The 219,142-nt window shown below is 49.3% G+C and overlaps 5 protein-coding genes and 1 long non-coding RNA gene across 20 annotated transcripts; 2 read left to right on the top strand and 4 right to left on the bottom strand.

Moving 5' to 3' along the window:
• Nucleotides 1-4,086: 4,086 nt before the first annotated feature.
• On the bottom strand, nucleotides 4,087-23,158 carry Endov (endonuclease V). 8 transcript variants are annotated; one of them, XR_013042003.1, is made up of 10 exons: nucleotides 23,026-23,158; nucleotides 22,545-22,716; nucleotides 15,567-15,701; nucleotides 15,359-15,398; nucleotides 14,641-14,753; nucleotides 12,672-12,740; nucleotides 12,260-12,388; nucleotides 9,311-9,384; nucleotides 7,068-7,341; nucleotides 4,087-4,933 (listed from the first exon to the last, which is right to left on the bottom strand). XR_013042003.1 is itself a non-coding variant. In XM_006987713.4 (9 exons), exons 1-9 carry the CDS (start codon nucleotides 23,079-23,081, stop codon nucleotides 7,149-7,151), a joined length of 981 nt encoding a protein of 326 aa, XP_006987775.2. In that variant the 5' UTR covers nucleotides 23,082-23,158; the 3' UTR covers nucleotides 4,087-7,148. The 8 variants fall into 8 exon arrangements, 7 of the variants coding, with proteins under 7 accessions (XP_006987775.2, XP_015861739.1, XP_015861743.1 ...); XM_006987713.4 differs by having other exon boundaries at nucleotides 4,087-7,341; XM_016006253.2 differs by lacking the exon at nucleotides 23,026-23,158 and adding an exon at nucleotides 19,014-19,098 and having other exon boundaries at nucleotides 4,087-7,341; nucleotides 22,545-22,682.
• A 7-nt stretch (nucleotides 23,159-23,165) lies between these two features.
• On the top strand, nucleotides 23,166-43,162 carry LOC121831565 (uncharacterized). The gene is made up of 4 exons (XR_006075110.2): nucleotides 23,166-23,385; nucleotides 26,521-26,617; nucleotides 41,019-41,137; nucleotides 42,805-43,162. It is a non-coding gene; the product is annotated as an uncharacterized LOC121831565 (long non-coding RNA).
• On the bottom strand, nucleotides 28,258-141,151 carry LOC121831601 (E3 ubiquitin-protein ligase RNF213-like). Of its 7 annotated transcripts, none has more exons than XM_076543882.1 (69): nucleotides 141,029-141,151; nucleotides 137,636-137,748; nucleotides 122,922-123,076; nucleotides 117,477-117,596; nucleotides 113,727-114,263; nucleotides 113,474-113,575; nucleotides 112,756-112,922; nucleotides 112,140-112,295; nucleotides 111,138-111,349; nucleotides 109,022-109,305; nucleotides 108,372-108,631; nucleotides 107,182-107,379; nucleotides 104,805-105,027; nucleotides 103,853-103,908; nucleotides 102,536-102,689; nucleotides 100,005-100,169; nucleotides 97,413-97,502; nucleotides 96,470-96,592; nucleotides 94,539-94,719; nucleotides 92,571-92,744; nucleotides 92,066-92,215; nucleotides 89,803-90,386; nucleotides 88,663-88,828; nucleotides 87,202-87,419; nucleotides 85,749-85,889; nucleotides 85,473-85,640; nucleotides 83,508-84,663; nucleotides 82,726-82,919; nucleotides 82,385-82,540; nucleotides 76,692-80,297; nucleotides 74,352-74,488; nucleotides 73,899-73,994; nucleotides 72,208-72,326; nucleotides 70,482-70,601; nucleotides 69,963-70,081; nucleotides 69,451-69,592; nucleotides 69,103-69,241; nucleotides 65,778-65,969; nucleotides 64,121-64,266; nucleotides 63,738-63,892; nucleotides 61,774-61,986; nucleotides 61,334-61,515; nucleotides 60,700-60,820; nucleotides 55,462-55,562; nucleotides 55,172-55,354; nucleotides 53,916-54,085; nucleotides 53,724-53,823; nucleotides 52,430-52,541; nucleotides 51,143-51,356; nucleotides 50,778-50,968; nucleotides 49,762-49,884; nucleotides 49,017-49,127; nucleotides 47,803-48,045; nucleotides 46,837-46,918; nucleotides 46,092-46,126; nucleotides 44,782-44,876; nucleotides 42,860-43,019; nucleotides 41,917-42,097; nucleotides 40,201-40,292; nucleotides 39,448-39,699; nucleotides 36,691-36,823; nucleotides 36,364-36,447; nucleotides 35,437-35,617; nucleotides 35,038-35,239; nucleotides 33,887-33,964; nucleotides 33,006-33,200; nucleotides 32,325-32,414; nucleotides 32,056-32,234; nucleotides 28,258-29,963 (listed from the first exon to the last, which is right to left on the bottom strand). In XM_076543882.1, the coding sequence occupies exons 2-69, from the start codon at nucleotides 137,730-137,732 to the stop codon at nucleotides 29,810-29,812; spliced, it is 15,615 nt and encodes a 5,204-aa protein (XP_076399997.1). In that variant the 5' UTR covers nucleotides 137,733-137,748; nucleotides 141,029-141,151; the 3' UTR covers nucleotides 28,258-29,809. The 7 variants fall into 7 exon arrangements, with proteins under 7 accessions (XP_076399997.1, XP_076399999.1, XP_076400001.1 ...); XM_076543884.1 differs by having other exon boundaries at nucleotides 69,963-70,078; XM_076543886.1 differs by having other exon boundaries at nucleotides 141,008-141,132.
• Nucleotides 141,152-155,055: 13,904 nt separating this feature from the next.
• Nucleotides 155,056-183,700, bottom strand: Slc26a11 (solute carrier family 26 member 11). Its single transcript, XM_006990290.4, is given in 18 exon segments — nucleotides 155,056-155,764; nucleotides 155,767-155,820; nucleotides 156,023-156,095; nucleotides 157,056-157,189; nucleotides 157,603-157,702; nucleotides 158,541-158,668; nucleotides 160,052-160,192; nucleotides 160,389-160,444; nucleotides 161,821-161,881; nucleotides 169,949-169,999; nucleotides 172,269-172,341; nucleotides 172,697-172,872; nucleotides 174,455-174,597; nucleotides 175,541-175,620; nucleotides 177,708-177,793; nucleotides 179,357-179,549; nucleotides 180,568-180,798; nucleotides 182,013-183,700. Coding segments are annotated over 18 exon segments (2,199 nt in total). The 5' UTR covers nucleotides 182,379-183,700; the 3' UTR covers nucleotides 155,056-155,711.
• A 6,116-nt stretch (nucleotides 183,701-189,816) lies between these two features.
• Nucleotides 189,817-191,305, top strand: LOC102913749 (N-sulfoglucosamine sulfohydrolase). The gene is made up of 2 exons (XM_076543881.1): nucleotides 189,817-190,002; nucleotides 190,267-191,305. The coding sequence occupies exon 2, from the start codon at nucleotides 190,431-190,433 to the stop codon at nucleotides 190,824-190,826; it is 396 nt and encodes a 131-aa protein (XP_076399996.1). The 5' UTR covers nucleotides 189,817-190,002; nucleotides 190,267-190,430; the 3' UTR covers nucleotides 190,827-191,305.
• Nucleotides 191,306-191,976: 671 nt separating this feature from the next.
• On the bottom strand, nucleotides 191,977-215,436 carry LOC121831600 (caspase recruitment domain-containing protein 14-like). 2 transcript variants are annotated; one of them, XM_076543879.1, is made up of 5 exons: nucleotides 213,894-215,436; nucleotides 195,812-195,985; nucleotides 194,033-194,154; nucleotides 193,399-193,514; nucleotides 191,977-192,817 (listed from the first exon to the last, which is right to left on the bottom strand). In XM_076543879.1, exons 2-5 carry the CDS (start codon nucleotides 195,972-195,974, stop codon nucleotides 192,610-192,612), a joined length of 609 nt encoding a protein of 202 aa, XP_076399994.1. In that variant the 5' UTR covers nucleotides 195,975-195,985; nucleotides 213,894-215,436; the 3' UTR covers nucleotides 191,977-192,609. The 2 variants fall into 2 exon arrangements, with proteins under 2 accessions (XP_076399994.1, XP_076399995.1); XM_076543880.1 differs by lacking the exons at nucleotides 194,033-194,154; nucleotides 195,812-195,985.
• Nucleotides 215,437-219,142: the final 3,706 nt, after the last annotated feature.

The following is a 219,142-nucleotide window of genomic DNA, read 5'->3' as shown; positions in this document are numbered from 1 at the left end:
CCCTGCCGAGAGGCCATCGTGGGCACTGGTTCTGAGGTGGAAAGGTAGGTCTTGTGCAGCACTGAAATATGAACTTTGGTGGGGTGGAGGATTGTATGGGGTACAGACCTGTACCCCAGGGTCAAGATGAGAAGTCCCCAGGCATAAGAAGAGGGTACCCCTGGTGACAGGTGGTGCATCATTGTAAGGCCACAGAGGTGGGCCCTGGGAGGAGGAACAGCTATCACTCATCTCTTTCAGCGAACAAATTACCTTGGATCAAAGATTTACTATGTCATGTGGTTTCTAAGGGAAAGGAGACTGAAGCCAGATGGGCTAGGGGCTCTCTCAGGGTCTCATGAGGTTACAATGACAGCCAGGGGTGCTGTCATCCAGTCTTGAAGGGTGGAGGAGACATTTCTAAGATGGTGTCCTCAGAGCAGCTTGTGCAGGAGGGAAGAAGGAGGGAAGGAAGGAGGGAGAGCACGCACCAGCCACCCACGTTCTACAACCTCAAGTTGGGAATGGTCCCTGCTTGCTCTTGTCATCGTTCATGAGTCACACAATGATCTCAGTGCCAGGCAACTACCTAAACCTAGGTGGGTGGGCCACTAGGTTGTCCTGGAGAATGGCCACCAAAGGCGCCAAGAAGTCAGGCTCACTCATGGCCTTCTGTTGCTAATGCTCCTGAAGGAGATGCACAGTTTGGTTCCGTTGCAAGGTTAGGGAAGAAATGGTAATGGCTGCAGAGAAACTAAACCAGCTTCTCCCTTAAACGAGGCAACTTTTTTTTTTTTTTTTTTTTGGTCTTTTTCAAGACAGGGTTCTCTGTGTGGCTTTGGTGCTGTCCTGGATCTCGCTCTGTAGACCAGGCTGGCCTCAAACTCAGAGATCTGCTTGGCTCTGCCTCCTGAGTGCTGGGATTAAAGGCGTGTGCCACCGCCGCCGCCGCCGCCGCCGCCGCCGCCACCGCCACCACCACCACCACCACCACCACCACCACCGCCCGGCTATGAAGCAACTATTAAGCCTAGGAAAAAACAAGAGGTTGTACAAGTAAAACAAATGTAATTATGATACACTACTCATCGGAGAGTCCTGTTTGCAAGGACACAGTCTTACAGTGGATTCTGAATTTATTGCCATGAGATGTATGGGATGCACATGCGTGCATGTGTGCATGCACATTCATGGGCACATGAGCAATGGCTAACATAAGAGAACAGACACCAACTGCAGCAGCAAGAAGTCAGTGGGCAGTTTCTAAATCTGGAGGACAAAGGAACACTGTTGGCACTGTCTTCAGAGGTGAATACCCAGGGTAAGAAACCCGGAGTGCTTGCTGCAGAGGTCAGTTCCCAGCACTCGTGTCTGGCTCGTAACTGGCTCACTCGTTGCTCACAACAGTCTACTTCTGATGGGACGTCCTCCTCTAGCTCCTGAAGTACTATACTGACATGCACATACCCACACACACACACACATAATTAAAAACCACTTTTTAAAGATTGAAGTAAGTAATCGAAGAATATGCTAAAATAGCAGTTTGCCTCTGAGAGGGACCCAGGCTAGGAGGTGCCAGCTTTTCATGGCAATCCTTACAGAACTGACTGCCCAACAATGCAGGCCTACGGCTTTGAAAACACCATGAATAAAATTTAAACAAGTAAGAACAAAGCCCAAAGCTGGGGATGTAGTTCAGTTGGTAGTGTTTGTCTAGCATGCAGAGCCTCGGTTTAATCCCAGCACCAGTGTGGTGGCACAGACCTGTAACCCCACTGCTAGGGGCAAGGTTAGGAAGAGCAGAGGCTCCAGGTCATCCCATCTGTGCTGTGATGAGACCTTGTTCAAAAGCAAACCAAACCCCAAGCCTAGACTCTATTCACAGCTCTTCACCAGGACCTGTTCCAGGCCCCTCTGCCTGGAGTCTGGACCCCTGCACTTCACCTTCCCATTTCCCAGGAGCCCTGGGACCCGGCACAGCGGGGCCTGCTCTGTGTGGGGAATGGGGAAGAGAGATCTACTCCATCACCTGTGACACCCACCTGACAACTCCTTGGGCCATTTATCCACATGTCAGTGGTGCCTCTCTCCTGCGCCTCTGCTTTTAATTAATAATTAGGTAAGACTCCTTGCTGGACCTGGTCAGCATGGTGCAGCAGGGTTGCTGGGCTGGGCTGCTGTTGGGGTGGGTGGGCCAGGTAGGCGACCCTTTGCTCCTCACCTCCGATACCAGACCTTCAGCTGACTGGTAGGTGAGGGGTGTGTTCAGCTTGGCACTGTCTCTGGAGGGGAAGGTGGTCCAGGCTGACATCCTGCTGACTCGGAGACACCAAACCCACCACCTCACTATTAAAGAAGGAGGGGCTGAGAGGCAGTGACTTGACCAGACACACTCAGCGTGCAAGAACAGAGACCTTGGACTGGAGCCCTGTACAGATGTACTCACAAAGTTACAGCCCCAGACAAAGCCCGTCCAGGCCTCTCCGGAGGAGGCGGTAGGACAATACTCCTGGGGGCGTGTAGCAGCCACTGGGGTCTAAGGAGCAGGTGAGCTCCCAACAGCCAGGAGACAGCAGGTGGCTCTAGTGAGGTGCTCAGGAGGGTCAAGATCCCCAGCCTGACCTGCCTGGTTCTCTCTCCCCAGGGTTGACACATGAGCAGGAAATGAGGATGGTTAGGGTCTTGGGTGACCCAGAGGCCAGGCTAGGTCACCTCCTCCTGGAAGCCTCTTCTCCCAGTGGCTGGACAGGAGAGGGGATGCTGGTAAGGGGCCCAGAAGCTGCAGATGAATATGGAAATCTATTTGGATCTGACTTGAATTATTAAGAGGTTCAAGAATATTCTTAGCTCTAGAGAGCTGTGGTCTGCTGAGATGGACATCACCGCGGCCCTATTTTTAAGGTTCTGTGGGAAGGAGCTGAGACGCCACTGCACTTAGGCCCCCTGCCCTCAAGCACCGGTGTCTGGCCACCCCAGGCCAGGCTGCCCACATTCTGTGCTCCATCTACTCTGCTCCTCCACTTTGCACCCCGGCCCTTGCACCCTACTCCCCAGTCCCCTCTAGTAGTTCAGCCTGGCAAACTCTGGCTGGAGTGGGGGTTGGGGGTTAGGGTCCCACACATCACCACTGATGTGGCAGGGCATCATGGCACTGGCCCATGTCCCAAGCATGCAGTGGCCCTGCACTACCCCCAAGCCTGGCTGCTACCCTGTGCACTAAACTCTAGCATCTTCGAGGCACAGACCCACACCAAACCTCAAGCCTGTCTCGGGCTCTGAGAACTGCATGCTGTCCTGAGCCCACACTTCTCCTTCCCAAGGCCATGGTCGAGCTAGACCCATTGCTAGCAGCATCTGGAGGGGCCATGGCTAGTAGTCTGGGGACAGGCGGGGAAAGTGCAGAGGTGGTGGCAGCCTCTCCTCAATTCTGGGACTCGTGGGTCCTCAGCATGCTCCCACTGCTGCCAGTCCAGGAGGTCATTCCAGGAGGTCACCAAAGAAACCAGTCCAGGCTGACCATGGCTGGCCAAGGTAACAGACGGGTTGCCAAAGGCAGGACTCTTTTTTTTTTTTTTTTTTTTGGTTTTTCGAGACAGGGTTTCTCTGTGTAGCTTTGCGCCTTTCCTGGAGCTCACTTGGTAGCCCAGGCTGGCCTCGAACTCACAGAGATCCACCTGGCTCTGCCTCCCGAGTGCTGGGATTAAAGGCGTGCGCCACCACCGCCCGGCGGCAGGACTCTTTTTTGTTTTCGAGACAGGGTTTCTCTGTGTAGTTTTGGTGCCTGTCCTGGGTCTCGCTCTGTAGACCAGGCTGGCCTCGAACTCACAGAGATTCACCTGGCTCTGCCTCCCGAGTGCTGGGATTAAAGGCGTGCACCACCACTGCCCAGCTGGCAGGACTCTTAAGTGAGGCTATTTCTAGTGATCTCAGGGTACAAAAAGAAAATAGCAATGAATTAGATTCCAGACAAACTCCTTGAGACACATGCTCCCATCACTAAAATCCAGAACTTGAAACTCAACTACAAATAGCCCAGTTACACTTACTTACACACACACACACACACACACACACACACACACCCCAATACAGGCAAGAGACAAATGATGTAAATAGACATTTATCCTGAACTACAGAAGTGGCCAGAAAGTGGAGAAAAGGTGCTAAAGTCATTCATCACTAAGAGAAGGCAAGTAAGCTCCCATCAGGTCCCTTCCAGTTCACTGGGTGGCCAGACTCTGAAGACACACAGGAACAAGGCTGAAAGTGGAGCTATGTCCTTGGGGTGGTGACGGCTGTAGAAGGGGACTGCTCCTGTAGGAGACGGCTTGGGGGTGGGTTCGTAGAAGTTAAGCATAGGGAGGGTCACCAGAGGACCCGCACTGCCCCTCCTCGGCATGTGCCCACAAGGACTGAGCAGTTCCCAGGGAGCCCAGCACACAGGACTCCTAGACAGGCACAGGCAGCCACCTGGGGGCTGGTGACTGGACAAGCCGAATGGACAACTGCATGCACAGGGTAGTGTTCAGTCACCAACAGGACTGCAGTGATGACACACGGCACCCCACAAAGGAGCCTGGACACAGGCACCCCCCGCCCCCCAAAGTGGGATGGCTGGGCTGACGGGTTCTTGTGGGGAACTGGAGGCTAACAGCATAAGGCTCCCATCTGAACGGTGAGAAGGCTTTGAGGCATACAAGGTCCTGGCTGTACAAGATGATGAATCTTCCTTTTGTCTGTGACAAAGCCTTGGCCTGTGCTGTCAGGCTGGTGAGCCGCTGGTCTCAAGCTTCCCAGTAGCTGGGCCCACACATACCACTGTGCAAAACTGGACTGCGAATATCCCAAAAGGCTGATGAGCTGTACTTTAACGACTGAGAGGGTTTTCTCTCAGAAAAAATCACATCCAAGCTGTCTACAAGCCCGCCTTCAGGCTCTGGCCTGCACCTTCCTGTGTGGGAAACGGGTGGACTCCTTGCAGCTTCTGGCTGCACTGGCATCCTGGCGAGCCACCTCCCTGGGGACACAGCCACCTCGACCATGACTTGCTGAGAAGAGGGTCTGAGTGTTGGAAGGTAGCAAGCTGAGTGGTGTCAGTGTGACGGGTATGACCTGTGTGTGTCCTGGGGAAGGTCTCGTGTTGGAGTGGAACAGGTGAAACAGAGAGGTGGCCAGGCTGGGTCCCCAGCCACTCTGGTGGCTCACAGGAGCGGGCGGAACTGCCCGTTAAGTGAGGTGGGATGGGGGACTCTGTAAGCTGTTTTTCCCTCATCTGTAAGGCTGGCCTTAACGACTGATGGTCTTGGCCTCTGGAGCCCATTTCTCTAAACTAACAGCTTTTCCTCACTCAAGGATGCTGTGTGCCGGGGCCGTGTGAAGACAACCCCCCCCCACCCCACCCCCCGCCGCCCCCGCGGCACCTTCCAGCAGCATGGGTGGCTGGACAGGCCTTGTTCCCCACTTGAACATCTGAGCTCTGCATGAGGATTCTGGTCATTGCAGTTCAGCCTCAAGCTTTTGCTTCCAATCCCCCCAATCCCCCCACAACTGTCTTGACAGGGCTCGAGGAGGGAGAATCTGGAAGAAGTTAGGAAGACAGATGGTGGGGGCAGCTGCAGGCTCTCCAGCTCTTGGCTTCCACAGGAGTGTCAGGGAATGTGTGTGTGTGCATGTGTGTGCGCACGTGCGTATGTGTAGAATGTCGGTGAGTGATAGGGGCTGTACCTCTGGGGACCTGATAGTCTGCGGCACTCTGTTAAACCCAGGGTACTAGCCCGGGACTCTGACTCAGCAAGTAGGTGGAGTGAGGCCAAAGCTGGGGTGGGGGATTCCTGGTCAAGCATACACTTCCCTTCCCACACACCCCCATGGGAGGTGAGGGATGTGGGCACCACAGGGATTCCCTTCCCGTTCTGACCCCATGGGTGTCCCTGGGGCTCTTACATCGGGTGTGTGGTGGGGAGGTTGCCTCCCTCTGCCTCATACCTCATTTCCTGGGAACTTACTGGGTGACAGGACCACATGTACATTTGTCCTAATGTCCCAAACTGAAATCCCAGGGAGTGGGGACCCGCTGCCAGTTCCGTCAGAGACTGCAGCAGCAGACCCACCCCCAGGGGTCTTGACAGTCACTACAGACTGGCTTAGGAGGGAGACTCGGCAGCCCAGCTGGATCTAAATGGGACTGGATATCATCACAGGAGAGCCGTCCCTGGTGTCCCTCCCTCATCACTAACCCTCGGTCCGTCCTGATCCCCCCACGGGTGTCCACAGGATTTGGCAGCTAGCTTCACCCACCACCTGTTGCCTCTCCTCCAGGGAGTGTGGGGATTAGGGTACAGGCAGGGGACATGTTACAGGTAGGTCACCTCTGTGTCCCACCTCAGCTGCCACTCTGATGAATCTAGAGGATGTGTGTATGTATGGGAGGACAGGGTGCTGGAGCCATGCTGCTGGTGGCCACCTCTGTGGCTGCCTCAGCAACCACTTTAAGCCACCCAGAGAAGCCACTGGCCTAGAGCAGACCTGCTCTCTTGGTGGGATGGAATTTTGACGCTCCCTCTGGTGAGAAGGCGGCAGGAAGAGAAGTGAGGAGCCCAGCCTGGGCCTTTCTCACCATGGGCCTCAACCGGTTCCCATCTGGCACCCTCTGTGGAGCTGACTCCCCACCGCCCACTCTGGAGCCTGCTCCAGGCGGAGGCTTTCCCACTGCAGGTCCCTCAAGCGCAGCAGTAGGTAGGCTTAAGGACAGGCACCTTGGGGACCGCAGCCTGGCAGCCTGTGGCCAGGATGGTGATGGAACAGTGACCCCTGAGGATAGAGGGGCAAAGCCAGAAGCAGATCTGTGTTCCAAGGGGGAAGGGCCGAGCTGCAGGTGCTGGCGCAGGCTGCCAACCTCAGGGCCTCTGGGCGCCTGCAGCTCTTGTGTGCTGGGTGCTTGTGTGTGTTTCCTGGTCTTATGGCTACCCAGCCTCCTCAATCGCTGGGGCATGGTGACGACACTGAGCAGCCAGCGACTGAGGAGGCTGGGTAGCCATTAGCGCTGGGGTTTTGGTCACCGTTGCCTCTGGGGCCTGGCGCTCTACCTGTGGCTGTGGGTGAGGTTCCCATAGTTCCTAGAGATCATCTTCTCAGGGTGGTGACTGTACCCAGGTTGGAGGAGGAGGTTAGAGGTCTGAGTCTTCATGATGCTCAGTTCTCTCCAACTGTTGGTCCTTCTGCTGCTCCTGGAAGCCTGGCTGGGGGTCTTTCAGGTCTGTGCTGGAGTCTCTGCCATAGTCCTCGGGGGGCCTGCCTTGATCTGCAGGTGCTCCTGGGCCATCTTTGGGGCATACTTTTGGCCTCTGCTCCTTCTGGCTCCTGGTAATGACACCCAGAAAGAGGTAACTTAGAAATCCAGGTCTGTCAGAAGTCCCCTTGCTCCCCAGGGGTCTCTGGAAGGCCTGCTGAAGGGTCCAGTCTAGAGGGATAGGCAGACATTCGTCAACTGAACAGGTCCACTCTGCCCTCAGGCTGACCAAGCACAACTTCGAAGCTGGGGGTAGGGTCCAGCTGCCCATCCCTCAGTTCTCAAATAGCTTAATGGGCTCAGGAACAGCCACCAGCTGCCGGGGGTGAGCACCCGAGACAGGACGGTTGTCGTCACCTGCGTAGTGAGGAGCACTAGGGGCAGGGACCAAAATTGAAGCTGTCAGGTGCACTACGTTCTATTGCTGATGTCCTGTGCCTCAGTTTCCCCACCCATGAAATGGGATCACAGTACCTGTTTCTTGACAAGGCTTCTCTGAGGCCTGTTCTAGTAACACCAGTTTGTGTAAAGATTCATGACAGCCCTGTGTCCCCAGAGGAGACTGCCAGCTAACAACAGTCTCACTGTACCTCAAAGCTCGAAGGACAAGAACTCCTGTGATGAGACAGCCATGTGAGGGGAGGTGGTAAAGAACTGCTGTGGGATGTTCCGTATGTCCTGTGGGAGCCCGTTCTTGGGTTCCTCGTGGCTTTACCCAGCAGGTCCGCATAGAGGATGATTAGGACCACGGGCCTGAGTGCAGGTGTCTGAGATGGTCTGCACTTGGCTGTGCTGGGGGATGGGCTGTATGGCAAATGTGTTGCTCTGATTGGTCAATAAATAAAACCTGATTGGCCATGGCGAGGCAGGAAGTATAGGCGGGACTAACAGAGAGGAGAAATAAAAGAACAGGAAGGCAGAAGGAGTCACTGCCTGGAGCCGCCGCCAGGACAAGGAAGATGTAAAGTACCGGTAAGCCACGAGCCACGTGGCAAGGTATAGATTTATAGAAATGGATTAATTTAAAACATAAGACCAGTTAGCAAGAAGCCTGCCATGGCCATACAGGTTGTAAACAAAATAAGTCTCTGTGTTTACTTGGTTGGGTCTGAGTGACTGTGGGACTGGCGGGTGAGAGAGATTTGCCCTGACTGTAGGCAAGGCAGGAAAACTCAAGCTACAAAGAACAGAACCATGTCTGACTCTAAAGACCATAAGCTTGGGCTGGAGAGATGGCTCACTGGTTAAGGGCACTGGCTGCTCTTCCAGAGGTCCTGAGTTCAATTCCCAGCAACCACATGGTGGCTCACAGCCATCTGTAATGAGATCTGGCGCCCTCTTCTGGCCTGCAGGCATACATGCAGACAGAATACTGTATACATGATAAATAAATTTAAAAAAAAAAAAGACCATAAGCTTTCTGGGGAGACCTGGCCTGGATCCCTGAATAGATGAAGTGGACCAGAAAAGGCTAAGCAGCTGTCCTGAACAGTTTTACATCAACTTGACACGGACTAGAGTAATCCAAAAGGTGGGAGCCTCAACTGAGAAAACGCTCCCATAAGATCCGGCTGTAGGACATTTTCTTAATTAGTGATTGATGGGGGACAGCCCAGCTCACTTGGGCTGGTGGTACTGGGTTCTGTAGGAAAGCAGGCTGAGCAAGCCATGAGAAGCCAGTAAGCGGCTCCCCATCAGCTGAAGGTTTCTGCCCTGTGAGCGCCTGCCCTCACTTCCTCCAATGATGAACAGTGATATAGAAGTGTGAGCCAAATAAACCCTTTCCTCTCCAAGTTGCTTTTGGCATGGTGTTTCCTCACGGTAATAGAAACCCTAACTAAGACAGGAGGTGGGCCTGGGCCAGCTGAGCCATAGGAGTGGGTTTCTTGAAGGTTCCCACTGGTTTTGAAGTCTATTCTCCTCCAAGGGACCTCTTCCTATGTCCCCTGCCAGGCCCGGTCTCACACTGAGACTAAAACCCTGCATCACGGACAGGCTGGGTTCACACACAGCCATTGAGGACATCCTTCCCACACTCACCTCTCCTGCCTTTGTGCAGGAGACCCAGGGTGTCCTAGAGTCCTTCGGATGTAGTCTCGGGAGCGGATGTCAGCCTGAAAGACACACACAGCTGTGGCCCGGCCCTAGGCATGTGTCCCTGCCCCTAGCCATTGGGAAGCACTTCATGCCCTTCCAGAGACAGCCCACGCATGCCCATCACATCCTTTGGGGACATCAGCCCCACCAGTGTGTAGCTGATAGAAATACATCAGCTCAGTGGCCAGTGAAACCTCTGTCCAGAGCTCCTGATTCTCCATGCTGCTTAGCCCTCTTCTCTGATCACAGCCCAGGTGTCTGTCTTCTCTGTCCCTCTGATGAGTGTCAGCTGTGACACCTGCCTGTGGTGAGATACTGTGCACCCTAATAAACTTGCCTGAGGATCAGAGGACAGAGCCAGCCACTAGATTAGACACAGGTCAGGCAGTGGTGGCACACACCTTCAATCCCAGCACTAGAGATCTCATGCCTTTGCTTGGGAAGCACACACGCCTTTAATCTCAGGAAGTAATGTGGCAGGGCAGAGAAAGGTATACAAGGCATGAGGAAACAGGAACTCATTCTCTTTAGGCTGAGGATTTCATAGAGGTAAGAACTAGTGGCTGGCTGTTCTGCTTCTCTGATCTTTCAGCTTTCACCTTAATATATGGATCTGCATTTTTATTAAAAGACCATCTAAGAATTGAACAACATCTGCCATCTCCAGAAAGTCTGACAAGTTGCCCTAATAAAAAAGGGCTTGTGAGCCACAGGTACGGACATAAGAGTGGGACTCAGACCTGATTATACTTCCCACCACCTGTAAGGGTCTGGCCTCAGGAATCCCCTGGTCCCAGCTCAGATGGGTTTAGCTTAGCTTTGGGACCACATGACCCACAGGCAGCAACAGCTAATCCTGCAGACAAACAACTCTTCCACTAAGGAAAGCAGCTGTGGGCGGTGGGATGTCTTGATGGGCAGAACCTGGACCCAGTACAGCAGAGTCTGGTATGGACCAGAGCAGAGGGAAGGAAGACCCTAGAGACAGGCACTGACCCCTTCTTGGAGAACTTGGGGAGGTGGAAATGCTGGGAAGGTGCTCTGCTGAGAGGCCAGTGGAAAGAAGAGAAGCCAAGAGCTCCAGCCAGTCCTTCTGGACAGGCCAAGTCTTATTCCCTTCCTCCCTGCCAGGCTTGACTTCTAGGGTAGGCAGCCATGTGCTTGCTCTGTGTGTGCCCAGGGCTGGGCAGGCTCTCCTGTGCTAGGCATGCTCTGGCTTCCAGTATTCAGGGTGCTTTGCAGGGACCCCTTACCTGCTAGAACAGAAACCACTGTAAGTCTGGGAAAAATCACGGCCCACAGAGCTGAGGCCTGCATAGCCGGTCTGGGACTGTGGAACATAGGGCTGCATGTCCTAAGGGAGAGTGTCAGTGGCTTCTCTCATTAGACCAACAAGAAGGAAGGGGAAAGGCCGCCTGGGGCTAGGGACATGACTAGGGACAGGTTTGAGAGACCATAGCACCTGTAACCAACACCCTAGATGAGGGAGGGCTCTCCCAGGGGGTGCCAACAGCCCACTTGTTCTTGGAGGCCACCTCTGGGCAGCCTTTCCAGTGGGGCTGAGCACCACAGGAAGCACAGCATGCTGCTGCCATCTGGAGGCCATCCTGTGCATCTGCAGCTCTGCTGCTCCCCTTAGGACAGAGCCAGAGTCGGACTGCAGCCACTCCAATGCATGGCCTCCTTCACACCTCCCAAAGACCTCACAGCCTCCTGAATGTGCAGAGCTGTGGCCTGAAAAACTGTCTCACAGGTGACACAGACAGCAGCCGCTCGAAGTCCCTTGCTGGTAAGGCCTAAAGCCTGAGGCTTCCTGCCTCCCCCACTCTGGCTGAGCTGCTTGAATAGATCAAATTCCTCCCGACCCGGGGCTTTTGTTAGTGCCTTTCCAGAGCCCAGACTGTCCTCCTAACCTCCCCTAAAAAGTGGCTTTTCTAGCCGGGCGGTGGTGGTGCACACCTTTAATCCCAGAACTCAGGAGGCAGAGCCAGGTAGATTTTCCAGGATAGCCAGGGCTACACAGGGATACCCTATCTTGAAAAGCAAACAAGCTGGGCAGTAGTGGCACACACTCGGGAGGCAGAACTCTGTGAGTGCAAGGCCAGCCTGGTCTACAGAGTGAGATCCAGGACAGACTCCAAAACTAGACCGGGAAACCCTGTCTCAAAAAAAAAAAAAACAACAAACCAACAACAACAACAAAACCCAGAAAGAAAGAAAGGGAAGGGAAGGGGAAGAAGGGGAAGGGGAAGAAGGGGAAGAAAGGGAAAGAAAGGGAAAGAAAGGAAAGGAAAGGAAAAGAAAGAAAAAGAAAAGGAAAGAACTTTTGCTGGGACCTCAACCTAGTGGCCACTGCTGGACAGGCACCAGCATGTGACAGGCGACACAGAAAGGTGACCTGTTGGTTGGGATCTCAACTGCATGCTGCTTTCCTACAGGTTCAGATGACTGGCTTGTCAGTGTGCTGAGTCTCTGGGGCCCCGAAGAGCAGCATGGGTGACAGGTACCTGGCAGAGCCACGCCCTGGGGCCATCCTAACTGGCGTCCTTGGCACCAGCACAACCTCCTCCATGTGGCCGTGGAAGGACGCTGTGAGAGCCGCTGGCAGGGCTGCTCCCACTGGTCCTGCCCAGAGTGCTGGTTTGGAAGACAAGGTGCTCTGTCCGCACGGCTGGGGCAGGGGCATGAGGCGTGCGTGGCACGGCAGAAGCAGCACAGTGGTGAGACGTCCCCAGGGAAACGACCTCTGCTCTACACTCTCGCCTTCAGTGCCCAGTGAGCTCCACCAGGCTCTCTAGGGCAGGGCCTGGGGACCTGTCCTCAGATCCCTGCAGACACCCACCCCCAGGTGACTGGGTGGCAGTGTCAATCCCCCATTCCCAGCCCCCATACCTGGCGTATAGGCTCTGGGATCCGGAACCTACAGCAGTGGTGGGTCAGGCGCACAGCGACCTCCAGGCTTACTCTGTGGCCCACAGAGACATAGAGGGGGTTGGTGCTGTGCTCATGGCTCTTCAGGGCCTGTGGGTGAAGGGAGGTCAAGCGTGGCTGAAGTATGTTCCTGTGAAGTGGGACCAGTCTCAGGGCTAAGGCTCTGAGGATGTCCTGGGTGGCAGGAAGAACTTCACAGGGTGCAGGCATCTCCAGGTGCACATGGGAAGTGTGGCCAGAGGAGGACGCGACACAGCATAGGCTGGTTGGTGGCAGGGTATGAAGAGGACAAGTCCATGTGTGCAGGAGCTGTCTTGTGGCATGGTCTAGTGGACCCCGAGTCTGGACAGGGCACAGCCTTTGGGCCACTCACCATTCCCAGGACCGTCCCAGAGTTGCCCATCAGAGGAAACGTGTCTCCCCCAGCCTGAAGGAGCATGATCTGGAAAACGGGAAAAAAAAAAAAAAAAACAACTATAAAAATCTCCTTTTAAAAATGTGTAGAGCAAGCATGTTAGTGCACACCTTTAATCTCAGCACCGGAAAGGCAGAAGGGCAGATCTCTGAGTCTGAGGCCAGACTCAGCTACCTAGTGAGACCTTATCTCAAAAACAAATGAATAGCCAGGTGGTGGTGGCACAAGCTTTTAATCCCAGCACTGGGGGGCCAGGGAGGCAGAGGCAGGCAGATCTCTGTGAGTTCAAGGCCACCCTGGTCCACAAAGCAAGTTTCAGTACAGTCAGGGCCACACAGAGAAACCTTGTCTTGAAAAACCAAAAACAACCAAACAACCAACCAAATACCAAACAAAAGTGCAGGTAGGCTCCAGTATGTCATCCCATCATTCACCTTCTTTGAAAAGGAGTCTCACCAAAGAGCCCCCTTTCTCGGCCTCTCTGGTGCTGGGATAACAAGCAGGGGCCACCAGGCCCAGCACTTTTCACATGGTAATGGGAATCACGCTCAAGGCTTTGTGTTCCTGAGCCAACCCCCAACCCACTGCGCCTTCTGAAATGGCTGAAGGCAAGCATCATTCTTGAAAAGATTATTTTCTAGACTGATGCATATGTGTGTATGTCTGGTGGGGGGTGTGCATGTGAGTACAAGTTCCCATAGAGACCAGAGGCATCAATCAGGCTGCCTGGAGCTGGAGTGACATGCGCTTGTCAGCTAAGCAACACAGGTGCTGGGAACCCAACCTGGGTCCTCTGCAAGAGCAGTACATTTTGTTTTGTTTTTTCGAGACAAGGTTTCTCTGTGCAACAGCTCTGGCTGGCCTTGAACTCACAGAGTTATGCTTCTGCCTCCTGGGTATTGGGATTAAATGCGTGTGTCACCACTGCCCGGCCTGAGCTGTACATATTTTTAACTGTTGAGCCATCTCTCCAGGCCAGCAAACTTCATTTTAGAAATCTAAGCAGTGAGAAGAGGGCCTCCTCCTGTTTAGGAGCAGCAGGGCTCCACCTCAGAGGCGGCACTGAGCATGCTGCCAACTGTGCTGAGGTCATGACACGAGGCTCCATCTACCCTGGTAACTGGGGCTTAGAGAAGGGGTTGTGGTTTGCCAAGGCCCCCACAGGCAGGTGGAGGGCACACAGGTGCCGCTGGGCACAGCAGTGCACGTCCAGGCCAAAGCTACCACCTCCTGGATGCTTCTGTCCAGCTAGGGATCCGGCACAAGTCAACTCACAGCCCTCCTCTTTTGGGTGGGGAAGGGTCAGCAGATCCAGTGATCAGGTTGCCGTGAGTAAGACCTGGCTTCCCCCACTGCACCAGCGCAACAGCGTTGTGAAGTCACTCTCTACACAGGCTCCTGAGAGCTAGGAAAGAGACGGCGGGGTCTCTGCTCTTGGAACCCACCCAGTGGGATAAACGTGGTGTCACATGGCTTCCTCTGGATGAGGAGGGCACATCCATCCACACTGCAGTTCTGGGATGGAAAATGGGCCAGAGTCAGGCACCGCTGTGAGCTGAGACTGCAGGCTAGTGTGAACACCCTGGGAGGGGGAGGAGGAGGGGGCCAGGGGGAGGTGGGGACCGGGAAGCCTGTCCCCATGGACTGGAGAGCATGGCCCAGCATGAGCGCCGCAATGGCAGAGGCAGAGAGGGTTGGCAAACACGGTGGGACGTGCCCGGCCAGCTTCCGAGGGCAGGCGGAGAGCCACTGCTAGATGAACTGCCCAGAGGCACACAGAAGGAAGTGCCCAGGGAAAGTCCGGGATGTAAGGACTGTGCTAGCAGGCCAGGGTAGATCTGAGGCGCCCCCAAGAGGTGGCCAGCCCCATCCCAGGGCTAACAGGTGCACAGGGCTTGAGTCACAGGGAGTCCAAGACCCTCCTCACCTTCTCCTTGTGCAGGGAATTGTTCTCCAGCCCGTCCACCTGCAGGAGCTTCTTAGCTACCCCAACGCAGGGCAGATCTGTAAGGACACCAAGGTGGCAGGCCACCCCAAAGCCTGCAAGGGAGCAAGGGGAGTAAGCTGAGTGGCAGGGATGGGAGAGGGACCCAACCAGAATCTCTTCTTATTCATAGACACAGACTCGAGTGGGAGCGAAGCTGACTGGACTATGAACAAGGCCCTCTGTCCTGAGCTCACGGGTGTTAAGGGTGGGGTGTAGGAAGCTCCCTCCTCCGACCGGATGGGTAGACTGTGGCACCTCCTCAGAACCTTTCACCCTCTTCCATCTGCTGCTGGCCTCAGGCTTCTGCACCCGTCCCCCGTGGTCTGGGCCTTGTCGGGTGGCCTGAACTGCTGCCCGGATTAGCACGTGTCTGTCCTTTGGCTCTGGGCCCATGGTTTCTAGCCAGACCCCTATCATTCCTGCTGGCTAGGAAGGCAATACCCCCCTCATGCCCCACTTGGGAGTGCCATTGTCCCCTTCTTCAGGCCACAGGGACCTGGCAAGGACAGGGACAAAGGCTGACTGGTAGCTCAGGGCCAGTGTAGGGCACTGTGGAAGGCAAGTGGGTGGGCAGGAAGAGGGGAGACAGTAGGGCTCTTCTGGGTGCAAAGCATTTACTCTCCCACAGCACCCGCTCCGACCCTGTTAGGAGGATTACCTCGTTGGTGAAGCACCCCGTTTCCATCCACAAGAAGGACCTACAGAGCCACAGGGGAGTCAGTCAGCTGGGCTGTTCCTGGGACAGCAAGAAGGGGAGATGGTTCCAGATGGCTCTCATTCCCTCCTCCTATGGGTGGCAGTGGCCTGAGGGACCCCTCCACCCAAGCGCAAGCAGGGGAGTTCTCCTGACCTTAGGAGGCACCTACCTGGGGCATGAAGCCTGGCTCCTTCTCCTGAAGCCGCTGTACCAACTCCACCAGGAAGGGTACCTCTCGGAAGGCCAGGAAGCCTGACACGTAGGGGGCCTTCAGGTGAACCATGTGGCTGTCCTCATACACCACCTGATGGCAAGGCCCACAGGCACAGGTTAGACATTGGCTGCAATCACGTTCCACTTCATTCCTCTGCCTCCCACCCATGGCTCTCATGTCAGCCTCGGCCAGGATGAGACCAGCTTTGAAAGACAGGACAAAATGATTTGCCTGCAACTGGGTGGTAGGGAGTCAACTGAAATTTCATTTTACAGGTACTTGTTGGGACCAGGTATGGATGAGGAGCCCCCGAGACCTGGTATATACAGGAATACCCTTAGGGTCTAGTGTGTGTGAGGAACAACATCACCCCTGAATTTCATCTCTTTCAGGAGCTTGGCTGAGGTGATGGCCAGCCTTAGGCCTACCTGTCCTTCATACTCCTGGCTCATTCCTTGTCAGTGTGAGCTGACCACCTGCATGGATGCTGGAGGCTTAGAGTAGAAGCCCCAGGGAGGGTGTGCTGTGAACCCGGGCCATACTGTATGCACCTCAGAAGGGCCATGGGGGAAAGGCCAGGCAGGTAGGACAGGAATGCCTTCAGAGGCAGGTAAGCTGCAAAAACAGAGCCCCAGAGAGTGGGGGAACTCAGGAAGACAAACTCCGAGGCTGAACCTAATATGTCATGGTATGGCACTCAGGACAGTAGGCCTTGTGCATTCTGGGAGGAAGCAGGGGACCAGGTGGCCTTCAAGAGGAACTGGGGACACCCCAGAGAGCTTTGTAAAGGGTAGCTATTCTGGTTATGACCTTGAAGCACCATCCCTAGAGATATAGCAGGTAACTGCTCTACCTGCCTATGACCTTGAAGAGGTGTGGCCTCTAGAACTGAGATGCACATACGTGGTGCTCTCTCTCTCTGCCTTGTGGTTTTGGATGCTGAGACGGACCAGGCGGAAAAACTGTGGACCACAGCTCAGCTTTCCAGGACCATATGTTAAATCTCCTCTGCTGTAGTGAGTCAGGGTTTCTCTGTGTAGTTTTGGTTTCTGTCCTAGATCTTGCTCTGTAGACCAGGCTGGCCTCGAACAGAGATCCGCCTGGCTCTGCCTCCCGAGTGCTGGGATTAAAGGTGTGCATCACCACTGCCTGGCTGTAGTGAGTTTTTAATCCCCTAATAAATTCCTTATTCTTTAAGCAGACTCCACGGATTTCTCGCCATAAGCTACCTCTCTTAGGTCTTCTGTAGCAAAAAGACTAGTTTCCAAACTAAAAGCACCCAATCAGCACCAGAAGGTGGCCAGCTAAAACCCAACTGAGCACTAAGAGGCTAGGGCTCTGCACACAGCACACAGTGGCAAACTGCAGACTCCTCACTGCAGGCTTCACTGAATAGCTGGCTCACTGGCCTGCTCTGCAGACCCACTCCTGCTGTGTCCATGTTCTCCAGAACCCTCCCCTGCCCAGGCCCTTACGAGCTTCCAGATCACAATAGCCATGGACTCCTGAGGCTGGATCTGTACCTAAGTGCACCCTGAAGAACAGGCCACTGGGTGCTGGGGCTTGGATTCCTAATATTTTCACCAATGACTCAGGAAGAAACTTCTCAAGGCTGTCATGACTCCAAGTGGGGTGTTCACTGAGAATCCGACTCGACAGCAACAGATTCTCCACTACAGAAAAGCACATCTGGTCAAAATGCAATGCTGCAGATCCCCAGTCCCGAGTGATAGACACATCTGCAGCACACTCCTGCACCTGAGGCTCTGGGACCACTGTGGAAGAGGGGCTGGGAAGACTGCAGGAGCCAGAGGAACAAGGAGTCTGCTGTGAGACTGTCTCCTAGAAACGCCAAAAGCTGCAGTCATGAATTCTCACCATCATGGCTGCCTAAGTGACCTGACCACGGACAACACCAACAGACACTAACATGGACAGGGGAAAGCTCAGGAGGCCTCAGGCCTACACAAGGAACTACAGGCAGCTGAGGGATGCTGAGAGCAGGAGACAGTCTTCCCCAGGGAAGAGCACACCCATTGGTTAAACAAATGGTCAACCCTGAAATTATATACATACAGGTAACATTATACAGAGAGCAGGTGTATGGGAGAGCCGGGAGGGAGAGAGGGGAAGAGGAAGTTTTGTAATAATATTGTAATATCAAAAACAATTAAGAAAAATGCCAATGGTGACTTAAGCTGCACTTAGATAAATGTGTGTGGACATGAGATTGATCCATGGACCTAACTGCACTGGGGTGAACTATAATTGCTGGACTGTGTTTAGTTCCACGTTCAAGGTGCCAAATGCATCCTGCTGACAGCATCAGTAGGGGCCCCCAGCAAATGGGGCAGCGTGAGTTAGCACGGTTTTCAGAAGAGAGCAAACAGTAGACGGAGCCAGAAGCAGAAGGCGGGGAAGACTCCTTCCTTCTATGCTGGGCTGTATGGATGATGAGTAAATGTCAGAGAAGTCTCTTCTTCCTGTGGAAAAGGACATACTGGCTACTGTTGGCCAGCTATGGGCAGAGCTATCCTATAAGGCTGCCATCTGTCAAGGATGCTGAGGGAGGAATTCCTGTGTAAAGGTAAACCATAAATTCTCCAACCAAGATTTGCTTATGTGAAACCTACTGTGGGAGATGGTTTTCCCTAGAAAATGAGCTGTGGCTCCGGAACTGTGTTTAGCAGCTTTACTATGATACACTTTATATTTTTAAAGTGTGTGAGTTTTTTTTTTTTTTTTGGTGTTTCCACTATCATTATAATCTAATTTTAAATATTTTATAATTTTTATTGTATGAGTGTTTTGTCTGCATGTCTGTAAACATACCATGTGTGGTGCCCATGAAGGCCAGAAGAGGGCCATGGAGTCCCCTAGAACTGGAGTTACAGTTGTGAGATGCCATGTGGGTGCCGAGCACTGAACCCAAGTCCTGTAATAGCAAGTGCTCTTGACTGCTGAGCAATCCCTCTGGGCCCCATAGTCTAATTTTAGAACATTTCCTCCACCCCACAAATTAGCGTGGTCCTAAGTAGCAATTACACCCTATCTAAACCATGCTCAGCTTTAGTGTGATGATCAACTTTGGTTAGATTTAGAATTTCTTAAGAGGGACTAGAGAGATAGCTTAATGGTTAAGAGCACTGGCTGCTCTTCTAAAGGTCCTGGGTTCAATTCTCAGCATCTACATGGAGGCTCACAACCACAACATTCTCTAACTCCAACCCCAGGAAATCAAACACCCTCTTCTGGCTTCTATGTACATCAGGCCTTGCCTGCAGCCTGTGAGACCAGCAGGCCTCCATGGACATCAGGCATGTACACAGTGCACAGACATACCCACAGACAAAATACCCATACACATAAAATAATAATACAAAAATCACGCCAGAGACACACCTCGGGGTATGTCTGTGAGAACATTTTCAGAGAGGTTCAACTCATGAAGAAAGATCCACACCATTCCACGGACTGGAGTCTAGAACTGAATATAGGAGATCAAGCACTAAGCACCAACATTCCATTTTTTTCTTCTTGGTCTACTGTGAACAAGCAGCCTCATGTGCCTGCCACCATGCCTTCCCCGCCACAGTGAACTGAACCCTGGAACCATGAGCAAAATAAATCCTTAAGTGGCTTTTGTCACGTGTAAGTAACTCATATGCCTAGGTAACCACGGATCTCCATCCTTTAGGAGCCTGCCTATGCAATCTACATCACTAAACACACTTCCAGATGAGCCACAGTCAAGCAACTGGGAACCAGTGGGCCACAGTCTTCCAAAGCGCTTTCCTGACTGAAGACTACAAGAAGCAAACGCTAACTGAATGTTGACACAGGCGCTCTGCTCACTGCTAGGGTTACAATGCAACTCTGGCGTACCATGGCCCTCAACGGCCCTCGGGGAGGGGAAAAAGACGGAACCCTGCCTGGTGGGTTCCACGTGGCTGAGACATGTGACAGTATGTACACTAAACAGGGCTGAATGCCACAAGTCAGGGTGTTTAAGTCTGCAGAGGAGGAGTGTTGTAGAATATTAGTTTAAGATGTGTTACAATTGTTTGTGCTGTGGAGCATTTGTTTTAATGTAAAGATGTGTTGCATTATTTATGTTGTTTAATGCTGTGAAGCTGTTACTTTGCCTGCCTAAAACACCTGATGGTCTAATAAAGAGCTGAGTGGTCAAGAGCAAGGCAGGAGAAAGGATAGGGGGGGATGGCAGGCAGAGAGAATAAATAGGAGAAATCTGGGAGGAAAAGAGGGAGAGGAGGCGACACAAGGGGCCAGCCACCCATCTACACAACCAGCAACAGAGTAAGAAAGAAAGATATACCGAAGTGAGAAAAGGAAAAAGCCCAGAGGCAAAAGGCAGATAGGATCATTTTTTTTTTTAATTTATTTATTTAGCCAGGCAGTAGTGGCGCACGCCTTTAATCCCAGCACTCAGGAGGCAGAGCCAGGCGGATCTCTTTGAGTTCGAGGTCAGCCTGGGCTACAGAGCGAGATCCAGGACAGACACCAAAACTACACAGAGAAACCCTGTCTCAAAAAACCAAAAAAGAAAAAAAAATGTATTATGTATAGAGTTCTGCCTGCATGTATGCCTGTAGGCCAAAAGAGGGTACCAGATCTCATTACAGATGGTTGTGAGCAGCCAGTGCCTTTAACTGCTGAGCCATCTCTCCAGCTCTTAGATAGGATAATTTAAAGTTAGGAAAAGCTGGCAAGAAACAAGCCAAGCTAAGGCCAGGCATTTATAATTAATAATAAATCTCCATGTGATTTATTTGGGAGCTGAGTGCTGGGCCACCCAAGAGTCAAGGAGCAAAAACAACCAACTACAGGGAAGAGCTGGAAGATGGCATTCTGTGCCAGCTGCTTCCCACACAACTTTAAGAGTTGGCATTAATACCATCACCTTTCTGTAGCTATGATAAAAAACTCAGCCTGAAGCAACTTGGGGAGAAAAGGGTTTATTTCAACTTACACTTTCAAGTCACAGTCCATCACTGAGGGAAGTCAGAGTGGGAACTCAAGCATGAACTGAAGCAAAATCATGGAGAAATGCTGCTTACTGGCTCATTCAGCTAGCTCTTATACAGTCCAGGTCCACCTGCCTAGGGACAGTGCTGCCCACAGTGGGCTGGACCCTCTCACCTCAATAATCAATCAAGACAATCTCTCATAGACATGGCCACAGGTCAATCTGATCGAAGCAATTCTTCTGTTGAAGCTCTCTCTTTGCAGGTGACACTACATTGTGTCAGGTTGACAATAAAAACTAACCAGGACAATCTTTCTCACTAGTCAGAGAGAAAAAGAGGCCCAAGGGGTAGGGTGGAGAGTGGTAGACCCAGGGTATCCACAGGAGCTACCTGTGCTGGTGTCTCTGCTGTCACCCCTACACTATCTTAGCAACTAACCAGGGACCCACGGGACACGAGCCCCAGTTCTTCCCACCACACACCTAGCTCCAAGCACAGCAGGCGCTCTGCATAGGTGTTGAGCTGGAACTTAAAGGGGCCACCTGAGAAGACACAAAGCTAGAGTCAGGAAGGATCTGCTGCCTTTGGAGGAGTGGTGATGGGAAATGCTGAGTCTGGGGTGCAGCCAAGGCTTCCCAAGACGCTGACTGTAGATGAACCACAGGCTGACTGCTCAACTCATGCACATTATCTATGCAGTGAGGACCTGAGTGTCTTACACATTCCAGGGCAAGTCATGGCTCCTGGCATCAGAATTTACACTCTGGGAGGGAGCCAGGCTAAGCTCATTTCAGTATGACAGAGGAGAGGTTCAGGGTTGCTACGGTCTTTAAATTTTAACCTACGAGGTGACTGGATTAAGTGGGAGCGTTGGGAGGACACAGGGAGAAGGGCCTATCTGAATCCGGAAGTCTTACCAGAACCTCCGTCTTGCTCTACTGCCTGACGTGAACTTCCAGCTCTCACAACTGTGAGGAATCTCGTTTGTGTGCTGCCTAGCCTGATGCATCTTGTCTATCAGAGTGAAAAAGGATGCTGAGAAGCAACTTTGGTCTTGTGGGATGAAGGCTAATAGAGTTCATATTTGCTAGTGGGACTTCGAGGCCCTGTTCCCTGCTTGGTGTGACACTATTGGTTCACCTTAACCCACTGTTCTCAGTCATTCCTGAACACTATTCTTCAGAGCTTCAAATCCCTCCAACAGGGGTCTGATGGCCTTTCTTTGTAGGCACGCCTTCTCTCCTAGAGTGGTGCTCACCTGGCTGGACGCAACTTCCTGAAGAGCCCAGTTTAGACAGTACTTACTCTAGTGAACCTTCTTCATCCTAGGAAGGCTGAGACTTCCTGTTTGGGCAACCTGTGGTATGTGCTGTGGGCCACTGAGGTGAGCAACCCAAGACAACCTGACTTAGAACTGTCTGTTGATCCTTCAATAAACAGTTTTAATTTAGTATTTGTGTAGATATGTGTGGACTTGTGGGAGTTTATATACACCAGATGCATGCTGGTGCCCACAGGGACCAGAAGTCAGTCCAGATCTTCTGGAGCTGGAGTTAAATGCAGTTGGGGACAGCCTCATGTGGGAGCTGGAACTGAACCTGGACCCTCTGCAAGAACAGTATTCCCAACCAACCCTCTGTCCATTGATTCTTCAAAGTTACAGTATTTCCTTAGCCTTTTGCCTTTTAAAAATGCACTCAAATCTATATATTAAATTCTACAAATGAAGTGGAAGTGTATCAATCCCTTAACATGTTAGAGATCCTGGGTCAGCTTTAGCATCAAAAAAAAAAAAAAAAAAATCTAGAAACATAGGGTGCGGTGGTGGAGAAGAGCAGAAAAACTTTACAAAATTGTACCCAGGCTCTGACCCCTGATTGCTAGTCCCCCTGGGTGCCTAGCCTACGAGTGAACAGCATCCGGCTCAGGGTCTCACCCAGGTTACCTTGAGCTCTGGGTAGCTCAGCACTACCAGGGAAGCGCAGGCCCGATCACTATCCCCATTTACGAAGGACACGTCCACGCCCCCGACCCTCTGCAGGCCCGAGAAGGTGGGGTCCCGCTGCCAGGCCTCCGTGTCCCGGTCCACCATGCGCGCCTTCAGCCGGGCTTGTTCCCTAACAGGACACGAACATCAAAACAGGGTTCTCGGGATGGCCGACCGTCGGGGCGCCGTCCCTCCCGTCCAACCCTCTCTCCCTGCTGCCCATCAGGGGAGAATGAGGAAGGAAAGCGCTCGGTGATCGGATGTGTACCGGAAACGAGGGCCGCGCCCACCAGGGCAGGCTGCAACTTCCGGCGGCCCCAGGCCAGGCCTGCGGTGCAGCGCCGGTGTTCCCTTCACAGCTGCCATAGAGGCTGTGAGGTGGGAAGGTCATTGGAGAGGGCCAGCCCCCTTGACTACTGCAGGGCCCCGACCCCATTACCGTTTCCAGAGCAACAGGGTTTCCTCCGACGGCCATTGCGCGGCCTTGTGGGCCATGGTTAGGGCCCGACGCCTCTCGGAACGTCACTTCCGGTGCGCCGCGCTGTTAGCCTTCGTCGCCCGGTTCCTCGCGTCAGCCGTAGTCGGCGCCACCAGGGGCCGCTATCACAGCAGGGCTGGACGTCAGTCCGCTGTAGGGTTGCTGGGTTGCAGCTCGGGTTTGGGCAATGCGAGCTCCGCTCTGAGCTGCAGGCGCCTCCCGCCCTCCCAAGGCAGCCTTGGCCCCGCTCTGAAAAGATTAAGGAGCAGTTGCATTCCTCGCGCACCCTAAGGTCCTGGCGCCGCGGTTCCTCCTCTGCAGGTTCGGTAGCTCTGGGGCCAGGTTCAGGTCTGCGCACCCCCACATTGCGTCTGGACATTGCTTGCGGAGCAGAAAGCCTCTCTCTAAACTTGAGTCTAAAGGAAAAGGGGACACCTTTGCCGCAGTCTTCCTCAGTTGTATCGATTGTGAGAAAACCACAGTCCGAAATAACAAAAGACTAGTGACTGAGGCTCGCGGGCAGTGGTGACACACACTTTTTATATTATTTTATCCTATTCATTCATTCATTTATTTATTTGGTTTTTCGAGACAGGGTTTCTCTGTGTAGCTTTGCGCCTTTCCTGGAACTCACGAAGATCCGCCTGGCTCTGCCTCCCCAGTGCTGGGATTAAAGGCGTGTGCCACCACCGCCCGGCAACACACACTTTTAATGCCAGCGCTAGGAAGGCAGAGGCAGGCAGATCTCTTGAGTTCGAGGCCGGTCTGGTGTAATAGTTCAAAGACCTCCAGGACTACACCAGGAAACTCTATCTTGAAAAAACAAATAAAACACTTGCAGATAAGTGTTACAGCTCAGAGAGGAGTGACTGCCCCTGCGGGGGTGGGGGTGGGTCCCAGTGCAAGTGTTACAGCTCTGCTCGGGCCTCTCCCCTCCCCTCTCCCCTCTGTGTTACAGCTCAGAAGGGAAAGGTATCCTAGCCTTTGAGGAGCCAAGGAACACCACAAAGTCACACCACACAACAAACCTCATACAAGAGATTTGCTGGGAGGGGAAAACCAGGAGGGCAGCTGCCTCTGCTCCACAGGGTTTATATGGGGTTTCTGGGGGTGGAGGTGGGGCTTTCCAGGGTGACCTGATCTTGGGACAAGGTCAGGGATTGGTGGGATTTGGTGGCCCAATTTTGGCCTTTTTGTTTTTCTGTAGGGAGGGGCCTGGCCACTCTCTCTCCTAGAGGAGCTGGGAATGGCTGTCAGTTAGAGAAGTCTGGGGAGCAGAGCCCGGCCTTTGGAGCTCCTCAGGCACCTCCTCTCTAGGGGTCAGGCCAGAATAGTCTAGGGATGGAGCCTGGACTCCAGAGGTCTGCAGAGGCAGGGCTTACAAGGAGTCTCTGAGAGCAGCACAGGAGGCTGTCCTGCAGCCAGAGTTGGCGTAAATATCCAACACAGACCAGGTGGTAGAGTAAAAATATATAAAGGAGATTCAGAAATTACCATCATGAGTGAGGGCAAGCAGGCAAAAAAGCAAAACTTCCTTCCTCCATGTCCTTTTATATAGAATGTCACCAGAAGGTGTGGTCCAGATTTATGGCTGGGTCTCTGGACCTTGGATAATCCAATCAAGGAAATGTAAATGGATGTTCCCTGTTCCGACCACCCAGTCTCAAACACAGAGAAGGCTTTTATGAATTATAAATGCTTGGCAAATAGCTTGGGCTTATTACTAACTAGCTCTTCCATTTTAAGTTAACCCATATTCCTTATGTACAGTCTGCCACATGGCAGTACCTTTATTAGCATGGTGCACACTCATCTCCTGCTCCCTCTATATCTGACTGGTGACTCCTGACTCCACTCTTCCTCTTCCCAGCATTCTTAGTTTGGTTGCCCCACCTATACTTCCTGCCTGGATACTGGTCAATCAGCATTTTATTAAACCAATTCTAGTGATAAATCTTTACAGTGTACAAGAGGATTATTTGATAGCAAGGAAATCCCTCACAGGTGCTTGGGTTTTAGTTGATTCCAGATATAGTCAAGTTGACAACCAAGATTAGCCACCACAGGGAGTCAACCCAAAACAAACCCAAAATTGGCCAATGTCTGACGATTTGGTGAAGAACTGTAGTTTTTATATTCCTAAGTGCACTTGTCTGCCCCTTTAGTTCCCCACTGGATGGGCACTTAAGGAGGTATAATCTTCCTGTGTCTAGTGTAGCCTCTTCCCCCAAATGACCATTTTGTCAGTTCAGGACACAGAGCCTTGTCTAATGTATGTCCTTCCCTCTCTATGACATGAGCTCAGCAGACTAATTTTTTTTAACACTTTATTTTTATTCACATAAGTCTGTGTCATGAGTACAGGTACCTGTGGAGGCCAGAGGAGTTAGATCTGGAGCTGGAGTTAAGGGAGACTGTGAGCCTCCTGGCATGGATGCTAGGAATTGAGTGTGGGTCCTGTGAAACAGCAGTACACATTTTCATCACTGAACCATCTCTCCAGCTCTAGACTACAGTTTTGTTTTTACCTTAAGACAAGTTAAGAGAGCCTAGGCAAGCAGGTGCTGGCTGGAAGGGCTGGGCTTGGAGCCTCTTGCTTCTGTATGCTCTGGTCAACTTGAGCGAAGCTAAGGCACTTCCTTTGGAAGTAGATAGTTCATATGTTTTCTTAGACAAGCATTTCCCCAGTGCTCCTTCCTTCTGCATTGTGGTAAATGCTGGCATTGAGTTGGGAGCCACAAGATGGGAGAGCATGTGCAGTTGTGCTGTGCTGGTGTGGGGGAAAAGCAGTAAATATGGGAAGAGGACTGTGACTGGAGGTGGACGGCCTGTGTGGAGTGATACTTAGACCTGCAGTTGCCCTACTCCTCCCTGCACTGTGGCATTCAGTGGTTCCTGGGGGATGGACTGTCACTTTCTTCAGTGGTCTGGCCGTGTTTCAGTAAATAACCTCCCACCCAGGCTCATGCAAGCAGCTGTAATGAGGCTCAGTGGGCCACATACAAAAGACACCGGGAAGAAGGGGGGACTTGGGAAGACTGGTTTCGGTAGGGAGGAAGGGGATGAGAGAGGGTCGTAGGGGGACGGAATGACTTGAGTTCATCAGACAGGGAAAAGGTCAAAGAGACTGCGAATATGAATGTGGCAGAGGGAACAACAGGTCTAAACGTCCCAAGGCAGGAGTGCAGGGGGGGTTGAAGGCAGCAACTAATGTTGGGGAACACTAGGAGAATTCAGAAGTGTACGCCCAAGTCACAGAGTCTGAAGATACATTTCTCGAGAAAAATATGAAAGACTTCATTAGACCAAACTAGAGTTTGTGGTTTGGGAAAGGCTTCCTGTAACAACCGACAGGACCTTGAAAGGCCGCAGGTTTTCAGCAGGGAGAGAAAGTCCCATTCACTGAGCACCAGGCATGGCGCTGGTATTTATCTACCCTGTGTTATCTTACCACAGATGTGGGAGACATTTTGCAGAAGAGGAGACTGCAGTTAGAAGAGGTCCAGTGGCTGGCCTGTCGTGATCGAGCTGGAGAGTCAGCACCCATACTCAGGTCTGCTGCCAGCCTGGCTTTGTTAGAGTGGTCAGGTAGAGTTTGGTGTTTGGGAGCGCTCGTGCCAGTGGTGATGGGGCAGACTCTGTGGGTCCTGAGGAAGTTATGGCTGAGGTGTTGATTGAAAGGGGCACTGATGGGTATGTCTGTGTGGGAAGGGAAGCACCTCAGAAGAGCTCCCAAGCCAGGGGGCCGGGAAAGGGCTGCCCCTGCCCCTGCCCACTCCTGCCCAGATGAAACACTGGTGTGCTTTACAGGGGGCCGCTAGAGAGGGTGTGCATGGCTGGAGTTGCTGTCGGAAAAGGCGCCTTGCCCGTGCTCCGTTTCTAGTTGTGTGGATCCTGAATGCTTGCGCCCAGGTTTACTTAGCAAGCGAAGGGAGCAGAGAAGTGCAGAATGCAATCCAGATGCTAGTCTCTGCAGGCTTGGTATTGGCACAGGGCCTTGGGGTTTCTCCTTCTGCCCACTGAGCACCTCTCCAGGCTCAGTTAGTTCTGCAGCCCGATGTTTAACACTTTATCCATCTGTTGTGGAGCTCTTTCCTCCTAACTGAAACACTGGTTCCTAAAGGGCAGCGGGAGGCTCAGGAGAAACCCACTGGGCTCTGAAGCCCACACAGTCCCAAGGCTTAGTGGACTTGTCCCGGAGTTACATAAGTAGTGAGCAATGTTGGGGGAGGAGAGACTTGTGGAGGCACCTGTAAATTGGTCAGGGAGCCCCGGGGTGCAGCTTTGATAACTTGTTACCCAAGCAGGGTTGAGCATTTCAGGGACTGCCTGTATCTAAGCTAGCCTTGTTTGGACTCATTTCTGTGGTCTTTTCTCAGTGTATTGTCTGGGGCGAACAGATGTTTGCTTATGGCTCTCCAGGAAGTCATGTAACATACCACTTGGGAGACGTGCCCGCTGATATACTGGTGAACTCTGGGCACCCAGACTGGGTCACTTGGGTGACCTGGCTGAGCCCTCTGAGCCCCTGCTCCCTTCATGGTTCCTGCTTATTAATGGAACGTTGTTAGCTCAAGGGTCTCAAGGCCATTTCATTAACAAATGGCAAATCTTTCAATGGTTTAGCGAAGGCACAGAATGTGAATCACTACTCTCTTTCCTTGCCTTTATTTCCTATTCCTCAGGGGTCGTCCTTACCCAGAGTCCACGTCATTGAAGTCGGATCTCATCCCCATTTGGTGGTAGCTGTTCTCAGTGAGGTTTCTTCTGGCAGAACCAGTAGAGCAGTGCTATCTCTATCATAAACAAGACTCAGGCGGTCCCTTTGCTCTGAGGAAAAAAATATCGCCCCTGTCCTAGAGTCTAGATTTTCTATTCTGAGCCCTACTGGATACTACAGCAGGAGTACTTCCACAGAAACACAAAACCATTTCGAAAAGCCTGGCCAAGGTCTGTGTGTTGTAAATGTAAACTCTGCACTCAGAAGGATTTGAAATATTTAAAAATTCATTATTGTGTGTGTGTGTGTGTGTGTGTGTGTGTGTGTGTGTGTCTGTGTGTGTGTCTGTGTCTGTCAGAGGGCAACTTGGAGGAGCGAGTTTCTTCTTTCTCTGACACAGGTCTCCAGGACTGTCAGGCTTGGCAGCAAGTACCCTTACTCGCTGAGCCACCCCCCTGGCCCAGAAAGGACTCTTAGAAGTAAAGCTCGTTTATTAAAAGGGGTATGACAAAAATAATGCAATCTACTTTTGCCAGTGTTACGGCTGTATATTTTGTACAGACATGATAACACTACATAGACAGTTAAGGCTTTAAAAGTATAGCATACAAAATGAAACACCTTAATTAAAATTCTTCATGACAGAAAAAAAAAATGCCTAGGGCAAAGCCAAAAAAGGCCTTCACAGCAAGAAACAGAGGGCTCAGCTGCCCTCTGATGGCTAGGGCGAGTTAAACCCCAATCTGAGGTATCACAGGAGTTTCGAGGCCAAGTTGGGAAAATCAGTGAGCCTTGAACCCGAAACATCCATTCTGCAGGAGACCTGGGATGCAGACATCTGGGACAGGTGCTCTTCGTGGTTTGGAGTAAGATGATCACTGCCGCTGTGGATACAGTCTGATGTGAGTTACTGCAGGGTCTGGTCCCTGCATCAGGCTCTGAGGAAATGTCGGAACAGAGCATAGTCCATCTCTTGTTGGAGCTGTGACCATAGATGTGCTCCTGGTTACCAGTTTGTATTTCTGCAGCTCAAAGTCCAGTTTACTGTCTCTGTGAAGGAAATGACTTCCAGCTTGTAAACACTGGCTGTTCTTACATCACTGCAAATGGTGGTGAGTGCCAGGAAGAGGATTAGTCCAGAGGGACCAGGGGACCCAGAGTGGATTGTAACACCAAGAGGCAACACCGTCAGCGAGACAGGCAGTGCAGTACCAGGTGGGCTCGTTTCCAGCCTTCTCTCGAACTGCTTGGTACTCAGCCTTGGCTGAGACTCAAGAAAGGGCCAGATCTGTGTACTCAGGGAAGCGAAGACCACCTTGAATGCTCATTGGACAGCTACACAGTCAGTAACTCTCTACAGCATTCCCCAAATACCTTTCTTTTTATTCATTGTTCTATGCTCCCAGTCCAGTGTTCTCACTGAGTATTTGGCTTTCTTCCCTTGTAATTTGGCAGTGACTTATGGTTGGGTTGACATTAGCTCTTGTTCATGTGGCCTTACAGCTTGTACAAACACCTTGGGTTTCCATGGGTGACTGTGGCAATTTTCATACAGCTTGGAAACCAAGAAATATGTGTGCAGTACTCAAAACTTAAGGGACTGGAAGAACGAATGCATGTATTCTTTCTGCACATAGATAGTAGAACAGAAAAAATGCACCACCCCCGTGTTCTCTCTATGCAGTCAAATGGTGGCCATGAAACATAAGGTAAGAGGCTGGCAGCCTTAAGAGGATCAGTGTTGGTCAGGAGCTGACTGTGATTCTCTTTGTTTCTTCTGGAATGTACAAGAGGCAATTGATTACCAATTTTCTATAGCCATGCACGAGGAAGTTTTGGAATAGGTGCATGTTCCAGAAATAGTGTGGCTCTTAAAAAGCCATCAGCTTGTGTGGTGTGTCTAAGCTTTGAATCCAGTGCAGCGTCCACACTTTCCTTCATACAAAGGCCATAGCCTGTGTTGGGATCTGTTAATGGAGGAGGGGAAGACCTTCCTTTCCAGCCATGTTTGAAGACTGAAATGCTCTACCTCGTTTGCCGGTCCTGCTTTCGTGTGGCAGCAGCTTTCCACACTGAGATGCAGCTGGACATGAGGATCTCTTCTGGGAACTGGGATTCCACTTCTGGAAGGACATCGCTCTCTTTAGTCTCCATGTAACTTACTAGAGTGTCCTTGAGGCTGTGAAACCAAGGGACAAGAGAGAGTTCTGTGACATCACAGCCCATCCAGTGGACCAAGATACCAGCCAAGACCAGACATGCTGAGATCTTAGTTAGGCCAAGAGCTAAACTCCTGTACTGGTGTGGAAGCCCAGGGCCGACCCTCCTGTGGAGGGAGCTGGCCTCACAGCAGAGCTAGATGGCTCTTGGCATGGCTAATGTGAATAGTGGGGCCATGTGGAAAAATCAAAGCCTCACCATTATATTTTCTTACTCTTATAGTAAGAGACTGCAAATTCTAGAAAGGAGAACAGGGTTAGTATTTTAAGTCTAGGCCAGTAGAGACTTTTCATCTAAGTTTAGAGAATACAGATGTACATAGGCATACACCATATAATATTCTGGAAGGAAAGAGAAAATATAAAATGATGACTGAGGAAAGCTGGCGTTTGAATGTTTAGAGGAACAGGCAGCATATGCCTATCACCCCAGCTCTTAGAAGGGAGATTGAGTTCTTTGCCTGCTTGGGCTGCAAGACCTTGTCTCAAAAAGCAGAAAGACAGGAGAAAGAGCACAGTTCAGTCCTTGCCTCACACCACACATAACTGGCCAATAAAACAAACATGTGGTGTAGCAGCAGAAAACATGAGGCTGTTTTATATCCTGGGCATGATGAGGCAGACTCTTGCTTGTGTGTTTCCCTATAGATACTTTATAAGAAAAATCGTCAGATTTCACTTGATAAAATTAAAGCTTGAGATCATTTATATAATACTGATAAAAGGTTCATTTCTGTTCTATACAAAGAACTTTTCAAACCATTATGAGATAAACAGCTGCTCTTCCAGAAAGCCCGAGTTTGATTCTCAGCACCCACATGGTGGCTCACACCATCTCTCTAACTCCAGTTCCAGGTGATCAGATTCCTTCTGACCACCCAGGGAATCAGGCATTAAAGTGGTGCACAGGCTTATATGCAGGGAAAACACACAAACACATGTAATAAAAGTTTCAAAAGAGATAAACAGTCCCCAAATTAAGCAAAAACAATAAAGAACATCATTCACGAATGACTGATGAGTGTAAAATGTGCCCAGCCATTAAGTGCCTCCACAGTCGGGATGTGCACATGAAAAGGAGAAGCTGGTGTTGGAGTGTTAGATCGACATACTTGGAAGAGACGGCTAATCGTGTTCTGTAGCCTTTTCACACCGCTGTGGCTTTTAATCAACTTTACAATGAACACTTGTTTGACATAGTAAGTCTACTTGTTATAAGGAGAATGCATGAATTTGTTTGTAGTTTTCATGTAGTCTGCTTCTAACTCCTGAGTACCAGGATTACTGGTGTCTGTTACCATGGCCATCTCTGCAGCACTGAGGAAGGAATCCAGGGCTCTGTGCATGCTAGGCAAACACTCTACCAATGAGCTACATCCCCAGCCTTCCTTCCTGTTTGCCTGCCCTTCCTGTGTGTGGTATGTACATATGTGTACATGTTTGTGCATGTGTATCCAGAGGCCAGAGGACAGCATTGTGTATCTTACTCTATCACTTCCCACTTTCTCTTTGAGACAGGATCTCTTACTGAACATGGAACTTACTTTTTTGCCAGCTAGCCAGCAAGTCCCCAGGATCTGCCTGTCTTCCTCTACCACACCCCTGGTGCTGGGGATATAGGCATATGTCGTCATACCCAGACTTTGACGTGGGTGCCAGGGATCTAAACACAAGTCCCCATGCTTGTACAACCAGCAAACCTGCTGGGCCATTTCCCTAACCTCCTACCATCAAATAGAAAACTCAAGAAATTAAAACCAACGAAGCCTGGAGTGGTGGCACACGCTTTAATCCCAGCACTCAGGAGGCAGAGGAAGATGGATCTTTGAGTTGAGACTCGCCTGGTTTATAGAATTCTAGAGTTCCAGGACAGCCAGAGCTACACAGAGAAATCCTGTCTTGACAAACTGAAAACCAAAACCACAGGAACAAAAATACCAAAGGCATGGACAATGAGCAGAAAAGGGGTCTTGGGTAAGTTAGGACTAGCTTCAAGTCCAGGGGAAGCCACTGGACAGTAGGGCATTCTGCCAGCAGCATACAAGGCCATACCTCCATCTGGGGTTGAAGCTGCTTTCAGCCTGGGGGCCTCTGAGTTTCAGCACAATCATCTCATGGAGCTCCAGGAGGAAGGCGTCCAGGCCTGCCTCATTCAGAAATGTGCGGAGGAGCCTGGCGTGCTGTGGACTGAGGTCCTCTTTGTACTTCACATCAACTTCCCGAAACAGCTCCTGAAGCGAAGGATCAACAAGTGGACATTAAGACCTGGGGGACCTGGGGGCTTCCTGCTCCCTCCACAGTGGAAAGCAAGTGAAACTCACTTTCTTCAGCCGCAGCCGCTGTTCTGACTTATGTGCAGATAGGAACTGCCAGAGGGCAATGACATGTCTGAGCTGACATCTGTCTAAGACCTGAAAGAGACACAGAACCTCAGTGGAAGACACAAGTCCCACATGTGTCACCCATGTGTCACACCATAGGCACACCCTCCACCCCATTTCTGTCTTGAGCACATTCTGTTCCCCTTGTTGTGGGACAGTCTTCTCCACAAGTTCACCTGGCCCATCCTTAACAGTCTCCTCATTCTGCAGCAACAGTCATGACATCACACACTGCAGACCTGCAGTGCTCACAGATGGTGAGCTCAGCCCAGATGGTCAGCATGGACCATGCGTTAGTTACTCTGCTGTCTCAAGTGTGCTGTGTGCATGGTGGACCGATTGTGTGAGGAATGCTCTTGATTTTTCTCTTTTCTGGGGTTCCTACATTGTTCCTACATTGATACATGGTGGAATTAGCTAGGAAGCCATGCCGATTTCCCATGTAATACCTTTCAACAGACACCCCTCCCCGTTCTGAGACATGGTCTTGCTTAGTACCCTACTATGGCTTGGAACGCACTCTGTAGCCCAGGCTTACCTTGAACTTGCAATCTTCCCGCCTCATCCTCCAGAGTACTAGGATGACTGGTATATACCACCAGGCTCAGCACTAGCACTTACCTTTGAAATCAGAGCTGTCTGATCACCCATCTGTAGGACATCTTGAATGTACACATTCAGGTCCATGCCAGGATCCCCGCCAGCTGTGCTCAGGAAACGCAGGGTGACTTCTATCATAGACAGAGCTTCACAGGCATCACTGTAGGACTGTAGCTGTCCACGGATGGCACTGATGGCTGAGTTGGTGAGTGGGTTCTGGGAGCAAAATGCAACGTTAGGGTTATGGTTGGGCTTCTTGTTTCTCATCAGGAGAGAAGAGCTTAGCCTTGTCGTTGCTCAAGCTAGAGCTGGGACAGGCTCTCCAGAAAGCACACGGCCGGCTCTCAGTGCACACTACATGCAGGCAGCCCTCCAGACTCCACAGAAAGAGACAAACTCAGGGAACCTCAAAACAGCCCTATAGCCAGACAGTGCTGGCGCACGCCTTTAGTCCCAGCATTCAGAAAGGAGAGGCAGGTGGATCTTTGTGAGTTCGAGCCCAACCTGGTCTACAGAGCTAGTTCCAACACAGCCAGGACTGCACAAAGAAACCCTGTTTTGAAAAAAAAAAATACCCAATAAAACAAAACAAAAACAACCATAGGAGGAGACATAGCTATTCGGCTCTTTCTCAGACTTGCTAGGAAAGAGCAGGGACACATTGAAGTTCTCTGACTGTTTAGCCTCAGCGTACACAACTGTGATATGTTATTAAGAAACCTGCTCGTCAGTGTGTTTAAACTGAACAAGAAAGTTTGGTGAACTGCTGCCCTGCTTCCCTGTGTAGACAGCCTGGGCTTACAGGAGTCCCGGGTTCTTCAAACACTGAGATGCCAGAGCTCACAGTAGACACAGGATGAGGCTGGAGCTATCTGTAGTGGATAGAGGGCTGTCAAGCGCACCTGTGCCATTTTGTTCTTGATGCTCAAGAAGAGATGCTCGTAGTCCCAGTCATGTCTGTACACCAGGGTGGGTATGCCCTAAATCGAGAAAGAGACGTTCTTAGAGGTGAAATGCACAGTGGGCCCTCAGCTACTCACGGCCTTCCTGGGAAAGGCAGCATTGCTGTGGGATGTCTGCTGAAGACACTGTCTTTGGAAACAGTGACACACAGGTGCCAGCCCTGCTACCGTGGCTCCAAAGACACCGCCTGAGAGAACACTGCACTCCACTGCGTATGCACGGGGTCCCGGGAGGGACAGGTGGAGGGGGACAGCTCATTCTTCAGTAACTGTAGACTGTAGACCTCAGACAACAGGGCTCTCAGAGTGAATCAGAAATAGCTCTAGGCTCCAACAGCCTAACTGGAGGCTATGTGATCAACTTGTGGATGTCTCTGGGAATAAGTAAACCTACATGTAATGTATCTGACTGGACTGGAAGGATCACCAGCTCTCTAGATGAGAGAACAGAGATGTGGCTCTGCCATTGTGTGCCGTGGGTGGCAGGAATCCTATGTGTAAGGGCAGACAAGTGAGTTAAGGTAATGGAAATCTGAGCTGGAGCCAGGCCACAGGGCCTTTGGTGGCAGGGGAAGGGTGGCAGTAGGATGCCATGCAGGACATCCATAACAGAGATGATCCAGAGAGCAGCAGGACAATGGCCAAAGTGACAGGCTATGGCAGTTAGAGGATAAGGACACACAGAAGGTGCACTGGCACCTGGACATAGAATGCTGAGGACCAGGGCAACAATGGCAGAGTGGTAGAAATATATATATATTTATATGTATATATATATATATATATATATATATATATATATATATATGTAGAATATATATTAACTATGGTAGAAAAACTAAATGCTAAGTCCACTGAGACAAGAAGTTGCCTTTGGGAGACTGAGGTGCGAATTGTGGCACAAAGATCTTGAGATCACCACAGCCAGGAGACTGATGGCGCTGTGGCCATGCATGCTCTGGGTGGCAAGGAGATGATCCAGAGGGGATTGTGGGTGGTATAGTGCACACTTGTGTCCCTCAAAACATACAAAGGGTCTCTTATTCCTTACAGACATACCAAGCACATAAGTAGAAGCAGGCTCAGCCTACCTTGAGGGTCAGCCTGGGCTTGCCCTGGAGGAAGCGGCTGCTGATCTGCCGCTGGATCTTCTCTAGGTCAAACTCTTGTGAGGTTTCTCCACCCTGATGCACTTGGTACTGGCAGTTGGAGAGAATCAGTGGCGTCAGGTCCCGTTCCACCTCATAGCTGATGACATGCTGGTCAGTAACCTCAGAGGTGTCTACAGAATAGCTGAGGGACACAGACACACGATTGCTATCGAGAGCAGACCCACGGGGACACGCCCGCTTCAGCTCCGTGGTCTGTTTATCTATGGAGGATTCTGGAGAGAGCGGCTAAGGGAGGTCTACCATGGAAGAGCAGAAGTTGGCAGGGGCTCAGGAGCCTAGGGCTGGACAAGCGCCCCATCAGTTGCCTTGTGCACACACCTGTTGTTTTCCTCAGAGAACTTCTGCACCATGTAGACCATGTGGTTGTGCAGGCTAATTAAGTAGCTGACTAAGGCAGTTGCACAGAGGCCCAGGCCCCGTCGACGTGGAAGGATGACCTCAAATTCAGCATCCAGATCCAACTCGGAGCGGCAGAAGTCTTCTGGTAGCTTGATCTCACCTGGAAATGACAGGGTTATTCCTTAGCGGAGAGGTAAGCTTTGCCCCATGCTGTTCATCAAGGTGAGGGAAAGAGGCACACAGACTTGGTCCCAGCAGCTAACACAGAGCAGGGTGCTCGTTTGAAGGTCTTGCCTCTAACAGACATGCTGACAAGTTTTCAAGAGATGGATTCAAGAAGATGGAAGCTCTAATGCCATCATACTTCTGAGATCCTCTGTGCTGGCTAGTCTTATGCCAACTTGACACAAGCTAGAATTTAGAGTAGGGAGCCTCAATTGAGAAAATGCCTCGCCTCATAAGACCCAGCTGTAGGGCATTTTCTTAATTAGTGATTGATGGAGGAGGGCCCAGCCCATTGTGGGTGGTGCCATCTTTGGGCTGGTGGTCCTGGGTTCTATCATAAGGCAGGCTGAGCAAGCCATGGGGAGCTAGAGAGTAAGCAGCAGCCCTCCAAGGCCTCTGCATCAGCTCCTGCCTCCAGGTTTGTGCCCTGCTTAAGTTCCTGTCCTGACTTCCTTTGGTGATGAACAGTGCTGAGGCAGAAATAAGCCACATAACCCCTTCCTCCCCAACTCGCTTTTGGTCATCCTGTTTCATCACAGCACTAGTCACTCTAGGACAGCCTCCATCTGAAGACACCTAGAGAGCTTGCACGGTGCTGGCTGTGACAGGTGGAGCTGAGTTTCGGAGCAGTGTGTGTGTAGCACATCCTGTTGGGACACTCTGCTGGGGGAGGACACTTACCATTGGTCTCCAGTGACCGCCTCAGCGCGTTCCATGTGGACAGAAAGACGGTGATCCGATCCTGGAACTGCTTTCTCAGCCCCTCTGTTGAGTAAAGCATTTGGTAAGAACCGTGACTACAACACAGCCAACTTCTGACCCACCAGGTACAAGCTCTGGACAGACCCAACTCTGCTTTCCTGCTGCAGCTGAGCTAGCTGGAATTAGTGTCACCTCACCTCATGCCGAAAGCTTAAGGCACATCACACCGGTTACTGAGCCCTCGTCCCTCCCTCTGTTAAACTTAGAGGGCCCTGATTTCCTTCTAGAGCTTGGGCCGAGTCATACCTGATGGGTGACTTCCAATAAAACCTCTGATGGAACTGTACTCCATTTCTGAAACATTCTGGAATCGTTTCACTAGATCTCTTTGCAGGGCCAAGATCTCAGGCAAGAATTTCACCAGCCTTAGTTCTGCTTCCTGCAGAAAGGAAGATGGTTTAGTAGCGATGCCTCTAATTTACCTAAGGAATGCTGTCAGGCATGTACACTTTGTGAGTGCTGGGGGATTGGTGTGCTGATTTCATTTGGTCAGAGTCCCATTTTACATAGTGATGTACCCTAGAATTTAGAAACAGGAAAAGGCTCACCCCATTCTTTCTGTAAGTACCCACAAATGGCTTGCAGTGTTACACAGTTCTACACACAGCCCACCCAGAGCCAAGCCTATGTGCTGAAATCCAATGGGACTGAATCCTGTCTCATCTGGTATGAAAAAAAAAACTCACCCCAAGATGGACCAAATACCTAAATGTAAGACCCAAAACTGCCAGGAGAAAACAGGGGGAACATGCTGAAGTGAAGAGTGGTTTCTGGGCAGGAATCCAAAAGCACTAATTGACAAGTGGGGCTCTGCGGACTGGAAACCTTCTGTTCAGGAAAGGGAGCAGTCAGGGGTGAAGACAGTCTACAGAAGAGAAGTAAAGATTTACCGTTTGCCTTAAAAAGGATCATGTGCAGAGTATGTGAGGAACTCAAAAACAATCCGAACAATCCCATTAACAATGGGCAAATGATCTGAAAAGATACTTCTCAAAAGAAAAGATGGCCAGCAAGTATATGAAGAAACGCCACACATCACTAGTTATCAGAGACCAAGCAGAGCTGCACAGGATCCCATCCCCGGCTTCCCTCATCAGCAGGCGAGTGAAGGAAAGAGCAAGTGGCAGATTCTGGCCAGGATGTGGAGAACGGAGCAACATTGAGGTTGAGTGTGAATTAGAATGGCTATTATGCCCAAGAGTATGGAGGGGCCTCAAAAACTTAAACGTTAATTTCCACAAGCCTAGCCTTCCCTCTGCTTATGTACTCAAAGGAAATGAGATCAACAGACCAAAGACACACATGCACATCCACGTTTTCTGTGACTTTAGTAACAAGAGCTAAGACAGTTTCAGTCTAGATGTCTGTCAGCAGATGAATGGGCAGAGAATGTGTGGCATATATCTCAAAGGCAGACACTCAGACACAGAGCACAAGATGAATAAAATCTTGCTGTCTTCAGAAAAATGGATACAGTTGGTTTAGGTCACTGTACATTTTTTATGTTTGTTTGTTTTTTTTTTTTTTGTGTGTGTGTGTGTGTGTGTTTTGAGACAGGGTTTCTCTGTGTAGCCTTTCCTGGAACTCACTCTGTTTGAGGCAGGCTGGCCTCAAACTCACAGAGATCCACCTGCCTCTGCCTCCTGAGTGCTGGGATTAAAGGTGTGCACCACCACTGCCTGGTTACATTTGTTTTTTTAAGATTTATTTATGTACATGAGTTCTATGCATGCTTCTCTGCATGCCAGAAGAGGGTATCAGATCCCATTATAGATGGTTGTGAGCTACCATGTGATTGCTAGAAATTAAACAGGTCCTCTGGAAGAGCAGCCAGTGCTCTTAACAGCTGAGCCATCTCTCAAGCTGTAAGAGGTCACTTTAGTAAATGCAATAAGTCAGTTTCAGAAAGATAAATACCACACACTCATATGTACAGGCTAAGAGAAGTCGACTTAGAGGTAGGGCAGTAATCACCATTCTACTCCACTGGTCTCCAGCATGATCCATGTGGACAGAGAAAGACAGTGATTTGATGATGTGACCACTTTCTCAGGCCATCTGTTGGGCAGCAGATGGAAGGAAGAGGCAGAAAGGTTGGTAAAGGCAGGTTGGATTCATCAGTGCATTCTCTGTGCATGTGTAGAAATGTTACACAGAAACCCTTAGTGTGTATATTTTTATATTTAATAATTATAATTATTAAAATTATAAAGATAAAGAAATGGTTTCTTGTGCCCATGTGACTGAGTGTGTGAGAAGGTGTAAGCAAAAGGCCAAGCAGTTAGTAGTGGCTATTGTTCTAAAGCCTCAGACCTGAGCTCCTTCAAGCAAAGAAAACTACCCAAGAGAAGTCACAGCATTGACAGGAGGAGGTTACTTTAGTGAACACCAGGAGTTTCTGAATCACTGTGCTAGCCGCAAACACTGGTCCTCAGGGAAATAAAAAAAACCCACTGTGGACGAGAAATCCAGTGGATACAGGAACTGTGTGTGTTTCTGGGTCTTAGACAGGATTGCTGCATCTCATAGCTCTCCAACCTGCTTCCAGCTCACATTCCCAACTTCAGTCTATGCCTAGAAGGTTCAAAGGTTGGGAGGAAGTCTTTATATTTTTTATAATATTTGCAGTCAGCACGCACTGCAGATAGCCTTCCACTCCAAGTCAAGAGGAAGAGACATGGCTCGAGACCTGTACCTTTGTTGTTGTTGCTGAGTGGCCAGGTAGCCTCCTGGCCCTCAAGTTCTCTTCAGATGACCACTGACCAACTCACATGTGTTTTACATGTGACTAAGCTTCAGACTGCCTGAGACTGTAGGCAAGGGCTGAAGACCTCCCTTTCTCCTGAGTCCGCTACCAACTTTCCATTAGAGCCACAGCACTGGCAGCTGCTCAGAGCTCTGGCCTAGGAACCACTGTTCTGAGCAAAGGTTCAGGGCTTCCTGGTTCCTGGGAATCCTCTGCACAGGAAACGCAAGGTCACCCAGGAGTCACATGCACCTTACCTTCTGGAGGAAGTGCCAGAGAACAGGCACGGTTTCTTTGCCATTTTTCTGTTCCACAATATGCTGCAGGTACTCCACTGTGATCTTCTTCCTGCAGCTCCAAATCCTTGAGCAATGAACCACACTTTCTTGGGGCAAGTGAGGCAGGAAGGTTGCTGGGTCCCCATATATGATTTTAGTCACAGGGTTGGAGCTGATGCGCTCATCTTGGCTGATAAGAGCATTTACAGCTGCCAAGGTTTTGTCAAGATGCTGGATGGAGAAAATGATACAGAATTCTCGACTGCAACACTGTTGCGGGCTGGGACACAGATAACTTTACTGTGGCTCCCTCCTTATCTCCCTGTCCCATTGCTGGCTTCTATTACAATCCAACTGTACTTTGTTGCAGGGTTTGCCTCCCTGTATACAGGGGACTAAGAGGTCTGTACCCATTGCTCTTCTTTCATCCCCTTCCTCACTTCACTTGTGGTATGCCTCCTTCCTCTCAGTCATGTTCTTATCTGACAGAAGAGCACTTCATCTCCAGCCGCTGTGCATCCTAGCGTGTCTCTCTACAGGACAGCAGGTCTGCTTCATACCCTCATCTCCTGCCATCCTCAGTGATGATAAACAGGCTATAGGTTGAGGATACTGAAATCTGAGGCTTAGTAGAGGCCCCTGCAGCCCTTCCCCAGGGATGATGGGCAAAGCCTGCTCAGCAGATCTGTGGGGACCCTCCTCCTACTCTAGAGAAGTGACAGTCACACTCACCTCCAATTCAGGTAGAAGAAGAGCTTCAAAATGCTTCTCCCAGTTGTTTCTGCAACCTTTGGTTGACAATTCTGCACTAAAATTTAACTTCCCTACAAATAAAATAAGAATGTGTGGGTTGTCGTAAAACAAAAGCCATAGCAGCCTGCATACAGTAAGCATAAAATATGTGCCAACAGAACGTTCCATGAGGGGGAAGTACTTTCTTAAGTACGCTGAAGATGTTGAGTCCTGATGCAATCATCTGCTGCTGCCACCTTTGACACCTCCCCCTCAGTTCCTCTAAGCCCACTGCTGCCACCACCAGCCACTCCAGCTGCGACCCCAGACCCGCAGCCAGAGCAGGCAGGACGCAGGAGGGTGGGTGGTGTAGATCCCGAGGTAGTGGCAGGCTTCTAGGACTCCCTCACACCAAAACAATAGACTTTCAGGAAAATGAGGTTTTACTAAATAGTAAATACCCTGAAATCTGACTGGGGAGGCAGGCCAAGAGGAGTGAGGTTCCTGTTTGCAGGTGGCACTTTTTGTTGTTATTGCCTTATTTTAAAGTAACAACGGTAGGTCAAGCATGGTGGTGCACACCTTTAATCCCAGCATGCCTGAGGCAGAAGCAGGTGAACTCTCTGAGTTGAGGCCAGCCTGGTCTACAAACTAAGTTCCAGGACAGGCAAGGCTACACAGGGAAACTCTGTCTCAGAAAGACAACAAACAAAACCCCACAGTGGTCTAGAAGGTTGGTTTCATGGGTAAAGGTACTTGCTATGCAAGCCTGACAACCTGAGTTCTATACCAGGACCCACAGAGAACCTGTTATTCAGGTGCTTCAGGAGCTGGACGGAGCTGGTGACAGGAGCATCGCATCCAAGCTCACAGGCCAGCTGGCCTTGACCATGCACAGCAGCAGCCCAAGAGAGACCTCCTCTCAACAAGGTGGAAGGTGAGGGCTAACTCTGAAAGTTGTCTTCTGCCGTACACAGGCGAGGCAAGTGTGCGCCCCCACCCTAATAAAGTAAACAAACAGTGCTCTTCACACTGATGATTTGGGAGGCAGAAGCGGGCGGTCTCTGAGTCTGAGGCCAGCCTGGTCTCCAAGTGAGTTCCAGGACAGCCAGAGCTGTTACACAGGGAAACCTCATCTCGGAAAACAAACAAAAACCCCAAACAAAGTCATTCTCAATGATGCCATCTCCAGTGACACTCATTACCTTTCTCAGTAGATTTAGACGGTTAGGACAGACGCATCAGCCCAGTGAGCAGTGCCTGTTTTTCTTGAGTAAGTAGTGTACATGGAAACAGTCCATTGTCAACTACGGGGCTAGTGCACAGCCATGGGAGTCTCAGTAAAGAGCAGAAGCAAGGATAGTGACTGATTCTTGGGCACATGTCACCTGCTTTGAATGACATGTGTGTTTGCACTTGTGTGTTCCAAGAAGGAAAGGTCAAAGGTCCTTGTTAGATATGTGGGTGGGTGGGGCAACAGAGCAACCTCTTCACCCCAGTAAGAGTTCATGCTTTTTCTCCCATCCCATCTCTGTTTATTTGAAAAAGGATTTTACTGTGAAGCCCATACTGGTCTTGAACTCACAATACCCCTGCCTCAGCTTCCCAAGTACTAGGATTATGGTCACCATGCTTAGCTCAAGTTGAGTTTTCACTCACTGAGGAGCCATGGGAAGTGATCCTCAGCCTAGCTTAGCCCTTGCCCACGTTGCTTACTCTGGCCAAACACAGGATGCTGCTCCTTGAGCAAACTGCACAGGGTGAGGTGTACCACGTGGATGGTCTCGTCTGCACTCCTGCCCAGAATCTTGGTTAGCTGTTCCAGGTTTCTCTGGATGTGCTGCTGCAGGAAGGCTTGTGAGTCCAGAACCTGAGGCTTAATGATCCTGATCAGGGCCTGGGAGCGAGGAAACAAATGTTCAGAACATCTCATGGACAGAGGAAATGTGACCTCGGGAGAGGCCAGGAAGAGAAAGACACCAGCATCAAGTCAGAGGCTGTCTTCTAAGTTGCGTGATGTAACGGCAGAGGTGGAGGAGACAGGTAGAAGCAGGCTGTGGTCTTGTCTGACAGTAGATGACCTAACCTTGAACTTTCTGTCGTCTTGGCCAGTGTTGATATGAAGGAGATACAGCATAGATGACCTTAGCCTCCCCATGCTGCACTCTGAAAGTGGATCTGATCCTTACACTCTGTACAGATGAGATCTAGTCTCATAAACACAGAAAATTAGTTGGTGTCTGTTTTAAAACACTGGGCTAGGTATCATTCAGTGATAGAACTCTGACCTCTGGAGCACTGTGAAAAAATACTAATAAAAATGAAAAATGCTTGCTTGGTGGTGCCGGCCTTTAATCCCAGCACTCGGGAGGCACAGACAGGTGGATCTCTAGTCTGTGGCCAGCCTGGTATACAGAGTGAGTTCTAGGACAACCAGGGCTGCATAGTGAGACTGTTCGGGGAAGGAAAAAAAAAAAAAAAGAAATGGATTTTATATAATCTGAAAAGCACTTCATCCCATTCTGTGTGGTGAAAAAGGTAAGGAGACCTTAGGTTTCTGTCACCTGGCAGATTAGGTACCAACAATGTACTCCTACTCCACAGGCACCGGGGAGCAGGTTGAAGACAAAAGGGCCGTGTAGCAGCTTATGACAAGTACCTGGGGATTCTGAGTGGCCCCCACAAGCATAGCCAAATGAGTGAGCAGCCGAGTAAGAATGAAGACCACTGGGGACAGCCCTCGATCAGCTGCCACAGCTGCACCCCCGGGCTGCGGACCGCCCAGCACATGGCCAGTCTGTGTTCTGTCCTCATTTTCTCTGCAAAGGAAGAAAAGAGACATGGTCAAGACTGAAAGAGGCCACTCTCCCTAGCTGCAGTGGCACATCTCAGAGCCTCAGACTTGGAGATAGGGTTCCATGCTCTGAGCAAACAACAATTAAAAGTCCTTCTAGGCCTGGGATGCCTGCCTATGCACCGATTTCTTTTCAGAACTCCCTTCTGGCTGACCAATTCCCCAAGACTCAGTTTAAGGTGGCTACATAAAATGGCTACTGAAGCTGATTCCTGAGAAGGCATCAGGGCAGAAGCATGCACCCATCTCTGGACAGCTCGAGTTTGGAACAGTTTGTACCCATGTATGTATTTTTCACATTCTTCTCATTTCCCCAGTCATAAATTAGGATCCAAGGTCTGGCAGAACTTTTTGCATCATAGGTAGTAGGTAGGAGATATGGTGTGTACATACAGTTGCAAAGATATTGCATGTCGAGGACATTTTGTTAGGTCTTGGAGAAAAGCGGCTGGAATAGTGTAAGCTTTGACTACACCAGGAGCATCAAAATGTATGGTACTGCAGATAGGCCCCACCAACCAATCACAAGGGAGTGGCCGGCTGCACTGTGTCAGAAACATGGGAGCAGACTATTATTTAGAGTGTGAAGTCTGTTAGGACAGGCCCTCTGTATCTCCAAAGCCAAGCAACTACAAACCAAAACCAGGCCAGCTTTGCTTTCTTTTCTTCCTTCCTTCCTTTCTTCTTTTCTTCTTTTCTTCTTTCCTTCCTTCCTTCCTTCCTTCCTTCCTTCCTTCCTTCCTTCCTTCCTTCCTTCCTTCCTTCCTTTCTTTTTAAAGATTTATTTATATATACAGAAGAGGGTGCCAGATCGCATTGCAGATGGTAGTGAGCCACCATGTGGTTGCTGGGAATTGAACTCAGGACCTCTGGAAGAACAGTCAGTGCTCTTAACCTCTGAGCCATCTCTCCAGACCCAGCTTTGCTTTCTTGTCCCAGTCCCCTACACAATGCAGTAGGACAAGTATTACACAGCACTCACACTGTGACAGGGACTGTGGACAGGCTACATAATTCCAAGCATATGGGGAAAGGTGTGCCATCCTCTTTTATGCCTGTGCCATCTTAGATAAGGAACAACTTTTCTGACGGGTCTTAGAATGCAGTGTGGGTGTCTTCAAACTCACCCCTCACACAGACCAAGGCATGGGGCAGTATCTGACAAGCCTGATTATGTGTCCTTCATTGTCCTCACATCTCAGAAAACAAAAACAAGCCCGGTGTGGTGGCATGCCCCTGTAATCCTAGCACTCGGGGCTGAGTCAGGCCTGGGGCACATAGCAAGTACCAGGACAGCCAAGGGTATAGTATGAAATCCTATGTTAAAAAACCAAACCAAAACAAAACCCCCAAAACTACAGGAGGGTAGAAAGGAGATGAGAGAGAACTACGATAGATTACAAGTCCGGCATCATGTGCTGAAATAGGCAGCTACTATTTCAGTGTATTAGACCTACTGTCCTGAATCAGGACGTATTTATAGGCCCCAGAGAACATGTCTGTATTAGCAAGTATTAATGTGCAGGCCACTCTGTGCTGTAGACCAGTGACAGCACCTTATGGTTTCCTGATGACAGGGACCTTGGCACTGGAGCTGGTGCCAAGCACAACATAGATCCAGATGTATGAGAGTGTCTTTGGCACAAGCTACTGGCAGTTTAGGAAGAAGAATTGGAACAGTGCTGAAGCCCAGGGCCAAGTGCTAGGAGGAACAGAAGCTTATGTACCTGATGAGATGGAAGCCTTGCTGTGGCCTGTGATTGACACCTCCAATCTTAATACGACAGTCCGGACAGATGCTCTCCTCCATTGGCCTGCCGCACTAGAGAGAATACAATGATGTTTTATGTTGTGTAGTGACCCTGACCTGTCATAGGAAGTCACTGGGATTGCTTCTTCTGTGTATATATATTTAGGGGGTGTGGTATGGGGACAGGGTGGAAACTTACTGTAAGTGTGTTAACAGTGGGCAAGTACAGACTTTTATGGAAAGCAGACATAAGTTTGAGTCCCAAATTGACGGACACCTGATAGGAAAACCTGAAGCACATTTTGCTTTCTTATACCCAGCTCTTTATCCCTATCCCGTATTTGTACACTCATCTTAAGGCTTCACTATCTGACACCAAGATACATGGCGTCACTTGCTTCCTGTCTGATATTTTTTATATACAACCATAGATTTATTATTCCTAAGGGCACATTTAAAAAAGTTAGATGGTGCTGGGCAGTGGTGGCACATGCCTTTAATCCCAGCACTCAGGAGGCAAAGGCAAATAAATCTCCGAGTTCAAGGCCAGCCTGGTCTACCAAGTAAGTTCCAGGATAGCCACAGTTAGAGAGAAACCCTGTTTTGAAAAACCAAAAGAAAAAAAGTTAGATAGTGTGCCTCTGTACTGTAACACATGGCCCCCAGCACACCAAAGCAGCTGTAGTCCTTCCGACTGTAGAACTCCATAGTCCAGAGCAGCCTGGGGAAGAACCTCTTTCTACCTCATTTCATGGACAAGGAAGGACGTGAACCTCAGTTTGCCTCAGGATTTTCCCTCCAGTCTCTCAGCAAGCACAGGGCCTGAGGTGGCACCTGGGTGTCCCCGGATGATGATTACATTCATTCTCCTCCATGGGCCTACTCTTGGGTGTCTTTCCCATTCTGTAGTGTCACTGACTCCTGCTGTGTGGTCTGAGGAGGGAGTAACTACCAACCAGCAGCCCTTTGGGGTCCTTGGCCCCGAGGCAACGTCAGGAAACAATCTAGCCTGTCACACTTCGGTAGGTGTTGGTACTAGTACCCTACTGTGTAGAGACCATGCATGATGCTAACTGTCCTGAAAAGGGAGGGGCAGCCCCAGTGGAGAGTGCCCATGGTGCTCCATGGAGAGCCCTGGGATAGCAGCCCTCAGCACAGTTAGCACTTATTTAGAACACCCTGAGTGGTCCTCAGAACAAGCCTGTGTTTCCTTCTCCTTCCCCCTCTTCTCAGCACGGGGGGAACCACACATTTTGAGCTCCCACCCACCCAAACACCAACACTTACCTCTCCTACAGTGCACGGATGGCCATTGGGACAATCTGTTAAAAGAACAGGACACACATTGGCGAGTAAGAGGCCCATACTCTATCCCTTCTGATCCTGACCGAGTATGACTCAGCCTCAGCGCCTCCCTAGAAATTGAAATGTCTGGCATATTGTGAGCTAGTGTTTGATGTATGCCTCCTCTTAAAAATGCACGTGGTTAATGAAAAATGTCTGAACTTAGTTTTAGAAAGCTAAGAGAAATTAGATTACCGATTCACACACAGTTAACTTGGCAGCATGGTGGATAGTACTTTTTTTCCTTTCTTTTCTTTGGATTTATTATTGTTATCTGCCACAACTTTAAAAAGTAATTTAAAAGATTATTTACTCAAAACAACAGCAGAGTTGACACGAAGCCTCGGGCCACATGACTTGCCTTCCATTTCTGTACATCAAAAGCACTGTCTTTGGGTTAAAAAAACTGCTGTATTGTGCCCTGTCTTTGTATGAGTTTCAGTGTGGTTCGAGTCCCCTCTTTTCCCAAATGCAATGTTCTGGAAAGCAGAAGTGCATTGCAAAGGGCTCTTTGCCTGGACTCAGATGTAAGAGGGTTGGGCCCACATGACAAGCAGATCATGGGTCCTGTAAACCACTGTTGTCCTGCAAACCATCAAAGGCAACGGTGGACCCCAAGCACAGCACAAAGCCTGTGCAGTCACAGGGTGATCATTTGTGCTCAGAAGAGTATGATTCCAACACTTACTGTACCAGACAAGACGTTCCACGCCCATCCAACTCCTGGCTTGAACCAGCAGGTCTTCAGGCATTGTTGGAAGATAAGCATCCTGAAAGACCAAAGTGGGACAGGTCATGATATGTGACTGCATGGCCTTACAGCCAGAGGCCAGAGCAAGGAGGGCCTTGACTTCTCAGCCTGAAAACTGTGTGCCAGGGATGCCTATGATGGCTAATCTTGGCTGTCAATCAATCTGATTGGATCTGGAATCAGCTAAGCGATAACCTGCTGGCCATACCTATGAGGGATTTTCACAATCAGGTTATTTTTTTTTTTTTTTTTTTTTTTTTTTTTTTTTTTTTTTTTTTTTTTGTTTTTCGAGACAGGGTTTCTCTGCGTAGCTTTGCGCCTTTCCTGGAGCTCACTTGGTAGCCCAGGCTGGCCTCGAACTCACGGAGATCCGCCTGGCTCTGCCTCCCGAGTGCTGGGATTAAAGGCGTGCGCCACCACCGCCCGGCCACAATCAGGTTATTTGAAGTGGGAAGACCCACCCAAAATGTGAGTCGCACCTCTGCATATAAAGGTGGATCCTAGGGAAAAGCTTTGCTGTTTGCCTCTCACTGTGCTGGCAAGTTCATCTACTGTCTGCGAATTAGTAATGAGTTCATCTGCCTATGGCTCCTGCTGCCATCCGTCACTGACATCGGGTCTCTCCAGGAGTCCTCTAGGTCTTCAGTGTCAGACTGGGACTACAGATTCTCACGGACTGAGCAGCTATGGGGTTCTCAGCCTCTCCTACCCAGAATGCATTGTGTATATCAGCCTAAGCCTGACTAATACAATGCTCAGGAGTGGGGGGAGGCAGACAAGGGCAGGCCAAGTTTTCACCATCAGTGTGGTCACATGGATTAAAATCAAGAAACAAATGGGTTTCATGGTCCCCAAATCCAGAGGTTTGTTCCCCACAGGGACAAAGCCCTAAGGTGATCTTACTGCCATCTTGGCCGGATAGAAGGCCAAGTTCCTCAGGGGCTCCAAGACTTTGTTTTTTCCACACAGGAATATGGTTGCAGCATGGACGGCCATTTCAGTCACTGTTCCTTCCAGGCTGCTGTTAGCAGATCTGGTCCTCAGCAGGGGCAGAGCATCATCCACTAGCGATTTTGCAAAGCGTCCAATGTTAGGAGCAGAAAGGATCTTGCTTTCCTCAATGAATTTGTTCATAGCCTCGCATTGCTGATGAGAAAAAATTTTTAGCATTAACATGTTTCAAAACAACTTGTAGGGTTGGGCACACTGGTACATGCCCGGGCATTTGGGAGATAGAGACAGGTGAATCAGAAGTTCAAGGCTAGCCCAGACTACATGATACCCTGTATCCAAAAGCAGAGAAACACCACACCCCAACCCAAACATTGTACATGAGTGTGGTGATGCACATGTATAATCCCAGGACCTGGAAGGCAGAGGAAGGAGGATCATGAGTTTGAGCCCAGCATGGGCTATACATGTACAGCAATACCTTGTCTCAAAAAACAAAAAGAGAAACACAGATTTGAGATGTTTTGTGATATGCACATACCCAGCATACACAATGCCATCCCAAGCACTGGTGAAAAACAAAAAGCAAAAACAAAAAAAATACAGAACAAAATGTGGGAGTTTACCAGAGTCCAGCTCTGACCTGCTCCCACCTTTCAAATGGTTCTTGAGGGGAGGAGAGAGGAATGAGGAAATATTAGGTAAAAATATAGACCTAGACACACCTTGTGGTCAAACCATCTGATTATGCAGCCTGCTGGGTAAAGCAAGTTGATATTCTCTGACCATGAGTAAGGTCTCGCTAGACAGCCTCTGTGGGCCTCCACAACAAAACACTAATTTCATGGTTTGTGTGTGCTTTAGTAGTCCAGATTTTAATACCAAATATCAGGATAAATGTGGCTGAACAATCAGCAGCTGAAGGGCAATTCCTCAGAGAGGAGACCTCACTTGGAAACAGCCCCACGTTATCGTATAATTTGATCAAATTTTAGTTCTAATTCTACAAGCTTTGGGCTAAAGTGAAAACAGATCTTCATCTAGTAAGGCTGAAAACCTCTATGACACATGAGAATTATGGACATAATTCGTGTTTGTGACTTTAACTCAGAAATCCTTCTAAGAGATGAGACTGGGACAGACGCCTGCGGTGCTGGGCTGCTCACCTCCGGTTTTGGATGGAGGCTGGCATTTCGGGAACAGTACAACGACGCCACCTCTCTGTACAAGGCCAGCAGTAGGCAGGCCGTCTGCTGGGCTTTGGGGCTTCTGCAGGTCTGCAGAGGCAAAGACATCACGTGAGATTCAGAGGTGACATTGCTCTTCTCAGGCCTGAACCACACGTCTGAGGAAAGGGGAGGCGTCTCCTGGCCACAGCTCTGTGGTTCCATGGTTCATGCACATTGCTAGACAGCCAGCATCTGTCTTCTTGGTGACGATTTCCTGCTATCAGAAACACTTCCTGAGCAGAGACAGAATGTCTGTGTCCTCTTCTCAGCACAATGGCAGTGCGAGCAGGGTCTCAAACAGGAAGCCAGAACAGCCTTCAGGTCAGAATTCTAAAAGCCTTGGCATCATTGTCAGAACGGTCAGGAGCATGTGTACAGCATGAACATACAGAGGAGGCTGTGAGGAGTGCCAGCCTTCTTCAGGTCTCAGTGAGCCTGGAGCAGCTCCTCACCAGGGTCCCCGTTACGACAGGCCACAGTAGTGTCCTGTCGTAAGTGTCACGGTACCCATTCCAGCCCTCAGTTCCCCATGTAGGGCAGGAGTATGTATATCTATTTCTAGTACAGTATCACTCTAGGGGGCTACTCAGTTGCACAGTCTCTTGTTTGATGTATGCACGGGAAGATGCAGGCCTCCAGGGAGAGCCTCCTGGTCCCAGAGAAAAGCCCAGATGCATCTTACCATCAGCGCAGTCCCAATGTCCGAGGTCTTGCACTCGAGCATAGCTTTGCCCACCGCATCACGAAGAGCCTTGTATTCATCACCATGTACTAGGTATCGGTCCATGTGGCTTGGGTCGTCCTTCTGCAATCCCAGCAGTGCCGAGGGTTAATCAGAGCGGGATAATAGGAGAGAGACTGCAAAGAACTCTAGACAGACAACGGCAGCAGGCTGTCCTGAGACTTGGACCCGGCTGAGCAGGGAGCACAGATGCCTATCTCTGGGAGACATCTGGGTCTTCTGTGCACTGGAAGCCAGGGGAGGGCTGGTACTGACTTCGTACCTGCTTGCTTTCTCCACTCACAGCACTGTATCGAGCCCAAGTGACAAAACAATTGTCACTTTTAAGCCCCAGTGTTGCCTATTATGATGATTATAATGAAGAAGGAATAATTTTAAAAAGCCAGGACTGTTAGTGCCATTTTACAGTCCCAGGACAGTAAGAACCGATTTCTGAGTGCCAGGAAAAGTGCTAGAGTAAGGCCTTAAAAGTCATCACTCTTATTTTGCCTTCCTCTTTCCACCTGCCAGAAGTGGAAAGGACAGAGTTTTCTATAAGGGTAGAAATAATCTTTACCTTCCCTGTATCCAGCTAAATAAGAAATCAAACCTAAATAAAATGCAAATGAACACACCAGAACATCGTGTGTGTGTGTGTGTGTGTGTGTGTGTGTGTGTGTGTGTGTGTGTGTATGTATGTATGTATGTATGTATGTACGTGCACACATACACACACACACACACACACACACACACACACACACACACACACCCTCACTCTCAACACACTCACCAATATCCCCCTGTGGTGGGGTGTTTTGATTCATGCTGAAGCAGAGGCAAAGGCCCATTTCCCATCTGGATGGGGAGGGCTCGGGAGAGCAGCACACTGAGCTTCAGGACCCAGTCCCGCCAGAGTTGGCTGCAGGCAGGGCTGTCAGAGGCATGCCCTTCTTGGCCAAGACCCTGCTCCTCACCTGCTGTGCAATGACGTCCCTGGGAAACACCCACTGGCATGGATGGCCCTGCCTGGAGAAGCTCTGCACGAATTGCATCCCACGCTGGCTTGCGAGTTTCCTCACCAGGTACACACGGTGCCAATCATTCTTGACGCGGGTGCAGAACTGCTCAACGTGCTTCAGGAAGCACTGCTTCTCTCCGGCCAGTTCTGTGAGATTGGGAAGGAAGCAGGTGAGGGGCAGTGACAGGACTGCCATAGAACACAGTCCCAAGGTGGAAGAACACAGAGGAAAGGGCTGTGGAAGAGGACAGCCATGTCCTAAGAACAGGTTTCCCAGAGTTCAGACTTCTGAATTAGAGGACCTCTGTGGAGGAGACTTGCCTGCTCCTTCCTGAAGCTCAGAGAGGAAGTCAGCAGCCAAGTCAAGGCAGAGGCGGACTCTGGCCACCTCCTGCAGGTACTCCACCGAAGCTGTGCGGGCAGGCTCGTGGCCTCGCCGCCTTCCTGGGGCATATGTCCTAAGGAAATGGCCTTCCTCTCTCAGGCTCTGCTTGTCACTTCTACAGGCAGCACTTGTCTTCTCATGCACCGAATCCTGAGGAATAAAGACACAAAGACCGGCTACATGAGTCTACATCAGCAAGCCCTGTCTTCAAAGGTTGCCACAGCATGCCTGTGTCGTCACGGGAAAGACGGTGCCATGGAGAGCAGCGGTGCACGTTGTTTGGAATCATGACAGCTGGCATTCCTTTCTATGTGAGAGCAAGAAGGAAGAGAACAAGCCAACTTACGAGGGGAAATGTGTAATTTACGAGGATGCACAATGTGTCCATAGTGATGGGCTGAGGACAACCACCGCCAATTCTGTGGTGATGCAATATATGCATCACCGTCTGAGAAATGCAGCACTGGGGAACTCAGCTGCACGAGCATCAGAGTCACTTACAGAATAAAGATGGCATGGACATCCCTGAGTGCTATTACCTCACAGTGGCCCGAGTATGGTGATAGTTTATTTGTGCTGAAATGTGATTTTATTTGTATGTTAATAAATAAAGTTGCCTGGAAATCAGAGGTCAAATAGCCATAAGCAGAGTCAGGCGGTGGTAGCACACGCCCTTAATCTGATCACATTGCAGGCAGAGTCTCTGTGTGGCCAAGACACAGCCAAATGTGGTGACACCGGCCTTTAATCCCAATACCAACCATAGAGACCTGGAGTTCTGTATAGATGGGCAGGGAAGAGGAAGTGTCTGGGCTTAGAGCCAATGAGGAAAGCAATACAAGTGTAGGTTAGGCAGGAAGAGATCTCTCCCTCTCTCTGAGGAAGTGACTGCTGGTGGTAAGCTAAAGCTAGTCATGGCTATTGCTCTGATCTCTTTGGCTATTTCCTCTGTATTTGGCTCTGTGTTTCTTATTTACTAAGATTGTTTAGAATTTCGTCTACACCTGAGGGACAGGAAGGATGGAAACACCTTCAGGCAACTCCTGACTTACAGGAACTGCAGAAGGCAGGCACACAGCTCTGAAACTTTTTCTTTCCACACAGAACAAAGTATCTCTTCATTGTACTGGCTACAATGGCATCCTGCTGGTTTTCAGAAATGTGTTCACAGTGTGAAGCGTGGTTCACAGTTTTCAAAGGAAATACAGGGACAGCCATCATACCTCTAGGCAGTTGATAAAGAGCAGGTATAATTCTGTTTTATCTTCTGTTAGGAATGCTTTGTTCTCTAACTGGGTCAAGTAGTTCTGGATGTAATCCTTTACTTCATGGAAGCTGTGGAAAGAGACACATTGTTCCTGGTTATGTCAGTTTAGGGGAATACCCGCATCTCCCTCCCACTCCACACCCCTCCCACTCCAATCCAAGGCCCTGTATGTGCCAAACAAGCACACTCTACCAAACTGCATCCCTAGCCTCTGATTTGAGTGGGGGTAACACATGATTTTGTGACACTAAGCACTGGTCATTTGGAAAATCTTTTCACTATTGGTATATTTTTATTATAGAATGCACTGGAAAAAAAATACCCCACATAGTCATTAATATCCCCATGGATCTGTAGAAAAAAAAGGCTTACAAAGTGGATCAGCTTGTGGTAGAGGATACATGTTGTCTAAAATTTGAATTCTCACTTAAATATTGAAACTGTATCATTGGCAGCAAACACCATAGTGTTTAACTGTGACAGGATTGCTGTGTTGAAGAAAATGCCCTGAGCCCAATTCTGTGCTCCTGAAGCTGCTCGTCCAGGCACAGAGAGCCTAACCTGAAACAAGTCTAACTCAGGGCAACTCCACGTGACTGTAAGGTGATCACTGCGCTCTGCTGTGCTGCTGGAATCCATGAGCACTTCCGGTCCCCACAGAACAGTGTTAGGTCATACCCTGAAGGGTCATGGTTAGGAAAGCAAATGAGTGAACTTGCATTTTTCAACAATCTGTCTGCTCAGTTGTGAGGGGAACCAGGACTATGACTCCGGAGTGTCTCTAGCACCCCTTAAGGATCCCACTACAGGTACCCAGAAGGCCGAGAGTGCCTTGATAGGATTGTAGAAAATGTTGGAGTTCGGGACTGAATGGACACTTGGAGAGCTGCAGGTCTGCTCAGAGCATCTGCCACACAGGACATCTGACCTGCTGGACAGAGCCCATGTTCAGTAGAATACAGACCTGCAGGACACCAGAGCACAGAGAATGAGGGCACAGCAAGTCACAAGACTGGGTGGCAGGAGCTGGGAGCAGAAGCACACCATGGCTTCTTGCTAAGTATCACTTGCGCTGGGCCATTCTCATGGGCCCGTGGGGGAAATTATACGCGCATACCCTTCAACTGAGCTGGGTTTGCTCACACAGAAGCTGCTTCTCCAGACCACAGATGAGTTCCCATCCACGGTGTAGCCAAGACAGAGCCACAGAGAGGCAAAGGGAAGCAAAGTCCCAGATGAGGGCCACTGACCTGTACTTGAGAAGCAGTTTTAGTACCACAGAGCGGGTGACGGGAGTCTTGTCGACAACATCACCAAATGGAGACAGAGACTTTGTGTGTTCACGGTGCTCTGCGGCCAGAGAGAAAGGGGTGTAGTTCATGTCATGGGACAACGCTGAGCCATAGCCTGGTTTTTACATTTACGAGAAGAAGGCTACTCACTTTGGGAAGCATCTCTCAGCAGTTCCTTTTGTATGAAGAGTAAGGACAACAGGCTGTCAATCACACTCTCCTGAGGAGGGGTGTCATCTTTGAAGCACATGGTGGAAACCAGGTCCACGAAGAAGCTGTTACACATGTGCCGGAACTGGGCATGCTTCTCAATGGCTTTTCTGGTGGGGGTGGGGGAGACTGTGACAAACGGCTTGTAGAGTGTGATCCCAACCCTTCCAGGCAGAGGGACATTTGGATAGTGTTTTGTCTTAATGCTTCTTTGACCTTGAACTCAGGGCAATTCTCTTACATCAGGCTCCTAATTGTTGGGTTTAAAATTAGCCTAGCTTTTTTTTTTTTTAATTGAATCAACAAATGCGATGACTTTACAATGATCAGAACTGGTCTTCAAACTACGAGTGTCAAGACTGCTTCTGGGAACACTATAAACGTTTGGACCATTGAGTGTCCTAGAGCGTGGGGAAGAACAGAGGAGCAGGGTCTGGGCTGCTGAGCTCATAGGGCCAGGGGGCTCTGCTTCTCCATCTCCTGAAGGCTGGGCCAGATCTGCCTTCATCCTCAGACAGAGAATAAAGCTGCACTCACACATCAAGAGGACAGGTGGGGGTGAGGGCAGATGGTGGCACTGGGAAGGGACCTGCCCTGCACCTATGACCGCAGCTAGGGTGTGAGGGGAGTGGCAGGAGGGTCCCTAGAGCTCACTGGCTGGTCAGCCAGGCAAAGAGATGAACTCCAGGGTTAGTGAGGTGCCTGTCCCAAAAGACAAGGTAGAGAGTGATCAAGGAAGAGAATCTGATGTTGATCTCTGGACACATGTACACACAATCATTGACACACCCGGACACCCACCCACATGAACATGAGTTCATACAAAGAGAGCAGCTAGATGATGGGCCAGGGCTATGGGTGAGTGGCAGGGCCATGCCGAGCCTGCATGAGTCCCTGGGTTCCAACCCTCCCCACTAAAGATGCCAAGCTACACTACATGCCAGGTTTTCTCTCTAGGACGTCGTCACTTCCTGGTGTATTTCTCCCACGTTTGCTGTCTCCATGTTTGTGCCTGTCTTATTTGGGGAAGGAATTTGGAGGCACTTGTCCAGGAAGGATTGCTTCTGGGATTGCTTATGAAAGTTCTCTGAAGCCAGCCCTTACACGCAGGGAAAGCTGACCAAAGCTGGTGCCTCCAAAGACCATATTGGAAAAAAGAGAGGAAGGAAGCTTTCTTAAGAGAAAGGGTGTTTTACCCGTGTTCCTGGGAAACAGTTGGTGAGAATTCGTCCGGCAAGTCAGTTAAGCAGTAGGGGCATATCATTTGCCCCGGAGAAAGCCAGGTTTTGATGCAGTGTAGACAGTATACATGATCACAAGGCAGACAGACAGGATCCTGTGCATCTCCCAGACAGATGGGACATGGCTGAATACCAAACCTAGAATCCAAGAAGACAATCAGTTCAAGAGCGGAGAAGCTGGCCCTTCCACCCCATTGCAGGTTCAGGAGTCTGTAACTCTCAGAGTATTATACTACACATCTTACCTGCTGAATGTATTGCTGACTTGGTCCTTGCACTCACAAAGGATGGTCATTACAGCCACAAATGGCCTGTGGGTCTTCAGGTCTGAGTTCTCTTCAAGACACTGAGGGAGAAGGCGGTGGTGAGCAGTGAGGGTGAGCAGTGACTCAACACCATGGTCTCAGTGGCGGACGACATGCAGTACTCACTACAGCACTAGTATCTTTTGGTACTTCGCTTAGGAAGTTTTCCCAATTTTGTGAGCTGCAGAGATGACTAGACAGGTAAGAGCACTGGCTGCTCTTCCAGAGGACTGTGGTTTGAGTCCTAACGACCTGTAATTCCAGTTGCAGGGTATCTGACACTATCTCTGGCCTCCTTGAGTACCAGGCATACATGTACACATACATGTGCACATACATACATGCAGGCAAGACACCCATGTACATAAAATAAAAATTTATTATGGCCAGGCATAGTGGTCCTTGCCTTTAATCCCAGCACTCAGGAAGCAAAAGCAGGCAGATCTTGGTGAGTTCAAGGCCAGCCTGGTCTACATAGTGAGTTCCAGTACAGCCAGAGCTATATATAGTGAGACCTTGTCTCAATAAAATAAAATCCCACATTTAAAATATCCTTTGAAAATCAAAACAAAATTAAAACTTCAATATATTATTTTTCCATCTCTGTGAACTCAGGTTGTCAGGTTAAGTTGAACTTATCCACTGAGTCTTCTCACTGGCCCTAAGTGTCCTCTTTGTGACTGTGCTTTTCATCTATGCATGTCCACATGCACGGAGACTGGAGGACAGACAACCTTAGATGTCATTCCTCGGGTGCCGTCACCCCCCACCACACCCCCACTTTTTGAAGACACAGTGGGCCACTGGTCTCCAGCTTGCCAGCTAGGCTGACCAGGCAGAGAACCTCAGGGGTCCCTCATTCACTTTCTCAATGCTGGAAATACAAGTGCAAGTCATGACACCTCGCTTTTGTGTGTGGATCCTGGGGATTGAACTCTGGTCCCTCTACTGAACCATCTCCCCACCAACCCTGACTGTACTGCTTTTTATAGGACACAATGTTCTCTAGTTAATGGGAGTTACAGGTTCTGGATGCTTGGGGATTTTGTGTCCCCTATTTTGGTTTTTTTAGACAGGGTGTCTTTGTGTAGCCCTGACTGTTCTGGAACTCACTCTGTAGACCAGGCTGGCCTTGAACTCACAGACATCCAACTGCCTCTGCCTCCCAAATGCTGGGATTAAAGGTGTGCGCACCACCACCCGGCTCCCCTATTTCTCTTTAAGGGTCCTACCTCCTACTCACATTATGAGATACTTTGACTTGTAAATAATAATGTAATGACTGGCTGTGTATAGACTTCCAACCTTTAAAAGAAATGTTAGTGTGCTTGAGGGGACGGCAGACATAAACGGAATTTAGAGGCAGGGAAGACTGCAGAGCAGAGAGGTGATGTGCCGCCAGCTCCCAACAGTGGATCAACTGGGAGCTGTCCATCTGTGCTTTCTGAAGCAGTTCAATTGTAAGGGGAAGCCAATCGGGAATGAGTTTCTCCATTTCCAAACTAACCATGGCCAGAGCAAGCATGGATCCTTTGAGCTGCAGAAGTTGGTTGCAGGCCATACAGTGAAGTAGTTGCTTGGTCAAGACTGCCAAATGTTGAGACGGGCACAATTTGGGCAAACTGAAGAGAAACTGAGGCCTAGTGGACACCGCAATGGCGTGGAAAATATGAAGAAAATCCAATGGGAATAAAAACCTTTGCTTTAGAATAATCTATAGAATAAACTATAAACTTCAGGGACAGTACAGCAACTTAAGAGCCAATTTTGATCACCCCCACACCCCTGAGAATCTACTCTCAGGACAAGGGCAAATGCCGTTCAGTGTCTTGTCTGCTCTAATGCTGTGTACCAGGGCATAGCCCTTGAGGGAAGCGTCCCCAGTGGCCCTTTCGATATCTGTGCAGGGCCTCTCACGGGAACGGCTCTGTGAACCTCTTCAGGGAGTGTGCCTGCTGCACGTTCTCTAGTTAATGGGAGTTCCAGGTTCTGGATGCTTGGGGATTTTGAATGTCCTCAACATTGTTGAATATGTCAGCTTCAGTATAATTAAGAAGTGTCTCTAGGATGTTTATTTAGAGCTGAACTTACGATCGGCAGTAAATACAATGAGCCAAGGGCTGTGTTTCTGGAAGTCTGGATTACACATTTTGTAGGTGTTTTCATATTAAATATTCCACTGGACAACATGAGATTAAGGAAGGTAATTTTTCTTCTAAATCATTTTATTAAACACTTTATACCTTTTTAAATGATCACTTAGTTTATCTTTTGTTGGTTGTTGTTTTGTTTTTCAAGGCAGGGTTTCTCTGTGTAGCTTTGGAGCTTGTCAAAGAACTCACTCTGTACACCAAGCTGTCCTTGAAATCACAGAGATCTCCCTGTCTCAGCCTCTTGAGTGCTAGCATTAAAGGCGTGCACCACCACCAATTTTTTAAATTGTATTGTTGATGACATTTAATTTTTGATCCATACTTGAATTCCTAATATTAATTGTAAATAGAAATAATGTGCTTTTATGCCCCACTAAATTTGACTGGTTAATCAACTACCAAGCTGAGAAACATGCAAAAGACCTAGACATCTCTAAGAAGATACACACAATGGCCAGAGTGCACATGAAGTGGTGTTCTGTACTAGTCATTAGGGACACTAATCACACTCAGAGTGACAGTATCTCACAGTACCCCCACATTTCAGATGGCCGTCCTACAAAAGGTGGGAAATAATGAGCACTGGCCAGGCTATGGAGCAACTGGAAGCCCCGATGTTGCTGGTAGAAATGTCAGTGTGGGAAAGGCACAGCAGCTGCTCTAAAAGTGAAAGCAGAAGTAAACAGATGAGTAGCTTGTCCAGAGGAGGAGGAGGCACTCAAGCACTCCCGTGTTAAGTTCCCAGCTGTTTGTAATGACCAAAACGGTAACAACAAACCCAGTGTCCAGGAAGGGTATTCTGACGCACTCTGCAATGTGTGCAAGAAACCAGGCCAAAAGACAAAAACTGCAAGTTCTGCTCCCGAGGCAGCAGTGCTGGTCCAGTTGACAGAGACAGAATGCACAGCTGAGGGATGGGGATGGGGAGTTGTTCAATGGAGACAGTTTCTGTGTAGGAAGATAAGAAAGCTCAGTGGTTAGATGGTGGGGATGGCCGCATCGTAGTGTGGACGTGCTCAGTGTCACTGAGTGTGTGTGGCTTAAATGACATGCTTCATGTAATATGCACTTTAGTACAATTGTAAAATATGGCAGTGGTCTGGTGCTGGGTGTCAAAGGCCATAGGGAAATAACCAAACGTCTGACAGATCTGTAGCAAAGTGTTTAGGAAGACTGTTCTATGAGACACCTTTGAAGGCAGATCATATAAACAAGAGTCTGGCTGTCTGCACCTTTCTTCTTCTCTGTCTATTTGTCTGTCTATCGACCTGTCATCTGTGTAACCATCCTTCCTGTCAGAGATAACTGAAAGAAAATCCAAATATGCGTTGACTATTGTCTGCAGCTTTTAACAGTGCTTTGTTGGGGGAAGCTGAGGGCATTGTGACTGTTGACCCTGGTCAGGGTCAGGACAGTGATGAGAGATGGCTTTGCAGACACAGCTTTCCTTCCAACCTCAGTAGGAGATGATGCCTGAGGCCCTGTGTCTTCCCAAATTCCATCTGACACTTCCAGCTAGGTAATGGGAACCAGCCTCACAGCAAAGTTCAGATAGTCCCATGGACTGTGATACCAGGAACAGCTTCCCAAACTCCCCAGATGAAAGGTATCAGTTAAAGATGACAAAGATGGAAGACAGAAGAAACCTGCACACCTGCCTTCTGGGAGCTGGCTGAGGCTGCTAAGGCCCATTCTGTTACAAAAGTGAGAAGCAGCCAGGCGGTGGTGGCTCACGTTTTTAATCCCAGCACTCGGGAGGCAGAGCCAGGTGGATCTATGTGAGCTTCAAGGCCAGCTTGGTCTACAGAGCGAGATCCAGGACGGGCACCAAAACTATACAGAGAAACTGTGTCTCAAAAAACAAAACAAACAAAAAAACCAAAAGTGAGAAGTGAGCTTCTGCAAGGCTCCAGCACTGTGTCCATCGGCACCTGGCTTCCACGTTGACTTCCCACTGCACCCACCTGCTCTTTAGAGGCTGCATGAAGCCTGGAGCTATGTTTCTCTGATGCCAGTGACCATCCCCAACTGGCTTCCCTCATGTTGAGTTCCCAAGGGATGAGGACGGGGTAAAGGGACGAAGGGCAGAGCTTTGTGCTGTGCTGAGTGTGCTGCTGCTGCTGCTGCTAGCATGTTCAGAGGGTAGCTTTATTTGCAGAAACACTGTCCTGTAATGTCACTCCTTTATCAAAGGTGTTGAGGGGCAGAAGCATGGTGGTTTCCTGTTCCCTTGCCCTACCCCCATGGCTGTTGTCATGACCATGGTGATGGTATCTTCTCCCCCGAAGGATGGGCCATGCAGTCATTTGGGGGTCACTTTAGAGCAGCAATTCTCAATCTTTCTAATGCTGCAACCTTTCAATACAGTCCTTCATATGGTGATGACTCCCAACAGTAAAATTATTTTTGTTGCTACTTCATAACTGTAATTTTGCTACTGTTATGAATCATAATGTAAATATCTGTGTTTTCTGATGGCTATAAAAACCCCTGTGAAATGACTGTTTGACCCCAAAGGGGTCGTGACTCACATGTTGAGAACCATTGCTCTAGAGGCTAAGAATACCAACTTTTTCATCCCTCCTATGGGAATCACATGCTGGTTAATTGAATCACTGTTCCTGCAACCGAATATTCAGTGATACACCCTGACTTGGCAATCTGAGATAGGAAATAATCAAATAGCCACCATTGAGAATGCAGTGGTTGCTGAGCAGTGCTAACACATGCCTTTAATCGCAGCACTTGCAAGGCAGAGGCACGTGGATGTTTGAGTTTGAGGCCAGCCTGGTCTAAAGAGAGAGCTCCAGGACAGCCAGGCTACACAGGGAACCAAACCATGTCTCAAAAAACCAAACAGACAAACAAAAGAACATAGTGATCTGTCATGGCATCACTGTCCTCTGCACTACGTAAACCTGCCAGAGCAATAATGCCCCAACCAGAGGAAGCTGTCAGGGGAGGTTTCAGCTCTCCATACTGCTCAGAGTCGGGCAGACTGTGACTTAAGCCCAGCAGCACTCACCTTGTCTAGTAAGAAGATATACTTGGTTACCAGCTGACTGAGCTCAGGAATCTGGCTTTCAGTCCCCAGGAGGACATGCTCCACAAAGAGTGAGATGGAGAAAATGCGATTCCACAGGGCTCTGTCAAGAGGAATGTTAGCAATGAGCTCTGACGGGAGCCCGAGATCCCAGAGGAGAGAGCAGGAGCTGAGCAGAGGCTAAGAGGTGAGGCAGACATGAGGGCACCTCCCCTGCACAACACTGTTCCAGACAGGCTCCCGACTCTTCCACACGCCAGGCTCACCCCTGTCATGTTCCATGCTTCAACACACAGTGGTCCTGCAAGCTCAACACAGGGACTGTTTCCTGACCCTGACAGCCTGCCCCTTCTCCACTTCCCCTGCCCGTCCCTTCCCTGCTCTCCTTTTTACTCTGCCCACATTGTAACAACATGTCCACTTCCTATGTCTCAGGACTGTTTTCTTCCTGGGTCTAGAATCACCTGAGACAGTCAGCCCTCGGGAGAGGCTCCACTGCTACGCAGCTCAGTGAGGTGAGTGTCTCTCCTGCCCACCCTCCTCATCAGGCTGTAGGATTTGGTTGGTCCCAGGGTGAGCACGGAGTGCACTGCACTGGGGCACTCTTGCTGCTCACCTGACTTCCTGGACGACAGCTCTGGTTTTGTTCCCACAGTCCGGCAAATACTCGCTGGAACAGACAAGTTCCAGTGGTACAGACAGATTCTTCACCATCTGTAACCAGGCCTTGGGGTTCGGCTTCAGAATGTCTCCCTTGAGCACCTCAACACAGGCCAGAGCTGCAAACGCATCTAGTGTCTGGAACAAGGAGAACTGACATGTGACCCAGCAGGGTCCTCTTCTCCACTGCCACCCTTCAATACAGCCCTGCATCGTTATTCCCAGTGAGGTTTGGGGTCCGGGCTTGTAACCTGCTCCTCTGTCACATGGCAGATGTGCCTGCCTGTAAAGCATCTCCTATTTGGGACGTGGCTCCATAAGCCCTCTGCTCACAGGATGGAATCGGAAGCACTCATGGAGGGCAATCCCGGTGGCCTTCCCAGAAGAGACCCCTACCATTTCACAGGCAGGCAAGCTGTGCATCTGTGCTGCCTCCCTGAGGCTCCTCAGAACCTGGGGGTGGATAGTCAAAATTCGGGAGAAGTTCTGCAGCCGGGTCCTGAAGTGCTGATAGGCAAGGTGCACCCAGGGCAAGGAGAGCCCTTCCTCAGGCATTCCTGAAGTCACTCGGAGCTCACTGAGGCAGGACCACAGGGCCATCTGCAGAAACTGGAGACAAAGGAATTTGAGTACACAGTTTTACATGTATTCAAAAGCTATAAAAAAAAAAGTTGAAAAATCAGGCCCAGGATCACCTGGCTGTTTTTTTTTTTTTTTTTTTTTTTTGATTTTCGAGACAGGGTTTCTCTGTGTAGCTTTGCGCCTTTCCTGGAGCTCACTTGGTAGCCCAGGCTGGCCTCGAACTCACAGAGATCCGCCTGGCTCTGCCTCCCGAGTGCTGGGATTAAAGGCGTGCGCCACCACCGCCCGGCCACCTGGCTGTTTTTTGGTGGAGTTTTATGGCCTCACTGGCTTCCTAAACTGGTGTGCAGACTAGTCTTATGTCAACTTGACATAAGCTGGAGTCAATAGAGAGGAGGACACCCCAATTGAGAAAATGAATCCATAATATCAGGCTGTAGGCAAGCCTGTGTAGAGCATTTTCTTTTACTTTTACTTTTCTTTCCCCTTTTAGTTTTTTGAGACAGGGTTTCTCTGTGCAGCTCTGGCTGTCCTGGAACACATTCTATAGACCAATCTGGCCTCGAACTCACTGAGATCTGCCTCTGCCTCCCTGAGTGCTGGAATTAAAGGCATGTGTGCTACCACTGGCCAGCTGGAGGGCATTTTCTTAGTTAATGACTGATGTGGGGAGGGTCCAGCCCATTGTGGGTGGTGCCATCCCTGGGCTGGTGGTCCTGGGTTCCATAAGAAAGCAGGCTGAGCAAGTCATGGGGAGCAAGCCAGTAAGCAGCTCCCCTCCACGTCCTCTGCATCGGCTCCTGCCTCCAGGTTCCTGCCCTGTTTTAGCTCCAGGTCTGACTTCCTTCAATGATGAACATCAATATGGAAGTGTAAGGTAAATAAACCCTTTCCTCCCCATCTTGCTTTTGGGTCATGGCAATAGAAACCCTAGCTAAGGACAACTAGGGTCATTATGTCCCCAAATTTCTTTACTGTTACAATTTAAACACCCCCTCCAACACTAGTCAACTCAGGGGACATTGGGGTTTTTGTTTGTTTGTTTGTTTGTTTAGTTAGTTGGTTTTTTGAGATAGAGTTTCTCTTATGTAGCCCTTGCTTGTCTTGAAACTTGTCCTGTTGACCAGGCTGGCCTCAAACTCACAGAGATCCCTCTGCCTCTGCCTCCTGAGTGCCAACACTACCCTGTCTCCCCTATTTCTCTTTTAGGGTCTTAGACAGTGCAGTGCATCTAGACATCTACATTGTTTCTATCAGCAGGTAGCTTCTTAAGTTTCACAAATCAAACAAGGCTTGATCCTTCAGGGTTCCTAGGAAGTACTGCATTAAGCAACCTTTGACCATATTAGTTATAGTATGTTCCCAAATTGTACTCATGCAGTGAGGCATGAAGGTTTGGGGCAGTGAGATGCATCAATCTTTCCAATGAATTTCATTTATTATTATTATTACTATTATTATTTTTTATTATTGGTCTCATGTAGCCCAGGCTGGTCCTGAACTTGCTATGGCCTTGAACTTCTGTTCCTCCTGCCTCTACCTCCCAAGTATAGTATTATAGAGTCCAGATTATCTGAGATTACAGATGAATGCCACTATGCTGGCAGCTACAGAGAGATCTTAGAACTCTAAATGAGAACAAGGTTTGGTTCTAGAAGGCACATAGTGGAGGCTGAGGGCTTGGCCCTGAGTGTTCCATGTAGCTCTAAGAGTGTTTGAATTTGGCACCACTGTGGCTGAGGTGAGGACGTGCTCTTGTCCGTATTGTTCACACCTACCTTTAACTCCTCCCACGAAGTCACCTTCATGTTCAAAAGCAGGAAGTCCTTCACGTAGCTCTGCAAGAGATCCTCCTGCTGTGCCACAGGGAGCTGAGAGAGAAACCCACCCAAGGGAGTCTTCTGGAAGATTTCCACGAACTTCTTTGATAACCCTACGGAGAAGAAGGCACAGAGTGGCATGAGCAAGATGAAACCCTGAGTCTAGGGAAGAAAGAGGTCACTGTCTCAAAGAAGGAGCTATTAGACCCAGGCTGGAGAAATTTTAAAACAACATACTGGAGGCTACTCCACATCCAGAGTGTTAAAACTAAGCCCTTCAAAACTGTCCTGCCTTGAGCAGGTTAATTCTTCTGCCTTGAGCCTGCACTGGGGGGGCTCACCCTCTGTGTCTGTGATATACTGAGCTTGCACCCAGAGCTCCTCCAGGTAGTCCCTGATCCTCCAGCTGAAAGGGACAGCATTGCATGCATCCTTGAGCAGGTTCATGTGGCTCTGTACCAGGACGGAGGGCATCTCATTTTTGGACCTGCAACAAGGCAAGCGAGAGCAAGGCTCGTGAGATGGCACTGGAGACATGAGGTCATGTGCACAACTAACACCAGCCCTTCAGAGGGGCTATCCCTGGGGAATGGCTCTGAGATGGAGCACGTGCCCACATGGGGGAGGTACCAGCAGCATTTCATACAGCGAGGAAACAAGGAAAGGAAGACATGGTAGGGATGGGAGATGGTTCTGTCAAGCCATGCTGTACAAGCAGGAGGACCCGAGCGTAGATCCCCAGCACCTACTCAAAAAAAAAAAGCAGGTGCAGTTGCATGCACTTGGAATCTGAGTGCTGGGGAGGCAGGGATGAGGACTGATCCCTGGCGTTGGCTGTTCAGCCAATCGAGCCAAATAGTTAGCTTTGGCCTCAGGAAATAAGGTAGCAGGTGGGCTGCCCGCAGTGAAGAGCACAGACTGCATTTCCAGAGGACCTGGGTTCAGTTCCCAGCACCCACACCTGGGATTGTAATCGCCTGCAGCTCTGGCTCCAAGGGTTCTTCTGGTCTCCATGGACAACCATGTAAACAGACACAGACAGACACACACAACTAAAAATAAACCTGTAACAAGAGATCTGCCATGACTGAGGAAGACACCCAGTGCTGACCTCTGACCTCCACATGCATGTACACATATGTTCATACACACACAAAATTCTTAAAAATTCAAAGACTATTGCTGTAGGCCTCATGGGTGGCTGCAGGTGGGTTCCCAGGTCAGGGATTCTGCTGTCCAGGAACTCAAGGAAAAGCGGCAGCAAGAGCCACCACGTAAGGTCCCAAAGTTCTGTGGCAGATCCAGGTCTCTGTGGCCTTCCTGCCCTCCCCTCCGCCACTGCCTCTGCGCCGAGGGGTCTGACCATATGCTCGAAGCCTTCTTGCATGAACATCGGCAGCACACCATACTCTAATACATGCTCCCAATAGCAATTCAGAATCCCATTCCAGGGGCTGGAGAGGTGGTTCAGTGGTTAAGGTGCTTGCTGCTCTTCCAGAGCTGAGTTCTGTTCCTGGTACCCACATTAGGTAGTTCACAACTGCCTATAACTCCAGCTCCAGGGATCTGACATTCTTTTCTGGACTCTTTGGGCACCCACACACATGGCACCTTCATACTTTTCAATATCCCATTCCTTTATGTATTTCTTAGTAGCCTACATCCTGGAACAAGGTTTCCTTGGGTCCAAGCCCCACAAGGTCAGGCCTTCGGGAAGGGACAAGCACGAGGAAGGCTGAGTTCAGGTTCTGCCCCACTCAGCATCTGTGTTGTGCAATAGAACCTGGTGACCTGGACCTCTCACGTGCTCTCAACATTGGCAGATGGAACAGCAGAGTGACCAAGGACCTCTCAGGGCTTCAGTGAGCACTGTCTGCTGCTATGACCCTCCGGGCTGCACTGAGCAGGTTCACAGGGTACAAAAGTAGCTTGGGGACAGAACAAGGTGCTGCTGCTCTGTTATGACCTTCCCTCCATCAAAGCCAGGCTCTCACTCACCTTGTGTTATTCACCACAAGAGGGATGTTCAGGAACTTAATGTCACTGAAAATAAACATCCAAAGAGCTTGGACCCAGGCTGGTGAATCTGGCTGGGCCAGTAGCTCCAGGTTGCCGTCTCTGTCGATGTGAGATATCATGCTCGCCAGGAGGGGGGTGACTGCACCTTGGACCCGCTTCCAAAGGGTATGCCTGCAATAGGGGCAGAGGGAGCCCACTATGGTTAGGGTAATCACAACACACACTACTGCCTCCACATTCTCTTCCCCAGGTTCCCACATGGAAGCCAGAGCAATAGCAGCTTCCCAACATTTCCAAGAATGGGGAAAGCCGGGCAGTGGTGGCGCACGCCTTTATTCCCAGTACTCAGGAGGCAGAGGCAGGCAGATCTCTGTGAGTTCAAGGCCAGCCTGGTCTACAGAGGTAATTCCAGGATAGCTAGGACTGTTTTACAGAGAAATCCTGTCTCGAAAAACAAACAAGCAGAATGAGGAAAGTGGTTAGAGATGGCTCAGTGATTAACAGCATGGCTACTCTTCCAGACGACCCGGGTTCGAGTCTTAGCACTCACAGGGAAGCTCATAACTATCTGTAACCCCCGTTCTGGGTGACCTGACACCCTCTTCTGCCCTCTGGAGGTGGTGCACAGGCACACATGCATGCAAAATACTGATGACATAAAATATGGTTTTTAAATTTAATTTGAAAACAAAAACTGGGAAAGAGAGTGACCAGCAGAGAAGGGCCTTAGAAGGTGAGAGCAGAACTGGGCAGAAGCTGCTTCCACAGCTGCGTCTGAAACACTCATCAGAGAGGCGAGGACACTGACTTGTTTTTAAATGTAGCTATTTCCAAAACCAGTCATCCATTTCTTTTAACAATGAAAACAGCTGGATGGTGGTGGTGCACACCTTTAATCCCAGCACTCGGGAGGCAGAGGAAGGCAGGTCTCTGTCAGTTTGAGGCCAGCCTGGTCTACAGAGCTAGTTCTAGGACAGCCAGGGCTACACAAAGAAACTCTGTCTCAAAAAAAAAAAAAAAAAAAAAAAACCCAAAAACAAAAAAGCCACAAGATACAATGAAAACGATGACCAGATGTGTATTGTGTTCCCCAAAATATTGTGTACCCTAATAAACTTATCTGGGGTCAGAGAACAGAAAAGCCACTAGATACTTAGGATAGGCAGTGGTAGCACAGGCCTTTAATCCTAGCATTCCAGAGGCAGAAATCCATCTGCTCAAGGATACAGCCAAGCATGGTGACTCATGCCCTTAATCCCAGAAAGTGAGCCTTTAATCCCAGGGAGTGGTGGTAGAAAGCAGAAAGGTATATAAGGCGTGAGGACCAGAAACTAGAAGCATTTGGCTAGTTAAGCTTTCAGGCTTCTAACAGCAGTTCAGCTGAGATCCATTTGTATATGAGGACTCAGAGGCTTCCAGTCTGAGGAAACAGGATCAGCTGAGGTAGCTGTGGCTTGTTCTGCATCTCTGACCTTCCAGCATTCACCCCAATAACTGGCTTCAGGTTTGATTTTATTAATAAGAACTTTTAAGATTCCTGCTACAACCAGATTCATTGAGAAAGAAATTTTCCGCAGCTAGGGATAAAACAAAGTACGATTATAAAATAAACAGCAAAGTAAACTTTCTCCAGATCAAGTTAGTCAAGAAAGCATGCTCCCTGAGATTTAGCTCTGCACCTGTGTACTTGAGGTTGCCATGGTCAGTGTCTGAATTAACTACATGACATGCTGCTGACCTGCTCAGGACTGGGATGTGAATCAGTGTTGAGCACCAGCTGACCATGAACCAAGACCTGAGTTCAACCTCCAGCACCATCCCAAGGAGACATTTATAGAGAATAATCAAGTCCATAACTGATGATATATAAGATATATATGAGACTGTAGTGAAATACAAGAATGATGAACTAATGTTGGAGGTTGGTAGCTAGTGTTAGCATCTAAGACGGAGAACTGGGAGAGAAGAGACTGAGAACACTTGCTGAGGACGACAACAGTCGTCTCAGGGCACAGAGACACCCCTCGGCTTAACAAGCACTCCTCACACGGTGACAAGGACAACAGTGTGAGCTGAAGGCTGAGATGGGAGCAGCTGAGACGAAGCAGGGCCCTGAGGCGTGTGGCGGTCAGGCGTTGGAGAAGCTCCCTGCAGACAGACTGCAAGCTCGGGTAAATGAACAGTGCTGGTGAGCTCAGGCCAATCGGCATTTACCACAGACTAGCGGGCTGGGAGGCCTGACAGTCCAGAGGGCTTTATGTACATTAAATGGGGGCACAGTCTGCAGAGATAAGACACAGCCTTAGATCCTCCAAAGGCCCAGGGTGCTACCTCAGTCCAACACAGGCTCTTCCAAGCTCCTCTTAAGTCCAGAGGAAATGGTCGGTTTTGTAGAAAAAGGGGCGCATATAGTAAGGTACTCTCCTGGCTCCTAAGGCTATAGACAGAGTCACCTCAAGCAATGGGTATCATTGTCAGCTCAGGCTCACAGCCTCTGGCAGCATCACTTGCTATGGTTATGACACACTGGCAAACACATTCCCAGGAATAGATGATGGGGGAGGGGAGGGTTCCCTGAATTGATTGTTCATACGTTTTTTTGAGACAGGGTCTCTCTGTATAGCACTAACTGTAATGGAACTCATCTGTAGACCAGGCTGGCCTCAAACTCACATCTGCCTGTGCCTCCCTGAGTGCTGGGATTAAAGGTGTGCAGCGCCACCACTGCCTGGCTCCCTGAATATTTTTATTACAAAAAAGTATAAATAATTGGGATGCAGATGCAAGTGGATCTCTGTGAATTTGAGGCCAGCCTGATCTACAAAGTGATTTCCAGGACAGCCAGGGCTGTTACACAGGGAAACCCTGTCTCAAAGAACCAAAAAAAAAGTATAAATAAAATAAGAAAAGACCAGAACTGTCCCATAGAGCCACCATCCAGGTTCATTTAAGGCCCTGGGAGGGGAAATTACATCTCCAGTTTGCTCAGAGGTGTAGGAAGAAACACCTGGACACTTATCCTCAATGTAAGAGTCACACCACCAGGAGTACTTCACTAAGAGTCACACCTCCAGGAGTACTTCACTAAGAGTCACACCACCAGGAGTACTTCACTAAGAGTCACACTTCCAGGAGTACACCACTAAGAGTCACACCACCAAGAGTACTTCACTAAGATCACACCACCTGGAGTACTTCACTAAGAGTCACACCACCAGGAGTACTTCACTAAGAGTCACACCTCCAAGACAACATCACTGGCATGGTGCAAAGACCTCCATGCTTCTTTTGCCCTTCCTTGTACCTGAAGGTGCCTGCCTCCTGCAGGGCATCCTGATTAGCAGCCTCCCTGGTGACCCATTCCTTTATACTTTGGACCTGGTTCTCTTCTTGCTTCTTTAGAAGAACATGGAGGTGCATCTTCGATTCCCGCAAAAAGGAGGCTGTGAAGACAGTGGGAACGAGTTCGGCCTATTCGTGCACACTAGGTTGTAGGCCCCTCATAGATTCGACCCACCTTGCCCAAGAGAAAAGCTGCCCACCCTTTGGCCAGGAAAGATTACCATGGATCCCAACCATGCCCACTGCTTCTGTCAAGGCCAAGAAGCCTGAAAATCAGGCGGATGACTCAGCACCCGGGTACAGTGCTTACCATTGCCTGTGTTGTCTTCATTTAAGAGGCCAAGGAGAATGGCGACTCTCCTCATGTTTCGTGCACAACTCTCATTCTGGTCTCTGAGCATCCCCACGGCGCTCTGCACACAGCTCCGCAGCAGTCTGGTGGTGTCCAGGACCTGGGAAAGTGAAGAAGAGAACAGGCTTCTGTTGTCCCAATTCCAGTCTGGACAAAGGCTGGGCCAACCATGTGAAATGGTGATTTTGTGTTAGCAATCATGTGGCTCCAATTGCTGGTCATTGGGCAAAAGTTACCACCTCCCAGCCCTGCCCCTCGATGGCCAACATTAACAAGAGAGTCAGGGAGGAAGGAAGGGACAGAACTAACAGCGAAGGGAATGAGTCACTTACACATCCATGGTGGAGGGAGGAGGGGGTGCAGCCTAACCCCAGTCTCCCCTCCCCCAATCATAAACACAGGGTTCTTTTCACTCCCAGGAGAGGGTCAGAGATGCAGCTCCCTTAGCTAATGGGAGAAGCAGGACTCACATCACAGCCTCCTGGGTCAGATGCCTTCTCCATCTCTGGACCTTCCACTTCCATTTTTTCCTCTGCCATTTCCCCTGACTTGCTGGTCTCTGTCTCCATCTCCTCCTCTGGGTCATCTGCTAGGCGAAAGGCAAGGCAGACATGCAGACATGTTAGCATGCGGGGCCTGAATAGGGTGAGTCAGGATCTCTGGGATAGGCTGGGACTTGCCTGGCTCCCTTGTCCTTATCTGTAGTGGTGGCCGAGGAAAGGGAACGTGTGCCTTGTATACCAGCTCCAACTCTTGCTCAGGTGCTCCCTAGCCTGACCTCTAAGGGCTGGCAAAGGAATTAAAGTAGACTGGCATGCTGTGGGCATACTCTGGTGGCCTTGCCCGTGGCTCCACCTGGCTGTGAACTCTGCTGACGGCCAGGGGCTGGCACAGCGGAGGGGCTCTGCATCCAGCACCACAGCACTACCACAGCTGGCACTCCCTCCTGTCTCCCACACCATGACCCCAAATGGCGTCTTGTGACTCACACTCAGGTTTGTCCACTGCCTTGAACAGCTGGCTCATGGTGACATTCTGCAGTTTAGTGACATCTGAGGCCATGATTGTGGATCTGCGGAGGTCATCAATATGTACAGACCGCCACAGCCCTGTGGAGAACACAGTCACGGGAGTCTTCTGTGACTTAGCAGTTTTCTTCTTGTCATTCATAAAGACATGTAACAACCTGGCTGTTTATGTTACCATGTGTGTTTTCATTATTATTTTTGTGTAGCATATGTTTGTGCACGTGTGCCACAGCACTAGTGTGGGGTCAGAGGTGACTTGTGATAGTTGCTTTTCTCCTTCCATCATGAAGACCCTGGGGATCAAACTCAGATTGTCAGGGTTCACAGAAAGTACCTTTACCTCCTGAGCCCTCTAGCTGGGCTAACCTAGGTTTCTTTTTAAGATTGATTAACTGGTTTTTATTTATTGAGTACTTGTCTGCATGTATATATATGTACACCATGTGTGAGTCTTGTAGGTCAGAAGAAGGTGTTAGATCCTTGGAAATGGAAATACAGATGATTATGATCCACCAGGTGGGCACTAGGAACCAAACCCAGGTGCCCTGGACCAGTAGTCGGTGCTCTTAATCACTGAGGTTTTGCTCCATCCCCTTCTCCCAGATTTTTAATTGCACTGTTGCTGAAGGAATGATCAGTACCCCAAAGTCTGAGCCCTTGGACATGTGAGAAAAAGCTATCCATAAGACCAACCTAAGCACTGTTTAAGATATAGAGTAGCCGGGCGGTGGTGGCGCACACCTTTAATCCCAGCACTCAGGAGGCAGAGGCAGGTGGATCTGAGTTTGAGGCCAGCCTGGTCTACAAAGCGAGTTCCAAGACAGCCACAGCTACACAGTGAAACCTTGTCTTGAAAAACCAAAACCAAAAAGATCTAGAGGAACTTCTTGCAAAGTGCCCATGGGTGAGCTCTAGGTTACTCATCTGCATCTCCCTGCAGCCACCTCATAATTAGTAAAGGCGTGTGAGGCACCGGTAAGGTATGCCCTACATCATCTATGAAATTATCCACTGGTTATTTCCAATTTCTGGAATATATGTCTTATAGCAGGAGACTGATATATGGATAACATTTCTCCCACAAAGAGTCAGCGCACAAAACTGAAATGAAATGAGAGGAACCGCTGTGTTGGTGCTAGTGGGTGGGGAGGTCGCAGAATTCCCTCCATCATGGCAGGTGGCAGTCAGAGAGGACCAGGAAGTGCTAAAGCCACGGCTGTGTGCCCAAAGTTGGTTTGTCTGTCTGTCTGTTTCTGAGACCAAGTCTTTCTGTGTAATCCAGGCTAGTCTTGAACCTGCAATCCTCCTGCCTCAGCCTCCAGAAATCTGGGATTACAGAGTGTGTGCGACCATCATACCCAGCTAAGAATAACGACTTCAGTGCCTGGGTAAGAAACCTAATTGTGACTGGAGAGCATTGTTGGGATTCAAATTCTAATTCCAGACACAGGACCACATGAGAAACACCTGAAATACTACTTAAAGGAACACACTCCAGAGCAGTGGTCCTCCATTTCCTAACGCTGTGACCCTTTAATACAGATCTTCATGTTGTGGTGACCCAACCATAAACTTATTTCATTACTACTCATAACTGTAGTTGTGCTACTGTTATAACTCATAATGTACATATCTGATATGCGACCCACAGCTTGAGAACCTCTGCTCTGGGGTGCTGTAGTCCTACCTCCATGGAACCCCACATAAGATGTGCCACTTCCCATTCGGGAAAGTTTCGTAATGAAATAAACGAAGACAAAGTCCTTGGTTCCCTGTGTTTTGTTGATTTCATTGATGGTGGAATACCTGTTTAAAAAGCAAACACAAATCAATTACAACCAAGCAAACACGCTATGTTGGGAGCTGGCTGCCACCTGCCCTATGAGCTGACAGGGGCAGTCTTGGTCTCACACTTTTAGGAGCTTAAAATCACTTCACAACCTCAAGATGAGGTGGGCTCACTTCCCACCCCTCCCAGAATCCTCTGCTCAGGATTGGATTTCTGTCCTGAATAGAAGTGTGTTCTCAGGGCCTTGCCCGGCTGTGGACAAGCTAAAGCTCTCTGGCCTTCCTATGGAGCCCTGCGCAGCACTGAAACCGGTTCCCAGTAGATCTCACTACGCCCTAAAATACAACATGGCTACCAGTGCTTTAAATGGGCCCAGAAATTCCCATTTATCATGAACAAGAAAATATGGCTAATTCTAAAGTATTAGATTTCTTTTACCAATACCATAACAACATCTATTAAATACAAATAAAAGTACACACACACACACACACACACACACACACACACGCATACACACACACACACTTTACCAGCTGGTCCTGCTGTTAGGACAAGCCTGTCCCAGCTGCTCAGGATACTGAATCATGAGGATCACAAATTCAAGGCTAGCCTGGACAATTTTGTGAGCTCCTATCTCAGAATGAAAAGGAAAAGGAGGGGAGGGAGAGCTGCCTCGCCAGTTAAGAGCACTTGCTGCTCTCCCAGAGGACTCGGGTTTGATTCCCAGCACCCACAGGGTGGATTACAACTGTCCCAACTCCAGTTCCAGGATTCAGTGTCCTCATTTGACCTCTGTAGTACCAGGCACACATATAGGCAAACACACATGCACTCAAAAACAGTGTTTAAAAAAGTAAAGAGAGGGCTACATTGTAGCTCAGTGACTGAGAACTGGTTTATTAACATATAACATGAGGTTATTTGGGCACTGCTGAAGAAGCCTTTAAGCCCAGCTCTGGGGAGGCAAAGGCAGGCAGATCTCTGTGAGTTCAAGACCAGCCTAGTTTACAAAGTTAGTTCCAGGACAGCCTAGGTTGCTACATAGAAAAAAAAAAGTGAGGTTTCAATCCTAGTCACACATACATACCACACACATCCACAAACCACCAACATTACACACACACACATATACCTACAAACCACACACACCCCACTAACACATCACAGACTCCCACAGGGTCTCACCAGTTACTGCTCTTGAACTTGCAATAACCATAACTAAAAAGCGACTGCAAACATGTTTCAAGGATATTTTTAAACATCTGATTAATGGTCTACTATTTATACGTGTATTTTACAATTTTTCTCTCTCTCTCTCCTCCCTCTGTACACTCCCCTCCCCATGTGTGTGGATGTGTATGCACATGCGTGCATGAGTACAGAAGAACTGGGGATTAAACTCAGGTCCTCTTGCTCACGTGACTGAGCGATTCCCTAGCATTTCCAATCATTTTATAGTCATCTGGTGGAATGAAGAGAATTTTCGTGTTAATTTCTGTGTCTCATGACACTTGCAGAGAAGAGATTCTACTGAGGTTGTAAGTATTGGTTCCCTGTGTTGTTTCCAGACAAGCATGAAAACGTACTTGGCAGAGGCTACCAGCTGGGCGCTGTGGACCCCATCGTCGAAGTCTGTCTGGATGACTAGGATTTTACGCCTGGTTGGGTTCATCAAGCAAGAGCTGGAGGAGAAAGGGAATTAATTACCGGGTGAGTTCCCTGTCCTGGAAAATGGATAAAGGAATTTCCTGAAGGAGGGTGAGGCCAGGGCCACACAGAAAAAGCATGCAGAGAGATGCCCTCCATTGGGTAAGCAGACGACTCAGCAGAATTCTAAATGGCCAGCAGGCTTCCTGGGGAGACAGAGGACCAGGCTGGAAGCTGGAGGAGAGGAATAGAGCAGTGGGACAGAGAGGCCCATTGGAGGTCCAGGCACGAGCCAATGCAGAGTGAAGCCCCCGCCCCCAGTTCACTAACCAGTGCCAGTCTCTATACCCCAGGGCCGGGTCCCTGAGAACGCAGCTAGCAGGGCACCTCACCGGACTTCCTTAAGGAAGGAATATTCAGTGTCAAACTGCTGCAGAGACAGGAGCATAGGCTTCGAGGCCAGTCCCTTCAGCTCGGATTCCAAGACTTCACAGTCCGTACTGGTCAGCAGTCTGGAGAAGGTGGTGATCTGCAAAGAGGCAGGCAGACTGTTGGCCAGGAACCAGTGGGGAGCTGCTGCTGTGGGGGTCTTTCTGTACGCTGTGAGTGTGTGTTGCTAACACTGGTTAATAAAGAAGCTGCTACGGCCTATGGCAAGGCAGGATAGAGCCCGGTGGGGAGTCCAAGCAGAGACAAGGAGAAGAAGGCAGAGTCAGAGGAGATGCTGAGAGTCCCCAGGGGAAGCAAGATGTGATGTAACACAGGTAAAGCCACGAGACCCATGGCAATACATAGATTAATAGAAATGGGTTAATTTAAGATGCAAGAGCTAGCAAGCAAGAAGCCTGAGCCATAAGCCAAACAGTTTGTAAGTAATAATAAGCCTCTGAGTGATTATTTTATAAGCTGCCGACTACACCAGGGTGGGACACACGAAGACTTGCGGCTACAGGGAGGCCCGGCTACTCGGGTTAGAACCTAGAGACAGGAGGAGGTTGAGCCCTGCCCATGATGGGTGCACATGGCACAGTGTGTGTTTAGGAGGAACACAGACGCAGAGTATCTCCGGAGACAAGGCAGGCGAGGTAAGAGGACCCGCAGGGTTAACAGGCACCAGTGAGAAGTGCCCTGACAGGTGCCTGAGTCTCCTTCCTGCTCTGGACCCTTCTGGAGTCTCAGGATCCTTTAGGACTCTGAGCAAATGTCACTTCTCATACACTGACTTCACGCTGCCCAATGGTGTCAGCCATTGGCCTCTCTTCCTATCACAGCCGTTCTCAGGGGGCCACACTGCACACTGCACACTCGAAGAGCCCTTGGGGTATGCTGACACTTGAGCCCCCAGTTCTCACTCCTGGCCTGATCCCTGAGCTTCTGATTCCCTCATATCCAAACCCCATGCTCATTCCTGAATGAGCTAAGCAAGGCCCCTAGGCAGTTGGGAGGGGTCCAGGGACTGCCCTGTCACCAGATGCCCACACCCACTGCCCCTCCATAAACTCAGTAATTAGCCTGTGCATCTGCACCCACTTCTTTCTCTCTTCTTCATTTTTCATTCTTCTTCCATTTTTGTGCATGGGTGTTTTGCATGCATGTGTGCCTGCACCCCCTGTGTGTCTGGTAGCTGTCGAGGTCAGAATTCCCTGGCATTGAATTCCCTGGAACTAGAGCTATAGCTGCTTATGACCTGTCATTGGGTCCTGGGAATTGAACCAGGGTCCTTTGGAAGTACAACCAGTGCTCCTAACCATTCAACAATCTCTCCAGCCACCCAAGCATTACTTTGTTTGTTTTTCAAATCAAAGGTTCTCCATATAGCCCTGGCTGTCCTGACACTCACTCTGTAGACCAGGATAGCCTGAAAATCAGACATCTGCCTGCCTCTGCCTCTGGAGTGCAGGGGTTAAATGTGTGTGCCACTGCACCGGGCTTCCCATCATTTCTTGGTACCATCTGCCTCTCTGCTTTGGCGGTCCTGATCCTGCAGCTTCTACCTGGCCTGTTTGCCATGACTGTCTTCTTCGGCCTCCCTGCTGTCCGATTGCCACGGCCACTCCAGACAGGCTCCTGCCGTGATCCTCGAGGCAGGAAGGGTGAGGCTCCTTAGCAGAGCCACCGAGGACCACCTCAACCTCAGGACCCAAAACTCACAGCTTGGAACCTCAAGCTCTACCCATGAATTCTGCCAGAGATCTTCAGCCCCTTTGTCCTCGCATGTGCCCAGCCGCTCTAAGGAGCCTCTTAAAAATCCCATCTGCCCTCCCTCCACATCTCGTGCACAGCAGGCTTCCTGTGATGCTGACCCTAACTGCATAACACTGCCTCTCTAGGCCAGACACACACACACACACATACACACACACACACACTCACTCACTCACACACATACACACACACACTCACCCACACACACCCACACACTCACCCACACACTCACACAACACTCTCTCTCACACACACACTCACACACACACACTCACACACACACTCATAAACACACACACACACACACACACACACACACACACACACACACACACACACACTGGCCAACACGAGAACGGTGGAAGGCTGGCTACCTTGACTCACCCTCTGTGCTCAGACCATGAGGAGCCCAGTGTCAGCATGTCCATGTTACCTGTAAGTCACCCCTGCTTGCTGCCTTAAATAACAGCTTGATTCCTGACCCCAGGAGCCTAGAGCAGAGGGTGAGGCTGTGGAAAGACGGTCACCTCTGTGAAGACAGCCTGGCACTCCGGATGGGCCGTGCGCAGGTGGGCCTGCAGGAAGTCTGCAAAGGAGTTGTGCTGCTGGCTGTAGTAATACTCCTGTGTCAGCTGCCGCGCGGTGAACGAGCCCAGTGAGGATCCACTCAGTCGGACCACAGCGTCTGGCGTTGCACAATCCAGCAGAATGAACTTGGCCTCTTCAGACACCTTGCGGTACAGCTCCTCCGTCAGGGCCCTGGGGCCCTGCCTCTCCACAGCCTGCAGCACCACAGAGGCACAGGCATCAGAGTGGTAGCCGACGAAGACGTCTGCAGGACTGTACTTGTGTCTGGCAATGAACTGGTCAGCTTTCACATCCGCAAATTCACACGCCCACTGTTGCAGCTCACGCACAATGCCCTTCTGCCACTCCTCCAGCACGGTGTTGATGTCCAGGTAGTGCTTCTCCAGCCGGTTGATGAGGGGCACAGGGAACTGTTGGTACACCACATCTTTCTCTTCGATGACGATGAGGCGGAAGTCAGTGTGGACTCGGCATTTGACTCGATGGGTTCCTAGTCCAAGGTCCACATACTTCTGGCCTCCAAGGTAGACGTAGTACTGGTTCAGAGCGTCATACAGGCTCTCGTACAGGTTCTGCAGGTTCAGCAGCACCACCATCTTTCCTGTCTCCATGCAGATCTTCACCCGGTTGATGTTCCTGCAGATCTGGGTGTATTCCTGGTCCTGGGGAAAGCTGGAGCCGAAAATGATCTCAGGTTGCTGACCCTCACTAAAGAACGACTGCTGTAGGATCTGCAGGGCCACATAGTTCCTGGTCAGCACGAGCAAGTACCGGGACTCGGTGCTGTCCAGCCCCCTGCTGGATGCCTGCAGGCCACTGTAAATGTTCTGCTTGATCAGTTCCACGGTGCTGACTTCTTCCCTGTACCTGGCCTCGGGAAGACTGGCTGTAAAGATGTCCAGGGCCTGGATGTCGTCTTTCCCACTGAAGTTCCGAAGGACAGAGTGAGCGATGTCTCGCGGGGAAAGCCCCTGATTTGAAGCTTTGGCTTTGGCAAAGACCATCTTGATCAGGCTGTAATAGTCTCGAAGCCCAAAGAACTCCTTGTCCTGGGTCTGACACACTGTTTCATAGGCCTTGGCAAAGGGTGCAAAATACCCTCGGATTCGGTCCTGAACCAGCCTGTCCGAAGAGCAGATCCCCTCGGCACTCTCTATGAGCTCCTTCTCACTGGGGCTGCCACGTGACACAAAAATGCCCCGGTTCATCTTGGCAGGATCCAGAGCCCAGTTGGAAATGCCAACAAAGCCAACTTTTTTGTATGGGGCAGGATCGTCTTCAATGCACCCATCTTCCAGCAGAGGGTGCAGAGTCTTGAGGGGCATTTTGGGTGAGTCTTCTGCCAGCCCAACCTCGTCCAGCACCACCACAGAGACGTACTGCTGCAGGTCCTTGCCCTGCTGGAATCGAGCACACTGCTTGAAGGTGCCGATGATGCCTTGGGGGGTGGAGTGGGGGCTGCACTGGAACGACACCAGGTGGACCTGCTTCAGGCAGCGGAAGAGGTCAGAGAAGGCCGACGGCCCTTGCATGGCGTCTGCTACAATGATCTTGGCAAGGGATTTGGAGCTGCCGGGCTTCCCTACCAGGAAAAGGGGGATCTTAAGCTCAATGCAGATCACCATCATGAAGACATTCTCCTTCAAAGCCAGGTTCCGGGCTATGTTTGTCCGTATGGGTGCCCCCCTCAGAAAAAGATCCTGTGCGTGAGTGATCTCATCGAGGATGACCTTGCTGTCATTGTATGGTTCTGGAAGGCACTGGCCAATGGCTCTGCGGTAGGGTGCTTTCTCTTCTAAAGAGGCATGGTAACACACCCCAGTGGCCATTACCAGGGACCAGAGAACAGGATTTCTCTCAAAAGTATGTTTGCCGTCGCTGGATTCGTGGAGAAAGTCATCCAGCATTTTCAAGAGCATCTCACTGTGGTCGTGAAACCATCTGAAAACTTTCACACAGCGCTCCACATCCCGGAGGCTGACGAAGCCACATTCATTCTCCCTCTTCCTCATGAAGCTCTGAGAGGCGGAGAGCACACGAGCAATCACGCAAGCATCAGATTCCTCTACCGTGACGGAGCCCACCAGTCTCTGCACGATCTGCTGGATGTAGAGCTCCTCAGCAGAGTCATTCAGCTGTCCAAAGTCCCACACCAAAGGAATGAGGCTTGGAGGCAGAGCGTGGACTCGATACACCAGCTGTCGAAGCGGGATGGAACCCAGCCTGTCTGCTGTCTCCTCTGCTCTCACCCTATATCCCAAACCTGCAGACTCCAGGCGGAGGATCATCTCCTGGGAGTGCTTCCGGTAAGGGTTGCAAGCAGCAATGATATGCAGGCCGGAATCCTCCTTTAGGCACTCACCATTCACTGTTCTATCACACAGGACCTCTTTGATACAGCTTACGGCTTCTGTTGTGTTGGCTTCGTCAAAGAACAAGATGGTATCCAACTTGTGTTGGACCTTATTGAAGAAGGCTGTGCACTCAGCATCCATGACTCTGGAGTAGATCATGGATGGAGTTGTTCCTCCATGGACCTTCACCAACTTCATAGTTTCTGCCTCAACACTACCACGCTTGAGGTCACTAAGGAATTTGATGAGCCTGGTTTTCCCACAGCCTGTCTCTCCCATGATGATAACTGGGATCCCACACCGAAACCGCATCTCAATGGCCAGGATCTTAAGGATATTGTCCGTTGTAAGTTCATACGATTCATCAGGGTCAATGGGCCACTCAATCCCTAGAGCCAGGCAGAGTCTTTCAATCTTCTCATGTCTGGGCAAGTGATCAAAGTTGATATTGAAGGGTACTCTCTGAAGTTTCAGCCCTTGAAACAGTTCTCCTGTCATGACATTCTTCTTGATGACTTTCCCATTCGAGGGATTGATGGCATCAACATAGCCATTGTTGTTGGGCTGCAAGTGAAAACCTATGAATGTCATGGTCATGCGGTCACCATTGAAGAAAACATATGGATGGGGCTCTGACTCCCATCTCTTTCGAAGAGAGAAGGGAGCTAGGTCTTCTTCAGCAATTCCGTCCAGGGTGACCAGGTGTTTACCTGGGCTTTGGTCCGAAGTGTGAAGACTCGGAGTGGCAAAATCTCTCGCCATTAAGATCATGAAGGTTACCACAAAGTTCTTGAAGCCCCTGAGTGTGTCTCCAGTAAAAGCTGAGTTGCAGAAGACAGAAGCCTCACAGTCCTTGAGCTGACAGTTCAGAAACCAAGCGAAGTTCCGAAGCTCGGCCCAGGAAGGGTTTACCACCCCACAGTAAATCAGGAAGTGCTGCAGGCACTCCTCGGGCGAGCCTTCCACAGAGCGTTCTTTGTACTGAAATGTGTCCAGGTTCTGGTTTTGGTGGAACCGTTTTAAATACTGGTAAGGTCTTTGGAAAGCTTCACTGCTGAACTCTATTGGGTCCATTCCAGGTTCTCTGTGGCTCCTCTCGGGAGTCAGCTCCATGTCTATCACTTCCTTTGGAGGACGACAGGTAACTTTGGGGAAGATATCAAGAAACTTGAATGGAGGTACACGTGCATTCTGCAAAGAGGAAACACATGATCGCTGAACTTCTTAAACCCTGCCTTTGTGTTTTAAATCTCCAAGTCTACACTGTATTTTTAACTTGTCTCCACAGGCTGGCAACTTTTGCCTGCTGAGGTTTTAGAGAACTGAATTAGAAGACACATCCTTAACAAGGAAGCATTTTCTATAACACAACTCTGGAACCTGTGTCTTCACAACATGCATACAACTGTGTGTAGGGGTGAGTGCCAAGCCTGTTTAAGTACTCAGGTCCAAGAGGAACACATCTTCTCTGTACTGGGGTTATAGAATTAATATGCCTTCCCAGTGAGAAGTCACTTCACATACCTGGACATTAAAGAAGGAGAAAGCCCCTTCCTATACACGTGTGTCTGGCTCTGGCTAATGCTCAAAGAGGAATCAGCCTCCAGTAGCAGACTTTACTAGCTTATTATATACACCTAAGCTTCCACACCCCACACACGCTGTGGTCCTTCCATCTTCAAGTCCCAGTCCCAGGCTGTCCTTTGAACAATTTGAACAGAGAAGGGAGGCTGCGTGTCTGATCACTGGGGCAGAGGTGACATTGTCAGAATTATTTTTTACGTACACCAGTGCTGTTCCTTTGAATAGTTGTTACCCAGGGTAACCCTGCACACCTGGCAGAATTAGGCTTTCCTGGTGAGAACACAGGGGACTTAGTGGTGGTTGTGACCCGGATGCGATGCCTGCCTGAGTTTTTGATAAGGGGATGGAATTGAGGCCAGTTGTTAATCAGGGCTGTCCCCATTTGTTATGGGAGGTCAATCTCAGTGACTGAACATCTCAGCAACCCTACACTTTAGTTAGGGTGGAGAATTTCCTTCCCTACAGTTTCTACCAAGCATGGTTAGTACTCTATCTTCCGGTCATTTTGGAGACAGAGCTTTTTTATCTAACTTCTACTTCATGTAACTTGATATTTCCTAAGCAAGTTTACCAGTAAATCCCTACAGCATCGATTTTACTTCAAGTTTATCCTGAACTACTGAGAGATGGCAGCTCTCAACAGAATCCATTTTGGCTACAAGCCTGAGGTACAGCCTTGTCCCTCAGGACCACAGCATCTGTGTGCTGATGCTGAGGGAACACTGGTCTCAGTCAGGTGATTTCTCAGCCCCAGCTGACCAGCATAAATGGTCCAAGCAAAGCCAAGTGTACATGTTAGTGGTTCTGGTCTCTTGATATTTAGTCAATTCTTCGTACCCAGCTGACCGGAAACAAACACGACTCAGCCCCGAATGAGGCTTCCCTTCCCTCTGCACTTCACAAGCCACGCCTCTACGTCCATGCTGCTCTCAGCATGCTAACCTTAAGTTTCCAGATAATTAACAGTGCTCTGAGCTCTGAGCACCCAGTGGCTCAGAGTCCCAATGTCACCACAATTCTCTCCAAACACAGGGTCAGGTCTGTCACAGCAATAGCCCAGGAAACTGGTACCAATGTCTGGCCTAGTAGTCAGTGTTTGTGTTGCTGTGATAAACACCATGACCAAAAGATACTTGAGGAGGAAAGAGCTTCTTTCATTTACAGCTTTTACTATACACTCCATTCCTGAGGGAAGTTAGGGCTCAAGAGAGGAAGATGGAGGCAGGAACTGAAGCAGAAGCCACGGAGGAACACTGCTTACTGGTTTGCTCTCCAGGGTTAGCTCAAGCTGCTTTCCTGTGTTGTCCAGAACCACAGGCCTCCAGGTCAGACGGCTACCCCGCCCCAACCATGGACTCCGCCCAGCTGAATCAGTCACTAATCAAGAAAATGCCACAAACGGGCCTAGAGGCAATCTTCACATTTTTGTTTTTGTTTTTGCTTCTCTGTTTAGCTCTGGCTGGCCTTGAACTCACTGAGATCCACCTGCCCCTTCCTCACAAATGCTGGGATTAAAGGCTTCTGCCACCACTGCCCAGCCTGATCACCACCCAGCGACTTTACGGGCCATCTCCTGAGGGAACTTCTCCATTGTGGTTCCCCTTCTCAGATAACAGGTTTCTACCAGGACGACAGAAACAAACCAGGACAAGGTGTGCTCCACAAGTCCTTCTGTCGTCTGTCTCCATACGCACCCGTTTAGAAGGCCTCTTTGGCTGTACTGAGGGCTCTTGTGAGATTTCAACAACATATAAATGGCGCGGGTTCCGAAGCCACATTTCCCCGTTTACATCCATTAGGTACTGCAGAATGAGGAGTTTGAAAAGAAAGACAGGAATCCCAGTCTGTACCTACAGAAGGAGACACAGGTTTGTGAGTGTGTAGGATGGCAGCCATCACTCACACTCTGAGGACTGGCTTGTTTACCCCTTGACAGGATGCAGTTGACCAGGAAGGAGGGAGGAGGGAGGAGGCAGTCAGGCCATGGGAACCTGTCTTCCTCGAGGTCATTGGGTAGTGATGCCAGGACACTTACTGAAGAGCTCACATCAATGTGGAATATCATAGGCGTCTTCTGATAGTTCCTCTTCAAGAACGGCAGGAGGGAGCTCAGGACTCGGTTCTCATCTACGTGAGGGTCTGTCAGTCTAATAATTTTTAAAGGCACCTTTTCATCCGCGAGCTTCATTTTCAAGTTTTCGTGCAATCTGTTCACATAGAGTGACTTTCCTGCAATATGAACATAGACATTAGACCCAAATCTACAGACAGAGAGTAAGACAATAGAGATGCCATAGAAGTTACTCTTTGTTTAATTCAGACAGATGCAATGGACCATCACTGCCTACTGGCTTCGTGTCCTTCGAATCCCTGGGTTCCCTGTCTACCACCCACTGACCAACGTTGCCTCTCCTTGCTACTGGTGGTGCGCCTAAGTCAGGAAGGCAGGAGCAGGTGCGTGGAGGACAAACTCTCTCCCACCTAAGAGTGTGGTTCAGGGAAGAGGGGACAGGATGGAAGGAAACAGAGAGCAACCAAAGAATCGTCTGTTTTTTCTCAGCCACAACCAACATAGACAGCAGAGGTCGGGAGTTTACGAGGAAGTCAAACTTCAGAACATATCCAGAGGGGAGGGAACGGGGCTCTCGGGAACTGCCCAGTTTCCAAAACTAGGCGAAAAAGGGTACTGGTCTACAGCTAAAGAGGAGCCAGACCCCTGAAGAAGGGCTTCATCTGAGTCTCCCCTGCTGGAGGAGGAAGCATCATTGGGCAGGGTTTGGTAAAGGGGACCTCTCTACCCCCAGGTACTTTCATTACCAACACCAGCTCTTTCAGAGGTCACGATCCCAACACACATCCTGTCTCTGAATACAGTCGCCGCTGACGGGGTCTGCTCTGGGACCTGATAATGGTTCTCCAGGTAGGCCTGGATGTCCGGCAGTGGGGCCTGGGGAACCAGGGGGACTTTGTGCTGGCTGAAGGTGGAGGGGAGGTAGCAGTGCTCCCGGGCAGCATCACAGACTATCACCAACTGGTAGTCTTCACGGTGGCACTGTGTGCACAGGTCCTGGAAAAGCTCCTCTGCCCGGCAGCCCACTTCATAACTCAGCTGGTCGGCGAACAGCAAGCTGTAGACCTTGTCTTCCTGGGAGCCCAGTGTGAGGCAGCGTCTCAGGAGCAGTTCCACCTCCTCCACTGTGGTCCCCGGGGTGCAGAGCAACACCTCATCGAAGGTTGGCAGAGGCTGCCTGGGGGCCTGCATATAGATGGCCAGTGCGGCCAGCAACACCTCAGAGTGACCACACAACACCAGGTTAGGCTGGCCAACCTGCAGGCCTTTGGGGAGTGGCCGCTTCACGGGACAGTCCGCCAGTGTGGCCAGCTGAGCCAGGCAGCTGCCCAGGGCATCCAGGTCCAGGCAGTCGGGCAGGAAGGCACTCATGCACACTATGGATTGTTCCATGATAACCCGAAGTTTGCCCATTAAGCTGGACTCAGAAAGTAGCTGCCGAGGCAGATTTTCCACAGCCTCAATCCGGCAGTGTCTGGCACCATTGCTTTCACAGGACCCGGTGACTTCTGAGATGTCACGTACAGTGCAGTTGTTTTTGATGAAGGACAGCATCATGAGGGCAGCTTCGCTGGGTCTGGGTTTCCCGAGCTCACTGCTCAGATAGACCAGCTGCTCAGCTGTGTAGAAGTTGAGGTAAAAGTGTTTGGCTCTCTTCTGAGTGACTACCGCTTTCCAGTGGTCTAGGAAGTCCTCCATCTGCCTGCAGAGGGCTCCCAGGAGCTCGATGATATCACCACTCTCTTTCAACTGGTTCACCAGCTCCAAGCCAAAGTCCATGAGGATGGAGATGCCCTGCCTGGGGCAACAGTAGACCGCAGCAGTCCAAGTCCTGAAGAGCATGTTGCCTGCACAGTGCAGGTTTATGAAGGCATGCACAAGCCGCTGCATGCTGCTGAAGACCTGGGGGAATGGGAGCCATGAGGCCAAGGGAAGACACAGGGACCTACACATGCTGACCCGCTTTCCAGCTCCAAGATCTTAGACTCCTGTCACTGACTCATTGGAGCACACTCACAGAAATCTACCTAATAGTCATTATACAACAGCTATTCCTTCCATAGTTAAAGAGTAACCTTAATAAGAGGCCTCCCTTCTTTTTTTTCTTTTTATTTTTTTGAGACAGGGTCTCACTATATAGCTCTGACTATCCTTGAGTTCCCTGTGGAACCAGACTGGACTGATCCCCCTGCCTCTGCCTCCTGAGTGCTAGGATTAAAGGTGTGTGCCACCATGTCCAGGGAAAGAAAAAAAGATGTCAATATAAAGACTATGCACACGTGTGTGTGTGTGTGTGTGTGTGTGTGTGTGTGTGTGTGTGTGTGTGTGTAAAAGCAGGGTCTCACGTTACCAGGCTTTCCTCAACAGGAACGTAATACATACTTGCCAGTTTTTAGAGACAGCAAAGTGACTGTTTCTAAGAATACCTAGTGGTCATCTCTTCTCCACAGCTGGTGACAGTTCCTGCTGAGGCTCTTGGGGAGGACCTGCTGCTCTCAGGTCTGTCCTATTTCAGATACTTCTCTGGGGTTGTGGTTTGGGGTGCCATGCACCCTTCATACCCATTAGCATCACCCTCTAGGTATCAGAGCAAAGCTCTGGGTCAACCAAAAGCCAACGCAGACCCTCTCCACAACTCAGTAAGGAAAGTGGCTGGCCCAGCTTGAGGCCAGAGTGGCCCTGTGGGGAGGAGCACAAACCCAAATGCTCACCTCAGAAAACTTCTCCACTTCCACATTGCTGCTGTGGTCTTTCTTGCCAGACATTAGCATAAGCTTATTTAAAAGCTCCTTCAGCTCTTCTGTGGAGTAGGTGCGGACCCCGTCTCGGGCACCATGGTCGTCAGGGAGAAGAAGGTGTAGAACAGTGTCTGGGGAAATCTGGGAGGCAATGCACACTGGAAAGTTAGTTTTTGGTGCAGAGTTCCATGACTTTATAGCAAGACCTCAGAGCCATGCAAAACCGCACCAGGACTTTGGGAGACTCACCTTCTGACCACCTTTGGGTGCCTCAATAACATAGATGCCTCTGTTGTTGATAGCTGTGGCCAGGGACAGAGACGAGAGCTCCACAGATCCATGGCTTTCCTTCACTGTCTTCAGCCACTCCAAATTTCGGGCAGAATCTTGCTATTGGGACAGAAGCAGGAAGCAGGCTGGAGTGAGCAGCCATTTTCCATTGCCACCCTCCACCTCTGCTCTTGCTGGGGTACAGCTGCCCCACACCCCTCCCCCAGCACTCATGCTGTGTCTCTATGCTCTGTCTCGTTCCTGGGGTCCTGTCACTCAGCATATTTTCAGTCATGCTTCCACTGCTTTCCGTGAAGCCCTAGCTGGCAGGTGTAGGGGAATTGGATTTATTTGTTGTGAGTGGGGAACAGCCACACACCCACTGCAAAGAGCTTACCACCCCCACAGTGAGATATCAAAAAGAGTGGCGTGGAGCCCTAGGCTGGTTTTGTTTTGTTTTGTTTTTTAAAATTTCTTATTTGGAGCCAGGCTTGGTGCGTACACCTTTAATCCCAGCACTTGGGAGGAAGAGGCAGGCAGATCTCTGTGAGTTAGACGCCAGCCTGGTCTCAAAGATCTACCTGCCTCTGCCACCTGAGTTCTGGGATTAAAGGTGTGAATCACACCTGACTTGGTTTTTAAATTTTTACTTTATTTTGTGTGTATAAGTATTTGTCTCATGTATGTATATGTACAGTGTGAGTGCCTGGTGCCATGAGAGGCCACACGAGGGTGTGGTACCCCTGGAATGGAGCAATGGAAGGTTGGGAGCCACTGTGTAGGTGCTGGGAACCAAATCTGGGGCCTCTGCTAAATCAGTAAGTATGCTTAACTGCTGAGCCATGCCGATTTCAGGGTTCTGAGGAGACCAGAGTAAGGAAAACATGCATTACAGCTGTCATTTGGATGTGGGCTTTTCACAGAAAGTTTGCAAACTTCCCTCTGTATGCATTCCACTTCGTCTTCAGTCCTGAGGCCACGCCAGTATCTCAATTTGATGGAAAGTGAGGAAAGTAAAATCAGACCCCAGTACGGAGGTTTGTGTCTGTGATGAGCGTGTGTACACTAGTACACTGTTGTGTGCAGGTGCGTGTGCATGTCTACAGACACGGTCATGGAGGCCAGAGGACAATCTCAGTGGTTGTTCCTCAAGTGCCAATCATGGGAAATGCTCAAAGTAATAGAACAAAATGAGAAGGACCATTTAGAGAAACCCACAGGCAAGATTTCACAATGTTTTCTTCTATGCTTCATGTGGCAGAGACCTTCCGTTTCCACAATGACATTTTGTCTATGCCTTCCCGACTCAAGACAGAGAAGACATCTGTCTTGGGGTCTGTCATGAATCAGCGACATCAGTGGCAGCCTTGCCCTTGGGGTCACTGATAGTCAGCTATTACACTTAATAGCCTTGGATCCTGAGTAGACTCACCAGCTTACTGGGCAGGTCCTGGTCATTGTCCAGGGCCCTCCACAGTTCCTGCAGATGATGCATGAACTCACAGAAATCTGCACCCGAGTCCATCTTGTACAGCAGGGAAGCATAACCCTGCACGGCATCATGGAAACAGGCCACCCGGTCCACGTCGATGTCGTTCTCCCCCGCCGAGATGGAGGCCAGGTCCACAAACACCTTGAGTTCATTGATGTCTTGAGAGGAGCAGAGGGGAGGTCAGCACATGGCCATGCTGAATTTGGGGCAGTAATCCTAAGTGAAGCTATAATCGGACACCAAGCTAATGTCTTGGTTTGACCCGCTCCCTGTTTATGCTAAGAATGTAAAAATATCATCTATTGACTGATATCTAACATCTATCAGACAACAGTGTTCCAGGCATCATACTAGGCTTGCTGTGTACCTTATAGCCTTGAATCTACCACACAACATCACTTAAACTACCTAAACATAGAGACCTAGGCTCAGCTAGAAGAATATGTGGACAGTGAGAAAACTGAGATAGCTCTCCACAGGCTTCTGACCACTCAACAGATATGCATGGAAAACCTTCATGGGGAGTTACAGACCACCCCTCTGGGAAAGTGTCCTTTGGAAGAAAAGGTTAAATGGGGAGGGGAAGCTGGAGTGATGGCTCAGTGGTTAAGAGCACTGGCTGCTCTTCTAGAGGATCCAGGTTCAATTCCCAGCACTCACATAAGAATTCACAATCATCAGAAATTCCAGCTCCAGGGGATCTAACAACTTTTTCTTACCTTCTGGGCACCATGGATGTGAGGGTGTACAGATACACATGCAGGAAAAACACCCATACACAAAAAATAAAAATAAAATTATTTAATTAAAAAAATAAAAAGACACTGGATGGTGGTGGTGTATGCCTTTAATCCCAGCACTTGGGAGGCAGAGGCAGGCGGATCTCTGCGAGTTTGAGGCCAACCAGGTCTACAGAGCAAGTTCCAGAACAGCTAGGACTGTTATATAGAGAAACCTGGTCTTGGAAAACCAAAAATAAATAAATAAATAAATAAATAAATAAATAAATAAATAAATAAATAAAAAGAGTGCTGTGATGCCTCCATGGTTAAGAGCAATTGTTGGCCTTACAGGAGATCTAACACTATTAACATGCAAAACAATAAAATAAAATAAAAAGGCTATAAAGGAGGCTGGGTTTGTACAAAATGACCTTCAGCTATTCACAGCAAGCAACCTTAATATACAGGGAGCAGCAAAGGAAAAGTTTCTACACATAACCTGAGAGTCGTCATTGGAACAAAATAACCCCCCAGTGAATGAGACAGACTCTGCCCCTTTGCCTCAAGAAGGCAAGGAGCAACTTTCCTGGCCTTAGTACAACCTCAAGTACCAGAACCTCACAGAGGACCATCTGGCGCCACCTGCAGGACCCAGGCAAGCCTAAGGGGCTGGCCATACCTTCCAGGGCCTCATGCAGCCAGCCTACAAGCTCCCCCTGCCTGGAGAGTTCCTCTAGGCAGCGGTGGCGGGGCTCACTGATGTCTTGGAGCAGCTTCTTGGCCTGGATGAACTCTGGGCTGATCTGCTTCAGTTTCTCATGAAGAAAGCTCTCAAAGGAATCCGCCTGGAAGATGAAGTTCAGTATGTAGTGGCACTAGTTAGCCAAGCCTAGTCTTCAGGCAGCCACCACCCACAGCAAGGGCAAGGCTCACTTAATGGAGGACAATCCTCCACTGTTCGTCCACCTCCTGCCCTCCCTACACCTCCCACTCCACACCAAAGCTTACATGGTCTCTGAAATCTGTCCCTCCCCATAGCACTACCAGATCTCTGTCTCTGTCTCTCTGTCTCTGTCTCTGTCTGTCTGTCTCTGTCTCTCTGTTTCTGTCTCTGTCTGTCTCTGTCTCTGTCTGTCTCTGTCTCTGTCTCTGTCTCTGTCTCTGTCTCTCTCTCTGTCTCTCTCTCTCTCTCTCTCTCTATATATATATATATATATATATATTACTTATCACGGATCAGGCCCAAAGGCGACTATGATGGCACATACCTCCTATTTCAGCACTTGGGAGGCAGAGGCAAGTGGATCTCTTGTGAGTTCCAGGCCAGCCTGGTCTACAGAGCAACAGCCAGGACCCAGAGAAACCCTGTCTCAAAATAGAAAAAAAAGACTTCCCATCTTAGCTGCCAGGGGTCATGGGTCACTTGCTGCTGCCTAGACCTGCAATGGCCTCTGGGACAGGTGGCCTTCCTTCATTCTGAGATCAGAGCCATTATTAAAGAACATGGCAAAAGAGGTCATGAATTTGAAAGACAGCAAGGAGAATTTGAAAATGGGAGAAATGAGTAATGATAATCTCGAAAATAAAAAAATTAAAAAACAAAGAATGTGGCCTCCTCTTCTTGAATTGCTGATCCCCTGATGGATGGATGGCCTGAAACTCACTGGCTCAGGAGCTAGCATTACTCAAGAAGAAAGCTTTGCTGCCCATCTGCTTCCCATCCCCCACACCACCCATACCCACCAAGTCAGAAGGCCCTGAGCTCTCAAGAACACTCAGGTTGGCCCTCGCCCCTCAGGAGAGCCAGCAAACCACTTACAAAGTTTAACAACGTGTCAAGAACACTGAAGTCACCAGTCACGCCCAAAGTGCTTCGGACCTGAAAAATGACCCTGGCAGAGCTGACGGCCTGGTGCAGGCTATGGTATTCTTTGATCTGCCCAACACGCTCTGAGATCCAACCTTTTTGGTCCTGGGGGTCCACGGTGCACATGGACTTTAGGTCAACAGTCAGCTCATCATATTTATCTACAAAGTCTCTGAAGATGTCATCAACTTCAGCAAAGGTGATCTCTCCGGACTTCACGTTCTCATAGAGCCTGTGGAATTTCGCGTAGCAGGGGCAGTACAGGCATTCACAGGCGTCTGGGAGCAAAAGCTTCAACTCTCTGTGGTCCTGATTCAGAGTACTCAGCAACTCTGCCGTCTCTTGCCAGAAAACTTGGAAGATGTGGCTGTCTTTTAGGGAGTCTAGCTGTCTTGCAATTTCTCGGATCTCAGGGCACAAGAAGTAATGTGTCTTCCTTTTGGGGAATGGGGAGCCAGGTAGCTTTATCACAGCTTCATTGAGTTTCTTATTGCTGAGGTCTTGAGAGTGTATTGCTTCAATATTTCCAAACTCCACTGTGGAAACCAGAAGAAAAGGTTAGGTGTTAAACCTCTTTTCTTGTATTACATACCCCCTTTCCCTTAATACTTTTTAGATGGAGTTTCTCTGTGTACTCCTGGCTGTCCTAGAACTCGTTTTATAGACCAGCTGCCTCTGCCTCTCTTACTGGGTTAAAGGCATGTGCCACCAGTGCCTGGCATCACTTCTCTTTCTTAGTGAGGGTAAGAAGATCTGAACATGTAGCCGGGCTAGCCTTCAACTAATCATCCTCCTGCCTCAACCTCCTAACGGCTGGGATTGTGGATCTGTACCCGCAGAGGCAGGACTAGAGTTCTTTCCTCGGCCCTGGGGACAGAACCTACTGCCCTGCAGCATTAGACAAGTATTGTGACCACTGGGCCTCGTCCTTCTCCAGTCGTTTCTCTAAGAAAACTCAACACTAACATTTGGGTTCTTTTCTCCATAAAACACACATCTCCCCCCCCCCCAACCCTGGTTTTGTTTGTCAGTTTTCACAAGAAGGAAAACATTGTAAACTCCAGGTACGAGGTCAGTTGGGAAACATACACCTATGTCTCATTCCCTTCTAAAGCTCACACTAATTATAAAATAGAAATTGTATCTTTAAGGTCAGAAACTGGCCAGAGGGAGATGGATCTCTGTGAGTCTGGGGGTAGCCTGATCTACAGAGCATCCAGTGAGGGCAAGTATGTCCCACGCAAAGAAGCAGTAACCAGGACGACCCCAGGCTTCCCAGCAGCACCAGAGAGATGGCCAGGAGTGACACGTGGTTCCCAGGCCGTGCGTGACTCACAACCTTCCCTCTGTTCCCAGACGAGCAATGCACGAGAACTGGGCAGACGTGCATCCACTCAGACGGTGAGCGCCTCCGCCTCCGTCTCAGGAAGGTAGCTAAGCTGTGAGTGCCAAATACCGAGTCAGAGCAAGAGGACGGCGACATCGATGGGAACACACTCAGGAGGAGGCACATATGGACCAGCAGGGTGAAGAGCAAGCCCAGGGCTCCCTCACCCATCTAGTGATGATGAGGATGAGGGACCCCATCTTGGGAGTCAACAGATAGTTGTAGCACATAAAAGTCAGAGAGATGCCTGCAGGCATGGACTTGGAGACAGAGGTGATGCTGATTCCCTCAGGCAAACACAAGTGAACTTGGATTAAAAATTTTTTGATCCCTGGAACCCATATAAATGTCAGGTGACTATGGCAGCCGGAATGTATTTCTAGCCTGGGGAGGCAGGGATGGAGGAATCCCCAGAGCAAACTGACTAGCAAGGCTAGACACATCAGCAAGCTCTGGGTTTGATTGAGAGAACCTGTCTCACTGAATAACGTGAAAAAAGGTAGTGGCGGTGTACACCTTTGATCCCAGTGTTGGAGAGGCAGAGGCAGGAGGATATCTTTCAGTTCCAGGCCAGCCTGGTCCACAGAGGACAGCCATGGCTGTTACATAGAGACACCCAGTCTCAACAATAACAAAAACAACATGAATAAGGTGAAAGAGGTCTCAAGAATGCATCCCATATCAACCCTGGGCCTCCACAAGCACACGCACAGACATATACTTATGTGCCCACCCAAGCTCTGCCCCTATGCCCACCCGCCCTCACCTTCCTCGGCCCCTCCCCAAGACCCCTCAGTTCTTCAGTACCACTCCTGGGTGCCCACCCACCTTGCACGAGGTGTTTCACTCTCCCAAACTGCCTCAGGAGACTCTCCACGTATCTCTTTTCTCGCTTGAGGAACCGCAGATCATCCTCTCTCATCTCCAGCAAGTCCTTCAAATCACAGGCCTTCTCTTGGAGTGGCAGCCGTATTCTGTCTGAAAAGTAACTTGACAGCTCACACAATCCCGCTTGCCTTCCATGTAGCTGCTTTCTGCTGCCTCGCTCTGCACATGCTCCATGGTCAGGGCAATAAGGAGGGACCAGGAAGACGCCAGCTCAGCCAGTCTCTGAGGACGGTGGAGCCATGTGCTCGGCAGCATGGAACAGAGCAAGCTCTTACTGCCCTCACTCTACTGCCTTCTCAGGATATTCCTCAGAAGAATAAACCACAGCTTCTCAACTTGCTGACAACAACTGCTGGCGGATACAAAGCCCAGAAACACATCCTGCCCTCAAAATGCCATATCCAAGCTCAGCAGCCTGAAGGTGGTTTCTCAACTTCATACTTACTTAAGTTCCAGATTTCAACAAACTGAGTCCTGTGCTCAAGGATCAACTCCAGCTGCCCAACCGCAATGGTGCCGTTCTCGAGTTCCTCTGCAGCCTTTTGGAACACAGACTCAGCCGTGCCCAGCAGCTGCCTGCCTTCCCCTGTGATGTGTTCTAAGATTTTCTCATTGGTTCCTGATCAGAGAGAGCACACAGGTCAGAGCCTGGGTCTGCTGACCCCATCAGTTCCCACCACGCATCCCTGATGACTCTTCATGGTACAGCAGCAGTCGGCAATGTTTTCATGTGACACACTTGACTAGTGCATGGCTTCAGGTTCGCATGTCCTGCCCACCATGCCCTGCGGTAGTGTACTGTGTGAAACTGACAATCAATTTAGATCGCAAGATTTTCAATACATTTACTTTTAACCCTCAGAAAATCTCTCTACTGGTATCATTAGATTTGTGTTAAGAGCATGTTTATCTGTATCATTGAAAACAAAGTAGCCTTATCCATCATGGTAGATCATAAAACAACTGGGTACAGTGGCACACGCCTTTAATCCCAGTACTCTGGAGGCAGAGGCAAGCAGATCTGTTAGTTCGAGGCCACCAAGGTCTACACAGCAAACTCTAGACCAGGCAAGGCTACATGGTGAGGCTCAGTCTCAGAAAAACAACACACGAACGAACTGAGATGCTAGAGAAACCCTGGTGGGTCCGCACGTGGAAATTATTCCATGATGCAAACAGAACTCAGCTGTTGAGCAATGGGAAGACAGGGAGGAGCTTTAATGCAAATCGCTATGAAACAGGCAGTCTAAGGCCACACTCGTTAGAGATTCCAATATGGGATCATCCAGAAAACAAACCACAGGGCAGCGCATAAGGAGAGGGCTACAGATCCTCGGGGCACTGAGTTCATTGTGTTGACTGTGATGCCCAAGCATGCCATCATACAGCTATTAAAACCTAGAGAACACTTACGAACCCAGACTTAACAGTATGCCAGCACTGACCAGCTCACACACCCACACACTCCAGAGCATGGGTGCTGGGGAGCTGTGTGGGAGCTATGTTTTCTGATGAATTTTTCTAGACAATGTATTAATGAAATACAGACACGTGATACTCCCAAGCTAGCTAAGAGCAGAGGCATGTGGCACCCACATCAGCAGCCACACTTTTTGCCTCACTCCTCACAAGCTGTTAGGGACTCCCTGTTGGGCTGACCAATGGTCTGGTGAAAATGAGAATTCCAGCCTCACCTGGGCTTTTAGTTCCAAACCTGGCACATTCCTGCTACAAGATCTGAACACAGCAGCTCACACAAGACACATGAGAGATTTCAGGGAAGACATAGCACTTGGGGCTGTGTATGCTGGGAGGACCAGGTGGGAGGGACTTCCTGTTCTGTTAATTAATCAGTACTGTTCTCAAAGTAACAGCTCTGAAGTCTGTGTGTGTGTGCGCGTGCGCGCGTGCGCGGGCGTGTGTGCTCTCGAATGCATGTGTAGGCAGTCCATGCATAGAAACCAGGGTCTCTCTCTGAACCTGAAGCTTGACTCAGCTGGAAGCCCAGGGATGCTCTGTCTCTGTCTCCTACCCTGCTGGGCCTCCTCCCCAGCTGCCGGCCCATCTCCTCAGCCCAACTTTAGTTCTTGATTCTATCTGCGGACCAAAGCCAGTCAGTCATCTATGCTCTGCACTTCACATCCCCTCATCCGGAGCGTGAGGCCTTCGACTGTCAGGGAGGCAGCATCAAGGACAACATGGCCGCAAAGGGGCTAGTACCCAGCAGCACTCAGTCAACTCTGACTTTGGTCTTCTTCAAGATGCCCATGCCTGTCTAGGTCCCTCCATCCAAGGTACTTCCTTCATCAGTACAGGCCAGCTGAATGTCAGGTCTGGTTTTCTGTCCTGGTCCGCTCCCAAAGGCCAAGAGCATACCACCCTCACCAAGCTCCCCACAGCCACCTGCACATACCACACAGTTTGAAGAGGTGCCTCACATCTGGCCACGTAAGTAGGTATTTGAAGATCTCATCCACGTCAAGCACAGCCTTCCCGTTGTGCACAGGCCAGGACTTGGTTATCACAGCAGACAAGAGAGTACCCAATTTCTGCAAATCTTGACAAGAGAGTCCCTGGAGGATACTGGTCTGAGACTATAAAGAAAATGAGTAAAAAGGGGAAATGTAGTGATGTCTTATTAGTTTGTTTTAAAGTAAGAGAAATGTGAAAACTGGGTGTGGTGGTATATAACACTAATCCTAGCACTGGGAAAGGGGAGTTGTAGGCCAGCCTTGGCTACACAGAAAATACAAGGCCAGCCTGGGCTGAGCCCTTATCTTATATGATTTTTTCAAAAACTGTCCTTGAAGGACTGAATGTAGGTAATGAGTATGAGTTATGGAAGAAGATGCAAAGCTGATGGTCTTTGTCATTGTGACTGTCGTGGATGTTTTTGTTTGTGGTGGTGGACAGACACCTAAAAAAATCTGAGAGTGCAATTTCACAATCCAACAGGAAGCCCACACCTTCCATCCCTTCCGTTCTAACCACAGACAAGTTTGCTGTTGGGGTTGGTTAACTTCAGAGTGTGGTTTTATGGGTTGTTTAATTGCAACTTTTTTTGTTTTTTGTTTTTCGAGACAGGCTTTCTCTGTGTAGCTTTGCGCCTTTCCTGGGACTCACTCTGTAGACCAGGCTGGCCTCGAACTCACAGAGATCCACCTGACTCTGCCTCCCGAGTGCTGGGATTAAAGGCGTGCGCCACCACCGCCCGGCTAATTGCAACTTTTTTATAATGTAGTTTTTCTTTTTTGAAGTTATGCTTTCAATAATATTTCAAATCTATTCAAAGTAGTTCACAGAGCCTCAAAAGAAAAAATGTTCACTGGGGTATGAACCAATGGCTAAATGCTTGCATAGCATATGAAAAGTCCTGTTTCAGGCCAGAAATGGCACAGAGGATAAAGGTGTCTGCTGCCAAAGCCAACAACATGAGTCCAATCCTTGGGACCCATGTGGTGGAAGGAGAGAACTAACGCCTTGAAAGATGGCCTGTGATCTCCATGCATGTGTGCACACCCAAACACACACAGACAGAGCACATACTCACAGACACACAGACAGACAGACACACACACACACACACACACACACACACACACACACACACACAGCAATGCTCTAATATAATAAAAGTTAATAAAAGGAAAAGTAGAAATCCTAACACCGCGTTGAGCCTTCTCATCACACACATGACCAGCAGAGTTTGGACAAGGTGCTCAGGCAAATCAGTAGGGCAGCACCATCTGGTCTCCACGCACAGAAACGGACCTTTACCTCAGAAGGAACTCAGGTGGAAGACTCAAGGGCTTCAGTAGAGCTAAAACTACAATAACTAGGGAAGCAGGTCAGTGAGTGCGCCTCACACAAAGCGTTCTTTTCTCGGTCACTGCACAGGCAGGAAGGAACAGAAAATAGTGCAGACCGGCAGCAGGGCTCATGGGGGCCTGAGGCTCAGCCTGTGAGACGGCTGGGGCAAGGCCTGTGTGAGCAGCTGTGAGGTTCTCGCCATGTAGCCCTGGCTGGCCTAACACTCGCTACATAAACCAGGTTGGTCGTGAATTCAGAGGCCACCTGCATCTGTCTCCCAAGTGCTGGCATTAAAGGCATGAGCCACCATACCTGGCCTAGTAGCTGTGGTTTTGCGTGGCCTTAACAGCCCAAGGAATCGGAAGCCATGCTGCCTGTCAAGGAGTTGGATGAGAACACTGGATCTCAGCCCATAGCTCTGGGCACAAGAGGGGACGATCCGACCCTGTAGGGTCTCAGAACGTGCAGGCTTCAGCAGCCTTTGGCAGGCCATCCCAGAAACCCCTGTGAACCCACACTGGAAAGGCTACTGACCTGGTAGACAGAGCTCACGGCTTCAATGAGACACTTCTCAAAGCTCCTGGCCACGCTGTCATGGAGTTCACCATAATGCCACTGACTGCTGCAGAAGACAGAGATCTGCAACCGGGGCTGCTCCTGTAGACAGGCAGGGGGGTGTGAGGGCTGTAGGTGCCTCAAGCAGGGGGGTGTGAGGGCTGTGGGGTACCTCACTACTATGCACCAGGGAAACATCAGGTGTCTCACTGCCCCATGATTCAAGCTTCTCTGCACACACACTAGGCAGGTCCACAAGAACCCCACTATGCAAGGAACAAATGAAAATCGTTTCTGTAGCTGGGCATGGCAGCTCGTGTCTCTGGTCCCAGCACATGAGACGCCAAGGCAGGAGGAATGCTGGGAACTTGAAACTGGCCTGGGTGAGTTGAAACTGACCCTGTCTCAAATATTCAAACATTCAAAAAGTAAAGCCTTTTTTGTCCCACTCTGAAAAAGAACAAAAGGGCCACATGCACTGGAGCTTGGGAAATCAGGACAGGGCAATTGTGAAAGATGAGCCATTTCCTCCACTCCTGGTTCCCTACCAGCTCTGGAGAAAACATTCATGTCACGCAAAGGCAGATGATCCATGTCACCAGCCTCCGGTCACATAAAGAGCTTTTCTGGGTGTGGTTTTGCCCCCCCCCCACTTTGTTGCTGTTTTTGTAAACTGGCTGGTGCAGCGTCTGCGTGTGTGTTTCCCCATATACAGTTGGGGTCCCCATCCTGTCCCTATTCTTCTAAGGGCATCACACAACAACTTCGACATTCTTCCGAAGTCAGCGGCCAAATCAGAAACAGATATCCAAACTCATGCTTGACCCCGCCTCACCACCATTGCACCCTTGCGCTTGGCTAAGACAGCTGGTCTCCTCTGTGTCCTCTCACCTCCCAGAACAAGGGCCCCGACCTCAGGTACCTGCTTGAGCCTCCCTTCCATGTCTCCCAGCAGCGACCTCCTCCAGCCACACTCCTCTGGGAAGTCGATGGCCACCAGCCGGCACCACAGCTGTAAGATCAAAGTGACAACCACAGGGAAGACTTCATGACCCAGGGTGGAAAAGAAGGTGGACCAGCAGGGGAGGTGTTACAGATCTGTGGTCCTAGGTACTTGGGAAACTGAGGCAGGAGGGCTGTTGAAGTCTCCAGGAGTTCAAGGCAGGCCTGGACACCATAGGAAGACCCTTTGGCAGTATGAAGGGCTGAGGGCACCAGGACAATGGGGCTCTCAGCTCTTCACTGTCTCTGGTAAATGACAGTGTTAGTGGTGAGTCAGGGCAACACGACCCACTCTGGCCCATGCAATGCAGGGTCACCACTATCCCCCAGTTGTGTGACTGCTCTTCCTTGGGAAAGGGTCCCCTCTAATATTTATCCTGAAAAGTTTCAAAGAGAAAAGAGCGCGAAGAACAAAACCCTTCCTTCCACTGGGCCCCAGGTGTTTACTTCTGAACACAGAGATTGTCAGCCTCTCTCCCTCTGACACTTGGGGGTAAGGTATAGACATCACACCACCTGGCCCGACACGTCCAGGCAAGCCTCTGTTTCCCTGAGGTGCGGTCCTCTCAAGGGCATGAGTGTGGAGAGCAGAGATGTATGAGCTGTCCCTGTGCTGTGCTGATCCACCTGTGTGCTGTTTGGCTCCACCATCCAGTCAGGATTTACGCATTTCATTTAGTGATCATGTTCTCTTTTCTAGAAAAGTACCTTCCCTTCATTTATAATGTTGACAATTTTGAAAGGCCGATCATTTTAGAAGTTATCTTTTGATTCATTAACAGGCCGATGATTTTTGAGGCTATCTCTTGATTTCCCTTCCTGGGATCCCATGGTTAAAATCTCTTTGGAAGAAACATAACTACATTGAGCCTCATGAGACGGTACTTGTAGGTCCCTCGTGGTCAGCTATCCACGCCTTTCCACAGCTCCCAACCAAACACCTCAGAGTGCTTCCGCCTCTCAGCCCGGTCAAAGTGACCATTTTCTTTTCAAGGCTGATGGTTGGGTCAACCATGCAGAACTTGGGTCCAATTCCCCCGTTAGTGCTCTTTCCTCCTGGGATTAACATGCCATCTGCAGCAAGATCCTGGCCGGATGACCTGGCTACTTCCTTCAGCATTCCTGCTGATTCCCACTGAATGGCTCTTTACTCCTGAGCTACGGAGCTGTTTCTGTTGTGATTTACCCACCATTCTCCCATAAAAGAAGCAAAACCCCTGGGCATGGTGGCACATGCGTTTAATCCCAGCACTCGAAGCAGAGGCAGGGGGATTCCTGTGAGCATGAGGCCAGCCTGGTCTACAGAGAGAATTCCAGGACAGTTAGGATTAAATCAGAGAGACTCTGTCTCAAAGAGAAAAAGAAAGAAAAGAAAAAGAAAAAGAAAGAAAACAACCCTCCTCCAAAAAAAAAAAAAAACCCAAAATCTTCTTAACTTCATCTTCCATAAAAATTTATTTCAAGTATAGATTAGCCCACTCCACTTAGGCACTGATGCAGAATTAGATCATTAGAAAGCCTGCAATGTATTCTTTTCAAAACACAGAGTAATTTCAGCCTTACAGAAATGCTGCAGAGAGGTCTGGACAGACGGCTCAGAGGTTAAGAGCACTGGCTGTTCTTCCTGAGGTCCTGAGTTCAATTCCCAGCAACCACATGGTGGCTCACAACCATCTGTAATGAGATCTGGTGCCCTCTGCTGGACTGCTGTCATACATGCTCTATACATAATAAATAAATAAATCTTAAAAAAAAGTTTGTGTTTAAAAAAAAAAAAGAAAAGAAAAAAGAAATGCTGCAGAGATGGCTGGAGAACTACAGGGCTCTTCCTGACTCCTGTCCTTGTCACATCTTATACAACGAGGCACAAGTGTCAGGACTGAAAAATGAACACTGGTGGCCTACTCACTAAACCCAAGCCCTAGGCGGGGGTCTGCACCTTTTCCATTAGTTTTCTTTGGCTGTCTTAGGATGTGCCTCTCACACTTGTGTGACTGTCATGTTAGCTGGGGACACTTCCAGACAATGAGCCCAAGAACTGCCAACCCCTGTGACCAAACCCAAACCCATCTGCAGGGCCTTAGCTTCCCAGTCTTTCTGCAGGCACATTGGGCTGTTTCCCCACAAAAGAACTTCCTTGCTTACCTCTGCCTTCCATTTCCAATGTCACACACACACACACACACACACACACACACACACACACACACACACCCCTCACAGCTCCAAGCGTTACTCCTCACAAATCATCCCCCACCCCCCCTTCCCTGCTTTAAGTGCATTCCTGATGCTGCTGTCTCCATCATCTCACAGCAAGGGGGACCTGGCCCAGCCAGGTCCACAGCACTTTCCATCTGTCCATGGGTTGTCAAAGACCCTTCTTTACAGAAGGGACCCAGTGGCTAGGCTTCAGGCCATGATCACAGCTCTTGGGACAGCAGTGATGGCTCCTGGTATCTGACGTCCACACCTGTGTGCCTTTGGCAGCCTCACAACTCCCAGGAAGGCTTACCGCCATCTCCTCAGGATAGGTGAAGCGGACAGAGGCTAAGCCGGTATAGAACATGCTGCTTTTGAGCATGCGGCGCAGCCATTTTCTTGTGGTGTTCAGGGCCTCCTGGAGAGTGCTTGTCACCAAGTCTTCATGAGCTTTAGCAGCCAGCCCGTCTGGGGTACCCTGTGGACACATGAGAAAGGAATTCAGAATCTGTGGTCACCATGGAGCCTGGAGGCCTGAGTTGGATCCCCAGGACACATGTGTTGGAGAGAACAGACTCTTACAAGTTGTCCTGACTTCCACACCCACGCCATGGCGGGGTCTCTGTGTCTCTGTATGCCAGTCTGTCTGTCTCCTCGTCTCTCTCTCTCTCTCTCTCTCTCTCTCTCTCTCTCTCTCTCTCTCTCTCTCTCACACACACACACACACACACACACACACACACACACACGATAAATATGTATGTGTATAATTTTGATAAGAAAAATCAAAAGGAATAACATTAAAATATGCATTTAAAGCTGGCAGTGGTGGCAGAGCCAGCTGGATCTCTGTGAGTTTGAGGCCAGCCTGGTCTACAGAGCAAGTTCCAGGATAGCTAAGGCTACACAGAGAAACCCTGTCTTGAAATCTCCCCTCCAAATAATATACATTTACTTATACCTCCTGTCAATAAAGTTGTGACTTGTGAAGAAAGAGACTGTGAGGAGCCCAGAGAGTTGGAAGCTGATGAGGCTGCAGGGGCACTGGGCAGTCTCACGGGACACGGACTGGTTACTTTGTTTAAGTCAAATGAAGAGAAAGTTCCCATAGGGAAAACCAGGAATGAACATGTGCTTAGAGGTGGGAGGATGGTCCCCAGGGTTTTCTGTGAACAATGGGAAAGGAGGATCCTGCCATAGTGGGTCGGGCCCCGGCTCCGCCAGTGGACATCAAAGTGCTGCTACCAACAGCCTCCCTCCTACCCAAGCCCAGGAAGCCTCCATGCCCAGGAGAGAGCTCAGCTGCAGCAGGGCCCCAATAAACTCATGATGATTGAGTCAGTGCAGAGCTAGTCTCCTCCCCTTTCAAACCGACTGCATCAGGCTGTACTGAATGCAGGAAGTCCTGCCCTCCCACACAGTATCACAGGCTGTACTGAATGCAGGAAGTCCTGCCCTCCCACACAGTATCACAGGCTGTACAGTCTGCAGGAAGTCCTGCCCTCCCACACAGTATCACCGGCTGTACAGTCTGCAGGAAGTCCTGCCCTCCCACACAGTATCACAGGCTGTACTTCTGCAGGAAGTCCTGCCCTCCCACACAGTATCACAGGCTGTACAGTCTACAGGAAGTCCTGCCCTCCCACACAGTATCACAGGCTGTACAGTCTGCAGGAAGTCCTGCCCTCCCACACAGATTCACAGGCTATACAGTCTGCAGGAAGTCCTGCCCTCCCACACAGTATCACAGGCTGTACAGTCTGCAGGAAGTCTGTGCCCTCCCACACAGCATCACCGGCTGTACAGTCTGCAGGAAGTCCTGCCCTCCCACACAGTATCACAGGCTGTACAGTCTGCAGGAAGTCCTGCCCTCCCACACAGTATCACCGGCTGTACAGTCTGCAGGAAGTCCTGCCCTCCCACACAGTATCACCGGCTGTACAGTCTGCAGGAAGTCCTGCCCTCCCACACAGTATCACAGGCTGTACTTCTGTAGGAAGTCCTGCTCTCCCACACAGATTCACAGGCTATACAGTCTGCAGGAAGTCCTGCCCTCCCACACAGTATCACAGGCTGTACAGTCTGCAGGAAGTCCTGCCCTCCCACACAGTATCACAGGCTGTACTTCTGCAGGAAGTCCTGCCCTCCCACACAGTATCACAGGCTGTACAGTCTACAGGAAGTCCTGCCCTCCCACACAGTATCACCGGCTGTACAGTCTGCAGGAAGCCTGTACCCTCCCACACAGTATCGCCAGCTATACAGTCTGCAGGAAGCCTGTACCCTCCCACACAGTATCACCGGCTGTACAGTCTGCAGGAAGTCCTGCCCTCCCACACAGTATCACAGGCTGTACTTCTGTAGGAAGTCCTGCCCTCCCACACAGTATCACAGGCTGTACTTCTGTAGGAAGTCCTGCCCTCCCACACAGTATCACAGGCTGTACAGTCTACAGGAAGTCCTGCCCTCCTACACAGTATCACAGGCTGTACAGTGTGCAGGAAGTCCTGCCCTCCCACACAGTATCACAGGCTGTACAGCCTGCAGGAAGTCCTGCCCTCCCACACAGTATCACAGGCTGTACAGTCTGCAGGAAGTCCTGCCCTCCCACACAGTATCACAGGCTGTACAGTCTACAGGAAGTCCTGCCCTCCCACACAGTATCACAGGCTGTACAGTCTGCAGGAAGTCCTGCCCTCCCACACAGTATCACAGGCTGTACAGTCTACAGGAAGTCCTGCCCTCCCACACAGTATCACAGGCTGTACTTCTGCAGGAAGCCTGTGCACTCCCACACAGTATCACAGGCCGTACTGTGTATACAGATGTGCAAATCTCACTTACCCCTGGAGGTTTAAGCTTAAGCATTTTACAGACAAGCTCAGCCGACAGGGCAGGGATCTCGTAGAACTTCCTGTCAGCTGTGATGTCGCAGACAGTTTCATGGATGGTCAGACACTCGGTTAAGTAGGTCTGCAGCTGGGTCTCCCCAAAAATCCTGTTCACAAAGAGTGGCAGAGAAATCACTGGAACAGTTGAGAAATGAGAAGACAGACAGGGAAAGAAATGTTAAAGTTAAAAAAAAAAAAGCAAGTCCTCTGTGTGGGGTTTGTGCATGGAATGAGTAGAGATTTGTTCGCCTGGCCTGAGGCCATGGGTTCCTCCTCAGTACTGCAAAAGGCACAAAGGGGCTTGGGTGGGCTGGAGAGAAAGCTCAGCAGTCAAGAACACTCGTTGCTCTATCGGGTGACCCTGAGTCTGGGCCCCAGCACTTCAAGTGCCTGTGACTCCAGCTTATGGCAGCTCCAGACGAAAGAAAAGCAGAAAAAGTGTTGACCACCAGTGCTCGTCTCTCCACTTCCTGACTTCAGCGGCAATGCAAGCCCTGCTTGACGCTCTTGTCACCAGGGCTTCACCACCAGTACAGACTGTGTCCCCGACAGTACGGACTGTGTGTCCCCGACAGTACGGACTGTGTGTCCCCAGACAGTACGGGCTGTGTGTCCCCGACAGTATGGGCTGTGTGTCCCCGACAGTACGGACTGTGTGTCTCCGACAGTACGGACTGTGTGTCCCCGACAGTACGGACTGTGTGTCCCCGACAGTATGGACTGTGTCCCCGACAGTATGGACTGTGTCCCCGACAGTATACGCTGTGTGTCCCCGACAGTATACGCTGTGTGTCCCGGACAGTATGGACTGTGCCTTGACAGTATGGACTGTGTCCCCGACAGTATACACTGTGTGTCCCGGACAGTATGGGCTGTGTGTCCCGGACAGTATGGACTGTGTGTCCCGGACAGTATGGACTGTGCCCTGACAGTGAGTCAGAACACACCCTTCTCCAACAGCATTTGTCTGGGTCTTGTCACAGCAAGGGGAACAGTAAGTAATGCTTTCGATTTGTCTGCTCTGACTTGATTTGCTAATGAGATGCAGGGCTCAGGTGTAACAGGTACAGGGAAGGGATGCACAGCAAGGGAGCAGGGGTAGGTTCCAGCAGCTGAAGATGGACATGGTGCTTAATAGCTTGGAAAGCATGATGTTAGTTTGCAATCTCCCATTGAAACAGCATATGGGGGAAGCTGAGGCCAGCAGGGGCAGCCACCAGGCCTCCCAGAGCTCTGTGGAGCCAAGGCTGCCCTTGGTCTTCCTACTTACGTGTCCTGATAAATGTCCACAAGGTGAATCAGCATTTTAAAGATGCGCTCGATATCCTAAAACAGTGAAGAGGAGGAGGGTGTGATCATGCCATGCTGTGCTTGCTGAGACAAGACCAGAAAAGGCCCGTGTACACATGGAACACTCTCTTGCTCTTTCCTCCCTTCAAAGCAGCTACTCTTCAGAGGAATAGCTCCACACTGGTAAAGGGAGGACACAAAACTACCTCTTCCTACTCTATGAGCATGCCCACATGTGCACACGTGTGGAGGCTGTGCTCTCACTCAGAAGCTGCCCACCGTATTTTGAGACAGTGTCTCTTATTGGCTTGAGGATCACCAGTTGAGCTGGGCTGGCTAGTAAGCAAGGATCCTCCCATCACTGCCGCCCCGCTGAGGAGTAAGAGTGCAGGCCACAGTGCCCTGCATTTCCTGGTGGTTCCGGGGATTGAACTCAGATCCTCACTCTTGTATGGCAAACACTTTACATAAAACTCTATATCTAAAATAGTGTGGGAGGGATGAATGACAACAGATAGGAAACAAGTTCACACCCACACTGTTTGTACTTCTGCCCAGCACAACTGTTTCAAACAATTAAAACAGAAGTTTAAAAAGCTATTGATTTCTCAAGTTCTGTTTACTGAAAATAGAGTTAACTCAGGCAAACCAACCTTTTCCCTTAGGAAATGTCACCACACCTGTCTAAATAAACCTCATCACACCTGGCTAGACAAACCTCATCAAACCTAGCTAAATAAACCTCACCACATCTGAATAAATCTCTTTCTCTCTCCGTCCTTCACTGGCCCCCCTCACTGCTTGTGGTGCTGAGGATGAGAGCCAGGCTCTCACTCATGAGGCGAGCACTCCTCCACAGACAGTTCCGGCACTGTAGCAGTCACCCTGTCCTTGCTAAGCCAGCAATTGCTGGTCTGCTCCCCACAACACACCTCCAAGTTTTGGTTGGAGATCTTCCCCAGCCCTCGGAGCCGGTATGAAATCCCTTGAAAACAATCCAGGAGGCGAGCAGGCACATGACTCAAGTATTCAGTGGAGTTTTCCAAGTAGGAAGTCAAGCTTTCCAGAGGAACGAGGCTGAACCAGGAGCGGAAGAGGTACTCATCCACCTGCAGCAGGGCCATCCTAGGCTGCATAAACTGGAGAACCTGGCTCCTGAGGAAAGACAGCGCGGGGCGTGGTGAGACCACAGTGCCGGAACACACATGAAGCAAGACAGAACCAGGAGGGGTTGGACAGTCCCACTTGAAGGGTTGCCATGCCTCATGGAAATCACAGTCAGTCCGGGATCGAATGAAAACAGGGGCAGTTGGACTTCCAGGGGTACGCTGGCTACTGGACTATTCCCTACAGACCAAGAGGGCTCTCTCCTTCATCCCACCCCGAGATCAGTGGTAGAATTGGGCAGAGTTTCAGTTTCAGGGTGGATTCAGTTGGCAGAAGCTGAGATCCGAGTTCCCGGAGTGATTGGCTCATCCCTGTTTCTGTGCCCACCCTGCAGTGGGTTCTCATCCAGCAGTTGTCTTGGCTCTCAGCACCTCTGCCCTACGGGATGGCCACTGTCCCCACATACTGTAGGCAGATCATGGTCCCCACCTCTGACCCCTGTATCCCCAAGACTCCCAGACCCCACACCTATCCCTCTAGCGGCCAGGGTTCACCATGACACCCCACAGTACACACACCACTCTTACTCCTAAAGTTCCGGGAAAGACAGCAGCTTCCTCCAGGCCTACCTTTAGCTTTGCAGACTGTGTCCAGGGCATCATGGCAGGGGACACTGGACTTGCTCCAAGCCTGACCATAATGCCACTCTCCAGGCAGATGCCCACCTCCCAGGCAGAGGACAGGTGCTGCCTGTCACACTCTGAGCTACCCACAACCCTGACCACACAGGGGTCTCCCTAAGAATTGGTTCCCTCAGTGCATGAGTGAAGGCATCCTAGTCTATGTACGAGAAAGACGCTGTAAAGCTAAGTGGACTTCAGAGTCAGGCTTTGCTCAGGGTCACTTGAGGTCTTAACTTCTGCTCTACCAAATAAATCATACTTAGTAGTTTATGGAAATTAGAAGCTGCAAATATGGATGTTTGTATCTCAATTGCAAGGTGGTTCTTCCGCCAGCTGGTGATGATGACGGCACTTTGCAAAAGTTCAGGGGAGATTTTTAGGAAATACATTTCTTCTCAGTTAGTGTTCTACTTAGAACTTCAAATTCTGGCCTCACTTGCCACATGCTCATCACATGTATGTGGACTGACTTACACACCACACACACACACACTCACACACACACACACACACACACACACACACACTCATGCTCACACAGAGGACACAATAGAGATAGTGGAGACATTTTCATGAGACTCTTGCAGCATACAGGGAGATTTCCAGCAGGCCCAGACTCGCTGAGAGGGAGGGGAAGGAGAAAGAGATCGAGGAAGTGGGGGAGGAGGGAAAAGAAAGAAAGGAAAAGAAAAAGTATAGATTGGATACCTTGAATCTAAGTTTTCTACAGAACTTGAACTTGAGGTAAGATTTTCTTTTTTTTTTTTTTTTTTTTTTTTTTTGAGCTGAGGATCGAACCCAGGGCCTTGCGCTTGCTAGGCAAGCACTCTACCACTGAGCTAAATCCCCAACCCAAGGTAAGATTTTTCTTATCAGAGGGGAGGCCCCGGTGGAAATCTGTTACCATTAGTGGTCTGCTTAGGCAAGCATCAGAGCCTTCTCCCCGGGAGCTCTGTCTGTTGGCGATAACTAGGCTAGGCAGGGACTGGGGAGACGGACTGAGCGTAAAAACGTTAGCTGTGTGGGTATGAGGACCTGAGTTCAGATACGTTTAAAATACCCATAGGACGAGCAGGTGGAATCCCAGTGTTCCTGTGAGGAGATGGGACACACAGACAGGAAGACGCCAGAGAACAACGCACCCACCACCTGGGCATACATAATGAGAAAAGAAGAACAGAGCCACAGCCTTAACATGGAACAAAGGACAAATACTGGAGGTCATCCTCTGAGCTACACACACACACACACACATACACAGAAAGACACAAACACAGACACAAACAAACTCAGACACACAGACACACACACACACACACACACACACACAGAAAGACAGAACGACACAAACAAACTCAGACACACAGACACACACACACACCCCCCAAATAACTAGGCAGAGAATAGAATCAATGCTCATCAAGCAGCAATGACTCCAGTGACAACAGGAGACTGACGGCACCATGTGCACAGCCTGAGGATCTGGGATGGGCGTCCGAAGAGCAGCTATTCAACTCACTTAGGGGAAGCTTTGTCCCGAAACTGTGCGAAAGAGATTCCTTCCAGGCCTGCCCAGGTGTCCTCGGGCTGGCTCTTAGAGGCCTTCCTGGGTGGAGACTGCTGCATGCAGTAGTGCAGGACAGGTAAGGTGCCCAGCCAGTGGTCGACCCCCTCAGTTGTGCACCTGTGGCACAGGTTTATCAGGTACGCACGCCATCTAGAAGGGAATGTAGGCATCAGTGAGGGCAGGATGGCCCAGTGGTCTATGATCACTTTCTGCAGAGCACAAGGAATACTGCATGGCTGGACAGGGTCCACCCCAGGAGTCATAAGAATGTTAGGGTACCCCAGCCCCACCCTACAGCAACCCTCACGAATCTCCACAGCAGCTAGTCATCTCTGTCTGCACTCCATGGCTGAGGAATATCTTTCACAAAATGTGTAATCACGGGCGTCTAAAACATGAAGCCAAAAGGCTGGTGCCCAGTAAGAGCTGCTCAGGACTGCTACCTGATGTGACTTCCAAGTCTGAATCAAACTAGCCACAAAGGATGCTGGGAAAAGCCCAAGGCAAGGTCACTGGGCTCAAGGAGGTCCTCTACAAACTACTGTGACCCAGCAGTGATAACTCGCATTCTAATCTCCGTGGCCAGACAGAGCAGAAGGAAACACATCCCTGGGGCTTCCACAGAAGCCAAGACACATGTGTGGAAGCACTCTAGGCTTCTCGTACACTCCGTGTATTCATTTACTTCAAGATGCCCAGCTTGGCTTCAAATTCACAGGCTCACAGGATTCTTCCACCTCAGCTGCCAAGTACCTGGGACTACAGACAGGCACCACTACCCACAGCTCCCTGAGCAGGTGTGGTGGCTCATACCCAAAATCCAGCACTCGGCAAGCTGGGGGCAGAAATCTCCTGAGTCTGGGGCAGCTTGGGCTACCCAGTGAAACTATCAGAGAAAACAGTAATGATCAGGGGGCTGGAGAGATGCCCGCTGTGAAAAGCACTGTTCCTCCTGAAGGCCCAGGTTCAGTTTCCAGTATCCACAAGTTGGCTCCCAACTGTCTGTAACTCCAGTTCCAGGAGAGCCTACTCCTTCTGGCCTCCCTAGGCTACCAGGCATGCATATGGTACACAGACATACAGGCACATGAAACACCAGTACACATAAAATGGAAAATAAAGAAATAATAAACAGGAAATACTTCTGAGAGGTGCTGAGGATGGGGCTCAGGTCACTGTGAAGAGCTTCTGGTGAGCCAGTGCTCGGGACAAGGAGACAGCACAGTGAGACCAGGTCGGCTTTAGGGACAGCAAAGTCAACTGTTTCCACCATGAAAAGGATGGTCAGGCCCAACTTCAGTCTACTCCTCACAGGGCAGTCGACAGGCAGGGGGTCCCTGCTCTTCCCGTCCAGGAAGGGGACCATCTGTTTTTTCACGTGCTCCCACAGGTTCCTCCTCACCTGGTTCAGAAGGCAAAGGTGTGTGAGCTGTGCAGGGTGTATTCAGAGGCTGGCAACAGTGCCTGGTACGGAGCCACCAGAGCAAGGGAGGGCCTCACTTGCCTCTCTCCCGTGCTTCCCACTGAGGCCCACAGATGCCCAGACCCCAGCCCTGGAGGGTGGGGACATAGGAGGTGCTACCCTAGGGACGGCCACACTACAGTGTAGGGTGTTGAGAAGACCACCCCTTCTGGGAGAGCCCAGGACCAATGCTAGGGGTGCGGCACAGAGGAACCCCTTGAGGAGGATGGCTGTACTTGGCCCACTCAGCCCAGGGGTCACCTAGCCTCTAGTTGGTCAAGGGACACTGCCTGTCTGCTCCAGAGCTGCTGGTGACTGGAGAATGGGTACCTCTTTCTCATCATATTGCAGACTGGACCATGGCCTAGCACGGCCGTCATGGATCTTAGGCACTCGGACCACAGAATCAAACTGCTTGAACTGGGTCATAAAGCTCTGCAGGTTGATGGCACTCCAGGGCTGGAGGATACTGAAGATCCGGTCCAGCATGATGGCAGCGGCATGCTTCTTCCCCTTCACCAGGTCCTTTCTCGTGCCATCAGTAAAAGCATTCATAACTTTCTGGAACTTCCCAGGAGGCCTCATGCAGATGATGTCATCATACTGATGCCACTCTGAGGGGACAAAAGAACCAAATATGGGTGAGCTCCAAATCCCTGAAGCCTGGCCTCCTCTAGAAGGCAGAAACGGAGGAGGAGCAGCCTGAGGAAGGAAGGAAAAAGCCTGAGGAAGGAAAAATCACTCCATCAGCTGGCACAGGGTGTTCCTGTGCAGCCCAAGGTCAGGAATGTGCAGCCTGGGCTGGAGAGTGCTGCTGAGCATGTATAAAGTGCTGGGATACATACAGGTCAAGCGCATACCTGCAATCCCAGTAACGGACAGGTGTAGGCAGGAGGGTCAGAAATGTAGGGTCACCTTGACTACACAGCCAAGGCCAGCCTGAGCTATATGAGACCCAGTCTTTTTTTATTTTTATTTTATTTATTTATTTATTTATTTTGGTTTTTGAGACAGGGTTTCTCTGTGTAGTTTTGGTGCCTGTCCTAGATCTTGCTCTGTAGTCCAGGCTGGCCAGGAACTCACAGAGATCAGCCTGGCTCTGCCTCCCGAGTGCTGGGATTAAAGGTGTGCACCACTGCCACCTGGATGAGAGCCTGTCTTTTTAAGGGAAAAAAAAAAGCTGGAGTGATGACTCAGTAGCTAAGGACACTTGCTGGCTGCTCTTGCAGAGGACTGTGGTTCAGTTCCCAGCAGCCATATGGTGCTCACAACAGCCTGTAAATGCAGTTTTAGGGCATCTGATGCCCTCTTCTGGCTTCTAGGCACATACATGGCTCACATAAATGTGGGGAGACCCAAGACTTTCTCAGAGGCCCTGAGGAAAAGACAGTGGGGAGTTTGGTTCTACGTCCTTGTCCAGAAGTGAACTTGGCAAAGCCAATCCAGGGCTGAGCCAGTGCCTCGAAAGATCCGAGGTTGAGGATTCTGTGGGCCCGGCTCTTCCCGCTGGGCTGTGGTTATCAGTCCTAAGGCAGCTGTATCTGAAGAACACTGTGTTCTCTTCAACATTGTCTGATTTAGTTCTGATGACCATTTTCCCCCTGCAAATAGTATATAGGTACTCACACATACACATAAAATAAAAAATAAATGAGTCTTTAAATTTTTTTTAATTAAAAGCAAATTTAAAGACCAGACTGGGTAACATGGTCAAAATCTTGTCTTTAAAAACATGATGGGAGCTGTGGAGACAGTTGAGTTGATAAAGGTGCCTGCCACCACATCTGATAAGTTGTCTTCTGACCTCCACAAGCATGTGGCATGTGCACACACACACAAACACATATGTATACAAATAAATGTAATAAAATACTTTTAAAGTTATGCTAAAGCAGAGACCCTGGGTTCCAACCTCAGTAGTGAGAAAAAACCAAATCCACCCTGAGCAAAGGCACGAGAACTATCTGAAGTGACCCAGCAGGGTCTGGAGCTGCTTCAGGAACTAAAACAACACACAGGAGGAACGGAACTCTTTCAAGACTCCAGCCTCTGATGCGTGGACAAGAGGAACTGCCCAGGCATGAGCCACATTCACCTCAACAGTCCTGTGTTCCGTGGAAGGAGGACACGGGGCTGTCACTGTCCAAGCCACCTTCTGACAGTGGTTCTGACATGGCTCTCCTGGAAGAGCCAGACCACTGCCCCTCCTACCACCCTCAGTCACCCTCCATCCCGGCCAGCCCTCGATACAGCTCCTTCGATCCAACTCCTCGATGAAAGACTTTCCTGGTTTCTCCACACAGTAAAGGGCTAAGTCACACCCACTTCCAAAGGCAGCGTTACTCAACATCAGGGAAAGGCAGGGCCCGTGCCAAGCAGAGGCCCAAACCCCATGTCTGCTCCCCAGAGACCCCGGGAGCTGACCTCTGGCACCTCGATGGCTTACCTCCAGTGCCCAAGAGGGCAGAGTCAACCAGCAGACAGCGGTTCACGTGCTCGCCCTTCTTCTCCGGCTGCTCATAGATGAATTCGTACTCTGCGGTATCCTTGTTATTGCCACCACGGTGAATGGCATATTTATAAGGGATGGGTTTGTCCAGGCTCTGCCTGGGGATGACCATGCAGCCCTCGATGAGAGACCCGAAGTCACCAAGGTCTCTGTGGAGGAACATAATATGCCCATTTACCAGAGGACACATGACGTGAAGCCCAGCCCCAAGGCTATAGCACTTTTATAACAGAACATGATCTGCAGCCAGAACCCAGAAAAAGAGCCACAGTAAGAAGTGGAAAAGAAATGCATGCTGGAGAATGTGTCTAAAACACGCATTTTGGGGCTGGGTGGTGACAGCTCACGCCTTTAATCCCAGCATTCATGAGGCAGAGGCAGACTGATCTGTGAGTTCAAGACCAGCCTGGTCTACAGGGTGAGTTCCAGGACAGCCAGGGCTACACAGTGAGACCTTGTCTCAAAAAAACAAAAACAGGGCTGGAGAGATGGCTCAGAGATTGAGAGCATTGACTGCTCTTTCAGAGGTCCTGAGTTCAATTCCCAGCACCCACATGGTGGCTCACAGCCATCTGTAATGAGATCTGGTGCCCTCTTCTGGCCTTCAGGGATACATGCTGTATACATAATAAATAAATAAATCTTAAAAAAAAAAGAAAGAAAGAAAACAAAAACAAATCACAAAAAAAACCCACTAATTTTTCACCAATCATGGTAGTACATGTCTATAAGGCTGATGAGGCAAGAGAATTACAATGAATTCTAAGCCAGCCAGGACAACAAAGTGATATTTTAAAACAAACAAACCAAAACAGAAGAAAAAAAAAAAAGCAAAGACAGAAAAGGAAGGAAGGATAGAGCACACCCAACTGCTTTGGTCACATGACCACTGACAGATGTTCTGTGAGTGACAGGACAGCCCCAAGCTCTCGTACTCACTTGGTGTAGCACATCTCGCAAGCATCACTCCAGCCCTTCTTCCCGAGTTCCTGTCCCCCTCTGACATACACTCTGTGGTTGTCAGGGTTGAATGCAAAGTCTCGGGAGACAATAGCGTGGAAGTACACGGTGACTCCATCCTCCGGGTTAGGTGTTCTGGGAAGCAAGGGGAAGGAAACACTAGCTGCCAGGGTGCGTGCACACATGCAGGAATATGTGCACACGCACAAAACACACACACACACTCACTATCCTCATTTCTCTGCCTTATGACCACACCCCTAAGAGCAAGTGCCAGGCACTAAGGTTCAGACACAGCGCCCCCAGCAGGCTGCTGCTTCTCTTCAGCTCCAAGGCACTAGTGACAGTGGGGACCAGGGGGCGGGGTTAGGAGTCTGGACTGTGATGGCCTCATCCCAGAGAGTTCCTGAGCATCATGCTGACTGCTAGGGACCCAGGAACCAACAGGAAAGGGGATTTGGGACTGGTGTCCCAGATGGGCCCACCCAGAGCTGTCCTCCCAAAGGCACTGATGAGATGCAGGCTGGGCATGACGGGAGCCGCATGACTCTGGCAGAGCCGTAACACAGGCCCGGTGCAAGAGGCCACGTCCTACCCCGACGGAGCCTCTGGTGCAGCAGCCTTCTGGTTTCTCTGCTCCTTCTTGTTTTTCAAAGCTGCTGCACAATGTCTGTCCTCTTCTGGCTTCTTCGGACCGTCTGGCTGGGTGTCCCCAGTTTCACCCGTTTTCCTCCCCATGTCAGACAACTTGAGCTCAGCTTCCTGGAACAAGCAATTGAACCCCAGTGCTTAAGACAAGACATGCCTCACAGCCGCCAGGCCAGAGGCGTCCTCGCTCAGGACTGTCAGGGTCTTCTGGCCTGCTTACCATGGCCTGCAGGAGCCCCTCTTTAAACTTGTCCACAGCCTCTCTATCCCTTACCAGCTTCCCTTTTCTCTGAGAACAGCCCACCACGTTCTACCTTAGGGCCTTGGCACACGCCATTCCCTGTCAGGGCACTTCCCGTGTCTATGGCTCAGCCCTCACTCCTGGTTTCTACTCCCACAGCGCCTCCCGGGGTCTCACGCGGCCACCCAAGAGGAAGGATCCACCTCCTCCCAGGACCTCCCAGGACTCTCCATGTGTGTCCTCAGGGAGCCTTCCTGACTCTCTCCTGCATGGGAATTCCATGGAGACAGGCTCTGCCTCCCACATGACATCACCATAAACACTGGGCAGCTCATCAAGGGATGGTGGGCTGAGGAAGGGACCAGCAGGGCAGACAAAGAGGAGTCCTGCATCCTGGACACCTCCTGGCAAGTCAAGCCTCTACCTGGTGTTGGTGCTTAGGGGCAGCAGGCCTCCCAGGGGGCAGTGTCTGTTTCTGAGTGCTGTTTGTTTCTTTCCCATCCTGCTTTGCCGTGGCATCAATTGGCTGGAAGAAACAGATCACCCCAACCCTGAGTCATCGTGACAAAGTGGAGCACTGACTCTTGGCTCAGTCAGCCACAGCTGAGTAACTGAGAGTTCCCTGCCCGGGGAACACGACATACCCCACCTCCGTGCCCCCACTGCCTGCTGCTCACCTCTGAAGCAGATAGCTCTGCAGTCACAGGCACTTCTTCCTTGTGTTCAGACTTCGCCCCCTTAGATTCAGGTAATGGGACCCTCAGGGATGCATCAGTAACCTTAGGGGGACCTTTAGAGGCAGAAATGGCCGGGCCACGGTCCCCGTCTTGGGGCAGGCCCTTGTGCACTGAAGGCTTAGAGGTATTGGGGCCCTTAACTTCTGTGTAGCTGCTGGGAACAGGGTCCCTCTGAGCTCCACCTCCTGTGTGGCTGCCTGTGCCCTTCACGGTGTGACCCTGCAGAGGGATGCTGCTGCCTTCAGCATGCACAGGGCCATCCTCCTCCACTGACATTGCCACTGTGTCCAGTGACTGGCCAGCCTGGCTACCCACACCACCTTGATGGGCTTGCTTCTGGGGCAATGCTGAGTCCTGGGATCCAAGGCTTGAAGGCACATCCAGACTCCAGAGGCCAGAAGTGGAATGCAAGGAACCTGCCTGTGAGGAAAGGGTGGTACTCTGGCTCCTCTTCCTCCTCCTCTTCTCCTTTTTACTCTAAACAGAGAGATGTTAGTTTATTCCTTAGCGTCTCCATACCCCCAGCACTTCCCTCCAGGCTCCTGTCCAAATCCTCGAGCAGGTGGAGTTGGTGTCCAAACCACACTTTAGACCTGTCACACCTACAGCCACGTTCTTTTATGATTTTGTCTATGAGAATTTTGCCTACATGTGCGCTGGTGCAGGAGGAGGAGGAGCCTGCACATGGGTGTTGGGAATCCAACAAGGGTCCTTTGCAAGAACAAGTACACTGGGCAGACTCCTTTAGCTTGGGCAGAGTGTAACTGAACAAAGGGAGAGGGTGGTGGAGCTGAGGAGCAAGCGACAGGCAGGGCCACACACTTCCCTCTGCCAGAGCCTGGGCCTCACTGGGCCCCACTTCTCACTTGGGGACCCTTTGGGACGTTAGCAATATTCACAGCCTTTCCACACATGACACCTTGGCATTGCATGGCACAAAATGGCAGTGAATTAAAGGATGAGTGAGAAGCAGCTACTCCCTGGCTCACTGAGTGACTTACCAGACTCCCAGGCAAGGCTTCCCACCTCAGGGACTTGGCCAAAGCCTGAGGAGCTGGTTGTCAGGACCCTGGGTCCAGGATATGATGCTCTGGAAGGTCGATGGAGACCCTGTCTCAAGTGACTCAAGATGCCTCGAACCCCAACAGTCTGTGATGAGGCCCTACCATAGACCCCACAGCTGTAGCTGGGCATTGAGCTATACTAGCTGGAAAAAGGAAACAAAAACTTGGGGGTGCACCTGCACATGGGGTGAGTCAGCCTGTAGATAGGTACCTCGGGCACTTTAAAAGTGAGTTCCTGGCCTGAGAACCAGCATCCATCACTGTGTGCTACAAAACAGAAAGTGGACCTGAAGATGTAGCTCAGTCAATGGGGCTCTGTTTAACGTGCATAAGGCCCTGGGTCCAGTCCTGGTGCTGTTAACCTGGGTCCAGTGGTGCATGCCGTGACTATAATCCCAGTAGTTACAACACTTGGGAGTCAGGAGGACCAGAAGTTCCAAGTCGTTCTCAACTACACAGTGAGTTTGGAGGAAAAGAGTTTCAGAAAATAAACTGAAGGGAGAAGCAGATGAGAACCGCTACTCTGGCTGCCCATATTCTCCTTGCCTCTCTCTCTCTCTGCCATGTCTTCATCCTGGATATCTATATCCCTCCATGACTGAATCAGACCTTCCCCGCTTGGGTCCTGTTGGCCCCAGATGTTGTTGGAACCATTTGTGGAGATGTCTCAACTCCAGATCTTCCATTCCAAAGTTGGATGAGGGACATAAAAGGACTACAGGTCTGGGCTGGAGAGGTGGCTCAGCAGTTAAGAGCACTGCCTGCTCTTCCAGACAACCCGAGTTCAACTCCCAGAACCTACATGGCAACTCACAACTGTCTGTAACTCCAGTTCCAGGGGATCTGACACTCTCATACAGACATACTTGCAGGCAAACACCAATGCATATACAGTAAGAATAAATCAGAAGATGACAGCGACAAAGTAGAATACGAGCGAGCTAGGTGGGGTCTTTGGGTCATGCTCGAATAGAACTTTGCTTCTAGTGAGCAGGAAGTCATGAAGACAAGACCTACCTTTGACTGTAAGACCCGTGAGGCTAGCCTAAGAGACAAGACCATGTCCCAGCTTCTGTTTTTCCACTCAGCACTGACCCCGCCCGCCTTCTCCGCTCTGGCACCTTCCCAGCCCTTCCTCTGAGCAAACTGTCACCACCTGAGCTTGTCCCTGGCTGGACTCCTGGCCAAGCCACAGGGTGCACACCTGATCAACCTTTTAAAGATTGCTTTCCTCATCTGTACAGAGGCCAGATCCTGTGAGATGAGCCCAGATACTAAAGAGGTTACAGAAGTGTCTGAAGGTGGGTCAGCCGCCACCTAGTGGTGTCCCTGAGACAAATGTCAGCCCGAGGTGTGCCAGGTGCTCGGGACACAGGGAGCAGTGTTTGGTCATCTGACCAAACACTGCTCCCTGCAGGCACCACTGATAGCCTCCACATGCTGAGTGAAACCAGAGAAGACAAGATGCTGTCTCAGTCCTGTCCACGTCTCAAGTCTGAGTGCGGACACAGTGGCAGCTAGGCTGGCTTTAGGAGACCCGAGTTCCCATCCAGCTCATGACAAGCTAGCCAGGTGACCCTAGATGGTTTACTAACCCACCATGTGTCTCAGTTTGCCCACTTGTTAAGTGGAGACAGATGTCCCTATCTCAGAGGTCATCATAAAGGTGAACTGATAGAACAGAGCAGGTCTAGAGTTGTAGAGGACACAAACAAGGTGGCATCATGTGGCTATGACCAGTTACCATCAATGGGGAGCTCTTGGAGGCTCTCTGCAGGTACTACAGCAAAGCGTGTGTGTCCACTGTCCCCTCCCCACCTCCCTGCTCCCACACCCCCTGGCTCTCAGCCATGTGGTGCAAGGAGCGGGGCTCTGCTCTCGATTTGGAATGAGTGCTTGTGGGTTATGAGCTCACAACACTGGTTCCCATTGCATGGTATGGTGCTCCATTTAGGCTCAGGCTCCCAAGCCCATCACAGCTCATGAGGTTTGAAGTTTTTTTTTTTCCTTCTGTAGAGGCCAGCAGAAGCAGTATCCTCTCACCTGCTGAAGGGTGCATGGCAGATGGGTGGCTGTGGAAACCATGACAGGGGGATAGGTCCAGATGGCTAAACACAAATATTGGGAGACTAGGAGGCATCCAACACCAGGGAGTCAGAGAAGAGAGCGCCATCCAGGCTCCCTTCGTCTCAGCGCCTGGCTCAAGTCTCACTTCAAGATTTACCAGTGATGTGAGTAACCACATCCCTTCAACCAGTTCCAGCTGGCTACACAGTGGCTTGCAACCGCAAGATCTCCAGTGGCTCAAATGGTCAAACCTCACATTAGGTTGTCTCCTTACCTAAGTCACTGTTCTGCGGATGACACACACGTGGTACAGGAGGCCCTCGTGGCATCCGGTCCCTGACCTTCAGACACCTTTGGTTAGAACTGGCCCTCCCAATCCCAAGACCAAACCACGACCCTGCCTGGTCAACACCCCCAGTCTTGGCAATCCCACACTGAGTCCGCACTGCCACACCCAGGTGTGGCTCAGCTCACCAGACACTCGGAGTGTGGTGGTGACTCAGGAGCACAAAGTCTGGGGGAGGAGGGCAGTGAGTGCGCAACTGTGTTCTCAAGCTACCTGCTCAGTGTCCAACCCAGCTGTTTCCTTCTTCTTCCGCTTGCTGGGAGGGCACTGAGCACCTTCTGGGCCACCAGCTGTGTCCTCTGAAGCATCTACAAAAACCTCTGGGTCCACTTCCTGTTGAGACACGACCCGATTCACACAGGGGAGGGTTATATCCTGCTCTGCTCCTGCAAGATCCTCAGGAGCCTCCATCTCTGTAAAGGCCCAGGAGGGCCATCTCCTAACAGGGAACAGGCCCAGCTCTCCAGCACCTTTGAGAGTCTTGGGCCAATGGCAGAAGGTGTAGGGACCCTGAGGAAGGGCTCTGTGGGTGTTCAAGTCTGCCATGGTGCACTGATGGGCAGGTACTCCAAGGTCCAGTACAAGCAAGCTTGGGCATGGTCCCAAGGGCTTTCCTCTGCTTCAGGTGGAATACTTCAGGGACACTAGATGGAGTACAGTCACCAAAGAGCTAAGGCGGGTGGGCAGCCAGAATCTGGCCTTTCAGCAGACACACAGACCCCAGACCTCCCCCCAGCCAGCAGCCCCACCACCTCACATCGAGCAGCCTAGAAAGAAGGGCCAGTAGGGCTCTTCCACACAACGCACCTGGCCACCACGAGGCCTCTCCTTCTCTTCCTGCAAGACGTACAAACCCACTAGCCTGAGAGGAAGCAGAAAACCAGCAAAGAGCACCCTGTTAGTTAGCATGGAGAAGCTACTGCAGAAAAGACAGAGTGGAAGCAGGTCACTTCATGCCACCCACTGGCTCCACTAGCCACGAAGGTTCCCCTACCCCCAGCATGGAAAAATCAATGGTGCTGGGGTGGCTGCCCAGTAGCTCCCAGTTTTGGTTTCTGAGGCCATCTCTCCTGACACCTGCCTGGATGCCGAGTGTGACGCATCACACTGCCCTCACAGCCACTCTTTGAAATGCACTTGAACGTGAAGGACCACAGGTGGTTGGAGCACGCAAAAGGCCCCACAAGCCACTCACCAGGTGACGCCATTAGCATTCACGTACATACTTTCTACCCAGTTCATGCGTTTCAGGCATTTGTGTTAGTATTTTTTTTTTTAAAGACTTGTTTCTTTCTTTCTTTCTTTTTTTTTTTTTTTTGGTTTTTTGAGACAGGGTTTCTCTGTGTAGCTTTGCGTCTTTCCTGGAACCCACTTGGTAGCCCAGGCTGGCCTCGAACTCACAGAGATCTGCCTGGCTCTGCCTCCCCAGTGCTGGGATTAAAGGTGTGCGCCACCACTGCCTGGCTTTGTTTTTGTTTTTAATTGTGTGTATGGGGGATAAGTGCAGGTGCCTGCAGAGGCCAGAAGAGGGCGTCAGATCCCCTGGAGCAGGAGTTACAGGTGGTTGTGAGCTGCAGGATGTAGGAAATGCACGGGTCCTCTGGAAGAACAGCAAGTGCTCTTAATTGCCAAGCAGATTCTTCTCTCCAACCCCTCCATTTTAAAGTGACCAATTCCATGATATTCTGCAGTCACGGTGTTGGTGGTCACCACCTCTAACAGGTTCCTGTTCTCATCACCCCAAAGGTGCAACTCCTACCAGACCATGCCTCTCCCCTTACCCAGACACGGGCAACACTAATCCCTCTTCCTGAGGATGTGCCTACTTCCTAGTTCGTGTACCTGGAATCCTGCAGTCGGGTGTTGCTACATAAACACTGTTTTATTGTTGTGGTCTGTACTAGCCAGGCACTTGCCCTAGGCTGCACCTCCAGCCTGGGTATCTTTCTAGAACAGCTTCATTGTTCTCTCATTTTGGATATCCCATCCTACTGTCTTTGGGACTCCATGCTTTCTGGCTAGAAACTAAGGATCCCTCACATGTGGCAGGTTGCTCATGGACTGCTTCAACCTTCCCCGTGAGTCTGGTTTTTGTTGGTTTGGTTATAATGTGTCCTAAAGTGGATGGCTCTTTGTTCGTCATATTGAGCATGTGTTGAGTTTCTTGGATGAGTGGACTGATTTTGAAATTTTAATTTATTATGACTATTGTTATTATTACTATTATTTTATATGTACAAGTATTTTTACTGCATGTATGTATTTGCACTACACATATGCCTTGTACGCATGGAGGCCAGAAGAGGGTGTCCCTAGAACTGAAGTTACAAACAGTTGTGAGCTACCATGTGCGTGCTGGGATTCCAACCTGGGTCATCTGGAAGAGCTGCAAGTGATTTAAGGGCTGAGCCATCTCTCCAGCCACCAGACTGATTTGTTTGTTTTGTTTTGTTTTTTTGAGACAAGGTTTCACTTTGTAACTCTAGCTGTCCTAGAACTTGCCCTGTAGACTAGGCTAGCCTCAAACTCAGAGATCTGCCTGCCTCTGCCTCTCAGGTGCTGAAATGGAAGGTGTGCCGCCACACACCACTTAAGATTGAGTTTTTGGAGCAAGGGGAACACTCCTCCACTGCTGGTGGGAGTGCAAACTTGTACAGCCACTTTGGAAATCAGTATGGCAGTTTCTCAGAAAATTGGGACTCGATCTACCACAAGACCCAGATATACCAATCCTGGTCATAGACCCAAAGGGTACTCAATAATACCACAAGAACACTTGCTCAACTAGGTTCATTCATAGCAGTGTTATTTGTAGGAACCAGAACTTGGACACAAACTAGATGCCCCTCAACTGAAGAATGGATTTTAAAAAAAAAAAAAAAATGTGGTACGTTTACACAATGGAGTATTACTCAGAGGTTAAAAAAAAAATGACAAATCATGAAATTTGTAGGCACATGGATGGAACTAGAAAAAAAAAATCATCCTAAGTGAGGTAACCCAGACCCAGAAAGACAAACATGATAGGTACTCACTTATAAGTGGATACTACATGTAAAGTAAAGGATAACCAGGCTACAACCCACAGCCCAAGAGAGACTAGGTAACAAGGAGGACCCTAAGAGGGACACATGGATTTCCCTGGAAAGAGGAAATAAATGAGATCTCCTGTGTAAACTGGGGAAGGGGGGGGCTGGAAGGGAGGGGATGTTGGGGGGGGTGGAACATAAGGGATCATCGGGTTGGTTGAGTTGGGGCTGGGACTGAGGGTGAGAATAATGAAAGAGATATCTTGATAGAGGGAGCCATTTTGGGACTAGGGAGAAACCTGGTGCCAGGGAAACTCTCAGGAATCCACAAGGATGTGACCCCAGCTAAGACCTAGCAACAGTGGAGAGGGTGCCTGAACCTGACTTCTCCTGTAATCAGATTGGTGACCACCCTAATTGTCAACAGAGAGTCTTCATCTAGTAACTGATGGAAGCAGATGCAGAGATCTACAGCCAAGCACTGGGCTGAGCTCCAGGAGTCCAGTTGACAAGGAGGAGGAGGGATTGTATGAGCAAGGCGGGGTGTGGGTGTGTGTGGGTGTGTGTGTATGTGAAGATCATGACGGGGAACTGGGTGGTAGTGGCGCATATCTTTAATCCCAGCACTTGGGAGGTAAGAAGCAGGCAGATCTCTATGAGTTCAAGGCCAGCCTGGTCTACAGAGTGAGTTCCAGGACGGGCTCCAATGCTACACAGAGAAACCTTGTCTTGAAAAATAAATAAAAGTAAAAATCTTTTAAAAAAGATCATGATGGGGAAACCCACAGAAACAACTGACCCAAGTTCATGGGAGATCAGGGACGCTAGACCAACAGCTAGGGACCGACCTAGGCCCTTTACATGTGAACAACAGCTGTGTAGCTTGGTCTGTCTGTGGAGCCCCTAACAGTGGAATCAGGACCTATCCCTGGCACATGAGCTGGCTATTCGGAACCTATTCCCCATGCAGGGATGCCTTGCCCACCCTTGATGAGGGGAGGGGGAGCTTGGGATTGCCTCAGTGTGATATGACATGCTTTATGATTCCCATGGGAAGCCTGTCCCTTTCTGAAGGGAGAAGTGGATGGGGGAGGGGGTACACGAGAGGTGGGGGAGGGAACAGGAAGAGAGGAGGGAGGGGAAACTTGTTGGTATGTAAAATAAATGAAAAGTTTTAATAAATAAAATATTGAGGGGCCGGGTGGTGGTGGTGCACGCCTTTAATCCCAGCACTCGGGATGCAGAGGCAGGCGGATCTCTGTGAGTTCGAGGCCAGCCTGGGCTACCAAGTGAGTTCCAGGAAAGGCGCAAAGCTACACAGAGAAACCCTGTCTCGAAAAACCAAAATATATATATATTGAGGGGCTGGGGAGATGGCTTAGCGGTTGGGAGCACTGGCTGCTCTTTCAGAGGTCCTGGTTTCAATTCCCAGCACCCACATGGCCGCTCAGAGCTGTGTGTAACCTCAGGTTCAGGGGATCTGATACCCTCACAAGGTCATAAAATAGGCAAAACATTAGTGCTGGGAATTGAACTCAGGACCTCTGGAAGAGCAGTCGGTGCTCTTAATTTCTGAGCCACCTCTCCAGCCCTGATTTTATTTTTTATATAAAGTCTTATGCTGTGGAATAATCCTTCTGTACACTGTGAATGTGTATTACTCTCATTGGTTAATAAAGAAGCTGGTTGGCCTATAGCAAGGCAGGATAAAGTTAGGCAGGACAATCAAACAGGATGCTAGGATGAAGAAGGATGGAGTCAGGGAGTCACCAGCCAGATGTACAAAAAGCCACATGCCTCAGGGCAGAACATAGATTAATAGAGATGGGCTAAGTTGTAAGAGGTGGTTAGTAACAAGCCTGAGCTATTGACTGAGCATTTACAATTTTAATATTAAGCCTCTGAGAGTGCCTGTGGGACAGGAAAACTGCCTACAGTCTTACTCTGTTACTGTGTACCTGGGGCTGACCTGTACTCACCATCCCATCTCTTCCCAAACACTGGAATGAAGGCATATTCACCACACCCAGCTGCTAATGGACCTGTGGTTGGGAGACTTTGGAGACAGGCTGAGACAGAGTCTCATTGTAGCCCAGGCTGACCTCAAACTTATTATTGTAGGCAAGGCTGGCCTTGAACTCTCCATCTTCTGGCCTCTACCTCCTGAGAGCCGAGATCACAGGTAGACACCACCGCTACACCCATGCCATAGTTTTCCCAGGCCACACTTCATGTGTGCTTGTCATACCACAGCTTTTTAGTTATTTTGAGACGTTTTCTGATGACAGGTACACAGCCTTTGGTTTGGACTTTTTCCTTCTAGAAGATCACATCACTTCTTCTGAGTCTATTTACACCCTCTAGGTCCTAGAGTCTAGAGTTTACTTCTGTGCTGTATCCTCTGTCCTCTGATAAGACCAGAACTCACCCCAGGCATGGTGGTGCACACCTTGAGAGGCAGAGGCAGACAGATCTTCTCTGTGAGTCCCAGGACAGCCAGGGCTGCACAGAGAAACCCTGACTCTGTTGTGACTGAGGGCCGACCAACCCCAGGACCCAGTGAGATCACATCAGGAGACTTCCTGAGGCGGAGCAGAGTGGGCAGGAGCAGCAGGTGTGACTCACTCACCATTTGGGTGGTCCAGGAGGCATCAGACTCGGACTCCTCTGGGTTGTCCAGTTCCTTGCTGGAGCCTGGGACCCTCTCCTCTTTCAGCACTTCCCCGGGCTCAGCCCTTTCCTCTGAGGTTGATGCCACCAAGAAGGCGTTGTTGTTCTCAGAATCTGCTGGGGCAGATGAAGGTAGGATCACACCAGGGAAGAGCAGCAAGTTCCGGGAAGGGCAAACAGGACCCTTCGCGCCCACCAATATCCGCTGAGAGGTCAGCTTCTCCGAGGCTGTGTGCTGTTTCTGCTCCCAGACTTCCAGGGCAGGACCAGGGATTGCAGAACCACGGGGACAAACACAACTTGATGGCCTGAACGCCCACCCACCCACAACATCTACGCCACTGGATTCCCCAGTGCATGCAGGATGCCCACAGCATGATTTGTGCCCCTTTCCCTCACCAAAACCACCCAACCTTTCTTGAGGTGGGCACCCTAGTCCAAGCACCCTTTAAGTCCAATAGCAGCTTGGGGTCCCTGCTTTGCCTATCTTGTTGGGTGACACTCAGAAGCATCAGCACAACTAATCAGACCACCTACAAATGCCCAAGGAACCATGAGAGTCCAGCCATCACGAGACCTGTGGGTAAACAAGGGTCTGCTTGATCGGTGATTTATCTCTAACTGCATTCCCTCAACAGCTGCAAGCTGCAGGACAAACCTAAAACAGTCTCCACCTCAACGACAGAGCTGTGGTGAACAAGGAGGACTCCCACTGGCTCCCCCAACACCCCACACACAGATTAGGCAGCTTTAAAGTCCCCAAGTCCAACTACACCAACTGCTCAGCCCTCGGTGCCTTCTCTCCTCAAATGAGTCTCATCTTCCCATGTCGTCCGTACCCTGACTTGCTCTGCTTGACTCTCTGCTGTGGTAGAGGTCAAGGATGGCTGCACCTAAATATGGCTCCAGAAGCAACCTCTGAGGGGTCCTCAGGCCAGCAATACCCTGCCACATGTCTCAGTTCTGGTGACCTGCAGATACACACCTATCCAGAGCTGTGTCCCACACACTCACCTCAAACGTGAGTCTGAATTTTACCCATAAGAGGTCTGTTTTCAAACTTGCCGTCTCGACCTCAGGCTCTCCCACACACTCCACACTGCCTGGGACCTTCTCTTAGCCTGGTTTCCCAACTGCTCCCGAAGGCCCCATGCCTCTGGGGACGCACTTCCTGTTCTGGCACTTCCTCCCTGAGTCCCTACCAATCTCCTCCTAACACTGTCTGCTCACGGCCATGTCCATGCAGGTTCTGGAAGGCAGGGAGGGACACATGGTTCCCATGGGAGCCCCCAGTGCCTGGACACAGGAGGCATCCGGGGTCTGTTGTGTAAGGATGCTGCCTAACAGGCTCATGCCCAAATCATCTAAATGGCCAGGTGAGAGAACGCTTCTTCCAGGCCAGCCAGGAAAAACAATCCTCTAAATGTACATACACACATGAATATGTACATATAACAGGTCTTTCTTTGGACCGACAACTCCCAAATAATTAATGACACAGAGACTTCTTTTTTTTTTTTTTTTTTTTTGGTTTTTCGAGACAGGGTTTCTCTGTGTAGCTTTGCTCCTTTCCTGAAACTCATTCTGTAGTCCAGACTGGACTTGAACTCACAGAGATCTGCCTGCCTCTGCCTCCCAAGTGCTGGGATTAAAGGAGTGCGCCACCACCACCCAGTGACTTCTTATTAAGTATGAAAGCTTAGTCTTAGCTTAGGCTTATTCCCAACTAGCTCTTAAAACTTTTATTAACCCATTTATATTAATCTACATTGTGCTATGTGGTTCATTACCTCTCCTCAGTACCATACTTTTCGTTTGTTTGTTTGTTTGTTTGTTTGTCAAGACAGGGCTTCTCTGTGTAGCCCTGGCTGTCCTGGATCTCACTCTGTAGACCAGGCTGGCCTCAACTCACGGAGATCCACCTGGCTCTGCCTCCCGTGTGCTGGGATTAAAGGCATGCGCCACCACCAACTGGCCTCAGTACCCATACTTCTAATTTCCTCTGTGACTTTCCCAAAGTTCCTATCTTTCCCTGGGAGACCTGCCTATCCTCACCTGCCTAGCTATTGACCATTCAGCTCTTTATTAAACCAATCAGAAGATGCCTTAGGCAGGTGAGGTAAAACCGAGACACATCTCCACACAGTGTACAAAAAGATTATCCTAACATCTCCCCCTTTCAGTCCAATAAAAGGCTCTTTCTCTAACATGTACATGCATACACACATGCACAGACATATACATGTACACATACTTTTACAAGACACACATACAGAAGTGCACACATACAAGTAAAGGGGAAAAGCTGGAGAGAGTGCAGTATACACAGTAGCTTCTACTTTTTCACAGCTGCTGTTTCATAATAAATGGGATTGTGAGCTTTCTCTGTCCCACAGCTCCAGATGAAGGTGCCCTGGCTAGTCTGACCTAGCCAAAGCCTGGCATTTCTCTAGCCTAAGAGACAAAGGATCAGCCGGGCGTTGGTGGCGCACGCCTTTAATCCCAGCACTCGGGAGGCAGAGCCAGGCGGATCTCTGTGAGTTCGAGGCCAGCCTGGGCTACCAAGTGAGCTCCAGGAAAGGCACAAAGCTACAAAGGGAAACCCTGTCTCGAAAAACCAAAAAAAAAAAAAAAAAAAGAGACAAAGGATCAATAGGCAAGCACATGGACGGGCTAAGGCCTCCTACTTCTGAGAGGCCAGCAGATCCAGCTGTAAAGCTACCTGCCCCATCATCCAGCAGCCTGAGAGAAAGCTGCTGATAAGAAATGAGCAAGAAACCCTGTGAGGCGTTTACCCTCCACCCCCTAGTTCCCCAGAGTTTTCTTGAGTACGATCAGCAGGAAATATTAGATAGAAGGATTTATTGCGGAGAATATCGCGGAGATAAACAGATAGAAAATAAAGGATAGCCTCGAGAGGGCCTGGAACCTATTCCAACGGGCCCGGACTGTCTCTGGCCCAGGGTTTTTATAGAGACGCCAAGGGGTGGAGCAAAAGACCTCCTCCCCCAGCACAGCCAAGTGCAGACAGACCATCTCAGACACCTGCACTCAGGCCCATGGTCCTGATCATCCTCTATTCGGACCTGCTGGGTAAAGCCACGAGGAACCTGAGAACGGGCTCCCACAGGTCCCCCCTTCTTAATATATAAAAAAATAACTATTAATGGCTTACAACAATCTTCATAGCTGTTACACCTCCCTGTATGGGAGTAGAGGATGATATAAATGGCATTTCTCTTTTGAATTAGGTCCAAGGTGACCACAGCAGTCTTAGCTGCCTCAAGCCCTTTCTAAACCAAAAACTCTTAAGGCGATTACAAACTTAAAGAATCCCTTAGCTTCATCATTACCATTAACAGGTTAAGATAAATATTGCTATACATAGTCACAATTCTCCCAATCTTACAACTCAAAGCAAACTCTTAACAGAACCATTTGAATTAGCATATATGGTGCTATATATAGTTAACAATTTTCTCCGTCTTACAACTTTAACTCAGTCATTTGAATTTTCTTAACAGAACATAGGAAAAACTTCCATGTATTCACATCAAACTTAAACATTTCCTCAACTCCACAAAACCGGGGTGCATTAATATCAATAGGTTTCTGCGAACATAATTCAATCTAATAGCTCCTCCTTTTCTTTATAATTTTTAAACAAAAGCTCAAACCTAGTTAGAGGAACCCAAACTTATACAATTCCTGCAAACCCATACTGAAAAGCAATATTTTCAATCTAACCATTAACACTTTGAAAACTTTTAGCAAAACATCCAAAAGCAGTTTCTTGATAAAACTCTTTACACACTTTAAAAGTAGTCTCTTAGTATACCCCATTTGCATTTCTTACTAACAAAACATGACATTAATCCACTCAAACAACAATTTAAATTAAATAGACTAAGGAATATTAACTCTCCCTTTTCTTTATAATTTTAAGCAAAATCTCAAGCCTAGTTAGAAAACCCAAACTTTTCTGTTTAAACAGTTTCATTTGTAACACAGAACCAGTTCCATAAGTAATTCCATTTTTACATAAACAGTTCCACAAAACAATTCATGAATCACCAGTAAATAAAACATATATGCATACACAAAATTGCATCTTGATTCTAAGTAGAAATACATTTCTTCACTTAAACAGTTCCATTTTTAACCCAATTCCAGAAAACCGTTCCTAGGTCATTACTATAAGTAAGCTCAAAATTGTCCCATTGCAATGAAATCTCTATTGTTCATTTCATTTAAGTACCAAAATTCAAATGATAAATATTGGTACTAGCCTTCCAAATTTGAAGAAATCCATAACCAAAATCTGTAATTTTATCTCATTTTAAGTTCAAAAAGTTCAAACAAGAAATAAATTCTGGTATCAGGCTTTCACTTCCAAATATGAAGAGACGTTTTACAACCAAAACTTTTTGCAGTTAACAATTTTAGTTCAAACAAGCGTCTCTGCAACTTTTGTTCTCACAGACAGACCTTTTTAGTATAGTAATATTTTAAACTGTACCGTTTTTGCTGTTAGCTCAGGTTTTTCTGTGTCGCGTCGATTTTCCACGGATCTCAGCTGCGGATGCCTTGTGCTGGTTCTGGCATCCGCCATTCTTAGCTTCTTAGCGGCTTCTGGAGCTTTTGAAACCATTCAGACTGCCTACTTTGCAGTCTACTAGGACACTATCTCCTGTGTCTCAGGTGTTTTCACCATATACATTAAGAATAGACTCACACTTAACATTTACACTTTACAAACCCACATAACATGTGCTTAAGCATAAACTCACTCAACATTTACACACTTTTACAAACTCACATATAACATATTAACATCTACTTATTTATACTTTAAGGAAACTATAGAACTACTTTAGCAAATATATTTCTTATTAATTCTTATATACTTATATTCATTCCATCTTATTTCTTATTTAAACTTACATTTACAACTAGCATCTTACAAGCTTATTACTACATGTCTTAAGACTACCTTAGATACTTCTTACAAGCTTATATTCTTAAAGGAACTCTATAGATCTATTTTACAAACTTATATAGGCTACCATTAGCATATATCTAACTTAGCAAACACCTAAAGATTTCTTAACACAGATCTAACAAGACAGCATTTTTACAAACTCACATATCTTATTTTCGTCTTTCTACTTCCTACTCTTAATTATTATCACCATCTCTATTAGAAAGATTCTCTTAACTAGACAGGAAGTACGTACATCATTTCTAAAGTTTAGAGTTTATAGTCAGCTTTGTTATAAAGCACTGGGATTTAGTGAGTGTTGTCATTATAGAATTGTGATACTTGTTGCTAGGGGACTGTAACATTCTTGGGACGAAGCCACACTCCAAAGTTGCCAGTTCTCTCAGCCGTTCCGGACCGGCAGAGATGCACTGTCAGCGGTAGACAGTTCTTAACTAGAGGCTGTCCCTTCACCCAAATTCATAATAGTTCCCCTAAGTACTTCAATTCAGACAAACATTTCTATTACAGCAGCACTTTTGGTTTGTTCTACGGAAAAACTTCACTTCACGCTGAGGGTGAAATTACCGTATTTAGCTTCTGTAAAGCTCTTCGCCAATACTGCACAGCTATTAGGTGATATAAGGTATTTTTCTAAAGGAGCTAGTAAAGCCAAAAGCTGCACAGCTCTGAACTCTTATTTCCTCACTGTTTGCATTAACCAGTGACAAAACCTCAGAAATACTAATCGAGCCACTTTCATTTTGGTTCCTTTATAGGAATGTCATTGGATCTGACCTTTCTTAGTCCCACGCTCCTTTCCAGATGCTCCAGTAACCACTGAGCTTCATTCTCCTCTTGTGAAAAAACACAGACATGTCCTCAACCCCCTATTAAAACAGGATCCGGGCCGGGCGGTGGTGGTGCACGCCTTTAATCCCAGCACTCGGGAGGCAGAGGCAGGCGGATCTCTGTGAGTTCGAGGCCAGCCTGGGCTACCAAGTGAGTCCCAGGAAAGGCGCAAAGCTACACAGAGAAACCCTGTCTCGAAAAATCAAAAAAACAAAAAAACAAAACAAAAAAACCAGGATCCGGACCCTTCCAAATCCCAAGCAGGGATCTTTCCATTTCACTTGAGTTTCAGGATTTAGTATTTTCACTTCGTTAGCTTTAACTCCTGATGTTATTAGCAGCGGTGATATTTAGCACTGATTTCTTATAAGGAACTTTCAGGTGAAGCAACTCTTTTGTAAGACAGCTAGATTTTCTGAAGTTTGTTTCCCATCTATAAAGCAGTCATTTATTTTTTGAATGCCTGTTTCCTTGTCTCCTTATTAGATTTGCAAAGGAATTACTCATTGCAGGCTGTTAGTTCAAGGCAAAGAACTTTTTAAATTTCAATATAAGTTTCTTCATATCTAAGACAAAGTTCAGTCTATAAACTGCTTTCCCTTGTTTTAAGGATTTTTAAATGGCTTGTTTGCTCTTAAAGATAGCTTTTGTCATCCAACTACCGTAAACATTTGCACAGCTATTAGGGTAAATAAGGCATTTTACCAACGGAGCCCCAAACCGCGAAGCACCTAGTTCCGTATCCTTTCAATCTCTCATTGGAACTGATACTTAAACTTAGACGACTTTCCTACTCATTCTTTTAAAAGCTGTATTTTAAGTTTACCATGAACGTATTTTCGAGCTGACAAAAGTGTTTCAGGGCAATGTCGCCATCTTTAGCGGAAAAACTACCTTTCCCAGAATGCATTTCCCTTATATCAGTCCATAATAATATCAGTCCCTTATATCAGTCATTTCCCATAGTTCTTTTGGGGTCTGAGAGTCAACGGGTTCTCTTTTACTAGACTTGCCTTTGCAACGGGAGATTTGAACAAGCATTTTACATTTTCAATTACGGCACATTGGGAGGTTTCTGGTCTCTCAGCTGGCTTCAACAGGTGTCTCTCCTTCATCAGACACTGGCCCCCAAATCAGAACTGCACCTGCCTCCTTAGCCGGCATTGAGGCTGGCATTTCCGATAGCAACTTTCCTCGGGGCTTGTGCTTGCCTTAGCCAGTCAATGAAAAACAAGATCATGTACAACAGCTTTTCCATAGCTCCTTCAGAGAGATTTTCTCCCACTGATTTTATTCTCATTTTGCTTGTTCCTTCCTTCCCCAGATGCAGAGCTTCAGCTATCTGTTTGCGGCTCTGTACCTCTGCTAGCTGCCTTTGGAGGTAGGGGCTTTTTTTCTCCCCCTGAATCTGCCTCAAACTCTAACAGCTTTGTCAGGTCATACATTTTCTGGGGAGGAATCTGTCCCCTCTGTTTCTTCAGAGTCTTTCTCCCTGACAGTATCCAGTTTGGTCTCAGTTTATCCCCTCTACCCCAGAAACAGTTTCCGACACTACAGTGGCGGCTTTCCCTGCTACTGAAGGTAGGGGCTTTTTGTCCGTTTGTTTTCGGGGTCTGTGTGGTTTGCGTACAGACTGAAAATCTAACAAGGGAGGTTTTTGCCATTTCTAAACTCCCATTAGGACAGGTGTTTTGCCTCATCAGGCCTTCACCTGACCCAGTCCCCCAGTGGGTTGCATTTGCTTGTCTGGGTGCTCAAGGACAGAGCTTATGCCAGAGGCAATCACCCCTCAGGGATACACTCCGTCATCTCAGGAAGTCAGTTGAAATAAAGCTTTCTCAAAGAGGTGCTTTCTCTGACAGAAAAGAAAGCTTTACTCCTGGATAGTTCTGCTCTGCCCTGCCTGGACTCTTTCCCCAGACAGCATTCTGACTCAGCAGTACAACTGCTTCAGACACAGTTCAGCTTTACTGTTTTCCCAGAAAGGTCCTTACTCTGATAGGAAAGCTTTTCTCAGATTTCTTTTTGTAGCTGTGGACCTATCAACCCGGGACTTGTAGGAAAGTGGACAACTGTGCCGTTCCCACCGGCTTTAGCTTTGTTCATTAGTAATCTTCCCCTGGGTCCTGCACCTTCCTGCCTCAGCTCTGTGCTCCAGGAAGTTTACAACTGCAGGAACCCTAGTATCCCAGAAATGCACTCCAACTCAGAGATGCTGGCCAGTTGCCCCTGGGTTTTTGGTCAGAAGCGAGGATACAGTGCTAACGGAGTTTGCATTGCTTCAGGGGATCTTTGCATTAAGACGATTAGGAGCACCTTTTCATTCTGAAATGCTCAGACAAAACCCTTGATGCCTCAGCTTGGCTGTAACTGAAAAGCCTGGTTTTCTCAGGCTAAGTTTCCTGCCCTTGGGGGCTCTCTATAGCTCTTCACCCTTGCTCTCCCCAAGCGTTTCCCTCAGGGTACTCTGACCCACTGTCTTTTACTAGCTTGAAGAGACAAAGCTTAGAAGAGGTTTTTAGAAACTTGTTCCAGCCTCCTGCATTGCAGGGAGGATTGTTAAAGCTTGAAAGAACTTAGAGAGGTTTCACTGTCTTAAATTTGTTTTTTTCTCTCAGGTGGTCCCCATCCTTCTGAGAGAGAAAGTTAAAGGCTTTAGTTTTTAAGTTTAAGAGAGCTTTTGAGAAAGATTAAGGCTTTTTAGAGAGATTTTCCCCCAAAATTTTCCAAGAAAAGCTTTATAGTTTAAGAGAAAGATTCCCCCCGCCAGGAGAGAGACCAACTTTTCCCAAAACTTCCCAACTTTAAACTTTTTGGCTTTTTACACCCCCATGTTTGCCTCAGGGAGAAAACACTTTCTCCTGCCACTTGGATTTAGCATTTCAGCTGTCCCCAGGTCAAAAGCTTCCATAGGAAACTTTTTCTTCCCCATAAGCTCAGAGAAGAGCTTTTTTACTACCCGTAAAGCCCAAAGAAAGATTTTTTCCCCAGATTGCATTCTTAGCCCCCAAAGTTAGAAAATTGAAGAGTTTTTCTGTCTAGTTGCCTTATTTTTTTCTACACCATCTTACACTTGTAAGTTTTTCCTAAACTATATTACTACCCTATACCTTATACTTATCACAGATAGAAATTGAGAAAGGGACAGAAGATAGAAAATTTTGACAGAAGAGAATTTCACTGCAGCATCGGACATCCTTCCAGTCCACTTTCCTTTTCTCTCGAGGATAAAACCCCTGCCTCCCAAAAATATATATAAGATATATATTTTTTTTTCATAACACCGGCATGCCTTTCCACTGGCAGGGCTGACTCAGCACTTTCACCAAAAACTCTGTAATAAAATTATTATTTTCCTTTATCTTTAGTCCCTATTACTTTGTCTTTAGTCCCTGTTCATTTGTCTTTAGTCCCCCCTTTTTTTGTTCCCCCTTTTTTTCTTTAGTCCCCTTTTTTTTTCTTTTTTCTTTAGTCTCTGTTCATGGCGCCATTCTGTGGGGCGTTTACCCACCACCCCCACAGTTCCCCAGAGTTTTCTTGAGTACGATCAGCAGGAAATATTAGATAGAAGGATTTATTGCGGAGAATATCGCGGAGATAAACAGATAGAAAATAAAGGATAGCCTCGAGAGGGCCTGGAACCTATTCCAACGGGCCCGGACTGTCTCTGGCCCAGGGTTTTTATAGAGACGCCAAGGGGTGGAGCAAAAGACCTCTTCCCCCAGCACAGCCAAGTGCAGACCATCTCAGACACCTGCACTCAGGCCCGTGGTCCTGATCATCCTCTATTCGGACCTGCTGGGTAAAGCCACGAGGAACCCGAGAACGGGCTCCTACAAAACCCTACACCCGAACCCCCAGACCAGAACCTGGCCCCTTCTGCCCTACATCGGAACCCCCAGACCAGAACCTGGCCTCCTTCTACTGAGCAAGGGACAGGACAAGGACTATGAACACCAATGAGGAACCAAGAGGCCAGCCTTTAAAGTAAAACTCAGACAGTTCAAAGCCAAGGAGGCACAAGGAACCTTCAACCCCAAAGATGCTAGGCTTCCCTGATCCAGGGAAAGGACCAGAGTGGTGCACAGTCATTTCCACCACCCAGCACACACACACACACACACACACACACACACACACACACACACCGCCCAGCTGTAAATTCTTCACTGAAGAAGGCATGGAAGGTGCACAAGGACATGAGCTTTGCAGCCAGCGTCTGTCTCCAGGGGGCTGGAGAAGCTGTTGAGGCGATGTGGGCACTCCACTTGGGGGACAATGGCAGGTGGGCAGAAGAACCCAGGCCCAGGGCTACTGAGACAGCCCCAGTGCTGTGCATTAATTACGCTGCCTTCTTCTGAACCTGCCAGTTCAGAATTCAGAGTGTGACAGGGCCCAGGCCAGAGCACAGGGAGGGGACTTGATGGCTTTAGGTGTCCTCCTGGGAGGAAGGGCCATTTGGCAACACCGCCTGTCTCTCTGTGACAACTGGAAGGCTAGGAGCTGGATTCAGAAATAGCAGCAAAAACCTGGCCAGCACAGAGCAGGGAGCCTGGGGGAGTACCTTTTCTAGAACACTACCTCTTCATAGTTGCCAAACTGGAGGTACTGACAAACTAGGGAACTTGCCCAGGTCCCTCACAGCACCAGGAGAAGCAGGGTGGGACTGCAGGCAATGCCCGGGTCCCTCACAGCACCAGGAGAAGCAGATTTGGACCGCAGACACTGCCCGGGTCCCTCACAGCACCAGAAGCAGGGTGGGACCACAGACACTGCCCTCCTACTTCCCACAAGCTTCAGAGGTTGGGGAAGGGGGACAGGTGCTCCAGGCTATAGAGACAAAAAGGCAAAACCAAAAGCAAGTTCTATCCCCTGTGACTACCAGGCAAGTGCTCACAGCCTGATCCAGCAACTAACCAAGCCTTACACCAGCAAAGCCAACTCCTAATGGCCAGTCCTAGGCAGGGCACACAGTGGCATAAAAATTACTATCCAACAGGACAGTGAGCTATCCACCTTTCACTTATTCACATATGACCCCACACAGACAGCTCAGGAACAAAGCCAGACAGGTGACTTCTAACTGGTATAAAATCAGCCCATTCCCTCTCAGGGATACATTCTCTGTCTGAGAATTTGCTTGCTGTGTGTCTGTCCCCTATATCTATTTTTTTTTTAACTTTTTTAGATTTATTTTCTTGTGTATGGAAATTTTTGTCTGCATGTATGTATGCATACCACATATACCACATTCACATTTGTGACTCAGAGGTCAGAAGAGGGTGACGGATTCCCTGAAACTGGAGTTCCGAATGGTTGTGAGCCTACATGTGGGTGTCAGGAAACAACTCGAGCCATGCCCCAGCCCCCAGTGGCTAGTCCGTATTAAAACTTTTATACCAATTCAGATCTGGTAAATATTTTAGCCCTACAGTTTGGCTGCCCCTCCTCTGATAGGCCTGTAGTGGTATTTGCTCCACCCATGATCTTGGGCTTTACAGACTGAAAGAGGCGTGCTTCTTTCTGTTGTACAGACCTCTTAAAAGGAAAGGAAGACGAGTCATGAGGTCCCTTCTCCCTGCTGCCTGCTTCCTGGTGTGATCGAACTGCCAGGTGGATTTGCTCCTGGTCAGATCAGAGGACGACTTCAGCTGTTCCTCGGTTCTGTATTTGTGAGTGCATTTCCTCAATTTATCCTAATAAATTTCCCTAATACTCCTTAAGCAGACTCCCATGGATTTCTCGAATGACAGGATCCCCTTGCACTTTCTTCCAAGCAGCTGAACAGGGCAAGTCCCTGGCCCCACCCCAGCAGCAGAGGCTCTCACAGGGACAGGCTGGCAGAAGCCCCGAACCCCGGCAAGCTGAGTCTCCTTGAGAGACTCTAGTAAAGGGTAGAGTGAGGGCCCCACAGGCCCCATGAACCCCAAATCATCGTGACGGCAGCATGGGTCTAATGATGCCCAAGATGCATTGTGCTGAGGTACCCCTGCTGCCTGCCCTGTGAGGCTCGAAGGACTGGCCAGGCAGAGGGTCTAGTCTCCAGCCACGGCACCAGCTGGCATGTAGGCACCTCAGCTGGAACAAAGCTGCAGTGTTATTGCTCAGGAGGGAACGGGTGACACTGTGTGGCTCCAGGGATGGGCAGGAGGTCCTGAGGGTGATCAGCTCACACACACAGGAGAGGTGGTGGTTAAGGGGAGAGGTGCTCGGGAAGACGGCAAAGTCCTGAAGGTGGTCGCTGAGGACGTTGGCCCAGGACACTGGGTGGTCACGAGATAGGCCAAACTGTCAAATCATCATGCTGTAACTGTTCTGTCACAGTTATTCCCCAGAGCCTAGGACTCCCGTCAACCCTGTGTGTCAGGCCTGGGGAACCCTGGAGGGTGGAGCTAAGAAAACAAATACCAGCTACCCAGCCCCTCCCCCACCGGGAGCTGTCAGCAGGGTGTCCCTCAGGGAGGCCAGGTCATAGCCAACACAGGCTGGCCTCCTTGAGTCCTGTCTGTAAGCCTCCTGGATGACCAGCAGGTACTTCAGTATCCGACCTCATGCTCTCCTTGGAGAGTGACTCATCCCACCCATGCCACCTGCAATGGGTGGAGAGCCTGGGTACCCTTTCCTTGAGCAGGAAGGAGACCCACCATTGCCATTCCGGACACACACCTCAATTCACACATGTGCACAGACAAAGACACACGCACTCACATGTGCAAACATGCACACATACTCACCAGTTACGGGCATGCAGTCCTAATCTTTCTTCATTACGAACCACATGCCCTTCATGGAAACTTGGAAAATGCACAAAATAAAAAACTCACTGCCCAGCAGTTCACTCGCACCCTCAAGGGAGCCATCCAGTATTCCAGTATCCAAGTTCAACTCCTACTTGGGTCCTGGGACTTGGGAGAGGGGAGGTGTGGGGAGCTTAATTTCTGAAGGAATCTCACAGGATACCCATACCCTGCAGCCCACAGACAACCACAGACACACAGCACTTGAAGCCCTCACCCTCACAAAGCCATTTCTGCACCATTAGGGACCTCACAGGAACCCCATCTTTACCCATAGCCCACCCGCTAACGCCCAAGCATCTGGGAGCCTCTTGAGTCCCTGTGGAGGCTGCTCCAGCCTTGGAAGCCTGAGCTTGCAGGAGGGAGGGAGCGGAGTCCTCACATCTAGTTTCTGTTTCCTTCTTTCTGACCACGCTGTGCTGAGGATAAACCCAAGCTTCCTGCACACTGGCTAGCACTCCGCCCTAAGCTGTGCATACCTCTGTTTCAGTTTCCAATCCGGGAAACAGTCACAGCCCAGGGTGAGGATGTAAGGCCATGGCCAAGCCAGGCTCAGCTGCCCTTTCTACCTATACAGACGAAACTTCCTGCCCCTTCCTCCACCACTCTCCAGGAGCCAGGACAGCCTGGTGAGGGGTCAAGCGTAAGACATGATGGCATGTTGCAGAAATGCCACACACCCTCGCTCTCAGACACATCTCCTGGCAAATACATATTGTCAATAAACTCACCCAAAAGAAAAGAACCAAGAAAGGGGCAACCGTCAAATCGCAGAAGGTACATGAGAACACGTCCCACAGCTTCATGATAATAATTAGCTATAAACCAGCCCATCTACAAACCTGTGAGCAGGGACTCCTCCAAGGGGCCACACCAGCACCCCAAGGCTTCCTCCACACTGAAGCCAGTAAGACCTGAACCGCGGGACACAAGCTGCACAGGGTTCAAATTCTGACTATGTAACTGGGTAAGTTCCCTCTTACCAGCCTGGCCAGGGCTTCTCTGTGTAGCCCTAGCTGTCCTGGAACTCACTCTGTAGACCAGGATGGCCTTGAACTCACAGAAATCTCTTTCTCTTTCTTTCTCTCTCCCTCTCTCTCCCTTTCTCTCTCTCTCTCTCTCTCTCTCATTTCGTTTTGTTTTTTGAGCTCACTCTGTAGACCAGGATGGCCTTGAACTCACAGAAATCTCTCTTTCTCTTTCTTCCTCTCTCTCTCTCTCTCTCTCTCTCTCTCTCTCTCTCTCTCTCTCTCTCTCTCTCTCGTTTCGTTTCGTTTTGTTTTTTGAGCTCACTCTGTAGACCAGGATGGCCTTGAACTCACAGAAATCTCTCTCTCTCTCTCTCTCTCTCTCTCTCTCTCTCTCTCTCTCTCTCTCTCTCTCTCTTCGTTTTTTGAGACAGAGTTTCTCTGTATAGCTTTGGAGCCTTTCCTGGAACTCACTCTGTAGCCCAGGCTGACCTTGAACTCACAGAGATCCACCTGCCTCTGCCTCCGAAGTGCTGGGATTAAAGGCAGGAGTGGCGGATTAAAGGCAGGAGCGGCCGCCGCTGCCACCACCACCCACCCACCCACCCCTGGGCTAAATTTTGTTTTAATTGCCCGGCCGTCTCTCCAGCCCTTCTGCTTTCACTTGGAATTTGGTTCTTTTTCAGCTTATTGAGGATGGGTGGCAGGACCTGGCTTAGGGCACAGGTTGTGACTCACAAGTTTGCTAACAGTGATACTTCATGGTCACCCCTAAACTTCTGAACACCCACCCTCCACCTCCCAGTAGTGCTGGGACAAGACTTCCATTCTCAGGATCCCTCTCTCACCTGAGAAGATGATCTTCTCTGGTGCTCGTTCCTGGAGAAAGCTCTTGCTACAAGAACTGAAACCAAAACTTCCTTCTCTTTTGAAGTGCTGGCACCTCTAGCAGACCTGAACAGCCTGCTCTGAGGGAAATACAAGCACGCAGGAAAGCTCTCTGCCACTACCGCCCACCAGAGAAGAAAGGGACCCTACTCCATCCTGGAGTCCCACTGTCCCCTCCCCACCTCACCTTGCACGGGGGCTGCAGCAGACAGTTTCTGTCCACACTGGCTGCAGAACCTCGGTGACTTTTCTCCGGATACATGCCGGCACTGTGGGCACTCCATGCTGTTATCCCCAGCCCTGCAGGAAAGGGAGAGGCGCGGCAGAACACTATAAGCCTCAGCGTCTGTCACGTGACTACCGCCTACTTCAGTTTCATTTTCTAGGAAAATGAAGTGATTGGGACCCAGAAGGTTCTGGGTAATCGAAACCCAGACCAGAGCTCTCTATCAGTGCTCAATTCCAAATCCAACTCCTCCCTCAAGCAGCAATTCACACCCCCCTACTGCCCCTCCCCCTCCATTGTCCACCAGCATAGCTCAAGGGAGCTCACAGAAGGGCTGCTGCCAAGAGAGGGATACTGAGTTAGGCCTGCTCGGCAGAGCCCAACAGCTGAGGACCCTGACCTCAGACTAGGTTGGCAGCCACCTGCCTGCTGACTATGGAACACCTGTGCCGGTCTGCTGCAGCCAGGTGCTGGGGCTGCCCTGGGGCTGTGTCTTTCACCCTGCCCGCCCCCCAGACGGCTGAAGGGGAGGGTTGGGGGCAGTTTTGAGAGCATGAGGCCAACCAGCCCAGATGGCCTGGTCAGGGCCCCTAGCAAGGGCACCAAACCAGGGTAAAGATCAAGGGTAGTGCTGGTCAAGGACAGGGTGGGAACCTGGCTCCAGGCCACTCTAGGGAAGGCTTGCACCAGCCCCTCTGTTCTTGGCCCTAACCCGGGAGCCTGTGGCTCAAGGGAAGAATTCCAAGCACACCAACCACTCTCACCCCTCAGGGCTAACTGCCATTGTGCACCCTGAAGGGGCAGAGGCCAAGCCAGTGGGCTCCAACCCCACCTCCACATCCGGTGCCAGCTGCTGGCCCTCCCTTCCTCCCAGCCCCTGTCCTGGCAGCCACCTTTGAGCTTGATCACAGCTAGATGGTGAGTCCTTTGGGCCTGGCTGTGGAGGTGAACGTTGTGGAAGTTCCTGCCCCCCCCCCCCCGCCACCCCACCCCCCCGCAAGCACCCCTAGAAAGACCCATCACTCATTCAGACACCTCCAGTGACCCCACCACTTAGGCCCTTCCCCCTGGAGATGGATGGCTTCACCTGCACTCCTAGATGCTTTGTTTGGCCCTAAACTAAATAGAGGGATGCACAAAACTGGACACAGCGTCTCATGCTGGTAACCCCAGGCCTTGGGAGGTGCAGACAGGACAATAGTAGTTCAAGGCCAGCCAGCGCTACAAAGGACTCTACCTTAAAACCAAAATGAAAAGGGAGCTGAAGAGCCCGAGAATATAACAAATTTGCACACGTATAGCCTACACCCATTTCTGAGTGTATTAGCACTGATAGCTGCTTTGACCCTTTGCCCTGAATTCTCCCAGGCAATTTAAAGGAACCAAAGACTATGTGAACATTTAAAACCAACACTCTGTAATCAGAAATCGTAAATCCCTGATGCCCCTCAGAGGTGCCCAGAGAGTGCTAGCTCAAAAAGACATCAGATGCCCAGAATGTCATAGATCCTCTATTTCAGGCTCAGGTCAACATTCCTGAGCTACCATAAGTCTCTTAGCTTCAGCTCAAGATGGCACTCCCAAGACGCTGTGGTGCCATGACACCTTAAATCCCAATATGTACTCTGTGTCCTGTGTATAACCCTTGATTATAAAAAGGAGCTTATAGCCAGGCAGTGGTGGCTCACTCCTTTAATCCCAGCACTTGGGAGGCAGAGGCAGGTAGATCTCTGTGAGTCTGAGGCCAGCCTGGTCTACAGAGTTCCAGGACAGACTCCAAAAGCTACACAGAGAAATCCTGTCTTGAACAAAGAAGCTTGTAGCCCTTTCTCGGGGCTATAGAGTCAAATAATTCTCTGTAGTTCTAACTAGTTAGAAGCACTGCCCCCACGGTGTTTTTGAATAAAGTTGTTTCTGATTAATAGACTTCAGTGGTCTGTTCCAGTTATTTGTGCAACTCCAGGACCCAACACAAGCAAAGAGCAACACAAGAGCAACCATGCATGTTTATGTTTGAGGGAATCCCACAAACTCAGAGTGGAGAAGAATGGGGGCTGGAGGTTTTAGGGCCAACCTGAGCTACAGGAAAGAGCAGAGGCTCAGGGCTGGGGCCACAGGGTGCTGAGAGCAAGAGGACCTTCCCGGCTTGGGAGCTGGACAAGGTGTGGTTTTGTGCAAATGTTTTCATGGGTAACCAATGCTGTCTGCCCCAGCCCTCTGTCCTTTCTAGACAGATGTAAATTTTTTTTTAAAGAAAGTTCAGCACACTTTTAATCCCAGCATTCTGGAGGCAGGTAGATGGCTGAGTTCGAAGCCAGCCTGGTCTACATAGTGAGTTCCAGGACTATACAGAGAAAACTAGTCTCAAAAACCTGAAAAAGAAGAAAAGGAAAAGAAAGTTCTGCTTCTCACACCATAAGATTCTTGGAAACCACGCGTACGGAGTGTATTTTGGAGTGGCAAATTATCTCCTACCATCACATTTTGGGGTGGTGTACCCCGAGCCAACACCCCTAAAGCCAGTTCTCCAGTGCTGCTCAGGAAAGTCCAAAGGGCCTTAGGGCTTCAGCTAAGACTAGGGACAGCTCCGCAGAAGTGAGCGGCCAGCATCAATGCCTCTCTGGTTCAGCCAGCAAGAGGACCTTCCCGGAGCCTTCGCCCTGAGACTTGACTAAGAAAACCAGGTGGGTTTGGACTTGGACATAGCGTTAGCACCGCTCACAGCTTTGCAGCTGCTCCTGCGAGAGGGAGCCTCCCCAACCTCCCCTCACTGGGAGGAAGATCAGCGCCCCGGGCGCAGACGCCTGGCTCGTAAAAGTTCTGACTGCAGTTGGTGAGGGCGGATTCCCAGGTAGAGCTGCGGGCCCGGGACCGCTAGGAGCTCGCTCGCGGGAGTGGGCAGGTCGAGGGCACTGTCCTTCCCTGGTTCTGGGGAACAGGGCAGACCTAGCGTGGCCCGCGGCCTTAGAGTAGATGGGGTCAAAGGCGCAGGGCCGGATTAGACCCGAAACCGAAACTCAGAACAAGAAGGAAGTGGCGGCCGGGCGCCGGCGCATCAGGACTCCGGCACAGTTCCGGCAATGTGACCTCAGGGGCCATGCACAGCTGGACCCGCTCCCCTAGCAGGACCGGCGCGCAGCGAAACGGCATCCGGAGCTCCGCAGGTCGTCCCCCAGGACCCTTGGCCCGTGACACCCGCCCTGCCCAGCGGAACTTTGCACCCCAGTTCCTGGGGGCCCTTGGCGTCCCTGAGACCCGCATCCCACACCCTAGACCTCTCTTCACCGCCCGGGACTTGCATCCCGCTCCCAGCCCCGCACCGCCGCCCCGAACCTGGAAGCTTCTGGTTCGCACCTGCAGTGCCCATGCGCCCGCGCTGCCCCGCAGGCTGGCGCGCCTTGGTGCGGAATCACAGGGCCGACGCCGCCCCTTTGCCTCCCTGGCGCGCAGCCTGGCCGGAATTCCCCGCCCGGTGGCGCCGGACTAGCTTGTCTTCCCGGAGGCGACTGCAGCCCACGGCCTTCGGAATCTCACTCGAATTCTCTCCAGGGTTTCCCAGAGTGGCCCCCCTCCCGCCCCGCCCAACCACAGCGGACCGGGGAGACTGGGAAGGCACTGATAGGTGCTAGCTCCAGACTCCCAGCACCTTGGACAGTGTCCAGGACCTAGCCCACTTGAGGCCACTCTCAGGACCTGAAAGACTTCAAGGGAGTCATACCACTCATCTACAGGTCTCTGGATGCAAAGTGGAGATCACCAACCCACCACCTGGAGGTCCACCAAGGCCACTGGCAGTAGCCATTGCTAGTGAATGACCACACCAGCAATGTTGTGTCCCCCACTCTCAAAGCTTCAAGTATTAGCAAGTATGGGCAGCCAAGCATTCAAACGCATGACCCTGTGGGGCCATTCTCATTCAAATGACCACAGTAGCTGAAGATGACCTTGAGTTTTTGATCTTCCTGTCTATGTCTTAAGTGCTGGGAGCATGTGCGGTGCTACCCTGCCTGGGTTCAGGAGGTGCTGGGAATGGAACTCAGGGCTTCTGGATGCTAGGCCAGCACTGTAGCAACTAATCTAAGTTGCTATTCCTCCCCACAGCTCTCTGAACTCTTCTAGCCACAGTGCCATATCTTCTTCTCACTCTCACCTCAGACTGTCACAGCCCCTCATCTTCCCAGATTTAAAAAAAAAGTTTTTATTGCATTTATTTATGTTAGTGTGTGTGAGTCACAGCGTGCACGTGGAGCCCAGAGGACAGTTCCCTGGAACTGCCCTGTGGCTTGCTTTGTTCCTCACTGTCTTTCTTTAGACTTGGAGATCTCCCTCCCTCCCTCTCTCCCTCCTCTCTGAGGGCTGAATGAGAATGGCCTCCAGAGGCTCATGTGTTTGAATACTTGGTCCCAGTTGATGGAACTGTTTGGGAAGGAGTAGGAAGTGTGGCATTTTTGGAGGAGGCGTGTCACTGGGGGCAGCTTTGAGGTTTGAAAAGCCCATTCCACTCCCAGTGTTCTCTCTGCCTCCTGCGTTCACATCACGATGTGAGCTCTCAGCCACTGCCTCTGTGTCCTGGCTCTAACATCATAACCTCAAGCTCTCTGGAACCCACACGCCCTTTCAAACTGTTTCTTTGTAAGTCCTGTTCTATCACCCAATAGAAAAGTAAGACATTCTCAGTCACTCACCAGCTCCTGAGAAATGAGCCTTAGGGAGGGTGTGGTGCCCTGGGCTGTCCCTGTGGTGCTGGAGGACTCCACCAGACCCTTTGCTTCCCTCCCTTGGTGGAGACAAGGACAGCAAGAGCCTTTGGCTAAGAACCCGACAACTTGCTGGAACAGCCCCCCTCCCCTCCCCCCATGGCTGTCTGATGTAATACAGAACAGCCCCTCCAGAAAGCTCCCGTTCCCACTGGGGGAGGCAGAGGGACCCTGTGAGAAGACTGTAGAGGTGCCCTGCCACGTAGCTGCCTGGGGCTACTCTTGCTCTGCCTGGATCAACTCTCAGATGGACAAGAGATGGCTCTCTCAGCGTTAGGGTTTCTAGAGGCTCACGTGTGTTCTCAAACCCAGAAGGCTGAGGCTCTAACCCTTGAGAATCAGAGGCTTACACTCCAAGCGTTCGGCAGGAGGCTGTTGATCTTGCCGTTCAAGGCAGAGGCTTACAGAGCTCCGATTCTACACTCAGGGGCTGCAGTGACAGCTGCGGGGTCAGCACTCACTCTTCACCCTCTGCACCTCTCTGGCAGCCCTTGACTTCTCTCGGTCTCTGCTCCCACCTCACACTCGGCACTCTGTCATCTTCCAGCTCCTCCTGTCATTTGCCTCCTCAAAACATTGAAGTCCTGGTGCTGTCTGCCTTCATCACTCTCTGAACTGTTTGGCTGCCCCTAGTGCCACAGCTCAGAACTCCTTAGTCCGTAGTGGCTCTCTGGGACTCTAGCAGCCACCATGTTGCAGCTACTAGAACCTGAAGTTCCAGTCCACTTTTCCTGCAACCAGAACAGCCAGCCTTATTAAAGCCAAAGACCACAGGCAGGCTGAGCCACCTTGAAAGAAGAAACCTTTGTTAGAGCCATGTTGTAACATGGGGGTGAGTATGCTGGGGAAAACCTCCTAACCAACCCAGAAATGAGTCAAGGCAAGCAAACCACTTTCACAACTAGAAAGGGGCACAGAACACCTGTGAGGGACTGTGTGTCCCCACCAGTCATTGCACACCGTCCAATCTGCCAGTCACCGGCCTCAAATAAGGGCCAAGTAAGTCACTTGACATAAACTACAAATAAACTAGACAGGTGGGGGAAAGGACCCTCAGTTGAGAGAGTGCCTCCATAGACTGGCCTGTAGACTGAATGAAATGGATGCAGTATAGAAACCAAAGTAGCTGCTCCATGGGAAAAAGGGAGAGGTTTATTCCAAACCACCAAGGCTGTCTCTCAAGGAAGCAGACAGAAGCAACTGGGGAGAATTTCCAGGATTTTAAGGGAACTGGTAGCTGGGAGGAGGGGAAACTGTAAAAAGGGAGGAGGACTCTGAAGAGTTTAACAGGTACTAGTTGAATATAGATTGAAGGGATGTAGAAGCTGGTGTAGACCTTCATATGCTAATAGGTACCTCAGGCATATGTTAATGGAAGAGCCAGAGGCCCTTCTTCGCCAGAGATAAGGAGAATGCTTCCTTTTAGCAGGTAGAAGCTATTCTCCCAATTTGGGGCAGGGTGAGGGTGGGGTAGGTGCTGGCTTTGGTCCAAATGCCACACTTGAGGGATTTCTTGGGACCAGACATGTCTGGGAGGCATTTTCTTGAATGATTATGTGGAAGGACCCAGACTATTGTAGACAATGCCACACCTGGGTAGGTGGTCCTGGGTGGAATAAGAGAGCTGGCTGAGCAAGCCATGGGGGCCGAGCAAACCATGGGGAGTAAACCAGAGAGCTGCAGCCCGCCATGGCCTCTGCTTCAGTCCTGTCTTGAGTTCCCGCTCTGACACTCCTCAGTTTGTCCTGACCGAGAACTGAAAGACAAACACCCCTGTTCTTTAGGCTGGTTTTGGTCATGAGGTTTACCACAGCAATAGAAAACAAATTAGGGCAGAGACCTTTTGCAAACCACAGCTTTCTGTTGGGGTCCTGGGGGAAGTGTGTGTTATTTAGCGGCGGCACTCTTTCCCTGTGAGGAAATGTCACGAAACACGACGGAATCCACTAACGAGAGTTTTATTAAGATAAAGGGACAGACAAGTGCTCAGGCCTGCGGAAGAGACACCTGTGTGGAGAAGAAGAAGGAAGCCGGGAATATGGAAGAGACACCTGTGTGGAGAAGAAGAAGGAAGCCGGGAATAGGGAAGAGACACCTGTGTGGAGAAGAAGAAGGAAGCCGGGAATATGGCCCCGGCTTATAAAGGCCGGGTGGCGCATGCATACACAGGTCAATGTGGCTACTCCACACATGCATGTAGATCACATGGTTGCATTGTGCGCTCTCATGCAACCATGCAAAGCCACAGGGTCCTGGTCATGTGAGACGCCTTGACCCGGAAATGGCTATTTTGACCTGGAATGGGCTAGGCGGAAGTGTCTAGGTCCGGGGGACATGCCCAACTGTGAGGGCGTGTTGTGGGTCTATCATCATGTCCCCTCCCCAGACTGGCTCTGTGTGAGCAGAGGCACCTAGAGAAGGCTGCACAGTGTCTTCAACTGTGGGTCATAACCCCAGATGGAGGGTCCTCATGACTGAACGTGGGGTTGTGAAAAGTTGGGCAACGGTAAGGATATCCAGGTGCACAATCACCAAAATTTAATTAAACATAAATGGATAATAAAGCTGAGGTGCTTTTGGCAAAGCTACTCCCAAGTGCATCTCATGACTTCACTGTACCCATGGTTCTGAACATGCGACACATGCACCAGGCATGCTGTCACACCCCACAGTCCCAACCAAACTCCCAGAAACACCTCGGCTCAGATCCCAAGCTACTGCACCTTATGAATGGCGGTGTTTTCAATACCAATTTTTCTTTATGGAAACATAATGTCCACCTCAGAGAACACAGATTCTTGTGTGGGTGTGTGTGTTGGGAAGGTGGAGATCCCAAGGGCTTGCTCGTCAGCCCCAGGTCATGTTCAAAACACCAAGTGAATGGCAACTGAGCAACAGCACCCGAAGTTGAGCTCCACACTCTGCCCAGGGACATCTGGCTTTCTTTGACCTGACCTTGAGGGAGGATAGAAACGTGGGGACTAGAGGGCTGAAGGGCTGCCTCTGTGGTTAAGGACACTCTCTGCTCGTGCAGAGGACCCAAGTGTGACTTCCAGAACTCATGTGGCAGCTCACAAAGTTTTGTGACTTTAGTTTCAGGGGGCTAATGCCCTTCTGGCTTCTGTGGATATGGCATGCACATGGTGTACATACATACACGCTGGTAAAACACCCATACACATAAAATGAAAATGAATCCTAAAACAAGTAAGAGGAGTCATTGTGAGTCATGTCTTTCATTTCAACCCCTTGAAGGCAGAAGCAAGCAGATCTCTGTGAATTTGAGGCCAGTCTGGTCTATATTTTGAATTCTGTGAGAGCTAGGGCTACATAGAGACTCTGTCTCAAAAAACAAAAATAAGTAAATAAGAAATTTGAGCCAGGTGGTAGTGATGCATGCCTTTAGTGCCAGCACTCAGGAGGCAGAGGCAGGTGGATCTCTGTGAGTTTGAGGCCAGCCTGGTCTACAGACTGAGATCCAGGACAGGCACCAAAACTACACAAAGAAACCCTGTCTCAACAAACCAAAAAGAAAAAGAAATTTGAGTAATATTAAGGTGAGGTGGAGGATAAGGCTCTCACTCCCGTCTGGTCTATGCCTCTCACATGCTAAGAGTGTTTACCAAACGGAAGAACATTCCTGCTCTGCGAGATGATGAATTCCTGTTCTCAGAGATCACCTTGTTGGAATATCACAACCATGCTCACACCAGAATGTGCATCTTGACCCCGTGACCTTCGGTGCTCACTTGTTTGTAGACAGGGACTCCCTATGTAGCCCTGGTTAGCCTGGAGCTCCTTAGATAGCCCAAGATAGATCCTTCTTGTGATCCTCCTGCCTCTGCCTGTGAGCGCTGAGATTACAAGCATGCATGCTGTATCCTGGGATGTTTACCTATGAGCTCTTCCTTCCCATCTGTAAGCTTATACAGTACGCCACCCAAAATTCTTCAGAATCTCGTGTACCCAAGGACATCACTTCACAAACTACCTACACCTGTAGCTGTTAACACACACACACACACACACACACACACACACACACACACACACACACACACTTCAGTCTTTTTTTTTTGGTTGGAGACAGGGTTGTGGCTGCATTTCTGCTGAGCCGCACCTGGCCTGGCTCCAGAGAGTAGCACCTAGCCCTAATCCATCTTTTGTTTAGCAGACACCCTTTGTTTCTCTTGTCTCCCTATGTGAATCTTGTCTGAGAGTCTCCCAAAGATACAAAGCTTATGCAAAACCTGGTTCAGGAAACCTGGAAAACCATTGTACTTGATGAATCCAGGAATTTGCACTTGACATTGTATCTTTGGGAGCTCCTTTCAGGTGTATTGAGCATATGGAAATCAACTTGTTAAACTGTAACTATAGAGAAAAATAAAAACACCTTGGGCAAGGGGCCAGTGCTTCAGTCCTTAGAGGCTGGACCCATACACCCATGCCAAGATATTTCGAGACACAGTGTTTCACTATGAAACTGACCTGGCTGTCCTGGAACTCACTCTGTAGACCAGGCTGGCTTTGAACTCACAAGAGGTGCTGGGATTAAAGGCCTGAGCCCACATCTTCCCAGCTCCTTTTTTTGTTTGTTTGTTTTTTCCAGACAGGGTTTCTCTGTGTAGCTTTAGAGCCTGTCCTGTAACTCACTCTGTAGCCCAGGCTGGTCTCGAACTCACAGAGATCCGCCTGCCTCTGCCTCCCGAGTGTTGGGATTAAGGGCGTGCGCCGCCGCCGCCCACGCCGCCCACGCCGTCCATGCTGCCGCCGCCCGTCTTTTTTGTTTTTTAAAGACAGGGTTTCATATGTAGCTCTGGCTGGCCTGGAATTCAACAGAGATCTGCCGTTGTCTTCCAAGTGCCAGGGTTAGATATGTGGCATCACTCCAGGTTCCTTTCTTAATAAACTGTAACTTTGTTTCAGGCTCGGGACTACTAGGCTGCAGTGTGGATATCAAAGTGTACGCAAGTCTCTGAGGCTCTGCAGCTGCTTGGCCACAAACAGGAGGGAGTACTCAAGGCCTTTTCCCTGTGTGTGGGCATTTGCCAAAGGTAGTTCGAGGAAATGACTTAACTGTGTAGCTGCCTGACTACAGGAAACACTCAGGACAAGGGTTTCCCGTGCAATTCCTTGGTAGCAGTGCTCTGTTTTCCACGTGCAAGCTCCTGGGCTCAGCCTGGGCTCCACAGAAGGAAAAAAACAAAAAAACAGGGCAAAACAACCAGCTGGAGTCAGTCTTGAAACAGTGTTGTTAGGGGCTGGGGAGATGGCAAAGTGGCTTAGGAAGCTTGTTCTTGCAGAGGATCTGGGCTCCATTCCAAGCATGATGGCTCACAAACTCTCTAACTCCATTAATAGTTCAGGGGATATATTGCCGCTCTTCTGATCTCCATGGGCACCAGGCACCCATACATGCATGTAGGCAAGATATTCAAACACATAAAATGTTTTAGGAACACAAAAGTGGGATTGTTAGAACTTCTTCCCAGGATAGAAGTAAACAACTCCCTTTCCTGCTAGGGTCCCAGTGACAAACTGGCATAGGATCCACCTAAGTTCACTCTGGGGACCAATGAGGGGTTACTTCAAGGGTGTGGGTGCTCCCTAGGAAGACACCAGAAAGTCTTTACCCAGCAAGGAGGAAGGCTTTCCAATAGTCAAACCCATAGCACCCTCCCCTAGTATTCCCTAGCATGCAGAGGCAGGAGGATCATCAGTATGATGCCAGCCTGGTCCAGATAATAGTATCCTGTCTCAAAATATAATACAATAAAACAAAACCCCCATGGCTGTGGATATGATTCAGCATGGAGCTGCCTTGCATTGAGGAGGTCCTGGGCTTGATCTGAGATCACATACAAGAAAAGGCTTTAAAAATTCCAAATACACAAAAAACAGGTTAATTTTATTATTGGGGAATTTTGAAACAATGCACATGAAAATGTTACAGCCCATCACCCTTACCAGAGTAATTGAGAGTACAAGGAGGCCTTTATTATGGCCTGTGACCAAGAGTAGACAAGTTCCAAAGCTCAGGGTGTTGTTGGGATCTTTACTCTTTCTTGGGGAGCCCGTCATGCAGCTCCCAAATAAATCACACAGAAACTTATCTGTGAATGCCCAGCCTTAGCTCCCTTAGTTTCTAGCCAGCTTTCCTTAACTTAACGGATCCCATTTGCCTTTTACCTCTGGGCTTTTCCTGTTCTCTTATTTCTGTAAATCTTACTCTTACTCCATGGCTGGCTGTCTAGCTGGGTGACTGGCCCCTGAGGTTCTCCTCCTTCTCTGGCTGCTAGATCTTCTTTCTCTCTCTTCCCAGGAAAATATAGAGTTTTCCTTCTATATATTCTCTCTGCCTACCAGCCCCATCTATCCTTTCTCCTGCCTCATTATTGGCCACTCAGTTCTTTATTAGACCATCAGGTGTTTTACACAGGCAAAGTAACACAGCTTCACAGAGTTAAACAAATGTAATATAAACAAAAGTAACACACCTTAAAATAATATTCTACAACACAGGAGTAGAGCATTTTTAAAGGCCAACGACCATGATAACGTCAATCTTAGATCAGGGCCAGAGTAACCAGAGTCACCTTGTAGTATTTATTTATTTATTTGGTTTTTCAAGACAGGGTTTCTCTGTGTAGTTTTGGTGCCTGTTCTGGATCTCACTCTGTAGACCAGGCTGGCCTTGAACTCACAGAGATCTGCCTGCCTCTGCCTCCCGAGTGCTGGGATTAAAGGCGTGTGCCACCACCTCTTTTAACAGTTTGTAGTTACTGAGAAGAGCGTGGTGGCTCTCATCCCTAATCCCAGGTACTGGGAGGCTGAGGCAACAGGGTTGCTGGACCCTGTAGTCTTAAGCAGTACAGGGAGACCCTGTCCCCAGACAAACAAACCCTTGCAGTTATTTCAAAGATAAATATGCATGCCTTCATACAAACGTGTAGACAATGAGTTGTGACTGACCCCTCCCACATGACCCTCAGCTCTGTGCTTGGGCATCCAGACTCTGCAATCCACCTCCTGCCCTTTTCCAGTGTGCCCCTGAGCTTTAGGCAGGGCAGACAGAATCCCTGTGTTGATGGTCTCCCTGGGCTGTCACCCATTAGAGCTCCAAATCCCAGGTCTCCCTGCAGCAACCACAGAGACCTTGGTGTCCTGGGGCTGACTTAGCTCTGGGAAGAGAAACTAAGAAGCTGTGCTGCCTGACTGTTCTGGGGGCTGGAAGTGAAGTCAGGATGCAGGTGGGGTCAGTGCCTTCAGAGGGGTTGAGAAAGAGCTCCCCCTTGTCTCCCCTGACTTCTGAGGTTTGGTGGTTGTATTAGTCAGGGTTCTCTAGAGTGACAGAATTATAGAATGAATATATATATATGTATATATACATACACACACACACACACACACACATATATATGAGATTTATTAGCAAGACTTACAGGCTGTGGTCCAGCTAATCCAACAATGGCTGCCTAGGAATGGAAAGTCCAAGAATCGAGTAGTTGCTCATCCCAGGAGGCTGAATGTCTCAGCTGGTCTCCAGTTTTCCCACAGAATCCCAAAGAAGTAGGCTCTAATGCCCGTGAAGGAATGGACTGGCCAGCAAGAGTGAGAGCAAGCAGGCAGAGAGCAGAAACTTCCTTCTTCCATGTCGACAATGGACTAAACCTCTGAACTCTAAGCCAGCCCCTGTCAAATGATTTCCTGTATAAGAGTTGCTGCGGTCATGGTGTCTCTTCACAGCAATAGAACCCCAAACTAAACAGAACTTGGTACCAGGGACTGGGGTATTGTCATGTTACTCCAGACCACACTTTTGTTAGGAAGAATATGGAACACTTTGGGACTTCGGACTAGAAAAGGAATTGAACACTTTAAGTGGGGCTTAATGGGCCATACTTGCAGGCGCGTGGAAGACAGTGGTGCCGGAAGTGATTTGAGGTGTGGCTCAAGAGGTTTCAGAGAAAAGGAATATTAGTGCGTGGCCTAGAGACCAATCTTGTGATATTTTGGTGAAGAATGTGGCTGCTTTCTACCCTGTTCCAAAAATCTGCCTGAGGCTAAAGTGAGGAGTTATGGATTAACAGCTTTGGTAGAGGACAGTTCCAGGTAGCCTAGTTTTGACTGTGTCTCTTGGTTATTAGTGGCCATGCTTATGCAGATTTATAATGAAAAGGAGCAAGCTGAAAAAGGGAAAAAATACAAAATGTAGAGTTTGAGGAGCCCAGGGGTACCAGGAAGTGAAATGGAGCTTACTCCTGCGTTCAAGATGATAAAGAGATTAAAGAAAAGCCTGGCCAGGTATGGTGGTGCACACCTTTAATCCCATCACTAAGGAGTCAGAGGCAGGCAGTTTCCAGGGTTCAAGGCCAGCTTGATCTACAGATCCAGTTCCAGAGCAGTCAAGCGAAGTGAAGGAAACCATCAAAACACAAAGTTGGTGGAAATTTGAACAAGGGTGGCCATGTTCTAGCCCTAGAAAGCAGCAGAATTTGGCAGCTTAGCCATGTGGTTCTGGCTTTAGAGTCAAGGATACAATAAAGAGGTTATGGAATCCCCTTCCAAGACTAAGGAAAACTTCTGAGGCCAGGCATGTGCCAGGGGTGTTCCTGAATGGAGGCCCAGAGAGGCCATTGTGTGAAGCTGTGAGGGTGAAGTCTAGATTGCCTTGGAGACCCCAAGATGTTGGAGATGCCGGAGTCATGGGATTCCTATCAAGGAATGCTGCGACCCGCGCAGCTGGAGCACGAAATCTGGCGACGCCGAGGTTAAACAGCACTCTAGACACCCAGTTTCACTTCTCAGGGAAGCAGCTCTTTCTTCGTACCAACGTGGGCTTATATACCCCTCTGACAGCAGGAGTCAAGGAATGGTTACTCTGTATCCGTAGGCAAGCCGGACACTGTTTTCCAAACAGGAAAAACCACAGGGGAACTGATCCCCAGCACCCTCTGGAACCCAACTGCACATTTTTCACACAAACAACTTAACTGGGACAGGACAAAAAAGGGCATTTAAAATTAAGGCAGCAAACTTACTGCTGCCAACAAGGAAAGCTGCTAACGGAGTGGAACCCGCCCAAGAGAGGGAAGTGTGCTGCAGCCAACAAAGCCAAAAGGAGTTGGAGATCCGAAGAGTGCTTTTCCATCAAACATGGAGGTAAAGAATTTAGAGTTTGCCCATCTGGTTTTTGGTCTTGCTTTGGTCCAGTATTTCCTCACTATGCTCCCTCTTAATCCCCTTTGGATTGGTAATGTATATCCTGTGCTGTTGTATGTTGGAAGTATGTGATCTGCTTTTTCATTTTGATTTCACTAGGGATTAAAGTTAAGAGATTGCATGAGTCCTAGAAGAGACTTTGAACTTTGGACATTTAAACAGTGCTGATACTGTGATAGACTATGGGCTGTGATATACCATAAGCCTAGGGGGGTCAGGGAGTGGAGTGTGGGGGTTTGAAAGGAAATGACCTCCATAGGCCCACAGCGAGTGGCACTATTAGGAGGTGTGTGTCACTGGGGGTAGGCTGTGAAATTTCAGATGCTCAGCCAGGCCCAGTGTCTCTCTTCCACTGCCTGCGGATCCAGATGTAGAACTCTCAGCTCCTTCTCCAGCACCATGTTTGTCTGCATGTTGCCTTGCTTTCTGCAATGATGATAATGAACTAAACCTCTGAACTGTCAGCCAGCCCCAATTAAATGTTTTCCTTTATAAGAGTTGCCATGGGGCAGGATGGTGGTGGCCCATGCATGCCTTTAATCCCAGCGCTCAGGAGGCAGAGGCAGTTAGATCTCTGTGAGTTCAAGGCCAGCCTGGTCTACAGAGTGAGTTCTGGGACAGCCAAGGCTACACTGAGAAACCCTGTCTCAAAACAAACAAACAAACAAACAAAGTTGCCATGGGCTGGAGAGATGGCTCAGAGGTTATGAGCACTGACTGCTCTTCTAGAGGTCCTGAGTTCAATTCCCAGTAACTACATGGTGGCTCACAATCATCTATAATGAGATCTGGTGCCCTCTTCTGGCATGTGGGCATATATACAGGCAGAACATTGTATACATAATAAATAAAATAAATAAGTAAGTAAATAAATATTTTTTAAAAATTTCCCATGGTCTTGGTGTCTCTCCATAGTAATAGAAACCCAAACTAAGACACATGTCCTTAAAATAAATAAAAATAAATTTAATTAAAAAAGACACATGTTCTTATAAAGGCCTCCAGCAGAAGGCATGGCCCAGACTAGAGGTGGGTCTTCCCACCTCAAAGATCCAGATTAGAAGTGGATCTTGGAGCTGGAGAGGTGGCTCAGAGGTTAAGAGCACTGGCTGCTGTTCCAGAGGTCCTGAGTTCAATTCCCAGCAACCACATGGTGGCTCACAACCATCTGTAATGAGATCTGGTGCCCTCTTCTGGCCTGCAGACATACATGCAGGCAGAACATTGTATACATAATAAATAAATAAATCTTAAAAAAAAAAAAAGAAGAAATGGATCTTACCACTTCAAATTAAATAAAAATTCCTACAGGTGTGTCTCATTTTTGGGTTTTAGTTAATTCCAGATGTAGTCAAGTTGACAACTAAGAACAGCCATCACAGCTGTCCTCAGCTGTCTTGGCTTGCTCACTCTTGGGACAGTCTCTGTTGTCACTGGAGTCTCCCTCAGAGTCACTACTAGCTGAGGATGACCTTGAACATCCGACCCTCCTTCTACTACGTCAGTACTAGGACGACAGGATGCACAGTGCCTGGGTGTGGTGATTTGAATGAAAGTGAACTTCACAGGCTCATCGATTGGGATGCTTGATCCTTAGCTGGTGGAACTGTTTGGGGAGGACTAGGAGGTGTGGCCTTGTTGGAGGAGGTGTGTTACTAGGGGTGGGCTTTGAGGTTTCACAATCCTACACCATTCCCAGTGCCCGTGGATCAGATGTAAACTCTCAGCTACTGCTCCAAATCCATGTTTCCTTGACTGTTCCCACGTTCCCCACCATGGTCAAAGAATCTAAGCTTTTGGGACTATGAATGCCTAAATGAAATGCTTTCTTTTTGAAGTTGCTTTGTTCATGGTATCTCATCACAGCAACTGAAAAGTAACAAAGGCACCGTTTATGTGGTGCATGAGTTCAAACCCAGGGCTTCAGCATATTAGTCAAGCGCTGACAAGCCAGTTTGCCGCCCTGTGTTTCCTCTGCTTAAGAGGATACCATGTTAGATTTGGGGCCTGCCCTGATGTAGTATCATGTACCCTGAGTTTAACTAGCTCCATCTACAAAGACCAGTTCCCAGGAAGATATTCATAGGTGCATGGAGTTACAAACTCAGACTAATCAGGGGCCACAACTGAGCCCAGAGCAGGCACTGGCTGTAAGGTCGCCCTTCATTGCAGAAACACGGTTCCTGGGGTCCAGAGTGATGGATTGACCCCTTCCTCAGAAGGGAAGCAGGCTCCTAGCTAGCACTGCTGGCTGAATTACAACCTCACCTGCCCATGTCACCTTGTCTTGTCTTAGGGCAGGAATGTGGCCCCAAGCCCTGTAGCTGCCTCCTTCTTGGCCAGTGGCACTAAGGGCACTGCCCAGGGCATTATGGGTAAATAGATGACAGTGTTTAGGAAGGAGCCTCACCAATAACAGGGACACTGTGCCACCACACCACAAACCAGGAATAGGAACATGACCCCTCACCATACCACAAAATAGGAATAGGACCACAGCTCCAAGACATACCACATACGACTGTTGTGAAACTATTTGAAATAAAACCTCCATCTTGGAGGGAAACTCCTTAAGGCACAGGATGTTTTAAGACAAGGTGACAGACCATCCTACAGGGAAGCTTCTTAATCCCAGGAAGTAAACAACGCAGTAGTTTAAGGAAGTCTCTGAAACCAGAATCACTAGTGTCCCCCGCCCCCCCCCCCTTTCCCAAGCATATGTAAGGAACAGGGGGACTGCTGAGACCCAGACAAAATGGCCCAACTGAGACAGAGCAGCTGAGCTGTCTAGCAGACAGCCCAAATGAGCGACCTGGTAAGGACACTCTAACCCTCAAGCTGTCACTCATGCTGAAGTGGTGACGCGGCTGTCTGTGAGTCATTTCTGCTGCTGTAAGTCACCAGCCTCATCCTGTGCGGCTTCGGTCCTGGAACCCTGACTAGGGGCACCGAGGGGACTTAGGAAGGACAGACACACTTTCAGGTGGGGAATGCACTAGCCACACCTCTTTCCTCCACAGCCCACAGCCCAGCCTCAGTGTGTTTATCATGTACATCACAGGGGCAAGGACCGCTAGCTGGGCAGGTGTTAGTAGGTGAGCAGGCTCAGGCTGTCAGCAACCAGGAGGAGGATGAAGCTGCAAGGCTAGTTTCTGTGCACATCACCACTCACCGGCATGAGACCCCCAGGAAGGCCTGGCCATCCCTCCGAGCCTCACCAGCCAAGGTTGCCACTCTCATGGGGCTGAGGCAATGGAATCCTTGGCATGGGCATGCGCACACCCTTCATTCATTCATGGCTTCCTCCATACAGGTCCCTATCCAGACACACACACACACACACACACACACACACACACACACACACACACACACGGACCCAGACACACAAGCACAGAATAAATAAAAATCTTGTATTTTAATGCCATCCATCATCATAATAAATAACTCACAGTAAATGACTGCATAAAGATGGTTTACAAAGCACCTTGATGTAGTGATTTGGTTCACATAAGAGGCCACCATGTGTACACACTGACAGATACCTGTCCTGGGCAGGGGACCTCAGGTGAGGAGGACGGTGAATGGGATAGATGAGTTCTTGGATTTTTTTTTTTTTTTCTTTAAACAAGCATTAATGTTTTGCCTTTTTTTTTTCCCAACAAAAACACCAAAGTGATGACTTTCATTTAAAAACACACCATTTTAAACAGCCTTCATTGTACTTGGCACACTGTGGTCCCCTCTTAGCTCAGCTTGAACTCTGAGCCATAGTCAGACACATCTCTGAGATGCTTGATTTTCCACCTCGTCTCGGGCAGGGCCTGGTTCCAAAGAGGAATTCAGGACCTGGGAAGTGCCAGCTCTACCCAGCCAACCTAGGCCACAAGCCCTGGGTCCTCCTGTTTCACCTGGCCTCTCTCTGGAAGATCCCAACCCCACTCCCCAAATTCTCACAGCTAGGGGACAGCAGGAAGGTCACACCACATGACTCCCTGCTCTTTTCCAGAGCCACCTGTGGGGTGCGTTTTCAGTCCACCAGGCTGGTGAGTCTGTCAGGTGACAGAACCTTCTAGAGACTTCAGCAGGGAGATCTTGTGCTCTGGGCAGAGTCTTCGTGGATGTTGTAGGGTTGAGTCCCTGGTTCCTGCTGTAGGGATTTCTCTGCAAAACACACGGGATTTTATCAAGTACTGAAAACTGACCATAAGGCCAGGTCCTACCACTGGACGGGATTTGAGGAATGACCGTCATCACCCAGGGTATGGAGGAATGACTGTCACCCAGGGTATGGTGCTGAGGAAGGAAGTGTGGGCCTGCCTGGGGCCAGGGCCTTTCCCAAGCTCAGGGCTTTCCTGGCACTCACCGGCCTCCTCCAGAGTGGTGAAGTACTGGAACCCCTTCAGGTCAGCGGCCAACAGTGTGCGAAGCACAGGCACCTGGGGGACAGACAGGCTTCAATCCAGGGCAGGGGATGGCTGCTCTGCAACATGGGAGAGGTAGACTAGTGGATGCCTAGTGTACCAGTGAGATTCTGGAGGAGGAGGAAGAAGGTGGACCTTGGGGTCCTCCTGCCAGAGGACCTTTCATAGGAACTGTCTCCATCATGATCTAAAATAAGGAACCTCAGCCCCCGACTGGGCACCATGATAAAAACACCGCCTGACTGAACAGTCAACACAGCAACGAGAACATCTGCTGGCACCACTCAGCCTTGAGAGTACGCAGAGCACACCCACGGATAAATCCTCTCCCCCACCCCCACGGTCCCCTCTTCCTCCCTATAAAGCCAGTGCCGCCTGGGCACAGTCTCCACTCTGTTCTGATCAAAGGACACCCCATTTCTGCAGAGGTTGGCCTCCTCTTTCTTTTATTTCCATATTTACTCATGAATCTTGATCTAACAACCATGAGGATGAGGGCTCTGCCTGCGCGCGCCCACACACACACACACACACACACACACAGCACAATGGGCACAGGCATGGCCTTGGACCAGGGCCCTGGCCTTAAGTTCCCAGCACTGGGAACACACACCACATGTGTGGGTCTGCACTGACCACAGGAGAATGAAGTCAGATGGTCAGTAACCTGCTAAGTTACAACCACAGCAGCAGAGAGGCCTCCACATGGGTCCTTATAATGATCATTTAGGATTTTAAAATATTTTAATTTTTGTTTTTGACAGGGTCTTACTCTGTAGCCATGGCTAGCCTTATACTTAAAGTGTGACCCAGGCTGGCCTTGAACTCATGTCAACTCTCTTGCCTCAGCCTCTTGCATGTACACTCCTTGCATGAGGGAAGAGTGTACATGCAATAGTATCTGTCCACAGGTGTCACAATAGCCCAGAGCCACAGGGAGGGCTGTGGACCCTCCTCTGAGGTGGCCTCTCCTACCTGCAGGCCAACGAAGGCCAGGGAGACGCCCCGCTTCTGGAAATCCTCCAGGAGCTCACTGAGCCCCACAACCACAGTGTAGTCTATGCTGCTGACATGCGTGCACTCCAGGACCGCGCAGCGTGGTAAGGATGCTGGGGAGAGAGGCCAAGAGTCTGTTACAGCACAAGGTAAAACATGGCTCTGCAGCCATGGCAGGGCTGAATGAAGCAAGGCCATCAAGAGACCGTTCCCCGGGGCTGTCACTGAGCAAAGGGGCCAGGGTGGAGGCAATGGCTGTCTGGAGAAAGCTGCTTCCTGCTTGGGTTCCCCGAATGTCAATTCCCCAGGCAGAGGAACAGGAGCACACATGGCCTTTGCTGAAACAGGCTGTAGGGGCGTCATGGGACTGTCCGATCCGCAGCAGACACTACTCAGAGGCCTGAAATGTGAAAGCAGGTGACTGTCTCCCCGACCACCGAGGCTGTGCCTGAGGGTGCTGAGGCTGTGGTGTACGTGAATGCGGGGGTGCGTGCTGATCTCTGCTCACCTTGGCTGACCCACATACCTTCCAGTGCCCGGGTCATTATTGCCTCTCGCAGGGCATCGATTGCAGGGAAGTACAGGCCACTGGCCGGCTGCAGGACAAGAACGTGTCCTTCTGTCACCTGGATGGAGGAAGGCAGAGTGGACGCCAGAGGCAGACGGGGCAGGATGAAGGCCTTAAACTCCCACTTTTACAACTGAATTTAGGTTGCAGCTCTCTGAGAGGGCAAGCAGGTGTCTTTGCCAACAAAGGGCCATCAGTCTACAAGGCCCGTATATTCAGGGTCGAGGGAGAGACCAAACACAGAGGTCTAAGTCACCCTCTCAGTGTCTCAAGGACAAACCCAGCAGCGCCTTCTGCTCACGTCCAAGCTGTGCAGATGTGTCCAAAAATGCTAAGACTAAACCTCAGCAAATTAGAAATACACTAACATCCTCCCTCTTAATTAAAAAAAAAAAAAAGAATATAGACTTGTGAGAATAAAAAAAATTGGCATGTGAAAAGAAAGAAAGAAAAGAACTACACTAATGTAAATGCTGCCTGCTTGACCAGTTATGTAGCTGACCCTGAAACTCCCTTAGCTGTGCTAGGGGGCCCGCACTCATCTCAAAGTCGTCAACATTTTGTGCAGGTGAGCGACCCCACATGCACGATGGGATAATAAACGCTCTTTGTTCTTCCATACTATTAGAGTCTGGGGTCTTCCTTCAGCGTTCCCGCGGGCCCTACAAGGATATTCTTCCAGGCTTTGCTCATTTGCTCGTGGACAGGCAGGAAGCCCTGACCCAAGCCTAGCACACGGGGTACAGCAGGAGGGGGAGCTGGCAGGGGAGCCCCCAACACCTCACACTCAGGAGAGCTAGAGATCGCTCTCCCTCAGAAGTACCGAAAACAGAAGACATCTCAGCTACCTTAGCAACCCAGGGATTCCCGCCGACATGTCCCCACTCTGGGCCTACCTGGGTCTTGGGCCTAGCCACAGAGTACAGGAGGATGAGCAAAGACACCAGGGTCCCGGCCAGGATGCCGTACTGAACCTCCCAGAAGCACAGCAGGAATGTCACGCAGAGTGGCAGCAGATCCAGCCCTAGAAGAAGTGAGGGTTCAGGGCACCACATCCTGCTCCCTGCTCCCTGGGCCCCATGGCCCAGTGGCCAGCCCTTAGCATCTCCTGGGTTAATAGTGGGGGTGAGAGCCCTAAAGATCTGTTACCAGAATAGAAGCTGGGGGCTGCTGCTGGCCCACAGACTACGGGCAGAGAATTAGGTCCTTGTCTAGCAGGGTAGGACTTGCCTGGCCCAGTCCCATCCCTCCAGTCCCTGTGAGCAAGTAGGCATGAGGAGGAGCTTGTCAGAGAACCCAGAGAAAAGGGACAAAGAGAAGGAAGGTGTGTGTGTGTGTGTGTGTGTGTGTGTGTGTGTGTGTGTGTGTCCATCTGTCTGTCTGTCTGTCTGTCTATATGTCTATGTCTGTAGTGGGTAGCCATTCCAGCTTGGATCTGGAAGCTCCAACCCCCATTGAGACTCTGGCAACTGTCACGCCTACGAGGGGGGGCGAGGGGAGGTGCTGGAAACTGGAGAGCTGGATGGGCAAGCGCTCGCTCGGGGCGCGCTCTCTGCGCCTGGACCCTGGATGGTGGAGATTGATTGTGCAGAGCTCCAGAGAACACCGCTAGATTGCTATACGCCTTCCCCAGACCCCCGCGACCTATCCATTCCTTCATTTGTAAGTCATCCACTAAATAAATCTTCCTTTTAACTACGTGGAGTGGCCTTTATAATTTTCCCCAATATATGTCTGTGTGTCTGTGTATGTATGTGTGATATGTCTCTGTGTGTGTGTGTGTGTGTCTTGTGACTCCCAGGATTCTCAGAGGACTCCTTGGCTGATGTAGTGTCCTGGGTTCAAAATACTCTTGACTCAGCCTGGGAATCTACTTCTGAGGCAGGAACCCAGACATGCCCACTCTCCATGGAGCCCCAGCTTCCTCTGGAAGCATCCATTATCCCCCCCCCCCCCCCCCCCCCCGAGTAATACACTTCAAGGCTGTCCTAAAGATGAAATGTGGTGACCCACGGAAAGACTGAGACAGAACAACCAACCATACCTACATCTGGTAACTGTGGCCAACGAGGAAGAAGGGGAGGCAGAAAGGTTGTTACGTGGGGTTGGGGCAGTCACCCACCCACAGGGAGAGAAAGGAAGATGGGAGGGGAGAGAGGGGACAGAATGGGGGAACCCCATTCTCCATTGAGCTTAGCTCTGCATGGACCAAAGTCCAGCTCCCCCAAGCAGATACCCCGAGTGACAATTATATTTCCTAGCTTTTCGTGTGTCCTTTCCTCAGTTTACCACAATGCCCCCGCTCTAGCCCAAGGTAGGGCTGCAGGCTGAGAGGGGTAATCAAAGATGCCCTTGGCATTCGGACACCATGTCAGAGGTTGCCTGCCTTGAGTGCGCACATACATACTCTTAACACGCCAGAGCGTCCTGAGGATCTTGGCATCAAAGAGCGGGGCCACAGCCATGATGATGACGGCGGCCAGTGCAGACTTGGGGATGTAGTAGAAGAGTGAGGTCAAGTAGTCCAGGGACAGCAGCACCAGCACACCTGTGGGGGAGGGGGTCCCACCCGGCACCCACAAAACCAAGTTGAGGGATGGAGGGGCCTGGTGTCCAGCGGGACACAGCTGTGGACCCACACAGACTTGGTACGAATGCTCTACGTAGTTAAGAAAATTATGGGCTCCTTCCCTTCTCCACCATGCCCATGCATGGACCCAAGGTAAAGAAGGTGGGGGACTCACCAGTCACCAGGCCCCCTGCCGGGGTACACACTCCCGACTGGGCATTCACAGCTGTCCTGGAAGACAACAGGAAGAAACCTGTCCATCTCCAGTGGCTGAGGGGAGCTGTCTGGCCTCATACTGGGGCTGACCTTGCAGTCAGATCTGAGATGGGAGTGAGGGTGACTGAATCCCTCAGTCAGCACAGCTGCGGGGCACTGGGCACAATCTCCATGGTTGTCTACATTTTTTTTCCCCCAAGACAAGGTTTCTCTGTGTAGCTTTGAAGCCTGTCCTAGAACTTACTCTGTAGACCAGGCTGGTGTCGAACTCCCAGAGATCTGCCTGCCTCTGCCTCCTGAGTGCTGGGATTAAATGCAGGTGCCGCCACTGCCCGCCTGTCCTTTGACAGTTTTATAAAAGATTATCTTGACATCATCCCCCATTCCTCTCTCGTGTCCCTTCCACTTCCTCTTTTTCTTCCTAACACGTCCCCTTCTTACTCACGCCTCGTCTGGACCGCCCCTGAGTCTAAACAGGGCCCCTGCATAAGCCTGGACGCGGAGCACAGGCAACTCACCACGGGCCACACTGGGTGGGTGGGCTGCCTTGCCTTCCCTAATACATGCTGTCTATTAAGTATGAAGACGTCAATCAAGAACCCCAATTCCTTTAAGATCTCCCGTCTTCTGCCCCCTACACCCTAAGTTCCTGCTGAGGAAGGCACAGTTCCCCTTTCAGCCATAGGACTTCCCCTCCCGTCTTCCAGACTCCAGGGAAGACTGCCTCCAAACCTGACTCATCAGGGCAGAGACTGAGAACTTCCTGTACCCATTTCTTTCTTTCTTTCTTCCTTCCTTCCTTCCTTTCTTTCTTCCTCTCCCTCTTTTTTCTCTTTCCTCCTCTCTCTCTCTCTCTCCCTCCCTCCCTCCCTCCCTCCCTCCCTCCCTCCCTCCCTCCCTCCCTCCCTCCCTCCCTCCCTCCCTCCCTCCCTCCCTCCCTCCCTCTCTCTCTCTCTCTCTCTCTCTCTCTCTCTCACAGTCTCTCGCCATATAGACCTGGCTATCCCAGAACTCACTATGTAGACCAGACTGGCCTTAACCTCACTATATAGATTCAGCTTCCGCTGCTTCCCAAGTGCTGGGACTAAAGGTGTGTGCCACAATGCCAGGCTCTCTCCCCACTTTCCTTTGGAATTAACTCAGGTACCAGCATGCCTAGATGGGCCAGGGACTTCTACCACTAAATGCAGTGCAGGGATGCCAGGAGCTATTCTGTAACCTTCCTTGCTGTGGGCATGGTCACAGCTTTCTAAAGGTCTTTAGAATGCCTGGGGGACTAATAGGGAGAAGGAAGAAATAGTCAAATGTGGTTAAGGGTGTGGTAGGGGAAAAGTGGTCTTTGGCCCCTGCAGACCCTAAGTGCACAGAAAAGAAAGAACATGGCCACTCACCGCCCAAAGCTGCCAGTGACTGGGTAGGACGAGACAAAGGAGCCCAGCATATTGGAGAAGCCTGAGGAGAGAACAGAGGTGATCTTTATCACACTCACCTGCGTTGGAGTCTAGGTATTTTGTTTTTTGTTTTTTTGAGACAAGATTTCTCTGTGTAGCTTTGGAGCCTTTCCTGGAACTCACTCTGTAGACCAGGCTGGCCTCGAACTCACAGAGATCCGCCTGCCTCTGCCTCCCGAGCTTAAAGCCGTGCACCACCACCATCCTGTGGAGTCTAGTTTTTTAACTCCCACCTCTACTTCTAGGTTTTTGCTTTTTTTTTTTTTTCCCTTGAGACAGGGTTTCTCCTTATAACAGCCCTGCCTGTCCTGGAACTCGACTGTAGACCAGGCTGGCCTCAAACTCACAGAGATCCACCTGCCTCTGCCTCCCAAGTGCTGGGATTAAAGGTGTGCGCCACCACTGCCCGGCCAGCCCCCAGTTTTTGCTATTTGAGACAAGGTCTCATGTATCCCAGGCTGGCCATGAACTTGATATGTAGTTGATAATGAACTTGTGGTCTTGTGTCTCTACTTTCACTGGGTGGTGAAATCACAGGTGTGGACCACCACGTTCCATCTGTTCTGGGTTTAAAGTAGAGTTGGCTCAGGCCAAGCTTGCCATGTGAAGCCTGATGACACCTTAGAGACAGCATCAGTAACTATGGAGAAGACATCTACCTGAGTACCTGTAACATGGCTGTTGTGAATGCCAAGTCAAGCTGAGGGACTGAAGGTCAAGGCCAGCGAGGTGCCTTCCCCAGGTAACACTACAGACCATATCAAATCCAGGACCACAGCCTTGCTGGACCAAGGAACTAAGATCTTGGCCCACACTTACCACACTCTGCCTACCTAACACCCATCCCACCCATGAACCTTTACAATGACCTATGAGGCAACTACAGGTTCAAGGCCTGCTCTTGGAACTTCCCTAGCACTAAATGTAAGGAAGCCAGTCGCCATGCCCTACTTAGACACAAAGCACGGACAAATGACCAATGGCCACACCACTGAAGAAAAATGACTCTGTCTCCAGCAGCCATTTGCTGCCAACAGCTCCTCGGCCAGGGTGGGTTGGCTGTCTTAAACACTGATCAGAGACCCCAATTCTTTTACATTCACCCTCTTCTGTCCCTACACCCACAGGCTGGGCTGACCGAGGGTCACTAGAAGGCGTGGGAGACTCACAGAAGAATGAGAAAAAGCCCCAAAGATTGGGGATTACTTAAGTACCAGCCCCTCTGGGGTCCAGAGCCATGCTCAGGCCCTTGAGAGGAGAGAAAGGAGGGGCAGGGGCAGGGGCAGCAGAAGACTTGGTAGAGTCTGGACAGTGTTGCTGGAGATTTGTTAGAACTGACATTCCAAAACTGCTAATAAAGTTAAACCTTGCCAATAAAGTTAAACATTGGCAAAGAGCTTGCAGTAATTTTTCTGAGGGAGATTAGCAACAAATATCCCCAAAACAAGAGACTTCAGTGTATAAGATGAATTAATTCGATCCTTCCTAGCATTGTATGAGGAACACCAATTTCTGGAGCCCTACCTTCTATACTAATGTAAATAAATCAGGAAAGACAGGTTATAAGTCAGGAAAAATAAATAAAATGGCTCAAACCCCTTATGATTCCATTCAAAAGTCAAAATTATACTCTATTTTTATGGTATTAGTAGATTTTTCAGAACCTCTTAACATAGTTACTGACTCGAAATGCTAAACTTATTCCAGATGATTCAGAATTAGCCTTGCTATTTATTCAACTATAACAAACCAGAAATAGAAATCATTCCTTATATATAACACATATCAGATCCAATACAGGCCTACCAGGCCCTTTAGCACAAGGTAATAATGAAATTTATCAGCTATTGATAGGAAATGTGCTAGAAGCCTCAGAATTTCATAAGAAACATCATGTTAATAGCAAAGGTTTGAAGATTTTTCTATCACTTGGCAACAAGCCAAGGAAATTATAAAGAAATGTCCTACTTGTTCTTTATATAACCATACTCTACTATCTGCAGAAGTAACCCAAAAGTTAGTCAAAGAAATTAAATTTGACAAATGGATATGTTTCATTTTGCAGAGTTTGAAAAATTAAAATATGCCAGGTGGTGGTGCACGCCTTTAATCCCAGCACTCGGGAGACAGAGCCAGCGGGATCTCTGTGAGTTCGAGGCCAGCCTGGTCTACAGAGCAAGATCCAGGATAGGCACCAAAACTACACCGAGAAACCTTGTCTCAGAAAAACAAAACAAAACAAAACAAATCAAAATTAAAATATGTGCACCATACCATAGATACATATTCAGGATTTCAGGGGGAACTGCTTTGAGTTCCAAAAAGGCTGATTCTGTAACTACACACTTATTAGAAGTTATGGCCATTATGGGAATACCTGTACAAATTAAGACTGACAATGCTCCAGCATATGTCTCTAGTAAAGTGCAAATTTTTTGCATATTACAACATATAGCATATTATAGGTATGCCACACAATCCTACAGGACAAACAGTTATAAAACGATCTAACCACACTTTAAAAGATATGCTTAATAAATTTATTAACTTTAAATTTTTTAAATGCTAATGAGAAAGGAATGGCAGCTGCAGAGAGACATTAAATAGAAAAAAAACTGCTGAACTAAATCAGCCTGTGTACTTCAAAGACGTGTTGAACTCAGAATGGAAACCATGATTTGTGTTATGTTGGGGAAGATGTTTTGCTTTTGTTTCCACAGGAGAAGAAAAGCTATGGATACCCTCAAGATTTTTGATAAAGATTAGATTTGAATAGAAGAGACCTCTTGTTGAGGAGAGGTGATAGTTCATCAAATAGCATGTCCACTCCATCTAAACTAACTATAAGGCTAACAAATGCCTTTCATTTGATCAGATATAACCTGCCAAAAAAGGGAAATTCCCCAAAGTTAGGGTTGGGGTAGGGTTTTGTTTTTGTCTTTCCAGGAGAACAAAAGCATCCAACTAAGGAATCTGAAGACCACTGGTCAAAGGAGACATAAAAAAAAAAAAAAAAAAAAAAAGGACAATCATCCAGAGATAATGTCCCAAGAAAAAGAGTAAATTGGCCTAATAGTACAGCACCTTTCCAACAGGATCAATCTTCCCAAATGTTTGTTTCTGTTGTTCTCTATAGACATAAGATGCAAATGGTCTTTTTGTAGTCCCATTTCAATTAAAAATTAAAGCTGGCTTTGGAGTTGGAACATGGCTCTCTCCTTCTCTAAACCCAAGCATGTCTGTTAAAGAAAAATCCAAAAATCTCTGTCTCATATCAGAAGAGCCACTTGGTATGGGACAGAAGGAAAACCAAAATTAAGGGATTATTCTATTGTCACTAATCTCATAATCCTTTCATCTAATTTTGACTCTTTAAAACTTTTCTTGGGGCTGGAGAGATGGCTCAGAGGTTAAGAGAGCTGGCTGCTATTCCAGAGGTCCTGAGTTCAATTCCCAGCAACCACAAGATGGCTCACAACCATCTGCAATGAGATCTGGCGCCCTCTTCTGGCCTGCAGGAATACATGCAGACAGAACACTGTATACATAATAAATAAAAAAAACCTTTTCTTAAGGTATGAATATTATCTCAAAATTTATAAGATAATATATATAATAATTATATATTTAAGCTTTCTGTCATGATATTAATGGTCATATAGAGTACTAATTCTAGAAATAAGCTTCATCTATCTTCCTGTACCTGATTTTGGGCTTGAGTCTGAAACAGGTAACTAGGAACTAAGTTTGTGTGCCCCAGATGTACATAACAGATTGTGGTCCTTTAACTTCTTGGAGATCTGCTGCATATGACTTATTTAAAATGTTTAAGTTTTCTGCAGTGAACCATTCCTGGCAGTGACCTTTAAGGTCTCTAAAAAGATGTTGGGACCCTGCAACAATGAATCCACCATGATTGTGGTAATGCCACTAAGCTGACAAACACCACCCAAAGATTAGTTTTGGACTACAAACTGCTCACTACAATTTCAAGGCGGTTAGCTAAGATGGTCCAGCCTCATAGACGACTCCAGCCCTGCACTTTCCCATCACATGGAGATTGGACAACAGCTAGCTCTCCCAGGACTTGATCATTATCCCAATTTTCTCAGGGTCTCCCAAAGATGCCATCACCCCCAGACAATAGGAAGTAATTTTAATAACACAATGCCCACATTCACAATAGGTGAGGTGGGTGGTTTTTTGGTCATTCAGTGGATTATGGATATTTATCATCATTTAGGGGGGTTGGTGAATGTGGTGATACACTATGTACCCTAATAAAATTTTCCTGAAGATTGGAGAACAGAATAAACCACTAGATTAAACACAGGCCAGGCAGTGGTAGCACACACCTTTAATCCTAGCACTCGGGAAGCAGAGATCTGTCTGGATCTCTGAGAGTTCAAAGCCATTCTGGACTACATGAGATTAACTCAGTCTAAGATAGAAACAGAGCCAGGCAGTGGTGGCACACAACTTTAATCCTAATACTTGAGAGTCACATGCCTTTAATCTCAGCACTTGAGATCTCATGCCTGTGTTTGGGAAGCACACACACTTTTAATTTCAACACTAAGAAGGAAGTAATATGGCTGGGTGGAGAAAGGTATTTAAGGCACAAGGAGACAGGACCTAAAGCCCTTTTGGCTGAGAGCCTTTCAGCTGAGGACTCAGAGGCATTCAACAGAGAATTCACAAAGTTGGCCAGGTGAGACGTGGTAGTGTCTTATTCCTTTGTCTCTCTGATCTTTCAGCATTTACCCCAATATCTAGCTCTGGGTTTTTATTATAACACCATTTAAGTTTCATGCAACACATGACAAGTTGTTATTGGTGATGGTCAGGGAGGAAACTAAACAAAAGAGACTAGATCCAGAGATCTCATTCTGAAAAGAAAAAAAGGGGGACAGATTGACCTGCGTCTGTCTTCCAAGTGCTGCGATTAAAAGTGTGCACCACCACACCCGGCCGAATCTATTTTCTTAAAAAGCAACTACTAGTCTCAAATATATTACATTGCTATGGATTTCTGTATATTGATACAAATTTAAGGCTATTTTTTGTTAGAACATACTGTATATATATTTCTACTCTTGTTTAAGGTATTGTACCTCTACAGCTCATTTAAAAGTGTAATGAAAAGCTCTAGTCCTTGAAAGCTACTAAGGATAATAAAGAAATGTAGGTTAGTTAGTCATCTATAACAATTAAATTTGTGGCCATGTCAGGTATGTTTTCAAGGTCAAACAGACACAGTGTAGCTAGAGAGATGGTCTCCAAACACTTCAGAGACCTACAGAATATGACATGTAAGAGGTTTTCATAACCTAAGGCTTTTCATGACGGGAGACACAACTGCTCCTGGCTGCACCAATCTACTTCATAAAAGGATGGTGAATATCGAAGAACCTCCATGTGGAGTTTGATCATTGTGGCAAAGGTAGCCACTGGGCAAAGACACCGCCTCAACTGCTGACAGAATGCTGTCCAAACTGGACAAGCAGGACACAAAAGAAAGCAACTGCCAAACTTTGCCAAGACAAGGTAGGGTAGTCCTGCAAAAATTCCTGCTTCACAATAGTATGTCAGGTACTCTAGGCCCATAGGCTGAAGATGGATGTCCCAATGTTACAGAGGAACCTTGGGTGACTGTGCAGTCAGCCAGCCATCTCTGTCATTTCTTAGTTTTGGAAGTTGTTTACTCTGCACTTCCTGTTTAATCAGCTAATATTTAATCCTTCTTAGGACTTTGATGATGTTGAAGACTAGAAAGTTATAGTTTCATTTCTCCTTGTTACCAAATTCAGAAAAGAAACTCACAAAAGAGGTGTAAAATGCATAAGGTTGAGAGACATAAATGCTTAAGTTGTTTATCTAAGAAAATATTTTAAGGTCTAAAAAAATATTTTAAGGCTGGTAATACAAGTTATGATAGAAAATGGTTTAGGTATAAAACTGTGGACTCTCCAAGATAGGATAGATAATGTAGTATTTTCTCGGAATTTGCCAAATACAAATGGACTGAACATTTTGAATGTATGTCTTACTTGATAATTGTTCATATTGTATACAGTTTTACTTTTTAAAGATTAAAACTTTCCCTTTTTATTTAGACAATAAGTGATAATTGCTCTTTTTTTAAAAAAAAGATTTATTTATTTATTATGTATACAGTATTCTGCCTGCATGTGTCCCTGCAGGCCAGAAGAGGGCACCAGATCTCATTACAGATGGTTTCGAGCCACCATGTGGTTGCCGGGAATTGAACTCAGGACCTCTGGAAGAGCAGTCGGTGCTCTTAACCACTGAGCCATCTTTCCAGCCCCGATAATTGCTCTTATTATATAAAGTTTTACTTTGTTAAGCTTAAAACCTTCCATTTTGTTTTTTGTTTTGTTTTTGACTTTTCAAGTCAGGGTTTCTCTGTGTAGCTTTGCTCCTAGAGCTTGCTCTGTAGCCCAGGCTGGCCTTGAACTCACAGAGATCCGCCTGGCTCTGCCTCCCGAGTGCTGGGATTAAAGGCGTGCGCCACCATCGCCCGGCTAAAACCTTCCATTTTTATTTAGACAATACTTGATAATTATTCTTATTATATAAAGTTTTACTGTATTAAGCTTAAAACCTTCCATTTTTATTTAGACAATACCTGATAATTGTTCTTATTGTATATAGTTTTACTGTGTTAGAGTTAAACCTTTTCCTTTTTATTTAGACAAAAAGGGGGAAATGTTACAGAATATTTGTTTACACTATGTGAAGATGTGATACTGTGATTGATTTAATAAAGAGCTGAATAGCCAATAAGCTAGGCAGGAAGAGAATGGGCGGGACTCCAGGCAGAGAGGAATTTGGGATGAATCTGGTGCTTGAGCAACACCAGTGAGACACTGAAGAAGTTAGGCGTACGGTACCAAGAGATAACTGAGCCACGTGGAGGAATGTAGATTAATAGAAACAAGGTTAATTTAAGTTATAAGAGCTAGTTAGGGAAAAAGCCTAAGCTAAGGCCAAGGTTTCATAATTAAAAATAAGTCTCCATGTTGTTACTTGTGAGCTGGCAGCCCAAAGGGAAGTCCGACTACAGGACAGTGACCAAAGGCTACACAGGTTCACACTGACCCATAGTGATCAGGGATTACCTTGGGAGGCAGAGCCAGGTAGACCTCAGTGAGTTCGAGGCCAGCCTGGTCTACAGAGTGAGTTCTAGGAAAGGTGCAAAGCTACACAGAGAAACACTGTCTCAAAAAACAAAACAAACAAACAAAAAAAGCCCCAGTAGTTTCCAGGCTCATGTGGGCATTCACCAGGTAGGAAAGCCCAGGTCCCACAACATATTAAAAACAGTTCCATTATCAAATCCAAGATTCTCAGTGAGGGGCTGAAGCAATGGCTCAGTTGTTAAGAGCACTGATGCTCTTGCAGAGGACCCAGCTCCTGTGTCCAGCACCTGCATGGTGGCTCACAACTGTTTGTAACTCCAGTTCCAGAGAAACCGATGCCTTCTTCTGACCTCTACTGTATACACACACACACACACACACACACACACACACACACACACACACACACACTCCCAACACATAAAAATAAATTAATCTTTAAAACAGAAAGATTTTTAGTGTTGTTTCAAAACACATCAGTATATATGTTAGTTTGTAGGGACAAAAGAAAGTGCAATTAATCCTGACCCAGACCCTAGTGGACCACCTAAATCCTCACTGACTCATGTGTCCTTGCCTGGAGAGGGTCGCACTGGGAAAGATGGAGGCACTGTCCTGGGCCCTGTTACCACATGTTCTTCCAGGGAAAGGCATTCAGGAGACTCACCTGTGAGTCAGCCTGGCTGCATCCTCCAGCTCCCTCCCGGCATAGGACCAGGCTATAGTTTAGGCAGTCCCAGCAGGCACTTGGCCAGCAGAGGAACAGACCACAGGAGAGGGATGGAACTGTGTGGACACCTGAGGACAGGTCCAAGCTGAGATTTCAAAGTCCTCTCTGCCCCACAAACATCAAACCTGATACAATCAGACAGACACAGAGGCACTGGGACCAGAAGGGGTCTTACCGATGGCCAGCAGCTCCTGGTTGGCATCAATGCGGTAGTTATTCTGAGAGGCTGAAGAGAAAGGACAGCACAAACGTTGTCACTGATGTACAAGAACAAGTAATGTGTGGTACCAAGTCGAGCAACTTAGTTTACACACAAAAAACACACGCAAACTGAACACACTTGATCTAAACTAAGAAATCCTTAAAAATCCGAAAGCAGTAGCTAGAGAGTTGGTTCAGTGGTTGAGAACACTTGCTGCTCTCACATAAGACAGGGGTTCGGTTCCCAGTACCACATGGTGGCTCACAGCTGTCTGTAACTCTAGTTCAAGGGGTCCAATGCCCTCTTCTGGCCTCCGCAGGCACAGCATACATGTGGTGCACATACATACATACATACATACATACATACATACATACATAAAAATAAATTAAAATTTGGAGGGGAGGTTGAAACAGGATATTACTGTGTGACTCTAGCTGGCCTGTAACTCCCTATAAATTCCAGGCTGGCCTTGAACTCACAAAGATCTGTCTGCCTGTATTTCTGGGTGCTGGGGTAAAAGTGATAGTCTACCATGCCCAGTAAATAAGCAAATCTTTTTTTTTTTTTTTTTTTTTTGGTTTTTCGAGACAGGGTTTCTCTGTGTAGATTTGCGCCTTTCCTGGAACTCACTTGGTAGCCCAGGCTGGCCTCGAACTCACAAAGACCCGCCTGCCTCTGCCTCCCGAGTGCTGGGATTAAAGGCGTGCGCCACCACCGCCCGGCTAAATAAGCAAATCTTAAAGAGGGTCTCATTGGGTCAGGGACAAAGTGCTGGAATACTGGAGAAGGAATCTGTTCCAGGCACAACCAGGACCAGGCAGGAAGCATGAATATGGAGTTTTGAAAGCATGTATTATTTTTGCTGGAAATGATGATGGGAATGGTGTGTGTTGCTGGGGATAGAACCCATCCATACCAGACATGTTAGCTAAATGCTGTAGCACTGACCCCCACTCCAAGCCCTGGTTTGAGTCTTCAGAATCACCCTGTCCCCATATTGAAGAGGACCTGCTGTGGTTGTGGACTGGAACCCAGACACCAATAAGGCAGAGCTAGAACTGCTGTCTCTGGTGGGGCGAGTGAGGGATTTCAGAGCCCTGCCTTAGAAAGGTAAGGCCCGAGGACAAACCGAGCCGGAGGGAGAAAACATGGGGTCAAAGTTTTAGGAATTTAGTGAGCCCAGTACTAAAGTTTAAAGTTCAGTCTTGCTTACTGATTAAATTAAAACTTTCAGCTGGATGTGGTGGCTCATTTTAATCCTAGCACCCAGGGGACAGGCAGGCAGATCTCTGTGAGTTCAAAGCCAGTCTTGTCTAGCAGTGACTTCCAGGCCAGTCAAGGCTACATAGTATGGCACGGTATAAAAAACAAACAAGCCGGGCGGTGGTGGCTCACGCCTTTAATCCCAGCATTCGGGAGGCAGAGGCAGGCGGATCTCTGTGAGTTTGAGGCTAGCCTGGGCTACCAAGTGAGTTCCAGGAAAAGCGCAAAGCTACACAGAGAAACCCTGTCTCGAAAAAACAAACAAACAAACAAACAAACAAAAAACCAAAACCAAAACCAAAACAAACCAAAAAAAACCCAAACAAACAAACAAACAAACAAACAAAAAACAAATAAATAAACAAATTTTGGGGCTGGAATGATGTCCCAGGGTTGAAAGAGCTTATTGCTCTTGCAGAGGACCCAAATTCAGCTCTCAGCATCCATGTCGGGCAGCTCACCACCACCTGCAACTCCAGTTTCAGGGAATCTGACACATTCTGGCCTCTGCAGGCATCTGAACTCGTGTGTGTGTGTGTGTGTGTGTGTGTGTGTGTGTGTGTGTGTGTAGGAGCATCCACACCCCAGAAATCAGCAAGGGCTCCATACTCCGACTCATGTACCCACAGGGGCTAGGCTGCCAGTAGGTTAACATCACATCCTGATGGGGTTCCTCACTGCAGAGTCCTTCTTACAGTGTGCTGGGTGTCCTCGTCTGGACTCTGGGAGCCAGGAGTGCTGTATACTTGCAAAGACTGCATTCTGAGAGCAGCTGGGCCATGCTGGCTCTCTTTCAGTCTGTGAAGCCTTCTGGATTTTAGGTTATGGATGTTCCTTAACCCCACCCCCACCCCACTCCAATTCATTTTAAAAGATGAGCATGTATTCCTTGTATTAAAATTCTAATTTTAAAAATTAGAACAGGCAAACACCCCAGGAAGCAGGAGCCTGCTGTGTGTGTGTGTGTGTGTGTGTGTGTGTGTGTGTGTGTGTGTGTTGGGGGAGTTATAGGCAGTGGGCATCTCACCAAAGGATTTGGCCACGGCGATGCTCTCCAGGAGACCCACCAGAGGTATCACAGCCAGTCCAGCCCCCATGTCCTGAGGAGAGAGGACAATGAGTAATCTTCCTGTGCTCAGGGAGGGTCTTTCCAAGCAGGGACCCACTGCATCAGGATGGTCCTTCTTGGTGGCTAATGGAGGCAAACATTGCCCAAGCTGCAGGAGTGTGAATTCACACTGGAGAGGAAATACCACCTCATCATGAAAAGAGAGGTATGGAGAGGAATCCAGCCAATGCATCCTTTCCCAGTGTCCAGCGGAGGAAGGGGTTCGAGGCAGAAAGACATGTGTCCTATTTGGTTCCTTCTCCACTTTCCTGAGACACCCCATCTTGAGGACCCGCCCCAGGGGCCATCTCAGCCTCAGTCATGCTACTGGTTTTGCGTCTGCTCACCTGCACCATCTCAGAGAATGAGATGGTCTTATTGCCTGTGGTCACTGAAAAGGGTGGGGCCCGCACAGGAGGGAGCCCCTTGGCTATCTTCCCAGTCAGAACAAAAGGATGGTGTCCTGTCACTTCGAAGGAGTAAGCAATCAGGGCTGCAAAGGAGACCACCAAGGCATTGCGAGCTGGGACAGATGGGAGAGAGATTGGTGAGATGCAGTCTTGTTTGCTTTTGAAGCTTTATTTATCATTTTATGTGTGTAAGTGTTTTGTCTGCATGCAATGTATGTACCCTGTGCATGACGGGTGCCTGAAGAGGTCAGAAGGGGTCAGCAGATCACCTTGAGCTGTAGTTATAGTTCTGAACTGCTATGTAGCTGCTGAGAATTGAACACAGACCTCTGCAAGAGCAGCAGGTGCTCTTCACCACTGAGCCATCTCTCCTGCCCCAAGACACAGTCTGAATGAGGAAAGGAAGGTAACTGAGGCACCACATCTCACAGTCGGGGACATTACCCTTCCACAACCCCCCACTGCAGCCTGGAAGACTCAGCAGGTATGGGCACGTGACCTTGTGAAACACGCACCAGTGGGAGGTGACAGGAAGTAATGACGCCTATTGTATGATGTAATGAAGGCCCCTTGGTAGCCTTCTCCCAGAGTTCCAGAAGAGACGCTACCAGTAGCAGATTAATTAATCTGAGGGATACGCTCACAAATCTATGTATACAAAACTCTTAGTCCATTCACTTTATTCTTCTGAGTCAGTTCTCTCTCTACACAGCTTCTATTCTGCTCTCTCAGTTAGCTCCTTTCTTGCTGGATTTATCTCTTCACTTTCTGCTGTCCCCTCTAAGTGCTCTCTTAACTCCTTCATCTAGTTCTGCCCCATCTAGGTTCTCATCCGTCTCGTTCTTTCCCATCTTAGCTCCTCTCCCGTCTCCTCCTTCCTCATCTTGCTCTTCCCCATCTCCCATCTCATTCTTCCAGTGCTCTCCTCTAGTCCTCCAATCTACTTCTCCCCAAGTCTCTGAGGTTTACAGTCATATACCCACACAATAGCAATGCTCTGGCTAAGGCAGGGTCACCAGGCTTGAATTCCCTCATGGTCGGAAGGAGGGGCAATAAGATCCACACAAAAGAGCAGTAATTGCCAGACATCATCTGCAACCCAAAAGGGAAGTGACTAATGGGGGACAGAATCAACTAAGGGCTGAATTCGGTTAATATCTGAGCAAAGGGGATTTTATGTGCTCAATTATATTCTCAGAAGTGGTTAGGTAAGGTGTTAGGAGTCTGTCAGTGATGAGTGAAAATAAAACTGCCTTGTTTTCCTTTGGCCCCTTATCTGTCCAAGCTGCCTCGGCTGCTGCCGTTTTTTTTTTTTTTTCCTGGCAGGGTATGTGTGTGGGGGGTGTAGCTAGGTAACCTGCTTCACAGCTTGGTGTACCTGTAAGTAGAAACCCTTTAGTTCTGAGTTAATTGTTAAAGGTCAATAAGTTAAAGTTAAAGGTCAACCCCGTCTCAGGAAAAAACCAAACCAAACAAACAACAACATTGCCTGGATAACCATAGTGACCGCTAATGTCCCCGATGGGCAAAACAGTTTAAGTCTGAAATCTATCTGCTGCTGTGTGTCCTCAGCTCAGCTCTGGGCTGGAAGCGCCTGTGCCCACAGCACCCACTCTGTGGAGTTGCCAACCTGTTTACATATGTTATGGCATGCATTCCCCATATGTAAAGCAAATGTTAAACACTTGCCCTTACCTGTTGTGACAGTCCACACCAGCCCACGGCTGAACTTCACACCAAGGGGCGTCTGAGGGTGGGGAGGAGGCAGGTGTTCCCGCATCAGCTTCAACACAAACAGCAGCACCATGCAGGCCAGCCCCAGGATGGCGTCGCCCACCCTGCGGACAGAGGGCCAGTCAGCACCTGACTCTGCAGCAGTGTGCCTTGAGGGCTGCTGGGGCTACTCTTCCCTTTTGTTGAGATAGGGTCTCTCTACACAGCTAAAGCCATCCTTGAACTTGTAATCCTCCTGCCTCAGCATTCCAAATGCCAGGATCACAGTCAAGAGTATATAGCTCAGCGGCAGCTTCTGCTGCAGGTCTCCCTGCCCTTTCCACCTTCTCCTGAATAACCTACACCGCTGCTCTACTTCAGAACCTCTCTGGCCTCTGAAGGACGCACCCTTCGGAGGGCTGGGAGGTGAGAGGCCCCTCATCACCATGGCCCCGGGATTACTGGCCCAGTTTTCGGTCACGTGTCCTCTGGCCTGCAGATGCTTGGTCTGTTCCCCAGAGGTTTGGAGGGCTTGGGATGGCACAGTCAGTGACTCCCACTGTATCACTGGCTGTGACCGGCTGTGACCGGCTGTGACTGGCCAATCTCACTCCCTTGCCCCCACTGGGGCAGAAAGGAAGCTTCTGACCCTAGGGAGCAGCAGCACACTGCCCTCCGCTCGGGTGGCTCCCCAAATAATTTCTGGCAAAAGGGGCCGGCTGTTCATCCTGGCTTCCACTGGGCTGCTGGGGTGCGTATCTAACTCTCTGAAGGACAGGCCCCCTATGGGTGCCCCAGGTCTCTCCATGGCTCTCTGGCCCTGCCTGCTGCCCCTGTTCTCTGCCTCACTAAGAACTTTGGGAGTGAGACACTGGCAGAGAAGGCTCTGGTCTGTCCACACTGCCCAGGTCTTGCTGAAATGCTGCCGACTCTGGGTCTGGCCCAGCCCGGCAGACCTGGTGTCTGCAAGTCTAACTTGGGACCGCACTGCTCCCAAGGGCGCCTGTGAGACAGAACAAATGTCGCCTGGATGGGGCTGAGGTCAGGAAGGACAAAAGCCAACAGTACCTGGTCTCTCCGATGTGGAGGAAGGTCTGATACACCTGGAGGAAGAACTGCCGGGGGATGTTCCGCAATCCCAGCAGGTTCTGTTCAAACAGAGGAGCCATTAGACAACTGCCCACCAGCAGCCAACGGCTCACACTTTCCCCATCAGAGGCCCCTGAAGTCCCTCGCTGGACCCCAACCCCCAAGGCCATGCTGCTCAGGGCTCCCAGGAGACCCCAACGCAGGAGAGTGGAGTTATCGTAATAAAGATGAAAAGACAGTTTGGGACACCCCCAAGCAGGGAAACCAGTTCTACAGCTGTGTGGTCAGGAGTCCCGGGCTGCCCCTAAGCACCTGTAGACACTGGTCCAAAGTCATGTCCGTCACTCCTGGCACCACCCCCACCAACCACAAAACTACACATGGACAGGCAGGCCTCCAAGGGAGCTGGGTGCTGACTGCCTTCAGGAAAGGGGCCTCTACGCCCTGGTTTTGTCCTTTATCATTGGAGGTCCAGTGGGGGCTGTGACAAGCTGTGACAGCCTGACACCTGCTGCAGACACTGAGGTGTGGGAACTCTGGGTAAGCAAACACAGATGCATTCTGGGTCTCAGGGGACTCTGTTTGCCATGTCAGAGTGCTGCAGGTCATGATCTAATCAAGTTTTTAAAATCTGGTGTGCAGCTGGGATTGTAAAACAGGGGCAGAGAAGGATCCCCCTGCGGGCACCATGATCACAAAGAAACCATTCAATTCTCACGAGGGAAGGGAGGTGTGAAAACATACTTATATACTAAAATTGAACTATGTTGTTTTCCAAATAGAGGCGGCCCTCACAGAAAAGACACGGGCACACCCTGACAAGTGTGTACACACCTCCTCACCGCACTTGCCCACACCTTGCTAAGATGTTTGCTTGTTTTAAAGTGGACACAATAACAAGCCTGTCTGCTGTGGGATGGTCTGTATGTCAAATGCTCTGATTGGTCAATAAATAAAACACTGATTGGCCAGTGGCCAGGCAGGAAGTACAGGTGGGACTAACAGAGAGGAGAATTGAGGGACAGGAAGGCAGAGAGAGACACTGCCAGCTGCTGCCAGGACAAGCAGCATATGAAGATGCCGGTAAGCCATGAGCCACGTGGCAAGGTATAGATTTATAGAAATGGATTAATTTAAGATGTAAGAACTGGATAGCTAGAAGCCTGAGCCATTAGGCCAACAGTATAAACAATATAAGTCTATGTGTTTACTCGGTTGGGTCTGAGCGGCTGTGGGACTGGCAGGTGAGAGATTTGCCCTGACTGTGGACCAGGCAGGACTGGAGAAAACTCCAGCTACACCTGTCATCTAGGGATCTGGTGTGGAAGGGGAGTTAGACTCATGAAAGTGTGACCTAGTGCTTAGCAGTCAGAGTGAAAAAAAAGAAGAAAAAAAAAAAATAAAGAAAAAGCCAAGGTCAGCCTCCCCGCACACTTACCCATATCCCCACCCTGGACTTCTCAGCCCGCACCAGGGAGGTGGAGCAGCCCCTGGCCTTGAGAAGCATGCCTTGTGGAGTGTGGGGTGGTGACACAGGGTCACGAGCCAGGGTGTGACCCTGAGTATGCCAGGAGGGGCCCAAGTGGACAAGAACAGGACAGAGTTCAGTTCCACACTTCACACAGAGCCCCCATCCCCTCCCCGTGGGCTGGCTGTGGACAGAGTAAATTCTACCCCTGGGTAACTGAAGAACAGGAGTTTTTAGTACTTTCTGTAGATATCTTACATATGGTTTAAAAAAACAAAAAAGGTAAAGTCTGGCGTACTCAAAAAAGTGGTAAAGAAAAAACGGAGGGACCGCAGCAGCAAAGCCGTGCACGGTCAGATCTGGAAGATGGCTGCTGGAGCCTGGCAGTTGGCTGGCAACCACAAGTCTCCCGTGTTCATCAAGACCGGACAGAAGCACCCTGGGAAGCCCATCTGGCACCGGGGCACACATGCAGTAAAGCCAGGAAATAAGGCAGAGCAGCCAGCCCCAGACTCCCCACCGTGAAACCTGACCATCACTCAGCCACCATGTGCTTCTCGTTCCCTGGGGAACAGACGGCCACAGGCCCCGACAGGCTACAGGCGGGACTGGCCTCGGTCTTACTCCCAGGCGTGACGACAGTGGCCACAGGGCAGAGTCAGGTGACACTGTGCCTACCTTGATCTGCCCGAAGCCAATGGTGATGGTGGCAGCAGAAGTGAAGCCTTTAATGACAGGGCAGGAGATGAAGTCCAGCAGGAACCCTGTGGCACAGAGAGCGAGGACGGGGACATGTAATCAGCCTCAGGAGAAGGGGTACATGTGGGCAGGGCGAAGTGGCACAGCAGGGCTGGGGGGCAGACTCCACAGCTAAAGACTGGCGGGCAACATGCCGCTCTGGACCTCTCTTCCTAAAGATTTATTTTTTAAAAATGTGTGCATGTATGTGCCTGTGTGAGTTTATGAGCACCATGTGTGTGCAGGAGTGAACAGAGTCCAGGAGAGGATGCCAGATGCCACGAAACTATAGTTACCGTTGGTTCTGAGTTGCCCAGGTGGCTACTGGGAATTGAACCCAGGTCTTCTACAAGAGTGGGTCATGTTCCTTTTTTTTTTTTCCCCGAGACAGGGTTTCTCCATGTAGCTTTGGAGCCTGTCCTGGATCTCGCTCTGTAGACCAGGCTGGCCTCGAACTCACAGAGATCTGCCTGCTTCTGTCTCCTGAGTGCTGGGATTGAAGGTGTGTGCCACCACGGCCCAGCGTGGTACATGTTCTTAGCTGTGAGCCCTCTCTCCAGCCCTGTATCTGTGGTGAATCCCCTACAGGTTTGAATGAACCCAGCTCAACCTGTTTTATTGCACCAGGCGCTGGCCAGGAGCTTCTAGTCATGTTTAAGCACAGCGTAATTTTGGAAAAAAGTATTTGGTTAACAATTTACTCAGTCCCAGTGCACAATAACTTAAGACACATGTTTACACTGAGATTCTTTACAAAGTACATCTGGCTTCTTTCACAAGAATGGGCACTGTTGACTCATAGATAGGGCCCAAGATTTAGGGTCTAGGGAGCTTGACTGGGGTAAACATAATCCTGTGGGTGTCAGGACTGGCCTGGCCCTGAGATAACATAGAAGTCACTTAGGCTGTTGTAAAGCATGTGTGACATCACTCGTAAGAATGGACTTTATAAGCCGGGTATGATGGTGCACGCCTTTAATCCCAGCACTCAGGAGGCAGAAGCAGGCAGATCTCTGGGTTCAAGACCAGCTTGGTCTACAGAGCGAGTTCTAGGTCAGCTAGGGCTACACAGAGAAACCTTGTCTCGAAAACCAAAACCAAAACCAAATCAAATCAAAACAAAACAAAACCAAAAAAGAATGGGTTTTGTGTTCTAAAAACAATACTGAAGGTTTTAGGGGAAAGGGTCTGGGATAAATAAAAGCAAAATTTCTGGAAGATATAGGCAGCGCCTGTCTCATCAGACAGCAGAGGGTCACCAGTTGTAAAACTACACTCTTCCTGGTGTTCTGGAGGGACACTAAGCACCTCCATTGACAGGTGAGCTGTGTTTAGCCTTCCTGGCCTCTCCAGTGCTTATCTGTGCGCACGAGTCCTTTTTGCCCTCTACACATATTCTAGACATTTTGGAAGGTAGGAAAGATCTAGGCTCTACAAGTGTTCTCGTCTGGCCCCTGTGCAGAACACAGTAGAGTTGGAGGTGCCCCTCTCAGTATACAGTGATGTAAAGAAAGGCACCCCAGGAGGACTTGGAACCCCAGGAAGAGCAGCCGTGAACACCCCCCCACAACAGGAAAGCAGAATCTTACCCAAATGCAGGAACCCCATGGCCAGCTGGATGCACCCAGACAGGAAGGCAAGCAGCACCGCGTAGGCAGGCTCACGGAAGGTGTAGAAGGACACCAGGAGGGACATGATAGCCGTGGGGCCCAGAGTCACATCCCGGGAGGTGCCCAGGAAGAAATACACGAAGCATCCCACGAAGGCGGAGTAGAGGCCATACTGTCGGGAAGAGACTGCAGTGAACACCAGGAGGCCCAGGCAGGTCACCGGGCATCCATGTCTCTGTTGTTGGCACCCCAGCACCCCAGCACACATCAGAGGATGCACCTCTCTCCTCCCGTTAATTACCAAAGGTGGGGGCCTGGGGCCATCTGCTGGAAGCTCAGAGGTCTGTGTGCTTGTATTTCTGAGTCTGAGAAGTGTTTGCCTTTTTATTTATTTATTTTATTTGTTTTTTTAATTTCTTTTCTTTCTTTCTTTCTTCCTTCCTTCCTTCCTTCCTTCCTTCCTTCCTTCCTTTCTTTCTTTCTTTTTTGTCTTTGTTTTGGTTTTTGAGACAGAGTTTCTCTGTGTAGCCTTGGCTGTTTTAGAACTTGCTCTGTAGACCAGGCTGGCCTCAAACTCACTGAGATCCACCTGGCTCTACCTCTCAAGTGCTGGGATTAAAGGTGTGCGCCACCACTGCCCGGCTTTGTTTTTAATTTTATGTTCCTGAGTATTCTGCCTGCAATTATGCATGTGTACCATGTGAGTGCAGGTGACCTCAGAGGCCCTGTTGGATCCCCAGTAGCTGGAGTTACAAGTGCTTGTTATGAGCTGCACCATGTGGGTGCTGGGCCTGAACCCAGGTCCTCTGCAGGAGCAGCAAATGTCCTTAACTGCTGAGGCGTCTCTCCAGCCTAAGTATTCCTTTAAATGTGTTGTCTGTGATTCAGTCTTTGGCCTTGTACTCTCAATCCACTTGTCTCAGCTTCCCAAGTGCTGGGATCCCTGGGAATGAGACACCAGTACCTGCCCAGTCACCATAAGCCATGGTGCGGGCCCCAGCTGGAAAATCTGGGACCAGCTTGGTACCGAAAGGCAGTCACATGTTAAGTCTTAACAGTTCAGAGTTCAGACACAAAGGCCACCAGGGTAGGACACGTCCAAGTGTCTGAGGGTGCTGTTGGTGTTCTGCCTGTGCAGACACCGAGGAACAAGGCAGGGACAGGCTGTGCAGAGGGGACAGCTATTTCACCTGGGGTGGGAGTCCGGCCACTTCCGCATAGGCCAGTGCCTGGGGGATGACCGTGAGTCCCACGGAGAGTCCAGCGATGAAGTCCATCCTCAGCCACTGCAGAGAGTAGCGAGGCAGCCAGGCCAGGATGGGCAGCCGCCTCTGCAGGGCCCCACGAGAGCAGCAGCAGGTGTCTGGTGCCATGTCAGGCTGGGGCAGACCTCTCAGGGAGGACGGATCCCTAGAGTGGGGCTGGGCATGGGTGACACAGAGCAGTGATCGGGAGCTGGGCTTGGGAGAAGGTGGCAATATCCTGGAGAACACCCCCTCCCCAGGGCCTCAGGAGGAGGAAGTCTGCCTTTTGTGGAGGGGAGGCTGAACCAGGTGGCTAAGTTCACCAAACCCTGATGATCTGGAAAAGGAAGTCAGCAACCTGTCCCCTTTTCCGCCTCCCTTGGCCACTGCCCCTGAACCCCACTGTCCCCAAGCCTGGGTGTCTCTCCATTAGCAGCAACTCCTGCTAACAAAACCTGGCAAACCAGCTCTTCATGGGAAGCCTAGAGATTAAATTTTAGGCTCTGAAGAATCGTTTTTCTTTTACTCCCTCCCCAGGAAACCTGACGGTAGTACCAGCCCAGATAGAACAGGTTCTGCGTCTCAGGCCTCCGAGGGCTGACAGAGTGTGTGGTTGGGCAGCCTGGAGGCTCCAGGGTGCCAAGATTTACAAGTGTGCACCTTACCACCTGGGAAAGCCGCCACGGAGGCAGGGCTCCACCCACCACTGAGGACTGCAGTGGAGGAATGGGGACAGGGGGTGGGGGTGGGGGGTGGCTCACATTCTAGAAGTCACGATTTCCCCAGCACCCACCTGTGGCATTTATAGCCCCAGACGAGTCCTGGGGACTCTAGTTGGTTTTCCAAAGACCAACTAGAGCTCCCAAATTAATTCTAGGTACATGTAGCATCCTCTAAGATTCTGGCACACACCACACACACACACACACACACACACACACACACACACACACACAGCACAGCACATGTAGCATCCTCTAAGATTCTGGCACACCACACACACACACACACACACACACACACACACACACATACACACACACACTCACGAGTCACAGCACCATAGCTAGTTCACCACTACTGGTCCACTCGCCCAATCCCCTTAAGTGCTATTCTGGACAAAGTCCACTCCTCTCCACACCCATGCCGCTGCTAGCGCGGGATCCTGAGGTCCCAGTGGGGAACACAAATAAGTCTGAGAATCTGGAGCAAGGCTGAGAACCTGGAGCAAGGCTGAGGGCGGCCGAGATTCCGGTGTGACTCGGTGGGGGAGGGTCCCCGGAGTAGGGCGTATCCGGGAACCCAGCGCTGGCCCCGCGTCCACAGCTCCTGGTGATCCCAGCCCATGCGGCCACGCACTCCCTCGCTCCACTCCACGGACCCAGACTCACCCACCGGACGCTGAGGCTCAGGATCTCCCGAGGTGGCCTTAGCTGAGTCCGCAGGAATCTCAGGGACAGAGTGGGCAGGGCGTGGGCGGGGCCTGGCGTGCACGTGACCGTGGGGAGGGACCGAGCCGGAACCGCTTGCCCTGGCGGGCGCCGCCATGCACGCCCGGGGACTGGCCTGCTGCGCGGTGCTGTTGGTCCTGGGACTCTGCCGCGTGCACTCGCGCAATGTGCTGCTGATTGTTGGTGAGTGCCGCCGTCCCTGGCACGGCCACCGGCTGCTGCCCCCAGAAGCGGCCGCTCGGCTCCTGCCCTCCAGTGGCCCGCGCTGACTCCAGTGCGCCTGTTCTCTTGCAGCCCCACTGCCATCCCTCATGTTGCGGGATACTTCGTAGGGACACTAAGTGCGCCAGGCTCTCCCGCTTCTGCCCTGTCCAGTCTGACCCAGCGCTCCCACATCTGTAGTCAGAGCAGCCAGGGAAACCCCGTGGGCCCCCGCTACTTAAGCCTGGCGGCCTTGCAGAGCTAGGGGGTTCCCAGAGCTCTGAGAAAGTTCCAAAAGAGAGACTGGCGCCCAGAGTCCCTGAGTCCTTGCAGGATGTCCCCTCAGCTCTTTCCGCCATCTGGCCTAAAGTACAGGTCTGCACGGCCCACCTAAACTCCCTCGGCACCTCTTAGAAACCCCAAATTCCTCCAGCATTCACGAGACTTCCTGTTTGGGTGATCAGTGCCTGGCTTGTGACAACCCAATCCTTCTGAGGTCTGGCCCCGGGCCAGGCCTACTCTTTCTGATAAACTCTGTGGTGTCTGGGCAGGCCAGTTGGGTAATTGTAGCATAAACAGTGCTGTGTCATCACCACTAACCCCCACACCTCCACGGGGGAGGAGGGCACTCCTGGAGATCTGCCGCTGTGCGCATACACTGGCGGGGGATTGGTGCTGCAGCCTTCCGGAGCCCATTCTGTGAGCCCAGTCTGTGTGGCTCCGGAGGTTAGGTCCTGTCTCAGCTTGGGCAGCTATAACAACAAAAACCCTACAGGCTTGGGGCTGGAGAGATGGCCAACACTTAAGAGGACTGGCTGCTCTTCCAGAGGACTCAGGTTCAATATCCAGCACCCATATGGTGGCTCACAGCTGTCTGTAACTCCAATTCTGAGGCATCTGATGCCTCTGTTAGTGTCTGTGGGCACATGTGCATACATGCAGGCAAAATATCCACACAGCATAAAATAAAGATTAACACACACACACACACACACACACACACACACACACACACACACACACACACACTAAAGGCCAGGTTTTTGACAAACAAGTGTATTTCTAACAATTCCAGAGTCTGGAGACTGGGACAGAGAGCCAGCTCCTCACTCGGCTTCTGGGGAGGCCTTCCTGGCTTTTAGATGGCAAGTGTCTCATTTCCTAACAGGATAGAGAAATGTCACAGCCCTGTTGGGTTGGCCCCACACTCATGTCCTCCTGTAACTGTTGGAGCTAGTGACAGCATGAATTTTAGAAGGACACGATTCAGTCTATATCAGGGTCGTAGGCAGGTGCTGAGACCTCTGTGGGCAGAAGCAGCATTCCTTCCTGGCCTGCAGCAGAAGGCACACCAAACACGACCATATCCCGCCTGTCCTCCTGCCTGTCCTCCCACCCGCCCACTTGGTGCTCAGGATGGAGGATGGTAGCTGGGCTGGAACTGGCCATCCACCTCGGCAGGTGGGTGACATGCTGCCTCTGGAGTTCCCACCAGCTGCTTCTGGGGAACCCTGTGTCCTCTGCTGCAGAGTGGAGGGAAGGCTGTAGGACCTGGGCAGCTGGTCCTCATCCACTGCCCAGTGGTGGCTGTGTGTGCTGCATGTCACCTCTAGGCTTCAGGTGCCTCCTGTAGGGTGGAGGGGACGATTAGTTTGCCAAGATTGTAGCCTCTGGGGAAGTCGACTGTGTCTCAGCAAGAGGCGGAGGTGTGGTGCGTGCACATGCGTGTGTACACACACACACACACACACACACACACACACACACACACACACGTCCCCGGCTGTGTCCTGGGCATGGCTCTCCTGGCTGGCTGCCACCTTGTGAGGTATCTGCAGAGCCCAGGGTAGCTCAGTAGCCTGTAGTTATTACATCAGGCCACCACCTACTAACATGCCTGCATGACACCGAGTGTGTTGGGGTGTCATGCTCCCCTCACTAGCCTACCTGGTAACATCCCCACCCGAGTGTCCTGAACTGGGTTCCATGCTAGCCATGGTGTTGTCTCTCCTGCTAACGCATCCTCTCAGGGATCTTGCCTGCCTGTGTGTTCTCTGCTTTCTCACAAACTCCTGTATCATCATGCCTCCCTCGGGTGTCCTGCTCCTGGGAGCCGATGGATCTCCTGAGCATCACAAGGCCAAGCTTTGCAGCAGTACTCCGGGTCCCAGACACTACCCCTGCTGACCCCAGCCAACGCCTGCTCTGTGTTCCTCAGCGGATGACGGAGGTTTTGAAAGTGGTGCGTACAACAATAGTGCCATCTCCACCCCTCACCTGGATGCCCTGGCCCGCCACAGCCTCATCTTCCGAAATGCCTTCACCTCTGTCAGCAGCTGCTCCCCGAGCCGTGCCAGCCTCCTCACCGGCCTGCCCCAGGTGAGAGTGCCCAGTGGGACTGAGGAAGGGAGCGGTGGATGGTGACTCCAGGGCCCAGGCCTCTCTCTGAGGTGCTGGCTGGTTTCCTTTGCATCTGCAGGGAGAGGGGCAGCCCAGAGATCTCAGGTGCAGACCAGGGCTCTGCCTCACCACCCGTCAGCTCAGGGGCTCTGTCGCCCCGCGGCCATGAGCCAATATCGTCCTCATCAGTGACATGGTGGGCACAGTGACAGTCACGCACAGGTCATTGTGGGGTGGCCAAGCATGGCTTTGTGGGTGAAGTGCTGAGCACAGAGCCTGCACACGTGCTGCCCAGCTCTGGCTCGGATCTGTGGTAGGTCAGGAGCTCCCACGCAAGGTTAAGGCGCTTCCTCTTTTTGTCTTTGTGGTAAAGTACATACAGCATAAAATTTGCCATCTTGACAGTTTTCCAGTGCATGGCGAGTGGTGTGAGACGTGATCACATGACGGCAGCCATCCCCGCCATCCACCCCTAGAACCTGCTCTGTTACTCTCTCCCTGTTACACACCACCGCCCCGTCACACACCGCCGCCCGTTACACACCGCCGCCCGTTACACACCACCACCCCATTACACACTACCACTCTGTTACACACTACCACCCCGTCACACACTGCCACCCCGTTACACACTACCGCCGCATTCCTGCAGACCCCGCTCCATGCTGTCTCTGATCTGATGACTCAAGGGCCGTCCTGCGAGTGGACTCACTGCTGTCCACCTTTTGTGACTGGCTGTGACACTGAGCTTAGCATCCCTGAGGGTCCTGCTCCTTGTAGCCCATGTCAGAACTCACTTCTTTCTCAAGGTCTCTGTTTTCAATTCCTTTAATCCCAGAACATGGGAGGCAGAGGCAGGAGGATCTCTGTGAAGTCACGGCCAGTCTGGTTCTACAGAATGAGTTCCAGGATAGTCGAGTACATACAGAGATCCTGTATTAATGTGTTTTTCTGTTCTAAAGGGATTTGTTTGTTTGTTCGTTTGTTTTGCTTTTTTCAAGACAGGGTTTCTCTGTGTAGTTTTGGTCCCTGATAGTAGATAACACTGGCCTTGAACTCACAGAGATGAGGCTGGCTCTGCCTCCCAAGTTCTTGGATTAAAGGCGTGCGCCACCACTGTCCGGCCTTGTCCTAAAGTTTTAATTTACGTTTTTAAATTGATCTTGTGTGAGCGAGTGGAGCGGAACACACCATGCACATCACAATGAGTCTCTAGAGGAGAGACAACTTGTGGGAGTGGGTTCTCTCCTCTCAGTCTGTGGGTCTCGGGTCCAGCTCAGGTCTCCGTCAGGCTTAGAGCTTTCCCAGCTGAGCCATCTTACACAACCCCAACCCTGTTTGAGACAGGGTCCAGGCCCAGACTTGCCTCAGACTCAGTGTGCAGCTGGGGCACATCCTCCCTGGTTCCTTTCCCCGCTGCTGGTGTCCCCTGTCACAGGAGGGAGGAGGACAGGGTGGAGTTCCCCTCGGGCCAGCATCCTGAAGGGTCCTGGATGGGCTGTGGGGTGTGGAGCCCAGTCTTACGGCATCCGGCATCTGTCTGTAGCACCAGAATGGCATGTACGGGCTGCACCAGGATGTGCATCACTTCAGCTCCTTCGACAAGGTGCAGAGCCTACCGCTGCTGCTCAGCCAGGCTGGAGTGCGCACAGGTGAGGCGTGGATGGGGTACAGTACAGGCCTGTGGTCCCCCTGTGACCCTTCCCAGTCAAAGCTCAAGTCACTCTCAACCCATGTGACCCGTTGCTTTGCCAGGCCAGCCTGCACAGAGGTGAAGCATGGGTCTGTGGACAGGTGCAAGGCCACTGTGTGACCCTTCCCAGCCTCTTAGAGAGGGATGTCCAGGGCTCTGAGTCACCCTTAGAACCAGACCAAAGTCCCCAGCTGCCCACCCACAGCAGCCACACTTTTAGGGCTTGGGCAGGATAAGGGGACAGAGTGGACTTTGGACAGAAGACCTCTTCCCTTGTCCGCCCCCAGGCATCATTGGGAAGAAGCACGTGGGTCCTGAGACTGTGTACCCCTTTGACTTTGCCTTCACGGAGGAGAACAGCTCCGTGCTGCAGGTGGGGCGGAACATCACTAGAATTAAGCAACTAGTCCAGAAATTTCTGCAGACTCAGGATGACAGGTACGGAGGGCTCTGTCCTGTCACCCTCTGGGGAGGCCGGACCTCTCATCAGTGGACGTAGGCTGTCATCCCAGGGTCCACGGTTGACTGTGGCAGGAGCAGAGGAAACCATTCTAAATACCCAGGGGAGGGGGAGACTGAGGCAGTGAGGGAGACAGGGTACGAGTAAGCCAAGCCAGAGTGTGCCTACCTAAGAACTGGGGCTCTTAGGGTCAAGACAGTGGTCTGGCCTTGACCCTCATACTGACGCCTCCCCCACATTCAGGCCTTTCTTCCTCTACGTGGCTTTCCATGACCCCCACCGCTGCGGGCACTCCCAGCCCCAGTATGGAACCTTCTGCGAGAAGTTTGGCAATGGAGAGAGCGGCATGGGGCGCATCCCAGACTGGACACCCCAGACCTACGACCCTCAGGATGTGATGGTAAGGGGCCCTTGCAAGGCTTCCCAGACACACAACCCATCCTCCCCAAATCCAGGGCCCTGCCCTCCTCAGAGCCCTTGCCCTGCCCCAGTGCTGTGTGTAAGGGAGACTGGACTGCGTGGGCTCCAGCTCCCTCTGTGGGGGCTGCGGAGAGAACCTTGGACCTCAGACATGAAGTGGTGTAAGCGCATAGAATAAAGCTGGTTTTGACCAGTCTGTTCACAGCAGAGTCAGGGAGAGGGCGCTGTGCCCTGTCTTATACTCAGTCAAAAATGTCCCCGTTGTCCCCCCCCCATCCATTCTCAGACGCTCCCACATGTCTGCCTCCTCAGGTGCCTTACTTTGTCCCAGACACACCGGCAGCCCGAGCGGACCTAGCCGCCCAGTACACCACCATCGGCCGCATGGACCAAGGTGGGTCCCGGTGACCGGAGCTGTCTCACCCATCACAAGCCTGGGGACTCTCAACCAGGCTGAGCTCAGCACAGTGGGTCCCAGCAGCAACGTAGTGTGAGCCAGGGCTGGTGTTCTGGAGTGAGCATTGCTCCTAGGGCTGGGGCGTCAGTATCCCTTGGCTTGTGGCCATGTGACTGCAGGCTCCAGCTTCACACCGCTTAGCCGTGTGTCTTCTCCACTTTGGTATGTAGCTCTTCTTCTTTTTTTTTTTTCCTCCGAGACAGGGTTTCTCTGTGTAGCTTTGTGCCTGTAGCTCTTCTTCTTAAACACTTCTTTTTATTTTGCTTGTGTAGGTATTGTGCCTTCATGCATATAATGGCATCACATGCATGCAGTGCCTGCTGAGGCCCCTGGAATGGAGTTACAGATGGTTGTGAGCTTCCATGTGGGTGCTGGGAATCAAATCTGGGTCCTCTGGAAGGGCAGCCAGTGCTCTTAACCACTGAGCCATCTCTCCAGCCCCATCCCTTCTTTTTGTTAATTAAAATTTTTCTTTAGTTATTTTTCATGTGTGTGTGCATGTGTGTTTTCATATGTGTATGGGTGTATAAATGTGAGTGCATGTGTGTGTTCATGTGTGTATGGGTGTGTAAATATGTGTGCATGTGTGTGTTCACGTGTGTATGGGTGTATAAATGTGTATGTGTTCACGTGCCTATGGGTGTGTAAATGTATGTGTGCATGTGGAGGCCCGAGGCTGATGTTGGGGTCACCCTCATTCTCTTTTTTACCTTATTTCTGAGAGTCAAACCCAGATCTTGTGGACACGGCTGGTCCTGTGAGCCAGCTGACGCTGGGGATCCCATTTCTGCCTCCACGGCTGGAATTCCAGGCCTGCTCTCACTCACCTGGCAGTTATGTGGGTTTCTGGGATCCAGCTGTGACCCGACCCTGGCATGACAGGCACTTCAACTGCTGTGACTTCTCCCTGGTGCCTTCTCTTTAAATCAAAACTCACTTTGACTTTCTGAGACAGGGTCTTGCTAGCTCAGGTTAGCCTGGAACTCATTAGGTAGCCCAGGCTGTCCCTGAATTCCCAATGCCTGCCTCTGCCTGTCTTGTGCTGGGATTACAGACGTGAGTCTACACCTGGCTTCACTGAGAAGGGCTACCCGGGGACCCGAGGATCACGTCCTCCTGCGGTCCTTAACGTCCACCTGGTCACACTCACAGGTTCCTGCTGGCTTGTCTAGGGGTGGGGATTCAAGCCCGGCAGGAGGTGGTACTGGGACCATGTTCCTACTGGAGCTGTTAGAAGGGCCCCAGAGGGGTGTCCTGTCTTCAGGTCCTACCCAAGCTGTCTCTCTGCTCCGCAGGACAGACACAAGAGTCTAAACAAGACAGCTTGGGGCAGTAGCAGCCGCCTAGTGAGACAGCAGTTCTGAGGGATGAGAGGTCCCTGGAAGCCACGTGACCTGCTCAAGAACAGGAGCTGTGTGGTGTTGGACAGGCTGGGCCTATAGAAAGGACTAAATGGGTGTTTCAGGGCCAGAAAGTAACAGAGCCCAGGGGTGAATGGACACTCACACCCGAGCCTTCCCCTCCTCCCACTCCTCAGGGGTAGGGCTGGTGCTCCAGGAGCTGAGAAGTGCGGGCGTGCTGAATGACACCCTCATCATCTTCACATCCGACAACGGGATCCCCTTCCCCAGTGGCAGGACCAACCTATACTGGCCTGGCACAGCCGAACCTTTGTTGGTGTCATCCCCAGAGCACCCACAACGTTGGGGCCAGGTCAGCGAGGCGTATGTGAGCCTTCTAGGTATGGCTGTCTGTCGGTCTGTCTGTCTGTCTGTGTCATGGGCGGGGATAGGAGAAGCCAACGTTCAGTGGGACTGCCCTGGGTCAGATGCTGGAGTGCTCCCTGACATAGGTAGTGCTCCACCACCTGGGCGAGGATGAGATGACCTCCTCCATTTCGTGATGAGAATAAGTCACCTGGGAGGCCTGTTCCTGTCATGTCAACACCCTGAGTGTCTGGTGGGGTCCCAGGTGGTACTAATGGGCTGTGGGTTACCCACTGGAGAACCAGTGTGGCATCTCCCTTTTCCTCAGGATCCAGCGTATGTCATGAAACTCCGTTCTGAGGGCCCGGTTCTCTAGCCCCACGCCATGAATGAGCAAACATGACCGCGGGTGTGGGAAACGGAGGGGCAGAGTTCAGCCAGGCCTGGCAGAAGCTTTCTGTGCCAGCCCATTGCTTGGAGAGCCTCTGTGTTCTCAGGGGTTATGAGACAGGCTCCCTCTGGCATGCACCCACCTCTCCATGTGACCACAAACCATGAGTGAGGGAACCTTGTGACCGACCCAGAGTGACTAGGTGAGCCCTCCTGACCCAGGGTTCTTCTGGTCCAGAGGATTTTCGCAGGTCCCTAGATCTCAGCAAGCCAGGGCCTCTGGTTATGCCATTAATGGCTTCACAGGCCAGGGGTGACCAGTGATGAGGTGCGGCCCAAAGTAGTCCCTCGCCACTGCTGATCTGCCCTGCAGGGTGCCCATGGGATTTCCAGAGAGGCTCAGGTTCACCCCTTTTGAATGGCTCCGAGTCCCTCAGCGACCCCTGCTGAGAGTTATTTCTTTGCAGACCTCACCCCCACCGTCCTGGACTGGTTCAACGTTCCATATCCCAGCTATGCCATCTTTGGTTCAAAGACGATCCAGCTCACAGGCCGATCCCTGCTGCCAGCGCTGGAGGCAGAGCCCCCTTGGGCCACTGTCTTCAGTAGCCAGAGCCACCACGAGGTCACCATGTCCTACCCCATGCGCTCGGTACACCACCAGAACTTCCGCCTCATTCACAACCTCAGCTTCAAGATGCCATTTCCCATCGACCAAGATTTCTATGTCTCGCCGACCTTCCAGGACCTCCTGAACCGAACCACAGCTGGCCAGCCCACGGGCTGGTACAAGGATCTCCACCATTACTACTACCGGGAACGCTGGGAACTCTACGATGTCAGCCGGGACCCTCGAGAGACACAGAACCTGGCCGCTGACCCACACTTCTCGCAAGTACTGGAGATGCTGAAAGCCCAGCTGGCCAAATGGCAGTGGGAGACGCATGACCCCTGGGTGTGCGCCCCTGACGGGGTCCTGGAGGAAAAGCTCACACCGCAGTGCCGACCTCTTCACAACGAGCTCTGACAGTCCCCGGGGCACTTGGCAGCCTGCACTCAGGCACAAGGAGGGACCAATGGAGGCAGCGCCCACAGCCCCACCCTCCACACACCCATCTATGATGTGGGATGCCGCTCCTGCCTCGGGAGAGGACGTTCAGGCATGCACTCCCCATGTTGCCACCACACCAGAAACACTGCTGTCCTCACGTCTGCGTGACCTGACCGAGGAGCTGTAGGGGAAACTTGGGCAGAATCCCAAATTTGACCTGCGGATGGAGGGGTGAGGTCTGAGAGTTTGAAGCCCTGGTGTCTGGAACCCAGGGATGTTTTCAAGCCCTTCAGTCTAAGAGGAGCCCAGGGCTTGTGTGTGCCTCGTGGGCGGCGGGCAGACCACACTGACGACTTTAACCAGCCGTGGCGTAGAGGAAGCCTTTGGGAGGCCCTGGGCTTGCTTTCCCCTTCATTCTAATACAGGCTTAGCCAGAAATCTCACTGGTGCTCGGAGGTGATGAGTTTGATCATGTGGTCCTTCTGGGCTCAGCTTGTCCTTTCTGAGGGTGACTGAGGACAGGGTGTCCCTCTTTGCCTTTCGTTCTCTCTCTTTGAGTGACACCAAGCTGCTGGCCCCAGCCTTCCCCTTCCTCCACCTGCCAAGGGTCAGAAGCACAGCCTGCAAACCTAGGAGACTGTGGGAGCCCGTCCTTGGGTCCTGGTGCTTTACCCAGCAGGTCCGCATAGAGGATGATCAGGACCACGGGCCTGAGTGCAGGTGTCTGAGATGCTCTGCACTTGGCTGTGCTGGGGAGGAGGTCTTTTGCTCCACCCCTTGGCGTCTCTATAAAAACCCTGGGGCAGAGACAGTCGGGGCCCGTTGGAAAAGGTTCCAGGCCCTCTTGAGGCTATCCTTTATTTTCTATCTGTTTATCTCGGCAATATTCTCCACAATAAATCCTTCTAATATTTCCTGCTGATTGCACTCAAGAAAACTCTGGGGAACTGTGGGGGTGGTGGGTAAACGCCCCATAGGAGAGAGTCTGTCCCCATTGTCCCTATCAACTCCATCCTGGGAGGCAGAGAGAGCCAGGGGTTCTAGCATCGGTAACGCTTTTTACAATAGTGTAATAGTACACAGAACTTGATAGTAGCAGACGAGATCTTAGGCACTGAGACTCAAATACCCTGTCAAAATGATTCATTTATGGCTAGGTGATGGCATCACCCGAGCGGGGTGTGATGCACTCCGGGAAGGACCAGAGAGTAATGTCAGTTTGAGAGGAAGTTCTCTCGGGAAGAGTCCACTGGCTCTGTCCAGGACATCTACCAGAGCAACCTGGTGTTTGGGGCTGGGCGTGAGGCCATGAGTCTAAGAGCAACTCAAGTCTGGGTGCCATGGCAACCTTGTCTGCAGGTGTCTGGCAGCACTGGCTGTTAGCTGTGCTGAGTTAGCCATGCCCTCAGTGCCCGGAGTCTGTGCCCCTGCCCTGGGCAGGGATGGCTGTTCCAGTGGGCTTGCAAGATTCCTTTGGCATCGAAAATGTAAAAGGAGGGGACAGTCCCCTCGAAGCTATTCCCGTTATCCCAGGAGGTTGGGGCACTCGCACTGAGCCCGTCTTAGGAAGGACCTCCACATGGCAGAATGTTCTCCAGTCTTCCAGCAGCCCAGGCCATGCTGTGTGAAGGTGGCGTCATCATTTACACTCTGGCTGCTGTGAGCACATCGTGAGTTCGGACCCTGACCAGAGAAGGAAGTGGGGTTGTTTGCAGACAGACACATGGAGGTCACCACAGTCCTAAGCCAGGTTGGGGCTTCAGCAGGGGCTCTGCTCCGTCCACACCACTTTCTTCTGCTCATCTGCAATGGCCAGGCGCACACAGCTGAGCAGGCTGTCCAGGTCACTCCAGTTGTCAGAGGCCAGGCTGCTGTATAGACAGGGCACTCTGTCCAATTCCCCCTCCTCCTGCCGTGCCGCCTCCAGGAGCTGCTCCTCCGAGGTGCCAAGCCGCTGCAGGCCCTTCCTGCAAAGCAGAGACGGTCAGCCCAAAGACAGCAAGGTAGCCAGGAAAGCACACCATTGGGCTTTCCAGGAGAGCACTGTAGGGTCCAGGCCAGAGTCAGTAGACGATTCAGCATGCATCAAAATGCCCTTGGGCACAAGCATGGGAGTCCTACCCAGGGAAGCTCAGAAAGAGGCCAGGACTGGACTGCAAGTGGCATGCACTGATGGGGTGTGCAGAGCTTATCCACTTCCCAAAGGATCCAGGCAGCAGGATGTGTTTGTCTGAGCCACATACCAAGTGATGGGGGGTGGGATCAGCACAAATTAGGCTTCAAGAGCCTCAGGCACTGTGTAGCTTTAGCCTGCTGGAGCAGGAGAAGGGTTTTCAAGCTGGACCTCTGGCCTGAGGATGTGAGGCCATCACTGCAGGCTGGAATAGAAAGAGCTCTAGCGTGTTCCAGAGGCGTCTGCCAAGCTTTTCCAGAGCTCAGGCCCCTGTTTGGACCCTGCTGCCCAGCTCCACTGCCCAGCTCCACTGCCCAGCTCCACTGCCCAGCTCCACTGCCCAGCTCCACTGCCCAGCCCTCAGCAAGCACCTACCTGAGTCTCTTTGCTGTCTTCTCATTGACAGAAACATGGATGATGATGGGGAAGATGTCCATCCTGTGCAGGACACGGACACTGTCCAGCCGGACATCCAGCAGGGCGTGGGTGCTCTTTGGGAGGACATAGAGAAGCAAGTTAAGCTCATGGGCCTCAGGTCTGGGAGGAAGCGAGACTAACCCCATGCAGCAGAGAGCAGGGCTGTTTAGAAGAGCCCTGAATAGAGGACACTTGGCATGCACCAGGGCGCCCTCTGTAGCTCTTAAAGGGTGATGTCCATTTGATTTGACCCTGGCAAAATCTGGGATTGCAAACCTTTGACACTGAGATAGATTTTGCATGGAGTGTAAACCCTAAGAATCAGATAATGCAGGGGAGATGGCTCAGCCATTAACTGCACTGGCTGCTCTTCCAGAGGACCTGGGTTCAATTCTCAGCATCCACATGGTGGCTCACACCTGTCTGTGACTCCAGTTCTAGGGCATCTGACTCCCTCATACAGATACATATGCAACACACCAATGCACATAAAAAACCAGACAACGCCAGCTGTCACCTTCCATGGTATGTGTGTTGACAAGCCTGGGCAGGAGCTGCCACCCCCAGAGTAGCCTTTTAACCCTTCCCTTACCGTATTCATGAGGGACTCCACAGCATGCCGGGTGACCCAGTGGTGGTCACCTATCGACTCTCCCTCCTGGATGATATCTCCTCTCTGGCTCCAGGTGACATACTCCTCTTGGCTCAAGTACTCTGGTGGTGACATTGGATGGAGTGGTCATACACTGGGATCCTGAGGGAGCCCTGATAAGCATCCCACACTGGAGGTCTCCCACCATATTCAGTGACCATGTAGAAACCTACCCTGCCTCCTACCAGAAACCCTGAGCCAGGAGCATGGCATGTGTGGAATGTGAGGTTGGGGGAAGGATAGATGGAGGGATGGACCCATAGATAGGCAGACAGATAGACAAGTGGACAATGCTCAACATCACTTCCAAGCTCCAAACATATAGGTGGATCCAACTCCTAACACTGAGGATTCCCACCAGTCCTTTAAATCACTTTTTCCACCCAGCATGGTCCTGGCCCCAGGGGATACTGGGAAGTGTTTGGGGCAATTTTCCATTGTGTGCATATTGTCAAACATCCTACAGTGCTCAGGACAGCTACAAAATAGAGAATGGCAGCCTCTGATGGCCTGGTGCTGAGGCTGAGAACCCATCTAGACCTCCTGAGCAGCTCTCCCGGTCCCAGCTTGGTCAGAACGGCCCTGCCCTCTTCCTAGCCTTTGTCTGCCTATCAAGGCAGCCCAGCTGTATCCATCTCAGGAGTCCCCTCCCCCACCACCACTGCAGCATTGCTGGGATCCTGGGCCCCCAAGTTCCAGCAGTTGAGCACATCCCCTGGCCAGGCCTTCTTCAGCCATCTTCCACCCTGCTTTCAAGAAAGGTGCTCAAATGTCAAGCCTCAGAGAACTTCCCCGCTTTCAAAACTCAGGGTTTTTATCAACTGGACTCCTGGCCTCCACTCTCCTTGGCCACCAGAGCAGTGGCTCAAGCCCAGTGTTCCGTGTGCCTTTGTACATGCTGGCTGGCCAGTTGGACCACCTCGCTGCCTCCAGTCACCACCTCCCTTCTGCCCCCTGCTGGCTGGCCCTTCATCTCCCACATTATCACCCCCTCTCTCTGGGCATGTGCAGAGCACACAGTCTGGGTTGCTCTGTCCCACTGGTCTGCACCAACTGCACCCAGGTGACCATTTCGAGAGGAACTCAAGGGCTCCCAGGGCCTCTGGGAGTCAGTTTCTCCCACTTTCCCATGGAGGCTGGCCGAGGGAGGTGCTCAATGGAGGGGCATCATGGATGGTGCCCGCTTCCTTCTCTCCTCTGGATGTCAAGAGGGTAGGATGGACACTGTCACCCCACACAGTGACCCACCCATGTCAGTCAGCCTTTCCTGAGCCTGTGGGCCTGGGGATTAGAAGGCACTTCCATAAAGCTGCCTGGTGGCTGGTAGCAAATGGATAGAACCGTCCAGCCATACTACCCTGCTAAGTCCATCCTGTTTTCAATAATGACCCACCCCACTAATGCCCATCAGAACTCAGAATGGACTGACTTTCTTGGAAATTGGGTTTTTCCATGAGACAGTTCTGGGCTACAATAGACCCTAAGGAGGCCGTGTGTAGATATAGACATACAGAAGGAAAAAGAGCAGGAGTGACCAAAGCCAAGATGGGTGGGGACCTCCTGCACCCCTGAGGCCAGACAACTAGGGAAACATGAGACAATCCTCACCCTTCAATGTCCCAGCTTGTGGCCCTCTGTTCTGATATGGAACACAGGGTCACCTGCTCTCTGCTGACCCAAGACGGACAACCTCTGGCCATGGGACCGAGGAGTGCATACCTGCCGGACACTGCTTAAAGCCTCGGAGGAGGCAGAGCTTTTTACTCAGGATCTTCCCAACTACTCTGGGCACGAAGAGCACAGGCCGGGGCCGGGCAGGCCTGTGGGGGTGCACCAGGGTGTATGGGGCCAGGGTGAAGCAGTTCTCTGCCCAGAAGCACATGCTGGAGCCACCTGTGGAGGAGAGGCTATTAGCTCTGCCCCCTGTGTCCCCGCCCCTGGGGAGGGCGGACTGACATAGGACATTCTCAGCTTCTCTGCCGCTAACTATGAGTGCTGGTCCCGCTGACCGGATGACCACAGAGATGGCAGCTCTTCAGGATGAGCCTCTGACTGTGAGAGAAGCCTGGTAGGATGTTGGGGCCCTGTCTCTCACCCAAGCCCTCCCTCTCCTCCCTCATCCTTTTCTCCCTCTTTCCCCATCGACCCAGCCCTGTCTTTCACTCAGCCCTGCCCCTGAAGCCACAGGGTCCTCAGCCTCCTCCCTGCTGGACCGTTTGCTTCTCTTCTGGATTAGTTATGGTGTGCCTCTCCAACATCAATCTCATTTTTATAAACTTATTTTATTTTATGTGTATGAGTGTTTTACGTGTGTGTGTGTGTGAGTGTGTGTGTGTGTGTGTGTGTGTGTGTGTGTGTGTGTGTGTGTACTAATGTTTGCAGAGGCCAGAAGATAGCATTGGATCCCCTGGAACTGGAGTTACAGATGGTTGTTAATGGGTCCTCTACAAGGGCAGTACGTGTCCTTAACAACCGAGCCATCTCTTGAGTCTCAGTATCCATCTTATATTATGCACCCGAAGTTTCTTGAGAGAAAGTGGACGATTTGTGTTCTACCGGATTCACTTCTGATCACCTTCATTGTGCAGCTTTGCCTGTGGGGCTGTGACGTCAGACCTCTATCATGACCTTGTCCACACTGACCACCCAGTGACCTCCCTTGTGTGACACTGGGCATCTGGTAGTTCTCACTGTTCCAAACAGACTCCTGCACATATTTGTAGCCTTTGGATAGTTCCACTGCGTCAGGTCTCAGGCATGGCCATTTAAAGGACATCAAGTATGTTGCTTAGCTGCTGTCCAGAAAGGCATGTAGACATTATGATCATATACCTCTAACTCTACTTCTTTCATTAAAGAATTGCAATGTGAGAGGCAGAGGGGTGGCAGAAGCAGGCAGAGAGGTGGAGGCAGAGGCTGAGCGGTGGCAGAGATGCGGTCTTAATAAAGAACAGAAACTGAGCTTTTACCCGCTGAGGAGTTAGTGAAAACAAGGAGATTAAGAGTTTGGAACTGGGACGCCTTTAATCCCAGCACCCGGGGAAGGAGCCATCTCCATGGGACACGACCAGAATGGATCTGAACATTCCGCCTGAGGCCAACCAAGGGCCCAGCTCGATCCTGTGAAACCCAACAACTTGAAAGTGTTGGTGAGATTACCCTACTAAACAACCTGCTCAGCTGAGATCCATTGGAGAGAGGATTCAGAATCCTACAGTCTGCAGTCTGAGGAAGCAAGATCAGCTGAGGAGTTGGCGAATGAGCAAAACGTGACCTGAGAACCCAAAAGAAGGCACCGACCAGCTACCGCACCAGATCACCAGAATCATAAGCCTACCGTACACTGACTGGGAACAGGTAAGCCCCCATCTCTGGACCAGCAGATCAGGTCTCTAGCCCCTAGGCCCTACCTATCCGAGTCCCAGGGACCAGGCAGCTACCTTTCCCTGCTCCCCCACCAAAAACAAAACAAAACGAAACAAAAAAAAACCTACGAACCTAACAACCACCCTAAGCACACACTGCACCAATTGAGAATAACTGCTCCCTGAGACAGAATCCACTAACGCTGATTGGACTAAGCTATTCCCGGAGAAACAGAGCCCAACAGTACCTATTTAACCAAGAACTCCTGGTGTACCAAGACTAAAAATTAGAACAAGAGAGGCACCTTCAGATACAGACACCGCTTACACCGAGCAGAGGAAGAGATGAGTAGATGCCAGTGCAAAAATACAGGCAACAACATAAAGACCTATGTGACAACATCAAAACCTAGCGATTCTACACCTGCAAGACCTGAATATACCAAGGCAGAAGAAGCAAAAGAAATCAATCCTAAAAATGACTTTACGAAGATGATAGAGATCCTTAAAGAGGAAATGAAAAAGTCCATTAAAGAGGAAATTAAAAATCCCCTTAAAGAAATGGAAGAAAAAACAAACAAAAAATGGGAAGAAATCAAATCAAGCCAAGAAAAAGTAATCAAACAGATGAAGGAAACAATTCAAGATTTGAAATTTGAAATTGAGACAATAAGGAAAACACAAAATGAGGGAATGCTGGAAATAGAAATCCTGACTAAATGAACAGGAGCTACAGAAACAAGCATAACCAACTGAATGCAAGAGATGGAACAGAGAATCTCTGACACTGAAGACACAATAGAGAAAATAGATTCATCAGTCAAAGAAAACACTAAAGACAAAATAGTCATAACACAAAACGTCCAAGAAATTTGGGACACCATGAAAAGACCAAACCTAAGAATAATAGGGATAGAAGAAGGAGAATACCAACTCAAAGGCACAGAAAATATATTCAACAAAATCATAGAAGAAAACTTTCTTACCTAAAGAAAGAAATACCTATGAAGATACAAGAAGCTTACAGAACACCAAATAGGCTGGATCCAAAAAAAAAAAAAAAAAAAAAAAGTCCCCTAGCCACATAATAATCAAAACACTAAACACACAGAACAAAGAAAAAATATTAAGAGCCACAAAGGAAAAAGACCAAGTAACATATAAAGGTAAACCCATCAGAATAACACCAGACTACTCAATAGAGACTATGAAAGCTAGAAGATCATGGACAAACCTCATGCAGACACTAAGAGACGACGGATGCCAACCCAGACTATTATACCCAGCAAAACTCTCAATCACCATAGGCGGAGTAAACAAAATATTCCAGGATAAAACCAGATTTAATCAATACCTGTCCACAAACCCAGCATTAGAAGGGAAAATTCAACCCAAAGAAGCTAAACACATCCATGAAAAAGCAAGCAATAGATAATCCCACACCAACATACACCACAGAAGGACAACACAACCACAAAAAATAACAGGAATTAACAATCACTGGTCATTAATATCCATCAATATCAATGGTCTCAACTCACCTATAAAAAGACACAGGCTACAGAATGGATAAGAAAACAGGACCCATCCATTTGTTGCATACAAGAAACACACCTTAACTCCAAAGACAGACACTACCTCCGAGTAAAGGGCTAGGAAAAGGCTTTCCAAGCAAATGGACCTAAGAAACAAGCTGGTGTAGCTATCCTAATATCTAATAAAATAGACTTCAAACTAAAATCAATCAAAAGAGACCAGGATGGACATTACATATTTATCACGGGAAAAATCCACCAAGATGAAGTCTCAATTCTGAACATTTATGCCCCAAATACAAAGGCACCCACATTTATAAAAGAAACACTACTAAAGCTTAAATCGCACATCAAACCCCACACATTAGTAGTGGGAGATTACAACACACCACTCTCACCAAAAGACAGATCTACCAGACTGAAACTTAACAAAGAAATAAAAGACCTAGCAGATGTTATGACTCAAATGGACTTAATAGACATCTACAGAACATTCCATCCTAATACAAAAGAATATACTTTCTTCTCAGCACTCCATGGAACCTTCTCAAAAATTGACCACATGCTTGGTCACAAAGCATATCTCAACAGACACAAAAGCATTGGAATAACCTCCTGTGTTTTATCAGAGCACCATGCATTAAAGTTAGATTTCAACAACAACAAAAATCATAGAAAGCCTACAATCTCATGGAAACTGAATAATGCCCACCTGAAACACCAATGGTTCAAGGAAGAAATAAAGAAAGAAATTAAAGAGTTCCTAGAATTCAATGAAAATGAAAGTACAACATACCTAAACTTATGGGACACTATGAAAGCAATGCTAAGAGGAAAATTCATAGCTCTAAATGCACACATAAAGAAGATGGAGAAATCTCATACCAATGAATTAACAGCACAACTGAAAGCTCTAGAACAAAAAGAAACAAACTCACCCAGGAGAAATAGACACCAGGAAATAATCAAAATGAGGGCTGAAATCAATGAAATAGAAACCAAGAGAACAATATGAAGAATCAATGAAACAAAGAGTTGGTTCTTTGAAAAAATCAACAAGACAGACAAACCCATAGCCAAATTAACCAAAAGGCAAAGAGAGAGCACCCAAATTAACAAAATCAGAAATGAAAAGGGAGACATAACAACAGACAACGAGGAAATCCACAGAACCGCCAGATCATACTTCAAAAACCTGTACTCCACAAAATTGGAAAATCTGAAAGAAATTGACAATTTTCTGGATAGATACCACATACCAAAGTTAAATCAAGACCAGATAAACTATTTAAATAGACCAATAACCCCTAAAGAAATAGAAATAGTCATTAAAAGTCTCCCAACCCACCCCCCCAAAAAAATAGCCCAGGACCAGATGGTTTCAGTGCAGAATTCTACCAGATTTTCAAAGAAGAACTTATACCAATCCTCTTCAAAGTGATCCACACAATAGAAACAGAATGAACATTACCAAACTCTTTTTATGAGGCTACAATTACCCCAATACCCAAACCACACAAAGATGCAACAAAGAAAGTAAATTTCAGACCAATCTCCCTCATGATTTTGATGCAAAAATACTCAACAAAATATTGGCAAACTGAATCCAAGAACACATAAAAAAATTATCCACCATGACCAACTAGGTTTCATCCCAGGGATGCAAGGATGGTTCAACAAATGAAAATCTGTCCATGTAATACACCATATAAACAAACTGAAAGAAAAAACCACATGATCATCTCATTAGATGCTGAAAAAGCCTTTGACAAAATCCAATACTCCTTCATGATAAAGGTCTTAGAGAGATCAGGAATAACAAGGAATATTCCTAAACACAATAAAGGCAATTTACAGTAAGCCAACAGCCAACATCAAATTAAACAGAGAGAAACTCAAAGCAATTCCACTAAAATCAGGAACAAGACAGGGCTGTACACTCTCTCCATATTTATTCAATATAGTACTTGAAGTTCTAGCTAGAGCAATAAGACAACAAAAGGAGATCAAAGGGATACAAATTGGCAAGGAAGAAGTCAAACTTTCACTATTTGCAGATGATATGATAGTATACATAAGTGACCCTAAAAATTCTACCAGGGAACTCCTACAGCTGATAAACTCCTTCAGTAAAGTGGCAGGATACAAGATCAACTCAAAAAAAAAAAATCAGTAGCCCTCCTATATACAAATGATAAAAGGGCTGAGAAAGAAATCAGAGAAACATCACGCTTTACAATAGCCACAATAATATAAGATACCTTGGGATAACACTAACTAAACAAGTGAAGGACCTTTTTGATAAGAACTTTAAATCTCTAAAGAAAGAAATTGAAGAAGATATCAGAAAATGGAAGGATCTCCCATGCTCATGGATAGGTGTAGATGTAACCAATCGTCTTATTAAATAAGAAACACAGAACCAATGTAAAAGGGAAAGCCAAGAGGTCAGAGCTCAGAGTTAAAATCTTACCCTTCCTCCTGCGGTGGTCCTAGCTTTCCGAAAAGGAGCTACTTCCTGTGTGTATGTCTTTTCATAGTCTTTTTGTTCTGCCTTCTCATTGGTTGTAAACCCAAACACGTGACTGCCTCGTCACTGTCTGTATGCCCAAGTCTTAAAGGCATATATCTCCAATGCTGGCTGTATCCCTGAACACGCAGAGATCTACCTAGCTCTTCTACCAAGTGCTGGGATTAAAGGCATGTGCCACCACTGCCACACTCTTGCTATGGCTCTAATAGCTCTGACCCCCGGGCAACTTTATTTATTAACATACAATCAAAATCACATTTAAGTACAATTAGAATACCACCACAGATAGGTAGGATTAACATAGTAAAAATGGCAATCTTACCAAAAGCAATCTACAGATTCGATGCAATCCCCATCAAAATCCCAACACAATTCTTAACAGACTTGGAAAGAAAAATACTCAACTTCATATGGAAAAACAAAAGACCCAGGATAGCCAAAAGAATCCTGTATAATAAAGCAACTTCTGGAGGCATCACCATTCCTGACCTTAAGCTCTACTATAGAGCTATAGTAATAAAAACACCTTGGTACTGGCATAAAAACCGACATATAGACCAATGGAATTGAACTGAAGATCCTGACATTAATCCACGCACATATGAGCACCCAATTTTTGACAAAGAAGCCAAAACTATACAATGGAAAAAATGGTGCTGGCATAACTGGATGTCAATATGTAAAAGATTACAAATAGATCCATATCTGTCACCACGCACAAAACTCAAGTCCAAGTGGATCAAAGACCTAAACATAAATCCAGTTACACTGAACTTGATAGAAGAGAAAGTAGGAAGTACTCTTGACCTCATTGGCACAGGAGATCACTTCCTAAATATAACACCATCAGCACAGACACTGAGAACAACAATTAATAAATGGGACCTCTTGAAACTGAGAAGCTTTTGTAGAGCAAAAGACATGGTCAATAAGACAAAAAGACAGCCTACAGAATGGGAAAAGATCTTCACCAACCCCACATCTGACAGAGGACTGATCTCCAAAGTATATAAAGAACTCAAGACACTAGACATCAAAATACTGAACAATCCAATTAAAAAATGGGCTAAAGAGCTAAACAGAGATTTCTCAAAGGAAGGATCTCAAATGGCTGAAAGATATTTAAAGAAATGCTCAACATCCTTAATCATCAGGGAAATGCAAATCAAAACAACTCTGAGATACCACCTTACACCTGTCGGAATGGCTACGATCAAAAACACTAATGACAGTCTATGTTGGAGAGGATGCGGAGCAAAGGGAACACTCCTCCACTGTTGGTGGGAGTGCAAACTTGTACAACCACTGTGGAAATCAGTATGGTGATTTCTCAGAAAATTGGGAATCGATCTACCTCAAGACCCAGCCATACAACTCTTGGGCATATACCCAAGGAATGCTCAATCATATCACAAAGATACATGCTCAACTATGTTCATAGCAGCACTATTTGTAATAGCCAGAACCTGGAAACAACCTAGATGCCCATCAACTGAGGAATGGATTAAGAAAATGTGGTACATATACACAATGGAGTACTACTCAGCAGAGAAAAACAATGACAACATGAAATTTGCAGGCAAATGGATGGAACTAGAAAATATCATCCTGAGTGAGGTAACCCAATCCCAGAAGGACAAACACAGTGTATACTCACTCACAAGTGGATACTAAATATAAAGCAAAGAACAATCAAACTGCAACCCACAGAACCAGGGAGGCTACACAGCAGGGGGGACCCTAGGATGACTGTGGCTTATAATAAGTTCTGGTTTTACTCAATTACTGGGCAAGCCTCAATGAAACATTTCACCGTTAGGATAAGAATTTATACTGTATCAAGCTGATAATAGAAAAATAAATAAATAAATAAAAATGGAGAAAAAGAAGAATTGCAATGTTAGCCTCTGCAGTAGTCACAGCAGCTTGCCTCTGCCAAAGCAATTACATTATGACCTGCTGCCAGGTCCCTTTCCACCGCCAGCTACGCAACATGTGCATGCCTTAAAAGTGCCTGCCGGGCTGAGCTCATTCTCTGCCTCGTCCCTTGCCTCTTACTCCTCTCTGTTTCTCATTCCCTCCCTCACCCCTTCTTTCCTCGCTTGCTCCTCTTCCCTTGTCTGCCTGCCTCTCTCAAGCCCCCGCTCTGACGCGGCCTTCCACTCTTCCACTCCCCCCCCAATAAACCTCTTGTACTAACCCTGTTGCCTGTGGCATGTTTGATTAGCGGCATACACCTTGGCAGGGTCCACCAAGATACCCACTTCACGCTGGGACCCTACCCACCTGCTCCGCCCACAGCAGATCCACTCTCTTCCACCTGCAGCAAATCTGCTTTCTTATTCACCGATGGCTTTGCCTTCCATTCAGTACTGTCGACTGGGTCCTTGGCAGGGCTACCCACCTCTGACCATTCCCCTGGATTTGATACTGGTCTCAGTATTCCATGGACCAGGCAGTTGGGGAACTGAGAATGAATTCTCCATTTTCTTTCTTTTTCTTTGCTCCAAAACTTGCTGTGTCTGTTTGCTCTCCCTCTCTAAATGTCCTGTCTAGGTCTGCTGCAATATGGGAGTCAGAAATGGAAAAGCCAGATTCATCTTTCTCAGCACACAGTTTTCCCTTTCTTTTAATTTATTCAACTCCTGTTTAAGATATGTGTGTGTGTGTGTGTGTGTGTGTGTGTGTGTGTGTGTGTGTGTGTGTGTGCTGTAGATATTGCTCTGTATAAATAAAATGCTGATTGGCCAGTAGCCAGGCAGGAAGTATAGGCAGGATAAGCAGAGAAGGAGAATTCTGAGAAGAGGAAGGCTGAGTCAGGAGTCACCAGCCAGCCTTCCAGGGAGCAGCATGTAAGAGGTGCACAGGTAAAGCCACAGAACACGTGGCAACATATAGATTAATAGAAATGGTCTGAGTTTAAGTGTAAGAGTTAGTTGGTGGTAGGCCTGAGCTAGTGGCCAAGCAGTTTAATTAATATAAGCTTCTGAATGATTATTTTTTAAGCGGTTGCAGGGTCCATGGGGTTGGGCAGGACTGGAGAAAACTTCAGCTACATGTATGTGTATGTATACATGTATGTGATTTGGATTTAACTATGTATAAATGTAAGCTAGCTTTAACTCTGTGTATATGTGTAGTAACTTGGATTCAACTGTGTGTTTATGTGCAGTTAATTGTTTAGAAAAACATGTTTTAAACAGCAACCACATGGCTCTCCTCCATCTTGGCTGGTGACCTCATCATGATGTAGGCAGCCATGTGGCTGGCAGCCACCTTTCACTAAGGTTAAAGAGCACACTTCTGAGTCCTAATGAGCTCTAGGTTCATTGTATTTCCTTCTGGACTAAGGAAGCAACAAGTCTCAAATATTTAGGATTGACATGCACTTTTGTATGATGATAAAAGTATATGGTTAGATTTGTTACAACATACTGTATATGTGATTTAACTCTGGTTTATATCATACTCTATATAGTGACAAAAATTTAAGGTTATAAAGATCTATTCAGATTAACAAAAGCTAACTTATGTCTTTGCCAAGTGTTCAACACCAAGCTTATAGAGAATTTAAATAAGTGGCAACATGTGTTTGATAAATAAGGTATTTGATATATAAGTTATATATTCTATAATAAAATGCCTGGTCACCTGAGAGGGCCCTTTTCCCAGAGTTGGGCATTTGGGCTGAGGCCCCCATGGCTTGTCAGGGCCAGTGTTGGCCTCTGGGCTCCCTAAGTTCCTGCTCATGGGCCACACCCCAACTCACAAGCCCCCTTTCTCCTGTTCCCATTTTTCCTAGGATCTTCTCCTTCTCACTTTTCCTTGCCTTCCTTAACAGCTTGGTTCAAACTTGTTGTTTTTACTCATGGAATGGTTATTTTGGTTTCTTTACTGAGCCTGTTGTCTATGATTAAAAGATTTCATTTTGATACTAGAAGAGCCTCAATCTAAAAATTTTAAGGCTAAACCCAACAGGAATGAAATGCAAAGTCCTAGTCTTATGAAAGCTGCTAACATATTGTAGACTGTTAGGGAAGACAATTAAATAGTCAGTCATCCTTATAAATGATCAAATTCTTTAATTGCAGTCACACTAAGCACTGCTATAATTGATTACAGGGATAAGCCTTACTTAGTCCCCTATATATGTTTTCAAATTTAAGCTTAAAACAAGTAACTAGAAGCCAAGTTTGTTTGCTCAGATATACCTAATAGATGGACAGACATCAAATGCTCAGAGATCTGCAGAATATGGCATTTAAAATGCTTAATTAAAAAGCTTTTAGTGATGGACATGCCAGCTCCTGGCAGTACCCCATTACCTCCAAAGAAGATGGATGGGCACAGAAGAACCTCCACTTGGAATTTGATTCAAATGTGGCAACTCCAGCCACTGAGCAGATACCGCCTTTCACCTCAACTACTGCCAAGACACACTCCAGGCTCTGGACAACAGGACACTGGGGAATTGTCAGCCTTGAGTTACCTAGACAAGGTAGGATCGTCCTGGTCCCCCCACAAGTTCTTACTCCACAGGAAACTCTGTTGGATCTTCTGGGGCCTGGCAGCCAAAGACTGATGCTGCCCTTAGACCTCTGCCCTCAACAAACATGGAGGGTCCTGGAGTGGCTGTCTAGGTAGCCAGCAAGTAAGTCTCTGTCATTTTTAATCACTAACTCGGGTAAAATTTATCCTTCTCAGAACTCTGGTGCTGTTTGATGACGAGGTTAGTGGTAGCTTTGTCATCTTAACAGTAGGAACCAAGGCTTCAGCTGCCGTCTCAGTTCTCTGTGTAAAATTCAGGACACAGGCCTCCCACTTCTAGGGATAATAATAAGTCTAGACACAGTTTACCTTGCTACCAAACTAAAAAAAAAACCTCACAAAACAATAACTTCTGCGATTTTTATTTCCTTTATTTAAAGGAACTTGCTTCACAGTGACTGCTGTCAGTGGTCAGTCACCTGTATCTCCTGGTGAATTAGACAGAAAAAAGGTGTTTTAAGGTGTAAAGTTTATGTGAGGATATGAAAGCTTAAGATGTGAGGATCTAAGAATGTTTTAGAGTCTAAGAAAGTAATTTAAGGTGTGCAAATGCAAGTTATAAAAGTCTGAGGATGAAAAGGCTTAAGTGCTGATAAAAAGGAAGTGATTTGAGACCCATGAAGGAATGAAACATGTTCCAGATTTCTCTCTCTCACTATGTTACTGTTCATAACTTTAACATTAACTGGTGGAATTTTGATAAACTATTAATCTAGTTCTGGCAGAGTACTAAACACCATACTACTACTACTATATGATCATAGCCACAAGCTCAGGATTTTAAATTCCCTTTGGTTGTTTTCTAATAATAGACTCAAAAGGTGCTTTTTATTGTGCTAAAAACACCTGTCACAATTTTCCAGACAGAAAAAGAGTCTGGAAAGTTAATGCTTTCAACCAGAAACATTTCTGGGCCTCCTGTTGAGGCGGGTAAGGCCAAAGCACTTGGGGGCCTTAAGCAAATAATGAGCTGCAACATGCACAGAGAGCACTCTGGCCAGAGGAAACTTGACCCATAAACTCCAAACTGGAAAATGATGATGGGCAGCCTAGAGTCAACCAAGAAATGCCACAGCAGTTAGAAGCAAATGCCTACCAAACAGCCCACACATAAATACCTCAGTCTTTTGGTTAATAAAAGAGAATGTTTGCAAACTCCCAGAATCTGTGTCATTGACTCTGTGTCTACTCACCCCCTGCCCCCAGGATCAGAGACAGTGAGACCCCAGCTGCAGAGCCAGCGACACCCTGTGACTCAAAGGCATGACTTTTTACAATGTAAATTTCAGTACAGAATATAAACAGTGGGAATGTTAATGTGTCTAAAACTTACCTCTTTTTGTAAACTCATAATTCTTGTGAGCTCAAGGGAACCAACTAGGATCCATCTTGAACAGCATTTTGCCAGGTCCAAATGGTGTCAGACAGTTCCACAGAGCCTGGACAGCAGTGGAACAACCAGCTACTTCAGGATGTAGACAGCACCCCAGCTTACTCAGGTCCCTCAAAGATGACCAATGCCCCGCAGGCCAGCAGGAAGCTGAGAACTCAGCACCCTCATTCCCACCCCACCTGCTATCCCCCTCTAACTCCCCACCTTTTTATAATAAACAAAAAGGAGGAATGTTAGCATTCAGGCATTACCTGGCCTTCCCCTTGGGGACCTCGCAGAATGTGTCATCCCTGTATGCATGCGCTTACGAGCATTCAGGCAGGTACGCTGGCCAGCCAAGTGTCCTATGGCCACTATGTCACTACATAGTCTCTGTGTGTATGTGCTACATTCACTATGTAGTCTCTGTGCCAAAAGCATGTGCTTCATCTCCCTCATAAAAGGCAGAACCCACCCACCTCCCACCTCTTCATTTCTCAGCTCTTGTCTCCAGGGGTGTCACTCTGAGTCTCTTCCTTCCCCTCCCCCAATAAACCCTCCACATGAGTGCTGTCACATGGTGTGTGTCTCTCTTTCACTTCCCAGTTTTAAGTAAACTATAACACTTTGGCTTTAATAAGGCTGGCTGTTCTGGTTGCAGGAAAAGTGGACTGGAGCTTCTGGCTCTGGTAGCTGCAACATGGTGGCTGCTAGAGTCCCAGAGAGCCACCATGGACTAAGGAGCTAAGGGCCCTGTTCTTGCAGTTCTGAGCTGTGGCACTAGGGGCAGCCAAACAGTTCAGAGAGTGATGAAGGCAGACAGCACCAGGACATCAATGTTTTGAGGAGGCAAATGACAGGAAGGAGCCGGAAGATGACAGAGTGCGGAGTGTGAGGTGGGAGCAGAGACCGAGAGAAGTCAAGGGCTGCCAGAGAGGTGCAGAGGGTGAAGAGTGAGTGCTGACCCCCCAGCTGTCACTGCAGCCCCTGAGTGTAGAATCGGAGCTCTGTAAGCCTCTGCCTTGAACGGCAAGATCAACAGCCTCCTGCCGAACGCTTGGAGTGTAAGCCTCTGATTCTCAAGGGTTAGAGCCTCAGCCTTCTGGGTTTGAGAACACACGTGAGCCTCTAGAAACCCTAACGCTGAGAGAGCCATCTCTTGTCCATCTGAGAGTTGATCCAGGCAGAGCAAGAGTAGCCCCAGGCAGCTACGTGGCAGGGCACCTCTACAGTCTTCTCACAGGGTCCCTCTGCCTCCCCCAGTGGGAACGGGAGCTTTCTGGAGGGGCTGTTCTGTATTACATCAGACAGCCATGGGGGGAGGGGAGGGGGGCTGTTCCAGCAAGTTGTCGGGTTCTTAGCCAAAGGCTCTTGCTGTCCTTGTCTCCACCAAGGGAGGGAAGGAAAGGGTCTGGTGGAGTCCTCCAGCACCACTCTTGGGTCCGAGGTCACACAATAATGGGGGGCAAACCACAAAAGTATATTAAACCAGCAGATTTTATTCCAGAATAAAAAACCAAAGGGTAGAGGGTGCGGGAAGAAAATCACTGAGCTGCAGGGCACAAAAGATTATCGGATAGCAGAGACCACAGCCAGTGTTTGGGATTCTTGGCAAAGGAGGGGGTTCTGGCCCCCTTTTTGTAGTAAAGGGGAAAGCATCAGGCATGGGGTGCATGCTAGTAGTTACATAGAAATATCTATTAAAAGTTAACTTTGGTTCAGGGAGTTGTTGGCTATAAGGAACAAGGGGGTTAAAAGTTAACCCCTGGCTGTTGACAGAGGAGCTGGCGCTAAGCAGAGAGCCGTTGTTAGACTTTAACCCTTATAGCTGTTGACTGGCAGTTTTACAATTTTATATTTCTTTATTCCTGGACCCTTCACCACAAAAACAGCCCATGGCACCACACCATCCCCTAAGGCTCATTTCTCCAGAATCTGATAAGTGGTTGAGAATGTCTTAATTACTTTTCTATTACTGTGATTTAAAAGGGCGTGTGGGTTCCAGAGAGCTTGAGGTTATGATGTTAGAGCCAGGACACAGAGGCAGTGGCTGAGAGCTCACATCGTGATGTGAACGCAGGAGGCAGAGAGAACACTGGGAGTAGAATGGGCTTTTCAAACCTCAAAGCTGCCCCCAGTGACATGCCTCCTCCAAAAATGCCACACTTCCTACTCCTTCCCAAACAGTTCTGAGAGGGCCAGGTAAATATCATGACAGGCTCCTAATAATTCAGTTAAGAACTAGGCCTCAGTTCTTGCCCCTTGAAACTAAACAAGACCTGGACTTGTTTCTGAAGAGGACATGGGCAAAGGGCGACCACTTGCCAATGGTGAGGACATGAGAACTGCGAGGACTAGGCCTGGGCCAATCCCATTACCTTAGGTCAATAACCAAATAAGGATGAAACCAGGGACTGTCCAGACTTGCCCAAGAACATAAAGGCTACAGTCTTAGCCAACCCGTTAGCCCTGACCAATCAGAGCCCGCAGTTCCTTCCCAGCGTCTGCCCTCACCAATTGCAGCCACAACTTTGAGGCACCTGTGTTTCTGAGTTTCCTGAGCAGCACTGGAGAACTGGCTTTAGGTGTGTTGGCTCGGGGTACACCACCCCAAAATGTGATGGTAGGAGATAATTTGCCACCCCAAAACACACTTCTTAGGCGTGGCTTCAGTTTGTTCTAAGAATCTTATGGTGTGAGAAGCAGAACTTGCTTTTCTTTTTCTTCCTTTCCCTTTTTCTTTTTGGCTTTTCAAGACCAGTTTTCTCTGTGTAGCCCTGGCTGTCCTGGAACTCACCATGTAGGCCAGGTTGGCGTTGAACTCAGCCATTTACCTGCCTCCAGAGTGCTGGGATTAAAGGAATGTGCCACCACTGTTGGTTAAGGGGCAGCACTCGTGGCTGGTGGAGGAGAGTGCTGGATGTATCAGTGACGGAAGAGTCATGAGCCAGTTACCTTTCTAGAGCTTTATTGGGAGAGAGAGGGTGAGGGGCGAATATGGAAGGAGAGAGTGAGGAAAGAGAGAGGGCACAGAGGGCATGCCCGCTTTTTAGGCTGGGACACCGTCGCAGGTTGGTGACATAATTAAGGACATAATCCTCACAACCACACCCAGTGTGAGAAGCAGAACTTTCTTTTCTGTTGTTGTTTGTTTGTTTTTCCAGGCAGGCTGTCTCTGTGTACCCCTGGCTGTCCTGGCACTCACTCTGTAGACCAGACTGGTCTCAAAGTCAGAGATCTGCCTGCTTCTGCCTATGGAATGCTGGGATTAAAGACCTGTGGGATTAAAAACCACCCCAGTCCCCAGGAGAGAAGCTGAACTTTCTTAAAAGAAATTTACATCTGTCTAGAAAGGACAGAGGGCTGGGGCAGACAGCATTGGTTACCCATGAAAACATTTGCACAATACCACCACCTTGTCCAGCTCCCAAGCCAGGAAGGTCCTCTTGCTCTCAGCACCCTGTGGTCCCAACCCTGAGCCTCTGCTCTTTCCTGTAGCTCAGGTTGGCCCTAAAACCTCCAGCGCCCATTCTTCTCCATGTTTGTGGGATTCCCTCAAACATAAACATGCATGGTTGCTCTTGTGTTGCTCTTTGCTTGTGTTGGGTCCTGGAGTTGCACAAATAACGGGAACAGACCACTGAAGTCTATTAATCAGAAACAACTTTATTCAAAAACACCGTGGGGGCGGTGCTTCTAACTAGTTAGAACTACAGAGAATTATTTGACTCTGTGGCCCCGAGAAAGGGCTACAAGCTTCTTTGTTCAAGACAGGATTTCTCTGTGTAGCTTTTGGAGTCTATCCTGGAACTCTGTAGACCAGGGTGAGACTTACTGTTGCTTAAAAGTTCTTACTAATAAAAACAAACCTGGAGCCAGGTATTGGGGTGAATGCTGGAAGATCAGAGAAGCAGAACAAGTCACAGCTACCTCGCCTTGGCAGTTCCTCAGCTGATTTTGTTTTCTCAGACTGGAAGCCTCTCAGTCTTCTTCCAGAATGGCTCTCAGCTGAACTGCTGCTCAAAAGCCTAAAAGCTTAACCAGCCAAATGCTTCTAGTTTCTGGTCTTCACACCTTATATACCTTTCCACTTTCTGTCATCACTCCCTGGGATTAAAGGCTCACTTTCTGGGATTAAAGGCGTGTGTCACCATGCCTGGCCTTTCCAATGTGGCCTTGAACTCACAGAGATCCAGAGGCATTTCTGCCTCGGGAATTATAGGATTAAAGGCGTGTGCTACCACTGCCTAACCTCTATATTTAATATTGTGGCTGTTTTGTCTCTGACCCCAGATAAGTTTATTAGAGTGCATAGTATTTTGGGGAACACAATACCACCACATTTCCCCTTTTTTGTCTAAAATTAAAAAAAAAAAAGCTTATAACTAATACAAGAAAAACTATCCAATAAGTATATGCAATATATACAGTCAAGAATTACATTAACGATGTCTAGTCCATTAACATTTGACAGATTCAGATAAAAACCCCATTATATATATTAACAATGTTCAGTTCAGTAACATTTGATAAACTCAAAAAAATTTCATTACTTATCCTATTTAAAACAAGTAGTTCCTTTTTAGAGGTAGATTCAAAAATTGACCTTTTTAAATGTTAGGGGATAAGTAATGAATTGATTATATGAAATTTAGCATACATAGCATGTATATAAATATGATTTTGTATACATTAGAGAATTTGATCATTTATGATGATCAAGTTTTAATTAGTATCCTGAAAATTATCTTTAATAGCTTATAGCTTAAGTACAACTTATCCTTAACAGTTTACAGTTTCGGTCGGCCAATCAATCAATAAGTTTTATTTCTTTTTCTTTTCTTTTTTTTTTTTAAAAGATTTATTTATTTATTTTGTATACAGCATGTATGACTACAGGTCAGAAGAGGACACCAGATCTCATTACAGATGGTTGTGAGCCACCATGTGGCTGCTGGGAATTGAACTCAGGACCTCTGGAAGAGCAGTCAGTGCTCTTAACCTCTGAGCCATCTCTCCAGCCAAGTTTTATTTCTTAATTATCTTTAATTAAAGTAAACTTATTCTTAACAATTTATAAGTTAGCTGCCCTTATAAGCTTAGAACTTTGGTTTTATACCCGTCAGTTTAGCCTTAAAAATATTAAGTTTGTACTGAAATTTTTTTAATATAGAAACAGGAACTCTTATTCAAAAATATAGTACATGAGGAGAGTAACAATTTAATAAATCCTCTAAGGTGTATCATGAAATGAGATAAGCACAGTAAATTTACAGGCCCAAACTAAAACAAAGGAGGAGGGATTTTTTTTTTTTGTAGCAGTTGCAGCCTGTTTGTCCAGTCTGTATCAAGCCAGATAGCCATGCCACCAGGCATGGCAAGGTGAGGAGAAGGGTGGAGCCCAAGTGAGCTGAGATGCAGATAGCAGATAGTTAGGTTCAGAGAGAAGAAGGCAGATGTTTAGGATTCCGACCCCCAAACATCTTCAGGGGTCTGATGAATCCATACAGGTCGTAGTAGGGCGTCCCCTAACCAGGACCTGTTTTTTTGAAATGGGTTAACTGAAGTTCTTGTACTTGGCCAAGATTTTTGTAAATTACCAAGAACTTAATAGTCAACCCAGAAAAAAGAAAGAGAGAGAAAGAGACACTTTTTTAGGAGAGCTGGGAGTTGCCATTAGTTTTTAAATGGGCACTGGCTGTGAGGCTTGCATTGATTTAAATGAAGGCTGCTGGAGCGGAGCTCCTAGTTAGCTGCAGGGTAAGTTTAGGGCTCAAGTTAACCCTTAGATTCCAGTAGTTTTAGCAAAAAAGGCTGTTTGTAGCAGGACGCTGCTGCTACTATGGAGAACATAGTGAACTTCATTAGCTCTGGTTTATGCTCTCAGGAGGTCTGGTAGTGTGAGAATATTGTGTTACCTCCTTGTAAGACCCTGAATGAAGTAACGGCAGGTTTCTCCCTAAAAGGGAGGGGTTAGAATCTCTGCCGCTTATCATATTCTGATGGTAAATCAATTTCATAAGGTTGGTGGCTTTTAGGGGTCTCCTAAATCTTTCCTTACATTTTTTAGGGGGGGGGCTTTATGGAATTAAGATAGTCTTTGCTTCCTTATCTAAGCCTGTAAACAGACTAGAGCTGACTGAAATGCCTTTCGTCGTAAGCCTGTGTCCTGTAATTTCTATCAAAAACTGATTCTCTTTTGACTCGTTCTGACTCATGGTGCAAGAAGGATTTTTTTTTTTCTTTTTTTTTTCGAGACAGGGTTTCTTTGTGTAGCTTTGTGCCTTTCCTGGATCGCACTCTGTAGACCAGGCTAGCCTCGAACTCACAGAGATCCTCACAGATCCTGTGGCTCTGCCTCCCGAGTGCTGAGATTAAAGGCGTGCGCCACCACCGCCCGTCCGCAAGAAGGATTCTTAATAGGGAAGGGAGATATTCAACTACTCACCACAAAGAGGCCTGGGGTTCCTCCTGGTCTGCAGCACCTTTGGTGAGGTCCGTCGGTAGCTGGCACTTCAGGGGTCACCTTTACGACTCCCCGGAGAGACTGCCTCGTCTCTGGACAGCCTCTGCCAAGCACACCACTGCTTTTTGAGTGTGTTTGTGTTGTGCCCAGATCGTGACCCCTAGAGAGACCACCAAAGACGAGCATGCCGGAATGCAAAAGCAAGGTTTAATTCTGGATATCCAAAAGCAATACAAGCCTAGGCAGGGACTTCGTCCAATACATCCAACGCAGTGGAAGCTGGAGGAAGCGCCCACCTGTCTGCAAGCTCAGTTTTTAAAGGGAAAAGTCACAGGGTTACATCATTTAGGGGTGCTAGTACAGGTATAATTCTGATTGGCTCGCTTCTAGGGACTTCTAGAAATTACTTCTAAGGGAGTGGTTGCCCGCCACCATTTCTCATTGGCTGCCCTCAGGTGGGGGCATTTCTGTGGTCAGTTACCCTGGAAACCAGGGAGAGGACATTCCATAGTCTGGCAGGCATTACCTCGTGACTATCTTGTGACTCTGTACTTTTACACTTCCTGGTTTCTGGAATCTGAACTGACTGGTTTCAGTAACTAATGGCCTATTCCTAAAAGGAGAAATCTTAGGCCTTAGTTTTTGGGTGAAAGCATTTTGGTCTTATTTCTAAGATGGCTTATTTTGGTCTCACATTTCCCCCTTCTCATGTGCCTAATGGAACCCAATCATGGGTTTTGGACAGTTAGTTCCTAAGTATCCCTCTCTAATAATGGCCATGTATAGTTAGCCATCTTGTCTCTATGCCAGGGAGTTTCATTTTGACTTAGCATTTCAGCCTTTTCTGAACAGGGAACATGGGTGATGTATTCTCTTCTGGAACTGCTTCGAGCTGGCATTGGGGTGCCGCTGTCAGGGGCCCACAGAAGGCTGAAAAGCCAGTCAAAGACTGGGCAAGGGGGCATTTGTCAGAAGCATGTAGCTGCCTGACCCCATAGGGACAGGGAAGAACCATGTTAGCTGGGCTGGTCCACATCAGCTTTTAGCAAGTCTGGAGCTCACAGTCGTCTAGAGCACACAGTCGTCTGGAGCAGTGGAGTCAGCAACTGAAACCTGGAGGTGACTGCCAGTCAAATGGAAATCTGTTGAGACAAATTTAAACTAGGAACAGAAGTTAAAATTTATGAACTTATTTGGAACCCTTAGGTCCATACCCTTAGTAATGGGAAAATCAGTAGTCCCAAGACCAGGAGAGAGGAAAAATACCATCTTTAGGAATACTTATCTGGGGTCCTTTTAACCTCTGTGAAATGGGTCTAGGTTTTTATGGCTCTTTTGATCCTTTGAGGCCTACTTACAAAATGACATAAAAGTTTTAGATACATTAGTATTACCAATCTGTACTGAAATTCATATTGTAGACAAAGCAGGTAATGGGTATCTTGTAAAACAGCAGAAGTGGACTCATACCTTTGAGTCCCAACAAGTTACATTTAAATATGACATCTAAAACAAATACAAAATATTGAGCTTTTGTGACTGAACAGTAAGTAGTCATTGCTCTACCAGCTCATCAGGACTCCTAAATGTTAAGCTCTGAACCATAGAACAGGAGAGTAATCTGAAACTTATCTCATTTTGGACTCATATCTGAACCTTTATGACTTACTTAAACTTTTGTATCTTAGAACATTTTCCTAAAAGTGAGCTAACAAGAAAGCTATAGCCTTGCATGAGGATCTGGTTGATGCTGCCATGCTGACAAAGTTAGAGCTAGCCTGGCCATCAGTACTGTCAGAGATCTGAGAAGGATAAACTATATCTGAGTGCAGACCAAGAAGCTTCCAATCCTATAAATTACAGGGACCAAACCCTACCCAGGTCTCCATAGCGTTGGAGGCACCAGTCAGAACAGCATAAATCTTCTTCCACCATCAGATCCATAAGGCAGAGTATTTTTTTCTGTGGAATAGGGACATGGAAGACTGACCTTGATCAGGCAAAAGGGTGCAATCAATTCCAGTGTCCTACTGCTCATCCAGTCTGAGCTGGGTCCTGGCTGCAGGCGTTTCACTGGGGCATCTTGCCCTGTGGTCAGCGTTGTCATATTTCAGGCAGAGACGTTGTGGTGCCTCGTACGTAATCTTCTTTGGAGACCTTGGGTCACTGCTAGGATCTGGAAGCCTGTCTGATATAGTAAGCTTTTAGATCAACATTTAAATGCCATATTCTGCAGATCTCTGAAGTATGAGGGCTGTCCAGGTATATCTGAATAGACAAACTTTGTTTCTAATTACTTTGTTTCAAGCTCAACCCTAAAAACATATGCAAGAGACTGAGTAAATGAGTAAACTTACATCAGTACTTACTTACCCTGACTACAATTAAAAAACTTGATTACTTATGACTGACTATTTATGTTCTCTAACAGTCTACAAAAGTAGCCTAAAAACAATGCTTTTAAGTTGAAGCTCTTCTAGCATCAAATACAGGTTCAGTAAAGAAACCAAAACAAAACATCATTATACAACATTCTTAAGCCTGAACGTACCTTGGGTAAGAAGAAACATTTTTTTTAAGCCATTGGTTTTTAACTATAAAAACTGTTCTTAAAAGACTGAGATCTCTCAAATGTCTTCCACCACTGCAACTAGACTCTTTTTGGAACTCTAGTCCTGCCATACATTTGCAAACCTCAGCTGTTTCCTATGACTCCTTTATGTTGCAAAGTTTGGCTGCCAGAGCAAGGTATATTCCTGTGAATAAAAGCATTGATGTGCAGCTTTAATATTAATCAAATACCTTATTTATTAAACATATGTTGCCATCTATTTAAATTCTCTAGAAACTTGCTGTTGAACACTTGGTAAAGACATAAGTATTAGGTATTAACCCGAGTAGATCTTTATAACCTTAGTAAAAGATGGCTGCCAGCCACATGGCTGCCTATGAGGTCACCAGCCAAGATGGAGGGAGCCACGTGGTTGCTGTTTAAAGCTCGTCTTTCTAAACAATAATTACTTGTACACATACACACAGTTGGATCCAAGTTACACACATACATACATACAGTTAAAGCTTGCTTTCATTTTCAAGTCACATACCTGTATACATACACACATTAGCAGTTTGCAGAATCATTAGGCATTTTTAAGATAAAAACAAATAAGAATTAACTTTCAAATTCAGTATTTGCAGGTATAAGAAACCATAACAAACTGTTTATATCACATCCCCTCTGACCTTCTACAACCTTCCATGTACCCTCAGTCCGTTCCTTTGATCCCTCAGACATTTACTCCAGATAAATTCTGCTTTTTCTTTTCCTTTAAAACAGAAACTCTTACCTAAGTCCTTTTTGTGATTTCCCTCACTATTCTAGAATATATTGTAAAGTTACAATATTTTTTTTTTTTTTTTTTTTTTTTGGTTTTTCGAGACAGGCTTTGCGCCTTTCCTGGAACTCACTTGGTAGCCCAGGCTGGCCTCGAACTCACAGAGATCCGCCTGGCTCTGCCTCCCGAGTGCTGGGATTAAAGGCGTGCGCCACCACCGCCCGGCCATGTTACAATATTTTAAACAAGAACAGAAATATATGCATATACCATAACAAGAATAACTCTCAATTTGCATCAGCACTGTACCGCAGACAAGAAACTGTTGGTGACATTCCATTCTTGGAGCCAGACCTTGATCAGGTTTTAGCCCCAGGGCAGGTCTTGGGAGTCCCACCCAACAGATTGGAAGAGGAGGACGGGGAAATGGGGGGGGGGGAAGCATGCACCATGGAGACAAAAGATTGCTGTTAACCTCAGATTTTCAAGAACACGAGAATGACAGACTGAAAGTGACTCCACGCCCTGGCTGGGCCCACAGACCTGTAGGCCACTCCTCAGCTGTGATCCTGGAGGGGCAGTTAGTTCTCCACCAGGCCCCACACTGAGCTCCTTGAGGCTCCTGCTGGCTCCTGCCAGCTCTGCCCCATGTCCACACAGGAGCCCAGCCAGAACCTGCCGGCCAAATCTGGGCCCCACAGTGCTCACAGCCCGCTCTAGCACAAAGCCATGCCTAGTTCCCATGCAGCCAAGCCTCTACTCCATAGCTTTTTGAGCGAGTTGGGGCCCCGAACCCGCTGCATCTAGACCCCGTGATGCTCATGGGCCGCCTAGCCCTCTCAGCGGCGCCCTGGGTCCCCGAAGTAGCAGCTGTGCAGCTGCTGCCTGTGCTCTGGTCAGAGAGAGCAAGGAAGCAATGTTAGGTTAGTCTGTGCCAGTTCAACCACCGAAGGGATCTCCATCCCTTCGGCTGGCAATCGGCCCACAAGTCCCAATGCATACACAAGCTCAGGCATAAAACACTCACACATGTGGCCACAGTTCTCACACATTTATACATTTATGAAGGTATAACAAATAACACTGACGAACAAGATAGGCAGACAAAAAGGAAGAACAAGGGCCCTACAGATGGTCCAGGCAGATGAGAGTCCGGAGAGGGAGCCTCGATAATGCCAAAGACCTATGGATGGGACAGGGAGAATTCAACAGAGTCTCCCGATCCCCAGACGGATCCCTCACAGGTGTCCAAACAGACGGACCCCTCTCAGGCGTCCTATGACGGGGGACCTGTAAGGACCCCCGCGTCCTGATGAGGGGTTGGAACGTCTTCCAACTCCTCCAGGGTCACCTTACAGGCGTGTCTGCCAAGGTGAGCCTGTCAGATTCAACCGCCGGCTTCGGAGAAAAGGAAAGCAAAGACAAGAAAACGGAGCGCTCTTGCCGATCGGTGCAGATGGACCTCTGGAGCTCTTAGGGGTCCCGGCGGGGGTCTCTGGGGATCCCGGACGGGCCCCCAAATGTTGTGCCCAGATGGTGACCCCTAGAGAGACCACCAAAGACGAGCATGCCGGAATGCAAAAGCAAGGTTTAATTCTGGATATCCAAAAGCAATACAAGCCTAGGCAGGGACTTCGTCCAATACATCCAACGCAGTGGAAGCTGGAGGAAGCGCCCACCTGTCTGCAAGCTCAGTTTTTAAAGGGAAAAGTCACAGGGTTACATCATTTAGGGGTGCTAGTACAGGTATAATTCTGATTGGCTCGCTTCTAGGGACTTCTAGAAATTACTTCTAAGGGAGTGGTTGCCCGCCACCATTTCTCATTGGCTGCCCTCAGGTGGGGGCATTTCTGTGGTCAGTTACCCTGGAAACCAGGGAGAGGACATTCCATAGTC

Source organism: Peromyscus maniculatus, chromosome 8 (genome assembly GCF_049852395.1).
Source record: "Peromyscus maniculatus bairdii isolate BWxNUB_F1_BW_parent chromosome 8, HU_Pman_BW_mat_3.1, whole genome shotgun sequence".
Taxonomy (NCBI): Eukaryota; Metazoa; Chordata; class Mammalia; order Rodentia; family Cricetidae; genus Peromyscus; species Peromyscus maniculatus.
This window is presented reverse-complemented; position numbering and strand designations above follow the sequence as displayed.

Coding starts and splice junctions, on each gene's coding strand:
- Endov (XM_006987713.4), bottom strand. CDS start 23,081: ATGGCCCACAAGGCCGCGCAATGGCCGTCGGAGGAAACCCTGTTGCTC. Junction 15,399..15,566: donor AGCCAGGCTTCATGCCCCAG/GTAGGTGCCTCC, acceptor GTGGCTCTGTAG/GTCCTTCTTGTGGATGGAAA. Junction 12,389..12,671: donor CTGGGACGGTCCTGGGAATG/GTGAGTGGCCCA, acceptor CTTCACCCACAG/GCCCTGAAGAGCCATGAGCA.
- LOC121831601 (XM_076543882.1), bottom strand. CDS start 137,732: ATGGAGTGCCCACAGTGCCGGCATGTATCCGGAGAAAAGTCACCGAGG. Junction 80,298..82,384: donor CAAAGAGGCCTTCTAAACGG/GTGCGTATGGAG, acceptor TCCTCTTTGCAG/AATGCACGTGTACCTCCATT. Junction 36,824..39,447: donor TCTGGCACTTCCTCCAGAAG/GTAAGGTGCATG, acceptor TCCTTTCTGCAG/GAAGCAGAACTAAGGCTGGT.
- LOC102913749 (XM_076543881.1), top strand. CDS start 190,431: ATGTCCTACCCCATGCGCTCGGTACACCACCAGAACTTCCGCCTCATT.
- LOC121831600 (XM_076543879.1), bottom strand. CDS start 195,974: ATGTGCTTCTGGGCAGAGAACTGCTTCACCCTGGCCCCATACACCCTG. Junction 194,155..195,811: donor CTTTAAGCAGTGTCCGGCAG/GTATGCACTCCT, acceptor TGTCACCACCAG/AGTACTTGAGCCAAGAGGAG. Junction 192,818..193,398: donor AAGACAGCAAAGAGACTCAG/GTAGGTGCTTGC, acceptor TCTGCTTTGCAG/GAAGGGCCTGCAGCGGCTTG.